At 39.8% G+C, this 249,199-nt stretch overlaps 3 protein-coding genes and 1 long non-coding RNA gene across 12 annotated transcripts; 2 read left to right on the top strand and 2 right to left on the bottom strand.

The window, feature by feature from the left end:
* Positions 1-24,288: 24,288 nt before the first annotated feature.
* On the bottom strand, positions 24,289-40,664 carry RNF4 (ring finger protein 4). Of its 3 annotated transcripts, none has more exons than XM_038136085.1 (8): positions 40,559-40,664; positions 33,999-34,162; positions 33,416-33,536; positions 32,558-32,637; positions 31,287-31,296; positions 30,007-30,172; positions 27,367-27,415; positions 24,289-27,038 (listed from the first exon to the last, which is right to left on the bottom strand). In XM_038136085.1, the coding sequence occupies exons 2-8, from the start codon at positions 34,005-34,007 to the stop codon at positions 26,889-26,891; spliced, it is 585 nt and encodes a 194-aa protein (XP_037992013.1). In that variant the 5' UTR covers positions 34,008-34,162; positions 40,559-40,664; the 3' UTR covers positions 24,289-26,888. The 3 variants fall into 3 exon arrangements, with proteins under 3 accessions (XP_037992013.1, XP_037992010.1, XP_037992012.1); XM_038136082.1 differs by having other exon boundaries at positions 40,471-40,564; XM_038136084.1 differs by lacking the exon at positions 40,559-40,664 and adding an exon at positions 39,869-40,006.
* Positions 40,665-44,986: 4,322 nt separating this feature from the next.
* Positions 44,987-98,239, bottom strand: CFAP99 (cilia and flagella associated protein 99). Of its 3 annotated transcripts, none has more exons than XM_038136572.1 (16): positions 98,066-98,239; positions 94,635-94,762; positions 83,523-83,667; positions 81,324-81,418; positions 75,316-75,428; positions 73,009-73,189; positions 68,716-68,796; positions 65,598-65,663; positions 64,599-64,658; positions 60,489-60,577; positions 57,993-58,197; positions 56,122-56,263; positions 55,191-55,342; positions 52,777-52,982; positions 46,083-46,242; positions 44,987-45,485 (listed from the first exon to the last, which is right to left on the bottom strand). In XM_038136572.1, the coding sequence occupies exons 1-16, from the start codon at positions 98,157-98,159 to the stop codon at positions 45,318-45,320; spliced, it is 2,085 nt and encodes a 694-aa protein (XP_037992500.1). In that variant the 5' UTR covers positions 98,160-98,239; the 3' UTR covers positions 44,987-45,317. The 3 variants fall into 3 exon arrangements, with proteins under 3 accessions (XP_037992500.1, XP_037992501.1, XP_037992502.1); XM_038136573.1 differs by lacking the exon at positions 98,066-98,239 and adding an exon at positions 95,081-95,110; XM_038136574.1 differs by lacking the exon at positions 98,066-98,239 and adding an exon at positions 95,014-95,045.
* LOC119700887 lies at positions 45,481-48,266 on the top strand. The gene is made up of 3 exons (XR_005256916.1): positions 45,481-45,519; positions 46,179-46,271; positions 46,478-48,266. It is a non-coding gene; the product is annotated as an uncharacterized LOC119700887 (long non-coding RNA).
* Positions 98,240-98,702: 463 nt separating the features above from the next.
* ZFYVE28 (zinc finger FYVE-type containing 28) lies at positions 98,703-244,743 on the top strand. Of its 5 annotated transcripts, none has more exons than XM_038134253.1 (14): positions 98,703-99,040; positions 164,484-164,624; positions 183,138-183,275; positions 185,766-185,968; positions 187,715-187,804; positions 190,159-190,248; positions 192,891-192,992; positions 201,051-202,415; positions 213,872-213,976; positions 228,101-228,255; positions 228,822-228,938; positions 230,505-230,609; positions 241,439-241,542; positions 242,457-244,743. In XM_038134253.1, exons 1-14 carry the CDS (start codon positions 99,002-99,004, stop codon positions 242,586-242,588), a joined length of 2,886 nt encoding a protein of 961 aa, XP_037990181.1. In that variant the 5' UTR covers positions 98,703-99,001; the 3' UTR covers positions 242,589-244,743. The 5 variants fall into 5 exon arrangements, with proteins under 5 accessions (XP_037990181.1, XP_037990177.1, XP_037990180.1 ...); XM_038134249.1 differs by having other exon boundaries at positions 98,970-99,040; positions 228,104-228,255; XM_038134252.1 differs by lacking the exon at positions 213,872-213,976 and having other exon boundaries at positions 98,970-99,040; positions 228,104-228,255.
* Positions 244,744-249,199: the final 4,456 nt, after the last annotated feature.

Here is a 249,199-nt window from a genome sequence, read left to right as displayed (position 1 = left end):
TGCAATGAAATGCTTTATCTTTGGGTGGTGGGATGCAAAAATCATAAGTATGAGCACACCTGGTGATTGCTCAGGGCAGTCTAAAATCTCTTTTGCAGCATTAAAATTGTGAAGGCGTTGAGTGGTTGTCATGGTGGGTCAGAGGATAGTTCAGGAGCACCAGAATATTTGCCTTTTATTCACCAATGACCATACACTTAAAAAATCATGGAAAAGACGGCCTCAGGAGTTTTGGGAGAGCAATGGAAGAAGGCCAGTAGAAGCTGCCATCCACACTGAAGCCGTTCCAGGCTTAGTTTGCCTCAGTACACATAGAAGAGCTTTGCTTTTATGCACAGACAGCTGTGAAACCAGGAGAACACGTTTGTTCATTCTAGTAGATGGAAAGGGTTTTTTGTGGCAGGGCCCTGGTCTTCATAAACACATTCAATGCTCAGCACACACAGCCCTGCATAAACAGCAAATAGCAGTGGCAAGAGTGGCTGTGTACACATAAGCATACACAGCCTTTTGCCACAAACAAATAAATTTCAGACCCTGAACTACAAATTTGAAGTTGACTTATCTTCGTAATGTATGGCATTATTTTCAGAGCTAACATCTTTCACTTGAAATGATGACACAGTCTTATATAGGGCTGTCTTTATCTTCCTTTCCAAATTATATTTTCACTTGAACCCTCTTCATTTAACACCGTGCTTCTGAAAGAAAGATTATAGCTCTGTCAGTCTCTCTATCCCCTATGTATTACAGATAAAAAGCATTATTATGAGAAACTATTACAGTAAAATCACTCAACCATACAGGAGCTAAAGTAATGCTACTTAGTCTGACATCACAGTATTTAATTCTGATAATCTTATTGCAGAAACAAATGTTTTCCTTTTACACTTCAGAAAATAAGGGACATCCTGATGATTTTTTTAATCCAGCTTTCAATATTAAAATTCACAGTGCAGGACAGTGAGTTTTTATAAACTTTGCAGGCCAGGGTCTTTTTTTAAACCTGCAGGTAAATACTCAGGGAAATGAAGTACTCTTACAGGTTTGGACTGAACTTAGCTACCACTTAAAATTAGCTGCTGAGCCAATAGGTTGTTTTAGAAATGAACTTGCTACTTTGATGGTGGATTTGAGTGTTCATAATAACTGGAACAAAAGGCAGAGGAAATTAGTTTGACTGCTGTGGAGACCTATGACTATGTTTCTTGTCCTTACTCAAATTAAATTACTTATAACATTCCATCTCATCCCTAAGAAAATAAACTCAGTCATTTGAACAAACTAATTTACCTCATTGCTAATCTAAAGCATGGCATGGCATTTCAAAACCCTATTGGGGGAAAAAATGATTTATACTCTGAAAATTTTTCGCACTTTCACATTTTCCAGGAATGCCATATATAAAAACTCACTGCATAAACAGTGCAGATCACTGCAGGGCTTTCCCATGCTCTTCCTTTGAACCAACCCAGTTTTAGCAGCATTGTAATTTTCCCTGTGAGCCATTAAGTCAATAAAAGGCTGAAGAGGGAGCTCAGGTCACAGTTACCTTTGAGTTCTGCCTTCAGGATGTCAGGGTGGCTGGAAAAACTCAATATGGTTTTACCACCTCACTGGACTATTTGTACTGGTCTCCTGTTGCACGCAGAATGATGTAAGGAGTCTATACACTGAACTACTGTTATAACCTCAAGTAAAAATTAAAAGACCTGTTAGTCATTACATTTTCTGAAATAATAGTCTCTGTGCCAGGGAGGTTAAAATTTATGGTTTCTTTCGTTTCAAGGGGTTCTTAATTATGCATTTAGTTCCCAATTTTTCAGGTGCTACTTGATGACATTGGTAATAGACTGAACTCAAAGGAGCAATTCCCACACATGGCAATGCCATAGGCAGTTTAAAGCACATCCAGGTGTTTTAGGAATCTTCTGGCCTCAGTTGTACCAGCTGTGATGCTTCCAGTTAATTTCTGGCAAGTTGAAGTCCCCAATAAGGACAGGGGCACTTGCCTTGGAGGTGTCCCTTAATTCCTCACAGAATTTTTTGTCGGCATCATCCTCCTGGCTGTAGGTCTGTAGCTGACTCCCATGATGACATCCGCAGTATTTGTTTGCCACTTGATTGTAATCCAGAGGCTCTCAACTGGGCCATCACCAGCTGTGAGCTCCATATATTCTAACCCTTCTGTTCCATAAAGTGCCATCCCTCTGCCTCTTCTGCCTTGCCTATCCCTCCTGAAGAGCCTAGAAGCATCCAAAATGGCACTCCAGTAACAGGACTCATCCCACCAGACTGGGCCAAAGCGTCAAGCTCCTTGAGTTTGTTCCTTATGCCTTGTGCATCAGTGTAGAAACATTTCAGGTGTGGTACATTGTAGCCAATACCTTGTAAAACAGATTAAGGGATCCCATTAGTGCTCATTTCCTCAAGTTTTTGGCACACAGTGCCCTCACTCCTCACAGGTGAGCCTGGTTTTATCCCTTTCCCCCTTCCAAGCTAGTTTGAAGCTCTATCAAGGAGCTCCACGAGCTCCTGTGCTACAACTCTTTTCTCCCTCTGAGACAGGTGCATCACACCATTGCACAGTAGACCAGGTGTTGAGTAGATCATCTCATGGTCAACAAACTCAAAATGTTTCCAATTACACCAGTCTTGGAGCCACATATATGACCTGATGGATGTGCCTAACAGATCCTTGTAGCTGGAAGGATCAAGGGAATCAGTACCTGTGCTCCCCACTCCTCTGCCAATCGTCCCAGGCCCTGAAGTCTCTTTTGATTGCCCTCAGACTTCTCTTTGTTATTTCATTGCTGCCAGCTTGAACAACCAATAGCAGATAGTAATCAGAGAGCCTTTCTGAGGCTGCAGAATTTTCCCGTAATGCCCCTTGCCCAAGCCCCTGGCAGACAGTAGAATTCAGTGTGAGTTGAGTCCAGTCTGGACAACTTCAGCAACTGGCACTAATTTGTCTTTGCTGTCCAAAAAGCTGCCATTTTAATAGAAGTTCATTTTCCTCTACAGGAGAGTGAACATAGAGGTGTGTAGGTATAGGGAAGGACGTGTTTACACATTAGTGTGCAGCATCACAGCATATATGTACACTGCCTTTTAATCACCTTACCTGCAGTTCTCACACCCAGTTCCAGAGTATCTGAGCTCCTTTCATGTATGATGGATATTGACAGCAAGCTCCTGGAAGACCATGGAGTCTAGGCACTCCCTCCTTTTCAAAAAAAGTAAATGTTCTCTGGGTGAAGTTGTTGATTTATTGGCTTTGTTGAGAGAGTTTCTGGTTGCTTGGTGGAACTAAACTGAAGAATAATGAAAGCAGCATCATTCTTCCAGCCAGGCTTTCTGTAAAGCAAGAGACTGCAGGTTTTCCTTTAGATGGCTAAAATCAGTTTCACCCAATCTCCTCTGGAATTTGTTTCACAGCCAGATGACTCAGCTGAGAAGACTTTATCTAATGCTGAAGAGGTTTAGAGCAAAATAAAAGGAATCTCACATGCTGGATAGTAAAACTTCATTTCAGGAGCCTTATGACCCCTTTGACTTTATGGTTCTTGGATTTTTTCCTAGACAGCCTTCTGGTCCTTGAACTATGTGTTTTTTAAAGTCATAAGCACAGAGGTCTTGCAGAAAGTCAGACTTATTCCAGGGCATCCACCATGAGAACAGTATCCCAGGGGAACCTCAACTTGGTGCCTGCTGTAGCTGGGAAGATGTGTGATTCCTGGCTTCTTGTTCTCAGTGCCTGTGCTGAAAGACTCCTGTGTTGTGCTGAACTTATAAACAACAAATGCAGAAGTAAAAAAGCAAAAGAATATTTTTTTTTCCTTCTAAATAACAATAAAGAACTGAGTGAGGGTCAGTTTCTTACAATGGGAATGCTAGAGCATACATCTCTACCAAACTGATCTTAATCCAGCAACTTTTTTCCAAACATTACTTTGATTCTCATTTTTCCCCATTTAGAGTAGACTCTTTCAGCCTAGTCTGAAGTATGCCTTTTGAAACATAACCTGTATTGTATTAAGAATTACCTAATTCTGGCCACTGAAATACGGGTTATGTAATGTAATGTAATGTTGCTTCTCTGCCAGCTGGCATTTTACATAGTGAAATTCGTTGCCTTTTCTGCATTAGAAAACAACATTGCTGTCCCCTTGTTGCCCCTGTGAAACAAAGAAATGTTTTGCACATCAGTACTAAGACAGCAGGTAAGACTGCACTGGTTCCAGTTTTGCCTAACTAGAGCATGAGGTTGCCCCTGTGTGAGGGAAAGGCTGTGTCTGCAGGTTACTGGCACACAGCTGGAGGATGTCCTCCTACCAGCAATTCCAGCAGCAGCTCGAAATGAAGCAGAGCAGCTTGGATAAGTCTGCCCTCAGATGCTTTCAAACCCTTGAAATAAAGTGTACGGGGAATGATGTTTAGTCTCTCAGCTAGCATTTGGGGGGAAAAAAAATCCAATTTTCACCTTTCAGAATAGGTGTTAACCTACACATTCAGAGCTTTGATTGTGTGCTGGGCGACTGAAGAGGATATTTTCATAGTGTGATCTTCTCTATTCACAGAGTCCCTGCGCAGGAAGAAAATACAGCAGCAGTTTCCTTGCTCACAGTTTCCAGTCCTGCCTGTCCAGCCAGCTCCCTGCCTTCAGGAGCCCAGGCTCTCTGCTCTCTCTGAAGGCCACAATCACCAGGGATGTTCCATTTCCCTGCCTTTTCCTCTCACTCACCCTTAAAATGAAGCATTGGCAGCCATTCACCGAGAGGTCTCCCAGCATTTTTAGTTGGTTCCGCGTGTCAGGTTCAAATTATTCTAGGAGTCTTCCTCCTGTTTCCAGCTACTGCTTTATAACAAGGTCCGGGGCTCTTGTGACCCTTTCATTTCACCTTTTCAAAGATGCCAAATCCATCCATCAGTTTTAATCCAGAGTATGATAGCTGAAAGATCAGAACCTGCCTCCTGGCAGCCATTAGCACCTGCAAGCACATGTCCAATTTCTCTGTGAGTTGTACCAAAGGAAGCATGTTCTGCTTTTGCACTCTTTCCATCTGGAGTTTTTTAACATTATTAAAATGAACAATGCAAGTTATGAATCTTTCTTACTGTTTATCTTTCTGCTTTGGCTTTTAAATTTATGATCATGGGGGAAAAAAAAGAGTATCCCGTTGCTCTTCTGTCAGCTGTTTCTTCAATAATTTATTTTTCTCTGTCACTGAATTATCATTTTATTAGCAGATCTCTTCATAACATGAAGAGACAGAGCTCATGGATTACCCAAGTTTCCACCCTATGTCTAAGAAACCCAACAGAGATAAAGGATAAAAATTTCCTGTTTGCCTCTGTTCATCTCTGAGCAATCAAGTTCATGAATTTTAACTGACATTTGTAAAGCAGTTGAGCCCAGAGTAACAGTGAAGGGGTTTATGGGTTCTCATCATCTTTCTTGGATGTCAGGAGAGAGAAGGTCCTGGACAGGAACACAGCAAGACCCTGGAGAATTAACAGCAGTCTCAGTCAGCATCTTTTGTCCATCCTAACACAACAAGGTGGAGAACTGGGCCTTAGGATGCTCTGGGTGTAGCTTTTAAGCCTGGACAAAGCAAGTTTACCAGCCCACCTTCAACATAATTCTTAAACTTTCACTTATTATTGGGATGCCCCCCAATCAGTTCCTGGATGACAAGGTTTTCCAGAAGATATCTGGCCCCAACCTTAAAAATACCAAGTAAGAGAGGACATGTGCTCACATGGCTCTGTTTGTTGTGGCACTGGTTTTTATGGTGCCCTGCTCAAACAGAGTAGCAGGAACTGAGGTGAAGCTGTTAATCCTGTGTTTCTTGTTCTTGACCTTTGCCTCTCTTCCCCAGATCTTCTGCAGAGTGGCAGTCCCCATTTCTGAGCAGAGTCTGAGACAGAACAGATCCATCTAAAGCCTCTATCTGCTTTACAGGAGTAGAGTCAAGCCCCCATGAGCCTGTCCTCTTTGCACCCTAAGCTGAGATGGAGACACTGACCCCAAACCATGATGCTTCAGCTGCATGAAGTGAAGGACACAGCACCAAAAATAAGCTTTGCTGCTTCTACACAGGGTTAACCTGGCTCACACAGTGCTACGCAGCAGACAGAGCCCAGGTTTGGAGTGTGGTTTTTGGCTGCAAAAGAACATACAAATTTAAGCATTAAAAAACAAAATAAACTAGTAAAGTAATTTCTACAAGCTGTTTACAGCTGTAGTGGGCAAAGGAAACCAAACCAATGCTACCACCTTGTCTCAGTGACCCAATTAAGAGTTTTCTAACCCACCAATCACTTTCAGTCCCATTTGGCAGAGGCAGTGATCCCACAGGTATGCCATTCTATGAGATTCAGGCAGATGTTGGCTTTCACCTCCCAGGGTAGTCCCACCAAGGGAAAAACACTTCCAGTCCCTTATGAGGGAGGCAAGAACTCACTGGCCAATCAGCCCATGTCAGCACAGCATGAAAGATGCTGCCTCTTGTCTGGCCAGGCAGAGAGGAAATCAGAGAGCTGGGAAGGACAGGGAAGGACTGTGAAAATGCAGAGTCCAACCCCATGGGAAACTTCATTTCCACCCTTCATAGAGCAGCCTATTTCCATGGAGACTGAGATTTACAGGTGGCCTTGCAGAGATGTCTCCAGACCTGGGGTGCTGGGGGCAAATTTTGGTTCAAATCAAAGATACCAAAACCAGCTGTGAAATTCCAGTCCAGACCAAATTTCTTACCACAATAAGCATCTGTATTTCAACTTAAATATTTGATGAGATTATTGCAACTGACTGGGTTTGCCCCTACATCATTGAATCATGTTCATCTTGTCTCCTAAAGCCCAAACCTGGTCTTTTAATCCTCAGAAAATGAACAATTAATATAATTTTGTGTTCCAAAGAGATGCCAAGCGCCAGAAATCTCATAGCAGCAAGTATAAATATGTCTGGATTTCAGCTGTAGGTCCTTTAAGAGTTACCTGTTATTCTAACTAATTCACATCATTTGCACAGTGGGGCTTTTTGCTGGATTGACAAGCAGTTCTCTGTAAACAACCATTTCATGGTATTTATATGAATACAGGGTGCCATAATTCTCAGCTCCTCTCATCCCTACAAGAGAAATTATTCAAGGAAATTCCCCAAAGGGCAAGTCACATTTGGATAAGGCTGGCACCACTCCAAGAGTGTGAGATTGCTAGAGAAAGGGAATTTACTCGAGGAAGAATGAGAATATAGCATTATTTACCAGCTAAGAGCTGTTCCTGCAGGGAGTGGAACATCGCCTGCCTTGCTATCAGAGGAAACTGAGGCCGTTCCACATCTCAGCCCCAGATTTAATAAACACTGACATGTTTGCACAGTATGTGCTTGCAGGAGGCATTTCTGTAAGTGCAAGGAAGCAGTTTGTGCATTAGCAAGGCTAGCAGAGGCATTTTCTGTGCCACTTCAGTATCAGAGTTGTCAAGTGCACTATCAAAAGCTTCAGCAGAAATGGGCTTTTTAATGTACACTGTTTCAGGGCACAAACCATTAGCAGAAGGCTACAGATGCTGGGTTTTGGGGCTTTTGCTAGATTATCTATTGATCTATTTATTTATTTATTTTGAAGTAGTAGAAGTTTCATGTGAACTGACTTGTACATGAAAGAAAAAGGAACATTTAGCACACATATTTGAGCATACCATTATTTTTAATCTCAGAGAGAAATCAGAACTTTGAAAGCATCCGCTTTTAGAGAGTGCCTTGTACCATCAACCATGTGCCATTTGTTTGTGAAGAAGCTGAAAAAAGGAAAGATTGGGCATTGCAAACACTGCACCTCACACTCCTTCCTTCCTTCCTTCCTTCCTTCCTTCCTTCCTTCCTTCCTTCCTTCCTTCCTTCCTTCCTTCCTTCCTTCCTTCCTTCCTTCCTTCCTCCCTCCCTCCCTCCCTCCCTCCCTCCCTCCCTCCCTCCCTCCCTCCCTCCCTCCCTTCCTTCCTTCCTTCCTTCCTTCCTTCCTTCCTTCCTTCCTTCCTTCCTTCCTTCCTTCCTTCCTTCCTTCCTTCCTTCCTTCCTTCCTTCCTTCCTTCCTTCCTTCCTTCCTTCCTTCCTTCCTTCCTTCCTTCCTTCCTTCCTTCCTTCCTTCCTTCCTTCCTTCCTTCCTTCCTTCCTTCCTTCCTTCCTTCCTTCCTCCCTCCCTCCCTCCCTCCCTCCCTTCCTTCCCTCTTCCTCACAAGTCCTTTTGCCAACTTGTTCCAAATCCCTCCAGGATGTTTCCCAAATTATTCAGAACAACAGTGAGAAGCCCTGTAATTTTAAATAATCAGAAATCATTTTTCAAGCATAAATTCTTCCCATCCTGGCTAACTGAGTCGAGGCTGAGTGAGGAATGATAAATTTTCTCTTCCCCCTTTTAAAATGTCTACATTATTGTCGATAATTCCTGCCAACTGAAGTCAAGGGATACAGGCTATAGTTGGGTTTGGTATGATAACTTTATTTACATTTATTTCTACCACATTTCAGCTTCCACAGGCCATATAACAGCTCCCTGTCTTCGCCTAATGAAGCACTTCCAGTCATCTCATTCCAAATTAAAAATATGGCACTGCTGTTGTGCCACATAAGACATGGGTGTGTTTTCCTAATTCTTTTATTTCTTGGTGACTACATTGGAAACAGACTGAACAAAGAAGAGATATTTCATTATATGTCTGCAAATAAATGATATATAAAACCACTACATCATATGCTTCAGTAAAATAACTTGCTGCTGTGAGAAATACTCTCTTCTAAAGATTTACTTGAATATCCTGCACTTTTCAAAGAAGGGTTACCTCTCTCCATTGCAAGCAATTTTATTTTCTTCAAAGTGCAAAAGAAAAAAAAAAAAGTGGAAAAATGTTTTAATTTAAGAGTGTGTGGTAGCCAAATGCATTGTAGATGAAAATAATGGATAATAACTCAAATCCAGAAGGGGCAGCAGATTCAGCCTGAATTAATTCTAAAGCTTTGTCAAAGAGAGCAATTCATTTTTGGCAGCTTGAAAGCTTAGAAAGCTGGTAGGGGAAGGGCTGCCAGAAATGTGTTTCTTGGAAGGAGACTTTCTCCTGAGGATACCCTTTAGAAATTGATCTAACCTGGGTCACCCACAGGTGCTGCTCGTGCTCTGGTTTAGGAAGTACAGGGATGGGTGAAGTTTCCTTTCTGCCCAGTGCCCTGCATGATTCCCACCCTCTATTTAACTTCCTTGGGGTCAGTTTCCCAAGAATTAAATGGAAATAAAACTCATGGTGCAAATCTTCTTTCTGAGCCTATCTGTCATGATGCCTTACTGCAAGGACCATATAAATCCCATCTATAAAGTAGATTGCTCTGTAAAAAATCTGCCATAGTTAGTGCCATTTTCTCTTAAAAAACACAACACTAGCATCATATAAAAAGCCAGTGGAATTTCAATAGCATAGAAAAAAAATCACTGACCATTTTTCAAGTTCTGCATAAAATTGGAAAATGCTTCCCCTGGTACTGTTAAACTGCAAGAAGAAGAAGTCTCATCTCCTTGGCCTAGTTAGCATGGGTGAGTTTTTACAATGTTTTCCTCCTGCTATCCTTGTAAATGAAGGAAACACAGCAGCTCTGGAAGATGTACCCCCAAAAAAGGCCAGGAAACTTGACCTCACAGAGCTGCAAGTCAAGAAGAGCTGGGACTTGGGCAGGGAGAGCTGGTGAGTGTCCCACGAGTGTCCCAGGAAGAGAGGTAGTGCCTGGAGGCAAGACAGGAAGACATGGATTTTTGGAGATGTTTCTGGGAATTCAGCTGTGGTCAGGGTCTCCTGAAAAGCCTCCAGCAAGTTTCTTTGGCAGCCAAGAGGGGAAGGGGTGAGGATGTGTTAGCAAAAGCAGGTACAGAAAATGCAGTTCAAACAGAAGAACAAAAGACAGAGGGGACCAGAAAAAATGTCGAGGTTTTGAGTCACCCTTTCTTTAACTGTATCCTGCCCATGTGCAAAACCAGCTCATGAGCAGAGCACCTTGGCAAGTCTGTGCACTACAGGTAAGTGTTGTGTCAAACTGAAAATGCCTCACTGCAAGACATGAGCTCATCCATGTTTCCTCAACACAAGGGATGAAACCTCTTTCTTAAAAAAAAAGTTTAAAAATTTCTTTAAAATTATTGCATAGGGTACATACAAATTACTGTAGCCTCCTGCTCTTTCTCAGCAAGTCCAGGCAACACTAAAAACTCATTTTCTCTTTCCCCCCATTTATGATCACTGTAAGGGAAGAAAGTCCTGGCTTTGTCAAAGCAGTGGGGAGGTTTTGCATGGCTGCACATCTTCAAGCTCAGGCCTTCAGCTCAAAAACCTAAACATTTGTAAATAAAAAGGCTGATTCCCCCTTGTTCATATAACAGAGTTCTATTTTCCCCAATTACAATGTGAATTAATGGCTTTCACTTCATTCCCACTGTGACAAGCAATCACTTCCCAAAGCCCAAAGCCCTGTTGGTGTCTCCATCATCTTGAGATGCAGGTGAGCTTCTTTTCCCAGACTCTCAGCAGCACCAAAGACAGATGTTCGTGGTTTTTTTGCTTGCTTCACTCTCTGTGAAGATTTGATTTTCTCAGCCTGAGGCAGCCTTCAAGAGTTAAGGTAGTAAATTAACCTGTCTGCTTTATGGTTTGTAGCCATCCTGCCTGGCTGCCAAATTGCTCAGCATGGCCACATCTTTCCTCTGAGCCTGATGGAGATCCAGAAGGACCACCCCCACACACACAGCCCTGGTACATCAGCTGGTGACAGATTCTCCTGGTTTTATCTTCATGAAATTGTGCCCAGAGTCCTGAGTCCTGTTTGCCTCCATCCATGGTGAAAATTGTTCATTGTGTTTTGTGTGGCCACTGGCACCAGGAGGCATTGCCTTCTCTCTTTGGGCAGCTGGCAGGGCTGAGTGTTGAAGGCTGCATGATGTGAGCTCCCAAGGTGGACAGTGGAAGCAGTGAGCAGGGAAAAGCTTGGTTTCCACTCCAGGTGCAGCCTCTCCACCTTTTACCCAGGTGACTTTTCTGTCTCATCAAGACCAAGCATGAAGGTAAATGTCTTTTCAGTGTCAGAAGCATTCTCAGTATGTCTCACCTTTAGTAAAAGCATCCTTCTGCCTGCAAGCTGAAGAGCTCATTATTCTCACAGCACCCCCATATCACCTTGAGAAATAAAGGTGTGTACAAACATCACAGCTAGCTGACAAGCTGGAGACAATTAGTGCTTGCTCCTTCTGACCCCTGGTCACACACTCTCTGCTGCCTTCTGCCTTTTTCACAGCTTCAGTCTCACCAGAATCCCCAATACTGTTTTGCAGTGTAAAAATGACAAAGAGCAGCTCAGTTCATGATAAACACAGAGCAGTCAGGAGCACATGCAGCTTTCATGTCACCGCAGGCTGCAACACTCCCTCAGCGCAGGGCATCTCCCCCAGCACTCCATGCTTTTGCACAGGATAGCTCTTGCCAAAGTCCCTAGTTTTGAGATAAAACAAGCAGGAACCCTTTTGTTTCTAGCAGGACAAATGCTGACCTATACTACAGGTGCCTTCCCAGGCCTTTACTTTGTTTAATTTATGGCAATGTGTTGGAAGGGATCTCTGGGAGGGCCAAAACGTCACAAGAGACTTTGCAGCTGACTCCAGCAGCCAGCAGAGCTATTCCATGTGCACAGGGTGAGGGTGTGTGACAATACTGGGCTGTTGGGATAAAATGTGATTAAAAGAAGATAGAAACAACAGCCTGACTTCATTCTACAGCTCTGTAAGTGTCTGTGTCACTCACCTATTTTTTTCTACAGGGAATGCTGCTGGTTTTCTGCTTTCTTTAATGAATACACCCTTTCCACATACGCATGCATTTTGTCTGTTAAGAGCCACAGATCTGCAGGCAGTGAGGCCATTCCTTTCCACAGTGACATCAGCCAGAGGAGGATGTGATTTATTTTAGCACGATGCAACTCCCTGTAATCAGAGTAATGTTGCTGCAGTGGCCAGAGGCTCCCTCCACAATGCAGAACATTTTGACGCAGTGCAAAGACTCCTCCTCGCGATAACAAAAGAGACACTGAGGGATGTGCTCGCCAGACCTGCACCACTGATACTCACACGGGTCCTGAAACAGCATCCCGGGCCTGGGTGCCACGAGCTGTGCACCAAACTGCTCTGACCCCGCTGCCCCACCGTGCCCAGGGCTCTGGAGTCAAGGCTGACAATGGCCAGCATCAGCCCACATCAATCTGCCTCCACCTGGGACTGTTGCTGCCACAAACAACAGATTGAGAGCTCTTTGGAGAAGGGCAATGCCTTTTTCATTCTCTGCAAAGCATCCCACTCTCCTCTGGACACTGCACAAAGCTGCTCTGCCGTTTCCAAGGTGATGCCTGGAGGTGAAGCCTGTTATGTATTCTCTTGCAGGTAACAGCAGCTGTAGCTGAGAGATGCCCTTGGATGGGCCATTGTTTGAAAGGAGGTAGGAAAAAGACAGAAAGATCTATTAGTAACCAAATTTTAAAGACTGGTAAGAAAAAAAAAAAAAAGAAAATAAGGACATTTATTTTATATTTTCTAATGCAGTTCAAGTTCTTGCACCTAGGAATGAGAATTGTATCTATGTTGTAAACAACAAAATCAATCATTTGATCCTGGTTTAGTTTTGTCCCGTAAGATCATGGTTACAAATGTTGTTTATGCCTAGTATTAAGTCTTGAGTTGCCTGAGGAGGACTGACTTTATAAATCAAAATGTAGATGTTCCTCCCTGAGGCCTGCTTAGAGGAAGGCTGTGGGTACAGCACTTCATCCCTCACTGTCCTTGGACCTCCTGAAATCTTGGGGAACAACTTTTTAAACTTTAAAATATCTTTCCAGAATTTCCTCTCAGGGTTTTGCCACAATCCAAAAATTGCATTATTTTAAGTCTGAGTCTTTCTACTGATCTCCTTCAGCTCAAAATTTCACAATACCCAGTGGTTTTGCAAGCAGTAGTTTAATAGGCACATTTCAGTCAGTGTGCTAAGAAAACAAAAAGCTGACTCCAGAAGGTGCTTGTTTCCTTTCTGGTTTTCCTTCTTGTATCTCCATGTGGGAACCATAAGTGTGTACCATACACCCTTGGGTAAAATGGGATTTCTTCAAAACATGAAAGTCTGTTCCTGCAGGACAGTGTTGGTGTCCAGCAAGGCCAACCAACATCTCATCCAGGCTGCTGTCTGCCTCTGAGAAATCAATGCCAGACATTTGAAAAGATAATTGATAAAGCCAATGCAACAGCTTGGGAAAAAACCAACAGAGACCGCCGCTTCTTCCAGCGGGATCCCTCTTTATTACACACAATTCAGTATTTATGTATCTACATGGGAAAGTGTGGGAACCCAGGACATCCCTCTGGGTGCCCTGGATGGCCAGAGCCGCTGGCAGGGGGCTCTGAGACCCTGGCATGCAGCCAAAGACACTCTTGGGGTTTTGATCTTAGCCCGTGGAGCAAATTACTAACTCTGTATGGAGAATTACAAGCCACACACACAAGTTTAGGTATTGTAGTAGAAGTAGTCACAAATTGAAAGGAAGGATTTTTGAGTGCTGTACAGGGGGGTTTTAAGCCTTGTACACAGGGGTCCAAGTTTTGTCCATGGGGGTCAGGGGGATCTAAGATGGAGGGATTTGGGTGTGCCCTGTCCTCTTTCTTTCTCCTTCCTAGCCTCCATGTCTTTGGTGATGTTGGCACTCACAGATTGGTTTAGAGTAGAAAGTCACCATTCAATATAGATAGTAGGCATTGGGGAAAAAGTATAAACATGTAACACGTAAAGTGTGATATAAAAGATAGCACCAGCCCCCTGGGAGGGCAGTGTGCCTTTGTCTGACCTGCTGAACAGGCCACAGCAGTTCAGGAGAAGAATCTTTTAGATAACCAACAATAAACTACCTTGAGAACAGACAACAGAAGACTACTGAGTCTTTCTTTGAAGGCACGGGTTGGAGCAGAGACTTTTCCATCTTTCGGGGTCACCCCAATCCGGGGCTGGAAACCCGACAGGAAAGTTTAAAACAAGTCTTGGAAACATACCGAAGGAAAGACAAAACAGCCACAGCTGCACCACCAAGCACTCCTTGGAGCAGATGTTTCTGCCCTCAGTGGCCATTCACTCAAACGTGCTGCCTCCCAGCGCTCTGGGAGGCAAAGGAAAAACATTCACACATGGTGTTCATGGCTGCAGTCACTTCTCTGGTATGCACCTTTCCCAAGAGAACACAGGGTCTTCATCAAAGTTAAGAGAAGTGTAACAAGTTGCTGCTCTACACAGGACTCTCATTAAGGCCAGGATGGCTGCCTCAGGTCGCTGCTTCTGCAGCCAGTGCCAGGCCTGGAACACAGGCAATGCTCTCAGGCCCACGGTGTGATTGCTGGGGCCGCCTTGTGCAGGGCCAGGAACTGGACTTGGTGATCCTTGTGAGTCCCTTCCAACTCAGGATATTCTGTGAAATGAAGGCAGGGAGCTGGTGAGCAGTAAATACATCACTTGAACCGCCGTTGTCAGCACATTGAAACACGCTGGTGGTGGGAACAGAGCGAGCTCTGCCCCAGCCTGACCAAGAAACTCCCCAAGTCCAGGAAACTGGGAAAGGGGAGGATGGATGGAGATGAAGAGAGCCAGATCATGTCCCCTCCTCCCTCCAGTCCTCACTAGGAGTGTGATACAATTGTGGTCATGCAAACAAGCTGCCACTGAGCTCAAAGTCTTTTCAACCATGGCCTCTGATGCAATGGAGACCTTGGAGGCTGGACTGCTGTCTGTGGTTGTTCAGGAAGTAAAAGAAATAAGTAATCATCCATCACAGAAGCACTTTTTTTGGCTGTTAAAATGTGATAGATTACAAATGTACTGCTGTCTGTGTGAGGTGGGTGGTTTATTCCTCTCCTCAGGCACAATCCCACAGGGGCACCACCATTCCCACAGCAGGATCTACTTTGCAGAGGGAAGACCAGGGGGACTCTCCCGCTTTGTGGGCAAGATGCAGGGCATGACCTCTATTGCAAGAGAGACACCCTGGGGCAGGTTTTGCAGTTCAGGATTAACTCTGTTAGCACTGCTTAGCCTGGCACAGACTGCCCCTCTTGAGCTCAGGGCTGTCCCCACCCTGGCTGTCCCAACAGCAGGATGGCAACCATGCAAGAGCTGCTGGCAACTGTGGAATGGTGCCTGAGCATCAGCATGGAATGCTGCAAATCCTCTGCCTCCACATCCAGCACTGCATGAGGTCATGTATTTGTTATTTTTACCCAGAGGAATTGGGCTAGGGTGTGGTAGGGAAATAGTGAAAGTTTATTTTCCATGGAAAACGATGAAACCCACATGGAAAATCAAAAGCACACTGACACCTATGCTGTGCAAATCCTTGGCACACCGCAGCTCTGCTTTCTATCTGTGTGAGAACATGCATATCTGTTTACTGTGCTGAGTTCAGGCAGCACTGATACATCCAGAGGGCACAGTGGGCATCTCAATTAGGCTACAAGCATCAGTTCAGTGCATTTTGTGTATCTAGTTACTGGCAGATTACAGACTTAATAGACATTTCTTCTAACTGGCACAGGGAGCACCAAAGAGCTCAAAAGCTGTTTTGAAATCATCTCAACACTTAGGTCTGCTCATGAAAGTTAGGGTCTTTTATTCTGTCTCTGACGTACTGAACTTCTGCAACATGCTTGTTGTTACTGATTTACAGTTCTTGCAGGTGCCTTCAGGGCTCACAGAAAGGTCCAACAAAGCAGACAAGGGCAAAGGGAAAGAGGCTGCTGCAAGCAAGAGCTGCAGTCCCCTGCCTGGAAGCAGTTACTGTCCTCAGCTTGGGGCACATCACAGAGTGTTGTGGGTGGTGCTCCTGCAGCAGCTCTGGGATGAGGAGATGCCCTGCCCTGTTCCTGGGGGGCTGTTGCCAGTCTCCCTTGGGCACCTGGCTGCCCACTCAGGAGGGGGGTGCACCTGTTTCACTGGGCAGCATGAGACCTCAAATCCTGTGCTCAGTTTTGGGCCCAATCACCACGAGAAAGCCACTGAGGTGTGGAAGTATGTCCAGAGGAGGGGAAGGAAGGTGGAGAAGGGTCTGGAGCACCAGTCCTGAGAGGAGCAGCTGTTGGCACTGGGGTTGTTCAGCCCATCACTGGACTGTCCACGTCAGGCCAGTGAAGGAACCTGACACCTCCTCTGTGGCCATCCCCAGGTTCCAGCTGTGCTCAGGCACAGACTGTCACTGCAGGCAGCAACACTGACATATTTCCTGTGAGAAAACAGACACTCTTCATCTTTAAGTGTCTTGAAACATCGGGATAACCTCAGAGGGGACTTGGGAACCCTGAGGAGGGCATGAGAGAGGTGGAAGTATTTCCCTGTGTTGTGGAGGGGCTTGGAGTAGGTGCAAGCCTGCAGCACTTTGCTGTGGACGTGACTTGGGCTGACAAAATGCAATTACTGGATCTGGCATTTCTCCAGGACCCCAGGATTAATGTTCTGATTCACATGAAACCTATTACCTCCCCATAAATACTCAACAACATTTTAAAGAGTTAATTTATTTTCCTCTCCTCTTCTCTTCTTCTGCAATTTGCATTATCTGTTGCTAAATATATTATGGCATGCTTTACCCCAATTCACCACTTCAAAGACCTCCCCGTAGCAATTTCATAAGTAAATCACTACTTGATCTTATAACTCAAGTACATAGTGTCAACCACAGGAATTTTATTTCAGTCCAAATCACCATGCTTTTGAAAGTTAATATCCATTATTTTCCTCTAGTAGTTTCATCTGCTCTACAGCAGTAGGAAAAAAAAATATTTCTGTCTAGCTGAAGCCATTAGGAGGAGATCTGTTTAATGGAGACATCCCAGTGCTGCCTGTTAATCTCTCCTCTGGAGCTGAGGTCATTTGAAAAATATGAGTGTTTACTTTGTTCACCTCCCTAATCTGAGCCATAATTTCTTTTTCCTCACAGACCCTAGAGCACACAGAGATGGTTGTTGTTTAAGCACATCGGGCACCTTTCTTCCAGGGCAAAATTATGATGTGAATTTATAACTCAGGGATCGTCAGCTCCTTGCTGGCCCACAGGTGACCGATGTGGTGGCAAGCAGCACAGCACCAGTGACTGACCACCTTCTGTGTCAGGCAAATCAATATTTTCCCACCTTTTGACCCTTTTACAATATCAGCTGGCCTCGTACCAACCAAATGTGCCAGCAGTTGTCAAGGTTCCTGGAAAAAGCAGCTTTGGAGGTGGGCCTCAGCTCTGAGCAGGGTCCGGTCTTTGCCTCTTCAGGTAGCAGTGCCAATATTTTATGCTGTTGGCAGACTCTTGTCCTTTCTCCAGCCAGAGAATGAGAAAAAAGGCTTTTCTGGCCTTTGCTCCTGGACTGGTCCACACTGAAGTGCACCTGGCAAGGTCACAATCATCTCACGAGTGGCCAAGCTGCCAGCAGACCACGGCCAAGGAGCAGCCCCAGAGGCAGAGGCTGCCCCACCAGTCACCACCTCGAAGGGTGCTCAGCTGCTTGGCAGAGAAATTACTATGACAACAAAATTATTATTAATTAAAATCAGCATGAATTGACACAAATTTGAGCTAGGAGGGGAGGGGTTCCCCTCTTGGCTCAGCACAGGAATTATAAAGGCCCATGTACTTTGGTGTGGGGCAGTCAGCAAGAGCTGCATGTTGTGTATCAGTGTCTTGCACTGATTTAAGACCACAATCATAAATAAAAGTGTTTGTCAAGAAAATACTTAACTCTTGAAAAAAAATAATTGCTGTTTTTTGATGAATCTGTGTAATTCTTAATTTCTATGCTGCCCAGAAAACCCTGAGAGGGGCCTTATTTACTTTCCATAGAAATATTTTCAAGATTTTTTTCTTCAGCAAGAGGCAGGAAGTTCTTTTCCTCATTTTTGAGCGGGGTGTCCAACCAGGAGGGGCAGCATTAAGAGCACAAGTGACCAACACTGTGCTACAAGGTTGCCTACACCAAACATCCCTTCAGGGCTTGCACAAGACTGCCTGTGTTCCAATCTGCTGAAGATGAGGAGAGGCAAGTTTTGCCTCAATCCACAGCTGCAGAAAGGAATCAGGTTCTAAACATACCCAAAAGTGAGGTTAAATGTTGGTACTCCAAGTCATAATTCAACTTTATTTTTTCATAGAAGAGGAAGGAAAGAGAGAAAATGATAAGGTGGGAAAATGCCACGAGAAGCAGAGGAAGGGTTACCAGCACCATGGGCCCAGCGCTGGCTCCCAGAGCGCAGGAGGGAGGATCTGTGCTGGGTGTGATCCCAGGCAGCCACACCAGCAGAGGGAGGCAGGGCAGCAGCAGCACACACAGCAAGGACTCCCACACTGTGTAGATTTTGCAGCAGCCTCTGTGGCAGCTTGGACACTTGCTGATGGAGGGTTTTGAGAAGGGCAGCCTCACATCCCCCTCACAGCAACAGCACATCAGGAGAGAAGTTCTTTGCTCCCTCAAAGGTCGTTGGCTGCTCGTTGGTGTCCAGGTGAAGTTCACCTGATGTATCCAAGTGCTCCTTGCTTGTTGGCCTGAAGTATCAACAGCAAGGCCTTTTAATGACCTCACACAGCCTGCCTCATTTCCTAAAAGGAAGCAGTACAAAGCTTTAACTTTCAAACCTCGGTCTTCAAAGAGGCAATGGAGAAACATTGCTCACTTTTTACTGGTTCACTATCGGACACTTCCAAGGGTTGGGAAGCTCCTGACAGGGTCCCAGCAGACTCCATTGCTAAATCCAAACTCGCCTTCTGTGAGCTATGTCTTTTTCTGTCCATCTGTCCACCCGTGTGTTGGTTAGAGGTTTCTCCTCTTGTTTCACGTGTAAAACCTAAGGGAAGGTATTGGTGAGATGCCTGGAGGGGAAAACCACAACTGCACATTTTGATGTTTGCCATTAACCTTTAATAATCACTTCTCTCTAACTGGGCCTGTCACTGCAATAAATTTCAATATACTAAACACTTGAGTTAAATCCTCTCAAACAGTTCCCTTGTTAGGCTGAATGAAAGTCAAATTTCTTCAGTATGTCCCACCAAGATCCCTAATCATCTCCATTGTTTTTCTCTTGGCTTCTTTAGTATTAACAGTGTGCAGTTTAAACAGGAACTGCCAGCTTCCTCATCAACTATAATAACAAGTGTTTAATAATTGCAGGTATAATTATTCACAGCACTGACAAAATTTGCTATTCACCACTAATTTCTTCAAATTACTGAATGCATAAAGCAAAAATAGACTAGTTAGAAAGACATTCATTTTTAATCATTTTCATTACTGTTGTTTAATGAAGAAAATCTGCAGCTCAGAGTTCCAGCAATATTTCAACACAATATAAAAAGAAAGCCAGCAGGATTCTGGGTTGCATCAACAAGGGCATCACCAACAAAGATAAATATGTCATTATCCCACTTGTCAAGCCACACCTGCAATACAATGTTCAGTTTTGGTCCCCACTATGCAAAAATGATATGGACAGGCTGGAAACGGTCCAGAGAAGGGTCAGAAAGGTGATCAGAGGATTGGCAAGCCAGCCATAACAAGAAAGGCTGGGAGAAGTGGGTTTGTGCAGCCTTGGGAAAAGAAGGCTTAGGGGAGACTATTGCCATGTCCCGGAATTCAAAGGATGGCTACAAAGAGGATGGAGACTCCCTTTTTACATAGAGCCGCGTGGAAAAGAGGGGAGATAACAGGTACAAGTTACTCCTGGTGAGATGGCACAAAAGAGGAAAATTTTTTCACAGAGAACAGTCAGTCATGGGGATAAACTCCCCAGAGATGTGGGGGACTCCCCAACACTTGACATTTTCAAGATTCATCTGGACAGGTGCTAGGCCATCTTGTCTAGACTATGCTTTTGCCAGGAAAGGTTGGATCAGGGTTCCTTCCAAGCTGGCACTATACCGTGAGAGGAATAAAGGTAATGGTGACTCACAGGCACATGTGCTTTGGACTTGGCTACAAACACTTATCCCAGACCTCCGTCAGGGTGTGTGCCCAGACCAAGATGGAGCAGTACCAGCCAACGTTGTTTTTCCTCACCTTGGTTTTAGCCCATTAGTAAGTTTTGATTAATCCCACAACCAGAAATCAAGAAGACATGGCACAAAAGCCCCCACAAAGGATTGGCATAAACCCAAGTCTCCCGTGCACTGTCACTTCCTCCTGTCTCTGAGGTCAGTGCATCCCAGAGGACGTTTCCTACATGTTCCCACCTGGCACAAAACCCTTTTCCAGAAGAAATCTGGCAGCAGGGGGCAGCTTCCCAAGTCACTCCAGGCCTGTCAGTGCTGGATGGTCTCTCCCTTGGAATCCTGGCTGCAGCACAAGGTAGGAGCAACATAACTCAGTTAGGGGATGTGAGCTCCTGCCTGCCAGGAACCAGCCAAAGCTGCACTGTCAAACACCAGGTGTGTCCCAGCAACAGCCTCAAACCCTTCCTAGGTGCGGGACCTAACCTAACCCAGACACAAAGTGTTTCTGTCCTAGTGAACTGCCTTGTGTCCTGGTCTGGCTTGCCATATTTCTGTCTGGGCATCACTATGGCAGGGAATGAGGGATGCAGGACACAAGCCCAGGACCACAAGGTATTTCCCAGCCTACAAACACAACACCTTATCCAAGGCATGTTTCAGATATTAAGGGTGCAGTTTTGTGGATATTTGCAATTTCAGATGAGGAAGCCCATGAGGAGGTTAGACTTGACAGTCTCACTCTTGTCCAGGATACCCAAGCATTGCAAGTCCAGCTGTAAAAATCAGTGTGTAGGACAGATAAATACATAATCATTTGTTTTCAAAATAATGTCCAAAAAGCTTTTTCCAGGCATCCTAACAGATACGAAACAACACTAAAACAAATAAAATCCTATAAAATATCTAGGTAGCAATGCTGAGGTGTAATAAGAGTACATACAGCTTTCCTGTCCATTTTTTAATAGTAAACCATTTCTACATCTCTTGCATTTCCAGGGAGCTGCTGTGCACACAACACAATTATTTCATTCATCTCTTCAGATGAACAGTACTGCCCTGCTGTGGCTCAGTGAAACCACATTGCTGCCAGAGGGAGTGGTGGGTTCACAGCAGACCCAGCAAACTGGGCATCAGCCTTTTCCCTGGGCATCCCTGAACTCATGGAAAACAACAGCCCTGATTTCTCAGGGAAGGAGGGTCCAAAATGGGGGCTCTGCCTGAGTTCATGCTTGGGACCCTGGTGGCATTTGTTAAATCCCCAGCCTCTAACACTGCTTGAATTGCTTGTCTCTGCTCCCCTCTGTAAACAGCTTTGGGGGACAATTTGCAGCTCCTGCAGATGGCTGTAGAAGTTTGTGGAACTGGCTGATTTTTGCTGATCAAATAAAATTAACAATAAAAAAATCAATTTTAGGGTCCAAGCACCTCCAGCTAGAAGTCCTCTTTCGTTCTGAATGATGGTGACAGGGGCTGAGCAGCACTTTGTTCCACACAATGCTCTCTGCCTTCAGATATGAGAGGTGGGAGAAGACAAAAAAAAAAGAAACACTCTACAGACAGAGAACCCTCAGAATGCCCAAAGCACTTCAAATATTTCTTAGGCAGAAGTGTCAGAAAATCAGTCTTTTGTGAGCATTTCTTCTAATTAGCTCTTTGCAATTCATGAGGCCTCATGTTGAGCAGACAGCTCCTTCCCAGCGGAGCCCTGGCTGCTCCTGCGGCCCCGTGCTCAATTTGCTCAGCTAAGGGGAGTTAATGCTTCAATATGCAGCAGGCATTTTCTTAAATGTTGAAAGACTTAAACAAATTATAGCCATCCTATAATTTGGCAGGTTAGGAAAGAAGCTTTTAAAGAGCCTTGTAAAACGAATTACTTAAACCTTCACCTCAGGCTATTTTAAAATTTCATTTGTCTGCACTCCAGCAAAAAGGAAGGCACGAATATATGCATGATCCATGTCTAAAATTTTGATTTCTGAATTAGTTGGGAATACGCTTCAATCTTTGTGGCAACTAATAAATGATTTGGGGAAATGGTGTTGTAATACTGGTCATGGAAATAGCCACAGTTTCATACCCTTCCTCTGCTGAGCAAGGCTTGAAATTAGATTTGTGGAGGAATTTTTGGCAAAGGAAAGAAGCCATAGCACACCACCTCCTTGCAGCAGAGTTTTAATGACTAACTTTTGTGTTCCTTTCCACTGCAATATTTGTGCTTTTAATCACACTAATTATGAATTGCCCACTTGTGATGCTGCCTCAAATCAAGACGTGCAAAAAGAGCTACACAGAAGTTTACCTTAAAAAAATAATGCTGCTCTATCTATCCCATGCATGAGGCACTAAGTGGGATAAATTACTGCTGGAGAAAGCAGAGGCCCTTCTCTTTCTCCAGGAAGCAAGAAGAACCCCTTACTATGCATGAATATGTTTGGTGTACTCCCTGTGAAAAAAGTTCCTGCATAAAGAATCAGAATGTGTTTAAAATTGACACCTGCAAATGCTCATATAGACACACCTCTGTGACCATTAATCCCTTGACCTCTGTAACCTCTGCATTAAATCAATATTTGTTGTTTTTCTGTGTAAGACTTTTAATGCTAATTTCTTCTTCATGAAATATGAGAGAGGAAACAGGATTAGAAATAAGCAGTTCTCCATTCCTAATGTATCTGCTTTTAACTGCTTACCTAAAACCTCAAGGTAACATCTACTATGGAAAACAAAAATATACAAAGTCTGAATCTACAATCTGTGGGCAGCAGTTACTAGGGAGAAAGGCCTTCAGGTTCACATTGCTGGTGTAATCAAGGGCTTTACTGAGTGAAAGATGTGGCAACCAATCAAAATATTTTTGAAATGGTCTTTGAGACCTCCATCTCCTTCCTAGCAAAACCAGTCCACACCACATCACCTCTGCATTCCTCCTGCACCACTGCTATGGGTGGGACCCTTCTCTGAAGGGACACATCAGACTCTTGGACTGCATTTGGACACAGCACCAACAACTCTCCTTGACAGAGATGGCAGTGCTCTCCTCAGGTGCTGGGGTTAAGTTTCTTTCCTTTTGTTCCTTTTTACTTAAAGAATTTTCTCCCATAACTTGTTAGGAAACACTAACAACTGGGTACTTAAGAAAAACACAAGAAGTGGCCAAGCTCAGGGGAGGAGGGCATCTGGCTGCACTTCTCTTACCTGGTGTGAAAAATGCATATTTTATGATTGGCTTCTCACAAATATTAAAATGAATATTATATGTGATATGTTAGAAAGTTATGCTGTATTAATTTTCTTAAGTAGCGCTGTATTAACATTTTAATAGTAAGGTAATTTTGTAACTAAATTAAATGTAACTACCTTTTATAAGGTAACTTTTGTAGCTAAAATAGAAACTATGTATGTGGGATTTTTTTTTTTTTCAAAAAAAGGCATCAGCCTTTCTTTAGCAGCACCAAATAGCAGCCACAGGAACCTAAATCTTTTAGAGAATTTATAGCTCCCTTACCAGAAGAAACTAACTTCTTCCTGCCTCGCTCAGCCCTGAAGACGCTGACCTGTAAAAGAAAATCCATCATTACAGAATGTGGTGTAATAAGGCAAAGATAGTACAGCAGAAAGAAAAAGAGTTATAAGCTTATTTTAGGATAAAAACAAAAGTGTAATGAAATAGCAAATTACTCATCAGCATTTGGAAAGACAGCTACTCCATATGTGTACACTATAAAAAATAAAAAAAAGAACAAAATACAATAAAAGCAACTAAGAGAGATAAGCCAAGACCTTCAGGAAACAGCATCTCTTTAGTTTCTTTGGAGAAAAAAAAAAAAAGATCAAGCGAGTTTTATTGTGACTTGGAAACTATCCTGTGTCCAGTTCTCTCCTCAGCATTGCTCCTCACCCTCTCTCCAGGGGCTGCTTCATCCAGCAGGCAGCGGGAGCCTCAGGGAGGTGCCCGAACACCCTCCCACCCTCTTCACTGCTCTGGCACTGGCTCCCAGGCCCCCCCAGCCACAAGCCCACCTCTGCATTGCCCCCTGGCCCCCATCCTGAGCACGACTTCACTCTCTTGTCCCCACATCCCCCCTGCCCCAGGTGGTGCCCTTCTCCTTCGCCCCACACAACCCACACTGGCCCAACATCTGAATAGCTTTGGCCTTCAGGATTATTTCCCCCCAAGTCAATGACTCCAGCACAATGAAAAGAAGCACTTGTGATTGATCAATCCAATCATTTTATTTTCACTTGTTAAGAGAACCCTCTGCCTACCAGCAGAGTTCAACATAGATGGGCAGACAGACTTGAATACAATTAAATACAGGAAAAATTGAACTATATACAACAAGACAGACATCTACTTAATATAAAGATTTTTTCGTTTTCTGTGAGTTCTTGCCAATGTGAAATATTGCTGGAACTGAAATATATCAGACTTATTTTTTCCCTTGAAGAAAAAAGCATGTAATGAATTTCCATTTTTTTCCCCATGTACTGAGACATAATATCCTTTTTGAGATGCACAAAATTTGTGGCACTTCACAGGGTACACAAAAGCTAAAACCTCTTTGTTATAGTTTATGATATCTAAATTTTGATTAGATCTATTTATTGAGACACTAACTCTAAAGTGGTATTTACATGGAGGAAGTTGTGCAAAATCATTTAGGCCATGGCTAGTAGACTGTGAAAGATGCATGGTTAAGTGACTTGACTCACCCTCGTCCTCAGTAGTAATCCCTTAAATCCTCTTCTGATCGTTCCTTTCACACAGCAGCCACCCCAGGAAAACCAGCCAGAATTTCTTCTTTGTTAAGCTACTGGGACAAAGTAGCTTCTGTGACCCTTTTGGGTCTCTACAGTTTTAATGTTGGGCTGCTTCTCCTCACACAATTAATACTTTAAGCATCAACTCGCTGCTTTTTGGGACACAACTGCAGCCATCACTGTCACTGCAGCATCCTGAGACAGCCATAGTCCTTGCTTGTAGTTTATCTTACCCACGGGAGCACACAGGAACCACCTGTGTGTAACTTTGCAGAAGTCACCCTATTGCCACAATACAGAAACTGCATATTCCTGCTGACAGCGCTGAACCAAACCCACTCCAAACCTGCGTGGGGAAGGTACTGCATTTCTTCAGGCAGCCTGTATGTAACAAAACTCTGTTACTATATCCAGAAACACCCTAATTTAAAAAAAAAAACAAAACCAAAGGTCAACTTTACTTTGGGTTGCAAGGCAGCCTGAGACAGCTAATTTAGAAGAGCTCCTTTAATTAAAGGTTTCCTACAGATAAGGACAGGTTAGCAAAGACACTTGTGATACCGACATGAACTAAACACACCCTTCAGTTGTGCTGCACCAGAGCACAGAACGGTTCTTATAATGGTTTTTATAAGCAACCAATTTCAGAGAAGTGGCCAGGTTTAACTCTGGAGGTTCTCATGGGTGCACCTACCGCAGCAGTGGATCATAAACCACTGATTTTAATCATCTTGTCCACATCAACCTGTTTGTATCAGCTCACCCTGGACTCCAGCTCGGACATTTTAGCTGTAAGTTTAAAGTAGACATTTAGAACTCAGTCCTGGGGGAAAAGTGACTGGATAAGAGTGCATAAACTGGTGTTTTCCTGCCTTCTCAACACGAGGAATTGTCTTTCCTAGGAGATATATCGGACTTCTTTTTTAAAACTGCATTTTAAAAAAAACTAGACAACCCTCAGGGCAAAGGGAGATTAAACTTTTCTCTAACTGGCTGTCAACATTGCTACCAAACACTTTTTAAAGCCTCCACTCAAAAATGGCAGTACAGTTATTTAATTTTCAATCCTATTCACCAGGCTACATCCAGTCAGGTGTCAGTGTAACAACCAGTGAGAACAGCAAAGAGAACACACTGAACTTAAAGCATTACACTGGGAACAGCTGATACAGTAAGAAGATCTGTAGATAGTTTGGTATTCAGCATACAGATGAATTCGCTTCTTTGCTTTCATCACTAGGAAGCCTAGAGAAGACTGTATTATTGATAGTTATCAGGAGAGTGTTACAGCACAAGTAAACCCAAGAGACCATCTCATCGTATGAGAAAATAAATTCAGTGTTGGGATTAAAATACAGGAATTCTTGGCAGCTGAAACAATCAAGGAATTATTTTCACATTGTACATGCTGCAATGTGTCTATGTACTTGGGATCTCACGGAGTTCATAAAAACATCTGCATGTTCAAATCTGCTGCTCAAAACACTTGACTGCTGGTTAACAGCAGGTCACTTTATTGCATAACCCTTGTTGTCAATTTAAGACTGATTTATGAAAAAACCACCCTTCAGTACAGTTCTCACTCTACTTGGGCAAAGATGATATGCAAGAAAGCAAGAGTCATGAGCTTCTTACGGGATGAAAAAAAGGCCTAATGAAATTGTGAGTTGCTAATCTGTCTTCTGAAAGGGAACCATTCCATACCTGTATGTGAAGGTAGGAATAATTAACAGAGTAAGAAAAACCAAAATATTCACACTCCCTCATTTATGCATTAAAAAAAGAAGGAAATGGATTAACTGCTTCCTTCCTGGTCTAGGTTGCTGATCTAGTCCAGACAGTCATTGATGTAGCATGATAACCAGGAACATAACAAGAAGCAACTTGGACCATAAAAAAGCTGTCTAGATACGTTCAAGTTGGTCTCCAAAAAAAAAACCGGTTTTATTTGGATTTGTGCACAACCTGCTGCTCTTTAAATCTTCAGAGCACTGAAAATATAACATTTCCCCCAAAATCCAGTTGAGTCTGTCCTGAGAAATAAAAGTACTCATATATAAATGGGATGATACTGTCTGTGAGTGAGTTTCTTCCTGCAAGTTGGGCAAGAGTTGGCATTCCTAAGGGAATCACGGAGGCACTGACTGCAGAAGACATGGCCACATTTTGTTGACACAATCAGTCGTCCACTTTGCACAATCTGGAAGAAACCACAACAGGCATTAGAAGTATAGAATTCAACTTTGCCAGTCTACTGCCATCACACAAACAGGACTTAGAATATCTGGAATTGTCCTTTACTCTTAGAATAGTAAGGACCTTGAAGATCTTTCAGTGCCATCCTGCCAAGGGTTCCTCCCTCTACCCCCACCACCAAGTGACTTAGACTGACAAGTTATTATGAGCTCCAAGGCAAGCTCTGTGCTTCCAGCCAGCTCTCTGTAACATCCCACACCAGCCAAATGAGCCCCCTCTGCCCCTTTCTCCCTTACACAGCATATAAAGGATGACAGCATGTGGGTCCTTACCTCTGAGTAGACATCCATGCAAATTGGACAGCTAACAGTACCAGACGGCCTTGTGGTACAGAGAACAGAACAAGAAAGAACATGCAGCCATTAATTTCACTGCACATCAAGGGTTACCCACATACAATATGTCACATCTGAGTGCACCATAATCCTTTTCTTTTCAAGATTCCTGTGTACCTTCAACTCCTCAGTTTGTGGGATGTAACAACAAGACTGGGTCTCTCTGTCCTAAAGGAAAGGTTTTCCCTAGGGGGAAGATGCACTCAGTCATCCTGGTCTAGCACAAGAACTCACAGCAGTCTCTTGCTCTGTTCAGCACTGATCTCCAACAGGCCATCAATGACAGCCCTGTAACAAAAGCACTGAGCTGTGCCTTGGAAACGAGTCATTCTAGAAAGGGAAGAAGCTGTCAGAAGTTCAAAAATCCCCTGCTTTAATTTAGCAACAGCCCAGTAACAGAGGCATTCCAAGAACTCCTCCTCATAAAATGTAGGTCAGGAACACACTGACACGAGGAAATACTCAACCCCAAATTTCCAGTTCCAAGGTGGAAAGACCGACTCAGTGTCTGTTACCAAGCTGTGGTTACAGATGAGCCTCTGCTGCCTTCAGCCTCCAGGACAGCAGTACTGCACACACACTTAGCAACAGACACAGCTCGGCTGCCTGGGGAGCATGGCCCAGCCCAAGGGCTGAATAATACCAGCTAGCAGAAACAAAAAGAGCTTCCTGACACTTTGCTTTACAAACTAATCTCTGGTTTAAACTTTCAGAACTCTTTACCTAAACATTTGGCTTTCTTATGTCACTGCCCATGCTGAACCACAGATCGTAATTTATGAATCACACAGGCATAGGAAGTATGAGATGGTCTTTATCCCGTTATCTTCAATTCAAGCAGGAAGCACTTCTAACATCTACCCCTAGTTTCACCTACAAAATTGAATTCCACTAATTCTCCCATTTTTACTCCTCAAATTCTTGAGGCACCAGCTATAACACTTCAGTAACAAATTCCAATTGATGATGATCTTAGAAGGATGAAGAGTCCAACACTACAGATGGCTCTGGCAATCCCCAGCACCAGGAAGTAGCATTTTGTCAATGTTAAATGCTGCAGCACTGAGTTCTTTCAGCCTTACCTACACAGACCAGGAAGGTGCAATCTTTATCAGAAGAGGCTGAAGGAATGAACTATTACTTTTTTATATTATCCAATTAGTGGTATTTGTTCCCTGAAGTACTTAACAACCAAAATTTAAACATTTACAACTCCATTGGCAAAGTACATTATGGATTAGAATAACATAGGACTTTTCGGTGGCATATTTATGACCTGGCAGCCAAAAGCTACATATTCAATTCTCTCCTACACTGCCTTTCAGTAATCCAAAAGGCTCAAGGCACATCAGCTTCATTTAACCCTGTATTTCCTCTGCTCCCCACAAAAAACCAAAAAAAACCAACACTTAAAAAGAAGTTTATGCCACAATTCTTATGTCCTTCTGGTACCTTGGAGAGGCTACCTAGAAGATAGGCTAGACAAAGGTGGAAGAATAAAGTGGGTATTTATTAAAAGGCCTTCAAAGGATACACCTTGAGCAGTACAAAGCCTTGCAGAGGCCACACCCAAGATGGACAACTGCCACGAATTTCTCAGCTGGATGTAAGTTTGGTCTATTTGCATATCAGAGGTTAATTGTCCAATTATAGTTTCAGGTAATGAAGTCACATTCCCCCGGTTTGCTTCCCCCTGATTCATTTTTGTTTACACTTTCCAGAGCATGAGGCAAATGATGTGACCCTGGTTCCCAGGCCCAGAAGGATTGTTTAGTCTGACCAAAATGGGAAGAAAGCTAACTAGCATTCTATATAGAGTTCAGAATTATACACTAATGCAGTACAGAATCTGAAAAATATAAAAGCTAAAAACTTAAGACATCACTTCAACCTGCCTAGTCACATAGACATTGGATTTCACTTCCTTAGCCCAACACACTGCAGCAGGATTTACTCTCTCTGCAGAATGGGGTCTTTACTGATTCAAACAGCAAGATTCCCATCCTACATACAAACGTATCAGGGCTCCATGACATCCATGGGACAGAACAATAACTGACCATAAGGGCGTGACCTCCAGGATCACCTTGCAAGTGTATCTTGGGAGGCACAGTGGCTGCTCTGAGAAAGGCAGCAACTGGCACAGTATGTAAAAAAGCAGGGAAAGCATAAGGGTTTTTACTGGAACTTGCCAGTCTGCTGCCTGCCAGTCTCGTCATACCAAACCTCACAGACACCAACAGAACTATTTTATATCTAACGTAGCTACTGGAACTTTGTAGGAAAACAAAATACAAGACATTATGAGCTCTGGCCTGTGATTAATTCCCACTCCCTTGCCATACCCCACATTCATCTTTAAGGCTGTATACAAAGCTGCAGATCTGTTTTGGGTTGGCTTTTCATCCTCAAGTGAAAACGGGATCATTTGACTATCCTGCAACATGGGATGTCACACTCATTAAAAGAGGGAAGTGAAGGCTTCAAAGGAAGTCAGGTGATGACAAATACAACTCAGTCCTGTCTGTCTCAAAAGAAGCACAACTCCCTGTTTGTTAGCTCATGAGGTATACGTACTTTGAACTTGCAGTTTCCTCTTCCAGCGGTGCCAGTTCTCGAGCTGCTTTATCAGCCACATACACATCGTTATCTCTTGTTTCATCTTCATCATCACTACTCAGTACGCAGCTGTCTGCCTGTCGCTGGCTTCTTAGTCTCAGGTTTCTCCTTTGTCGCTGGTTCTCTGTAATTTAATTTTGTTAAGTTAGCTATACTTTATCTCTCTCCCTGGAACTATCCTAGAAATGCAAGATTAGACCATATTCAACTGGGTTAAAAGCAATCTTAAACTAGCTTCCAAATATTAAGGCTGAACATGTCCAGACATTGTGAATATTCTGCTACATACTGACACAAATAAATTGATCTCTTCACCCTACAAACAGCAAAACCTTAATCTTGAAGACCCTCACTGTCACACATTCCATGTAATTACACTAGCTGTGAATTAATCTCCCCTATAAAGGAAAAACACTTCTCCCAATCCTTACTGACAGAAACTGCTACAACCCTATGTTGAGGAACTGCAATTGCTGTGATCTGGAAGAGAGAGGACTGAACACAAGTTTATCTCTGCAACTCCAGTATCCATGTAGAAATAAGCGAGCTACTAAACAATAAGACAACACAAAAAGTCACAAAATTAAAACCACTTCCTGCCTAAGCGTTCAGCTACAACTTTTATTGCAGACATTTTTCACTTACTGTTGCTTCATTCAGAGCACAGAACGGATTACATTCTAGATAAGCAGCTGACAACACACTAATACGTCTCCAATAATGTAATTAGAACTACATCTGAAAGACGTAAAAGATGAACTTCTTTAGAGCCATAACTATTTTAATATCTAAAGTAGAAAAAAAAAGTTAATATTTCTCACTGCAAAATTTGAGGCATGTTAAATTAGTGCATACTATGAGCATAAATCACTTTCTTTAGTTCCTTTACTGAAATACATGTTAAACAAAACTTCTGATTTTTTTTCATTCACAACCAATATTCTAGCGCTAATTAAAATTATTGTCAACTTGGGGCTTAAATTCTGTCTTTAGAAAATAAGAAAAAGTATTTAGAGCAGCTTTTGCTATATTTTATTTCAGGTACTTTCTACAAGCTGTGATACTGACTATCAGAGACTGGATTCATTCTCTAAGGCACTGGCCAGATGTTTTAGCAATGTCCTTGGCCTTTTGCATTTTCAATAAATGCTGCTCAAATTAATTGAAAAAGGCAAACAAAAAATAATAATTATTACATTTAGGAGAATTCCATTATCAATTTTAAAATGTCAACTCACCTTCAACAATCTTGCATCAATACACATGGGAAGGGAGAGAAAAGAAAATACAATTAGACTGTGTTGTGCACCCCTGGTCTTACATACAAAGACCAGCTAGGCACAGCAGTTCCAACAAAACAAGCTAAGAATGATAGGCTATTACTCTTATTTTGATTAGGATTATTAAAAGCAGTATATTAAATGCTTCACTGTAAACAACTATGTGGATGCTGATGGTTCTGCTCCCACTGCTCCAACGGGGTAGCAATAGAAGCAACTTAAGAACCAGCTGAACACACTCCTCCCTGCTCCTCCATTTCAGTTCCATGGTTTGGGGTTTCAGGTGATTCTTTCCCTCTTTCTCCTCAGAAAGGCCAGTTCAGCACTGATGTTCATAAACACTTCATATTATGGCAGCTGCTGAAGAAAAAAAAAACCCAACCTCCAATCTGCTCTTAGTGGAACTGGAGCAGGGTAAGTGCAAATTCTGTTGTCAAGTTTGAGGCCCTTCCTTTGCAAAGGGTCAGGAATAACCCCAGCAAGAAATACTCCCTATGCTATTCCTGTTGCTTGCTTCTGCTTGGCACAGCAGCAGTGGCATCCCAAAACCGAGGAGATAAACAGCACTGTCAGCTGGATCAAAGACTATTCCAGCTTTCAAAAGAGCAGGGAAAAAAAAGGCGTTTTAAAGACTTCTGGGAGTATTAACCTGAACTTGTTTTACTTACTCTTCTTTCCCTTGGCTTTTTCTTTAAATCATTGGCCTATAGGGGTATTAGAAAAAAAATTCTTCACCAAGAGCTGTCAAGCACTGCAAGGGCTGCCCAGGGCAGCCCAGTGGCATTGCTTGAAATCACCCCTGGAGATATTTCCAGGACATGCAGATGTGGTGCTTACGGACATGGCTTGGTTGTGGACCTGGCAGCGCTGGGTGAATGGTTGGATTTGATGATTCTTAGATGTCCTTTCCAAACCAACAATTCTATGATTCTATCTTGGATATATCTAGAAAAAATTCAACTATCAACTGCATCTCTATGTTACATTATTTATGACTGATTTATATCAACTCCAGGTTCTGGATCAAGAAGTTATTTTATACTACACTATCACTAACTGCAAGTACACCTCCAGAGCAGCTTCTTTGTTATCTGTAACACAGGACCTTCAGGCCCTGACAAGCCAAATCTGAACTTAGAATCTGACTTTAAGGGTAAGTTTTATCAGGCAACACATGAGAAAACTAATTTGACTACAATATTTAGGCAAGTGTGCTCTTCACTACTTACCACAATGGAATCATTGTGAGTTAGATCAACGACTACAGGATCAGAAGATTCACATGTGAGATCTACTACTTCTTCACCAGCTGAAAAACAAAGTTAAAATCAAGGTCAAAGATTGCATAGGAGGAAAATTGCCTGCCACTGTGTAACAGCCTAAGATTCAACCATCTCCTGTCCATCTTCTCTTCAGGAATGAGTCCAACATTTCACTCAAGCTTTGCCCTCAGCAATCCGCAGAGAGCTTTACCAGCTCTGTCTTCAGCAAGCTGAAATGCAAAAGAGCTAAGCTCCTCACACAGTTCTGTCAGATGACAACAGCAACAGACAATTCATCTGACCGGAGAATGTTTATCACACAGAAATATAACATGAATCATATAGGGTACAACAGTACTGTGCTGTGAACGTTCCCTTGAAGGGAACTTACTATGCTCATAGTGTTTCTTGATCTAAAAACCACTGAAAGAGGTACAAACACCAAAATTAATGATAAAAAGTTTTCCTTATCTTCTTCAAACTTGGGAGTTTCGAAATTTAGTTTGCCACTCTGTGCAGTGGCAGCTGCTGTAAATCCCATCTTATCTGAATAGACATGCAGATGTTTGAGCAGCTCTTGAGGACTTTTCCTGTGCAACTCATTTATCACTAGTGGCAAATGCATTGTAGCTCAGTAACAAACCAAACCAGTTTTCAGTACGCTTGTAATTTAGCCATGCCTAATGTGTGCCACTAGGCACTTCCTAAAATCTTATTTCCCTTCTTCTCCGGTAAACAGCCTAGAACCTGGCAAAAATACATGTTCAGCTGTACCCAAACCCTGCAGCAGCACTTTCTGTTCTTATCACTTAAAAGAAAGCTTACCACTTTCTTCAAGTTCTATTGGCTCTGCTTCTGAAGCCATTTCAGCAGTAGAAGCCACGAGCCTGCTTCTTTTTCGAGCTTGCCTAGAATTAACTGTTCCTCCACGGCGCTTCCGTTGAGTCTAAGAGAGAACCAAGATTAAGCATTTTCTGTGCAAGCAATATTAACATAGCCCTCAATTTTGCAACACCAATGAAAGCACACAAAGTTTCAGAAAACACTCCTGGAATGGCTGCAATAGTCATCAAAAGGTGGTATGGGTTATTCTTACCTGAATCAATTCCCGCAAGGAAAAAAACATCAGCCCAGATCCAGATCTCTTACCAGCTGCCTCACCAAGAAACAGCCTACATCATGGTGGTTTGCCAATGAGAAACTAGTTCACAGTTTATTGGGTTTTGCTGACATTGTGAACATTTCTGTACTACTGCTAGCACCTAGTGTGATTAAAAATCTGAACATACATGAAGATTCAATATACTTATGTTCCTGAGTATTAGCTACAGACTCTTAAAACAGTTCGCAGAAATACAATGGAAAACATTTCAAGAATGAGGTTTGCACTGAGTAGCAAAATACTTACTGTGCTCATAGTGTTTCTTGACCTAAAGCCACTGAAAAAGAGGTACAAACACCAAAAAAGTAATGGCAAGGAAGCTACAGCTATAATCTCCTTAGAATCCTTTACGTAGCTCACTGATAAAAACTCCAGGTTTCTGAAGATTAGAGGATGATGTTCTTCCAAACCTATCAAAGAGAAAAGAGAAGGTTACCTGTACAATGCTTGTACTCTCCAATCCTCCCTGCTCCCAGATTCCCATTGCTGAGCCACCAGTTTCTGCCCAAAGCCAGAGGGGAGCGAAGTTCCCAGGTTCAGTGTGTGAGCTTCAGACACCTGCAGCTGGGCCTGAAGCCTCAGTCATTCTCACCCGTGAACTAAACACCTGAAAAGTGAGTTTGGCAGCAAACTAGAAGAATATTAAGAAACCCCAATGACATTGAACTGAAAAGCAACTCGATACTCAAGGCAATGTCTGTGGGCAGGAATCAGTGGGAATTTTGTCATAAACAGCCATCTTCAGAGAATCTAAACTCCAGATGAACAGCTTTCTTCTGCAACCCATCTCCAGATTCCAACAGCTGGGAGCCAAACAACTTGAGAGTAATTTAAAGCAAGTGAAGCAGACAAATTCCAGTTTCAAAATACTTGCTGACGTGCAGGAGAATATGAGCTCCCTGTAGCTGCTCTGTTACCTGCACGTGTGCACGCCCAGCTACCTGCCAAGGGGGAGAGGTCAAAAGCATAAAGGCAGCTCTGAGTGACAGGGTACTGAAGGTCCCATCCTGGAGCCTGCCTGTGGTACAGTTACCACCTGTCCAACACACAGTGTTGCTGGGTGTGAGTGGACACAGTGAAGGGACCAGGAGAATAAGCAACGATGTGTCCTGAGGTGACTGTACACTCTGGAATCCCCTGCAGCCTACTCTGTGCTCAGATATAAAGCAGAGTCCTGTAGCTTGAAGTTAGAGCTGGGGCGGGGAGGGGGAAGCAGTGGAATTATTGTGGTGTCTGTGTTCAAAAACCTGGGACTGTGGCTTCTCCTTCTGGAACTGTTCAGCTTTTCTCCAGTCTGAAACACTAGAACATCACCCGGGGGCCCCCGCTGCCAAGCCACACCTACAGAAAGGACTCTGAATCTACCATCTCTTCAGAACAGTGAGAGGTTTTATTATTGAACATTATTCACTCCTTTTTTCATGCCTGTGAGCAAATCTGATTGTTAAATAAACAGTTTTTTTTTCACTTTCTGCAAGGTAATTCCTTTTGAACCTGTGGGGGAGGGGTTGCTAAAACCAGCCTTCTATTAGAGGAGACAGCCTTTCAGGACATTTCCTCCTAAATTTGTCCAAAACTGGGACACTATGTTAAACAAGAACTGCTGAACTGTCTCCAGAGCTGACTGATTTTTGCCACAAAGACCAGCACACACTCTGTAGTCTACTCCCAGATGGGGAAACGTGAACACACAGTGGGATGGAACAGCACTGGTAGTCAATCCTAGCCTTCAATTAAATGAAACCTGACTGATCTTTTTCTGCTTGAACTTACTCAGTTTCTTAAATCACTTTCTTAAGAGACCTGTAAACACTGAACTGTGACATTATTTAAAAAAACAGGCTTAAGAAAAATGCTTACACACAACTTGGTGCCTATTACAAAGCCCAAAGATGTATTTATGTATAGTTGTAAGCAACACAATACACCACTCATCAGTTTTCTCACATTTTTTCATTTTAAAACCAGCACAAAAGCCAAAATGAAAGTCAATATGCCTTTCTTCCCCCCAGTTGAACCACATGTGCCAGACTTCATGCTTAGTGACTCCACGGGCACAACAGATCTCATTTTCGGAACTGTCATGTGTAACACCCTCTCCCGATTTTTTTTTAGAAATCTGAACTGACATCTTCAGCTTTCCTCATAGATTAGAAATAGTCTTATGTTGTCACCTGGGATGTTGAAGACTCAGGCTACCAGAGAAGGCAGACTGAATTCAGTCTCTTGCTTCCTCAATGCAGCACTCACCCATGCAATCATTTCCATAACATTTTGTGTCCAGGTAATGAGAATTCTCTTTTAACACTTCATTCCACTGTTCTTAAGCTCTGGATTTCATTTCACTTGTTAAGAAAGAAAGCTTCTCTGTGAGCCTTATCAGCATTCTTGGGAAGATCCTATTTTACTCACTTTACTGAGTTTCTGGGATAGGAGACAAGAACTTTTAAAACCAGACCGTGACTAATGCTGCAATCATACAAAAACCCAACCAAAGAAAAACGAGAAAACAGCAAGACTGTTCTGTGAGCACATTTTCTAGGTGCTATACAAGCTCCTGGTTCAATATGACTATTATTCACAGATTTGGAGGTTTTAGGAGACCACAGGAAGACAGAGGGGAAGGAGGAGACACAGCACAAGGGATGAGGGATAGAGGCAAGGGAGAGAACCATCCCTAAACCTTTCAAATCTGCTCTTTCAAAATAATTGCTTCAAGGCAAGTTACCATATTCATTGACCAGCTACAAATGAAATGAAAAATTACTAAGATGAACCAGTTTTCTGCACACAGCAAGAGGATGAAGAAGAGTGAGCAACACATGAGGTATATAAAGAAGTTAAGCCATTAGACAATTTGTCCGTTTTATTTCATGAAGAAAGCCAAGACACGCTTTCCTTGATTCTCCTCAGACACTGCATTGGAAAAAATACCTGGACATCAAAAAGCTAGGAAATGTTAGTTGGTGCATACACCTAAGAAATACAAAGAAATGAACTGTATATAAGCTTATTTAAATTACAAGTTGTCAGAACTGTTTTTAAATAGACTCTTTCAGAACAACAACATTGACAATTCTGCACTGCTGAAAGACAGCAAAAACCAAGCCTATTGTATTCATCAGGCAGCACATTTTTGAATGTAAAATACCCAGAAGGTTGCACTAGACCTGGTGCTTTTCAGACTTAACACTAAATACAACCCAGTGCAATGGTTTGTTAACCAAGTGTATTTAGAAAGGGTTAAAAACCTTGCAGGGAACACTTGTGATGACTCCAAACAAGAGCTTGCACAGATTCTCTTTGGCTATGAGTGGCTTAAATGCCAAAGACGAGCTGTAACAGAAGGAAAAATGGAGCCAACCAACCAGCTTAAATTTTAAAGTTATGGTGAAAACTGAAGTAACACACAATAGAAGACATGTTAAGACCATCTTATCCACTTTAAATACTCACACGCTTCTTTATCCAGATACAAAAATTATTTACAGGATTACTGTAATGTTTGTGAACATAGGATTACTGTGAAACGCCTCAGAGGATCTTTCAGAGAGATCTGACAGAGGACAGAACCACCTTTTGACATAAGTGGCAGAGCACACTGTTGCTATTTAAATGGCTTAATTTTCAGAATCTTAGAACAAGGGTTTCAACTGGGTTTCTTGATAATTAATGCAAAGAGTAGATATAAGGCACAAATGTTCCAGCTGCCGATGGCTCAATACCTCTTCAGAAGCTGCTTCTGAAGAATTAAGTTGAGAATAGACAGCCACAGGGAAGCTCATTACTGTAAAACTACCTCAAACCATCACAGGTAGGTTCATCAATATGAACATGGCTCATCTCAGGAGAGTGCTGTTTACTAAGAAAATCAGACTGCTGGAATGAATTAAGACTACAGAACGAGTCTTACAATCCAGTAACATTTTTGTTTTTTAAGAACAAACCTTTTCTGGGGGCTATAGATTTCCACATGTTATTAGCTTACTTGGGAAACCTCAGAACATCAAGTGCCCAAACATTCTGAAAACAAAGCAGAGTTCACTTTCTTAAATACACCACAGATCAAGTTTAGTAACGTACAGGACCAGGGTATACACACTGCTCGTTACGAGATACACTCATCTGGAAGAACTCCTTAAAAACTTCAAAACTGCAGGACCACTTAATAACATAGTTTGTGACACAGGACTGGACAGCTCAAGTTATGATAAAGCCTATAACACTCTTCCTCCAGCAGTCACTATGAAACCACCCAGCACCAAGCATCCCAGGAGTTGTTAATACAAAGAATTACTGCAGCACCTCCCCCCCTCAAGCCACAGACATCCACTGACCTCACTCACAGCTTTAGCTGCAGTTATCCGTGAGATTTCTAGCAAGACGCATGCAGACATCAATTTGAAATTCTAAAATTTTACTTCTTAAAAAGTCATGAAGACTTTTCTTGGTGTAAAAACTTAGCAGATCAACTTAGCAAGCCAATAAATACTTTAAACTTTTACAGACTTTCTATTGCTTCAGTACCAGAAAAGGCCACTCCCCTTCCTGTTATATGCAGAGTTCTGCACATCCAGTTATTGTTCCTAAACAGTGCTGATCCCAGAACAAGTAACATTTCAAAGACTACAAGTACCAACTTTTCTCTGTACTTGAGAAAAAAGGTCAAGCTATATAAATTAAGAATGTTTACACTGGGAGTGGTAACTACTGCTATTCATCATTTAAGTATCTTGTTTTTTCCTCTACAAAAAAGTCAACATTTTCACCTCAAGCTGAGCTTATTAAGCATGTTTGAATTACCACTCAAAACCGGTTGATTCTCTAGAATACTGAAAACTTTCCTTGCACCACTCTCCAAACGAAGTCTTGGTCTCCCACATGAATAGAGGCGAATTGTCTGAAGCAGGAGATGGACATTTTCCCTGTCTCACTAACACAAACAAGACTTCAGCTCATATTTATCCTAAACACGACAAACACCCTGAAGTACCTACTAAAAGAAACCAAAAATGTCAATCCAAACACTGGGAACGTACAAGGCACAGCCGACAAACACCATTATGTGTTGAATTTGTCAAAATGGAATACCCAAATGATGCCTTACATTTTAGTTTTGTATTTTTTCAGATCCTGTACTGGATTAGTGTTTAACTCTGAACTTTCACATAGAGTGTTAGTAAGCTCTCATCAGTTTGGTCAGACAAGACAATCCTTCCAGGCCTGAAAACCAAGGTCATCATCACAGCCTCAGGCCCAAAAAGAATAAAGAAAAGTAAATTGGGGGGAAGTAAACTGGGGGAATGTCACTTCATTACCTGAAGCTGTAACTGGACAATTATCCCCTGATATGCAAACAGACCAAACATATATCTGCCCGAAAAACTCTGACTGTTGTCAATCTCGCATGCAGCCTCTGCAAGGCTCTTGCACTGCCCAAGGTGTATCTGTTAGAAGCCTTTAATAAATACCCACTCTATTCTCCAACTCTGTCTAACCTCTGCTCTAGGTAGCCAGTCCAAGGCATCACCATGCCTTTAATGAGTCTCATTTCCACTCCAGAGGTCTTTTTGTACTTCAACCAACAGGAAACACTGTATCAAAGATGCATCTGCATAATGACATTTTTGTCCTCAGAAAATACACATGCCAGGCACAAAGTGCTAGTCTCAATTTTTTTTTTACCATGGAGAACACTAATTATTCACTTTTAAACCTTCCTATCCCGTGCTTCCAGTACTTTTTAAGAGGCTTTCATTTTCTTAAACTCCAGTGAAAAAAGAAACTGAGTCTCTGTTACCCAAATTAGGTAAAACGTTCCCATACTGAGAGACTTTTGTGAGAGGCACCATAACGAGTAAAGATGAGAGATAACCAGCTTATAAACAGAAATACACGTCTGCCTGCTTTAAGAAGGCAGTTACACCTACAGACAAATATGACATGTTCATGAATAACCTAAAAAACCCAAAACAGTTCCAAAAACAACCAAGAAATCCCTCAAACCCACCCACAGAACAAAACAACACACTGAACCTTTTCATCGGCCGTATGTCCTATTCAGACACAGCAAAGAAAAATGGATACAGGCCAGAAGTAAAGCTCATTGCTCTTACTTGCACAAGTTTCTCCGAGAGAGGCCACAACTCACTTTCAATAATCCCCCAAACAGAATACAGCCAAAAAAAAAAAATAGTTGAGTCTTTCCACATCCTGTAATGAAGTGCAGGTGCGGGCTGAGGTAGGCGAGGAACATCCCCCCCCACTGCTGCTGTCACACAAAATGGGAGGGCAGAGCGACAACTTCATGCAGCTACAGCCACCGAGCCCCGGCCGTTCCTCCGGAGAAGAACAGACCCTTCCCGGGAAGACGGAGCAGGACCGGCGACAGCTCGGCCGTGCCCGCACCTCGGCGCCGCGGCCGCCCGCCGCTCAGGGCAGGGCAGGGCAGGGCAGAAGCGGCGGAGCCGGCCCCGGAGCTCCCGGCCGGGCCGGGGAGGGCGGACCCGCCACGCGGCTCTCGGCGGGGGCTGCGGGGGAGCCGCTCGGGCAGGGCCGCAGCCGGGGAAGGGGCTCGGGCACCGGCCTCAGGCCGGAGCGGGGGCGGCGCCGGCCCAGCCCCGCGCACCGACAGGAACGGCCGTTTCTCCTCCGCTCCCCCCCCCGTGACCGGCTGCTTCCGCTTCCCCTTCCCCTCCCATCCCCTCCCCTCCCTCACCTGCCGCCCCGGACCATCGGGCAAGCGGTAGGGACGGACCCAGTAACGCCGCTCCCCCCCGCCCGAGCCCCCGGCCCGCCGCGCTCACCTCAGAACCGGCCGGCAGCGGCCCACGGCAGCGCCCGCCCTCGCGCGCTTACCATTGGCTGAGCTGCGACCCTGCGCTCGCGGAGTGGTCGATGCGCACGTCAATCAGACAACGGTTAGACGGCCGGCCCCACCCCCTCTGCTGCCGCGGGGCGTGCTGGGAGCTGTAGTTCCGCGCAGGCGTGGGGCCTAAGCGGGGTTGTAGAGGCCCGCTGAGTTCTCTCGCCACCCGTCGGCAAATGTCTCCTGGTCCTCGGGTTAGTTGGGCCCTGACAGACCCTGAAAGGGCTGCCGATGCTAGACTGTGCTTTTGCTGTGTTTTTCGGAGTGGTTGTACCTGGAGGTGGAGTGTGTGTGAGCTTTGGGGTGGGGTTCCCTACCCCCCCCCCCCCCCCGCCCCACACACCAAAATCTCCCGTCCCCATACCCTTCTTCTGGAAACCTTCCACAGAATCTCAGAATCGTGGAATCAATTAGGTCGGGAAAGACCTTTGAGATCATCAAGTCCAACCGATGACTGAACACCACCGCATCAACCACAGTGTTACAAACTGCTCCTGCAGAAGGAGCACTAATGGAGCTGTGTGGTGGTTACTGCCCCTTGTAACAAGCCAAGTCAGCCCACTGCAGTTCCTTCAGAACTGCAGCTTGTTCTGAACGGAACAGTTCCTTCAGAACTGCAGCTTGTTCTGAACAGAACAGTTCCTTCAGAACTGCAGAACTGCTTCAGAATTGTGCAGCTTTTGTACCAAGGGTGAAAACCAACACCATACGGACCAACACCTGGCCGACCACCAGGGGTTCCTGAAGACCCTCGAGAGGCCCCTCTGAGGCTCACTGGGCAAACCCAGGCGACTTCATATCTAACACTTCTCTGATTAATATGTACACCACAACATAAGGAAGATATTAAACTAATAGAGGGCATCCGAAACAGTGTGACAAAGATGGTGAAGTGCCTTGAGGGGAAGCCCTGTGAGGAGCAGCTGAGGGCACTTGGTCTCTTCAGCCTGGAGAAGAGGAGCCTGAGAAGACAGAGACCTCCTTGCAGTTACAACTTCCTCATGAGGGGAGAAAGAGGGACGGGGACTGATCTCTGCTCTTTGGTGAGTGACAGGACCCAGGGGAATGGCCTGAAGCTGTGTCAACAGAGGTTTAGGTTGAATATTAGAAAAAGGTTCTTCACCCCGGGGATGGTTGGACAGCGGAACAGGCTTCCCAGGGAAGTAGTCACGGCACCAGCCTGACAGAGTTCAAGGAATGTTTGGACCATGCTCTCAGGTCAATCACATGACGGGATTCTTGGGGAAGGTGCTGTGCAGGGCCAGGAAGTGGGTTCAATGACCCTTGTGGGTCCCTTCCAACTCAGCAGATTCTGTGATTCTGTGATCTCTGGCTAATAAGATATATATATCATATATCTTCTTCATATATCATCTTCAGGCAGGAATTCACATTAGGCCAAGTTACCCCCTGTGCATCTGGCATCGTACTAAAGTAATGCATGCTTCTTAGCTCTGTATTGGTGTTAAGCAGGTTTATTCTCAATTTTCACTGAGAAGACCATGGCCATGTCCAGTCTTTCCTTAAACACCCCCAGGGATGGGGGGTCCACCTCCCTGGACAGTCCATTCCAATATCAAATCACCCTTTATGTGAAGAAATTATTTTTCTCACTGGGTTTCCAAAAGACTGAACAAAATTCATCAGAGCTGTCAGTGTGGGAGATAGTTACCTCTTTCCCATGGAATAATTACTCCAGATCCAATGTCTAACTCATAAACACTTGCAGAGGTGTTTCAAGGCCCTCACCTCACTATCAAAAAGGGTTTTCTCCAACAGTTTTACCTTAGCACAATAAGCAGCTGTCCTTCTCTGGATTTACTGCCCTGTGCCTGGCAATTTGGCTGTTTATAGCTTCTGGTAGCTTCCCCTAGTGACTTGTCTTCCTTCTTCTCCTCTGGGAGAGGAGTGCTGGAGATTTGTACTAAGTATTTTTTTCCCTGCCATCCCAATATAACCATCTCTGCGTCTTTAATTTCATTTAAATGATAAAACACCTATGTTCTCTAGGGCAGTTTGGATTACCTGGCATGGCAGTCACTGAGTGTGAGCTCTCCCTCGTTCCTGAGGCTGATGTGGAAGAGGGATCCGAATGCCACCAGCAGTGACCATGGTACCTGAGTGGGGAGCACCTGTGCCTGTCACATGGCAAAACCCCTTGGTCTTCCTCAGGTAATCTGGGCTTTGTGACACCTCCTTACACTCTAGTGGCATGTGAAGGCTTCTGTGGTCTGGCTGCTTGTGCTTGTGAAATGAGAGATCTCTGAATGTGCAGCTTCCAGCACTGTAAATGTTTCCTTATGAGTCTGTCACTACGATCAGACAGGTGCAACCTCTGATTTTGTTACTCTGTTTTGATGGATGATTTCAGAGTCAGCCTTGTTCACTCAGGCTCCTCTTCTTGGCTGCAAATGGTGTAACAAATGTGTAAATGAGTGAAGATGAATTATTCATCCACCTGTGTTTTGGTGAAGCAAATGTAGAGGCGTTGCTCCCCCAGTTATCCATGTGTGGATGCAGCAGGTGGTGGATGGTCCCTGCCACAGGCACCAGCTGAGGCAGCAAGTCTCAGTGAGCTGTGTGCCTTCACAGCTCACCTGGCTCCGGTGCCATTGCAGCTGCTTTTGTAACACAAGGCTAACAAGTCCCACCAGACCTTTGATTGCTCTGCATTGCTCGCCTTAGGTTTCCGTGTACCACACAGGAATACTAGGAATTGTGCTCTAGAAGCCAGGGCAGAGTGGTTCTGGATAGGATCTGCTGTGCTCAGCATCATGTTATACACATTTGTCAGGAGCAAGGTGGTATTTTTTATGTTATTCCGTGTATTCTGTTGCAAGGCCTGCCATCACTGAAAATCAATAGGCTATATTGATACAAAAATACCAATGTAGGAATATATTGGTATTATCTCCAAAACACATTCTTTTACATTCTTCAAAATGTTGATTCTGAAGATGACTTCATGCATCAGATCCCAAAGTAGTAATAGGGCTACTTGTGATCTCTGTAGGCAAAAATTCCACAGCTGGATTATTGAGATTCTTCTATTCCTCAGTCCTTTCATTTGAGAGCATAGAAAATATAGAAAAGGAAATAATTCTGAACCAGCTTGATTGCAATTCAGTAAGAATTTTGAAAACTTGGTCCAAAATCACAGGGGAAGAAGCCTGCAGTGTGATAGGGATTTGAAATTTCCACGATCTCAATATCTGCTTAATGATGCTTTTTTTTTTTTTTTCTTTTTTTCTTTTTAAAATTCTTATGGAAAGGTTTGAGAACTGTTCAGCCACGCAATATCCTGGAGCATGAGTGTCATCTGTTAATTGCTGGCTTCTGGAAAATCAAGGTGTTAAGAGTCACCAGTTAGCTTTGTTGCTCTGGAATGCAGTGCAAAAGAATGCTGAACAACCACAAAGGAAGACAAACTCCCTGCCACCAAGGGTATGTAATTTAAAGATATACAATACTGTACTAGACACAGTATTATAGTTCCCTTTTCTATGTAGTTCTACTTCTATGATTCCTTCTTTTCACTCTCCTGTATTCCTTAACTCTTGCCCTGGAGCATGAGCCCTACCTGCATTGCCTTTGTGGACTACTAGAGCATTTACTTGGAGTGAAAAATACAGCACGCTTTATCAGCTTGTGGGTTGTGGAAGTGATCTTCACAGCTAGATGGCAATAAAAGAATTCCATTCGACCTCCTTCAATAAAAAGTGAGAAATGCAATGTTGTGAGAGCCTTAGAAGCAGCTGCCTGACTCTAATGTCAGTGACAGTCTCCTTCAATTTAAATATTTGCAATAGCCATAATTAAACACTTAGTAACTGGCATTGAGTTAAAATAGAAATACATTACATAGTCTTACTGCTAGGCAGATTTTAATTTTGATTTATATCCTCCTTGGCTTTGTGCCTGGATAAGTTTTGTGATTTAAAAGCTGTTTTACGCAGTATAGAAATTGTCAGAGGGCAAATTATCTTCTAGGTGAGTAACAGAATTTTTACTTTTTCTGGAAGCAGCTCCCTAAAGAGATCAATGTTATGTTCTCCTTTTACTGTTTTAAGACTGAAGAAATTTATGTCTGCAAATAGAGGAATGGACTGCCTGGGTCACAGAATCCAGACTCTGACTTCTGGAGGCTTTCACATCATCTAAACCTTCTAAACAGTTTTTCCCTCATCCTCTAAAACAGTGTTGAAACTGGCAATCCTCTTACGTAGTTACTGTCATGTAAGAAGACATGTTAGGAACTTGGGCTGACCATGCCTTCTGAAAAGATGCATAACATAAAGAAATATTCCTTGGGGCTTGCTCTCATTTTTATTCTTTTGGAAAAAATGAGTGTAGCAAACCATGGCATAGTATACAAACCCAGAAATACAGGTCTTGACATTATTAAACAGATGTTTGCCATTATGCTGTAGGAGCTCTGATGATAAAGTGTCAGTTTCTTAAAGCTTTTGATTCTAGTAGAAAAAATGATTATATAATTAATCATTTTATCATTATGAAAGAACATAAAAAGTTAAATGATATTACAACTCCCATGCACATTTTTATTCTATTGTGCCTGTAAAACTCACATTTTTCTAATCACACTGTAAAGGTGAAATAAAGAATAAAACTCAACCTTGTAGTAAATAGGTACACTGGGATATTTCCAGCAGGCCTGAATTTGTTCCAAATGTATTTTATTTTAGATCAGAGCGCAGTATACAGGCTTTGGCTCCACTTCTTGCTGCTGCAATGAGCTCCCTTTTCTGAACTGCTTCTCTGTCCATGAGGCCATGCTGAAGGATTCTGAATTGTCGTTCCCGACTCTCCTCCAGTTCTTTCCAATGGTTCCATTGAAAAGAATCCTGCAGGAAAGGCAGAGAGATGATCAGACTGCAGGTGATACAGTGGTTCTCTTTAGTGAATACACTAACTTCTATTTGATAATCCTGCTGGCTGACTACACAGTTTGTTTGCTCGCATGATTGGGAAACTTGTTAGCATCAAACTTGGCATGATGAACAGAAAAGTAAGCAGAGTGGGTTGTGCAGTTTAAGATGACTTAAACACTGCTGCAACTGTCCACAAAACCATGGGAATGATAAAAGAGGGGGGAGCATCCCAGTGTGGTGTGATGGGATGTGTGTGATAGGAAGCTGGGAAAGACAAGAGGTGGAGATGGGGTAAGATGCTGTCTTGGTGGGATGAGTGTGTGGTGGTAAGAGTGAGAAGGCAAGTGTTGAATGGATGAGTCCTGCTCTGTGACAGCAGAACGTGTGAAAAGAAGGTGAGGTCAAGGCCACGGCTGGAGAAATGGTGCCTAGGCAGGAGGCAGGGTGTTGTTATTGCCAGCCATGTATGGCACCATCTGCCTCTGCCCCCTTGCCAGTGCTGGCAGTTGAGCAAAGGTCTGTGAACAGCAGGTCTACTGCAGATCTTTCCTCCTTATGTAATAACCAGACCTTGTTTGACACGATTCTGCTTTTTTGGGGGCTAATCTTCAAGAGTCCTGCTTGCTTTTTACGCTCCATTGTTTTTTCTGCAATCTTCTTCTGCAGGTTTAAAATGCGTTCATCTTTCATGGGCCTTTCACCAGACTGGGACTTTTTCTTTTCTTCTTGCCTGAAAAGTCAAAAAGAAACAATGAGAAGGTAAAATATTATAATCCCACAGAATAAGTCCATCTGAGCACATATTACCTTGGTAATAATGAATTTGCTCTTGCTTCTGAGAACCAGTTAGACTCAAAAGAGATTTAAATCATATAAATATAACTTGCATGTGGTGCTCACATTTTGCCTCTTGTTGTTTACAGAGCAGCATTACTAAACCACATCGAATAATTTTTTTTCCACAGGATGCCATGATGACAATGTCTGAAGTATTTGAAGCCTGACGTGAAATTCTTTAGAAAAAAAATGTGCAAAACCTGGGATAATACTGCAGCTCTTTGCTTGTGTGTACCATGGAGTTTGCCTTATATGATCATTAGTATTCATCTTGATTGCCGTGTTCCTTGGCAAATAAAAGATATTTTTTTTCTGTGTAATCCCAATGCCCAGATACAGAATCAGTGGGATGGTGATGTATTAATTAACATTAGTTGCTCTGTGTGAGCATAAATTGATAGCAGCATGTGCGGCCTAAAAGTAAGGCATTCCAGAGACATTATTGGATAGTCTTCCTTTCACCCCCTTCTATTGTAGCCAATTTTCTGTCCTCTGGAATTTACATTTTATCTGGTTTTACATACTTTCACCCAACTGGCCCAATTTACTCACACATTCTCCATGTAGGTTACACCATGTTACAGAGAGACTCATTTAATATCCAACTTTCTCTTTTATTCAACATTGCCCTTGAATTTAGCTTAGTAAGGTCAAATTGTAGAGTTGTTTTTCTGTCATGAGCAGCTGTGATTCTCTGGCTAAATTCAGAGCTAAAGGAAGTGTTGGATCTTCCAAGGAATGTACACAATTGTGTAGCCATGTTAGATCTGCTAGGAGCAGCTGGCAAAGGATAGTTTTATAAAATGTCTTTTTATGTTGCAGTGGTGCAACATGACAATTGCTTTTATTGGAAACCAAATAAAGACCCCAAATGACCCAGAGCAGAGTGCACTGGGGCACTGTCCACTGATTCTGCAGCTGTCATTCTGTCAGTGGCAGGACTAGTTTTACAGACAAGTTGCTTTTTGAAAAGGGATGTTTTACAACTGAACTCTTTCCTTGTATCTTGGGTGGTTTCAGTATAAGACACACTTCTCAAGAAGCTGGCAGATGGGGAAGAAGGAAGAAGTACCTTCTGATGCTAAACCCACCAATTTGCCTTTAAAAAGTGTCTGTATTAAGGATCCAAGGATCCAAACACTTCTTTCATCTTGGGAGAGATGGCTTTTGCCTGCCTTGTTAGCTTTATCTCTGCTTATAGGAAACTCTCTGTGATAATAAGTTTTCTTCAGTGCAGCCAGAATAGAGGTCCCCAAATCCTTAGGAACTGGATGAAGGAGAAATATGACCTGTGTCACATTCTGAAATGTGACTGTGAACTCAAGTAAGGGACACGGTTAAGCTTGGCTTCTCATTTCCAATTACTTTTCCTGACACTCCCTGAACCCCTCTGCTCCGTGTGTCATGCTATCTGGTTAGGATAATGCTTCCTTATCTTCTTTGAGACTGTGATTATACTGAGATTAATTTTTAACACTATATTGTAAATCTAAAAATTGTGTGCTGTCACTGAAGCTAATTGAGGACATGGTTTATTTCTATTTGCACTGTATGAGGGCATTGCATTCCAAAGGATATAGGAGAATATAACAGTACAGTTATAAGTAAATACTTGATGATTAAATCTTGTCCGTGAGAATAAACAACAAAATCTTTCCTTACATGCAAATCCAGATTCTTGTAAATACAATTAAAGGAAATATAGCAAGAGGTTTAACATCCGGAAGCAGCAGCAGCTGCTTCTATGTTAACATTGTAAATAGTTGCTTATTTCCAGAGTAATATTCATTCCTCTTCTAAATGTAGTCTTGTGCCAGTCATCTACATGATTCCAAAAAGCTGCCAATCCCATAGATTTTCAGATGCCACACCACATCATAACAGAAACTCCAAGAGAGAAAGGAATGAAAAAAGAAATTTTAAAATTCTGGTTTTCTGTCATCAGTTGAGATCTTTGAGGACTCGGGATAGAAAAACCTCTTATGATCTCTGTCACCTCATATCATGTATTTCCTAAGGAAGTAAGGTAACAACCAGTCAGAATGGGCTAGTACACAGAAAAATCCTCTCCAGATCAATAGAAAATTATGTGATAATTTATGAAAATTCTTCTCAGCTATATTTAAAAAATGGGGAATTTGAAGCTTTGCACAGAGGTTTCCTCCTATAATCTATATTTGGCTCTTCATTTACATTTTCAAACTCCAGCTTTGCATCAAAAGTGTAAAGAGATAGATGTATGTAAGAGATGTAGTCAGCTCTTAACTGACTCAATACTTGCAGGAGGTTGAGCAAAAATGACCACTTGACCATTCTAGGCACCAAAGTATCAAGCAGCTAGGACTGCATTTATAAGCTCACCTTACAAAATGGAGTCTTTTGCAAAAACACAAATATTTTTTTAAAGCAGAATTGCTTACAGTGCAAATAACAATACTAAAAAAAGTTTCTCGTAGCCTCAGTGCATAGGGCTGTCTAAACTTCACAGTACCTTGCCTTTTTCTGTTCTACACCATATAATTCTAAGTTACTGCAGTTAGCAAAGTGAATGTGTCTAACTGTTAACAGCTCACTATTAAGGCGGTCACTGTTTTGATGTTTAAGAACTCTACACTATTAAACTGATTATTGTTTTGTACTAATGTGAGTGATTTAAGCACTCAAAATCTGGCTCCCTTCCAAAAAATTAACTTATTAAGTACCTAATTTTAGGTGGAGAAATGATTGTTATTCATAACAGTGTTTTCCTCATGTGAAATAAAAATTATGAAGTTGCATAATCAAAGTTCAGTCACTGAATCACAGAATGGCTGAGTCTGGAAGGGACCTCTGGGGGTCATCTTGACCACCCCATCTGCTTGAGCAGAGCCACCTTGAGCTGCGTGCCCTGGTCTGTGTCCAGATGGCTTTTGAACACCTCCAAGGATGGAGACTCCACCACCTCTCTGGACAATCTGTGCCAATGCTTGGTCATCTGCACAGTAAAAAGTGTTTCCTGATACTCCTCTTGTCCCCTCAGTGGCCGCCATTGAGAAAAGCCTGGCTTTTTTTTTACAGCTTCTCTTCACATCTTCATATTTCTCGTCCATCATTACAGATAAATTTCCCCCTTTTGTTTCAATGATAGTGAAGAACTCACTACCTCCTCCTCCTTCTTCTCCTTCTCCTCCTTTTTCTGCTCTGGCTGGCTTCACACTATGCCCACCCTTCCCCAGCTCAGGCCAAGAGAGAGGGATTACCTTTCTCTCAATGTTGTGGTTGGTGCCCCTTGTCAGGGAGGCATTTGAGCCCTGGCAGTGGCAGGGAGAGGAAGGATTGCTCTGCCATCTTGGCAAACACACCATCATTTGTAATGCAGCGCTGGGAGCCCAACGTGCCACAGCATTACCACAGCGTGAGATGGGATCCAGGGAACTCTTGACTTGATGGGAGTCTGTACGTCTTCCTCACACACAAGGAAGTCAGGGAGGATCAGTGCTGTTCTCCTCTGATAGCTTTAAACCACGTGAAGGGTGAGAGCTCGCAGTCCCAGACTTTGAGTCCAGCACAAAGTAACTCTCCCCCCAAAGCACAGACAATGTGGATGGAGGGAGCCTCAGGCCAACTGGCTTGAACTATTGTGTGACCCTTAGGGCATTAGATTGATTGCAGTAATACATGTCCCTCACTAGAATGAAAGGGAGTTGTATCTCAAGTACACAGGCATGTAAAGTGAGCACATTAGCATGTATTCAAACACACACAAATCTGCTAGTGCTTGAGTTTGAAAGCTGAGAGCAGAATTGCTTGTCCACTTCAAATGACAGTGCTGATTTTCAAACTGTGTGAAATTCTAGCAATTAAAGGGAAGTCCAGCGTATGTATCATCCTGCAAGCACTCACAAAGCCACTGCTGTGATAGATGTCACGGCTTGCAGTCTATTACAGGCCAATGTCTCTGTAATTTCTCATGTTCCATTTCCTATTTTGTTTAATATAGCTCATTATATGCTTGCACAATGTGCTTCTTTTGTGTTGATGTATGACTGTGGATGTTATTGAAAGGAACCTGCTTGGTAGGGACCCGATTAAACTCCAGCTGTCACTAAAGCAGGTGTTTAGCATAGTTTAGCTGCCATACTTTAGCTGATTAGTAGTAGCCTTCAACATAATACAATTTAGGATGTAACACGTAATTTTATATTGATGCACAAGGCTGACTTGTGAGGATGATTGGTAAGATTTGCTATTCTGTCCCTACAATGATGAATCAATTCTGTAAACATAAAAATTAGCTTTTTACACCTCCTGTGCAGCATATCAAGAACCCAAACAATTAATCACTCACACTGGTTTGAGAGGTATTTCAGGATTCAAGATCTGCAAATAAGATTTAATACACAAAGCCCATAGTTTCTATAGAGAGAAAGAAAAACTGCATCCAAATGTCTAGCATTTGTAAATGCCATGGCCAGCATGCCATATTTCTGTATTAACAAAAATAACACCAGAGATTTGGATTCTGTATGAAAATGCATGAAATACACTCCCAAAGAACAACATTTTTGGTGTAAACATGATGGTGCCTTTTTATAGGAATTGCTTCCAACATATACAGAAATTGTGTACATATATAAATTGCCTAGGAACCATGAAGGGAAAATGTCTTCTAAAATCTGTAATGAAACATTATATTTCTTTATTTAGAAAGCAGACAGGGCTCCATTAAAATTACTGTATAACTTATCAAGAATCTGACCAGATTGACTGATTGAGTCAGAGGCCTGAAATTTAGTGTATAATTTAATTTGGATTCTACTATCTTTGGCATGTTGGTCTGTTCTAAAAAGCATTTCAAATGACACAACAAAAAGTGAATCAAAGTTTCTCATTCAAGCACAGCTTATTTCAGGATCAGAACAGTTTTAGTTCTGAATTAAGCCAAAGAGTCTAGTTTAAAGGAACCCAGCCCTACAGAAAATTCACAGACTGCACATTTAGAACAGATGATTCTTTAAGCAGGTACCAGTGAAACAGGTTTTATGTAGTACACAAGTTCTTAATGCTTAGTTTGCATCTCTAGTGGAAAGCAGTGGCTTGAGTTGTTCCCACAGGCTTTCACAATACTGAGTGTTTAGCAATGAGAATATATTTCAAGTTCCAACTCCATTCCAGGTTCTTAAGTCTTAAAATCTTTTCTTGATACATGCCATAGAAAAGAAGTCACTGCTCTGTGGAGTCAATCCACTGCAGTTGCAGTTATTGATTAATTAAATACATTAAACTATCTTCTCAAGTACTAACATAGTAAAACCCCAGTCTTTGGAGATTAGCTATCAGCAACAAACCAAATTACAGCTGAGAAGAGTGAAACTAAAGGAATACATCAATGCTGCCTTCTGTAGCTGAGATGTAGAATTGGATGATAAATGATTAACATGAATGGAACTCTGAGAAGCCACCTTTGGCAGTAAACATGAATCTAAGGCATGTCTAAAAACATGTGTTTGTAGCCTGATAGACTATGCCTTCTGAATGTCAGCCTGAACATCAGTTTGCAAAATAAATATGGCAAGACAAGGACTTACCTCTCAAAGCCACAAAAGGGAAAAGATGAAAGACAATTTGAAAGAAAAAAGTGGCAAATATTTAAGATGCAGTAAAAATGGTATAAGATCAAAAGGTGTGCCATGTTGTATACTTTTACAAAGGCTTTCTTCCTGCTCAGCTTTATTTGTAAATAGCTTTAACTTAGATTTTAAAACCCTTGTGGAAGGGACCTTTCTTCTGCATATGTGAAGCATCTATGATGGTTATGAATCCTTTATGACAACAATTAATAAATTTTATAATGAATAATAAATATTAGTAATGAATGCAGAATTTGCTCAGCCTGTAAGCAAAGAACTTCTTTTTGATCTAGTGCTATAATGTATTTAATTTATAGCTCATTATTGCTATCAAAAAATCTTCCTAAAATATTTTTAACTTCTAGAATAAGACCTTCCTTTTAACATTACGGACGAAATTCAAGGAAGAAAAATACAGCTTTAATATTGGTTTCGATGAGAATGAGAAACAACTTTAAGTGTCAAGCTAGAATGATTCTAATAACATCAAATTAGTTCTGATTAGTTAAAAAGGAACAGAAGAAAGGCAAAACTTCTTTCTAAATTTATATTATTGGCTCTGAATCCTGGGGCAATACTGTCAACACTAGCCTATGGAATGTCTTCAACCATAAATGATGAAAAAGATTTGTTAAATCTGATTAAAATTATTTTCAAGAATTAAAAGGAAATCCTGGGCCCAGTGTAATCCTTGACAAGAGTCATACTGATTTACAGAAGGGCTGCATTTTGCTCTCTACTTGTTCTTCTCCTCAAGGGCTGGCAAAATATTAACAAAGTTGCAATGTCTTAAATGTCACATGCTGTTTTATACTGACTTGAAAGCAGCTGCTCGTCCAAGTTCTGCTCTGAATTGGGAAATCTGGTCCAGTTTGTCTAGAATAAGTTGTTCCTTAGCTTGTTTTTCATGAATTATCTGATCTCTCTTCTCTTCCTCTGCTGCCTTCTGTGCTTCCTTGAGTAGGGCGAGGCGTTCACGTAGTTCCACTACTGACATTTCACCAAATAAACCATGGCCACCAGTCTAGAGAACACAAAATATAGGTTTAAATAACACTGTAAATACCAAGGGGAGAGTAAGTAAGTAAAACCAGAATATTTTGATTGTGTTCCAATTCACGCTGAATGTATTCTGATTTCTGAAATATAGGGATGGTCCTAAACTAACTGGTATTTAAAAACTAGTTTTAAAATCTAGAGCATATCTTTCATAAAAGATTTAAAGAAAAAGCATTGAAAAATATATAGAAGATTAATCATAAATACAATATATTTGCTCTCAAAAAGATTCTACTTGACTTTTAGTTTTAATTAAACTTCTGAATTTTTAAAATGTGTAAAACTAATTTTTTTAATGTGTGAAACCAGAACAGACTTTACACTAAAAATATGCATTTTTGTATTTATCTATTTCCAAAGTATGCATTTCATCTGTAATGGTATCTACTGTTTTTATCTGAAATTATTAGGACTAAACAATGCTTCATACCCAGAAAATTCAGATCCCAATGCCCAAATTTAAAATATTTGAAGCCAAATGTTTAATGAAGGCTTTTTTATAGCCACTTTGCAATGTGAATGATAATGAGATGCTGAGATCTAAAGAGAGACTTCTGCACCTTAGTTTGCAAACAAAGATGGATCATTTCCAAACAGCTTTGTGAAGGCTTTCAGTTGTAGACCCTTGCTCTTATATATAATTTTCCTTTCTTTCAAGTCCACCATTAAACTTGAAATGACCACAGAGTTGTATTCACAGGAAGTGAAAGGGAAATGTTTTGCAACAGGGTATAAATATCTATAGATCTCTATACCTATATCTCTCTATCTCTCAATCTATCTATCTATCTATCTATCTATCTATCTATCTATCTATCTGTCTATCTCAGCGGTAGTGTTTGAGCATGACAAGCAGGCATCAAACACGTCTAGGAAAGAGAACTTGCTCGAGGCATAGAGTGGTAGAAGCTGAATGTTTTTTGAGTGTCTGCATTTCAGAAATGCTCAGTGAAGCCAGTGAAGTAGTTCCTAAAATAAGAAAAGTTCTACGCTCATGCAGTAGATACTGCTGGTATTCAAGCAACTGAAGTACCATGAAGGGAAGAACTGGTACTTTAAAAATTAGGAGAATGAATGGGAATTTTATGGACAAATACATAATTGCACTAAGCCTGAAAAAGCCTTTTCTAGAAAGAAAACCAGGACAAGCTATCACCAAAAGTGTGCCAATTCACTAGAGTGCTACTGTAAGAGTCAGTATAATGGAACAGTGAAGTTGTGATGCAGAATCACAGAACAATTTGAGCTGGAAGGGACCTTAGAGACCAGCTAGTCCAAAAGCCCTGCCATGGCCAAGAACATTCTCCCAACCAGGTTGCTTCAAGTCCCATCCAGCCCAGCCTTGAATACTTCCAGGGATGGGGCATCCACAACTTCTCTGGGCAGCCTGTGCCAGTGGTTCATCACACTCATTGTACAAAATGTTTTCCTTATGTCAAATCTGCTAATCTGCTTCTGATTGAGTTAACAAATAAGAAAACAGATTCCTGGATGCTGCCTAAGTCTGGGCATTGCAGATCCCAATCCCAGGCATATGAGTTGCTGTGCATCAACAGCAAGTCCGAGAAGTTTGAGATACAGTTAATACAGTTACTATAAACTCTAGATTTACACACAAGTCATTTACACAGAATTGTAACAGCTCAGGAGGTTTTGGGCTCTTTTGACAATCTCTTTTATATACCTGAATGTTGATAGTTTTGAAAGCACAGGAAATTAATCTTGCTAATTACCATGGCCATCACCTCTGCCATATAACTAAGTATACATGAGTCCAAACTTTGTGTTGATTCAGTTCTTACCCAGACTGACAAATCTTTGAATTTGTGAAGATGCATAGAACATCTTGTAATCACTGTCCAGACTCTTTTTGTAAGATGCTGAGAAACCCAGATCCTATTGGCAAAATTCAAAGAAGGTTCAAGAGGACTAACATTTCACTTGCCATCAGAATAGTCGTCTTGATAAAATTTTCATTTTATAGACTTTTTCAATGTTCCATTTCATATGTAACTTTTGTCATGCAATATGACAAAAAATGACACTTATGGGGTCACTTTGTACTTCATCCATCCAGACCGTGATAGGTGTGCAGTACACAATCCCTCTGAATGTGTGAAACATATACAGTACACATTTATGTAAAAACAGTAGTTTTTTCTTTTGAGCTTACCTCTGTTAAATCAACAAACTTGTGTCTGATGCTAGGTGTAGACTCAATAGCTCGTATTTGTTGAATTAGTTCATATCTTTTCCTGTTCTCCTCCTCCTTTTCTTCTAAAGCTTGCCGGAGAAGTTCTCCACTTTCTTCACAAACCTGCTGAACTGAAGGATAAGAATTAATCTCAGTTAGCTGTTTGCCTATTTTAACAAGTAGTCCATCTGGAGGAAAATACATATGCATTCATGAATAATGATAAAAATACTGATCTAAAGGTACTTGAGGGAACAGTCTGGTATTGGTGGGAGGAATCATTAAAGAAACAAATGAGTACTTCCTACATCCTCCATCTATCCTTCTATTCAGCACATAAATGTACTATATACATACACAGACACTTTGAATTACTGCTTTGTAATTTCTGTTCTCATTTGTACATACTGTTTCATTACTTAATAAAAGGATATTATAAAATAGAAAATATTCACAGCCTCCCAAGCTATGTATATCCTAGAAATGACTGAATTGCAAAGGCTGGTAGGCTCTGCTATTCCATTTTGGAGTGACTAACGCTCTTTGCCTACCTCAATCCATATGAATACAAGTATGGAGATACACAAGCAGAGAAGTCTGCCTTTGACAAAGAAGTAGAGTCATTTACATGTGCTGCTTTTAGATGGAAGGGAAGCTGGTTGCAGAACATTAGTGATGTATATCCCCTGTTTAAACTAAGAGTAGTTCCCATGACCAGTAGCTTAGAATTTCTGATCTGCCCATTGCCAGCTGATTCTTGAATTCATTCATGGGAATGTATAGCCTGGATCTTTCCCTCAATTTCACTTTCCCTTCTGTAAAAATTGTAATTGGCCCACTAAAATAAATATGAAGTAATTTGAGGATATTAAGCATCACCTCTCATTTTTTTTTCTGGCAATATATATACCTATCTGTTGTTTGTATTCCTGGATCTTTGCTTTTACTTGCTTTACATTCTTGTGTCCTTCCATGACCTGTTCCACCAGCTCTTTCATTTCTTTCTGTTCCTGAAGACGTTTCTCTGCATACAGGTGCATCAGCTCTGCTTTCTAAATCACAAACAAACAGGTGAACACAACTCCCGAGAAGTGGTGATCTGAGTGCCTCAAATCATTGAAACAGGGTAAGGACAATTGGATTCAAACCATTACATCATCCACAAAAGTAGAAAAGGACAATGGCTGGGGACAAGAAAGAGCCCCACATTTAAGCTTCCTTCTGTGTGTTTTATTTACACACAACTGCCCTGCATGACATTTGTACTGCTGTTTTTCATAATTCCCTCCTACATGTTTCCAAGAGCAGACAGAAGGAGTCATTTCTGGATCTGGTTGTGAGATAGCAAGAACTGTGCTAATCTAACATACTGCTAGTTATGTGCCTGCAGGAGCATCTTGGGCCCAAGTCACAGCTCTGTAATATCAAGTCCACTTTTGGGTACCACATTCCTTTCTTTGTCAGAGGAAAGGAAGAAGCAGCAGGAAAATTGATTTTCTCAGACTAGATTCCTAGCTGCTCTTCCTGTTTTAGATGGAAGGCCAGAGTTTTAAAAGAAGGAAGCAGGTCAGCACGACAGCTAAACATTGGAGAATGTCTGGAGATCTGCACGGGGATGACATGCTCTGCTTGTTGGCAAGCAACGGGAGCTATGTGGAATTGGTTGGGTTAGAGCAAGTCTTATTTGCACATCCCCAAATCTATTCATTTTGAGACATTTCTGCTAACAAATAAAACACATATGCTCTGAAGTTGAAGTGAATATAACAATTACAATACTTTTGGAATGAGTATGAGCAATTATACTATGTTCAGTTGTGCACTAGGGTTCACTTTAAGTTCTTGCTATAGTCTTTCTAAACAAACATGAAGACTCAATGCCAAAAAAGATTGAAAGGTATTATAGGGCAGAAAAGAAACTCATTAAGCAAATTTTCCTTTTATAGCATGGTCTTTATGAAAATTTTCTACATTTGTGGTCTCATTTTGTGTTGCTGAGACACTGCACTGACATTTGTGAGATGGTCAAGAGACAGGTACTGGCCTACAGGGCATAGCAACAAACTGGAGAAATAGAAAAGAATGTGATGATGGATGGATGTGAAAAGTTTCAAATCTATAGTATTTGGTGATTCTTGATCACCTGTTTAGTTTATAAGAAAAACACTAGGAAAATGTAATATGAGTTGTGAAAATAACAAAAAGATCTAGCAATGATTTTGAGAAACTGTGATTTGCCAGATTGAAAACAGTGTGAAAATATTTCTTGGCATAAATATGCAGCTTTCCATATAGATGGATCCAAAGAGGGCTGTCTGTCTGAATTTTCACCTAAGAGAAATCTAGATGTGTCAGATAGCATGAAGTAAATTGAATTATATCAGTTTAAGAAAACAAATGCATTCATATTTGTGGCTCTCATTTTAACAAGATAAAGAAATTGGTTATATATTGTTGATTTCAATGCACATGGTGCATAGTATCTCAGTATCTGTTCAAAAAGGATTTGCATAATGACAGAATATAGGGGAACATTCTTTGACCTTCTGCTTTTATTCAATTTACTTCCTAAGTGTTAATCAAATAAAAAGAAACTGGTCAAAAGTACTTTCATGTATAAAGCATTGCTGTATCTGGAAGTTATAGCCCTCTTTTCCCTTTGTTTGCAGACTCCAGTGAGTAAAGACACTGCCTAGAATTTTACACCTCAAATAGCAGGTATCTGCTGTGATTTGCATAGATTAGAAATCAGCAAAATTTGAGCATCCCTGTATGTATTACCTCTTCTCTCAATAGACAAGCTTTCTTCTTATTTTCTTGGGTTACATTCTGATGGGCTAGAACTGCCTCTTCATAACTCAGTTTTCCTTGAAGCCTCCTACACTCAATTTCAGCCAGTTGTTCTTCCAAATCTTTTCCACGCATCTGTTTCTGCCATTCCAAGAATTCAGATGGGTCTCCAGCCCCTTGTTGCAAATTTTCAACTCTGCAAGAGAGAAAAAAGGAGTATACTATTTCAGGAATCTGGCTTTGTAGCCCTGCCTTGGTTTGTAAAGCATTTCCATAGCCTTTGATAGAAAGTGTTTGATCTCTGCCAAGAAAAAAGGCAGTAATCACAAAGTAATTTGACAGATATATTTTAATTCCAGTCTAAGAGGTGGAAGTCTAAGTCTATGTGTAAAGCCTGAGAAAGCCAGACTGGAAGAAAGTGCATGAGAGCATGGACCTGAAAGTTTTCAGTAAAACAAAGCCCCAAGAGAGGGCAAACTTTAGCTATGTATGGATTCTAATAAGGAGCAGAGAGAATCAGGTAAAAGGATGTACATTTTCTCAGAGGACTTCTTTGCTTAGAGGTTGAAAGAAAAAATAACTTTCCTCTTTGACAATCTTCTTGTCCACTTTAACACAGAGAACAAAAAACTTCTGCTTAACCCTATTTCTGTTTTGTTTTTGTTCAATTAAATAATATTGCTGTAATGAGGCAAAGAAGTATTCAGCTCTTAAACAAAGTCACATCCCTATTTTTGGTGCTCAGCTGAGAAAGAAAAACATAGCAAAGCCCTGGGGCAGGTCCATAAAAGCCCTGCAGGAGAGGAGGGAATGAGCCAATAACTAGGGCAGAGACACAAACATGGAGTGAATTGCCTCTTACTGCTGCTCCCCCATGCATATATATGTGATACATCTATCTCTCTATATATCTATATATATTTATATCTCTATATATATATATATAACTGTTTTGTCTTAAATACAGCTGAAGATTAAAACTCATTAAGATAAAATAATGTCAAGTTACAGGGAACTATTCCTTTGCTGAGTGGAACAGATTCTGCCAGCTAGAGTGAACAGTAGCATATGTAATATGGAAGAACCTCAATATATGTGAATAGCTGATAACAGAACCTGAGTGATATTTAATTTACCTGCTAAAATCCTGATGTATGTACCAATACTGTTAGGTCCAAAGATCAGATCCAAACTTACACAGTCTTTCCAGGACTTAAAGTGCTATCAATATTTAGTGCTTAGCCTGCTAAGCCAGGTGGATAAGAATACTAAAGCAGGATGACATGATAGAAGTTTTATCTTTATGAAATTTTTTAGTGAAAATGCAATGTGATTCTAGCTGTAGAACACAACCTTCAGTGGCCATCCAGGAGTCACCTTTTCCCTCGTAAACATCCTCTGAAAACCTGTGTTGCTGAATAAGGAGGAATTCTTTTGTCAGGATTTCTTAGAGTGCTAAATGCACAAAAGGACCTGCAACCTCTTATTACCCCCCTTCCCCACCACCCTGGATTCAGTGCTTGTGTTCAAAGACAGCTCTGCTGCAGTGTGACTGTCTAACACTGGATAGGACTGGAGTGAAAACAACTCTGTGAGGAAGAGCTATGAAAACTCCTGGTTGGTGTGTGTGTGTAGTTTCTTCCCAGGAGACACATTTAAGCCCGCGTTAACAGCCTTGGTCCTTGCCTAAGCTACTCCACAGATCAGCCTGCACCCAGCCCGGGGCCAGGTTGACCCTTCTTTCTTGACTTGGCTTCCTGGCTGGACCTCGGGCCAGACTTGTCCCTTTGGACTCTCATAGCACCCTTGGCTGACTCTGCTGCCTGTCCGTCCCTGAATCTGTCCTGCTGCCTGTCCCTGAATCTGTCCTGCTGCCTGCCAGGGGACCGTGGAGCTGCTGTCAGTGAGGACACTGTCCCTACATGTCCTGCTGTCACTCTCAGCTCTTCGCTTATCTTGCTTTAAGGAACAGCACATTCTTAGTGTGCTATATCTTATTGTGATAGAAATGGACAGGTATTTTTATGTACATATAAACAAGTACAAGTATTCAACTTGGCATGTAGTTGACCACAGCCATTGAAGAAAATTTAGATATATTAAGTTATTTGGCTTAATATAGATGCATCTTGTACAAAGGACACAGAAATAGATGTGTATTCAGGTCATTATTTAGTCTGGAGAATTGGAATAAATATAAAACTGATATCTGTTGGATTTGCAAGTGGACACTAGCCAGAGTGCTAGATCAGAACACAGTAACACTGTACAGCATCTACACAAAAATAATTACTTTACTGTAGACTTTTTCTTCAGTCCACTTCAATCCACTTCTCTCTTCCTTTGTCAACTGTTTTTATATAATAGAATGACCTACAACAGATCCATTCATTTAGTTTACCTGGAATTCACTTAATTATGTTTGATGTGGCTCATATCCTATATCCAGGGATGTGAAAAGCAATCTTAGGTGGAGCGTGCTCCTACCTTTTGAGCTCCTCTTCCAATTTCCGCTGGTAGAGGGCACCCTCCCTCAAAATAGCTGCTGTGTTTAATTTAATGGGTATATTGTCAATCTGTCAGGAAAGGGAATGTATATTCCATAGTTAGTAATGTAAGCCATGAAACAGAGTATAAAAACATCTCAGTGGGTCAAATAAATTGACCCAAGACAGCATAAATTTTGCTTAAAGCATTCATCTAGCATTAATCTGACATTCACAATGAAATTGCGTGCTGTTCATAAACCACTCAAGCTGCTTAAGAAATCAGCAAAGTCCCCCAAGTGGATTATAAATTTGTAATCAGTCTTGGACCATGTCAAATCCCATAGAATGTCTTCACTTCCTTTCATATTTTCCAGTGCTCATATATATGCTGTGCGAAACGATTTGATCTGTTTTGGACAAAGACAATGAACTGTCTCTCTGAAAGACCTTCAGTTAGCCAGAACAGTGAAGTAAAACAAAAGTGGCACCTTTCATGGGGAAATCTTTGAAGCATTTTATAAATAATCACTATTACAATGTAGAAGTATTTCCAAGACAACTGGAATCACCCATTGCCATATCCATTTTCTAGACAGAAGTGAAGAACAGTTCTCAGTGACTTTCAGGCTCAAGGTATAACTTGGACTAGATCCTGTGGCTGCTTGGTTAACTCTTCAAAGTATTGTTGAAGACTGACTCCCAGACAACTTCTAAATACCGAGGGAGGAAAGGATCAGTTTCTCTGCCAGTTAAAATTGTTCCTTGCACAGGTAGAGAAAATGGGTCACCTTTGCAGACACATATAAGAAACCTGATCTGAACCAAGGCAAAGCAGTGCTGCTGAAATAAGAACTGGGATCGTTCCTGCAGAAAACAAAGCTTAATCATAACACATTTGACTTCAATCCAGACAAGTTCTGTGTTCAGAATTCAAACACTTATTTAAATTCCAAATGAAGAACTTAATGAGTAGCTGAGAAACAGATGCACAGAATCACTCAAGCTACATACTGCAAATATTGTATGCAGAAATATGAACTGAAGTCTCCTAAAATACATAATTGGAAAAAGCATGTATTATAAATTATATTAATTAGGTAGACTGAGGATAGCAAACACATTCCATCACCTAGAATTCACTAAGTAAAATTACTGTTTTTACGCAGATAGCATATTTTAATGCAAAAAAATTAATTACCTGTCAGTTTTTGACAAGATGATGATAACTTGAAGAATTTTGGAAAAGAATCCAAACCAATGTATTTTATTCCTTTTGTTTGACTTACTATGACTTCTTAATGCCCCAGTGATGCTCTACCTTTTGATCTGCATCTCAACACATCTCAAAGCCTTCTGCATTGAAAGAACAGTTTGTCTCTCATGTCTGTACTGTGTATAAAATGTTACCTTAGACATTTTCTGACACATGTAGATGTTTCTATACTTTTGACAGTTTTCTGTGTATACAGATTTCATGTTCTGTATTTACCAACTATAATTTGGATAGAGAACTGAACTAAGAACGATTATGGAAATACCTTAAACTTCAGTTTCACAGTTTATTGACCAGAAATCTGACTGACTATGAGAAAGAAATATGGAAATGTAGTTTAAATAACTGTGACTTCCGAGACATGTGCAGGCAGGTATAAGTAAAATAACTGAATAGATTCTTCTATGTCATATAGTATCAAGGAAGTTCTGAATTTTACTCATTCTCTTCCTGTCGTGAGATATCTTCCTTTTTTTTTCAAGATGAGAAAATGGAAGTAAGTGGAAAATGACAGAGCACTAATTCTTGTGGGAAAAAATAATATTCACTATTGCCACCTAATGAACATGGAACAACTCCCCAAAACCAATAAATATGTAAAGAACAAATATGATATGAGCAAGAGGCAGACTGAGACAGAGTGATGATGCATTTGTACTGTCTTATTCTCCCAGTGAAAAGGATGAATAAATACTTTGGAACAGCAAGAGAAATAATTGCTGCTGCACATGATATATGTCTCTAAAATAAAAATTAAAAAAAAGATTCCATATACTGTGGGTGTTCTAAAAAGAGGAAAGACAAAATACTAGTTGGTTAAAACATTATATATTTTCATTAATTTGAAGATAGATTAAAATTTTATATATATATATATAATTTTATATATATATATATATATATATATATAATTATGTATATATTTTTAAAAATACATATACATATATATATCTTGGATAAGCCTTCCTCTTAGGATTTGTCTACCCAGAGAGTGGCACAGGCAGGAAGGCAACAGGAATAGAAAGTATTTTAAAAGTCAATAACAATATGCCTATCTCTGCTTGAAAGTTACAGCAGCATCTTGAATATCACTGAACCAACCTTAAGGCAAATGTGTTTAGACAAGATAAAACTGTTTATGCATCTAGAGGAGATACGAACAAGTTTTAGAAGTGGCCCTAATCAATGCCAGAGGATGCCAGATCCATATTTTTCTTAATGCAATTTAGGTAGATGGCTTGACTCTTGGTAGTCTGCACTAAAGTTTTGTTATTTTATATTATCAGAAAGGGCAATGGAACACACAGAGTTTTGAACTGAGCCCACGTAATTACAGGTCATGTATGTTTGTTTTAACTAGGTAAATGTTCCCTGGTTTGGGTTTTTTTTTTCTCTTTCTTTTTGTGCAAAATGAACTAGTATCTTATTACCTTACTGTAATTTAAATGCTGCTGGACTGTAAGCAAGCAGACTGAGTAGCTGATATTGTTACTAAAGATATCTTCAGTGTGTGATAAATGCCAGACAGGCTTTAGAAATACTTGCCAGATGCCCAGTCCTCCAAGCAGAGAATCAATCTTTTCAAAGTGTTTATAGTACCTAAATACACAGTTTTAAAGAGTAGGCAGACCTGCTCACAAGATATTTGAGAACATAATACAAGCACAGCTGAAATTATTCTGTATAAGAACTTGAAACAAATGAAAGGTGTCAGATTGAGCAATACAAAAATGAAGATAATCTGTAGTGCAGCTATTGCAGAAACAGCAATGTGAGTTTTCATGTGTTAAGGCTGAACAGCTCTTTTCTCGTGTTTACAATTCTCTGACCCTTGAAAATTCTACAAGAGAAGCAATCAGGATAGTGGATTTCATGACCTCAGTATGTGTCTGAAGGAAAAAAGGCAAACACCCAGCCTGATTGTATATTGTGTATAAGGCAGTCATTAGCTGGAATGATTGCTCAGCATTCTTTAGGATCTCATTTTGAAACAGTCATGTACTGATGCAAGATTCTTCTGTCCTTATACTGAGTTCTCAAACCAAGGTTTCACAATTCCTTTTGCTGAGGACAATTCCCATTTCATAATATTTTACATAAAATCTTCTCCCTTTGTAACTGAAAACACTGTTAAAACAATATGGTTACATTGTGCAACTACACACAATTTACCTCAGGGAACCAAAAGGTTTTGATCTCCCTGACCAGTCTCACCCAGGACCTCCACTCACATCATCTGCTCACTGGCCTGGGAGCCCCAGTCAGACTCAGAAATGGGTTTCAGTTTCCATTATGCTGGGAATTCTTCTACTCCTGGTTGTCTCTCCATTTCTGTCTCCTGCTATCAGGGACCTCATTTGCTGTTGTAGCTTTGTCTCCTGACTAGACTTCTGGGTGGACCCCAGATCTGACTTGTTACCTTGTTTTGTTCAAGGGTGACTTGCGATCAGCAGAACCCATCACTGCCACCAACCTCCTCACTTTGAGACAGCGTGTCCTGCATGGCGAGGGCACTGCCTGTGCTTTCATCACCTTTGGCTCCCTATTTCTCTTCCATCATGGAGTAGCCCTGCTCTTGTCACTCCCTGACCATGTCTTTTTGGATTATTAATGGTGCATAGGACAAAATCTATGAACCATAGACCCAATCCATCCCATGCTCCTGGCCAAAGACCTTAGTGTAAAAACACGGGTTCAAGTCGAGTTTCCATCATGACAAGATTTGTACTTGTGTCAAATTTTCAAGTACATTTGACAACAGTTCCTTAAAGGTTACTTACAGTAACCTTTGTTACAGTAAGTAACAGTTACTTACCTACAGTAACAGTTACTTACCTTGCTTTGGATCTTTTGAGCCTTGAACACTGATTTACTCTCCATACTGTCATGTATGTTCTGCAGTTCAAACCAAAAATACATTATTTCATTTTAGAAACAAATTTTCAATTACCCAGCAAAAGATATTAGGTATTTATCAAAACTAACATAGGAATATTCATCAAATATTCTTTGGAGAGTAAAAAATTCTACATATTTTGGAATTGTAATATACACAAAAAGTTGCTATGTACACCCAACGTAGTAGGAGTACAAGCATACAAAGGTACATCCAAATATTGATTAAAATAATGCTAAGAAGTAACAGTGATTCTTTCTTTGACTGTGAAATATTACTTACGTATATATATGAATATATTAATCTTTTAACTGAAATAGATACTGAGAGGACAAAATAGGATGCCAAACACACTTCATGGAATTATTAATTAGTGGTAGAATTCTACTGATGCTTATAAATTTAATGATGTTAGCTATAGATACTGATGTGAAACTGTCTGGTATCATGGGAATGAACACAGCGAATAGAATATGCAGCACTGATGCTGAAATGAATGTATTACATACATAGATTGGTGACTTAACTGTGAACTGGGAATCAACCAAAGCAAGGATTCTGTATGAACGGGACCATTATTCCCTCAGCTTGGCTGCTCTGTGGCATCAAAGTTAATGGAAAAATAATATGTGGATTTAGAGAAATATTGACAGTTTGGAGATTTGTTGGAGCAATTTCACAGAATGGTTGCTTGTCTCAAAATTAGGAAAATTATAAAGCAGCACCAGAAGTATAAGAAAAGGGGGTTGTGCATTATGCATAAAAATAGGTGAATGCTGGTATAGGGATGTGAAATGACATTATAGCTATAAATCATAGCACAAAATTCTTAAGCCAAAATAAACATATTTTTAAAATAGTCTAAGATATCTTTAAATACTGCAGTCATATTTCATCTCCCTACTGGGGAATTTTTCAGTATGTGTTTTGCACCATACCTCTCTCTTTTCAGGCTTGATGGTTGCACACCTGAACTGGTTAGTATTTGCTTCCAGGAGCAGATCCTAAAATTAAAACGATTATGTTAAAGAGTGTGGTACATTTGAATTCTCTAAGAATAATTTCATGTCTCAAAAAGTCTTGTAGCCCCAGCCACTATATTCACAGAATCATAGAATGGCTTGGGTTGGAAGATCATCTTGTTCCAAAGCCTCTGCCTCAGGCAGAAACACCTCCCACTAGACCAGGTTGCTCAGAGTTCCATCCCACCTGGCCTTAAACACTTTCAGGGATGGGGCATCCGCAACTTTTCTAAGCATCCTCACCGTCCTCACAGTTAAGAATTTCTTTCTAATATCTAACACAAACCTACCCTCCTGCAGTTTGAAGCCACCCCTCCTCATCCTGTCACTCCCTGCTCTAGTAAAAAGTCTCTCTCCATCCTTCCTGTGGGCTCTCTTCTGGTACTGGAAGACCACAGTTAGGTCACCCTGAAGCCTTCTCTTGTCCAGGCTGAGGAATCCCAATTCTCTCAGTCTTTCCTCATAGGAGAGGTGCTCCATCCCTCTTGGTGGCCTCCTCTGGACTTGCTCCAACAGGCCCATGTCCTTCCTGTGGTGGAGCCCAGAGCTGAATGCAGTGCTGCAGGTGGGGTCTCAGCTGAGTGGGGCAGAGGGGCAGAATCCCCTCCCTCACCTGCTGCCCCTGGTGCACTGGCTGACCCCAGGACAGGGAGGTTTCTGGGCTGTGAGTGCCCATGGCTGGGTCGTGTCCAGCCTCTCACCCACAGCACCCCCAAGTCCTTCTCAGGGTTGCTCTGGATCTGTTCATCCCCAGCCTGTGCTGCCACTGGGAGCTGCCCTGACGCAGGTGCAGCACCAGCACTTGGTCTTGTCACAGCCCATGAGATTCCCATGGGCCACTGCTCGAGCTTGTCCAGGTCCCTGTGGATGGAGTCCTGTCCCTCAGGTGTGTCAGCTGCACCACCCAGCTTGGCATCACCTGCAGGTGTGCTGAGGGTGCCCTCAATCCCTTCATCTGTGTCATTAATGGAGATGTGAAACAACACCGGTCCCAAGATGGATTCCAAAAGCTTGACTTAGTATTTACATACATTTTCACTCCTGATTAAAGACCTGAAGTAAGCAAGTATTGATTTTCTACACAGTTCTGCCTGGATGTATCCTTTGCACAGGACATCAGGCCTTTGATAGGCCTGCCCGTATGAAACATGCTGCTTGTCCTGATGCCAGCTTAAAAGTATGATAATTATCAATGGCACATCAGTACCATTGGCAGGAACTGTTTCCAGACTGCTGACAAACAACGGCTTTGGTTTTGAGATACATTAGAGAATTATGATCAGGGTATCACTGCACCAGGGGTTGATTCAATAGGCAAATCCTTGGCATTAATGGTCCTGTCATTATATAGGGAAGTACAGGCAAACACATTTCCAGTTTTTTATATTTATTTTGGTTGTAAACCAAATCTCTAATCAAAGCTGCAAAACACAGACTAGATTTTCTAATGGCTTTCTGGGCAGCAGCTGATAACATCAGTGTTTCTATAACTGTCTAGAGTGTGGCTTCCAGTGTTCTCATTCCTCACAGATGCTCAGATGTGGTTCTTACAGTTACAGCTACAGCTTCTGCAGAAATGCTATGAAATAAATTATATTTTTCATACATATTTCTGCTAGGACCCATCATTTCAGCTTGGTTAGCAAACAGTCTAGGGAATTGACCTTTGTGAATGCTTTGGATGCCTTTAATAGCATTCCAGAAGTGACAAAAACTGCTGTTATTGTAGCTATAATTTCTGTGATGGTTTATCTTTGTTTCTTGTATTAATGCATTTTCTTTATTGAAGAATGTGGTTGGTTGTTAAGTGATTTTACAGTTGTCATAGATTTTTGATGGTAGAGGCACTGTGATATTTGGCTTTTCTTTCCCAGTTTTTCTAGAAAGTTTTTAACATGCAAATAAGCACACAAACAAATAGATGTGCTTTCCCCACTATATGGAAACTATAAAAAGATAAAAAATAATGTTGTATTGTTTTATAATGAAATCTCAAGCATAGGTGATGGGCCAGCAAAAGGAATGCAAAGTTTATCCCCTTAGAATCTGTCACACATTAAAGCTTTGACCACAGTTTAGGAACAGAATCCAGTGTCCCTTTCACATGGCCATGAGGACAGCCAGTAATGAATAGACTCGTATTAGCTAGTAAAAACTAGTCAGGCATTTTCAGAATGGGGCTGGGAGACTCCTGATAAAAAGAAGCCACATGACATACCTTTTATCAAGTTTATATTGTTATTTGATTGCATATGGTGACAACAGTGTGGGAATGGAGAAAGAAAGTGGAAATGGACATTTAATTAATTCCTTTCCAAGGAGAAGACAACAACAATCTGCTTTAACTATGAGCTACCTCATTGAACAAGATTCATGTCAAAGTATGGATCAAATCTGTTGGTATTTTCCAGGCCCTCCCTTCTCCTGCTGTCTTAACACACAGACCATGCACTCTGTTTCTTTACAAACCAGAATGACTTCACACTCTCTCAGTCTGCGGAAGGGAATGCATGAAGAATATGTAAGAGTATGATGTCTGCACAAAAAAGTAGTCAGAATCTGTTGATATTTTAAAACAGTGAATAACGTGGTTATTTTTCAGTTATTACAGAAAAAAACCTCAAAAATACTGAACTTATTTTGAAATTTGAAGCCTTAATAAATAAGTGAATACCTTATATATCCACATACCCATGGGACTAGAAGAACCATTGTGAAGAAAAAGTAATCATGTTTATCATGTTTCTGCTACTTTACATGGCTGCTTGCAAAATTTCATATATAGTACTTATATAGTGAGTAAATGGTGGACCTTGTCCTGGACTATTAATAATAAAATAAAGAAAATGGGAAAAGGGTGCTAAAACAGAGTAGAGGATACAAACTTCATGACTCTGGAGAAAAAGCCATGAGCTATTTAGTGGCAAAAGCAGATATGTTTCAGATAAAGTTCTAAGATTTGTGAAGATAAAACAATAAAGAAGAACCAGTTTAGAAGAAAGGAAGGGATAGAAAAAGAACAAAATACACTTACTTTTGCTTTTTGGATATTTCTTGCTTTTATTTCCTCTAGTTGCTTTCTTTCCTTTGGAGGCTTATAGATGCTTGGAGGAACCTATATTAAAAGACAAAAATCTCCAGAATATGGGATATAAAACATTCCAAGTGACACATTCTTGCAGCCAAAAACAAGCTCATCCACTTTTACTGGAGAACAGCAGCAGTTAATTTTTTAAAATATTGATTCTTTTCTATTAGTGCCACTCTAGAAGACAGGGACAGATTCCAATTAGTTGGAACTGCCCAACTTTTCAGTTCTGTTCAATATAACATAACCCCTGCTCAAAAGACCGAAAGAAAGACAATATTGGAAGTAGTACAAGAAAGGCTAAAGCAATAATAAATCCTATAGGACCTATCAAAGGGAGAAAAATGTTTCCAGAATGGGAACAGTTCTGTTTGGCATTTCATAAACTTGACTTTCACAGCAACAACAGCCAGATAGGGCAGCTGAGTAAAGTTAAGCTGTGGCACTGTGTGTGGCAGTAGGAACGAGTTATAGACTCCAAAGAAGTTCAGGGAAGAGAAATCCTTTGTAGTTTAATAAATACCCAGGAACTTCATTGTAACTGAGGAGGTCTTTGAGCTGAAATGGTGGGACCCTGAGAAGGAAGCTGGAGAAAAGCGGCAGATGTCCCATCCCTCTGATCTTCCCAGACTTCAGTGTTTAAGCTGCTGGGAAAAATACACTGGGCAAAATGGGCTTTGGTTTACCATGGCTGTCCCCATGTCCTTGTAAGGGAAAACCATTGGAGGTGTGGATTAAATATTTGGCAGGTGAAGGACTCAGAGGGTCCTTCCAGCATCAGTCAAAGACCTGGGAAAGCAATCACATGTCAGCTAAAATGACCAGGACATGACTGGCTGTCAGTTGGATCAGCAGGACACGAGGGACTTCAGGTTGCTTTCTGTATTTGCTTGAACAATACATTTATCCCAGAGTAAGCTCTGAAAAAAGACTGGATGTCTCTTTGATAGGAGTGGGTGAGAGGGTCTGACAGTTTACAGGACATCTGCCTAAATATTTATCTTGCTAAAAATGTGCTAGATCAATTAGAAGTTACAGAATTAATGCAAGGATTAATGGGGAAAAGATATATTCTGTCTTGTACTAGAGGTCAGTTCAGGGAACATAGGAATCCCATCTAGCTTTGTTGGACTATATAATGAACTACACCTTCCAAAAATCATGAATCTGATGGACTTTACTCTGCCTTTGCTATGTGACATCTTTATCTACAGGTAGAACAAATGCACAAACAGAAGAAGCTAGGAATTAAATGCACTGGTGAGACTGCTCAAGTTTTTTTGTGAATTTTGAAGTGAATTAGCAGTGAAAGTATTTCCCAGAAGTATCTAAGAATTTTTATAATGCTTTTATGGATGGAGAAATGAAAGCCCAGATGATTTGCAAAGGGTTCCACAGGCAGTGAGTATCAGTTTATTTCACTCTTCTTCCTACTCATGTGCTTTACCTGCAAACTGCACTCATCTGCCAGAGTAAGCTGAAAATCTCTCCTCAGAAACTGCTATGCTTATTCCAAGTAATTGAAGGAGGAGCCTTTTCCAATAGCTGTTTCAAAAACATTCTTTGCCTTGTGATTTAGCCCATGGCAATGAGTACAAGCAGATAGACAGACAGACAGACAGTACAGTCCTCTTCCAATTGTTGGAAGAGGAAAAGTCACTATAAATAAATTTTAAATTAACAGCAACAGAGAGATCAAAAAAGGCCAAACTGTACCTAATTAATCCAAATGTGAAAAAGGGGATTGGGAATAAGAGGCACCAATTTTGCTTTCCTTCCCCAGGCACTGGTCAGCCTCACATAGCCTGTGGGACATCCCTTAACCAGAGGATTATTTAGGGAGCAGCTACCACAAGAAGTTTAAGGAAGAAAAGAATGAATAACCACTTTGAACTTTGGTGCTCATCACTCTTCCATTTTTCAAAGTTACTGTAATAAGATGGACAAGGGAAAGCTAATGCAATGTTATTGCATTATGTGTTTTTATTTTTATAGATAATATCACAAATATACTGGTGGGTCTATATATTTGCAAACAAAACCTTTCTACTAGCTAAATGGTTTCACTCATTTAATTATTTTAAACAATCAGTAGCTTCACTCATGAAGCACAGCTGAAATAATAAATATCTAAAAATACATTAAATTTGGCTGAATGGTGTTACAATAACATCCCAGTGCAGCCTTTTTTAATTTTAATATACGATTGGTTTACAGAAAATTTTAAAATAAAATAATTGCATAATCTTATCATTTTAGTATAGTGCTGATATTAAAAGAATGGATTTTGTTACTCTAGGCCAAGATATCCAAGAAAGTTGAATGTGTCTAAATAATTTTGCATGTTATCAGGTTTGTGCACCTGTCTCCATTTGTTTCCTTTGCACACCTTGAGGTAAAGCATTCATTTTCCTTGTAGAACTGCATTTATGAATGTGTGCATGCATATGGGCACTCTTGTGTCTGCATCCATGTGCATGTGTGCCAAGGCCAGTGGAGACAAGGATTTATAACCTTTAGACCAGATATTTGGAGTGAATTGTTTTATTATTAAATCTCAAAATTAAAAGGTTTTTCCTTTCTACTGAGTGACCCCCATTTTTGATGAACATTTATGATGATGAATGATTATCCTAAGCTTCTAGGGCCGTGTTACCCTAAGGCCAGTTTCTTTCCAAGGCCAGTGGGGAATCTCATCTCATTATAGGTCAGTAGGACAACTGCCCTGTCCTCTGCAATAACCCACAGCCCAGCCCTCCCCTGGGAAGGCAGAGTGTGCTCAGGGCACAGGATGGCAGTGCCAGCTCCTGACCCAATGTGTGTCACACATCTCATCTTAATTGGAAAAAATTGCCTGGAATAAAATAATGCTAGAAAGCAATACCTAAAATAATAATCCTGCTAATCAGAGTGTACTAATTGCAGCACAGGGATGCAATAACCTATTGCTCAAATTCCAGATGCCTCCATATAGTTCTGTACAGCTGTTCCAATGTGGAGCAGTAACTGTGGGTAATGGCTACAACAGTCCCTGCTGATAAACCATGTGACAAGTTCTTTGACAGGTGCATGAGAACCATGAGTAAAAAATTGGTATCTCTTTTGTGAGAAAATGGATGAGAACATTTCTGTAGCAGATTATAGGATATAATGTGGAAGAGCTTTATTTCTTTGTGTTCCTTTGAATTACAGAGAACCCTCCACCATGCAGGAGCCACACCATGGCTGGCTCTCACCCTACTGACCCTCCCCTGCCACGTGAGCTGTGCTTTCAGTCTCTGTTCATTTCAGGACATAAATTGGTGATACTGGAAACAATGTGGCAAAGTAAAGTGAATCTTAATTTGCTGAGAGAGGTACAGAAATGAAGAGGTGTCACTACTACACTAATGGCTTTAGATTCACACAAGCTTCAAATTTGCAAACCTGGCCAGAATGTAAACCAAATTTAGTGTAATCCAAAACACACAAATGAACTTCACTAAATGCATCTGCATTAAAGCAACTTTATTCTAAGAGGGGCTGCACAGCATAAAGTTCTAAAATGACAGCAACATGACTCATTCCTATACTGATTAAGTAGTTATTAAATGCAGTTTTTCAGAGCCTGGTATTAAGCTGTTTCAATGTAAAATCCCATTAACTGTATAACACACTACCATTAAATTGCTCTGCCATCCTAAGATGTAAATGGTTTCTAAGAGCATTCAACACATGTATTATTTAAAACCTGAAGTGCTAATACAAGGTGGCAGATAATGCCCAAATCTATGATTTCTAAGTTCACTTCCCACTGCATTTAAATACAGATGATTTTGCAGTGTTTATTAAGTTAGTCATAGTAGCTTAATCTCAGATCCTGTTTGCTTTACCCCAGTGAGATAACATCAGCTGTGGGTCTCTGATTTGTACCAGTGTAACTAAATCACAATCTGAGGCAATAAGTAAAATAACTTAGCATTTCAAAGACAAATCTAGTCTCATTTTTACATGAGCAATGAATTTAAACTGAAAGCTTTAATTTTAGAGATTCAGCATTAAGACAAATAAAAATAAAATTCCACCTTCAAGGAAGAGCTGCAAACCTAGAGTCCACCTCATTTCCAGTGAAACTGCTTCTCCATTTATTTTAATGAGAATTCATTTGCAAAAAAACCCTAAATTTAGATTAACTCCCCTACCATTTTGTGCAGAAGCATACATGAAATTTAGTGTCTTTCAAAAAATAAACCAACTTACAGGTTGTCTTTTTGGCAGTACTGGCAGAGGTGCTGGTGAAGGTGGAGGAATGGCACGTGGCTTGGGTACAGTCAAATTAAATTCCTTTGGCTGAGTGACTCTTGAAGTCTTGACAGTGGTGGAACGATTACTTAATTTATCTGTGAGCTTTTCAATCAGTTGCTGCACTTTTGGCTGCCACCTACAAATAAACCCAGATTTTTCAATTTTATTTTGTTTTCCTCCTTCATACAAACTTACAAGCACTAGATGAGGTTGGCATTGGTGCAAATTCTGTAATGCTTTCTGCCATTCAACTTTATTAAAACTAACCTATGAATCTGCACTCAGGATTTAGCTATACTGTGTTATTTCACCTCTTGATAGATGCTATCCACCCAGATTACTAGTAGTGAAATAGCCACAGTTTTTATGGAATAAACAACTATCTGGCCAGTTGGTTTTGTGACAGGACCAGATTAGGAGTCAGAAAAGCAGCTGTCACAGGCTAATTGCACACTTAACATACTTAGATGAAGAGCTATGAACAGTGGTCTGAGTGCTGCCACATGTACCAAAAGAGCACATGCAGATCAATCTTAGAGCACAGGCAGTTCTAATAGAAAAAAATAGAAAGATCTAAGGAGTTTGGTGAATTATCAAATAAACCCTCAATGAGCCCTGGGGGCAGCCAAGAAGATTTTGATTTCTGTAGCTTTGGGCTTGTATCAAGGTTCAGACCTCTTCTAAGGATTGACAGGAAGATGCAGATTAAAGGTAAAACACAAACAGGGTATCACAATCTAATTACAGTGACAGCTTCAAGCCAGTTATTCTTCCTCTATATATGGGTTATCCTTATATATTACACATGCAATGGAGCTTCCCCAGAACTTAAAAAGCAGATGACAATGAAAACTTACAGTAAGTTGTTTCTATGACTGTTACTCTGTTACGGTCATTACAGGGTGAGGCTTGCAAGTAACTTATGCAAGTAATGAAGCTCCACTAAAATAAATAAGACTCCTTTTATTAACCTCACTGATATTAGAAAGAGGAACACAAAGACACATTTAAAAGGATTTCAGCTACTGAAATGACTAAATTCATCACTACATCCTTAGACCCCTGAAGGATGTTTCAAACCCAGTAACCAAATCTAGTCTTGAACATTCTTGTTTAACTTACATTTGCCACTTCCAGGCAAAACATGGGTTCATTACTCTGAGTGTAACTGACTGTGAAGGACAGCTCCAATAAACTGGGTGCTAATGAAACAAGCAGGGGTCCAAGCCTCAGCCTGCATGAATGTGTATGTGCAAGAACTCTGTGGGTATGGATGTGTATCTCTGTACCTCCCTATCTGTATTTTTATACTATTCTAAGCATTTGTTATAACTAGAATCACTACAGTGCAATATTTTGAGTCAAATTCTGACTTCAGATATATCCCTGTCATCCCTGTAGAACTCAGTGGAATTCAGAATAGTACAAGCCAAATATATATTTGCTAAAGTGCTAATAAACTACACAAAGTGGAAGGATTATTCTAGGGACTTTGATATGACAGAACCAGATGCAAAACTCCTTTTCAGCTGATATTGTTCATAGCATGTTTTTGTCTACCATTTTTTGCCATCATCTGGGTTAATCCATACTGCATTGAGAAGGATGACTGAAGTCACATTGGTGTAATTTGTCCATTCTGGGTAAAAATGAGAGTAAAAAGTGACCCAGTAGGCTACAGAGCTACTATTTCTCCACATGAAAATGTTCCAGTTTGGCAAGGGTACAGTTGCTACTATATCACCACCTAACCAATGAGTTGATGCACCTCAGAGCATTTAAGCTGTCAAATGATGCTGCAACTATGTAAATAAATAATAACTTTAAAATACTTGCTTATATGCTTATCTGATTTGCTCAGAAAGGATTTTATGACCATCAGTATAAACAAGTCTCTGCATAAAGCCCAAATCAGGGAAGTCAAACATTTTTTCAAATAGTTAATGTCATACAGATGTTGAAGTGACTGATGAGGCACGGCTGTAAGATAATTTGAACCTTCTACTTTACTTTTTTTCAGAGTATGATGTTTTATCTATTCAGGGGCATCAGGAAGCAAATATTCAACAGATATGAAAGGACTTTTCTGAGAAAGAACCTTGCCTCTGGGTAAGAAAAAGGGATTGCTAAAGACTTGTATGGACAAGGAGGGTTCTGAGTGACTTCAATAGAAGCACTTTAACAGAAATGTGAACTTTCAGGGGAAGCTTTCCCCAGCTTTTAAACTTTGAGGTGGCCAGAGGCTACTTAAATACTACTTACCTTAGCAGTGGATCAATCAAGTTCTCTTTTACATACACTGAATCATAGAAGTGACTCCATTCATCTTTTATCCATGTGTTCAGGTGCAAGTCATTGAAGAAGAATCTAAGAAACTAATAAGTGGTTTCTTTAAATATGAATGTTGGAGACATAGGGTATATAAGACTACAAAAAGATAGTTGCTTTTACAAACACTGCTGAAGGACTTGCATGTATTTGACTTTGCAATTACAAACACAGATGCTTGATATTTTTAGGTTCTTATTAGCTGGTGGACAGTCCCATGTATTTTAGCTCTATTTTGTGAGACACTTATAGATACTAAAAATTTTTTTGTGGAAAAACAAAAAATAAACTACAGGCTACAACATAGAGATGTGTCTATTCATCTTTAATTTGCTTCAAACATTGTGAAACAAAGGTTTTATTCAAAACTAATTATTACTGGAATACATTGATTTTAGTATAATTTTACAGTAGAGTTTCAGAGTCTAATATACCCAAGACGGACTTCTGATTATCTAGAACTAGAAGACCCATGAAGCCCAGAAATATTTCAGGCCAGACACTGCAGCTGAATGATTGAAATTCTTTTCAGCTCTCTGGGAACTGGGCAGAGATAATTGGTGAAAACTATAGTAAATGCTGTACAATGTGGCTTTTTCTTTTATTGAAATATAATTAATTGGCATATTCCCATTAAAAGAAAAGACTGAAATTTGGCACACTTATACATTATAGGGGTCTACATGCTGGAGAAATAACAACTAACATTTGAACTTTTGTTTGCCACTCCAGTTCACCAGAAGGTCCAAAGCCTTTCTTTAAATCTTGAAGTATTTTAATGGCCTTTTGAAACAGCCTTGAAAAATGGCACTCAGATTCAGCCTGCATCATTTACAGCAATATAAATTCCAAACTTGAACCTTAGCTCTTCCATTAAAATTATTGGAAATGAAAGTACAAGTATGACACTGAAATAATCAAAGTAAAAGCAAAAAGGTCCACTAAATAATTTTGACATTATGAGACATACTGGGAAGCAGTGCACTGTCCCTTTGAGAAGCTTCAAATGGAGACTTGCAGAGCTTATTAGATTAGACTTGGCATTAGTCCCACCTTAAGTTGTTTTACACAGAGCCATAGAGTTCTTTGTATTGAGTGTTTAGTTCTGCAGAACTACCAGGAAGCTTCTTAATTCAATTTGGTGCCAGGCCCAAGGTGCCTCAGAACTTTGTGAATAATTCAGCTACAAACAACTCAGATTCAACTCAAGGTGTTGCTGCAGATGTTCAACAGATCTAGAAAACCTGCTACTTGAAATCCATAGTCTTGATGTGACCATTCCCAAGGAATTAACCTTTAAATTTAGCTGTATTTTAATCTCCTGTGCTTTTAGTAGTCAAAAGAATGATCAGCACTGCAGGACTAAATGAATATTACCCTCTTGGACTTCCATTCTTGTCTAGAAAATCCTGCTGCTGCCTAAATTTGCAGGTGTCAGCTTATCAACACACCATCCAAAAGAAGTTATTTCATCCCTAAAAGCTTGATTATAAACTAAATGTTGAAATGCGAAGAAGTTGGGGTTTTTGATGCTTCCAGATTCTGTGGTGTTTAATAAGCATATGGTGAGGGATGCATTTCATCCCATTGGTCTAGAAAGTCATTCAATGTCCTTACAGAGGATGTTCCACTGTAGCACATGCATATTGGATTAAATTTTTCACCTAACAGTAATTTGTACTTCTGCAATATGTAAATACAATATCAAAAGTCTAGACTGAATTCATACTTTCCACCAAAAAGGATGCACGGTGTAGACACTATTTCTACCAGTGATTGTAACAAAATTGGACATCCAGTTATCCCAGCAGTTGGTGTGATTACAGTGAACATATCCCCTACCACGGCACTGATCCTATGGGAAACCCTGACTATACATGAAGTTTATAAAAACCCATGTAGATAAGTGTGTGTACAGGGATTATAATACAGTATTGATCATGAGCTGATACACTTAAAATACAACAGACCCTGAGGTTTCAAATTTCTACGTATTCAGAGAGTTCACAGAAATAGAAATACTGCAGGTGGTGATGTGTAAATATTCCAGGTTTTTTTCACTAGGTTCCATTAAGCTGAACTCCTCCCTCTGTGTCCTCTTCTACAGCCTGATCCATCCTCAAAGGCTTCAGTCAGTTGTCCACTACAGTGCTGCTGGAAACTACACCTCTGAATTACTATTTCAGCTCTCACTGACTCTCTGTCATATTTGCTGTAACTATCTTTTACAAAGCAACTCAACTAATTCTTCAAGGCAGTTGAAACTACAACAAAGGCACCCAGTGATTTCTAGCTGCTGTATTTAACAGCTAGCTGCTACAGCTTGAGGCTTCCTACAGCAGCACCAGTCCTGCACTGGTTACTAACATGTCCCCCTATATTAAAACAAATAGGTAATTTTGTGATGGATAAATGCTATTATGTACTCCTGAGGTACAGAGAATGGTTAACTGTGTAATCAGATATCAACACTGTGATCTATATTTTTGTCCTGTTTTAGTCACAGTCCCCAGAGAAATGCTACAGTAAGGATGTGCCACAATGTGCATCATACTAGAGAATTCTTGGAACACAGCCCTGGAATGGTCATCCAGACACTGCAGGGATTGCAAATGGCAATGTAGGATGACTGGACATTATTTCTGACCAGAGTGTGCCTGAACCAAAGTCTACAATCTTAGTATGGATAATCCCTATCACAGATGGTGGTAAGACAAAAGAAACTTTTCTGTTTTGTGAACTGAATTGCTATGAAAAATCCCTAATATTTCTGTTTTGTCTTTAGCCACATGTGACAGGTGAAAAACCCAGTATCAGCAGTCACTGCTTTTGGGCAGCAGAATGGGGCTTCTCTCAGATTTCTGTTTGGATATTACCAGGCTCTGTCTCCTTAGCAAAGTCACTGGTAGTCATTTGGTAACAGCATTATTCTGCTTACTCCTCTGTCTTGAACATTCCAAAACTTTCACTACTCAGACAGCATGACAATGGAGAACCATTTCCCTTCTGGAAATGATGGAATTACACCAGCAATGAGTTGTACCCATGTTTATACTTCAATGTATACTCTGGCTGTAGTAACCCAAGTGAGTATAGTTAAAGACTGTTTTGTAATGCGTTTTACAGGTGGGCTGAATTAATACCTTACTTTTGAGAATTTGAACTTAATATTCTTAACACACTTTTACACAGTGAGATCATACAGATTTCTAAAAAACAAATAAAAAATAGGAAATTTCCTCATCTGGTATTACCTTTACATCCATGTGGGCATTTGCAAAGCTGAAATGCTTATACTCACAATATAAGATTTTGATTCTTGAGGTAAGGAACTAAGTGCAGGAAACAGCATGTTCTGTTTCTCCACATTATGGACCCAGCTTGGACTGGTTTTACCCACTATCCAACATGAGGCTGATCATATCCTGCTATTCCTACCTCATCTTAAATTCTACTACAATGCCCAGTTCTTCTGTAGTGATAATCCTTTGATTATCTCGGAAGTTCTGTAGAACTGCTTTTAGAAGCAATCAGAACATGAAGCAGAAAAAAACAGGTTCTTAACTGCTAGAAAGAAAACACTTTGTATTTTTTATTTTTACAAGACAATTCAGAAATTACAAAGCTGTTTACTTCAACTTTTTATTTCAATAGTGTATTTTCTCTAACACACAAACCCTTAAATTTTAAAATAAATGTAGAAGAATAGCATGTAGAATAATAGAATACAAAAATAGATTTGAGCTAGCAGCATGGCTAATTTCTTAAAATGATAATCACACTAAAGTTACAAGAATGGGTTTTATCACATGGTTCTGTAATTATATCACCATATTTTTTTTTTTTGCATGTATTCTTAATATTACAGATTGAGAGCCTGTGATTTGCTGTTCGAGCAGATGAGCATGTGTAAGTGAGGTAGCATTGTTATTCTGCCTAAATGAAAATATTTGAACATTGATCAAACACAGGGAAACACTGCGACTATGAGTTGAATGGATACAATGAGTACCATCATACAGGTGTTTAAGAGAAAGGTCTTTAGTCTCCCATAGGTTGACATCATTCACCTGGATACTAATCATTTGACTGAGGTTTATCTGCATGATGAAGAAAATTCTACTCATCCTGTGAAGTGCTAAATTTATTTTTTAATTGAAGCAAATCTGTCCTATGTAAATATATGTGAATATTTTTTCAGTATCTTAACTGAACTCAAACACAATAGTCATCAGGCAAAATCTAGAGGTCAGCATCCTGAAGGAGGTCCCAAATTTCTGATAACTTTTGTTGCTAAGGCTGCAGATCTGCCTTCTGCTCTTCTGTCTCTGTTGCTGGGGGGACAAAATGCTGCTTCTAAACCCTCTGCTGCAGGTGCATTAATTTAATCTAGCATCACTTTGGAGACAAAGAAACTGTTCTAATACAAGGAAGGGATATCTAGGTACCATGGTGATGAGGATCTGGTAAGATACTTAAGCAAACCAAGTCACACCTGCTACAATGATAGCAGGTGCACAACATTGGAATATGCAGCACTTCCCTAACAGAAAAGAGTTATTCCAGACAAGGAAAGAGGCATTATCTAAACCAGAGCATCAGGGCACTGATGCTTAAGCCACATAAAGCTAGATGAATGGAATCAACAAGAGGTAATTGGCATGATGTGGGAAAATTGTGTTGCTAGCTGAATGAGCTCAAGATGCATCCAATCCAGTAGCTTGTTTGTAAGATGTTTACCAAAGAATGGCCTGGGAGACCATTTTAGACAGAGTGATTTGTCTGTCTACCAGATTATGATAATTCTTTCAGCCACTCCTCTGTTCTTTTTAACTGTTAATGAAATATATAATTTTTGTCTCTGAATGGAATTAATAATAAGCATTCCATAGTAAGTCCATCTAAAACCAGACAACTTAACCTACTCTGTCCCTATTGCAAAGCAACTCTACTCATTAAAGAGACACTGGCATCCACATGAACATTCAAAGTAATCACCGTAAGGATCAACCTTAGCCTTTTGAGTATTAATTATTAAAATTTGCCTATCTCTTTAATTCCATTGTTGTTATTCAAACAGTGTTTTTGGACTGTGCTTTGAAACATCTGGATAATCAAAGATTACAGATGCTGTGTCACCAGTGATTTAATTTTTAGCCCATTTTCCTGAGAAAACAGGGCTTATGAGAAAGCATTGCTGCTCAGTTTATCCCTCTGCTCCTCTGTACAACATAGCTTTTAAGATAATTAGCACTTTGATTTTGAAAGAGAAGCAGAAGATTATTATATTTCTACAGTTACAATAAAAATAGCAAACAAATAGTGGAGGAAACCCCAAATTCATTACTTCAGAAAAGGTCAGGGAAGCAGAATTTTGTTGTCCCACTTTTTATTTGGCAGCAGTGGTTTGGTCAGTTGCATGTTGTACTGGGGCAATTGGTACATGCATAGCTCCAAGCCAGCCAGTGGTTTTTTTTGGGAAGGAAAAAAGTGATGGAAGCACAATAGGTTTGATAATGGAAGTGGCAGCAGATTGTTCAAGGGAAAGAAGAACACTAAACATCAGGAACTGCAAGTTTCAAAAGATTCATTGCATATGGAAAAAAACATTTCCTGTCTAAAGTCAAAGAAAGAATGTGAGCAGAGGCAAGAGTGAGTGTGCAACTTAAAGGGACAATTGTAAATGACATAAACTGTAAGTTATGTGATTATTCGACCTTCTCAGATTATATAAAATACATTAAAATTGATCTTTGACTGAATATAAGAATCACCCTGTATGCAAAGATATTGAAGGGTTTTTTGGTAAAAAATACTAATTTAATTACTGAATTTTAACAGAAAATAACAGTAATTCCTCTAATTTATTCTCAAAGTTGAGAAAAGTAATCTGATTAATCAAGCACAATGAAGAGATTATTATTTTTTAAAGTGTTCTGTACCTGTTGCATTTTTGCAGTGTCCAAGGATTTCACAATTCTGCTGAAGTGCTGAAGACCAATCTCTTCTAGTTGAAAAGTAGCTACATAACAGATAACTATCAAAAGATAGATAAATTTGAAATGCAGTAGGCAATTCTAATAAACCTATACTCAATATACTAAATAAACCTATACTCATTTCTAAAAAACCTATACTGTACTTAATTACCCTTTACTCAAAATACTCTGTGATTTAGACTGTTACCTTAATTTTAAATAGTGAATTTTTCAACATACTCTGGTTTTAATGTTTTCAGAGAGGATAGCTCTTACTCTTCTGTTACAAATTCAGTTTATCATACATAACAACATTATAGATAAAAAATTCAAACATAAAATGGAACAGTTTTAGTATTTACTTCGTTGGGGTTTTTTTCCAAATGATCGTATTTCCTAAAATGTTGTAACCTTTGTTTATATTCTGAATTGGAATAAAATCAAGTTTTTAAATTGTGAAATTTCAGACTTGAATTTTGCACCCTCTATGGCAAGTACACTGTTCAATGATCTTGGAGGTCTTTTCCAACCTAAATGATTTATGATTCTATTCTATGATACAGGAAGAGGCACAGTCAGTACTGTGACATTTTAGTAGACCTGTGAAGTTCATGGGCTCCTGAATAAGCTTTTATTTGTCCCCACTCACTGTGATCAATCAGGCTTCACTTACAGCGCAGTGTTTAGCTGCCACCAAACTGCAATGGTAAAATCAGGAAATTCTGGCCAATGTGCTGCAGCCAACTCAGTGTATCTTTAGGCTTCAATCTCATGTGCTTTAGTTCAGCAACGTATTTAATCAGTCTTAGCAGAATATACATTTATCTCCTACAAGCTTTATTAAATTCAAATCTGCTCACACATAGCAACAGCCTTTATAAGCAGCTTTGATCATTTAAGTGTCAATGCAGCTTGGCAAAGGGAATCACAAGCAGCTTAAAAAATGTAAGCCAATGACCTTAGACTCTCAACTTGTTGATAAAGGAAAATTTTCTGTTCCTACCCTCTGCCTATGATTAATGGAAGCTTTTGAGTGGACCAGTCCTGACAATCCAATTATAGCATCACTCAGCTTAAAGGTATAATTTATGTGCCCCAGACAATGAAAAACATGGCTCTGGAGAAACGGAGACAATGAAGCATTACCATTCAGAATAAACTCGATACACTAATAATTTCATCCTTGACAGTTTAGGCTCCCTATTGTTTGTTGTTTGGTTTAGATTTCTGTACTTTTCCAGACTGTGACAGAAGTGACCTGAATTGTAATAAAAATTTACTAGTTTTTAAAACATAAAATGTAGATATATTTATATTAGATAAGTTGTTTTTTTTTTAATTTTCCCACCACTTTGAATTAAATGGACTTTTAAATATACCCACAAAGATTCAGAACTTATCTGACTTAGAGAACCAGTGACAGAGGTATTTGGGATTCCAGCTTATTTGGGGACTTGATAGATCAACCTCAGCATGTGTGTATTAAATAAATAGCAGAAAATATTTTTAAAATTAAATTTTCATGTACTTCTCAATAACTGAAAAACTTTGGGAGTAGTAACTACCCTAATTAACTGGGTAGATACTATCAGATGTAGTTGTATCAGAACTGAATCTACCCAAGTAACTAATAAAATGAAAATAACTGACCTCACTCCTGGAGATACATGGTAGAATCTTAAGTTACTTATGTCATTGTGATGGTCAGTGAAGAAACACACATGGATAGAGACAATTGTGTCTGAAACTGTGAGACGTGCTGTGTTCCTCAGCACACAGAGCTTTGTTACACATCTCTGTATCTGAATGGCAGAGGTTCAGGGTTGCATAGAAGAGAATAAAGGGATATCACTGAAGAACATTTTTTAAAGGAATGGTTAAGCTTCTGAGATGCTTCTTCCAGCCACTGCTGCTACTTTCCAACTGCATCTTACCCTTCTTAGGTAAAATTCCAGTTAACACCTGAATGATTTCAGACTAAATAACAATTTCAGATTTTGGACTTCACATTCATTAGGACATTAGAAAAGGTCCTGTACTTCACACTGCACTAGACACAATGCCAGTGCTTCCAATGTAATATAATACCAAGACCTACACTAGTAAAATTATATTTTAAAAAATTTTTTGGTAAACACATTTGGTGTTGTAAAGACAGCTTACCTATATAGAGATTACGCTCAGAAATGGGGCAGTATCTCCCATCCTGAACATAAAAGGCATTGACCACCACATCCAATATGGATTTATATTCTGTGCATCCTGCTAGTGTATCCAATACAAATTTTTCTTCCGTCACATTGAGAGTCTATAAAGATAAAAATTTGATAATGATTAATGTATTCTGGAAAGAAAATACTTGTGTACAAAAAGTACAATTATTTTGAAGTAACTGGAAATCATGACCATTGAACAGCAGTGCCTTTGGTAGGGCAGCTGCCCTTCTAATGCTATCAAATAAGGGCAGTCCTAGCAAACTAATGGCCCTTGTTAAGTAAAATGTAACTTTCTCCAATGTTAAGTGTTCATTTTACCTGCTGACATAAGCATTGAGTTAAACGACCTTCATGTGTGAATGTCAGCGGTTGATGCAAAGAAAATCTGAAGTGTCTGAGCTATGAGCAATGATTAACTTAGTCAACAGTATGAGAAAGTTTCAGCAAGATTTTGTTTTCCCTCAGGACACCTCTTCTTTGTGGGGAAAATCTCTGCTACTTAGGGAGACTAAACTGAGGGGAGAAGCTGGACAGAGATTATGGAAAAGACTCTTAACTGCTACTGAAACCCAACTTTGGAGAACATGACTGATTTAAGCTAAAGCAGTGAGTGCCAGGATTCTTTTTAATGCAGACTGTTTCTTATCCAGCTAATGCTCCTGGTCACTTGTAATGTTCATGCAGTATCCCAAGAGAACAGGAGAGTGGGACGGTCCCTTCCTTCGGGATCCTAACCCATAAACACTTTAAAAAGTCTGAATGCTCCTCACCTTTACAGAGAGCTTCAATCACAGTAAATAGCTATGCAGTATCTGTTACTATATGAGATAAACTTGTAGGATGAACCACCTTTAAACACTGCAATAAAATCTGAGGCCCAGACCAGTTTGTTATTGCATGAATTGAAAATGGCCAGCTGAGCTATGACAAAATGACAAACAATAATGATCCTTTGATTTAAGGAGGCTAGATAAGAAGCCAAGAAAAAAGGCTAAGTGCATCTTCTGAAAACACGTAGTCCACATTTGATGTATGATCTCTCCCAGAGCTCAGAGGTGTGGGAACAATGGAACTGCAATAATGTATCAGATAAGACTTTCACCTTGCCTGGTAGGCTGTCTGCTACCCTTTGACTGCTTTATTTCCCTAATGTGATTAATTTCTAGTTTATGGGTGTTATTAGAGGCTGTTGGATGGAACTCTGTGAGTTTTCTGATGAGTGACACTATACAGGACTTTGAGATCAAGCAAATATAAGGCAAAACTTTAAAATGACCATTCTAGTATTTAAATGTAAAAAATTATGCAGAAGAATTCAAAGTGTATTTTCTCAGTTTGTAATTCAGAGCAAACATAAATTTTTTTCATTACTCCTGTTCAAAACCCAGATTTCATTCCTTTTAATTTGTGGATCGTCACCAGGAAAAATGAGAAAAGAGACTGAAAAAATCTTAAAAAATGAAAAAAAAAAAAAAGGAAAGTGTGTACTCCATCTTGCTAAGCACTGAGGATTCTTGTGAGGCACACAGTTCATTAAGTTCTTTCATGAAACTAACAAAGAAAACTGATAAATCTAAGCCCCCACTAAATGATGAAATACAGATATACATACATACATACATACATACATACATATATATCTATTAAGTATTTTACATGAGATCTCTAAGAATATTTGATATGAGGTCTCTTAAGAATTTACTAAAAAAGGCAAAAGCAAACCTAAATAACTGAATGGCAAAGTCAGATAGGATGTAGTTCCAGTGAAAGCAGGATTGTGACATATTGAATTTAAAACAATTGCTCCCTTGAGCAAATGGTGTTATTTATGAAGAAACTGCAGAAAATAGTAGCTCTGTTAATCAACAGAAAGTCCATCATAAAACTGGTCAAGCCTGTTGGAAACAAGCCCAACAGAAACTCTCTCAACTATCTCTGCTAGAAAGCTAAAATTTCAGTTGTTTTCAAGACCTTTATTAGATCAGAATCTCTGCATTCATGTTCTGTGTAATTTGATATGAAGTGCTATGGCAAACCTGTGCTTTTCAAATGTACTTTGCAGAGGTGGCCAAAAGTAGACAAACAGGTAACAAAAGGATACCACTTGTGCCCAAATCATCTCCTATACAGTGGAGACTACAGCATAAAAATGCAATTGCCTGTCTCCATTTAGTCTACTTTGCTGCTCTGAGTTAACAACTCAGTCAGAAGTGTTAGGATGAACACAGAAGTTCTTACTCTTGCTTACACCTTGAGCAAGAATGTACATAACCATGACATGGCCTTGAGACAAGCAAGAGGGTGACAGGAAGTGCAGCCTGGGGACTGCTGTGCCCCACAACACCAGCACTGACTGGCAATCCTGGGGACCACAGGATAAAACGTCTTGTCATGAAACAGAATCAGCTGAATCTGCTTTCAGCCCAGAAGGTACCAAATGTTCTGTTTCTACATGTAAAAATTGAGACTAGTTGAGCAGCCTGCAGCTGTGATCACTAAGGAAGTGATCTCATCACTACTCAACTAAACAAGACTGGGCAGGAGGACTACTTGGATAGGAAATCCCAAAGGTGAGCCAGTTGTTGGTTAAGCCCTGCAGATAATCTAGTGAATCAAAACCTGAGCCAGTGCTTTAAACCAGTGAGGATACTCTCTCAATAGAAAGTGCATTGTGTCCTCTACAAATTTCATCAAGGATATTTACAGTTTGTCTGTATATCTGAAATAATAATGGCTTTGGGAAAGTAATGTGCTGGGTAGGTGTAATTCCTAGCACTAATTCCTAAATGAATTCTTTCTGGGGCTTTGTGCTGTGGTTTATGTCAGTGGGATGCATTTCAGAGAGGGTCAAGTGATCCTGAAATGGTACAGTATGAGAGATTGTATGTTTATAGCACCTTTTGTATGAGGTTTTCAAAACACTTCACTAGCATTAATTGTATTTAATGAGATTGCTTTTGCCTAATATAATTTTGTACATGCAGGAACTATGACATGGAGGAGGTAAGAGATTTGCCCCAAGCAACACACTAAGACATTGGTGCCAACAAGAATTAATAAACACTAATTTGTGAGCATTTATTCTGTCCATCAGAACAACTTTTTACCCTTTTAAGTACACTATAATCACATATTGCTCTGAAACAACTAGCAGTTAGCTAAGTTTGCAAGTATGTCTGAGCCCTTCAGCATAAGGAAGGCCAGATAATTTACAGGTGAAAGTAGCACAGGAGCACAGGCAGTGATCTTCTTCTGTTCATTGAATATTAAAAATATCAGAAGACAAAACAGATTTTGAACAGATACAAATATCTGACAGTATTCTCTCTATGGCATTGAAATCCAGCTTTTTCTGATTACTAAGTGTTTAAGTTGTAAAAACAAAACAACAAACAAACCAATTCTGTCTGAATTTATCCTGAATGGTGCTGGGAAGAAAATGTGATTCGTGTTCAATTATGTGCTGATTGGTTTTACCCTCCCCCTTTTGGGAAAACCCTAATACCTGTGGCCTGCTTCCATGGATGTATTTTTCCTGCTCTCTGACACACAGCTGTAGCTGGGAATCAGTCAAGTTTCCTCAAGAAGAGAAGAGACTCAGTTAGAAGGGCTTTGAACACAAACAACTTCCAGCATAGGTTAATACAAGAAATAGCATGAATTAAATGGAGAAATATCTGCAAAAGGGAAGCTTTTCCACTGTGGGTGTATCATAATAAGGCTGGTTACAGTGGGACCTGTTTGAAGGGGTCAGAGAGATCAGAAAAGGAGAGAAAGAAAAGCTCTTCTCTCTGGAGTGAAAAAAGGAAAGAAATATAGCCATGCTGTGTTTGAGACTTCTCAGGCTAAGGACATAATTTAGGTGAAACAAACATTTTAGAAAGAAGATAATATTTGATGAAAAGATAAAATAGCTTTCACCTCCTGAGAGAACTGTGCAATAGTATGTAGTGAACTTGTTCTTCTAGGAAGAACGTGCACATTTTGCAGATACAGCCTGATTAGTTTAGAGTGCTTCAGTTATCAGTGCTACTCCTCTCCAAGGGTCTAATCAAAATGCTGTAAAAATGAAAGAAAATATTCCTACTGACTTCACCAGGGTTTGAATCAGTCACCGGAACCCAGTCTTCTTTCTCTCTGAACTCAGTGGGAAAAACCCCTGGGATCTTTGGATTTAAGTAGGAAAATATCCTTCTTCTACTATTCACCATCTATGTTGCAGTCACAAGCTAGTATTTTTCATCTAGAGCAGACAATGCTGACCAATACTGTATTAGGAGGTACAGGGAACATTATTTTCCCTTGTACTTAATATTAAATACCAGAACACTGCAGAAAACTCAAATTCCATCATTTCCTTAGAAAGATCCTAATCTGCATTTAAGTTAGTAACTAAAAATACAAATTAGACTTCTATAATTTAGTAGGATATTTTATTGTACCAAATCTATCATTCTTACATTACATTGTCTTCATATTTAGATCTATGACTTTTGACATTTAAGGATTTTACTCCAAATTGAATAAAATCAGTTGAGTGGGCATGTGTGAGACACAGCTGAACCAGCACAAACGAGAACTATGGAGAGTTGTGCCAAATCACACCATGTTCTTGTGAAATGGGAAGCTCATAAACACATCTTGCTATCAGCATGAGGGATAAAGGATCAGAACAGTGAATTTGGGGTGGCAGTTCTGGTTACACAGAAATAAGCTCTTGTGTAGCTGGGATGTATGTAGGAAGGTCAATGTGATGGGCCTGATCCTGCAGCTCTGATTGAAGCAGATAATTCCACTGAAAATAAAGTGATTTATTTGCATAGAGAAAGGCACAGACATTGCATGGTAACTCCTGTGTTAAAATCTGTCTCTTGTTATCATAGCCAGAGCTTGATTCTGACAGTCACAAGGAAGAACAATACCTGGGATGCTTCAGTTAGGTACAAAATTTAATCTTTTTTCAAAATGAACAGATGCAGTCCATTCCTATAAAAGGTCTGATGAAATGATATCCTTATGTGCAACATGCATAGAAAGAACACCTTTGGATATGGATCATTTTTGATAGATTTAAGAGAAGAATGCTTAATAAAAAGAAGGGGGTGTAGTACACAGGAATGAAAATATTATCTGGATGGCATCAGTCTGATAAAAGGAGCATTACAAAGCAGTTAGGAAGATAAACAAGGAGAAGTAATCTGGCCATTCAAATGAAGAACAGGAACACATGTAAATTTGAATGTGAATATATAATAATTTAAAGATCTGAGACAGACTTAGGAATTATTTTAAGTTAATGTGTTATTCAGGATAATTCGAATTGAATTATATTTTAATAGCAATAAGGTCACAATATTGAAGTAAAAGCATTTAACTGGACTTATTTGTTTTTAGGAAGTTTGAGAGAATGAATCTTTGTGATTGAAGGTGAGGGTTTCTTTGTTGCAATTAGGAATCATCCATCATATTGCTAATGAATGTGTGGTTTTATTGAAAATATTTGCAGTGAAAAACAAGTCCAATATTATGTAATAAACATTGTAAATTACAGTACAATAAACATGAAGACTGCAAATAACTAAATTACAAAGTTCCTGGAAGAATGTAAAGTCTGATCACTCACTGAGAACAATAAACGGAAATTCCTTTTATGATGTAAAGTTTACATGTAGCAGAAATAAAATACATGGAGTTTAACACCTCTAGACTGATTTTGGTCACAACATTCTAATTAGAGGAGACTGTGTTATTAATCTCCCACTATTCAATAATTAAAGATCCTTCCATATTTTATCTCTTTTTCTCTAAAACAAAAGGCTAATAATCAGTGAGTTTTCCTAACTCCACTTTTATACAGAAGCCTGAACTAGGAGTTGGAAGATAGGAACTGAGATTTGGATGTGTCTTTCTTGCTTCCTGAGTGGTCTTGTAGAGATCATGTTCTCTCTTGACACCTTGGTTTTAAACTGACAGCTCCCTGGCACTCAGCAATTTGTTCATGCCTTTCCATCACACCAAAAGAACATTCTATCTTTATACATGCAGTGGTTCAGACAGACCTGAACTATCGTCCCAGTAATAGTTTACCTTTCTTTAATCTCACTTTCTTATTTTTTGGCACTAATTTTCTGATTTCTGTTTGTATATTGAAACACTGAGTGGCTGCAAAGTGCAATGAGTGAAAGATGTATCCCAGTGGTTATTTGATGTGGTATCTTCTTGATCTACCTCAATTACAAAAGTGCAGGGCAAGATGGGTGCTTTTTTCAAGCAGCACACAGGGATTAGGTGTGCAGCCATGGCTGCTGTAAATGGGCTGTGTAAAGCTAAATCCCACACAGAGCTAGGAAAAACCTCTGGAGAGCAGAATCTAATGCCATCATTTCCTACAAATAAACTGCTTTTCTCATGTACACCAAGGTATGTACAGGGTAATGCTGCTAACTTTGGGCAGCCCCTCTGGAATATACTCAGAAATAGAGTGTACAGCCAAATGTTTTCCAAAGGGATTTCTGTCTCAAAGCTTGAAACAAGATTTCCTAGACTGAGAGAATATGCTCAGGTGGAACAGACATTTGAATAAAAGTATAAAGATGCATTAAAAAGTTAAAATAATAATAATAATAATCATCATCATCATCATCATCATCAAGAGATTGATTCTGCTTCTGCTGAAGTTAATGGATAACCTCCCATGTTATTTGAGAGGAACAAGTTGAGAGCAGCTCACATGGCCTCATACAAGTAACTGATTTTTGACAGGAAGTTGTAATTTTTTTTTCAAGTTTTTATCTAACTATTTGAAAATACTGAGTAGTTTTAAACCAAATGCAGGGAAACAGCTGGGGATGTATTTTCAAGGTGGCACACAGGGGACAACAGTGTCTTACAAACTTTGGCCTTTTGGTTTTCTTATGAAAATCCATGCACATTTTGCCAAGTGAAAAATAGCCATTTGCATGTGTTTTGTGTGAATTCAAACTGTAGCAGTGAACTCCCCTGAAGATTCTATGTGCCCTTAGCGTGGCCAGTCCAGGGCAAGCAGAGCTTTCACTACAATACAGGGGGAGCCTGGGACAAGCCTTGCTGGCTCAGCGTGGGAGCTCAAACTGAGAGAAGAGATCCTGTCTCACCTATCTTCTCTGTGGCATCTGCCTCTTGTGGGCTTCAGTTTGAAAAGAGAGAGAGATTTCTCATTTGATTGAGGTACACTAGAGATTGGAACTGAATGGGCAAGAACTTTGAGGTGAGCAGCACAATAGCAAAGAGGTGAGCAGGACTTGGTGCACAGGGACAATTGTACTGGAACCAACCACTTGAAGAGATGAACTCTTAAAATAAAGAGACCTGGGCAAGTAAACTTGAGGGCAAGAGAAAGGACAGGGATAGAAAAATGATGGAGCATAGAAAAGAACTCAGTTTTATCCTTGTCTGCCATCCACTCAATATTTGGCTAGCAAAGTATTCCAAACCTCTACAGTACAGCCATTGTGCCCTGTCAAAATATAAACATTTCTACACAGTTTTTATGAAAGACCAAAATATACTATTTCACATAATCATGTATTTTGACTTTTGTTTTAATTATTTACGTAACTTTATGTGCATCTAGAAATTAAAAATAAGATCATGCTGAAGATCGACTATGCTCTGAACTGTTGTCACCTTTGCAGCAGCAGAGAGAAACCAAAAGAAACCTGTTGGATCTTGATCAGAATATTCAACAATGACTAATTTATACTTAGTAAAAGATACAATATGGAAATCTATTAATTCCCTCTTACTATCATTTGCAAATCAAGTATATTTTCAACCTCATGGCTTCAACCCAATTTATTTCTTGCTTCTTTCTTTTTTTTTTTTTTTGTACATTCATATTGTAAAGTTCTTCATTTTAAAATATAATTGTTTGCCCACTTTCACTTCTTTTCCTGTGCCTCAGTTCACCAGCTATTTTTATTGCTTTAATTTGCAAGGATTCCCACAAGAATGGTCTCATGCTGTTGGTAAATGGTTGACAGGGATATTTGGATCAAGACAGATTGTGCCTTCCAGACTCCCTCCTGTAGCACTGCATGCAACTTCCTTTCATAACATATTCCCATTTATCATGTACACAAATAAGAGCCCTAAACTTCAGCCTAGGACGTTGACCTCTCTCTATGACATTTCCTTCTTGTTGTTGTCAGTTTAATTTCAACAGTACAAAGACAAAACTTCAGTGCCCTCATGCTACTTCTTTCCTCAGTTATTGGTTCTATTGCCACCCTGCCTGTCAGTTAAAGCCATAACTCCAGAGGTCATTTTTCATGCAGATTACTCCCCAGGATATCATCACCAGTTTTATGTGCACATCTTCTTCACTCTTTTTGAACAGTATATTTCAAATAGTATTTTCCTATCACTTCCTAGCTAAAAATCTAAAGTAGTGCCTCAGAATTTTCTATTTTATTGAAACAAGTGTCTCTGTTGTGGGTTTAACCAACCCCATCTTGGTAAACCAACCATCTGGAATGTTACTGTTAAGTTCATGCTGCTAGTCCATTGATTTGACCCACTTACTCCACCTACCATCTCACAGTTGATTCTAGCACATAAAACTAAAGCTGCCTGTCAAGATGCTTCACAACTCAGTTCCATTCTGCATTTCATTTCTTACTCTTTACTGATGTCTTCCCCATTTCTGATCAGCCAAGGATGCCCATCTCTTAATTTCCTTTCTTAGATTTCCAAAGAAGTAATTTTGTTTCATTTCAATCAGTTCCTACATATATTGCTCTTAAAATCTACTTTATTCTGACAGAGGTTTTGCTCTGCAAAATGTCCTTGGCTCCTAGCAGTTCAGGTGGCAATGTGGCTGTCAGAGGTTCTTATTTTGAGGATCTGGCACTTGACAAGACTGGCATCACAGTGGCTCCTGCAGCCCCTGCCAGTGGGGTGCTGAACTCCCTTGAACATGTTCTGGAATGACTTGTGTGTACTGTGTTTTTGGTTTGGAGAAATAATCAAGCCCAAAATTGTTGGTTTCACCAGGAACATCCCCAGACAGGTGAACAACAGGCTAAGGAGGATATTTTATGGAGGCCATCAACAAGTTATCAAAGAACTAAACAAGACACCTCAGATATCACATTAGAAGACATAAAGACTCTAAAGCATCCAAATACAATAAAGATATACACCATGAATGAAACCTACAGTGTTAACATCTGAATGCACTGTAAGGGGATGGAGAACTATCAAAAGAGTTTCAAAGAACAGAAGACTTGTAGAGAAGTCAACTATGATATACTGCACACCTAAGTCAGCAAATAAATAAATATGGAGCTGTGTCTTGTAATTACTTAGATCTGGTCTCTTGAAATCTCACTCTCCTGATTTTTTTCTGGTCAGCAGACAATATGAGCTTTGCTATTTGTTATGCTGCTGGCATGAACAGACATTCAGGTATGAATTGAGTCTGTGATTTAAAGCCAGGCTGTTAATCAGGATACAAACTGAAGGAAGTTTCTGCATGGGTTAGTTAATGTTGGCTAATTGGTAAGTTGCCAAGCCTGGAAATCATGTGTACAAAAATGCTACAATACTTTTAGGATCATATGCCTCTTATGAAGCAGAAATGAAAGAAGTAAGTGAGTTTTTCATGATTAATTTAAATCACCCATTTGGTACTGAAACAAAGCTGAATTTTATATAAATACAGATCTTACCTTTTACTTTCTTTGATAAATCTTGTGTAGTAAGTGACCAAAAACTAGCCCAGAGAAAGATTTTGGCCTTACCTTTGGCCTCAGCTATCCTCCTTGTCCTTCCCCTTCTGAAAGGGTTTATTATGAAACTTTAGATTCATATTTCTCTAATGGAGTTACTGGAGTTTTGTCTTTGTACCACTTTTCCTGGGCTGAGAAAAACAATGATCTGAAGACTCATTTTTATAAGCATTTATTTTGGCAGCAGTGGTAACTGAGTTTACCTGCTCTCTGCCCAGTGAAAAATGATTATTTTGAAACTGGATCAGTTCCCTGATGTAATTCAGGATATGAATCACAAAGAGCTATGCCAGTACTACAAGGCAGGAGGGCAGGAAAGAAGGGGCCTGAGTGGCAGCTGTTGGAGAAGGCAAACACCCAAGGAATGGGTGTGAAGCCACTGCTCAGCCCCGGCTTTCTTATCACACCTCCACGGTTTTATATTCTTTTAGTCATTTGTATTTATGCAAAATCAATGCAAAAGACTATCTGACTGGAATAGCAGAGGTTCCTACCTTATTGTCAGAAGGGGAAATGAGCACTGGAGCCACATGGCAGTGTGGAATCAGGGCTCCAACAATGCCATTTGGTAACAATGGCACACACAGACAATAGCAATCTAAACAACATTACTGGCTTCCCTTCGTGGTTTGCTAAAGCTGATTCACTCCACCAGCTGCCTCAGCAAAGTCAGGGTGACACTGAGGACAAAGAGATGGGAAGAGGTGACACACTATGGTCAGGAAGGGATGGGAACTGCTTCAGCCAGAACAGATACAAATGGGAAAATCATGGGCTGCTTACTGGCAATATTAAATTAGAATCTGCTGGCTGATTTATTGTCACTGTCCCTCTATCCCCCTGTTGTGGTGGTCACTTATGTCCTCAAAGCAAGAATACCTGATCCTGTGACTCAGCTTCTGAACTGCATTTGTACATACAAATGGGTGGTGCTGTCAGAAACTTCTACTTGGAAGGAAGAAAAGAACAAGAATCTTCAAAACAGCTTAGTCAGAAGTGGAGCAGAAGTTTTCCCTATGACTAGCTCATCAATTTTAGAAGATTGTTGCTTTTTTTTTTCTTTTTCTGTCTCTTGTTGCTATCCAAGCAGTTTTTCAACACCTCTGATCTTTACTGCCTTGTTTTCTGGTGATAACCATAAGAAATTTGGACTTTACTCATGAGCAAAAAATGTCACTGTAAGAGAAATCAATGAAAGTTACAACAACATGTTAGAAAACAGATCCCTTTGCATTTAAAATCACACAGTAACAAAGGAAACTCTGTAAGATCAACAAAACTTAATATACCTGCAACATCATAGCTGATTCCTTCAAGAAATCCTCCAAGCTCTGATTTTCAGGGTTAAACTTGTTAAGCTGTTGCACTATTAGTGCAATAAGTTCTCTATGGCTGACCATCTTCACCATGGAAAATCCTATAAATACAGAAAATCATTATTTTCTTGTGCCTCCTTCAGTTGTGTGCATAATGCATGGTGATAGGCTCATACAGAAGTCACACTGCAGCAATACAGAAGAGAACATTTAGGTCAAGCTTTCAAAATCACAGTTACTCAGAACAGCTGGCAGGAGAAATGAAAATACAGTACAAACATTGAGAAAATAGAAGGCAAAATTACATCTTGCAAAAATCTCAAAATATCTTAAGGATAAATGGTTACTCTACCAGGTTATTTGACAAAATATAATTAAAGATAATAAAAAAAAGCATGGATTTTTGCCTGTGTGCATACAGGTCCTACTTAACACACTGCTCTTCCCAGTGAAATGCATCAGAAAGCAAAATTTTAGCCTTAAAGTTCATCACATGTTGCTGTAAACTGTCTGTTTTTCAAAAGTTACAAAAGAACAGGAACAGAGAAGAATTATAAGGAAGCAATGACTGTTGGTCAGCAGGCTGGGCCATGATCACAGCATTTCAGTGGTCTGGGCCACTGCCAAGGCTTCTGAAGGCACAGCAGCTCAGTATTTATGTTTGATGCTTTGCTTGTGAAATGACTGGACTTTGTCTATCTCAAATGAAGCCTTACCCTTATGTCTGAGAATGTGTAGGACTTGTTACCTCGATTCTAATGTTCAGATGACAAGAACTATAATGCATTTGTTCCTACACACATGTTGTTGTGTATGAAAGACCAATGGCAGCAATTATCAGGCCAGAAAGTCATTAATCTGGTTTAGCAATGGGAAAAAAATGAGAACAAAAGTAACTTTCCATGGTGAAAATAAAAATGTAAATTTGAAAATAATTCTTGTATTTTATGTATCATCATATTTTGATGTCAGAAAAGAATGCCTGATCCACATGATTCATTCCCACTGTGGTAAACATAATTCATTTTTTGCTTTTAAATATTATGATAACATTTCCAGACACAGTGGTATTGTACTCTGCCTTTCAGCACCATCTTACTCAATAATAGCCTAAATGGCCCTTTTCATTACTAATCAAGAACTGAAAAAAAGAGTTTGTCTGTGATTATGTTCAATAAGGCCATTTAGGTACCTGTTTTGATCAAGACAAAATGTCCAAATAAAAAAATGTCCAGCAAAACAGGGTTGGATCATGACAAGGGATGGCAAATACAGAAAGAGGCCCCACTGTGCCAGGGAATCACTGTACTCCACTCCTCTGAGAATCATTTGTTTCTCAGGTAAGAACATGCCAAGGTTCTTATACTCACAAGGGATTTTGGATAAGCGGGGGAGAAATATCTCTGCACTTCAGACTGAATCATAATTCAGGCTCCAGCAGCTCTGCCAGTAACAAATGCTTTTTCTTCTGGCATACCAGTAAGAAATTTGAGCTCTCATGCTCTGATATCCACGCCTTTCCCCAAATAACAATCATTAAACCCCAAAACTGGAATGTGAACATTAAGATGTGTAGTAATGCCTTCAGATCTCTGAACCTACAGGGGCTCTTTATAGAAAGAACCCCACTTCTAATTAAAGAAGCTGCTATTATTATTATTGTCAATGTTTTAAAACATACACATCAGGAATAAAAAGCTTTTGGTATGATATGCACCCTTATTTTCACACAATCTATTAGAAAACTACTCCAATTCTTATGTGTAAAAATGATAGAAATTTATACTGTGTATAAAATGGCAGGAATTTTCTTCCATTATCAGCTGTAGCTTTCAGCTAAAGGAGGTGAGAACCTGTCTTAACCTTATTTTATGGTGGAGCTTGGAGATATTTTGGAAGCAGTTACATAGGATAAGAGTGGCCACAATTGTAGGAATTGGTTTCAATGACCTGAAAGGTTCTTTCAGGTTTTACATCTGCTCCCACATTCCTAGCCTAGAAAGACTGTGATTGCATTTCCTCTAATGAAAGCTGTCCTTCTTAAAAAGAGCTGAACTAAGCCTCCCTGCAAAATCCAGACAGATCAGATGGAAAATGTTCACTTTGAGGATCTCAATTTTAATTTTCATGTATTCCAATGTTTTGCATACCTACTGCAAGTGTTTTCCTTAACATGACATGGTATTTTTTATCTCTTATCTTGTGGAACTCTGCAATTAAATAGTTATTGTACAGAACCTTCTGCAAATAAGTTGTGTTATGTTTATGAGGTGGGTTAGCAAACGGACACCAAGGCTGGCTACTTGCCCAAAATTTCAGGGAGCAAAGCCCAGCAACCCTGTCCACAGCGTAACACAGGCCCCCTTGATGTTTTCTATTTTACTTATGAACACCTAATAAATATGAACGCTGAAGGAGAGCAGGTTTATATTAGATGTAAGGAGGAATTCTTCCCTGTGAGGGTGGTGGGGCACTGGCACTGTGAGGGCGGTGAGGCACTGGCACTGTGAGGGTGGTGAGGCACTGGCACTGTGAGGGCGGTGAGGCACTGGCACTGTGAGGGCGGTGAGGCACTGGCACTGTGAGGGTGGTGAGGCACTGGCACTGTGAGGGCGGTGAGGCACTGGCACTGTGAGGGTGGTGGGGCACTGGCACTGTGAGGGCGGTGAGGCACTGGCACTGTGAGGGTGGTGAGGCACTGGCACTGTGAGGGCGGTGAGGCACTGGCACTGTGAGGGTGGTGAGGCACTGGCACAGTGAGGGCGGTGAGGCACTGGCACTGTGAGGGCGGTGAGGCACTGGCACTGAGGGTGGTGAGGCACTGGCACTGTGAGGGTGGTAAGGCACTGGCATTGTGAGGGTGGTGAGGCACTGGCACGGTGAGGGCGGTGGGGCACTGGCACTGTGAGGGTGGTAAGGCACTGGCACTGTGAGGGTGGTGAGGCACTGGCACGGTGAGGGCGGTGGGGCACTGGCACTGTGAGGGTGGTGGGGCACTGGCACTGTGAGGGTGGTGGGGCACTGGCACTGTGAGGGTGGTGAGGCACTAGCACTGTGAGGGTGGTGGGGCACTGGCACTGTGAGGGTGGTGAGGCACTGGCACTGTGACGGTGGTGGGGCACTGGCACAGGCTGCTCAGACAATCTGTGGCTGCCCCATCCCTGGCCGCGTTTAAGGCCAGGCTGGATGGGGCTCTGAGCAATCTGGGACAGTGGAAGGTGTCCCTGCCCATGGCGGAGGCGCTGGGAACGGATGAACTTTAAGGTTCCTTCCTACCCAAACCATTCTGTGATTCTATGATTGGGTGAAAATAAAGGGACGAAGGAGCCACGAGCCCGCCCGGGGCACCCGCCACTCGCGCGCATCGGGAATTGCAGCCGGCTCTTCCCGGAGGTGTCACGTACGGCCACATCTGCCTTGCACCGCCGCTGCCGCTGCCGTCCCGGGCTGTCCCCGCCGCTGCCGCTGCCGTCCCTGGCAGTTCCCGGCGCTCCCCATCCCGTTCCCAGCGGTGCCGCCGGGCCCGTGCCGTCCGTGTCCCGCCGCAGTCTCTCCAGGCGCAGGGACCCCGCGCGCCGTTGCCAAGGAGCGCGAGGGCTGCTGGGAGCTGTAGTCCTGCTGCGAGCCCGCCTCAGTGTTGCGAAGCGGCGCGTCCGGGAACCCGGAACTACACGAGAGGGGAAACAAGATGGCGGCGGTTGTTTGCTGCCGTTGCCAAGGGGATAGTGCCTCGTCCCGCGGTGTTTCCGCTCACGGGCAGCCAGCGGTCGGTGACGCGCTGGTTTCCGGGGCACGGACAGCGCTGGCTGGCGCAGGTAGAGCCTGCAGTTCCCGAGCGGACGCGCGTAGCGGGGCCCGCGAAAAACTACAACTCCCGGCAGCCACTGCAACGAGGCGTTTGCCGGGGCGTGGCCTGCGCGGCACGCAGTCTCCCCGCCCCCTCCGCGTGTTACGCAAATGAGCAGCCGGGTGGGCGGGGCGACTGCTCTGGCCCTCCCCGGGCCACCGCCCGATTGGGTGGGGAGGGGAGGGCGCGGGGGCGGTGTCGCGCATGCGCGCTGGGGCGGCGCTGCCGCCGGCCGCGCAATGTTTTGGGGGCGGTCGGGGCGGCGCGGAGCGCGCGGTGCCGCCGGACGGTCCCTGCGCTGACGGGAGCGCCCGGCGGCCGCTCCGCGGGACGCGGCGGCGGAGCACGCAGAGAACGCGACCCGGCGGCGCCTCCCAGCGAGGGGCACGGCTCGGGCTCGCCTCGGTCCTGCGAGCGGCGCGGGTGGGGAGCCGGCAGCTCCCGCGGCGGCGGCGGCGGCAGCGGCGGCAGCGGGGTGTCAGCGGCCGCGGTGATGATGAACAGGTTCAGAAAGTGGCTGTACAAACCCAAGGCAAGTTGCGAGGAGCCGCCGCTACCCGGGAGCACCGTCACCCCGCGGGTGGGAGTCGGGACGCGGTTCCCGGCGGGTCCGGGCGCGCAGCCGCGGGTCGCTCCGCGGCCGGGAGGCGCCGTGTGGGGCGAGCGGAGCCCGCGGGCGCTCGCGCGGGTCCCGGCGGGAGCGGCTCCGGCGGCGCGGAGCGCGGCGCCCGCTGCGGCGGGCGATGACAAAGCAGAGCGGCGCCCGCGGGGCTGCTCCGACCCGGGGAGCGCGGCCCGGGGCCGGCTCGGGGCTCTGCCCGGCGCCGCGGAGGGGCTGCGGAGCTGCCGGCCGTGCCCGGGCAGCGCTCCCGGCTGCGCTGCGGGCTGCGCTGAGCCCGGAGCCGGGAGGTGTTCGGGCGCTCCTGATGTGCCATTAACGCTGCGTGTGTGCACCTGGAAACTTCCTAAGTTAGGAGATTTATTGGAAGGTGCTCTGTAGGTGAGTGTTTTGTGCCCTTCTCGCTTTGGAATTCTTGGAAGGAATCCAAGAATCGCAGTTTGCTTTGCAATGAAATTATCATCTTCTGGCTCGAGTTAAGTAACAACTGTCTGGAGGGTGATCTTGTCTGGCATGTGATGTTCGGCTCGTAAATCAAGGACGTTACTGGTTTTGAACGTCTACAGCATCTTTTTCTTGTCCAGGCATTACAGCAGTCGGTATAGTTGTTCACTTTCTGAAGTGTTTGACTTAATTTTGGCTCCTGTTGGTCACTAGCAGTCGTTTTTTTCCTGTGCTTTACTATCAGTGTTGGGTCACAGTTTGTAAACCTTCCATGTACTTAGTTCTTTTGGCTGAATTATGGTCAGCTTGTTTCTGTTAAAAAAAAAAAAAAAAAACCAAAAAAAAATAACCAAACAAAAACGCCGAGGTGATGCTGCTGCATAATGAAAGTTCATATTATGCTGGCTTTATGGATTTTACATGTAGTCCTAACTCTTGAGTATTACTGAAGAACACATGATTGTCAGTTGTTGCTGCTAATAACTGCAAGGGAAATAATATAGAGATTTAGTTACTAAAAATACAGTAACAAGTTATAGATAAATTTTATTGAAGGTTCTTATTTTTATATGTTTTATAAAAGGGAAAAACTTAAGGGAAGAATAATTAATGAACAAAAAGAAAGACTTGATCTTATGTGCAGAGGAAATCTATGTGAATACAGCTTTTGTCACTTTTTTTTTTTTGAACAAAACTTACTAGACGTCTCATTGTTTTTCTTTCTAATGGAGATTTTATATTTTTGTGATAAAACTTGTTTTTTAATATACTATCCCTTTGTTGTAAGGTGTGTGTTTGGCATTCAGGGTCTGTATCAAACAATGTGCATTTAAAGTTCTGTGGGACTTCTCTGGGATGAAGGAACTTTTCAAGCCTGTTGCATGACCCTGGGCCTCATAAATCAGGAACACCTCTTGCTGTTGGTTTAGATCCAGCACTGATTTTGTTGTGTATTTGTACCTTTTTTGCCAACGGTTTTTCTCCGTTTCAGTAGCTTACAACATCATTTTTGTTCTTGTATTCACAATGGATTGCTGGCGAATTGTAAGAGCTTCAGAAAAAGGCATTTTTCCTGGTGTGCTGTTGAGTGGGTGTGGATCGAGTCATTAAATACACAGAGGTTTGAACAGCACTTCTTTTATAGAGGGTGAGACACAGGATCTCACCTGTAGAGACTGTACCTTTCCTGGCTCTATGCTTGCTTTTCTATTTAAAGGAATTTGCGAGGATGCCTTCCCAAAAGACCAGTGGGTTCCAGGGTCTGTTTTGAATGTAATGCATTTTGAAGAGGACTTTGCTGAATACTTATTCTGGTGGGGGCTCTCAGGTCTCAGGACTTATGTTACTTGTAACCCTCTGTTAGGTACAGTGGGCTCCAGGTGCATTTTATCAGGCAGGTTTTGCTACTCCCAGTGATGGGGAATACATCTTCTGAAGTATTCCAGTTCCTACTGCCATATAATAGGACTTCTGCCAGGCAGCAGATTTTGATACCACTGGACAATTGACCCAGAGTTTTGATGGCCATTCAGAGGTGCTTTTGAAGGTGAGGGGTGGGATGATGTCAGAGTGCAGCAAATTCATAGTACAGCCTGCTCAGAAACCTGAATATATGGTTTAGCTTAATCCTTGGGGAACTATTTCATAATTCATCCCTGAAAAACACAGCCCCAAAAAATGTAAATTAATTCAGCTTAATCTTTTTAAATGGTGGAGACAAAGAAATGGAATAGAAGAGTGCCTAACAAGGTGGAATCACAAAGTCTTGGGGTAATCATCAGTTACTGCGAGATGCAGGATGTGCATCCAGGCAAGGATATTTACTTGGTAACTGCTGCCTCTGTTTGAACATACCAAGAATGGCAGAGAAAATGTGGGTGTAGGAAGTGGAAAGTCTTGACTAATGTTGCGAGCGTGTCACGAGAGCAGCACGACTTCCCGAGATCCTTGCTCAGTCAGTGCTCTTCCTGCCCAGCTCTGTTGCTCAGGTATGCTGATCTGCCAGATTCTAATAAACCAGATCGAATGCCAGTGGTGGAGGTAACCAGAGAATGAAATAAATAGCAGTGATGTGATCTGTAGAGCTGCTGGGAGGCAGACTTTTAACTGATGTATTGGAGACAGAGCAGAGACGAGATTTTGTTTCCAGCCTCCTGTGCCACATCGATTGTTGTTTAATTTTTAAAATGTTGTCTGTAATATGTGTTTTGCTTTTGGGGACTGGGGATTCGATGCGTTTTTAAGTGTTTGGAGGGAGGATGGTGTTTGCTTCTGAACACTTTAGCAGAGGAGTGATTTGAAGCAGTAGTGTTCTTGAGTTGCAGCGCATCGGTGGAACAGTAGTTACTCTGTTTGACCTCCTCAGGACACTGCAGGATTCCCAGACATCATCACCTTCCTGAGACAAAAGAATGATCCTGTCTAAATCAAGATATGTGTCTGTGTGCACAGATATAATAGAAATGTTCCCTGCCACTTCAGGGAGTTTATCTTGTACCTCCTGGAGCATTCCACAGGTGTCCGGTCAGAACCTGCTCCCGGGCAGATCTGAGCGTCCAGCAAAAATACAAAACTGGGCTGGTTTTGCAGGGATTTGAAATGCATTTGATGTCCAAAGAATTCAGAATAATTTCTGTGAATGCTGCTGCTTAAATCTGGAAACTAGCTTGAAAAATGCGTGGGTAACTAGCTCACAGGGGTACCTGTTTTGAATTGAGCTCATGTTTATTGATATTTTGAAAGAGCTGTTTTGTGTATGATGGGGGAAAATAAGTCTGTCTCTAACCACAACTTGAATATCTTTTTAAATCTGTTTAACATAACAGACTGAAACATCCTCAGTGTCTGTTTATTTTTCATATTTTTATTTTAAAAATATTGCTTATTTGGTGTATATACTCTGATTTTTTTTTTTTTTTGCTCCTAGTTTCTTTCACATAGTAAACGTGAATTTCTAGCAGTTAAGGTAAAAAAATTTTAGTTCCTGTAATTCAGTCCAAATTTGTAGTCGATGATAGTAAAGCTGCTGCTTTGTGAATGCCTGGCCCCAGTTAAAGGCTGCTCACGAAATATGCACCAAGTCTGGAGGTTTTGTAGGTGTGGTTTTTAACACCCCCTGCTCTAACACTGACCAAAGTGCGGCTGTGCCCCCAGTGTCTGGTTTAAATCAAAGGCTGTCTGACTCCCATGGGGATGTGAAGGTGGGTTCACGGAAATGGCCCCAACTTGTAGCTAGGAGTGAACACTTACTGACAAGTGGGTACTCAGCACAGCTCTTTCACACCTTTCAAAGGCTGAGCATCTTCTCCCCCTGGAGTGCTTGAGATGCTGAGAACTGTAGTTGCTTTCTTTCCATGTGTTTGTTCTGAAATACCGTTCATGGGTTTCTTAAATCTGCTAATTACTTTCTGCAGCTGGATTAGCAGATACCTCTTCAGGAGGTTCTTGCTGCCTGGTAATGTGTGTCTGCAGTGGCGCTCTGTGAGCAGAAATAGCATTTAGGGATAAGTGGAATGGCAGGTAGAAGGCTTGTTGCTAAGTCTGTGCCTCTTGCCTTTTTCTTACAGTTTCTAAGGTTCTTCTTAGCTATGTTTCTAGGAAAGTGAGCCGTAGCTAGTAATAATCGCTTCTACTAATAGTTGTTAAAGGACTTGGAACAGCGGATAGGTATGCTAATTAAAAAAAAAAAAAGCTTAGTAGATATTAAGGCTATCTTGGGGCAAGCAAGTAAGATAAAGAGAGAATGCCTAGCTAATCTAGAGCAATCACTTAAAGTAGAAAAGTGAGAGCCAGTGGCAAAACTCAAAAATAGCCGAATAACCTCTAGGAGGTTCTGTATTACTTTGCACAAGGAGAAGTGCTCAAAAAAAAAAAAAAAAAAGTCCTAGCTGAATGTTGAACATCAAAAACTTCACAAAGAGTAATCTTCCTCAGCAACCTTGTCAGGGATACTTAGTGGCAGACCTGACTCCAGAAAGTTAAAGATGGGAATTACAATAGGAAATAGCTGATTTGGGTTTTTTTTAATGGTATGAGAAGAAGCATGCTGGCAGGATTTTTTTTTGTAGGAGAAGATTGTAAGTAGAAAAAGGGATTTTAAATATGAATAGAAGTTCATTAGAAGAATGGAAGGTAATAAAGTACACAGTTAACTGTGCTTAACATAATGCAAAAAGCATTTTTAAAATTGGGTCAGTAGAATGAGATGCAGGAGGAGAGAGAATTATTTTGAGCAGCATTTAAATGGATGGAAATGGTCAGAAATGAAAAAGGACAAAGCTGCTGGAATTGCCAAACAACTATTGATACCAGTTTGGGGGAGTGAATAAAAAAGGAAGGATGATTTCCCAGTGATAGATGGAAAGCAGTTAGCATCTTATTTTAGCTGTGATTTCCATATCTTAAAAGTGAAAGGTTTGCTGTTCACAGAAGAGAATTAAAATGAGTTTATTCTTGGGAAAAATGTCTTACAATGAACAGTGAAAGAACAGGTAAAAGCTATTTATAACTTACTTTCGTTTGACTGGTGCCATACAGTATTCAAAATCTTTGGGCACAGCAGTTTGTGAACAAAATTTATTATTTAGTGTAATATTTGTATTAGCAGCTAATGACTTTCCAAGACAGAAGATTGAGGAGTTTTTCTTACTTGAGAAAACAGGTGCTACTGGGTTTTTGAAAAGTCACTGTTTTAATGATCAGCTGTTTGATCTCACTTATCTGTGTAATTATTCTTGTTGCCCCTCTCTGATCAGAGTCTGCAGCTATTTAACTACATTAATCAGTGTTATTGATAACAATCCTGAGGAAGGCAACTTATAAATCATCATGCATTATTCAGAGTTTTGCATATTGAATTGCTTCATTTTAGAAGCACCATCTAGTGGTTTGAACACAAGTGTGGGAGCTAATAATTCTTTGCTGATGTATTGTAGCACTGCAGCTAAATCAAGACAATTACCTGCAGTCATATTGTTTCTTAGCCTTGGTTTACCTGTAGCTGAAAAAGGGAAGGAGGCCACTGTTGCAATTGTCTAAGAGAATTGCTTGTTTGTTTTAAATTACTCTGCTGTGCGATGTATTTGTACCTTGTGAAGTTTTTTTTTTGATGTGGATTGCTCTGAGCAGAATCATAATGTGTCAGATCCAAGGTCCATCTAGCCTGGTGTGATGTCTGGTGGTTATCTCTCTCACTGTCCTGCAGCAGATGCCTAGGGACAAAGAAAAGACAAATGGAAACTGCTGTTTCCTCTGGGCTCTTCTAAAAAATTTGGTAGTCTGCAACAAACAGGAGTTTGTCGAGCTATAGATTCTGCTCTTATAATTCAACAGCTCATGAAGTTGTTTCTTTTAAATGACTAATGATTTTTCAATTCATTCATATTTCTGGTCTCCATGACTGCTGCCTTCTCAGTGCTTAAAGCTGAGTTTGATTCCAGGGGAGTAAACATTTTCTTTAGAACATCTTCAAACAGCCAGTGAGTGGTGTTACCTAATGTGTCCCTTGTCCTGCAGACTCATCTTCTGGTGTTTCTCCAGGAAACCTGATTTGGATGTTTAGATTCTGTTGTTCTCTTCCCACAGCATGATGGTACTTAACAGAATTTACAAAAAAATTACTTCTTAGAAATCACAATGCATTTGTCCTAGGTTATTTTAGAGAAATGACAAAAAAACTCCTACTAAGAATATCCTCAGCACTGGACCACAGTAGAACATTTTCTTACTGTTAGTTCAGTTAGAACTAACTGAAAAATAAACAGTGCAAATGCTATTGATGTGCTGCATTTAACTGCTTTAATAGTTATGATGATCTACTTTCCTGGCAGTTGTGCTGGCAACATTGACTCAAATTAATTCAGTAAAACTATTTTTAAATAATGGTGTTAAAAATAAATTAATTGAAGGCTGTGTATGTTTGTTTGGCTCACATTTGAAGGCTGACCCACCTTCACAGTGCATGTGAAAGAGCAAGTTTCTCCAGCTTGGTTGTTTTACTGGAGGATGATGCTAAATTTGAGTCTGTCTTACTTGTTCTCAGCTGAGTCTTTGTTTTCATCTTGAACATACTCAATAGTCCAACTATTCATTGCATCTCAAATGACAAGCTGGGATCACTGGTGTGATGGCCATGTGTCCCCTGCTTGCATTCAGGAAGTGAGCTGCTGCATTGCATGCTAGCTGAGGCTCTTGAATCCTATAAACTTGAGCTGCCCCTAAGTCAGCTGAAGCAAAGCACTTAGCCTGGCTCTGGTGGACAGCTCAGTGTAATAGGATATGGTTTTCCTTCGAGGCAGTGTCAGCTGCCTGCTTCTTGAAAACAGGTGAGTGAGAGAAGTTGTAATGCATTTTCTAGAAGTCTAGATTTAGGGTGGAGCAAAGAATGAGGTTTTTTTTTGGGAGCTAGAATGTTCGGACAACTTAAATATAAAGCATTCCTGGCTCAGTATGCCTTGCTGGAGTGACTGTAAGGTCTTGCTCTTATTTATTTATTTTGATGACGAGGGTCAGACTTACAACATCCTGTTTGTCTGTTCTACCCTGCAGCCTGTAGGGTTTTCCTGCTTGTCACTCCAGTAGTCAGTGGCTTTTTTGCGTTCCTGTTTAGGCCTCTAGCCTGACAATTCCTCTTGACCTTCCTGATCCCATAAAAAGTGGTTCTTCCTCTGGTCCCTCTATACATTCACCACCCTCTCCTCCATTGCTGTTACTGCTTTTGATACTGTTTAGGAGTTGTGCCTCCACTTTGCTTAGGCTTGGTAGGCCATAAGCTTGTTTTTCTTCTCTTGTCTTTATTCATACTTGATAGTCATTCAGAATGAATAATGTAAGAGTGGGCATCACATCAGTACTGGGTACACCGTTCTGGGTGAATGAATGAAAGGGAAGCAAATGGGGAGAAAAGAAACTGGAGGAGACAGGTGAAGAAGATGGGTTGAAGAAAAGACTTGGCATAGAAATGGAAGAAAAATAGTTTGAGAGAGGAAAAAGGGAAGGGTGACTCTCCCGCTCTTTCAAAATGCCTGCTCTTTATTTTGAAATGGAGCACAGGTTAATTTAAATCAGGGTGATGTTTATGCTGGAATGTGTTAATTCCTGTCATCAAGTGGCACTTTGATCTCTGAGAATCATAGGTGGCTGAGGCTAAACTAACCGGATGCTCAGGGTGTTCTGCATTTCTGCTTTGCATTCTTCTAATTCTCACCTTCCTTTGTAGCCTTTTAATGTAGGAAACATTTCCTGACATTCTGAAGTTCATCAGATGTTCAAAACCACAGTTTTTTTCAGGTTATTGTTTCCTGCCAAGAAGTGACCTGAGCTTGAAAGGGGTCTTGAGTGTTTGTCTAGAAAGGGCTTTTGAATGTTTGTCATCTAATGAACTTTTTTACAAATGGTGTGGGCTCTCATAGTAATGTCTCTTTGTCTAATTCTCCTTCTGTAAGCACCAATCTCCAGGCAGAAATTTTACCTTTCTGTGTTGGTCCTGTTGTTGAAGTCTGTGCATGCAAATGAGAACCAGCATTCTTCCTGTAAAAGCTTCCAAATCCTCTCAAAGCACTGCCTGCTTTTTACTTTATTTTCCAGATGCCTATATAGAGAGTGGATGTCTGCATTGCTAGATATTTAATGGTTTTTTCCTAACTACTTTTTGTAAAGCTGGACCAGGACATCTGGTCTAGTCAACAGTCTGACAAAAATGTCTTGATGGAATTGATATCATTTTATGGTCCAAGATGAGTGGAAGCTCTTACAAAATAAGGAAGAGTTAGTATGATGTAAGGAACAGGCAAAAATGCAAAGGGCCTTCAAATCTCATCTGGAGCCTATGATTTATTTTGCTATGTGTTTTAAGGAATCTTGCAGGTCCTCACTAAGGTGTAAGAGATGAAGTGGGAATGGCAGCTAGGTTTTTCTGTGTCCCTTGGTGATGAGTGGTGGTTACATGAGGTCCTGTAAGGACATGTGGTGCCATGGGTGTTTATTGCAAGTGCACACACAGGCCTTGTTTGTATGGCTGTAATTTTGATTGCAGTGATTTTTCATTGAGTCTGTTTCTCTTTGATAGGCATGTTCATGGTGGAGAGTGTGGCTGGATCTAAAGGTTTGTTCTCAACGCCATAGAGAGCAGTGTGCTCTTTTGAGGAATGATCTTCCTGTGAACTGCACAGCTATCTTACTTTTTTTGGTAAAAGTTGAGCATAAGGAAGTTATGTCATGATCAGCAGAAAATAATTGGAAGAGGCCTTATGTTAAAACCTGCTTATTGTGCACTGACAGGTGCTCACTGGTGTTAATTGTTAATTTGGCTAATATTTTCTTTATATTGAAGTGGTTGAGAAGTGATGTGTTTATGTTGGAGAGTCTGGTTTCTGCTACTGTGGTGGTGTTCTGGAGTTATTTTATGGAAGGGCATCTTTGGTAGTTTTATTGTATTTTGATAATTCCTTTGTTAATGATTTTGTTGAAGCAGCTAAGTATATTTGAAGAGAATATTATATCTGTAGCAAGTATTCTCATTTTCAGTAAGACTGGTTTTTGGGGCTGTTTTTTTGTTTGCTTTACTTTTTTTTTTTAATTTTGTTTGTTTCTTTTTAATTTTTCCCTAGGCTAAATCATACCCTTGTGTCCAAAAGTTTTGTTTACTGCTTGCAATGTCTTCTGTTTTCCTAACGTTACTTCCACCTAGATTTTTTGGTGGGGTTTTGTGCATAATTGCAAACCTGCTCTAAATTTCTTTCCTTCTTGATTTCAGTCAGGATACTTGACAAATACTAGACCTGATAGTAGTGATGACAGTAGGAGGACAGGGACTGAAGTAGAAAGGCAGTAGGCTTTTTTCTCTTCACTTCTCTCACTAGAAGAGACAAGGAAGCAAGGCTTCTTATTGGGCATTTAGGCATTTATCTTTAGTTTAGAGTCTGGATTCTGTTGATGATTTTTTTGTCCAGTGATTTTTAAAGTTATATTTTCTCAATTTATTTGTCACACTATTTCCTTTGACAATTAGTTTATTTCAGGAAGACTTAGTCTTAGGTTGTAACTGTTTTTCAGTTTATTTCTTTTTCTATTGAAATTTGAGAGTTACTATTTGGCAGTTTCATAGTAGACAGTCCTGTGTATAATTGATATGATAAACCAATAAGTTAATATTAAAATAAGTCCTACTTCTGAATTTTGAAGTATTTTTAGATATGGAACTGGGATGCATTTTTTTTTTTTGAAAAGAAATGAATCTTTAAAAAGATCACATGCTTTTCAGCATGAAAACATTAAAACCCTGTTTCTAATACAGATTAGAAATGTATTAGAAATATTCTGTTAATTTCTTGGTGTAATATATATACATCTGTCTTGATGGATATATAGTCTACTGTTCTGATGTTAGCAAAGTAGTGTTGGTGAATTGTAGGTGCCTCATTGTATTTATTTCTGTATGAAACAAAGAGGTTGTCTGTTGTATAATGTCATCTGACTTGTTCAGTGCATTTGATCAGCTTGATTAGCTTTTTGATTAATTTAGAAAAGAGATGTGTCTGGTAGAAATCTGTGCTTTGTGAGAATTGATAGGCTATGTAAGACAAATTCATGAGTAATCCTGGAGAGTTAAGAGGTGACAGCCTTTCTCCTGGAAACATTAGTTTTACTGTAGGAAAGATAAGCACACTTTTTGCTTAAGCCCAGAGTAATTTGTTATCAGTCAGGTCAAGCAGTGAAATGCTGTGAGGTTGGTTCCAGCTCTTTTTACAGTTATTGCTCAGTCTATATATATCCACATGTGCCTGCATGTTGTGCGTAATCCAGAACTTGTGTATCATCTGTGCATCTTTCAAATACCAGTAGTCATGCTTCCTGTCTCTGAAAGGGGGACTGAGGCATGAAGGTGAGAAGAGGTTATTGGTGCCCTAAATGTAGGTCAATAGCCCAACTAGCCAGAAAAGCTTAAATTGGGGGTTTCTCAACCATTTTATTCCTTATTTGCCACTTCTTTCTATCCAATGCTTTTTATGAGATGATTTTTCCTTTTAGGTTCCCCTGCAATATCATTTTACAGCTGAAGCAATAGACCAGATTGTATGTACTTTGCTATTCAAAGATTGGAGTGCAACTTACTGTTGCCATATGTTTAGATTTAGTGTCCAACTCCTCCTTACGAATGAGAGCATATGGGAGATAGGTAATGGTGATTTTCAGCTGTTAATTAGTCATGGTTAGAATGATGCCTCACTAGCCATCCCTCCAGTTAGTTCTGTCTTTCTCATCTCCCCCTCGTGGTAGCATCTCTGGTGTATATGGACTTGCAAAACTTCTGAGGGGGAAAAAAAAAAGTTTCCTTCCACTAAAATGCTTCTGTAATTTGGAGCGTGTAAGTCCTCAACTGAGGTGAGGCCTTTTACTTCCAGATTTTATGTTTGTGAAATCAAGTTGCTGATGTAATGCTGCATAGTAAAACAGGAATTAGATGCTAAGTGCTGGTACCTGTGATGTAAACAGGCGTCAGTGTTAGATAAAAGTTTTATAAGTAATGACTAATCTTAACCTTTGAACCTGTTCTTGCGAACTCATGATAGGATGTGGATTTTAGTTACTCGATCGCAGTCTGGTTACTTGAACCCTGTTACTACACACTGTTTATTGCTCCCTTCTTTTACTGCTTATTAGGCAACTTTTTTATTGCAATGACTCAAGTCTTCTGTAAAATAAGATATGGTCAAATGTATTATGCAATAGTGATCGCTTCAGAGCAAAGAGAGGCATATTTGCCTGTCTCCAGTGGCCAGGATACGTGACTCTGATCAAGAATTTTTGTGCTCTCCCCTTGTGAATTTTAAGTCAACCAGAACAGTAATGGAAATGCAGAAATGCTGCTGGTGCTCAGCTGGTTTTTCAGCTTGCAGCCATGTGCTCCTGTCTTAGCACCCTGATGTTGGTGTTGGAAATCGTGTAGCTGTGTCTTGGGTTGGATCATCCTTCTAGCACAGGTGGAAACTTGCTTGATTTGTTTATATAGTTTTACAGGCTCAGTTTCCAGCTTAACTGGGGAGAGGGGCAGCACAAACTCCTCCTTTGGTGGCAGGATGGTCTTTATATTACCTTGTTCCAGGTGTGGAGTTGCACCTTCAGTGTCTTTAGGGCTTCTGTTTTATGTTCTACTCATAATATAAATACTGGTAAAATGAAACCCCATCCCAAATTGCACCAATTCTGTTCTGTGTTTTGTATGGAAGGTGTTAATTTCTGTAACACAGAGGCCAGTCTGAAACCCAGATGAAGTCGTGTGGGGCTGAGAGTTGGGCTTTTGATTTGATTCTTTAGCATAAAATAGGCTCACCCAAAGTTATTTTTAGGTGACATTAAGGTGCAGACCTTGTGTAAAATATTAATGCAAGTGATATTGCAGTGTTAGAGGCACAGGTAGCACATGTTGGAAGCAAACCCCTGCAGGAGTAGCAAGGCAAGGCAGCGAGCTATGCAAAGGACAAGGTTTTCATTCTTGAACTGCATGATGCTCAGAGCTAGCTGTTCTTACCAAAAAGAGCTGTGAAGGTATGTGGTGAATGCTTTACTGTGAGTTTGGCATATCTGTTCTCTGTTTCAAGTTCCATATGTGAATTATCAAACCTAAAACTTGTTAATTTTGGGCTTGGAACCGGTAGAGTAAAAGATCAGTTAATTGCACTATTTAAACATTAAAAAAATGTTAAATACTTTAAAAGTGTTTCCTCTATTTAATTTTCATCAGCTGGCTCAGAATTAATATATTGAAATGACAGTATTGTCAGATACTGTAATATTTTTCACTGTGTGCTTACTGTAATGAGATTTAGAAAACTGTAAGGAAGAGGAGAATACAAATCCTCATTGATTTTAACCAAAAGCAGCTGTTTTTTTCCTTTTTTTCCCCTTGCACTTTGTTTTTTGAAAGCTAGCAAATAAAACTTCTGCACAGCTAAATAAAAAAGTAAGATCTGGGATACACAAGCAGAGAAGGTACTCTTACATAGTAGATTGCTGCCCCCACCTCTCCAATAAATCAAGCGGTACCTGCACAAGTCACTGCATTCTGCACTGAGTGGCACTGCACCACTTTATAGTGGCACTGAGTGGTCACAAAAAGAGCTGAAAGTTTTGTTCTTCTTGAGGAGCAACTCTTAAAGCAGCAGAAGCTGCTTCTAGGGAGATTTTTTGCTTAAGCAACTTAAAAGCAATATGGAGAGTGGTATTACATAATGTTTCCATATCTGTGTACCTGCTTTCCCTGGTCCCCAGTCCATGAGATCCATGTGGAGCAATTAGGTGCAGGAAAGAGGCAATGTGCTGGAGAAGGGCTGCATTCCTGATGCTATTTCCACTGGTAACACCTTATGTTGGTGTGGGGAGGAGGATGTCTTTTGTGATTCTTACCACTTTCTCTCTGGAAAAAACAAGGTGTTAAGGGAAGTCTATTTTTAACCAGCCTTCAGAATTATTTCCGAATCCTAATTGTTTCAGTGAGGTATTTGCTGAGGAATATGGGGATTGAATAGAAACTGTCTATTAAAGTGGTGTTGGAGCACCCTCTGCAGCCTCATAATAATATTTAAATGAGCTTTGTACATTTCTGGTGATAGATTAATGGAATGAACATTCAAAAAGAAAAATTAAGTATCTAGGTGCTTTATGCTGTTCTCTAGGCCCATCAAAGTATGATAGTAGATCTGTAGGGAAAAGAATTAATTAGCATGTTGCAGACCTTTGGCATCTGTTAGCCTACTGCACCTCTCCTGAAAGCAAAACTCTCAGCAGTTGCTGTAGGTTCACTGAAGTTCAGACTGAAAAGTAGAATGTCCAGTGGGAATGGTGTGAGAATTGGATCTGTGTGGCAGGCTAGTTATAATGCTATTTAACAAATTGAGGAGAAAAGCTTAAGAAGTATTGCCTTTTGAACTGCCAGTTGGCTGACCTGTGATCTCAAGTTTGCAGGATTTGGTAACCCATGAGTCATGTCACAGCTCCATGTTCAGCAGCAGGCTAATTGCTGGTGTCATGCTGGGGTATTGGTTCAGGTCAGGTTGGGAAAGCATGTGACTGAAGGTATTGCCAATGCTGTGGCCTTTTTGCAAATGTTTGGGTTTCTTCTAATTTGCTGTTGAACAGTCTGACCCTCCTTGGGGTGAGCTGCTGTAGTTTGCACAAGAGTGTAGTAAGGCATGAAACTACACAGCTGAACCATGAACATGTGAGTTGTTTTCATAGGTGAATGCTCTTCTTAATGTACAACAGTAATTTAATTCTTGTCATTTTTTACTAAATCAGTCATAGTATTCCTACCAGGATCATGTCGAGCCTTCTTTGTGTTCCTTCAATACGTTTCAAGGATTCATTCAGGATATTGCAATGATAACTAATGAAGCATGTAGGAATTCTTTGTCTGTGAGGAATTACCTGGCTTTGGGTGATACTATCATAGCTTTTTGTACATGATAGATGATTTGTAGCTATGATAGTCACGGAACTGGGCAGAGGGTGAGATTGGAATGGACCTATTAAAATTGTCTAGTCCATGCCCCTTGGCTTTTCAGGACCTGGTCTAGTCAGGTTTCAAATGCCTCTAAAGATGATGACTCCACAGCCTCTCTGAGCAGCCTGCAACAATGTTCAGTCACCTTTAGAGTAAATGCATTTCCTGATGTTTGGATGAAATTTCTCCTATTTCAGTTTGTATCTACTGCCTCTTTTGCTCTCACTAGGTATCACCACAAGTCTGTATGAGCATTCTTTCCATCTTCCCATCAGATATTTATATACATTGATAAGATCCACTCTGAGCTTCCTCCAGGCTGATCTGTTCTGCTTCTGTCCTAGCATGACGGATGTTTCTAGGCCAAAATCATCAGCTTTAGATAAACTACCTCCAGTATGTCCATGCTGTTCCTTTACTAGGAGTTCCAGAGCTGGACCCAGCACTCCACATGACTCCCTAGTCCTGACTGGAAGGGCAGGCTTACCTCCCTCTCCTTGCCAGCAGTGCTCAGGATGCACTGATGTCCCTGTGGTGCAAGGGCCTGTTTCTGACCTATTCTTCAAATTTGGCAAAAGTGGTTTTCACCATCTCTTTGGACAACCTATTGCTCTGCCTTTGTAACTAGTTCCCTTCCAGCTCCCAATGCCTATCCAAACAAGTCTGACAGCACTGAGACCATTTCTGGCCTCTTTCCCACTGCTCCTCCAGCTCTGGCATTTGTTGGAGTCCTTGTGAGCTGACTCAGCCTGGAAGAAAGCAGTTTGGACAAGTGTAAGGAGAACTGAACTCTGTCCCACTCCTCTTTTTGCCTCTTGGAAAGCTTCTCCCCCCACATTTGCAGAATAAATCAATTTGACTGTGAGGAGCCGGATGAGCTGTAGTCATCCAAGAACTGAGTGGTGGCCAGCCAGGTGTGCAGGAGTGGTGGGATTACTCTTGGCAACAGCAACTCCATAAAGTTCATCTGCGGAATTGAAACTTTTGTAATATTGGGGAAGTGAACATTTTCAAGCCTGTGGGTTCATGAACTTCTTACAAAGTGCAGTTAAAAACCTCACATTCTTCCATATTGCCTTAGGTCAAAAGCAGAACATGAGCAAAGATCTGAGAGAGAACCTAAATACACATGATGTGACTAAAGGTATTGAACAAGGCAGTGAGGTTAATATATTTTCTTTTTATTTTTTTTAAAGTTAGAAAATAAAAAGGCAGGTTTTTTTTTCCCAATCCTTTTTTGAGGAAGAACAGGTTTTGACAGTTAACTTTTCATGCTTAATGACCGATATTTATTTATTGGACCATACACCTTGAAAAAGTGTTTATTCTGTTTCATTCTAAGTCTTCTTGGCATGTTTATGTGTGGGTGCATGGTGTGGGTGGGTTTTTTATGATGAGCACAAGGAATCTTCAGTTTTGGTGGGGAAAATTTCATCTGGGAAAATAACTTTTTTACACAGAAGCTTTGACTCTGCATACTTGGAATACAGCTGCATTTGCTGATTTAGGTTTTGTTCTGCTTTGGCTTCTAAAATGCCATTTTGAGGCATCCTGAAAGGTTTTCTTTTCAGGAGAGGCTGGGTAGGCTTTAGGCTATTTTTAGAGAAGTCTCTAAAGAAGGTTTTCTCTGAAGAGACAGTTATGGCTTCTTTTCTATAATCAAAGTAACCAAAATCTAGAGTGGAGCTGTTTATTCTTATGTATTATTGTGGTAGAGGTTTCCAGAAGGTACCTGTGAATTGATGAACAAATGAAGAATTGAGTAATTTTGCCAGTGGTTCCATTGGAGGTGGTGGCACATGAGGAGAGCCTGGGCCAGGGCTGCTGCTGCCTCTGCCAGTCTCCTGTTCCGTGTCTGTGTGCTGCTGGCATTGAGCACACCTTGAACAGCCTCATTTTCCATAAAGCTTTAAAATAAAGCTGCCTTGACTTTTTCTGCCTTCTCCATTTGCAGATAGAGTACTTGCAGTTATGTAGGCTCACAAGAGTTGCAGAGAGGGAGGAGCACTCCCCTGTTTTCCAAGGGAAGAGGTACTGCCAAGCTATTCAAAGGCTAACTTTAGCCTGGTGAGGCTTGTCTGCTTCCCACATGGAGGAAGTGAAAGACGCTTCTGCAGGAGACAGTCTGGGGCATCTGTAGCTAGATTTTAGTGTGACTTTTCTCCTAGAAGAGCTTGCCTCTTACTCTTTCTGCTGACTGTTAAGCATGGCAAGTCACATTCCTGCAAGTCTTGCTTCTGTGGATGCTCCTCTTGGAATTCCTAAAGTGAGCTGGCAAATCTGCTTTCAGCAGTTGAAGTTGTAGTCTTTTCAATGGAAGAGGTAATCTTGTGTTTTGCACCAAAAAAAAAATAAAATTTAGAGATACCAGAGAATGGAATTGTCATAGCTATCAGCTAAGAGTGTGTATAGACTATGTAGGATTCCTCCAGTTTCTGACTTTTCCTGAAGTCCCATTCTTCTATAAGAAAAAATTTAATCCTGCAACTAGAGAATGTTCACCATAATGATCATGTAGTCTGTTTTTCTCTTCTGACTTTGTCCATTTATCTCATGAGAACAACACCAGATATCCTGAATTATTGTTTTAAAGGTATAATGGCTTCCAAGAATAAAAAAAAAGATTTGCTAGATTTGTTTTTAGTGAGATTCACAAAAACTTGGTTTGAGTGCTTTCATACAGTTTTTTAATAATAGTGTTCTTGTTGGTGCCAGAATGCTTTTAATGGCAGCAACTGCCTCAAGGTGAAATGCAGTTACCGTTTCAGAAAATTCACACACTGGCTGATTTTTTGTTTAGGGACTAGAAAATATTGCATCTATTTTAAGGTAACTTTTCAGTTTAGTTGGGATGGCTGAAAGAAAATAACTTTGTAGTATTGTATTTTAAAATATTGTATTTTATAATTTTAATAATACTTAACTGTAGAATTAAATGCCAAATTATTTTCTATTAGTAGGTATAATTTTCTTATTAATTTTGCCATGTCTGCAGAGAAAATTTGAGAAAGGGTCATTATTTTTTGTTTTCAGTCTTTAAGTATTTTTTTCCTCACCTGAACTGCAGAATCAACAAGATGGTTGAGGTTGAAAAGGATCTCTGGAGGTCAGCTGGTCCAACCCCACTGCTCAAACAGGCCCATCTAGAGCCAGCTGGCCAGGATCATCTCCAGATAGCTTTTGAGTATCTCCAAAGATGGAGATTTCATCATTTCTCTGGGCGAGCTGTGCCAGTGCTCAGTCACCCTCACAGTAAAAGTGTTTCCAGATGTTCAGAGGGAGCCTCCTGTGTTTCAGTTTGTGCCCATTGCCTCTGGTCGTGACACTGGGAGCCTCTGGAAAAGCCTGCCTCCATCCTTTGTGCCCCCTCTCTTTACATATTTACAGATGTTGATGAGCCCTTGTTCTCCTCTTCAGGATAAACAGTCCCAGCTCTCTCAGACTTTTCTCATGGAAGCAGTGCTCCAGTCCCCTCATCATCTTGAATTGAATTAAAAATGTTTGTGATAGATTTTTCTTAACACCAGAACTAGCCAAAATAGCTTTTTTGAGAAAGATAGTTAGGGTTGTCAGGCCACATTTATCATGCTCTTGTTTGTCATCCCGCAGTAGAGGCAGCAGAGGAAAGGGATTGCTCTAGTTGGGTTTATATTATAGCATGAATATTGAGTTGCTGAGGGTTAAAAGAGTTACCAGGATTTTGCTGGGCATCTCCTGGGGTTTCTTGTGCTCAATATCTTGATTTGCATTGCCTGTGGTGGTTTGACTAAAGGTAGCAAAGTTGTGTTGCACCAACCCTTTTGATTGTTGTCTGGGTAGATGAATGTCACATAAAAGGCACTTTTAGAAATACCCAGGTCAAGACTCCTGCACCATTTAGATATTTTCCTAAAAACAAAGTAACTTGAAATTGTATTGATTTCAATATTTTATGGTTCTTTGCATTCATGTATTTAATGTGTAAACCTTGAGGGTAAAATAAACCACCCTGGGGAATAATTCAGATTAGGCAAAAAGGCTGGATTAGCCCCTCTTGTATCCTGCTGTATCACTCTACTGGACATCACCAAAGTTTGAGTTTTAACTAATATTTCTAGCAGCTTTTTCTAAAGAATTGTTAAATTCAAGCAAAATATCTTGTGGGAATGGGACACTAAAATTGAGCTACAGCTTGAAGTAACCATATGGTAAAGCAGAGCCCTCAGTTTGTGATGTGAAAGATGCTGAAGTTTGCCTCATAGATAGGAATTAATCTGATTATAGAGTAGTCATCCTAAATTTGAATACCCGTGGGTGCTGCTTACTTCTGCTTTTCCCTTCAACAAATTTAGTAGAAGTGTAGTTCTGTTTATACTTTAGGAATGTCTTTTATCCACCTTGTTCATGAGTTTAATTTTCTACTGATCTGCTTTAAAGCGATCAGATCAGCCCTTCTTAACGAATTCAGTTTCTTGGGAGTCATGGCCTATTCTTTTCTTCCAGCCAGACTAGATTTGCTCTAATTTAGCACTAGATTAACGTTAAATTGTGCTAAACAATTGAAAAAATACATATTTATTTAGATTGATATCCCAGTCCTCTTCAAAGTCAAAGGGAGCTCTTGTCATTCTCTTCACTTGAAAGTAAAATTTCATACCCAGCCTTTGGAAGGTACTTGGGCTAAGGCTTTGAGGCTAGGCCTGCCTTGTTTTACTTATTAAAAAAATAAAATAAAAATTGTGTAATCTAGCTGCCCTTCAACTGAGCTTTTGGTAGCTTTTCTGTCCCTGTGGCATCCCTGATGCAGCTCACAGAAGATTTGGTGCAGCCAGTTGAAGTGTTTTGCAATTTATCAATTTCATAGCATCAGGTAGAGCTGCTGCAGTGTGCAGAACCTGATTCTTCAGACCATGGCAGTGAGATCGAACAGCTTCAGTTATTCTCAAAGGCGTTTTCTAATAATTGCACGTGTAAATCCCCACAGGTAATTAGTAATTATAAATTAGATTCAGTAATTAATTCATAAAATTACTCAGTAGAAAAACTGAATGCACATCTTGAGTAGAGGTGACTCTGTGTTGACAACTGAATGTGAAATATGTCTGAGCTAGTTCAGCAAGTAACAATACTTTTAATCCAGTACTCTTGTTTTCTTACTGTCTGTACTGTGCAGTTTGGGATGAAAAGCAGTGTTGCCCATCACCAATTGTCTGAATAAATTTCACTATTAAGAAACTCTCATTACTTGTAAAACTGAAACATTGGAATGTCTAACAACCATTTGCTTGCATAATTTGCATGTTCTCTTTGTTGACATATAAATTGCAAAAATGCTTTCTAGTTGCAACATGTCAGCTTTAACGTGGATTTTTACTTGTTAGTTTTATTGAAAGTAATTATACCTCTTCAGGCATGCACTCATGCAAGGGAACTAGGCAACTTTTAGAAACAGCTGAAAATGTAATCTTGAATCACTTTTTTTCAGTCTTACCATTTAGCATTTTAAGTGCAGATTTTAGTAGGCTTTAGGGATGTGTTTTAAAACAAGTATAATGCAGCAGGTAGAAAGAAACCTGAATGCCTCCTTTGTATTTTAATAGCACAAGTCTCTTAATCGGCATTGTAAATGAACACAGTGTTTTAAAACAATAACCTCACCAAAAATCAGTCAGATGTGTTGGGGGGCGGGGTTGTTTGGTTGGGCTTTTATTGATTTTGTTATATTTGAAGGGTTTCCAGCAACTTGATAAGTGCATCTTTGCTTGAAATTGTTTTTGCTTGTGGTTTGTACTTGTAGCAAAAATTGCAGGGAATTGGGTACAGGTTTCTTCTGTTTCCTTTGAAATTTTAACAGGTTTATTGTATTTCTTGGTATACATTTTAATACTATTCATTTCTAGGTAAACAGATTATTATGGGTAAGAACTGAATACGCAGCATAATCTAGCAAATTTTAATCTGTGTATTGCCTTGCTTAAACAGTGTACAATAGAATTGGGTAATTTAGGGTTTGTAGATGCATAAACTTGCCATGAAACTGATTTCTACTAGTTTCTCCTGGAATTCTTCATTCTTAGCTGAGCAGCAGATGGAGATAAAGAGTACTCATAAATTGTATCTTTTTTCCAGTTTCTTTTTCTGTCTGTTTCAATAAGCAGCACAAATTGTTATAGCTGGCTGGGATCATAGTCTTGATAGATGGGCAGTGTTAAAGGCCACTTGTTGATAAGGTCAGCCTATGGCAAAAGTATATCTGTGCTACTTTCTCATCTTGCCTGATGACTTTTGTAATTAAATTACAAAACCCAAAACATCAACACTCCACTGCCCTTAATCCTTTAGTTGCAATCCATTTTCTTTCTCACTGTTTTTCTTTCAAGAAATAAATTTGGAGTTTGTTAATACCTCCTGAGTCTTCAAACCAAGATCTTCAAAGCTTCATGATAGATCTGACTCGGCCTGCAAGTCCAAAAAATTTTGCCACTACAGGTAGATATGCAAGATGTCAAAGGACTGAAATGGCACCTTTTCTCATGTTTCAGTAACAGTATGCCCGGGAATTTTCAAGGACACAGACATTGTGGAACTTGGAGCAGTTGTGGTGATAGGTGATAATCTAGTGGAGGTGACTCAGTCACGGTGTGGTTCATCGTGTGAAGTACTTGGAATGTGCAAAACCTCCTAATACTTGATTCTGTCCACTGAATGACCATGCTTTTTGCTGGAAAAATCACTCTGTGTTGTTTGGACAGAACATCTACTGTTGAAACGTGCGCCGTTTTGTGCTATTTCCTGAACTTGCTGTTGGCACCTACATGTGGGCAATCCACCTGAAAACTGCCTGGGACAGCACAGCTTTTCTGCATAAAATGTGACTATTAGAGTCACCAGATAAGTTTACAACAGGTATATATGGATTGAAAGGATTTGTAGCTTCTTTTTAGAGGTAGAGTATGTTCTTCAACATCAAGTCTTTTGTGCTCTTTTGTTTTCTTTAACAAAGAAGTAAAGCTGGTGTTGTGGCAGGGTTTGAAACTGTGGGATTTTTACACAGGTCCAGAAGCCAGAAGTTATTGAACGCTCTTTGGTTTTTGGTTTCATAACGAATTTTGCATCTTGTAGGCAAGTGACATAAAATCACTAGCTAGTGTATGGGGGTGATGATCAGGCACTTTGGAAGGCAGGTTCCTAAAACCTCAATCAGGGTGAATTGTTTGGATTTATTTTCTAAAAAATCTCTGACCCTAACCCTAGAAGTTAGAATCTACCTTTCCAAAATAGGTACTAGTGAATAGAAGGAAATCCTACCTCTGAGTAAAACTGATAGCAGCATTTTTCATAGAATAGGTTTCAACCGAAAAAAGTAAGTATGAGCTTTGTTGTGATATGTGAGCACATTTTAATTTTTCTTTATGCTTTTTGACTTTGTTCTTTTTGGTATTCTTTGTCCTTTGTGGACAGCACTAGTGCTGACTTTCAGCTGTCATCAGTGACACACTGCAGTAATGTGACTGAATGATTAGACCCAAGCCTTGCAGGAAGACACAATCATTCATTTGCAATAACTATTACCTGCCATTTTCATGTTGTGAAGAGAATCTTTAGCTTTGTTCAGCAGTGGCTTTAGGGCTCGGTTTGGGTTTGTATGGCACAGTTTTTGTCACAGTGGGGCTACAGGGATGTTTTCTGTGAGAAGCTGCCCGAAGCTTCCTTCCTATCTGGCAGAACCAATGCCAGCCAGCATTCAGTGAGAATTCAAATTCTCACTGAATACCTACAAAATTATAAATTAAATTAATATACTGCTTAGTTCTGTAGAGGGTTTTCTGATATAGTGTAACTTTTGCAGAAGCGTGGTAGTGGCAGATTTTTTAATGTGGAATTTTGAATCCATAACATGCTGTCTTTGTGTAGTTTATTTAAATCAGAACTGAAAAAGCCATGTGTGGAACTACCAGGTTCTGATGGACTTCTGAGTGAGGTCTGCCTCTTGCAGAGCTTGTCCCTGGTTCTTTAGCAGATACTGTTACAGCTGTGTTAGTTAGCAACCTCTCAGATTTCTGCTTGGTGCACCAAGGCCCTTGAGTTCAGCGCTGTGCATGACAGGTCATTTTAGAGGAGCAGGGGTGCCATTACTGCGTCGCTGCGCTGCAGTGAGGAGTCACATCATCCCAGCCAGGTGCCCCTTGGTTTTCCCGTGTCCCAGTGGAAGGAAGCTGAGCTCTTGTGTCAGCAGGTTCCAGTTTAGCATGTTTCATTGGCTAATTGTTCCGGATAGTGCCGTGAGTTGGGCTTTGTGCTGTGTGGGAAAGTGTTGGAGGTTTTTTTTCAGACATATTAAGAATTTCTGCTCCTAAGGCAGTTTGGGGTCCTAAGTTATTCACATCTATTTAACCTGCTTATATTATTATTTTCCCTGCTCCTTGCATCTCTGTAGTCATGTTGCAATTGCACTCTGCTGGAACTGAAGTTGCAGAGCAAAAAGAGGAGCATGAGAGTTGAGGAAGAAACCAAGCAAGAAAAGAGTGAGCAGGAATGTTCCTTAACCTGTTACTGATTTAGAAATTATACATTTTCATTAGACAAGCATGTTAAGTATCTCAGCTAGATTTTACCTGTACTCTAGTTATAATAAGAGACTATGTGTGCTTAAGTCTTAGTTAAAACAAACAAAGAACCCAAGCAAAACCCCTATTTCATGGCTGGAAATGTGGGGATTTCCTTGTAAAATTTTGTGCAGTCAACAAGTTTTTGAATACCTACATTTGCTGCCATTCACAGCAAATTTTATATATATAGTCATAGCTTGTTATTTTTAAAGGAATTGCTTTTGCAGAACTGATGGTGTGCTTTATTCACAAGGTGCTAATACTGTCAGAGCTCAGCTCTGATCTGTGTTACTTCTTGCTGTTCTGGCTAAATTGAAATAGAAACTTGGATATGAAAAACTATTATTTGATCAAAAAGCCACATTTTCCCATTATACTTGTGAATTAAAAATATAATTATTTGTGGTAGTCTACAATGCTGTATTTCATCGCAAAACATTGCATTCTTGGAAAAGCAATATTTTTCATAGCCTAAAATTTCACATGGCATTCATGATGGCCCTACCAGAAATCATGTGCAAACAGCTGAGAAATGTAATTGCTTCCTTTTCAAGGTAGACTAAGTAGAAACAAGAATAAGGCTGCATTTACGGTGTAAAGCACCATCAGTATTTATCTGTGATGATCTAAGGTACATTGATAACATTTTTAGCTTTTTCAGTGATAAAAGGCAAGACCTTTCTAGATTGGGATCTTGGGAATCATGAGAGGAATAGTGACCTTCCACCAATTGGATATATTCCTCTTAAAGCAGGAAAAAGATGAAAATGTGGTAGAACATCTTTTTGATGGAGTGGTTGTACTGCTATGAATACTTCTGAAATGACTCCTGGTGAATAAATTCAGATTGTTGTAAGCACCTCACTAGTTCTGAGTCATTGCTTGTAGAGATGTTCTTTGTGGATGCTGTCCCCTCTCATGGCAGAAGGCAACAAAAACAGTTCCCTAGGAAATTCCTTTGTTTTTTGTTGAGATTTACTTCTTCCAGTGGAGCAGTGTCTCTCATGCTGCATCACCCAATTCTGAGGGTTTGGATTGATCCCTGGCATTGTGTGCTTCCCACTGGCAGGGCTGTTTCAGTTCATCTGGGCATCCTTTCACTTTGTTGTTTGGAAAGAACCCAAATTATTGCCTTTCTCTTGTGACTTCCTTGGGTGTATTTGCTTGTAGACTTCCATGTGCATCTATATAGGTGTGCACATTTATCCATACTCATATATTGACTCTATCATTTGAGTTTTGTAATAATAAAATGGTACTTGGGAGTTGCAGTGCATGCTTGAGGTGGACTATCTACTTGGGAGATTTTTCCACACCTAACTGGGCTATTGCAGCAGTGGCTTCTTAGTGCTGGGCTCTTTGTGGCCAACCCTGCAGCATTGCTTGCCTGGGCTGAAGGAGGTGTCTGCCTGGACACTCTCACTCATCACATGCAGGTGTGTGCAGCTCATGTGGGCTGGGTGTGCAAGTGCTTGAGTAAAAGCTTTTTGTGGATGAAGCTGTCACCAGCCAGGACAGAATGATCATTTCCTCAGCAAGGACAACTTTCAGATTTTTTCCTGTTCAAATAAAAGCATTTCCCATCTAATTTTTCAGGGCCAAGTCATATCAACAGGTTATTGCACATCAAAAAAAAAGTCTTGCAGTTCATATAACAGTGAAGTTATTTAGATTATCTGTCTTATTTTGAGTGACTCCTCACCTCTGATGCCCTGTCTCTTGCCACTGGCTAAGAGTGTACACTAAACTTTCAAACCCTCTCTTCCCCTCCAGCCCCTTCTGTTACAGATCATGGAACCACACTGCAAATCTCCTATAAAGAGCCTGGAAAAGAAATGAACCAAGATACAACATTAATGTTTCGCTGGTAATTGTGTTTTTCCAGCCTTTTTAGAAAAGCTTTATAAACAACAGGTCTGGCAAATAGTGAGTTAAGGGAGATGTATGTATTGTTAAGAAGTTTTAATTTCTGCTTGTGGAGCTCGTATTCTCTTGGCTGTCAGAGTTTCAATTTGCTGTTGGGAGCCAAGGATGGTTCATTAGAAGCAAGACAGAAGAAACCACTTTAGGGTTTATTCGTGACTTAAAAGAATGTGTCTTGTGGTGGTGTGTTGGAGGCTTTGAAGTGGTGACTCATATTGTGCATCATCAGTATCAGCAAAGAGTACTTTATATAACGTTGATTTTTTGTATCTTGGTGAAAAGTTTCAGACAAGTGGACTACATTTAGAAGCAGTGAATGTGATGCTTGAAGAAATACCAAGCTGGAAATTTGAATGATGCACGAGTAACTTGAATAAGCAGCTTTGCAGCAGGGCAACTGGGAATTTCATATATTTATTCCAGCTTTAGCTGTTATAAGCAATTTGTGCTTCTTGTGATTATTATAATTTGGGAATGGTTTAAGTACTAAATGATGTTCTGTGATATTATTTATGTCAGGTTCTGTGTTGGTTTTATCATGACTGATACAGTGATCACATTTTCCTTAGCTTTCTGTATAGCATGAATAGCATAAAACTTGATCAGCTGGAGCTGTTTTGGAAATAGTAACGTGATTTGTATATCATCAATACACTGCATCATCACAAGGGTTCTTTTTCATTCATTCTCCCTGAAGCTATTTGTGTACTTTTTTTTTTTATTATTAATAGACAATATAACTGTGACAAAATAAATCTGAAATACCCAGCCTGAAAAAAAACCAAAACCCAATCCCACCCCTGGAACATTTTGGTTTCATGCCATAAGAAAAGTACAACACAACAGAGTAACTAAAACCAACACTTCTTAGAGTTCTGAAGCTGTCTGTTGGACATGTTCAGGAAGTTCATCAAGAAACTTTTGTCTGGTTTTAAGGAGATGTAGGATGATAAGGCAGGAGTTTTATGGCCTGAATGCAATTTATGTCCTGTGGTATAAAGTTTATATCTGTACTTTTCCTAACTTGCACTCATCTACAGTTAACATGATTGTTAATAAGGACTCACAGGAGAAATTTCTAAAATAAATATTAATTTCATTATAGATGTAATATGATTCAGATACTTTATTTCATGTGGTTTGTTCAAATATTTTTCTGACTTTCCACCTTTCCTTTTTGGAGCATTTGAACTTTGGTGTTTGGGAGAAGCTCATGCAAGGTATTATCTCAAACTTTTCTTTACATTTTAGGTCTCAGGAAAGTGAGATGTGGTTCAGTGCCATTTATGCCCTTCTGTGTCTTGTTCTGGTTTTGGCTTCCATGTCTCCACTTGAAGCCTTGTGCTGCCTTAGGATTCAGAGGATTAATAACTTATTATTCATATAAACTTCTTATAAATGTAGTTTTTTTTTAAGGAAAATTTATTTTTTCCAGAGAAATGAATATATAAGCCCTCTCATTTTAAAAGATGAGTCTGCAACAGAAATAAGGAGGAATACAAAATACCTGAAGCTGAATGATCTTTTTCAGTACTGATGCTAGCCTGCTGTTTTTATTGTTTTCTGTGCAAGCTTCAAAAAGTAATTTAATAGTTTTTTATTCTTTACTTTCCTTAGGGTTCTGATTTAGTAGGCTCTGCTTGTTAGGTAAGAGAAGTCTGCAGTCTTTTTGGAAAATCCTATTTTGTGTATTGAGACTTGAGTTTGGAGTACAAATGTATGCAATTAGATTTGAAGAACTGAATCCCCTTTCTTATGCTTTCTTGATGTACTTCAGAGAAATCAAGTTTTAAATTGCATCTTATTGCTCAAAACTGATACAGTATCTCCTTTGAAAGGCTTTCATTTCTATAGGTGAAGATGAACCTAATCTCCAGTGGAAAATTGAAATGGAGGGTACAGGGCTTGCTGAGGCTGAGCTGAGATTGTAACCTGCAATCCCTTAACTCAGTCTGACACAGTGGTTACTCTTCTGCCTTGACTGCAGTCTCACCTCCTCTGTGGGTTGACTGATGAAAGAACTTTCTTCAGCTAAAATCTTGTGTGTTGCTTGATAAGAAAAAGCTCTTTGATAAGAAAAGCTGTTTTTCTTGGAATTTCATGTTCAAATCTCATGGTGAGTGCTGTGAAGAACATTAGGCTTTTTGTAGAACAGAGAGTTTGGAATTAGTTATAGAAATCTCTTTGCAATAATGTTATGATCATTTACAATATGTCTGAGCCCATTTTTATGGTTACCTTTTTAATGCAGCATTTTGAGTGTTGAGTAGGAGATGAATACCAAACATTGACCATTCTTTTAGGAAAAAGGTTGGTAAAAGTTGGCAGACTCAACATGTGTTTTTAAGGCTTTAACATGTCTATGACAATAGGAATGAAGACACAGAATTATGGTTCCATTGCAGTATTCAATAAAACAGCATTTTGAATGATTCTGAGACAATATACAGAATGGCTTGAAAGTACTTTTTTCCCCCTTGTTTTCTTGAAAACTGTAATGATCACTTTTATGAGGAAATGGAAGATTCCTAAATGCTTGGTTTTAACTTTGCTTTTGTTTATAAATAACTGTGAGAGGATCGGAAAAGAAAGCTTTTGGTCCAGTGAATAGGTGAGGAGATTAAAAAGGATTGTGAAAATCCAGGTATATTAATGTTGCATGTCTGACTTTCCCTTAAAGATCATCTTCTCCAATGTAAGTGCTAATCTTGATATGAAATAAAGCCTTTTTAAAGATGTCAGACATTAATTGTAGGTAGTAAAGGTTTCCCGAGTTATCTCTTTTGAGGACCTTTGCTTGATATGTTAAGGCTTGCACTTCTTTGATTTCTTTTATCAATCAGACATAGTTCGCTAAAGTATTGAGGAATTAGTTCTAATTCTGATATAGGTTGATTTTTTTTTTTAAATTTTGTGACAAAACCCTTCTGCTAGTTATTGTTTAAAGGGTTTAGATTACATAGAAACATCTGCAGGAAAACTGAGAAGCTTATCAGAAAAAATATCCTAAAAGTGACCCTTGAAATATGGTGGGTTTGGTCAAGTCCAGATGCCAGGCAGGCTTTTCCTTACAGGTGCAGTGTGACCATGAAAGTTCCAGAATATTGCAGATGTTACTGTGACTATTACAGCTTCAGAGTAGCTTCTGTGCTTTTTAAAAGTACACAGTTGCAGTAAGTTGTCATAAAATCATCATAGCCAGCAATAAGTTCGAGATGTTTATGGAGCAATTTGCTTGTCTCTTGGCTTTCCCAGAGGTAGATATTAACATGCCAAACTTGATCTTTCACAGTTCTGAATTATGACTGACTAGAACTGCTTGTAATTGTTTTACATTTCAAGATTTTCTTTGTGAGAAAAGTTTTTTTTTTTTTCCTTTCTCACTTGCTTTAACATAACTTTAGTTTAAACCTTTTATTTTGGAGGGGGAAGCAATTTTGTTTATGTAAGTGATACTCTTTGAAAAGTATTGATTTGTAAGCTTACTCTGCAGAGTTGTGATAAATAGAAAACATCAGTATTATAATAGAAATATTCCTGAAATTCCCTTAATGCTGGCAGATAGTGTGGTAGGTTCTCTGTAGTGTAAGGCAGTGTTAGTCTTTTTGAACAGTACCATTTTCTAATGATAAAATGATTTTGTGTCTTCTGTATTTTTCTGTATGGGGTTCCTGATAGTACACAGCTTCTTGTATTCACCTTTAAGAGAACTAGTGGTATTCTTATCTGCAACGCTCTATTTTCTGCAGTTTAGCCCTGAAGGCATTTTAAAAATAAACTTGGCACACTACACCCAGCTATAAAGAGGAAATTTCACTGTATTATAAAACTCTGCCTGTCTTACAGCTTTTTTTGTTTTACTCTTCTGTTTGTTTAACAGTTCAAGTCACTGAAACGATGCAGTTAGAAGTTGTTTGCTGTTTAAATGTAGGTGAAATGCTGGAGAGAGCCTGTGTTGCAGGGGAAGGTGGTGCTGACACACCTGCCCCGAGCCCTGCGCTGCTGGGAGAGGCAGCACAGGAGGCCCCTTCCCGTGCCAGAGTGTGGCTGGCTCAGGGAGGATGCAGGATTCGCTGGTAGCTTTTGCACGGGAGAGCCCCATTGACAGAGAGGTGACAGACTGCTGTGCCACCTTCAGAGAGATCCGGAGCTCCGATCTGGGAGATCTCCAAGTGTAGCTGCACACGATGACACCGTGGGATGGGAGTGCTGGGGTGACCTAGAAAGGAAGATCAAGTCCTTGCTTTTGTTTGTGCCCTGTAGCTTTCTCTGTCTTGGGTAGAGGAGGAGTATGTAAACTCGCTACTCTAAAAAACCTTCAGCATTTCAGTTCTGGTCCAACATATGTCCAGAACCTCCCAGTGGTTTTTCACCTTAGTAGGAAAGTTCTTGCCTGCCACGTTTCTTGGTCTCTCCTTGGATAGTCCCACCATCCATCCTGATTTTCCCCTCAGTTCTCTTAGCTGTGCCATTTCAGACCCTGCCTCTAATAGACTTTGCCTCTAATCTGTGTCCTTTTTTCCAAATGCTTTTGCCTTAGGATCAGTATGATACAGTGTTCCTGTACATGTTGAGCAGACTGCTGCTGTATTTCTCTCTTAATTCATTCACCATTAATTTCATTGACTTCAAATATTTTTTTTCCGTTTAGATTCATGTGGTCACTCTTCAGTACTGGGATTGGTTACTGTGACCATGTATATTAAATGCAGCTGCTTTTCACTGTCTCCCTCTTCCCAAATATAGCAGGTGCATAAGTTGTTTCCTTTGTTTCCTTTGTTTTCCTGCTTGAGCCACCTACCTCACCTAATTCCAGCATATGTAGGAGGTTTTGTTTAATATTAAAAGGTCAGCTCTGCAGCTGGACAGTAATACCCAGCTTGTATTCTTTGCTTTCCTCCCTGCTGCTCCCTGACAAGAACTCCTTGTAGGTTTTTTTTTCTCCTGCAGTGTAATCATAAAAACCTTGGCTGTAGCTAAACTGCTTCTGGGATTAATTAGTATGCTAGGCATATCTTGTTCCTCAGTTTATATGTGAAAATCCTAAAGCTCTTTCTCTCTCCAAATGTTCAGAAAGTTCAGATCAATGCACAGCAGTGTTGAGGTGTATGGTAAGGTGGGAGAGAAAAGGATATCCTGGAGAGGTGAGAGACGAGAACACGTACTGTTGGCTGGGAGAGGGAATTTATTCCATGTTTTCATAACCAGAGTTATGAAACATCACCTGGATGAAGCTCAGGGCAAAGGGAATGCTGCAGCTACTGGCAGATCTTTGGAGAAAGAGGAGCCTTGCTTATTTTGCTTATTTAATTTTCCTTAAACAAATAAACACAAAACACTTGTGGAGCCCAGGTGTCTGAGTAGAAACTTTATCTTAGCTCTTTTCATCTCCCCTAGTCTAGCTACAAATATTTATGAAGTTTTGTGTTTGTGGGTTTTTTCCCCTTTGGAGCAGTAAGGTTCTGCAGGATCTTGTATCATACTGGTAATACTGGTTTTCAGATACCACCAAATGGAGTTTGTAGAAGCCACACTCTTTTCCAAGTCCAAGTAATTTTGTTTAATGCTGTTTCAAAAGAACCAGACTGCCTGCTTTGCAGTTCTACCAATATGTGGATTTGTACCGAGTTTTGGAGACTCAAGATGATGATAGATGGTGTTAATTAATCATCATGTTTCATGCATGGACAAGAGTTTAGGTCTTCTGATGGATAAATGCACAAGTCATTAAGTTCCCATCAGCATTTTACTCATAAAGCCTAAACCTGAAGGCAGCAAAGCACAGCAGCTGAGCATGAGCTCTTTGTGTACATTGCAGACCATTGATCCCAAGTTTCCTTATCCCTGGTGCCACACCTGTGTTTTTACATGAGAAATAGCTTCCAAATATTTCTTTGTGGTTTTTGTTTACTCACTCAGTCCTTCCACCAGTCCCTGAAAATCTAATAGAGAATTTCTAAAACCAGCAGCATGATAGGCTGGAGAAAGAGTCCCCTTTTCTAATCTTGGATGAGTTATTGTTTGTGAAATTTACTAGTTTTGTGAAGTATATTGTTTCAGTTATGTTGCTTTAGTAAAGGTGGTTTGAATAGTCTAATTGTAACTTTCTAAAGCAATTTATAAAATCATGTTTATTGTAATTTTAATTAGAGGTAAATGAAAAAAAAATCGCAACTTGTACATTGTGTGTGCAGTTGGAGAATCACATTGTTTATAGCTGCTATTGGAGGAAAATGTGCCATTTAAATCTTACTTTACCAAAGAAGCTTCTGGTATTAATTCTGGGATTTTTTAAAGAGCATTTTAGCTTGTATTTCCTCTGAGCAAAATTGAAGGTTGCCTGTTGTGACTTCAGTTCTTTCTCAGCATTGGTATAGGTCTGGTTACTTGAGCAACTGAAGTTAAAAAATAGATTAAGTGCAAACCTGTGAAGAATAATGGAAAAAAATTAGTTTGTCAATATCTGCTATATTAGAGGGAAAGCTATGGATGCTATTTTTATTTTCACCGTGCTGCTTCAAGGCTGTGTTGTTTCCCATGGCACTCTAAGATAAATAATTTGACTTGAAGGTGAATGATGTTTAGAGAGCTATTCTCCAGGACATCATTGCATGGCAGCCACAAGTTAAATTAGATGATTCTTACATTTAATGTGAAATCACTCCTGTGTCCTTCTGATTATCCAGTAATTCTACTGTTCTTCAAGCTGTCAGTAAGTTTGGACAAATCTCTCCTTTTATATTTTAAATGGTATAAGTAAAATTTAGCTTGTTTTCCTTTACTCAAATACCCAGACAAGAGTGGGTATGAAATTTTCAATCACAAACTTTCATGGTAGTAAAACCAAGGAAGTATATTCAGAGCAACAATGGAGCAGCCTTTGAAGTATCACATAATCTTAAAAAAATAAAAGGTAACAAGAACAAAAAAGAGTAATGAAAGTTGGTGGGCTTGTATGGTTTTTGAAGGATGATGCTTGACTTGTTTTAGACTGATGGGGAAGGTAATTACTGCATACAGGTTCCTTCTGAGCATGCTGCCTGTCACTAGGCATTTGCATTTTGGAAGCACCAGTTTGAAAACCTTACTTCACCCTATTACTGCAGCATGGCCAGGTAACGGGACATGGCTCTGTCAGTGCTTGGAAAGCACCAGGAAGTGAATAGGAAGTCAGGATGTGTGTCTGAAAGGTGCTTTATTATATGGTTCTGGTAATTCAAGTTGTCAGACCTCTTCACTGCACTTGCCATCAGCCCAGCCTCGCAGGGGTCTCCTTCAGTTCCCCCCTCTGCTCTTCCCAGGGTGAGCCTCTTCCCCAGACCCAGGTTTGCAGACCTGCAGGCTCCCCGTGTCCTGCAGGTTCAACATCAGGGTCGCTCACATGGCTCCTGCTCTGCACTCCTGTTTGCCTGGGCTGTTTGTGGGAGCTGTTCTGGCTGAGCCCGTGTGCTGCCAGCCGTGCAGGACCTGCAGCATGGGGCAGGCTGGCCAGGAGCCCCGGTGGCCCTGAGCCTTTCCTCGTCACGGCGGGTGGAGGTGGCAGAGTGCTGTGACCTTCCCAGAGGAGGTCTTTAAAAGATGTTCTGGGTGCGCAGGCACGTCTCGCTCTCACCCAGGGATTTCAGCTCTTGGGTGACTTCAGCCACGAGCGATGCAGAAGGAAGGGACGGAGTCTTCTTATGGGGTTTCATGGAGGGTCTTTATTGAGCTCCTGCCCCAAGGCGTCCAGGGATGAAGAGCTCTCCCAGACAGAGCTGGGCTTTAAATAGGGCTGGAGAGGGGTGGGGCAGAGCATCAGAACAAACGAGATGAGGGCACAGGGGCAGAACAAAGGGAAAGGGCCAGTGGGATATGAAGAATCAACATATGGCAACAATGCATTGTGGGGGAAGCTTTTTTACCTCGCCATGACCACAGAGGTTGTTGCTTGAGGGTTGTCCCTCCCAGGGAGTGTGATAACCTTCTCCCCAGCTGGTTCACTGGCCTCCACATTTCATGTGCAGCATTCCTTGACTGTCCTGCAGCCCAATAAATCATACCATTCAGAAAACCAGAAGGCAGTTGAAGGCTGTGTGACTTAAAATTTTTTTTCTTTTATCTTCAGTCCTTCATGATTTGGTAGAAAAAGAAGAAAATGTAGGTAAATCTATTATGCAGAAGAAAAGATGCGGAGATGAATGCTTTTGAGTGACTGAAAACATGGGACTGCATGTATTTAGGTGAAATTTTGCTCAAGATTTATTTTGTAGCTCAAGAATCCATGCTTTAAATTTTTTTTAATGCACCATGTTCAAACCCATGTTACTTGTTGCTTATTGCTAGAAAAAGCCTTTTGAGTTTTCTTTATTGATCTTGAAAGACTTGATACTTTTATTCTCTTCTTGAAACATTCTGACATTCTTTTAAGTAATAAAACACTGGTTTTCTTGTTCATTTTTATCTTTCTGCATTCACCAGGAGTTAAGCATCTTTTAGAATTTCGTTTTAGAGTTCCACTTTCAGAATTACCAATTACCTTTCTTTCTTTCATCTCTTTGGACCTCTGCTTATCTCCATTTGACCTTATAAGCCTTTTTCACTCTATTTTGTAGTTTTCATTCTTACAGTTTTTATTTGCTTTTCCTTAAGAGCAGAACAAACCCCCAAAAGACGGTTGAAATCTGTGGGAAGGCTCTGGACATGAAGCTGATGAACAGAAGCATCCTAAGTCTAATTTGTGGTGTTCTTTCTTCTTCTGCTGTTCTGCTCCCTCTATTTTCTCCTGTGAATTTGCATAGTAAAGTCCTCAGAGGGGGATTTGTTTAGTTTTGCAAAGCAATGAAGCCTTCCCTGTACTTTAAATCTAATGTAATTTTAAAAGACACAAACAACTTCATCATTAAAATAATAATAAGCTGTAATATGTTGATATGGGCGAGTTAAGCTGCGCCTCTCTTTCTTTGGTTAACTTCAAGGAGCAACTGCTGCATGCTTATCACAAGCTTTGATTTCTTTGATTTAATGTTAAAAGCAGTTCTTGCTTTGCAGCTGTTCAAGACTGCCTGATTTTGCTGGGCTGGAACTTTGGGAGTGCTTGGCTTCCTGCCTGGTTTTCAGCAGCTTGTCAGGGACAGATGTTGTGCTGTCTCCTTCTGAGTATTTTAAAGCTGCTCAAGTGAATTCTTCAGACAGCACTTATAAATCCACATGGAGGCTTTTGCAGGCCAATAATTTAAACTGTAAGGCTAAAAATTTAAAAGCTCAAATGGCATATTTGACATGTGAGAATATGCACAGAAAAATCAGTGCCAGCATTTGCTAGTTTAAAAGAACATTTAGAAAAAAACCCCTGAAATTCTAATAAACTCTGGTAATTATTATCTGATAATTATGTAAGAATATGAGACAGGAGAGTATTTAACTCTTCAGTGAGGAACATGTGTCTTACAGACATCACAAAGTAGAGCAACAGCATTTGATATTCTTGTTTTGAACCTGCAAGTGATTGTCATAGAATTCTGTATGCCTAGTTCATGTAATTCCAGATTCAAGTACATACCTGAATAAGTCAAATCATTTGCATGTCCATAACTACTCGGAGATTTTTGGAATATAAATCAAGTCTTAACAGTGATGTCAGTCATAAAAATTGTCAGTGTTTAATGTAATTATAACTTTGGAAATACAAGTCTTGAGTATATTTGTTTTAAAATTGCTCAGATCTGCTGTTCTGTACCATACTGGCACAAGGATCATTTCAAATAGGTAGTAACAACTCTGGTTATTACTGGACTAAAGAAAATTCCAAGTAGGACAGCATGTTTTGCTTTTTGTTTTTTGGGGTTTTTTTTAATTTTGTATCAAATTTTCTTTTCAGGACACTAAGGATACTAAATTTCTTCTTAACCTTTTTGTATTTTACTCATCTAGAGAAACTGTTGTGTGAGAGGAGGTATAAGATGTGTAAGGATGAATTCAAAACAGTTGGTGACTTAAAGAATGAAAAATTTTGCTTAAATAATTTAGTACTAAAATTGACTAGAATTATCTTCCTGCTTTATCTCTCATCCTTCTATTTTACTTTAATGACCTTTACCATCCTGATACGTCTCCTTTATTCTGGGGTTGTTTTGTGGAGTGTCAGCCACTAAAGCAAGTCTCTTGTCAAGACTGAAAAAGGACCAGAGCATTTAAGTGAATGTAAGTTCAGAGATTTCAAGAGAACAGAAAATATTTTCATCAAAAGTTTGGGGTTTTTTTTCCTTCTGTATGCTTATTCAATACATCATATTTTCTTCAGTTATCCCTTTCTCTTACATTTTTTTTCTGTGAAAAGAGGTAAAAGGATTTTGTCTAAATGTGCTTTGTATTCTTTAGTGTCTACTGAGGCCATAAGAAAAGAAGATAGAAGAGATCTCAACCATTCTTTATTTAGGCTTTTTCTTGTGAATGGGCATGAAGGATGATCCTGAAGTTGAACTAAACTGAGTAATGTGAATTTGTGTTGTCTGTGGTCCCTTTAAAGGGGATTTAAAGGTGTTTGAGCTTTTTAAAATGCATTTATCCTCACATCAGTTTTCTTAGTGGTCTTTTATTGCCACTGTTGCCCAAGAAGAACTGATTTATAAAGCAGGCACAGTATTTTTACTTGCCTCATTGTGAGTTCTGGCACAGTGCATTGAAATGGAAGGTTAAACTTACTAGAGGGTGATCTGGAAGTTCAGCAACAACTTAATGCAGAGGCCACAGGATACAGCAGCCTGCAAACAAAATAAGCTGTTAATCACATACTTGCACTGATTCTGAATGACCATACTTTGTTATTTGTTCCTGTTTCAATAGAACCAATACTTAGGTCAGTATTCTCAAGTACTGAATACTTGATACCTTGAAAATGAACTGCAGAGAATTTTGTAGTTGAAGTACAGTAATAATGGTATTGATGCATGAGGGGAAAGAAAATCTTGCTTCCAAAATCATAACTATTCTAAAATCTATGGTAACATGAATAAATTTATTCAGTTAACATGTTCCCTGTAGATATGCTCAGGGATTTATGCATGGAGCTGAGGAAGGAGATGAGAAATCTTTCATCCTTTTGTGTTTCCTAGATTTGCTGGTATTTCATGAGGGTTGTTGTTTTGTTTTTTTGGTTTGGCTTTTTTGTTGTTGTTGTTGTTGGTTTTATTTTGTTGTTATTTTGGGTTTTTGTTTTGTTTTGTTCTTAATGCATGTGATGTTCTTGTGGGAGCCACAGGGATACTCAGTGGATGTGAAGGGGAGCTTGGCACTGCCCCTACCCCAGAGCTGGGTGAAGCAGGATGGGGATGCTTGGCCTCCTATGGTAGCAGTATGACAGAATGTGCAATAGATCTATTTTTTTTCACTTCTTAATATTTTTTTTTGTTTTCTCTACAGAACCATATGGAATTTACATAGCTCTTATCTTTGTTTATACAGACTCAGCTCTGGAGCTTTGCTATCACTTTGGTGAAGATTTTCTCTTCTTCTGTAACCTCTGTGTTTTGGAGTTTGTAAACACAGAGTGCTAGGATGATGACCAGTTGTTACAGACTACAATGTGTAGTCTTCATCTCTTCCAGATGTTTAAACATACAACTGAAATTTGAGTTGTCTATTCTAATTTATACATAAGAAAGTTACAAATCTGAGTTCATCAGTTTGAGTCATCCTTCAGTCATTTCCTGATTTCCCCAAAGAAATCCCTTTCCCTTATGTATTTCTCTCTGCCTTGAAACTTGTACAATTGGAAACGATGTTTTGCACAGTGAGATGTATTCATGCAGCAGTGCATTTTCCTTTCCAAATGTAATCCATGTTGAATAATGAAAAGCACAGGCTGATCTCATTTGTGATAGATGTAGTGTTAGCAAGAGATCATTTCTTCTCCTGTCCTTGATGAAAATTAGGTTGTCAAAGATACTAGCTGTCCATGTGTTAGCAGATGGGTTTCCTTGGTGCTAAATGTCACCAAGTTTTATTATGGTAATGGCTCAAGGAAGAAATGGTGGGGAATAGGTTGTCATTAGCTAAGCAGAATTTAACAAAGAAAAAGCATCCTGACAAAGTTGAATTAGAATGATGTCCTATCATTTTATAGTTTGTCTTCTTTGGGGTTTCACAGTTGTGTGGAAGAAAACATAAGATGCAAAGGTACACTATAAAAAAGCAGGAGCCTCTGCTTGTTCATCATCTTTAGTGTCCGTCATAAGGAAACCTGCCTAAAGTTGGTTCGTTTATGTAGCAGATAATTGTCAGTTTGGATTGAAGAATTCTCTTCCACTTTAATGAAAAATCCTGCGAATGAGCTATAGGGCAGCTGATTGCAAAATCTTGAATGTAAATGTCGTGGTTTAACTTGAATATTATTAATAGCCAGTGTGATTCATTTGAGATTTGAATCTCTCCCAGATTTGTAGTGAAGTGTTTATTAATACTGATTTTTTTAAGTCTTCCAAGTTTTGTTTTCAATTTTTTTCTGTTGACTTACGGAGACAGTCACAATAAGGTGACTCTTTAATATATATGTAAAACTGAATATTACGGATGGTTGATTCTCTGCATTCCTTCTCTCATGAAGGAAGCATTAACACATGGCTTCAGTACTGAACATAAGTCTGGAATACCTGCTATTCAGAAGGTCCTTAGGGACAGTAACTGCATTTGGGGTAATTGAATGTGAATAACAAAATGGTTTTGAGTAACCTGTGCTTAACCAAGTGAGACTGCCTGTACATCACACTGTCAAATATTTACCTCCTCCAGCCAAGAAATGCTTGTGCAAACTGTTGTCAACGTTTTGAGTGCAGCACTAATGAGCACCAGGGCAACCAGATTAATACACATTTGGGGTACCCTTGCTGCCCAAAGAAGAAGCATAAAGATTTAAAAAAAAAAAGAAAATAGGCATGTGTTCCTCTTCTACTTTCTGCCTAGTAATATCTGTGTACCTTCTGATGAGTTTGCTGTATGGTTTTGTGGGAGATTTTTTAAGCTGACCACGCAACAACTCCTCCAACAAAACAAGCCCTGCATGTTGCAAATCATAGCTCACTCCTGTGACCCTTTTTGTCTCATGCCTGCCTCTGCCATTCATGGTCCTCGGGTCTGTGGTGGGCAGGACATGAAGTGACTTCAAGAATCTGTCACTGACTTCTAGCTAAGAAAGTTATGCACAATGAACATTTAAAAAAGTGTCTGAAAATGCCTGTAAAAATTGGGAGACCCCTTTAAAGGTCCCCATCCTGTTCTTTTGGTTTTCGGGGTAGTAATGGGAAGTAATTTTGTAGTCAGGATCCTGGGACTGAAGAAAGAAGTCATACAGTTTGAATCTCAGAGAAATGTAGTAATAATGCTGTGCTGGGTCTGGCTGGGGTGGTATTATGAGTTTTCTGTCTGCATAGCAGTTGTAGGGCTGTGTCTCTCACTGGTGGCTAAAGCAGTGCTGGCCGCAAGGGTGTGAGGAGACAAATCCAGGACAGCTGACCTCAGCTGACCAAAGGCATGTGTTATATGTTATATACCATGCCATATGATGCTGTGCTCACCAGTGAAAACTCAGGGAAAAGAGGAGCAGGGGAGAGGGTGTTTCTGGCTATGATACTTGTCTTCACAGTCAGGTGTTAGCTGTGCTGACGCTCCTCTTCCCAGGAAGCTGCTGGACATCTCTTCAGAGTAGGGAATGAATTCCTTTGTGCTGGTAGTAAACTGTCATCATGTTGATCCATGGGTCTTTTCACCTTCCTTCTCTTTTTCACTTCATCCTACGGGAGAGGGTCGTGGGTTAGTGCCAGGTGGGTGTTCAGCAGCTGTCTGGAATCAGCTCACTTCAAACTCCCTCACTGGATGACTGGCACTGAACTGGCTCAAAAGTCAAATTGGGGGTGAATATGAGGCCAGACCTGTTCTGTGAAATAAGAGGATGTAGTCTGCTGCTCAGAGGCAGGCATTTACCAGCAGAGTTGCAAGATAAAGGATATTTAAGCATGCTTAAGGGGGTTGGTGTAGCTTGTTAGGATGCATGGGATAGAAACCAGTATGGGCTATCACTTGTTTTGTGCTCCCCAGCCCTGGCCCTGATCAGGTGATGGTGTTGAAGGTATAAGACAGGCTTTTAAACTAAGTTCTCTGGAAAGAAAACAACAAAGTGAGGCTTGTTCATTTGGTTTCAGTTTGTTTTGGTTTCTTCTGAGGAAGTTGATGCTAGTGGTATCTGCTGTTGCTTTTTGAAAGGGCTTATATAGTGAGCAGATGTCACTTGGTGACTGTCAGACTGTTTTGTATTCAGCTGAGTGAGTAAACAAACTATTGGAGAGACTGTGCTTGAGGATTTGGAGTTTGCTTCTTTAGAATGCTGTGTCTTTGTAACGTGTATTTACAGAGTGAGGGTTTCAGAATGGAAGATTGCTGTATTGACTTGTCAGAGTAGGGAATTATTAATTACAGACTATGTCTTGTGAGCAAATTGATATAATCTCACTGTAGAGCTCTTTTTCTGCATGGGTAAGCAAATGCATCAAGCTATAAACAGATATATCAGACCTTTTACTTCAATATGGGAAAAATGAAAAGTTAAAGTTGGGAAGCAGGTTCAATATTAAATAAAATTATTAGATCATCAAATAAATGTTTAATGCAGAATGCAGTTCATTCAGTATCTTAACACCTGAGATACACAGGGTACTTGATGCATTTCAGTGTTCTGTTCAAATTCCTTGTAAAATTAACCAGATGCAGCTTCATCAGTTTTTGCTTGTATCATATTGCTACATATCAGCATAATTGGAGATAGTCAGTGATGTTAAAATTGTATGCTTACAAGGTGTAAATGCAGTTCTGTAGCCATGAAGTCCGGGAATCAAATAGCTGAATTAATCTGGCAGAAGCAAAGTCAAGAGAAGTTACTGAAAGTGAGGCAAGGAAGCCTGAAATGAACTTGTTTGGTTTAATTTTATACTGTCTGGTACTGGTTGGCAAACGGGGCAGTTACAAGGCTCCAGTGAGCTGTGGGATGGGCTGAGAGTCACACAGGACTGATCTGCTCATCAAATGAGTCCGTAATAGCTAAACAACACCATAAACATTTGTCATCTGTTTCACCTGTTTACTACTGATACCTTTTACATATTGATGAAAAAAGTTCACTTCTCAATCACAGATTTATTAATGCTGTAATTATTTTTTTCAAGGTGTGTGTAATGAGAGCACCTTAGGATGCTGAGAAGAATATTAATAACCAGCCCTGAAAAATATCATAGATTGTCCAGTAGATTGTCCCACATGCTCTTTGTCTTTCTCTTTCAAAATGATATTTATGGCATCAGTCAGCATTAGTTCTCCCTCTCTCAAAGAGCTCTGCTTGAGACTCCTGCTTTGAGAGGCTGTATCTTCAGATTTGTATTTCAGTTCAGAAGGAGTTTTACAAAATGTCATGTCAGTGGCTTTGGATGTTGTACTCTAAGTTGAAAGCCTTTGAAATGCTCAGTAAATACCTAAACTCTATTTGACACCTTAGGAAGGTACTAGCAGCAAGTCAGGAAGTGATATAAAGAAGCTTTAGTTTGCTCATGTAATTACAGTGGGATAAAAATCTTAGAAGGTGTAAGAATTAAGATAATGTGAGAATCAGTTGCAAAGCATATGAAAATTTTAGATTTAAGAACACAGTTCATCCTAAAAATGTTAAGGGAACCTTTAAATTTAATGATGCATCAGTAAATGTGGACTCTTCTCTCAAAATGCAGCACTCTTGATTTTCATCCTACCTGTTTTTTTCTCTTCCTCTCTCAAGTATTATTTCAGCTTACTGGGGAAAAAAAAGTGCTTCTCCAAACTGCTTGAGTTGATTTTAAAAATATTTTTACTAGTTTGGGGTTTATTGTAGACAGTTCAAAATAATAAGATGCTTTTTCTTGCATATTTTTAACTAGAAATGTTTTAACTTCTGAAGTCATTAATGAGGTGCATGTTACAGCTTGGCTCATTTAGTGCGTTCCCAAGGAAAAAAATGGAATTGCTGCTGCTGTGTTCAGCTGTAGTGGAGTGTGCATTCAACTCTGCCTCACCCCCTGTGCTATTCTGAGCTGCTGCATGCAGACAGGCGCTGAGTTCAGCCAGGTACACCAGCAAAGCCTTGATGTCCTGGGGATGTTGTCTGCAATGGGATGAAATCTCACGCCTTGTGGTTTTAACAAATATCAGAAAAAAAACCCCACTTGTAAAAAGTTTGGGGAGGTTTTCAGAGAAAGAGTTGAGCTGGTGCAGTGTATGGCCTGCAATTTGGCTCACACAAACAGGGCAAAGAACATATCTTGCCAATATGACAAACCTTTATTGCAGGAATTGGCCAAGGCTGGAATATAAGTTTTGTGTTAGTATTCCAGTTTGTAAATCCCTCCTGACTCCACTTCCAGCCTGGAGCCCCACTGGTGGCTGTACAGCCAGAGCTGAGGAACTTTCTTGTAGCAGGGCTGTAGTGGCTGTGCCCTTGGATTGCCTTAGTTCCACAGCAAATGAGTAAGATGTGTTCATAGACACACGAAAGCTCACTCCTGGGGTGGCTAAATGAGTTGACTTGAATCTGGGAATAGGAGTTTCTTTCCCAGGTGGTCTGGAGTACTTCTGTGGTAGCTGTATGTTTGTGTTACTTTTCATATGAAGTTTTATGTTTAATAGCATTTTACTAATTTTAGTTAGACAGGAGTTGGTTTTGATTGCTGAGTGTTACTCGTATGAGCTTTTAGAAGGACAAGTTACCTGCTGCAAAAATACCCCATGCAAGTATTGAATTACAAGGTTTGATTTTTTTTTTTTAAGGTCAAATGCCTATTATCCTCAAGTCAGGTAATTACATTGTGTTTTCCAGTACTCCATGTGCCTGGCAGTGAGTGTGTCATATTTATAGGTAAAAGCAAACTAGTGATGAGTCATGTGATAGGAGGTAAATATGTCAATTTCCACAGTCTCCTCTATTATAAAAGTATTTTTTTATTTACATCTAACAGTTTTTATAGAGGTTGTCCTACCTGGAGGCTAGTATTTTGTATATGCTTTAACTGTTGCACTTGAATGTGGAAATATTCTGAGTTTAAGACAGCTTGAGAGGCAGAATTAGTTAAATAAAGTTAAACAGTGAGTTGGGCTTTGAGATGTAATCCAGTGAAATATTTTAGCAAGTCTGATGTTTTTCTGAAAAGTACAATGTGAGACTATATGACAGTGTTTGAAAAACATGCCTGTCTGGCAGAAAGGCTAACACTGAATAAATGCATTACCCAGGTAGATGCCTTTTGGGGTAGATAATCATAAAGTGATACCCAGTAAAAAATGAGAGAGGAGCCTCTAGATTTACTGCAACAGGGAATAAAAACTCCCTGATTAGTTGAGGCCATAGCCCTGAAATCTGTAATTCCTTTCCTGTGGCTGTGGGTGTGTTGGAGGGAAATGCACTCGGGCGAGCTGCTGGCAGCAGTTGGAGTGCACTGGGATTGTGTCATGTTTCCCACAAAAGCTTTGCTGTGCAGCCACATGACTGCGGCATCCCGAAATAATCACATAATCTCCCTGCTAGAGGGCCTGCCTCACACTCAGCAGAACTCTGCTTGGAGCCTGACTGATCTTTCTTTCTTTTTTTTTTTTTCTTTTTTTTTTTTTTTTTTAAAAGCAGAAGATGGAAGGAACTTTACAAATGCACCAGGCCCCCTTTATGACTTGTCTGGTTTTTATCTGCCATATGTTGTAGGAAGTGAGTTGTATATTTAAAAATACTTGAAGATGTACAAATATATAATACATTTTTTTAAATGGAGTTTTGCTTTAGAGGGTGGGTCTTAAAATTCAAGATATTCCCAGGTTATTGCTTGTGAAAAATAATGTATCTGGGAACAGTTGCAGATAATTAAATTTCTGTTTTGTTCCTAAGGTTGTGATTTTTACTTCTGCTAGCATTTCTGAAAATCTCAGTAATTCTCTTATGCAACCACTGGCAGCAATAATACTCTCTGAAAAAGCATGAGAGACCCAGTCAAGGCTAGGAGAGAATTTAATGCTTAAAATAGAGAAATCTATTGAGCAAGCAGATCCAGTGAAAGATGCCCCTGCCCACGGCAGGGGGGTTGGACCAGATGTCCTTTAAAGATCCCTTCCAACCCAGCTTGTTTTGAGATTCTGTCAAATGGTAATATGTTCAAAATTGTACATGTTTTGAAACAATTGCTGGTTTTTACTACTTGTCTTTCCTATTTAGATGGCAAAGGGAGGGAGATAATATTTGTAAAATCTGCCAGGTTTTTATGTGAAGGGTTTTTTTTTGTTTGTTTGTTTCTGTGGTTTGTTTTGTATTAGAGACAGAATGTAATGTTATGTAATTGTAAAAGACGTATATGGGTTTGGTTGGGGTTTTTTTAGGTCTGTATTCAGCACAGCAGCTTACTTTCCCTGTTGCATGCAACATTTAGAAGGCTGTTGGGAAGGGATGCTTTAGCTTTTTTTAAGGGTGGGTTTCTCTTGCCAATAGAGATTATAGAGACAGGCAGGCAGATCTCCTGTTTTGCTGAACCAGAAAAGAAAGGAGGGAGACTGTCTGCCCAAAACTTGGCTGTGTAAAAGCTGAAGGTTGTTCTGCAAATTTTGGATGTTAAATAGGATGGGGGAAAAAAGGCTGGTTAGAACTGCCAAGTTTACGTGGTGAAGTCTTACCAGCTGACTGATATAAATCATCTTCTGTTTCGGGTGGATTTTCTGATTTTTGGCATCTTGATTGCCCTTGTCAATCATGGATTTATGAACACTTGCCACTGTTGAAGGATGCTTCATAACCAGGTATCTGGTGGAGTTACCTAAATGTGTGGCATGCGTAGCCATTACTTCCCAGCTCTCCTGGTGCGTGCAGGTCATTGCTCTGGCTTTGAGCTTCTGCTCTCTCCTGTGAGAGGTGCCACCCTGCAGTGCTGTGGGCAGCTCTGGGGCCCCCACCAGGGAGGACAGGAACCTCTCGGAGTGAGTCCAGAGGAGGCCACTAAGATGCTCAGAGGGCTGGAGCATCCTTTGATGTGGGGACAGGCTGAGGGAACTGGGCTTGTTCAGCCTGGAGAAGAGAAGGCTCCAGGGACACCTCCTGGCAGCTTTTCAGTACGGAAGGGAGGCCTAAGGAACCATGGGGACAGACTTTTTAACAGGACGTGTTGTGACAGCTCAAGGGGTAGTGGCCCTAAGCTAAAAGAGCTTTGGTTTAGGTTGCATATAAGGAATAAATACTATGGGTGTGGTGAAACAGCAGAGCAGGTTATCCAGGGAAGCTGTTGATGCCCCCATCCCTGGAAATACTGTAGGCCAGGTTGGATGGGTCTGAGCAATCTGATCTAGTTCAAGATCCTCCCCCCTCATTGCAAAGAGACTGGGCTAGATCACCTTTCAAGGTCTCTTCCAACCCAAACCACTCTGTTGTTCTAGGTAAAGTGTGCAAGATCAACTTCCCCATTCACTTTCAGTTGCCTGTGAGGTCTTCAATGAACTGATTCTGAAGTTGCTTTTTTTCCCAGACATCTCTTTTGATGATAAAAGCAAATAAGGGATAACTTTTGATGCTTCCAAATTATGCAACAGCTGGTGTCTGTAACTTTTATTTTTATGGTTATTGCTGTCCTCCCCGTGTTCAGTAATGCCAAGAGTCTCATTTTAGAGTTGTGTCTTTTTAGGACAAAATATAATATACCTATTATGTATATTAGCTGTGTAATAAATTGTTGATGTCAGTGCCACCTTAAAACCTTTTTACTTTCAGTGTAGAGACCATTACAATGTGTGTGTAGATTTTCAGATGTAGTGGGCTTTAAAATGTGAAATATAGCTCTTCTGTTGAATGAAATGATTGCTATATACATGAAAAATATTTCAGCAAAGCTTTCTGGGCTTTTTAAACTTGACTCACAAGTAATAAAAGTGCCAGATGATAAGAAAAATCTTGTGAACAGGTGCTCACAATTTTTTTATTTGAATGTCTCAGTAACTTTTCTTACTGCTTATTCATGATATTTTTTCTCTAGGTATTTGTTTGGAATTATAAAAAAGTAATGGTGGAAATACATTTGAAGCTCACTGAAGGGTTACCACATTGATTCCTGATCTAACTGAGGCTGAAAGCTTCAGATGTAGTGTGTTTCAGTCTTAGTTACAGGAAAGAGCTGAATTTCCTTAGCTGCAAGAGTTTCAGATTTGTAACTTCAGGCAGGGTTGAACTTTGCAATCAGCTTAGGTTCTGTCTGTGCAGGAGCATTATAGTGGTGGTGCTGTGTGTGGGGGTGTGAGCTCTGTTAGGGAAAGGTGCAAAAAGCCTCCCACTAGTTTGGAGTAATTTAATTTTTAATTATAGTATCTTTTATCCAAGAATCTCCAAGTGCTTTACAAACACAGCTTTATTCTCAGAATGTTCTTCTGTATTGCAATGCTTTGCAATAAGGGAGTGCTGTGAAATGTTACCTTAATTTTCCACATACAAGATGGGCATGTTATGTGTCTAGTGCAACAAGTGTTCATTGGTGACACGAGAATGTGAGTCACAGCTTAGACCACAGTTTTATTAAACTTAATCATGCAGCTGCAGGTGAAAATTCAAGGCTGTAATCATATTGTTCAAGTCCTTGAACTGTTCCACAGTCACAGATGGATTCAGTGCTAATGCTGGTAGCAGATATTGATACAGCAGTTGCCAGGCCCAAAGCTGATAGTTTTCCCATTGTTCACCAGACATGAAAGTTAAAATAGGATTAAAATCGGAGATATCCTTTTCTTATTTAATCCATTTGTTGGCTCTTCTTGCTTTTTCGTCTTATTTTTAATACTATTTTGTACAGCCTCTGAGTAATGAAAAGGTTTGTGAAATGGCTTTTAAAGAACTGCAGTGTTTAATCACTTGAATAGAAGTTAGAAACCTAAAAGAAACAAACACAGTAAGAGAAAACAAAGTAATTGAATGATACTGCAAATCTCAGCTACAATAGTTAAGAGGATGCAAGTTCTGCTGTTTCCTTAGGAGCCTCCTCATTTTTGTTTCCTTTTTTCCCCTTGTCTTATTTAATCAATATAATAAACATATATAATCAATATAGTTTTCAGCTTACTGCTTCTTTATATCAGGCCTCCTTACCAAAATGTCACCAGCCTAGCAGTGCTTCAGGCTAAAATCCATATCACACCAGCTGCCTGAAGCTGTAGCTGGGGTTACTGGCTTTTGCTCCTTCCTGCCCACCATAGCCATTTAATAATGTGCTTGTAGAAAGCAGAGAACTTGACATTTGCAATGTTTCATTGATGCATTTTTTTGCCCCCAAACTGGGCAACCTTTGGTGGAATAACAATTTTATTTCAATGAGAAATCAGTAGAGTAAGTTTCTTGGAGGCGTGGTTGCAGCAAAGGGGAGGTCTTGTGTAATAAAGCTGAGAACTGTGAAACACAGCCATTTTTAACCAAGCTCTTATGAAAGGAGTAAAGACTAAGAAAGCTTCCCATGAAATATTCTTGATTAAAAGGATCTGCTTTTCCTTAGAGGCATGTGAACACCCCTGTATAAACAGGGAAAGCTAACACAGATATGAAGGCTTCTTGTTTGGATATCTTATTTGTTCTGTTGGTTGTGTTTTCTCTAATCCTCACGCTGCATCAATAGTTGTGTGTCTGTGAACAGCTGTAGAATTGACTCTGGTGAAAAAGTCAAGAAAAGAGAAAGACATGGCAATGCTGCAGAACATTAAAAAGACTTGAGGTTCCATGGTGTCTTAAGTAGTAGCCTGGATTATTTGTTTGGTTTTTTGGTGTTTTTTTTTTTTTTTAACAAAGAGTTACAAAGAGGAAAAAGTTACCTGTGAAGCTTGAATTAATTCAGTTACTTATATTGTTGGCACACCATTTTCTTCTTCTTTCCTTTTATGAGTGAATAATGAGGGAAGTTGTATGTAACATTGTAAAGATGAATTGTGAATTTGATTGGTTCCGTGCTTCCACTTTGGCTGGATAGTGACATCTATAGATGAAGCTGAAAATAAGTTTGACTTCCCATTTTAGGGTTTGGATTTTGGCTCCTTTTCTGTCCTGAAACAGGAGTTTCAGTTTGCAGTGTGTACGAAGACTTCTCTCACTGTTTTGCCCAAAATTTTCTCTTGTAATTGCTACTGTATAGTCACATTCCTCAGAATAAGTCCACATTTTCTCTGTTTTCACCTACAGTGAGGAAAACAGGATTTTCCAGTTCTGCAGTTTAGTGGCAATTCTGAGTTCCATTGGTTTCTGTGCTAAAAATGCAAATTTCTTAGAATATTTGTTGTCTTGAATGTTCATTTTGAATCAAATATGTGATCATGAACTGAGATTATTATGCATTAAATTACCACACATTAACTGTGAAAGCCTGTTTCTTACCTCATTTTCCTGAGTCATGGTTTTTCTTTTGTGTTTTCAAGCATGTAACAAATGCCACTGCAGAACACTTGGTATGATTGCTGCCAAATTGTCTAAGAGCTACTCAGCTCCAGGGGTGGAATAACCGAGGTGTCAGGCTTGCAGTGGCGCTTTCTGCTGGTTCATGCAGGCTTTGCCTGGGTCTTTCTGTGGGGTAACAATTCACCTCTGACCACCCTGAGGCCTCAGGGACGCTGGGCTGAAGGGGCAGCATTTCTCTGTGAAATCACGGGTTAGACTTCTCCCTGCTGGAACACAGTTTGTGCCTTTGGTTTATCTCAGAGTTGGTGTGTGATGGTCCTTTGGAAAAAAGACTTAATGGGTTCTTACTTTGTATACTACAGTCATTTGTCTTGATTTCTTGGGTTTTTTTATTAAATTTCTAGTCTGCAAATAAAAACCTGTCTTAAGTTTCAGTGTGTATTAAAAAAAGTTATTTACATTGCCTCTGATGTAAACAATACGCAGCAGCATCCTTTCAATATCTTTTAGCAGAGGATGCCAATATGGATTGGTTTACTAGAACAGACACTTAGTTTTGTCAATTTTCTTCATTATTTGCTGGAGGGAGCCAAGTATGAAACACACAGCACTCGAGGTGAGGCCGCCCCAGCCCCGAGCAGAGCGGGACAGTCCCTCCCTTGCCCGGCTGGCCGTGCTGGGCCTGATGTCCCCAGGACAGGGATGTTCCTCCTGGCTGCAGGGCACTGCTGGCTCACGTTCAACTTTCCACCACCCAGGAGCCCCAGGTCCCTTTCCCTGGCACTGCTCTCCAGCCCCTCATTCCCCAGGCTGCCCGTACACCCAGGGTTGCTCCATCCCAGGTGCAGAATCCAGCACTTTCTCTGGTTGAACCTCACATGGTTGGTGACTGCCCAGCTCTCACATTTGTGGAGGCCTCTCTGCCCTCAAGGGAGTCAGCAACTCCTCCTGCTGTTGTATCATCAGTGAACTTGCTCAGGAAGTGAACCCTTCCTGTCCTGCCTCCAGGTCATTAATGAAGATGTCCATCACATGATGTTTTTACCAGCTGTTTGTTGGACATTTTATCCAGAAGGATTCTGGGAGACAGCCCTGAAAGCTTTACTGAAATCCAAAATGGCTATGTCACCTCACTTCCCTGATCAGCTAGATGGGTTACCTTGTCAAAGGGTAGCACTGCTTTATAAATTGGAAAAATGCTGGTTGCTGTCTGATTAAAAAAAATGGGGAGTAGCTTGAGTTGTCTTCCTGTGTTCTGTAAGTTACTTATCATCATTGAACCTATGAATCTGATACCAAGCATGTGCTAAATGCTCTGGAATAAGATGTTGTATTTTTTTTGTATTTTTTTTTTTCTGGAAAAGTTTGGGTAAAACCAGAGGTGACAACTCTGTGTTGTGTTTTCTGCCTTATTCTTCTTCCATGTTGAATGTTCAAATAATGACGTCTGTAGTCACTTGACAGAGAAGTCAAATCTAAGTAATTATTGCTCTGCCACAAATTGTTGTGAAGACTGTGCCTATAAGCAGAAGGGAGCTTCTGAAAGCAAAATGTCTTACTAGGTCTGATACTGTGTTCTTAGACTTGACATTTACACGTCATACAGGAAAAAAGCACAACTGAACACCTGAACAAGTAGACAAGGAATTCACCCAGTGTTGCAGAAGGGCAAGGGAGGAAAGCTGGTGATCTGCCTGCTGAGCCAGTCTGATGCTTGCCTTCTCTTTGCTGGGGCTCTTTGTTCTGGCTTTTTCTTCTTTTTTCACTTGCTGTGAAGGTTAAGTCTTGAAGCTGGAGATGGTTTCTCAGAATGATTTGGGAGCACTGAAGCATAACCAGATCATGATGAAGCCCACAGTAATATAAATTTTACATTAAGGTTGGTTATTAAACTGTAGAAAAGGACACAGCAGTTTTTTGAAATGTCTAATTACTTAGGTTGTTGCTAAGCTGGGAAGAAATTAATTGTTTTGCCAATAGCCAAAAGATGGAAGATAAACAGTGGTATAAAACCTGTGAATGCCCACTTTTTTTTGGTGTTAAGGCTTTGTTGTCATGTTCACCTGAAATGTGTTCAGAATTGTTTTTATATCCACTCTTTCAAGGTGCCACTGAAAAGGTAGATGTTGCAAAAAACCTGTTCTGTGTATGTGAGATACATAGAATAAGCAAAGAGTTAAGAAGTTTTATTTCAGCTTTGTAACATGCATTGTGTTTTATTAGTTCATTATCAGAAATCAGTTCAATCTGTCAGTTTGGTGCTTTATGTGAACTTTTCCAATGGCAACCAGCAAAATTTTTTTCCCCTTGTATATAAATCAGTGAATCTGTCAAAGTCTGCCTTCAGCCTGGCTGTTCATCCATATGCTGCAGAATGCTGAAAGAACAGGAATGCAGCTATTTCTTAGACAGAACTATTTTACTGTGTTCTGCAATGCTGGATGTGGAAGCTAATTAGCATTTTTTTAAAATTTCTTTGTAGTTTGTTATTACTCTGTGCAAAATTTCACCTGGGTATATGCAAATGAGTTCATATTTATCTTGGTAGGGTGGTACGATGTCTGAATGGCAATGGCTTACAATAAGAAACAGGATTCATTTTCTAGCATCTTGCAAAACAGTTTCTCTAAGCAATTTAACCTTTTCTGTGTGAAGCAGTCACTGGGGAACCTTATGTATAATGCTACATTATAATAGGCTCTTGCACATAAACCAACTTTAAACATTTTTTCCCCCACTATGCTGCAGAGGTTCAGTAGTTTGTTTTTAAACTGAGCCAAAATAACCATAACAGCTTTTTGTGGGTTTAGAAACCAGATGTCAAGATTTTCAGAAATGTTGTGCTGCCCTAGTGCTTTATTTGAATTTCTACGGGTGCAGATGCGAACTGTGATGGGCTAGTGGGCCATCTGATTCTGTAAAATTATTTTGCAGCCATCATATGAGAAATTTATATAGTAAAATATACAGCTATATAGGAATTTATATAGTAAAATAATACAGCTTTTGTGGTGATGTACATCCTAATTAGAATCTACTAGATGCTGATTTTAAGGACAGAAATTTCAAACTACCAAGAGAATAAACCTGAATGTATGTAAAAGCTTTGTTTCCTCTTAGAGAGCTCACATTTTTCTTCTCAGTCCTCCTTTGCTGCACTGTAAGTTTTGCCATCAGTTCCAGTAGACTCAGTGATTTGAAGGCATTAGAAAAAATAAATCCACCAGTGTATACACTCAAATGAATGCATCCTGCAATATGTTACTGCTAAAACTACTTACACTTAGAGCAAGTAATTAAATTCCACTGATGAGATTATTTTTTCCCCTCAGAATGGGAAGTGTCCTTTTCACTCTTCTGCTTTTCTTATAATCAAAACAACATATGTTGTAATTGCTGGTTTCTTGATGAATTCACAGTAATAATCATGAACTGTTGGTTGTTGGTTTTGGCTTGGTGCAAGAACATTGGTGTTGTCTTGAATGAGGTATTGCCAATATACAAGTAAGGATTAGGGTTTTTTGGAATGTGTTTAGTATATTCAGTGAAGCTGTATTACAGGCAGAACATGGCTTTAATCCAAGGCTTTTCCATCAGTTATTGGGAAAAAAATTGACAGAAACTTTGCCCCAGTAGTAGATGTAGTTTTGAGGAGATTCTTCTCTCTGGCACGTCTCTCTGTAAACACCCCCCAGTGTTTTCATCTAGATTGGTTTGATCTCAGTTCATTGGCTTCTCTCTTGGTGCAAAGATTTTCTTAAAATTAGTTTTGGTTCTTTACATTTTACCTGTTTTTCTGGGTAAGTTTGTTTGTGTTTTTTGTTTGGTTGGTTTTTTTGGTTGTTGTTTGTTTCATTTTTTTTTTGTTGGTTGGTTTTGGTTTGGTTTGGTTGACTGTCTTCTTTGTTTGTTTGGGGTTGGGGTTTTTTTCTGGTGTTTTTTTTTTTTTTTTTGGTTAAGCCAAGGCTGCTAATCCATGTGTAATTTTGGAGCCATCAGGTATGATGTCAGCTTTTCCCCTTCAGTCTGTTAGTGTTTTTCTGAGGAGATATAACATGTTGGCAGAGGGCTGCCTCAGCAGCCTGATCCTAGAGGACAAATGGGAAAATCAAGTAACAGGAGCTTCCATGAATGAACACATCTTGTACTTCAGAAGTATTTTGGCATAGCTGAGCCATCTGCTGCCTAGAGCTGAAAAGTTCTGAAGGCAGTGTCTGCAGTGTGTTGGTTCCAGGCTGTGCTCTGTCTTTGCAAGATTTGGTCTTTTTACTTTGTCTTTATGGTCTCATGTGGGGCCTTTCTCCTGCACAGGGGTGGACTCATTTAAACTGGACCAGATTCTTAATGCCCAGTTCTCAGGGAATGGGCTGTGATTTGACTCTACCAAGCTCTGGTTTTCCTCTGCACTGTTTGGCATTATGCTTTTTTCCCCTCTCTCTTTCTGGGGTGCTGTGGCTGCTTATGCCTAAGTGAAATTTTTCTTGGCACAAGCTGACAGACAAACTTGAGAAATAGTCTGAAAAACTGCTACTTTTGACTCTTTTCCCAGCTAGGAACTGTGCTGATTTTATGAATGGGGAAAAAAATCCTCAGAGCATGTTATTCTAGTCTAGGTGGAGTTACTGCTTAGGCTGGGTAAGGGTTTAGATGCCTCTGAAAGGATTCAGTAAGTCATGTAGGAATGTGAGTCAATGAACTACCACCTTAAGAACCTCAGACATATTTAATTTCCCACTAAGAATGTTTCTTCATATGTCTTCAAAGTATATAAAAGAATATTAGTGACTGAGGTCCACCTGAAATGTGTTCAGGATTGTTTTTATTGCCACTCTTTCAAAGTGCTACTGAAAAAGTGGATGTTGCAAAAAACCTGTTCTGTGTAAGTGAGATACGTAGAATAAGCAAAGAGTTAAGAAGTTTTATTTCAGCTTTGTAACATGCATTCTGCTTTATCAGTTCATTATCAGAAATCAGTTCCATCTGTCAGTTTGGTGCTTTATATGAACTTTTCCAATGGCAACCATCAAATTTTTTTCCCCTTGTATATAAATCAGTGAATCTGTCCTGTGGCAGCATGAGAGAGACTTTGGGTATTGCAGAGAATGAGTGAACAGCTTACTTTAGTAATTTCAAGTGGTTTGCTGTAGTTGCTGTTAAAGAGTAAGTTTTTGTGATGATAATTTGTAACATTGGTGTTTTTTTGGAGGTTGACATGATCGAGTGGGTTAGTTATGAGGGCAGTGTCAGTTTTCAAACTGCAGTCTCCTGTGCTGAGCAATGCTTGTGGTGAGGTACTAAGGCAAGGCTTTATTGGACTCTCATCCATTGCAGGTCAGAATAAATTCCTCAGTGTGTAAAATGAAATGTATGAGAGTCATGTTGTCCTCTGCAATTAATTGATGAAGTGTATAACAGTGCTCTGCTGGGGAGTTTTCCCATCTGTTGCAGAGGACAATGTGTGCAAAGGAATCTGAATCAGTGCTGGCCTGAGCAGAATGAAGAGAAAAGGAACTTTTCTCTTTGAATTCTAATTTTTGGGGTTTTTAATTTTTTTTTTTTTCCTGCAGTATATCTTGCTCTACGTGCTGTACATCCTTATATGCAACTCTTTGTTCAGAGAGAAATTAAGTGTGTAAGAGAAATTTCTCCCTTTTGTTCTTTTTGAGAATCACAAGGCTCTGTTGGGCCACCTGGCATTCTGGGCTGAGTGCAGGTCCAGCTGGGCAGGAGCAGAGTCACTCGTGCTGCCACAGAGGGACAAATGGCACCCTGATGGTGGTGGGGTGTGGGGTGGCAGACCACAGCCTCACTAAGCTCCTTGGCAGAAATGTGGGGTGTTTGGGAGGTTCTCTATGTCTGTGCTTCACAAGTGCAAACAATCCCGTGGTAAGAAACATTCTATATAATCATTAGGAAGTCTCCTGCTTTTTCATATTTTGCATAATGAAATTATTTCATGGGAAATAAAGATGTTTGTAATAGCTCCTCTGGTAATTTAGCAAGTCTCACTTCAGAGGTAATTTAGTTTTTCCTTCATGGAATAAAATAGCTAGCGTAGCTTTCCTTTACTAATAAAGTTTTCCGAAGTTTTCCTTTACTAATACAATTTTATATATACACTGGCTATTAATGTAATTTTCATAATTCGAATTATTTCATTTATAGAATCACAGAATAGTTTAGAGTTGGAAGTGATCTCTGGAGATGATCCAGTCGAGGCAGGGGCACCTAGAGAATGTTACACAGGAATGTGTTCAGGTGGATTTTTCATATCTGGAGAGGGGGAGACTCCACGACCTCCCTGGGCAGCCTGTTGCAGTGCCCTGCCACCCTCAGTGTGAAGTTCTGACTCGTGTTGATTGAAACTTGCTGTGTTTTATTTTATGGCCATTACTCTTGTCCTGTCCCCGGGCACCACTGAAAAGATCTGGCACTCTAGGATTTGTCTTGCCAGGAGCTCTGCATTCATCTCGGCTTTACAATTTAGCTTTGGGTTTGATGCTCAGAAGTTACCAGTGAGAAGGGTTGGATTTGCTATGGAACTCCAAGATGCTTTTCAAAGAGGAAACTGTGCTGAGTTTCTAAATCCATCTTTTCAGTTTAAATCTTTGTTTCCTATGTTTGCTCTGTTCTCAGCACTAGCACTGAGTTTGGCTTTGTCTTAGTGCTTTTGGTTGTTCTTTTTTTGTGTCTTGTACCTCAGATTTTTATCGCCATCCTCATTGCAGCACTTCTAGCATTCAGTGACATGTTAAACAGTGACCACAATACTTCACATGTGGATTTTGTGTAATTTAAATATGGAGCTGCCTGTCTCAAACTGGTCTTTCTGAAACAATCTACGTTGATACACCTGGGAATTTTTGCCATAAATTTTTGCCAGATTATTTTTCTGAATGTGGAATTAGTATATAAATACACGGCCTCATAATGAGTCATTGTGTTTAATCAGTCAGTATTTTCACCATCTTACTGCAGTTAGACCCACCCACCCCCCTACAGGTTTTTGTCTCAGATTGTATTGGGTCCTGACTAGTCCTTAGGCTGGTGTAGGACACAAAACACAAACAACCGAACAGTAGCTGCTTGGTGAGTAGAAATATACTGCCAACTTGATTTACATTTCTATTTTCAGTCAATTTCCAAATCATAATTGTGTTTTGCTGAATATAAATAATCTTCGATGGCCCTTGAAAATACATGCATATCCCCAGACTTCATGAGTTCCAAGTTATATTCTTTTGCCTGTCATTTCCAGTTGATAAATTCTGGACTTCCTTTTTTCTTTCAAATAAATAAGCAAAAAAGTAAATAAATAAGATTTCTCTCAACACATACTTCAATTATGAATATTAGTCATGGTTTTGAATGGTGTTTGTGTTCACAGCACAATTTTGTGGTACGATAACATCATCTCTGAAGTTAATGTATCTCCCTGAACAGAACCTTTAATTGGATGTGCTCTCTTTTAGCCTGTCTTGTAATGATTTTCTATATTTATCATAAATAATTACAAATAATGTAAAAAAATATATCAGGAAAACAAATAGCAAAAAAAAAAATCTGAGTTATGGTGTATTGGTATGAGTAAATGCAGTTTAAAACAACTCCCTGACAGTCTTCACTCCATTTTCTTTGAAAAGAAATGCTGTGTTTCACCTCTGACTTGGTAAGGAAAAGCAATATAGCATTAGAAGTTGTAAAATATTCAGTACGTGAGGAAACTGTTGCCTGACTAGATGAAGTAACTGCTTGGAGGAATAACCAAAAACGTTTTACTGTAAGACTTTTCAATTAATTGCTTTGACTGTGTTTGCAGGATGCAACAAAAGTGTAAAATATGGGTCTCCTTTAGGTATTTTTTCACAGTTTCTTAGGTCATGTGTATTAAAAGCAGGAGGTTTGTGTTTAATAATGCATTGAGATTTTTTTAGATCATCATTGGTAGTCCCTGAAGCTCTGCAGGCATTTTCAATCTGCAGGCTTGCCTGTGTCATACACACTGGGTTTTGGAAATTAAAGCAGAGCTGTGGCTCAGGTGTGGTGTAGCCACTGCTGGAGGGAGAAAACCAGAAAAAGCTGGAGCTAGATTCAGATGCAAGGCAGTTTGTCTGTAACGTGGCAAAAAAGAGATTTTTATTTCAGTAAGCTTTAACTGGTGTGTCTTGCCTTCAAAAGGAAATTGTACCATTATGCTCCTGGCAGATCTAGAGGGATCTGGAGATCTCATCTTTGAACCTTGGAGTGGAATAACAAAATACTGTTTGGGCTGGAGAGATTCGTGCCTGGTTTAGGCAAGAGCACTGTGGGAAAGTACTTCCAGGTTGTGACCTTCACTTTGCATTTGTTACACAAAACAGAAAGGTTAGAGGTTTCATGGAAAAGGTTTCATGGAAAAATGAGGAATAGGAGAATGCCTGTGGTTGTTACTGCCTCTTCTAGAGCAAATTGACATGGTTCAAGTAAGGTAAGTAATGTGATTGTGTGACTGTGGGTTAGAAAACTGTGAAAGTCAGGCTGGATGCAACTGTTACTGACTGTTTTCAGAGCACTCTTGAAATTAATGGCAGTAATTAAGAACTTTCAGAATTAAGGATTTCAGAAATGTCAGGAAACCTTTGACACATGGATTTTATGTTGCTCAGGGAAAAATATTCACTGTTTTGCAGCTGAAAAGAAATTAATAGCTTTGATCCAAGACTGCATTTATGCTGAACCTTGTGTCAAATGCAGTATTCACAGTGAAACCAATGGAACAGTTTCACCTGTTACGTGATTGAAATGAAAGCTAAAGCTGCTCCAGCAGGTGTCCTTCCTTAAGGCTTTGGAAACACTGGAATTCTTTGTCCCATTACATGTGAGGTGTCTTGAGTCTTTCTGTGATTTTGGTATGGTCCCTAGTTAGTGTTCATTTCTGGAGCCTGCATAGTGCAGGGATGGTAGAGAAGATATTCAGCTGTGCTGGAAGATAAAGGTTTCTATTGCCTGCTGATCAAGGCCTGCAGCAGGTGTTTACATTGAAATGGAAGTGAATTCTTACTTATGAGCTAGTATTTTTCATTACTTAAGCTAGCTTTGTTTTTCGGACATCACATTTCTCCTTTTTGTGGTGTCTCCAGTGTAATGGTGTTTTCAATATTACTATCAAATATAGTAAAGGAAAACTAGTTTGAATCATATTCTTTCCAAGGCATTGTAAATATTACATTACTGGTAATGAATTTCCTTTTAACATTGGTTCTGCAGTTAATGCCTTTGTCTCTTTTGCCATTTAGCATTCTGTAGAAATACCTGGCAGCCAGAAGTTTGCAGAATGCATTTGGGGACAGCCAGCAGTTATGTGAAAGCAATATTGCTGGTCAATAAAGGATAATAGGCAATAGAGTGTATGTGTAATAGCATCTCTGAAAGCTGTTGTTGAAAATGTGGGAAAAGTGTCCATTCATTAAATAGGTGGTGCCATAATTATGTAGGTTTTTATAAGTACCTGAACAGGCAGCAGTCAGGTCAGAGGAGCTTGATCTTTCCAGAATAAACAATATGTGATTTTTAAATCCTTGTATAAATCACTCATATGTATTGACTAGAGGGTTTGGGGTATTTTGTGTTTTGTTTTGTTTGGATTTTTTGTTTTATTGTTCCTCTCAATAAATGGATACAGAACTGTTCATATTAAGAGAATATAATCCTGAAAAGCATTCATGGTTGCATTTTACTTCTGCTTAGTTTTTTTGCATTCTGTGTCTTGATTTAAAATGAGCAGTTTGGGGTGGAGAATAGTTGAAGACTGATAGAGCTTATCCAACGTGCATGCTGATGAGGAGAACTGGTCAAACTCAAACTGTATGCTGAGCTAGCACAGAAAACAGCAATAGCTGTACAAACCCATTTGTCTCCCAGGAGAGACTTTCTGCGTGACCAGGAGACCAAGGACAGACCTTGAGGATATTGTCTGAAAAGACCTGTGAATGCCTAATTGAGCAAAAAAAATATTCAGTTCAGCAGGGAGTGGGAGCAGGGATGCATGGGAGCCTTCTGCCATGCACTAGCATCCAGTCAGTTTCCTGTCTCTACCAAATACCTGCTTTTTGTGTACTTGAATATATTTTGTTGTTGTTGGACTGCTTCAAAAGATTTAAACGTGGTTTACAGTCCTGTGTAGTCCTGCTGTTGGTCTGTCTGTGGTGCCTTTCCTCTCCCTTTCTTTTTGCTCATGTTCTGGTAATTTTCAAAGGCACTGTACATGCTCAAGTGTGCTTGGAAAAAGGGTACTGATCACAGTATCAAGTCGTTAAAAGCAATGAAATTCCTAAAAGTTCCCTAAAACTTCAGGTGGGCTCTGCCTACAAGCGAGTGGGGACTTTGTGCAGAGAGAGGTGGTGTTAAATCCTTGAGATTGAGGAACTCTGTCTGGAGTGTTCTCCTGGTGAAGCTCCACAGATGGGTGCTGTGCTAAACATGGGACAAACAACCACTGAAGCTTGCTCTTACCTGGAAAACTGAGTAGGAAACAGTGTGACTGATGATGGCACTTGGAAAGCTACTTGCTATATGATTTAGCTGAAACAGTGGAAATAAGATCAAAAGATTTACTTATGCAAACATTCATTTGAAGTTATTGTCAGAAGGCAGAAGCTGGGAAAAGTTTCTGTGCTGAGGGCTGTACAAGCAGTTTCTTTCATCACCAGGTTTGAACAGATGCACTTGGAAACAAAGTTTTGATGAAATCTTTTTGTTGCAATGATTGATTGTGCTACTGATATGATGCCAAGATAGTTAAGTCCCAAACATCTGTCAAGGTGTTCAGTTTGAGTTTATTGAAAGTCTCCTACAAGGCAAATGAGATTATGTATGAGCAGCTTTACACAGATGATGATGCTTTTATTAAAATATGATATGGAACAACTCAGACTTACCCTGAGTTTGCTGAGCCAAAAAAAAAAAAAAAAAGATGTGCTTTGAACATAAAGAAACTGAGGAATGTGCTATGCCTGTTAATACCTGAGAAGGATTGTGGAGCAACTCTTTTACAGTCAGCAGGCTTCAACTCGCTGGGTCAGTTTTCCCTTTTGTTGGAGCTTTGTCTGTGTTCTGATTAAGATATTCTTGTTATGATCTAGGAGTAAAAAACTGTATATAGCATATTGTTCAAATTGAGTTAGTTCTGAACAGCAAAGCAAAATTCATATTTTATCAGATCTGCTAAGCATGACCAAAATATTGGAACTATAGACCTGGGAGGGAAAAAATAATGCAGGAATGTGTATGCTAAAAGGTGACAGCCAAAAAGAGTCTTCAAAACAGTTCTTTAACTGCATAAAGTGGTTGCTTGAGGTTGTTGGGTTTTTTCATTTATTGGGTTTAGTTGGGTTTTTTTAGAATGAAAGTCTGGTTCTGAAAGGAAGAAAGGTTATAGCAACATAATAACTTGGAAGAAATTAACATGTTAGACATGTCTAAGAAGAGGTCGTTGTTTGCCCAAATATTTAGAAGTTGTTACAAATATTTAGACACATCCATTAGACATGGTATAACTGGAGTGGGTTGAAAGTTCTCTAATGTGGTAAGTTGTGAAGAAGTAGTGCGGCAGGATGGTTTGCATTGCTGCAGGACAAATTGCTGGGTGCCACTTCCAAATGCCACACGATTCCTCTGTGCAGGGTGGGGCTGTACATCTGGAATTGAGCCTAATCAATCAACAAGCCCAGGGAGCTAAATTGGCTCTTTTCCTCTTGATAGGTAACAAATCACTAAAAGCACTGCAGGATCAATTTTGTTTGAAGAGATGCTTAGTGTAATGTTTAAATACAAAAATCTAGACAAATCTGAAGCAAACTGCATAAAAGCATTTAGGGGAAAAAAATTGAGGAGTGATTTGTATATTTCAATATGTATCTTGACAAGCTGAATTTGTTTCTAAGTAAATATTTGTTCTTTAAACTTGATTGTTCTTACAACAGCTGAGAATGAAATCTGATTTGCTTAAGGTCGGACTCTGAGACATGAGCTGCTGGGGGAGGCTTTAGCTAAGTGTTTTACAAATTCAGAGGTGTGGGTTGACCTTGTCTGGCTGCTGGGTGCCCACCCAGCCATTCTCTCACTTCTGTGCACAACAGGCTAGGGGAAGAAAACAGGATGAAAAAGCTCATGGGTTGGGATAAAGACAGGGAAATCATTCACCAGTTGAGTTGCCATTGTGAGCAGAACAGATGCAATATGGTAGTGTTAACTTCTTGCTAATGAAAACTAGCCTGCCATAGGCTGGATGAGTGGGCAGCCTTGAAGGTTCCCCACTCTTCACCTGGTAGATGTGGCTGCTCCATCACTCCCCTGCAGCAAAACCCCTTTCTCTCCTGGGGTCCATGTTCTTTCCTGGAAATCAAGGCTGGGGCTCAGCTGCAGAGCACTCCTGTTCTGCAGAATAGATATCCACAAGGTTCAGTAATTTGTATTCAGCATGTGCTGATGTGCTTCCCCCAGAAAATGAGGATTTGAGCACATGCTTTTCCAGATTAGTATGATGAACGCTCAAAAATAGAAACTATGTACAGTGACTTAATCTATCATGAGTGAGAGCCCACAGCATGGCAGTCTCAGGTGTTTGGTACTCTAGTTAAGCATAACCATTTTAAGATTTTCCTTTTTGAGGGGTTGGAATTACAACCAATGTAGAGAACACTGGAAAAATTTATCCACCTGATTTTTGTTGTCCTATGAATCATTATCTCACTGGGGTTGGTTGTTTGTTTTGTTTGTCTCTTTGCTTAAGGTGCTGCTAGCATTTTATTGTGTTAACAAGCTGTTCACCTGTCTTTCTTGCTTGTGTAATGATATTCTATAGATAAACACAGAGCAGCTGGCAAAGCTTTAACCAGGCTGTAGCTTTTTTCACGGTGCTTTTTTCTACATATCCTTGTGACTAATTACCAATTGTTGTCTTCATCTTGGAATCCTTTTTATTTTTGTGCATGTGCAACACTAGCCTAAGACTTCATGACATTGTACAAAATGTGACTGTTGAGGGAATTTTTTCCCTTTTTTTCTTTAACAGATAGCACTAGTTTAAAAGAAAAAGACCACAAACTAAGTAAAAACCCGAAACCAAATAACTCCCCTCCGCATACAACTATGTAATTGCAACAGCAGTTCCTTTTTCATTTAATATGAAGAAAAATTTTTGCTGCTAAACCTTCTGACAGTTAAATGCCAGAATTTTTGACTCACCTGCTTGTTAGAGAATCATTGTTTCTTCTTGTTATTTATCAGCATTTGGAAAATATTGACAAATTCAAAGTGCCTGTCCAAAGGAAGGATGTGAATACACTTGTTTACATGTGAGGTGAGATATAAGCAGATGTAACAACTTGCTGATATCTCTTTTTGAAGAAGTACTTTCAGTCTTTGGAATTTGTCATCAGCCAGTTAAACCTACACTGCACCTGTGACTGGTGTAAAAAGTTGCCAATTGACTAAGTTTCTGTTGCTGTAAGTACATTACATTTTCATAATGGGGATAAGTACACTTTGGACTTTGTGCCTAATTCTTGTCACTTTTGAACAAAATTTTTTTCCTTATAATGTTATGGAAGTCTTAGTTAAATTTAATTAACTTAAAACTAGTTATATGCAACATCATCTGTAAGTTTTGAAAATACTGAATTGGCTCATCAGTGCTTTTATTTTAATTTTTAGGGCCTAATTCTGCCTTTGCACAGACCATGTTGCCACCTGGTACAAGGAGCTGTTTTCCAATACAGAGGCATTATTTTCTCTACACTGCAGATAAAAGCAAGTTTCTAACCTGTGGTTTCATGAATTCTCATCCTAAAGGGAATGTCCTAAACTTGAGAAGTGCCTTTTTAAAAATTTCTATGCTGTGCAGTAATTGTTCATATTTGGGACTGTCTGATAATGGCAGGACTTATTTTGGGGTTTGGAAAGTTTGAGGTTGATCCTGTGCCTCTTTCTTTTCCCTGAAAATATAGTAGGCAACAGATTAAGACTGAGAACAACTGGACCATCCTTATTAGAGACGCATTACTATTATAACCTGCCTTTGAGGCAGGCTAACTGAGATTCCTGTTAATAGAATCCTTGGGCTGAATTACAGTGAAAAGACACTGAGTGACCAGTGTATTTATGAGGCAGATTTATTTTTCAACAATCCAGTTGCAGAGGAAAGTATGTGGGCATTTTGTTTCTCTTCTGTAAAAGTATAAAAAGATCACAAAATATGTAAGGAAAAGAAAGAGGAGGATAAGACTAGATAGTTGAGAGGAAAGATGACGCCACCTGTGGGTCCAGTGGTGAGGCTTGATTACTGTTTTGCTGTTCTAGTGTTCACAGATGTGATCCTTTGGGAGTGGGGGCCCCATGAAACAAAAAGTTTGTCAGGTTATGTACATTCAAGCTGGCGTGGAAATGCCTGGATCCCTTCCTGGGTGGGGATTCTCCAAGTCTCATGCCACACTGTGGGCTATGTACAGTGTTGGATGAAGAATTCCCAAAAGGAGGGAGGGAGTACTTTTAGGTCCTGGGTAGTCTAGAGCCCCCTCTCTTGGTCCTGTCCACTCCTTGACCCCACTTCCATGCTTCTCCACTTCATTTTGTGTGCCCACCATGGACCTGAACGGGAAAATTAGCTCCAGAATGGTGCTGCCCTATGTTTGCACAACCCCCATTTCCAGGCACATCCTGTTCTGACTTTCTCACTTGAGTAAGAAATTGGTGTTTGAGGCATAGCAATGCATTAACTCCTTACTGTCCAGGCTTCCAAAACAGCCTTTCCCTTACCACAGGGGGAATAAAGGAGGCTGCATAGATGCAGGGCAGTTCCTCTGATGTGAATGTGATAGCCTCTCTCTAAAACTTTTCACTTCATCTGTTAGAGCTGTAGCAGAATAGCAAGGGTTGAGCAGGCAGTTCATGTTTAACCTTCCTGGTTAAGGAAGGGTTGTGTCATTTGGACCCTGCAGCAGTTAAAAGTATTGCACATGTTCTGTCACCAAGTATTGTCCCGTGATTGTGAAGGCGTTTCATACAATGTGTAATAAAATACATGTATTTGTGTAAAATGCACCTTTTAGTAAGTGCTCTTTGAAAAGTTACCCCAGTGCATGTAGGTTGACTTTGTGCCCATGTCAAAAGGCAATCTGGATTTACCATCAGCAAAGGCATATAATTATTGCTTTTCTCTATAGTTTCGTTCCATAGGGATCAAGTCAGGGTTCCTGAGTGTGGCAGAAAAACAAATGTTTAGTGCTGGAAGAGTGCCAGTGAACAATGGGAGATCTGGAGCTTTTCAAGTCCATGGAATTTATTTTAAGCGGGGTTGGGTTTTAGCTGTTGTTCTGAAGACTTTAGATCAGCAGTTCAAAAATGATGGATTTTATTTTCCAGAGGACAGCTGGCAGGCTTCAGAAGATAGTGCTGTCACTAGCTGGGATCTTGCTCATTTGCATGGTTCCCTTGCTTCTGTCTGTTGTTTGGCTTATTTGGGATCATCATGTCATCTTTTTGTGGTGGTGGCTGCATTCCTGTTGCAATCTCAGTAGAGGAAAAAGCCTGAAGAAAATCTTTACTTTTCTACAAAGGATCACGGAAACCAGGGGGAAAACATTCCCTTCAGTGTTCAAATTATGGGCTGCTGTCAGGTCTAAGATGACACACGTTTTATATTACTCAAAAAGAGGTGGTATTGATACTTGAAAGCTGCTGTTAAAAGTCATGCAAAAAGTACTTGCAATTTTCTTTCAAAAAGGGGACGTGTCCCTAAGAATAACCCTTGTGTCTGTAAATGTGATTTTCAAAATGATTCTTAGATTACAGAATTATTGTGTGGTTTGAGATTGGTCTGTTGGCACCCTAGCTTCTTGTTGGTAGTTTATTTTTTGGTCTCTGTCCCATGCTGGGAGGTCTGTGCTAGAATTTTTGTTCTCCGCTAGTTGTCACTATTTTTTAGGGACAGTTTCTGGTTTTGGTCTACTAGCTTGTTTACAAGATGTGAGAAGAGCATCTTTTCCTTTGATAACATGCAATAAATCTACAGACCTGTTATTTATCTAATAACCTGTAGCTAGCTAACAGGTCTCTTAAATTAAGATGCTTTTAACATTCTCTTATAGTCCATTTAAATCCTGTTTGAAAAATCAGATCAGAATTTATTACGCAATAAACTGAACTAACCTAATCCTGGTCACTGTTCATTGGTTGGACTTGATGGGTAAAGCCAGAATGTAGCCAGTTCAATAGTTAATACAGCTTTTTCATAGGGACAGTTTTATACTGACTTTGTGGATGACAGGCAGGCATCTTCTGATTTTAGTATCTGACCTGTTGAGTGGAACTTACTAAAAAGTAAAAATCATTAAATATTGAGTGTTTTTTCATAAAATGAAAGAATGGTGTATTATTATATAGCATGGCTAAATGTGTGTTATTTTGTTTAGAGGGTTTTTTTGTTTAATTCGTGGTGTGCTGATTCCTGTTTTGGTACTGGCTGGAATGATAGCTTGTGTATAGCACATAAATGGGGAAAGCAAGTTTTGACTTGAAGTGATGATTTCAAAGTGATGGTTTCAAATCTGAGGAGAATGTTCTCCAGTGGTGTGGTACATTGTGCTATCAATAAAGATACGCCAGGTACCCTGGGCCATTTGTTGGGCTGAATATGTGGAATATAAAGAGGCATTAGGCAGAAGGAATGCAAGGTGTACTTGCAGAATGAGATTCCTGCCTGGAGAGCTCATACTAAAGAGGATGTTGGGATAACAGCAATATCACCACATCCAAAAAGCCTTCCTGTGCAATCAAACAAAATTTCTCCTCAGAAATCCCAAACCCATAAGTGCATCCCACAGTGGTGACATGGTTAAAGGGGTTACTGCAGTCAGTGAAAACAGAAATAAGCAAATAGAACTAGTGCTGAATAAGGCAAAATGAGCAGTGTTGGTGAAGTCCAGCAAATCAAAACAAGAGCTTGGATGCATTAATTTGTTGTTAAATGGGGTGATTTCCTGAAACAAACTACCAGGGCAAGTGGTAGGTTCTCCATGAGATGTTTTCAAAAAGTTGTTCTATTAATTTTAGTACGTAAGGATGGGAATTGCTAGTTCTTATTCTGCCAAAGAATAGTAAGGAATTTGGAATAAATTACTTGAACCATATATTACATAAACTGAAAGTAAAAATTTGCATTGGACATGGCACTATCCCTAATTTTCTGTTACCTAGTGGAGTAAATTGAATTAGTAAACTTTTGTTTTATTTGCTTTAAGTGGCCCCCTGTGAAGAGGTTTAGAGTTTCATGCAGTTTCATCCTGCCAGGGACCACATATGATTGACACAATTAATCAAAGATCACCCTACTAATCCACACCAAACATAACACAGTTGAGAGAACTCAATTAAAACTTCTGTTCCTCCAGTTGAAAAAAATCAGCCATGTGGGAGCTAAGTGTCTCAGACATGCTTGTTTTGCTTGAGACCAGTCTTAATAAATTGCCTTTTTTTGCTTCTACAATGCAATTTAGATGCTTAAAAATCAGCAGTCATGCTTTGTCACAGTTCCATACACAGACTCCTGCATCTTTATTAACTTTGTCTAGAGGGTTTTAATGGTTGTGGATAAATGCTGAAAGAAAACATAAAAATCAGAAATAATACAATCGTCGGGTAGAGAATGCTTAAAGAGATGCTTTACTAAGCTTGACTATAAATACAGAAATTTAGAACTAAACAACATAAATTTTAGTAGTAATTACATGCTCTCCCTCTTGTTATCATTTGTTTTGAGTTTTGTTTGTTTCCCTGACCATATATCACAAGCTTTATTCTTCTCCCTGGGCACCTTTATATCGGGGCTATAGTGAAGACATCATTCAAGAGTGTAGATTTTTGACAGCTTACAATTAAGATGTTGGAACCAGGACTCCTAGCTGTTAACGTTCAAAAAATCCTTTTGTGGTATAAACCTCTTCTTGTGATGCTCAAAGGAAGGATTCTGGCCAGACCATGCTGCAAAGTTTGCCATGGTGCTTGATAGATTATTCCATTGCTTGATGGGTTTGGGGGGTATAGTTTGTTTTAACTTGGAAAGCAACTTTGTCTTGTTCTGCCTAGAGCTGAAGTCTGCTTCTGCTTTCTGATTCAGTTGTTGGCTCCTCCAGATAATTATGCCACAAGAAGTGAGAATGCCAGGGTGGTTTTGGAGATAATGGTAGCTGAGTAATGTCTCAGATCTTTTTATGTGAGACATTTTTTGAGAGGTTTTTTTTTTTTCAAAGTAGGAAAAAATTTGGAGGGTATGTAAATAATCTCAATATTATTCTTTTCCATGCTGCTATACTGCTTATCTGAATTATATGTTAAAAAAAAAATCACAGTAAATACAACTAGCTGAAGTTTTAGGTTTTGGCATTGGTTTGGGTTTTTTGAAATATTAATGTCATTTTGTCCATGTCTCCAATGCAGAGAACAGACCCACAGCTCCTTGCTCAGTTCTACTATGCTGATGAGGAACTAAATCAAGTAGCAGCTGAACTGGACAGTTTGGATGGACGAAAAGACCCACAGAGATGTACCCTGCTGGTCAACCAGTTTCGCTCCTGTCAGGTAACTCAAGTGGCAACTTGCTGATTTCACTGAGATTCTTATGTACATTTAATGTATTCCATTAATTTTTTTGGATTAGTTAGTTTTTATTGTCAGAGCTTTTTAAAAGGGACCTTTGTTAGATACATGGCTTTCATTACTTTAAAGGGTATATTCTTGAAAATACTATCCATAAATTAAATTTCCTATGTCTCATTTAAAAGTGTTGAGGCTTTCCCTGAGTAAGAATACACATTATAAACTTTGTTTCCTTTATATAAAATAAGCATACAGAGCTTACAGGGCATGAGAAATATTTCAAAATTTCAAGCAGCAAAAAATAAGCATGTCATTTGTAGCTGCTCAGCTTTCATGCCTCATGGATCTCAGAGATTTTCATTAGTAAAGGAGTTACATTCAGAGGGTTATGTGGTGTTTAGGTAATTCAAATTTTTAGACATAGAAAGAATCTACATTTTTGTACCCTTCATATTTACATGAGTGCTTTGATATTTCCTCTCCCAGCCACACCCAAGAAATACAATTTAAACTGGAGTAGGTTCAAGTCTAAAATAGATGATTCTCAGGTGGTATGAGGATTTCTGTATGAAAAATAAATGTTTGCTGTCACCTTGGGACAATTTTAAGTGGAAGGACCATAGTAATAAATAAACATTTACATCTCCACCAAGTAAAATATGATGCAGTTAAGTGTAAAGAATGGATTTTGATTCAGCCTTGCTGAAATTTCTTCCTGTTGCTCCTAATAAAATGTACTAAACTTCATTGTGTGGAAAAATATCATCACTAATCATGTTACGATGAGTTTCAAGAAAAGTGCCCTGATCATTGTAGGAAGTGTTCACATTAGGTTAGCTGAGTCTGTTGAAAAGAAAAACACTCAACTGCTCTGTGTTTGCTTGCAAGAAAACTAAATTTTAGAAGTGCAGCTTTTTGAGGAGCGCTTACCGAGAAAGAGTAGACAGTGGATGTGTTGTTCTGTCAGAAACAATTTTAATACTTCTGTTGACTTTGAATATCTTGACAATTTCCTACTGTATTGTTCCTACAGAAAAATGTGAGTTTAAGGGATTACCAAATTGGAGGCTGTAAGTTTAATAACAATTAAAAATGCTGTGACTTGGAGTGAAAAAAAATAGATGTGAAAGTTGCCTTCAGAGGAAGGCTTCAGTCTTCTCTATGACAGATCAGCTGTACCCAAACCACACTTCACAAAAATTGATCTGACTTCTACAAACCTCCAGTAGTGGATGTTCCACAGATTTTCTAGTCAAATTCTTTCAAACTGGTAGGAAATGTTTTCTGATATTAAGAGTGGGTTAACACTATCATTGTGCAAGAAAAATCTCCTTGGTTGTCTTATCCTTGGCAATGACAATTTATTCCCTGTTTCCCTGCAGGCACACAGACTTTCTGATGTGTTTCCTGTAGTATAGGCAGACCTGAAGAGCTGTTGTATTCAAAAAAATAGCTTCTCTGAATGTTTCACCTGTAGGAGTGCAGGAAATGCAGACTCTGGCTGCTCCTTGGTCAGTTTACTCGGCTTGTTCTGTAGTGATTCACTGCCTTGTGATTCTTAATATCTTTTCATGTCTGGTAATTTCATTTGTCAAACAGATTGCTGTTACTGAAACAATCTGTTGCTAGAACTGAAAGAAAAAATTAAGGGCTTTTTTATGTAGCTGTTTTTGTAATTTGTAGTTTTGAAAGTTCTGTAGAATAGGTCAGATCCTTGTCAAATGTCATGTCAAAACCAGCTTTGCTTAATTAGGTCTTACGTTATTTTGTAGTACTTTGTGTAAAGGCAGTGTTTTTTGGTTTCTTCTAAGAATTTGTCCTGTAATTTCCAAACAAGAGAAGGAGCAGTGTTTTATTAAGGACTCAAAATGTAGATATTTGCTGACCAAGTATCACACAGTAGGAGGAAAAATTGGTTTTAGCCTAAGGTGTGGTGGGGTTTGAGAATGATGGAGAACCAACAGCCAGCCCTGGGTTCAGAATTGTGGTAGAAGGTTGTGCATGTAAAAGGAGGGTAACAGCTGCATTGTGCAATGCCTCTGGTGTCTGCAAAAACTGTCATGCAATTCTGAGACCTTTCCTTTAGAAATGTGCACTTTCTGACTCTTCAAGCAATGCTTTCGAGAAGTATCTTGTGACCACAGAATGTAGTTTTCCAGACTCCCAGTATTTGCATGAGGTTTTTTTTTCCTATTTTGTGCTAGTTTTTCCATGGAAACAGTAATTTTAAGATTTCCAGATGACTCCAAATTTTTATCTCCATGAAATTTAGAGGCATAGCATTTCTATCAGATCTTAATGTTTTTTTAGGGACAAAGATTTCTGGAATTCCATGTCCTTCTCTCTTGGCATCTCTTTTTAAAATTAATTCATTGTTTCTGGGTTGCTTGTTTTCATATAATTTACTGTTGGTGTCTGCCTGATTAACAAATGATGGTTTTGAATTTTATTTTTATCAGTTAGAGAGAGGAAATGCCTTTAAATTAGTGTAATTTTTTTTTAAAATGCTATCAAGTCTTACAAACTGATTCTTCTTGGAGAGAGGTTGGGTGTTATGTTGGCTCTCAACCATATCTGAAGAGCCAAGATTTAAATCTTTGTGTCTCTTTTGAACTTGTGATAGTTTTGTTAAAGATCTCCAGGTTTACTGTAGTGTGTGAACAGACTTAGACAAACCAGAAGGTCTCTGCCTGAAGGATGTAATGCTTCATAGTGTACATACTTCAGGTTTTCTATCTTAACAAAACAGGCAGAATCAGTCAAGGCAGGTTGAAGGTATGGTGCATTGTGAATGTGCTGAGAGCTGCAGTCTTCACAACTGTTGATGCTTCTTTACTAAAGAACTGCAACTCTGAATGTTGTCTTCTCTTTGTCATAGTACTGTCTGCTGATAAGAATCACACTTTTTACAGTAAATTAACTTTTCAAAATTTCTGAACATCTTGCAGCTTGGTTTTCAAATGCTGTGGGTTGATTGTACAGCAGGATGCTGAGTAGCATAATCCATGAGTAAGAGTGGTAAGATGAGTAAGAGAATGGTTTTCAAAGCTTTTCATTTTCACAATAACGTGATGTAACACTGTTTTTCAGTTACGGTAGCCTATTATAAAAATGCCATCCCTCATTTTGCTTTGCTGTTTGCATGTCAGTGTTAAAATATTGTGAAATCATAACATATCTATCAGTACAGTATCTTGCATTTATTGTGTGATTAATACTTATTCAACAGAATAAAACGCTTCTCTACTGGTTTCTGTTAAGATTAACAATACCTTAAGTGTGCTGAGATGCATGATAAAAAGCTGTGTAAGTTTTTCTTAAATGAACCAAAAGGTAGGTAGAATGTCAAACTTTGGTTTATTGAACTTGATTGATGGTTCTAGAAGGAAAGCTCTTTTTTCCTTAAGAAAAACATCTCTGCCTAAGTGAGTCTTCAGTGATGTGCAGCGCTTGTTCATCTGAGGTTTTTTCCCTGCAACACGAATCATTGCAGTATTTTTATATTAGTGGTATAACAAGGTGTCTTTTCCTATGCTTCTCACAACATCACACAGTATTGAATTTTACAAGAAGTGATGGTAACTCATGTACACTTTTGAATTATTCACTCATGCATTCACTATCGTTCTCTAAATTAATTTGCTTTGATCATTGCTGTTTTCACATTGATTAATATTTTGTTAGTTGACTTGGTAAACTGGTTTAAACCAATTGATTGGCTATTTAAATGGAGTTGGGTTTATTGTTAAATATTACAAAAGTTCATTTGTTTTGTTTTAGAGTAAAGAGTAAAAACCCCCTTGTTTCTGAAGCAGAGATTTGTTAGGACTTCACTGGTAACAAACTTGTGCATAACAGGTGAGAATGTTTTTAGGATCATAGTCCTTGCTTGCTGTTTCAGTACACTGAGAATTATTTCTCTGTGTACAGTAGTGAGATCTCAGAATAGCACATGAGTCAGCTCCAGCATGGTTTTATAGCATTATTCCTCCAGATTCTCTCAGCAGTGTGTTGCTTTATCTGCTGAAGTGCACAAGGAAGGGATTTGCCCCCCATCAGGGCACTGACCTGAAGCAAACCATGGACTCTCCTGGCTGTGCTGTCCTTTTGCACTGCTCCACAGCATAGTACAATGGGGAATTTATAATATTTGTGAGACATGACTGTTGGTGGCTCACTGGTTGTTGGCTGCAGGCTCACTGCATTGACTGGCAGTACATGACGCTCGTTCTTCACTCCTTTCCTGCTATTTGCCTTCTTGGGAAGCACCTCCTGAATTACTGCAATTGGCAGCCCAGTGTTTCCAATTCAGCTTTAGCAGTTCCAGTTGCTGTAACATGAGGCTTTAAAATGCAGTCTTTAGTGGACTGCCTCCTGTACAGGTCACTCCTTCATACAGTGCTGGGAAGAGGCCTCTGTGAACCTGAACTTCATTATCTTCTGTAGCCTAAGTAAATGTTGCTGAGAAGTTGAGACTCTTAGAGAAAGCTAATCATATTTCAGTGTTGTGTTTTACCACTTGTCTGTCTCAGTTTCTGTAGCAATACAAAATATGTGGTGAATTTTATCAAAAATGCTGTGTTTCAACCACACTTATCTCCATATTTCTTCAAGCTCAATTTAGCAGCTGAAAGCATCACTATGAAATAAGCTGACATACAAGTGTCACTGGAAACAAAGCTTTGCCCTCACCATAGAGGAATATGTTCCAGGCTGGAGGAGCTTTCTGTGAGGTGTGGAAAGATGATATAAATTGAATATGGCAAGCAAGGAGTAAGGGAACAGTGCTGCTGGGACCATACTTGGGGAATCTGCTTTGTCACATGCTAAAATCACACTCATAGGATAGTTTGGGTTGGAAAAAGCCTTAAATATCACCCAGCTCCAACCCCCTGCTGTGGGTGGGGACACCTCTCACTAGATTTCCCCAACATGGGGAGGGACCTTGCACTTGGCCTTGTTGAATCAAAACTTCAACACAAAAGGAAAATATATGCTCTTTATCTTTGAAATGTGGTTTTTTGTGTATCTTAAAAGCTTAGGAATATTATTTGCTTTCTGAAGAGGGAGATGGGTGGATAAAACAAGTCTAGAAGTGGGGAAGCTCTTTGTCTGATGCTGTGTTGCGTCTGACCAAAGCAGTGATCATGTTGATAATAGGTCACTGTAGGAGGTGGTTACCAATTTCAGCCTGAGAGGGGGAGGAGAGCAGTCCAGCTGTCTTTCACAGCAGCTTCCACCATGTATGTGGGCAGATTTCTGTATTGGTTTTTTATTTAATTAAGAAAACCCCTCAAGACCCCAACAACAGTAACACAAAAAACCCAAACAAAACAAAAAACCGCAAGCAACCAAAACAAAACCAAACAAATGAAAACAACAGACCAGCAAAAATCTAACTCCAAACAAACAAAACTTTCAACGCAACACCATCACACAGAAGTGTGAAGCTGTTGCAGGGTTTGCAAATTGCTTAGTAACATTTCCAGAGTGGAAGAGAAACATGACTGAGCTGAGTGAATTGTCATAGAGCATGCATTGATTTCTCTGTAGTGAAATATGGCAAGGTTCTCCAGTGTGTGACATTTGAGTTTTCTTATTATATATATTTAAAAATAAATAAAAGTTGATGTAGCATGAATTGACAACACAGGTGGTAATCAATAATGCACAAGGGTGAAACTCAATCTGGATTGACAAGTTGCTAAATAATGAAAAGAGAACTTATCTTTGTGTACAAAACACTATTAATTTTTTATCAGTGAAAAAGGGATGTGATTATATTATGTTAAATGGTGCATGCTGGGGTTGCCATAGGTTGTTGCTAAAGAGCTGTGATGCTCATGATGACCACAATCATTGCATGCCAACTCCTGTGGAAAACCACTGGCTTTGGTGGATGAGGTAGTCATCCATATAAAACATGAGGTGCTAACAGGAGAGCAAGATGAATATTTTATCTGTGCTTCAATTAGAGCAGTTTCTTCTTTTGGTCACAAGTTTTTTTTCAAATTTAAAAATATATTTTCTTCTTTGTGAAAGAGAGCCCAGCTATAGAAGGCTCTTAATTTCAGAGGTATTGGAGTCTTCCAACACTCAGCTTCAAAAGATAAAATGATTTTTCATTTCTTAAGGTATGATTATTTGCCCTTGATCATAGTTTTTATGTTGCTAACAATTGGCAAGTTGGTACCTTGAATGAGTGTTGGCAGGAGAGCTGAGACACAGGAGTGTCATTCCCAGAGCATTTGAAGGCTAAATGAGGACAATGGAGCCAGGTCATTTTAAGGCTGACTTTTCTCAGCATTTGTGAAGTAAGATACTATACCAGACCCAGTTATGTAGGAATTAATGTAATGTGACATGTCTGACTATCAGGAGCTTTATAGTTCTTCCACACTCTTCAGCAGTGCCATCAGAGCATTGCTGTCGGCTCTGCTGTAGTGTGATTGGCTAAATTTTAATTATTTTTTATTGTTGCAAAGAAGGATGGATTCTAGTATCAGCAACTGAATTTTTTATGTAGTCTGAATTGTTTATGTAGTCTCATGACTTAAATATGCTGCAGTTTTCTTTCTTTTCTCCATATGGACATGGTAGCCCCATGTTAGCAAGATGAACAATATGTGCAAACTATTTATTTTGTGATGTTTTTCTACTTGGGAATTAAGTCTGTTTTCTTGTGGTAGAAGCCTTTTCACTTAATCATATAGAAAAAACCCTTTCATTTATTTGTTTTTTCCTTTAATACTAGGGAAGTATGATAAGAAAGACAAGAAGGCAAGTTAGCAATGTTTTAAGTCAGTTCTTAGCAGTGGAATTTAATTTTCATTGTGACCTTAACATAATTGAAGATTAATACCTATTTTTAATAAGAAATAATTCATTTCATAATAATGGATTATTATGAAGAATATTTTGTGGAATATTGTGCAATCTGGTTTTCTCATGTGTCAGGTTTTTATAAGCTTTCATTTAACAAAATCCTTGAATGGAACATCCTGAGTTGGAGGGGACCCACAAGGATCATCAACTCCTGGCCCCACACAGCACCATCTACAAGTGTCACACCACATCCCTGAGAGCATTGTCCAAACACTCCTTCAGCTCTGTCAGGCTGGTGCTGGAGAGCCTGTTCAGTGCCCAGCCACCCTCTTGGGGAAGAACCTTTTCCTGATATCCAACCTGAAGCTCCCCTGACACATCTTCAGGGCATTCCTTGGCTCCTGTCACTGTCACCACAGAGCAGAGATCAGTGTCTGCCCCTCCCTTCCCCTCTGAGGAAGTTGTAACTGCACTGAGGTCTCCCCTCAATCTCCTCCTCCCAGGACATCCCCAGTTCATTTGTTTGTCCCTTGGTCCTTACCCAGATGTTCTCAGCTGTGCCATTCCAGCTGCAAGCTCTGTGCATTCCAGCCCCTGCATTACACACAGTGCCAGCCGTGCCCCACCTGCCCTGCCTGCTGCTCCTGGAGAGCCTGGCAGCCTCCTGGTGCCCTCCACTCACAGAACTCATCCCAGCAGGTTCTGCTCATGCCACTGATGCCAAATCACGGGACTGGGCCAAGGCTTTGAGCTCCTCCTGCTGGATCCTCATGCTGCTCCTTGAGATGAAAGCCTTTAGGTGTTTAATATGTTAAATATATATCTACGTGTGTTAAATATTGGACACAACAAGGACTTGTACATGTTGGAAGGAGAGATTGCAAAGTATTTTGGTGTTTGAGAGAATAGATTAATTTCAGACTGCCCTTTTGTTACTATTAGTGTACAATTTAGCAATAAGCTACTAATTGAATGGCTGGAATTTAAGGTGATGGGAAGAAAATAAATTGTTAGCCAATAGGCTGGCTTGTTGAATTCCTGTAACTTTATAATTAGCCAGAGAGAATGAGAAGCTTAAATAATTCACTCATAACTCCAAGTTCCTTTTGGAATAAAGATGCATTGGTTGTCTTCTGCCTCCAGCTTATGCTTTTGAAAGAATTTGTGTTAACTCATTGCTGCACAGTGTTCTTGGTGAAAAATAATCCAGACTTGAAGACAATAATGAAAAAAATGATTAATTTTTGGAAGTATTACATGTATTAGCAAGCTAGTGTTGCTTTGAAGAAGTTTGAAATGATTGATATGAAAACAGCTTGTGATGAGGATGGATTTGCTGTTGGAGAGCAGGCTTCAGATAGTAGGCTTTGTTCCTGCGTGCTTATGCTCTGCTTGCGCTCATGAAAACTTCCCGGTTTAAAGGCTTTGGGAAATCTATACTTGTGTAAAATTAATTGTGCAGAAAACGTGCTCTTGGTTAAGGAAGCTTACCTTTTTTGCGTATACCACCTAGTCTCTCCTGCTGGGTTTCCATTTTTTTAGGGTAGTGCTATTTTTTCAACGCTTGACAAAGTGGTGTTGAGGTGAACAGCAGCAGCATTACCCCAGGTACACGGTTCTTCACATGGTGAAGAGATAAAGCTAGATACTTCTTACATGTTTATACTGCTCCTTGTTCCATAGTTCTGAGAAAAGCCCAGAATTTAATTCAGAAAATGTAGTGCTCTTGATACTAACTTATGATGTACACAATATAAATTCTTAGGTTTGCCCTGAGAATACATTTTCAGTTCTCTAGAGGTCTCAAGGTTTCTGTGGCTGAAGATTACTTACACAAATACCAAGCAGCAGATATTTGTATTCTTTGGTTTCTCACTTGCCCTGCAGTGTCTGTAACTGCTGCTGAGGTTGTTGCTATTCCACATACACAGGGCTCATAATCAAACAGTGTAATAGTTGATGTAGAGGTGGTAAATGATGATCCTCTCGAGGCTGCAAAGCTTGTTGAATTGATTTGTGCAACTGAGGCTCTGAGCTAAACTGCCTTTGTGATGTAAACTCTGGTAATTTTTGCTTCGGAATTGTCCTGATACTGTGAAAAAGTCTTTTTTGGTGTATTTTTTGTTCGCTTTTTTCTGTTTGGGTCTGATGCAGACATAAATAATCAGAGACAAATTCTAGCAGGCTTTCAGAGTCATGTTTACTTTTGACTTACCTGATAGCTGGTATGAGAAATTATTTTTCATTTTCATGCATTTGTACAAACCTCTGGTCTCAGTGCCAGCCTTGTTTATTATTTGTACGATATTCCTCCATAGGGATTTTGCAAATTTGACTGTAAAGTATTTTAACCCTATAGCTGGAATGTGATGAGTTTTCTCAGTAGATCTAATTAAAACATTTGTGGTTGTCTGGCTTATTCTGAAATGCTGTCTGGCTTATTCTGAAATGCAAATATCATAATTTATAATTGAGAAAAGAAAATTATGAGGGGATTCCTCAACCAGGAAAGCAGCATTATCTTGATGCAAATTTTTAGGAGAACTTTAAATCATTCATTCAAAATACACAGACTGTAGAAATGATCTGAAGCTTGAACACTCTTAAAATGAAAGTCTCTAAAGGTTTGGGCTCCTTGGTTTTCAGTTGAAGTGTTGTTGGATGTAACTCTGTATTTGTGGTGTAATTTCACAATTGGCCTTTCTTTGTCTTTTGTCTGCAGCTGCACAACTTCAGCATAACTCAATTAATTCTGTACTCAGTGAAATCAGATTTTTCATTGATTTTTAATGCTAAATGTGTTCTTTCTTTCCTAGCAGGTAAAGGCTTTTAAATTTACCAGTGCTGTGGGTTACAAGTCAGCTTTATAACTGTATTGATAGAAAGGCATAGAGTGGTTTCAGAAGGAAATATTTCTGTAAATTTGAGTGGTTTTGGTCAGAGGTCTGTAATAGCTTTAGCACCTCTGCATATTGGCTGCCCAGTCTTTGATTCAAGCAAGCGCTTGGGCCCTTGGTAGCATTGTTATAAACATTTTAGTTTCAGTAAATATCTTAACTTTATTGCTTGCCTATGTAGTTGAGCATGGGCAAACAAGAGAAATTAACTTTGATTTCGTATAAAAATAACCCTGTTCCAGTGTGTATTTCTGTGTTGTCACACATAGTTCCTTAGCCATTATTGCTGTCCGTTGGCAGCATCAGTCTAAAAGTTTCCCATTCGAAATTACACTTGTTCCCATTCCCACACTTATGCATGGCACCCCTGAAAGCACAGCTTTGAGAGAGCTTTGAAGTTTTAGATCCTTATCCAAGGCTGGTTTAAATAAGCTGTGGTCAGCTTTACATTAGAAACACTGGTTCAGCTGTACTGATGCACGTATTTGTGGAGTCTGTCTGTGAACTTGAGCAGTGAAATGATGTGGGTAACTCTGGGTCTGTGCACTGAAACCCTTCCCAGGTGCCCCCAGCACAAGAGCACGGAGTGCTGGTGGGACATGGGGACAGGGACTGCAGAGTAGGTGAGATGGGGGAGATAAGGGGCTGAGTTCTCCAGCTGGCCTGGCTGCCAAAGGCTGACACTGCAAAATGGCCTGACGCCAGTCTGAAATGAAAAGTGGCTTTCTGTTTCAGGTGTAAAAAAACCTTATCTGAAGGTGTCTCCTACTATCTGATAAGTTTAAATGGTATGAGAATAAGGAATCTCTAGGGGGAGAAGTGTATGCCCTTTCATTCTGTGCTCTATCAGAATTGTATCCATGCTGAAGAGAAGCAGTTTTTATGGAGGAAGTCGGCATCAGTGAGCATCCCTTGATGGAGAGGGTACCTGTGAAGAGCTGCTGAAGAACTCAGAGGGCAGTGCTGTAGTGGATTGGCAGTGAGTTATCTATGAAATACTAATTGTATCATTTACATTCTTGACAGGAGCAAACCGGGAGTATGTACCATAATCACTGTGAACAGTGAGACAGTTCAGAGGGTGGGATGTTTTTGTGTTTGATTGCATCTGTCCATTGAAGAACATTTTCTTGTAGAATTAGGTAGAAATAGATCTCATTAAAGGAGACAAATTAGCCAAAAGTGAAAGGAACTCCCTGCTGGGTTCTGAAACCTAATGGTTGGTTAGAAGTTGGCAAAAGTCTATTTCTGATGTTATTTTGTTAATTGATACAGAGGTTAAGCAGTGTGGATAGAACTAGGAGTACTTTTAGCTGAGGTAATGGCCTGGTCTTTCTTGCCTGCCTAATTTGCAACCCTGGAGACATTATATTAGTTATGTTAGTAGAGGTCAGTGAAGGAGACAGCAGGGTAATTACTGAGATCAAGGGAGGAAGTTGACAGAAAGAAACATTCATGTTCACAAATTTAGAAACTGTAGCAGACAAAGATACTTTTTAAAAACAGAGGGAAGAAGTAAGAACCAGAAGCAGACTCTGTCCGACCCATTGGATGTTGGGTGTTCCTCATTGATCTGTGGTGAGGAGGGAATCATGGTTGTTTTCTCCATTGTGTCTGTTTGAGGCTTTTTTTTAAACTGGAACAGAGCTGGTGGACTCGAGAACAAAATTCTCGTAAGGTTTCTGTTTAAGAGACTTGATGCAGAGGTAGCAAAGTCAGAAATTTGTGCCAGGATTAGGCTCTTTGACATGAGAGTGAGCTAAGACTTATTTGGAGAAAATTTTCTTTTATTCAGTCTCTTGCAGTTTAATTTTGGTAGGGACAGTGCCAGTCTAGGAAAAAAAAAAAGAAAAACCGAGAACAGCCATTTTAAAGTGATGTCAAGGTTAAGTTTAAATCTGAGACAATGCACATATCTACTTTACTTTTTTCCTGTCATCATAGAGCTTGTAAATTTTGCTGCTTTTCCTTTAGAGTTTCATTTCCAGTTCAGTTGTTTTATAACTGATGGCAACATTTGTCATTTCTTTACTCCTAGTAGTGATGGCTTAGGTGAGTTGCATTGCTCTAACAGATGTCTTCTCTGTGCTGCCTGACATCTTCAAACAGTTGGTGTCAGGTACCTGCTTCCTATTTGGGTTTGCCATTGACTGAAAGCTCTCCACATTTATTTTGCAAGCAGGCAGACTTGTCAACCCTTTCGTATGTTTTCACCATACCTCACTGCAAATGAACTTGAGTATGGTTGTTCTAAATACCCGAAGTAACCTATAAGTATCAGAAGAGTTGGGTTTTTCTGTCTGTTGGGTTTGGTTCACAGATTTGAAATTTGCCTTTTTCCCCCCAGTAATGTCAGGTGATCAGCAGAATGTTGGGTGAAAAACAAATCTGCAGTTAAACATTCGTTATCAGTAAATAAAATAATTAAATGTGTCTTTTTAAATGTTGGTTTTTAACAGTTTTTCTTCATAACTTTTGGGAAACTTCTGGTCACTACAGAATAATTAGCAAATTGCTGTAAAATATAAAATGCTTGACTGTAAGTTGGGCCATCAGTACAACTCCATCAACTAACAGGAATTGTATTTTCTTTCTACATTTCATATTTGATCTTACATAGGGAGAGAGTGGTTAATATTTAAAAATATTTTTTCTTTGAAAAAAAGAGTCCTAATAATGTTTAGTACTGTAGGTTTAATTGTAGTTTTTCACGTTAACAAGTTTTTTTATGTGTTTCCACTTGCTCACATGAATCAAATAGGGCATTGTGAGAAACTCTGTTATCTAAGACTGTGGACAAAGGGGAATGAAAATGCTGTGCACTGCAGGTCAGGGAATTAATTTGCAGCAGAAAACCATAGGGAAGAAAGCTGGATTCATGCCAGCTCAGCAATGAATGTGTTGGGGATGCAGGATGCTTTCACTGCAGCAGGGGAAGGCAAAGTGAAGATGGCAGTAATTCATGATGACATCTCCTTCATTCTGCCCTCTGTGAGTGGGGATTCCTCTTCTATTTATTGAGAGTTGTTGTTGCTAGGCTGGGGCAGTACAGAATTTAAATTGCTGGATATCCAAGTTGCCTTTTCATGGTGAATTTTGGTATTACTCTCTTGTGGGATGGGTTAAACTAGGAGCTGCTCCCCAAAGTTTATACAAAGAAAAATTGTTACTTTTGCAAAGTGGAATCACATGAGTTGCACCCTCAGTTTGTGGATGACACCAATTTGGATGGAAGAGTTGATCTCTTCAACAGCAGGAAGGCTCAGCAGAGGGATCTGGACAGGCTGGATCAGTGGGTCCAAGGGTCTGAGGTTCAACAAGGCCAAGGGCTGGGTCCTGCCCCTGGGTCACAGCAACCCCTGCAGTGCCACAGGCTGGGGCAGAGTGGCTGGAAAGGGCCCCGTGGACCTGGGGGTGCTGGTTGAGAGTGGCTGAACATGAGCCAGGTGTGCCCAGGTGGCCAAGAAGGCCAATGGCACCTGGCCTGGATCAGCAGTGGTGTGGCCAAGCACAGGTTTTTTGAGTGGCTGAGGCAGCTGGAGATGTTTAGCCTGGAGAAAAGGAGGCTCAGGGAAGACCTAATTGTTCTCTACAACTACCTGAGGTTGTAGCCAGGTGGGGTTCAGGCTCCTCAGTAACAATAGAAAAGGCAAGAGGAAATGGCCCAAGTTGTGCCAGGGGAGGTGTAGATGGGATATTAAGAAAACTTCCTTCATGAAAAGGGTTGTCAAGCATTGGAACAGGCTGCCCAGGGCAGTGGCTGAGTCACCATCACTGGAGGTAATGGAAAGATTTGTGGATGTGGTTCTTGGGCACGTGGTTTAGCCATGGACTTGGCAGTGCTGGGTTAGTGGTTGGACTTGGCGATCTGAAAGGTCTTTTCCTATCCAAACAATTCTATGGTGCTACATTGCCAGTGGGAAATAATCAATTAGCTGATAAAGCAAAAAGGGTCTGAAAGAACAGCCTTTGGGATCTGTGCAAGATGCACGGGAGGGAAAATCATAGAGAGCCTTTGGATCTGTAATGTGAAATAGCTGGGTTCTAATGTGCAATGTCTGGGTTCTGAAGCCAGGACTGTTGTGTGTACATTGAAAACATGTTTGTTACATCAGAGAGGACACCACCTTGGTCCTGGATTCTTTTGTTAAAGTAGCCCATAAAACCCTAAATACTTGCTAATTGCTTTAATTACAATAAAATCTTCCTTTGTTTTTGGCATTAATTTATGTTCATCAGGGACTTCTGGGTGCCATAATGTGATGTTGAAGGAGTTTTGGAACTTAACATCAAGCTAGAAAAGGTAACAAAAAATGTCATGGACTTACTTAAATGAAGAGGCTAAAATACCATCTATTATGCTCATGGTGATGTCATCATAGACCATATTGCCTTAGCTAGATTTTACTGATAATTCAAAACATGGCTATTAAAGAGGTACTGAACAGCACAGGAAGTTACCTTCCTTTGAAGAAGTCTTGCAAAAGACCTCAGAAAGTTCATATTAAATTTGATGTTGTGGAAGAGCAGGGTAATTTTATCAATGACATGTACAAAAGGGTAGATGAGTTTGCCTTTTGTTGCTCTAAACATGTCTCATAGTATAAGGAAGATTGATTTCTTGGCTTTTTTGGTACCTATTCTGGAAGCTAATGCAGCAGTTGATGTTAGCTTTATCCTCTAACTGTTTAATATATTGCTAATTATTGAGGGCAATAAATAAACCAACTTTTTTGTCCTCTACTGTGGCTACATACATACACTGTCTCACTACCACTCATTATCTTCCCTGTCAAAATGAAATATAAGTGCTGTCTGTTATGTGAAACTCTGAGCTGTGTTTTGCAGGAAATGAGGAGTTTGGAGTAAATCCCAAAGCAGAATCTCTGCAGTGGCTGCCTGTGCTGCTGTAAAGCCTCAGCAGAGCACCTGAAACAAAACTGTGCACATCCCAGTGTACAGATAAACCAAAAGCTAACAGATAAGGCCACCAAAAGAGGCATTAAAATCTGGAGGCTTTTATGTAGAAAGATGGATCAAGTGAAAGATTTACTACTTCAATTCCAACTAATTGATTTCTCTTGCTTAAATTAGAGCAAAATTTCAGTGCTACCATGTAGCCAAACCCAGTCGTTATTAGCTTACAAAGCAGAATACTGTAATTAAATAAATTGAATGTTTCTTGAAGCTCTTCTAAAGAAAAGACTAATTTGCTTACAATGCATTGGATAGTCTGTCGAAATTGGCTGGCATCCTTCCAGTTTTAAAGCATGTGAGATCTGAAATTATTATGGGAGCAAATATTCCAGATTTTTTATGTAAGTTATTCTGCTCTGGGTGTCATAAGAAAAATGGAAGAGGGAAGCGAAGTGATGGAGAATTGTTGGTTTGTTTTGTTTTGATTTTTTTCTTCAGTAGGATGATAAAATAAACCCTGTAGAACAACAGAGAATTTGGGAAATTGCACATCTTGAAACAGCAAAAGCAATTTACCTTGTAGAAATCTTTCAGTATTTGTACATTATATATCAAAGTTCCATCAACTGTACTTTCCTAATCTTCCTGTATCCCTGCTAGACTAGGCAGGAAAAGATGGCCATCTTTTTAATTGGCTTTTTCACTCAGCTCTCTGACAGAATAACCAGCTGCCTGTGTGAAGCATACAGACAACTGCTACTGGAGATGGAGCTATTGTGATTTGTCTCCATTGGGAAGTGTATATTAAATTTCTAATTACCTGTAGTTTAACTTAGTAGTACTGCACATATTAAAAAAAATACCTGACTCAAAGCTTGGTATACATGGAGATGTGTTGGTAGATCTTGGGTGCTCTGGAGAAGCATCTAGAGATTATAACAATGTTGAAGAAATGAGGAAGAATATTAAGTGTCTTTTAAGTGGGAAACAAGTTATATACTTAAACATTAGTGTATTGTCAAAAGTTGGATTCTTCATTACATCATCTTGCCTGTAGTTGAAATATTTAAGTGCATTAAGATATAAAATTTCATTATGGTTGTAATAATTATCTCCTGAGATGATTTAGACAGAATCTTAGAGCTTTGTAACAGGTATAATGATTAGAAAAACAGAGCAAAACCATGGAACAGTTGCTTACCAGCGGTGAATCCTCTTTCTTTATTCTATTGTGTAAAATATTCTTTGATACATCAGGAATTTTGAATATGTATATAGGTAGTTATGTAAGGGAAATTCAATCTGTCTTGTAGCTGCTGTCAAATAAGATTGCATTTAAAAATAATCCACTGAAGTAAAATAAAATTTAGGGAGGAAAGTTTTTTTTAATATGGCTTTTCCTCTTATTCTATGTAGCATTTTAGGGGGAAAAAAAGTAAGAGAAAAATTGCATTTCCTCATATTAAAGTTGGGTGACAAGTAAAATAAATTGGAATATCATGTCCTAAAAGAAAATGTAATTGGATTACTTATAGTCTGATATAACCAGATGTGAATAGTGTTCTTCTCAGACTTTCCTGCCTTAATATTTCTCTGCATTTCATGAAACTTTTGTCAAATTTTAACTGGTAAGATTGCTTTTTACCACTCTCCAATGCAAAAAGACCTTTGCAAACTTTGATTAATTCTCTGAAAACAGGAATCTGGCTTTTCCATCCTGATTATAAAGACCAACTTTTATTGCTCTAGTGATAAAGTCAGAGCTACAGGCAAAGCACCTGGTCTCAAAATAGATCAGTAATAACAGATTTGAAGCACTTCATGAGTGACTCACACCTTTCTACAATGTAAATGTTGTTATCCTCAGTTTCAGTCTTTGCTCTGTTACTTTGGGTAGGACCTAGGTAGTTTAGGAGTTGTTTTTCTTAGGAGACCTACTTTCAAAATACTTTGGTTCCCAGGTAGATTTAGCTAAACATCGGTGAGAGAACTATACTCAATACTATGAATTAAGAAATGGAAGGAGAATAGGAAACTTGCTATTATTCTGTTTTTTCTGACCCTGAAGTGTCGTGCCAATTTGGATGTGATTGCTTGTCTAACTCCCCGTTTTCCTGGAGGGAGAGGTGGTGAGTGTTCTGCAGCCAGTGCTTCAGGATGCTGCTGCTGCAGCAGGGTCTGGGCATCTTTGCTCTGTTCTCTTCCAGCATTTGAACTTCAGTTCTTCTTGCGGGTGACCCTAGGGAGTAGTTGAGGTTGGTTTTTCCCTCAGTTCCTGCAAGGGGCATCTCTTTGGGTTCTCAGGGATCCTAGTGCCCCACTGATCCTGGCAGTACAATAGGCCCAGCAGAGTGAGGGGGAGGTTTCATCTCTAAAATCAGGTATTTTGTGTCAGTGATTCAAGTTTTCTTTTCTTGTCTCTTCTCATACCTGCTGGCCATGGTCTGTGTTGTGATGCCCTGGAGGGGCTACGGGGCATTTCATTTTCAGTCTTTACATGTAGAGAACATTGTTGATTCTTACACTTCTTGTATATTTTAACTGTATGGAATGGGGCTTTCTGTTTGTTTTTTACAACTTCATTGAAATGAAACTTATTATCTTATGACAGCTTTGCAAAAAATACTTTATTGTGAAAGTGTTTTAATTGTTAACACATCAAGTTCCTTATACCAGTGTGTAATAAATATTGCTGATTGGTAATTTTTTCCCTTATTTTGGATGAAGATAACTGTAATTACAGCCTTAATGTTAAGATTATTTTGTGGCAACAGCAGGTGCAGCAGTCTGTGGAGAAATTGCAGAAAATGTGGATCATTCTTTGTAGCTAAAGTGGGTTTTCTCTTTTTAGATGGAGAACATATTAAAGGGGCAGGTTTCTTCAAAATTCCTGTCTTCAATTGTTTTTTTAAATGCAGGTGAAAATAAACCAGTAAAGTGTAGATTTAAAGCAATTCTGTCTGTTAAACAATTTTGTACAGACAGATGTGGTGGTATTTGTTTGAGAAATACTCTAAATAGAATGTGAATGGGAATTCTGTAAATAGCGGAAGAAGCATAAGACAAAACATCTTTATGAAAGCACTCAGCCTTTTTCATGCTCTCAGTCTACCTTTATTATGTTAATTAAATTCCGTACAGTTCCCAGCAGGGGAATGTGAAAATTATCTTTTCAAATAAATGAATACAGATTATTTACTGCATATCAAGAAACTGCTTGTAGGTCTTTGATCATTGTCCTGGTGCAGAGGTAGATCAGAGCAGTTATTAAAGCTCTAATTCATGTGGTGGCCCCTCATCCTCCTGGTGTCTGGGGGATGAGGTGCTTGGTGAGTGTGCCAGCCCTTGCCCACTTGGGATTCGGGTGTGTAAGTTGCTTTAGATTACCAGGATGAGCTTAAATGGTTGCAATATAACTCAGTTTCTAACAGCTGCAAGGTACCCTGTCAGGTGCTCTGTGGGAATAAAGGGAGTGTGTAGTGTTGGGGCTGGTGAGAGGAAATGGAAGAAGTATAATTCACTTGTACTTCTAGTTTATTTACTGAGAGGTACATATAGCTGGAAGTAATGAGCTCTTTATGTCATACCTCCTCATCAGAAGTGCCATTAAAATAGTCAAAGTTAAGTGCAACTAATCTGAGAAACAGTTTCTAAGAAAACTACCAAGAGTGACATTTGCTCCTCTTGTTTCTGTGCAGTATTCTCCTTTTGTTTTCACTGTGTGTATCAAGACCATGAGAGTTAAATACTGCATTTTCTATCTTAATTGGTTGGTACCTCACTAATAAAGTCTATTTTAGAAGAAAAAATGTTTTCTGTGCAAACAGTATATATGGTATCCTGTGTTTTGCTGCAGGATAATGTTTTGAACATCATAAACCAAATCATGGATGAATGCATTCCACATGAACGGGCCAACAGAGACTTTTGTGTTAAGTTTCCAGAGGAAATACGCCATGACAACCTTGCAGGACAGCTTTGGTTTGGAGCAGAGGTAGGTCTGTCATACTTCTGTTGTTTGGGATTAATAGACACTGTTTTGGTTGTATAAAGCCACAAGAACCTTTTGAGACTTTTCTGAAAGAGGTACAAAAAAGAATTATGGAGCAAAATAAACAAGAGAACTTTCTCTGGGGGTGCTCAGAGAAATGGGGTTCTTTAACTGTGGTTTTGGTTGGGCTAACAGCATACCACGTTATTTTCATAATTGTGTGTTGTCAGTATTCTGTAGTGAAAAACTATTCTTTTGTGGGTTGGCATCAGAGTGATGTTTTGGATTTTTTTTTTGATCAGTCATCTTGTGTTTTGAACATCTTGGAAACAAATATAAGTGTATTAGAGAGTTTCATCAGGACAAAAGTTCATCTCTAACAAATAGCAGTACATGCTGTCCCTTTATTTTAATGGCTATGTTATGCTGTAATTCATCCTAAACGTGCAACCTCAGGCTGTCATTTGTTGCACATAACTTTCTTGTTTCATGTGCATGCCAAAAATACAATAGTTCCTCTGCAGAATACTGAAGTCCACTTTTCTTCTCTTAACCTGATTTCTCACAAGGCTTGCTCCTAGAGCAACCTGTAGGAACGAGGAATTTTTGTAGTGAATAAGCTTCTGTTATTTAAACCAAAGGAAGCCTTAAGTGTCAGAACAAAAGGCTATGATATGCAAGATATTTATTTATTAGTACTGATGTCTTTGGCTGAAAAAAATATATCATGGTGGCATCTTTAGTGATAAGCTCTTCACTTTCACTGGCTTGAAGGTGACTTAAGGTGACACCATGAATTTGTGGAGACTGAGGTTAGTCTAGGCATCCCACCACACAACAGCATGTTGTGATCTTGTTATCAGTGATGCCTCTCTTGTATTTGAAGTAATCCTCGGCCTCCTGTTAATACCCCTTTTTTTTTCTCTCTACCAGTTTCTCTTTCTTTTGCAAGTGCATGTTCTCCATGAAGATTTCCTGTCTTGTTCAGTCCAGTATGCCTCCATATGTTCTGTTTCTTGCTCTGACAGTTGTTAATTGTAGGCTTCTCTGAGTCAGAGAAGTCTCAGAATTTACCAAATTAATTTGGCATGTCAGTGCTTTGTAATCCTGTCCTAAGTCTTGTTTTATTCTCTGCTGTGATATATAAGTTAAACCTGTTTCCAAATCAAACTTTCACTTTGTAACCCTCAGGCTGGAGAGACCTGTTGGTTTCAGGGAAGGTAACATATGCAGTGATGATGTAATGCCAACTCCTACTGCTGTAGGCACTGTTCTCCTGTAAATTCATGTAGCAAGAAGGTTGTGTGAGCTTTATGAGTACACACTTCTGTCCCTGTCAGTACAATCACTGAGTTATCAGACTGAGAACACCTATCAGCAGGTAACACTCTATCCATACTTCCCACAAATACTGCTTTGGCTGATAAGAAGAACATGATCTTCTCTGAATGCCCTCAAATCAATGCCTCAGATTGCTGAGAAAGGATCCCTTCTGGGATTGCAGGTCCCTCATACTGTGGCTCCCACCCACAGGATGCCTGGGAGAGAGGGGTGACACAGCTGCAATTGGAGATTTAAAAAAGGGAAAAAAACTCCTGATCTTTGAGAATAACCTTTTCTTGTGTATTTTCTCAGTTAACAGAAGTGTTTCTATTAATGAAGCAGGTGTGATTTATATTGGTGCTCATTGTCTTCCAAATGTAACCATCAAAGAATAAAGCCAGCAGTTGTGTTTAGTGGCAAGATTTAAAAAAAAAAAAGTTTTATTAATGCATTACAGTAAAAATCTACTGTTGATGTCTTTGTCAGCTGGATAGAGAGAGTCCATGTATAGTGCCTGGGGCAAGGAGTCTTAAATAGTTGCTTTCTAGACCCTGGAAGGGAAGAATCACTCAGTGACCTGATTTTTGTATATTATCATGATATCTGTGGGAAGCAGGATACTGACCTAACTGGATCCCTGTGTGATAGCCAGTGTGAGCAGTTTCGCTGTAAAACACATCACAGTTGCAGAATTTGTTCTTTTTATAAGGGAACAGATTTATTTTAGAATAAAAAAAATGCAAATCAAAGCCCAAATCGAAACAGTCCATGGACTGTAGTTCTGCTGGATTCCCACCTCTTTTATGCAGGGAATCTGTGTGTGCATAGAGCATCTATCCCACTAATGCTTATTGCCTAACTGGTGGGAGAATAACTTTAGTTCTGTCAGCACTGTGGTCACCCTAAGACATTCTTGTACTTCAGCCTTTTCCTCTTCTCATCTCTCCCTGGCTGAGCTGCTCCCTAACCTTTTCTGTGAAAGCTTTTGACTCTTGACAGACCAGCCTTAAATCATTCACTTGTTTAATAATGTGCAGCCAACTGGGGCTAAGTACTGCCCTTGTTCAAAAGCACATCTTATTAAATAGCACATCTTGTGCTTTGTTTTTGAGTATAGAAGTATTTTTACTTTGTGAAAACTAATATTTTATCTCTTCATATCTTTCATAGTGTTTGGCTGCTGGTTCAATTATCATGAATCGTGAAATTGAGAGTATGGCTATGAGGCCCTTGGCCAAGGATCTGACCCGAAGCCTAGAGGAAGTCAGAAATATCATTCGTGACCAGGCCTTAAGGGATTTGAACCTCTACACAGAAAAAATGAAAGATTCCCTCAAGCATTTTGATGTCCTTTTTGCTGAGTTTGAATTAAGGTAAAAGAGATGAAGTAAATGTGTTGTGAGCCGTGTCTTAGCCACTGCAACTGGTCTTTGGCTTGTTGGATTTTGGAAATTGACTGTTTCACTCTATATTCTTTGAGTGGAAAAAGGATGTAAATTTTTTATCATTGTGTTTGAATTCTTTAGTAATTTGTGTATTGTTAGATTTTTCCTTCCAGTGTAACAATAATGAAAACTAAATAGCTTTTTAGTAATCAACATTTGCTCTCTACAACTAAACTATAATCCTCCATTTGCATACTGGCATATGGCATTTGAGGGAGAATTTCCAAGACACAAAAGGAAACCATAAATCTCTTAATGTTTTCTTTGTCAGAGAAAAGGCAACAAAGAGATGTTTAAAAAGAAAAGAATGATAACGAATATTCTAGAGACTGAGATTTGTTCTCTTGTGCTTAGTGGTACAAGCAAGATGTACCCAGTGAATTTAAGAAGGCAAATTGAATTCTGATGGAGGAAGTGCTTTTACATGAACCATAATTAACCACAGGAAATCACTGATTTGAAAACTTGTGATTGAAAAATGACTTTGAGGTTTATAGCTTAAGGAAAAAAAAATATTTTTGGGATGATGCTTTTTTGCATCAAGGGTCACATTGACCAGTCTTGCATTGTGCTTCAGAGTGTAACCAGCTACCTGCCTGTGTGTAAGATGTTTGTGGTGCTGGCCACAGACAAGATAATGGGCAGGATTATCTATGGATCTAATATGACACAGTCACTGCTGCCCTTAGCAGAACATGTTTCTTAGAACTGGGTAGTCTTTTAATATTTCTTGGGAATAACCTATAGACTGTCATGTCCCACATTACTACTTGTCCTTGCTCAATGTTGTTATTCTCTTGGGTTCTTTTACTCAGGTAAACAGGTTTTTTTCTGATTAACAAAGGCATCATTATTCTGTTACACTGAAAACACTTTATTGAAACTGGTGTCTAAAAACATGTTTTTAAGTGTGAGTTTGAGTGCAAACACCAATGACAATCAGCAACTGGTTCTTGGCAGTGTCTGTGCAGGTCTTGGCCTGTCAATACCAACTCTATGTACAGCATTTTTCTTCACCATTGTTTTGCAGACAACTTCTTCCCTTTCTGTGTTACTTGAATTCTACAAATGACCAATTAAGTAACACAGTGACAGAAAATCACTGAACTCCTACCAGTGTTTCTTACCTTGTTGAATTAGTGCTTTTGCTAGTAATTCCCCTAGAAATGAGGCCAGATTTTAAGTGTCATAAACTGTCTCATCTGGGTAACTGAATTTCTCTATTCTAATTTCAGGTAAAATCATTATAGATAAAATGTTTGGTTTAAGTCAGATTTTTTTTAATTGAGGAAATGCAGAGTAAACTATTCTGTCTGTAAGATGGGGCAGTAAAGATCCCTCCAAGGCACTGTGCCATACGGTAAAGGGTTCTGATAGCTAAATGTGCTATCATAATTACAACATTGTATCATAAATGTGCTATATAATTATAATATTTCTAAATTACTACTGACTTCTGCTGCCTCAATTCCACTACAATAAGTAATTTGGCTGTGTTTCTCACAGATTGTTACACAGTACAGATTTTTTAGTGAGTGCTGTTGAAATAAATACAAATTGGTACAGGAAATCATCTTAGATTTCTAAGATTATTTGTCCTAGGTTTGGTTTTATTTATAATCTTGTTTGTTAAAGCATGTGAAACAGCGGTACATTATTTTATAACTTTTGTAGTTATGTGTCAGCCATGGTACCTGTGAAGTCTCCAAAAGAATACTATGTACAGCAAGAGGTTATTGTACTGTTCTGTGAAACTGTGGAGAGGTAAGTTAAGGACTAGATCTTAATTTTTGTGTTTGCTTTGTCTGAGTTTTTATTGAAGTACATTAACTATTAATATTGAAGAATTATCATAAAACACCAGGTATTTTGCTTTTCTAGTAAGTATCCAAGTTCAAAGGTATTAAGCATGCTTGGCAGGCACAAGTGTATGTTTTTTTTTGTTTTCTCTATTAAAAAAAAAACAAAACAAAACACCAAAACACAAGAGTTAATAATCCAACAATAACTGTATTGTTGGTATGCCTAGTTACAAATGTGCACATGAAGACTCAGCATTTAAATAAGCTAAATCTGTTCAAGGCATCAAGACTTAATGATATTTCATGCAAGAATGCATGGGGAGATGATTCAAATAATCTGTGAACCTCCAGTGATTTTCATAAAGAACTCATAAAAGCTCTTTCAAATCTCAAAGGATTTGTCTTGGGCTCCGTATGTGTGAAGGGACAATGATGAAAGAAATCAATTCAGGAATCCATAAGTTCTAGAAGTAAAAGGTGCAAAGAAAAGTATGAATTTGTAATCTACTGTGTTTAACAACTTTTTTTCCCTTCCCCCTTGTGACAGATTAACTAGCCTGCAGATGGGCAGTAGAGGGGAGCAGCATGTGAAATAGTCAGCCTAAGTGAGGTTTTGAGCAGTGCAGCACAGTTCTTAAAAGAAAATTAGTGAATCATGTTCTGTGTAAATTATTAGATACCAGCTGACTGTAAGAGGCCCTTAGGATAAGTGTTGGCTTCACTGTCATGTGAGGAGAACTTGGAAGCAGGACCCTGGGTCTGCTGTGGTCCATCCTTTCATCAAGGGATGGAGGAGTACAGAGCACGCTGCCACAGTTTGTACATGGCACCAAGATCAGAGGTGTTTCAGGCATTTTGGGAGGCTGGATTACACCTGAGAAAAGGTCACAAGTAGGAAGAATTACCCTCCATCAGTCAAGGGGCTGCTACACAGACACACACTCACCTATGGCATGTACGTGTCCAGCAGAGGCCACAAAGATGATGAGGGGTCTGGAGCATCTCTCTTAGGAGGAGAGGCTGGGGGAGCTGGACCTGTTTAGAGGAGATGAGACTGAGAGGATCTGATCAATGCACACAAATATCTCAAAGGTGTTGTCAAGAGGATGGTGCCAGACTCTCTGCCGTAGTGCCTGGGGACAGGACAAGGAGTAACAGCCATAAATTACAACAAGAGAACTTCACACCAGCATGGGGAAGAATTTCTCTACTTTGAGGTGGCAGAAGAGTTGCCCATGGAGGTTGTGGAGTCTCCCTCTCTGGGGACATTCCAAACCCACCTGGATATGTTCCTGTGTCACCTGCTCTAGATGACCCTGCCTGGCAGGGGGGTTGGACTGGCTGATCTCCAGAGGTCCACTCCAACCCTGACAATTCTGGGATTCTTTATTTGTCCAGTAAGAGGAAGAAGATGGTTTCTTAGTTTTAGCTTTGGGAAATGTGTCTGAGCTGTAGGAAGAACAGGTACTGAGGATGGGCCACACACCAGTGTGTCCATCCACTCTGGACACCAACCAGGGTTTGCTTTGTGCTCGTGTCCCATCCACCCCCAGCAGTACTGGCGGGCAATGCTGACAAGGAATAAGGAAAAGTTATTTCCATTCTTTTGGGGACCAAAAGCAGGACTCGTGTGCAGTTTTCATTCCCATCTTAAACACTGATACGAACAAGTCAGAAGAAATTTAAGGATGTTGTGAGACATATGGAGAAATCTGGAAATTGTGAAGCAACCTGGAAAATACAGCAAAGTAAAAAATCCAAGCAAAATGGGGTTTAGTTTAAAAGGGGCTTAAGACATTTGAGAAGTTACTTGAAGACAATGAAGTCTCCCCCAAATATTAAATATTAGACTTCAGTAAGAGTTATTGTGTACAACTGGGATGTTCTTGGGTGGTTTCTTTAGGTTTTTTGTTAGTGAAGGGGGAGATTGACCTTGATAATTAAAGCAGTTTGTATTTGAAAATGAAACCAAGTACTTTCCCCATTACTTTAAAAATGTTTATTTTATTTGAAAAATTGTCAGCTGAAGCTTGACATGAAATAGTAAATAGAGAAAATTTCATAAAAGTGAATTGTGTTTTGAATGACTGTAAAAGCTTTAAATGCTTAAAGGGATTTTTTTTTTCTTGCATTTATGTTATTATACTATTTTTATCTTTAAAGCAGAGACTTAAGCAATCAGTTATATATATAGTGGTTTAGATTGTACAACACCAGTTTGGTTTGGCTTATAACAATTTTTTCAAATTTTTCCTTAGTGAAATGTGTCCTTCAAGACTTTGATGTCTTACTAAGTAATTTCTTTCTTCTGCTTAGAGCCTTAAGGCTTGGATACCTCACTCAAGATATGATAGATGACTATGAACCAGCTTTAATGTTTACAATTCCAAGATTAGCCATTGTATGGTAAGTAATTTTTAACTACTTTCTGCTCTGCCTCATTTAAAGGTTTATTGGAGATTGGAAAAGCTGTGTTTAGAATTTTGATGGTCTGTTTTTCACCTGAGTTTGCTCTAACAGTCTTTAAAAAAATTAAAGAGGAGGATTGTTTTGTTCTAAATCATTACCAGTTTAATGTAGAATAGCAAGGCAAAAAAAGAAAGATGGTAGATCTCTAAATAGAGCAGGCAGGAACAATTGATCAGGCATACTCCAGCAAAATTTAAAAATTAGGAACATCATTCTTTGTAATGTCATGTTGTCAGAAATATTTTTTGAAAGCACATATTTCGTGACACTCAAAATTACGATGACCTAAGGATACAAGTCTTGAAAACTACAAATTTTCAATTAAATTTGTGTGTTTTTTCTCAGTGACTCTAGGTTCGGATGGAATTATCATGGCAAACTGCATTGTAACTGTTGAATTAGGCTTAATTCTCTTGAAGGAAAGTGTTAAAATGTGTAACTTTTGTGTAGATTTTTGCCCCGTATTGGCCACTCATTGACAGTGTCTTTGCTCCATGTAGTTTTTGTAATATTGAACAAATCTGATGCATTTTTCCTAATGAGTCTTCATGGTTTACTAAAGCAGCAGTTTCTCTGGAGTAAAGCCAGCATATTTTTAATATTTTACCATTGTGAATGTTTTACAGTTAGCTAATATAAGTAGGATAATTGAGGGAAATAAAAACCCTCAAATCCTAAGTGTAATAGACTTCTCCTCAGGAAATCCCTGTGGCCTGTTGTTCCTGTTAAATAGTATATTGTCTCTAACTGTCATTCTAAAAATAATAACAGTAATAATCTGATTATTGGAAGACAACAGGAATGTGAGAACTCAGTTTGAAGCTGCTGGAAGACACGGTGGAGGAGAACACATCATGACTGGAAAACCAGGGCTCTCTGGCAAATAGATCATGTCTATCCCAAATTACAAAGAGGGACAGAGAAGAAAAGAAGTTTAAGTGCTCCTAATTATCCACTGATAAGAAACTAAATGACTATCATGAAGTATCACAGAGCTCTTTCAAATGTTACACGTGTACAGAAGCCATTTCATAATATATTTTTTTTCTGTAATGCTGTAGCTCACTTTTTTTCCCCTTATTTCTTGCAAGAGTTAAATTCTGTGGCATGCAAAGTGCCTGAAAGCCAAAGGAACAGTGACTTGCATCAGGTAGAAGTTTGAGGACAGTAGCCTTGAGCTTTCACTGAGCAAAGCAGTAACATTTGCTTATGCAGAACATAAGACATGAGTCAGCAATAGCTGCTTCACTTTGTGGCAGCATGCTTGTTGAAGCTTGGCAAGCACAGAGAAAAAGATAAAATTATGTATCCCTGGCAACAAGATAATTTGTCTTAAGCCACAAAAAAAAAGTGGCTTGCAAAGGAAGCAACTTTTTCTGACTCTCCTCTCTTCTTCCCTGCTCGTGCCCTCAAAACCCTAATCCCCTGGTCTTTTTTTTTTTTTTTTAATACTTCAGAGAAATTCCTATAGCTTGTGACATCAGCTTTGCTGCTGTGTCTCAGAGTGCCTTTGGTGGTCACACAAGTGCTTGCTAGGGAGGAGGACTTTGACTTGTGTTAGGCAAGGGTTGCTGTTACTCTGGGTGATTTGGATGCTGGATGGCTGTCTGGAGCAATGTGGAATTTGAGTTTAAGAAAAGGAACATGCCTTTGAAATATCTTGAGTAACAGAGCACTGCCACTATGGACAGGAAGGGGAAAATGGCCTTTGAAAAAGAAAACTGATGTAATCTCAGCTGTGAGAGCAGGTTGCCTTTGGGAAACATACATTGGTTTTGCAGTGGGCAGAGGATTAAATAGTTGAAAGCAGAGTGGTGCTTTTGGGAATCCACTCTCGGACCCAGTGTGGTGTGGCACAGCAGATCTGAAGGTGAATTTTATTTAATCCATGGCACACAAACAGGTTTGGGCAGTGGTGATTTGGTCAGGAGCTATTGAGATGCCTACAGTGAAGTACCTGGAAGCTCTCAGGATTGTGGATTTACCTCTTTCCAGGGAAATCTGAAGAAGTGCTGAGTTGATTTAAAAGCATGGTTTCTTCAAAATATGTTCTATGTGATTAAGAAAATCTGTTTCCTTTTTTTACCATATTGTCAATACCACATTATATATATATATCTTAGAGGTAGGAAACTAGGAGCTAGGAGTCAGCTACCTTACCTGGAAATTATTTAGACTGGAAAGGAAAAGCCATCTGCAGTATCTCAAATCAGTGGACCTCCCCCAGTGTACTTGATAATAGGTTTCCTTTGAGGGGTTATCTTTGTGTTTTCTTTTTTTTTTTTTTTTTTTTTTTATTCAGCTGCAGCAATGAAATAAATGTGCGTTCTTTCCTTTATGCTTCTGTTGCTTTTTCTGCCATGTTTAAGAAAGGGGAACAGAGTGGAAGGGATCTTTTTCCTGTTACTTTAAATAGCATCTACTTCTAGCTGTGGGTGAATAAGACAAAAATAAGATAACGAGATGTAGTTAAATGTTGTTGCAATGTTTATAGACAGTTGCTTTTCTGACTGTTCAGTGGTTGCTTTGTGTAATAAAGTTTTCATTTGTGTGTGTTGATGCATGTGTTTGCATTACAGTGGCCTTGTTGTCTACTCCGAGGGACCATTAAACTTGGACCATAAACCAGAAGATATGTCTGAACTCTTCAGACCTTTTCACACTTTGCTAAGAAAAATAAGGCAAGTAATAAATGATAGTTGTAATTGCTTCTCTTCTCAAGTGAAAATCAGAGTCCTGAAAACTCATAATGCTTTAAAAAGTGTTTCTGTTTGCTATGTTAACCATAAACTGCATTTTCCTCTCAGCCTGATATACCCATGAAATAACTAAATGTAGCTTTTCATTTCATGGTAGGTTTCTGAACTTTTAATCTCTATGCATAAAGTTTTGGGTTGTTTTTTTTTTTTTTTTTAGTATCATTTTATAGCATTTCACATTTTCCTTCTGTGGTTAGATGCTGCCTGAAGTACTAAAGTTAGAGTTTATTTTTGGGAGATTCTGTTTCTAATTAGCATCAATGTTTCTGCTTAACTAGGCTTATTACATTTTCTTGTTGTGCTATGATGCAATACTCAGATAATTCTTAACCTAATAGAAATGACTATCAGTATTTCATATTGTAGATTTGTTTTTTACAGGGTGAATCACTTTATACTTTCCATAATGCTTCAGTGAGGGTTGCCATTGGAGATGTAGGCTTTGGCTCAAGCAAAAAGAACATTAAAATATTTTTTTCTTAGCTGAGGTTTTTAGAAGACTGATCTGTTACTTTGGAGAAATTGAGCTGTATCTTTAAAGGATATTTATGTTCACTCTTCAGTATTTTATCTGGGTGTTAAAAAATTTTCTAATCCATAAGCCCTGTGATTTTCTTAGAATTATATACTAAGTGCAACTTTTGTTCCTAGAAATCTCTTAGAGATAATGTGAAAGGTTTGGGTTTTTTCCCTGTGTCCAATTTTCAGCAGTTTATTGCCTTGCCTGGATGTCATGGTGACAGTCTGATACAAGAATAGTTTCACATAGTTTATCCAGATTGATCTCCTCTCATCCCTTAGAGGTGAGGCATCTCCTGAGGAAGAATGTGAGCTCTGTCAGGGGTGGTTCAGAGGGGAGCTATTTCTGAAGTTAGCCTTTATAAATATCTAGACCACATCCTTGTGTGTCCCTTGAAAGCCTCCTAGTATTTTTGTCCAGAAGTCTTATTTTTAGGTACATTAGTGATATTCACATTGAAATCTGAGAATTAAAATTGACAAATCAACATGTTTGGTTTGTTGGATTTTTTTGGAGTAATTATGGTGTTATAAACCACTGGGTTAAGAATAACAACGTGAACTGAGGGGCAAAACTGAAATTAGGAAGAAAAAGCTTTATTGGTACTAAAGCTTGAAAAGTCCATGAAGTTTGCATTAGATACCTTATTCTCAATATGTGGCAATTGCAGATATTTTCCCCAGCATTCTACTTGCTGTCTAAAGCCAAAAAGATATTTAAAGGCTAATATTCTTCTCATAATCTGTGTTTTCTACTTTATTATTCTCATATTTCACAACGTGGAAAATGGAAGTCAGTTAAGTCAGTGTATTGCTCAACCCATTTGATTTTCACTTAATTTTAATTTTTTACTGTGAATGTAGCTCTGGGGTTGAAAACAAATTTGTAAAATGCTTGTTTGTTCAATAACTACAGTTTTCAATGCAAACTTGAAGAAATAGAAATCTTTCATATTCAATTTTGGAAAGTTCTGATATACTTTAAGACCTCTATTTATTCTGTAAAGGAAAGGGAACATTAAAAAAATGTGACTTCAGTTGTCTGGGAGACAAAGTTGGCAAAGTGTTCTTACTGAGATAACATCTATCAGAGCAAAAATTCAAGCAAGAAGTAATATGAAATTCCATGTCTGGCAGTCTCTGAATAGAAGGAACTCAAATACTGGCAAGAACTGAGCTCAGAAAAATCCTTCAGTAATATTCTTGAATGGAAAATACATTGAATGAAAATAACAGTGAGATGCAAATAAGTGTGCTGTTCATACAGAGTAATTGAATTAATTTTCAAAGTCCCTAAGCTGTGTAGGGCTTTTTTCCTTATCAGATTTTTTTAACTCATCAGGCTGCAATCCATACTCTGTGAGAAGGTTTATAGAAACCTGTGAAGAAGATGGAATGATATTTGATACCAATACTTTTGCTCCCCAACAAAGGAAAAGTGTTTTTCCCTGGAGTCTTTCTCCAGTCTCCAGCACCGATAGTTAAGGCATGAAAATAGATTCAGAAGTCTTCTGTTAAAAACAGCTGCATTTTGTATTCCAGTTGTGTGCCTGTTGTAAGAATATCGAACATGTTACTGCAGAATGTGATCACATCCCAGTGAATTTCTCTGTAAATTTCTATAACTTTATAGCCAACTAGGTATTCTAGCTCATGGAGTAACATCATATACAGAGCTGATTATTTTGTGGGATTACAGGTAATTAATTTTTAAACTGTATTATCCTAAAATATCCATAAGGCAAAGATAAGTACTGTATTTAATTATGTTTATCCATATAATTAAATCAGAACTGGCAGAGAAGATAAATATCTATTAGGTATGAAAATTTTTGGTGTCCTGCTGGTGGCTGACAACTTTGAAAACAATACAGATTGTTGAGACTCTGAGAAAAAGCAGTAAGGGCTCTTGCTGAATTTTTGGAAAGGCTGAGCAGCAAATTATGGCTTTGAATGTTTTAATTAATATCTAAGCCAGGTGCTTGTGTTGACTTTTATTTTGTGTGTAAAATATTAGTATTACATCTACCAAAGCATAATTACATGGTAGTGCTATCTCTGTGCCTTTGCAATGAAGGTGTTTGAACCATTTCTGCCAAACTGCTGCAATCTGCTTAAGAAACACACAGATCACATCATCTGCTTGATGCACAGGTATGTCACTTAGGGGCCTGTGACACTGAACATCCTTGTGATAAAACATTACCTATACTCTATATGCATGTGAGGCTGCTGTACAGGGATGTTCAAAAGTCAGCAAACTTGGGATTTTGCAGTACTCCTTAATCCTGCCCTGTTTCAGAGCTCTTTGCTTTCCTGGTGCTTGTTTCTAGACCATTCCAAGTGATGGCAGGGTCCCCATGGATTTTGGTGGTGCAGAATCAAGGAGGTTTACATCAAGTGGTGCAGGATCAGAGGATCATACCATTTTAAAAACACCGAAACCTTTCTGTATCACTGACTAGAAATTAAATGTAGTATATGTACTCTCTGTGTGTTAAAGAATTGGGTGGGGGAGTGTGAAATTTGGTTTCTTTTAAATTAAGTGTGCACAGTTGTTGAGGGAAAACTGGATTAGTTTTTCTGAGGTGGCTGTGGCCAAAACTTAGAGTTGATTCAAAACTATGGCAGTAAAGGAGTGTCAGTGCAGTTTGTCACATATCTCAGTGTTGGTTTCTCAGTGTGGGTGTGTCAGACAGATCTGTGGACTTTGGTGAGCAGAGCAGGGCACAGCAGGAGTGGGGGGAAGCACGTGGCATCCCTGTGCCTGCACCAGGCTCCTGCAGTGGCAGCTCCATTGAGGCAGCTGGTTGTGCTCCCTTTGGAGCATGAACTGAAGCACAGGCTGGCAGTAGCAATGAAGCTATTCTCTGACAACAAGGCAGTTTAAAATTCTAATCAGAATAGGAGCAAAGTTAATGGAGGAGGCTTGAGGAATGTGCAGGATTAGAGGGTTTGTGGCCTTGCCCTCTGTTAAGCCAAACTTGCCTTTAAAGACATCTGACCTCATGTCTTTGAAGTTTTTTTGTCATTTCTGTACTCTGGATATTGACAGTAGAATAAAATATGTTCATTGGTTTTGCAGTAGGCAGAGCAAATCTCTACTGCTGCTTGTAACAGGCAGAGCACATCTGAAGAACTTGCTTTGTTTTTCTGAGAGTAGCTGTAACCACTGAAAGAAGAATGTTCCTTGTATTTTGAAAGCTAGATTGCCTTTCTGCGATATGATGCCAAAAAGAGTAAAAAAGCAGGTGAAACCTCAACGTGCACTTTTTAAAATTCAGTATTTTCTGAAGCCCCTCTTAGAAGAAAGCACACTGCTGCTCTTCAGGGTGGATTGCAGAAGCTGACTTTACCTGTGGCTTCTGAATAATGTGAGCAGAGGGAGAAATCCTTTTTGTCCCTGTGAGCACAATGAGTTAAACGTTCTGCAGCAGAAAGGAAATGAACCATTGAAGTAGCTACAGTTTAATTAAAGCTTAAAGTTTACTGATGACGCCTGATGCTTAGTTTTTTAGTAGTGAAATGTCAGATTTCTTTCCATATATTGGTTTACATTCATTTTTGCTATCTTCATAGTCAAAATTTACAACATGGCAGATTGGCAGTGAATCCTGTATAATCTAATGTACAGAGTGTCTAAAAGGTAACTGTTGTTCAAACATTTGTCATCCTTAAAAATGACTGGTGAATCTAGGGAATTTTTAACCAGAGAAGTGAGGATAATTACTTGAACCTCTTTTAGAATAAGCTGGTTTTGTTAATAGCAAAATTTCCAGTGTTTGGATTTAGAAAATGAGCATATTCCCTTTGAATTTAAAGCAGGATTATTTCTCTACTGAAATTACAGGGCTGGTAGACTACCATGTGTAATTCAGCTGGTTATGTTGTTCTTCCAAGGCTGCATGGATCTTACACACTTAAAAATACATGAGGATCGTCAGCTGATTTTGCTGGTGGTTGTTGTTATTATTATTGTTATTTTTTTAAATCAGGCTTTATTTACTATCCTCAAAACTGCATACAATTGCCCTTAAGTTTTGGGATGTTGTTATTGGCAGAAATAGAGTTTATTACTCAAGTCCATGGAGCAAGCCATTGTAAAGTAAAAATGTGTTTCTGAATTTACAGTGAATGTGTGAAACCTGCATTGGGTAGGTCTGAGCAGCCAGGCTCTCTGAGCCTTTGGAAAGGAAGCAGAGTAGCTCTGAACACCCAGACATTCAATAATCCTGGGTACTGCCATGTGGTGTTCTGTACTGAATAAAACCCTAGAATAGATGCTGGAAGTCTGAAGATTCAGTCTTTGATTTTCCCTGGGCCCAGTGGATCATTCTCAATTATTCTGACAGGCTTGGATGGAAAGCAAATTCCTCTGTATGTTGCTGGTGTAGTCTCTGTAGAAATTGCTCATTCTTTTCTTGTTTTGAGAAGTGTGTGTGACTGTGGTGTATGGAGAAGCGTAGCTGATGTTTGAGCAGTTTTCTGTTGGTCAGTTGCTGACACTCGGTTTTAATCCATGCAAGAAAAGCTCACTGTGGATTGTGGAACACAGGGATGCTGCCGTGGTTGAGAGATTCCTGGCTATGGGCAGCCACTAGGATGCACTCACAGGGATCCCTGTGGGTCTGTCCTGTGCTTTTGCTCTTCCTTAGGACCCGTGAGGAGCCAGGATTGTCTGCTTGATGGAGCGTAGCCCAACCCAGAAGTTTCCTGTGTCTTTATATCTTTGAATATGTGAGGGACAAGCTTAAACCCTTCACTGTTACATTTCTGTGCTTAGTGTTGTTTGTTGTGTTTTTTTAAATGAAAACCCAAAATGTTTTTAAGATCTCACATTACTTTTGTTTATGCTTATAAAATTCTACTTCAGTGTTTCTGTAAACACTAGCAAAATGGAAGGTCATAATGCAAAGTCTCATGGCAGCAATCATGTTATTCTGTTTTTTCATCCTATTGGTATGGTTATTTCAAAAATAAGCTATGATAATACTACTGTTTTTATGTTGACCTTAAAACTTAAGCCACTCTCAGTTTGTTTTTAAGGTGATGTTCAAGTGCCTAATCTCTTATGGACACTGGTTAAACACAAGATCTGAGTAATAATAAGGTAGTATTATTACATATGTATCTATACATACATATCATGTTACATACATATCATCTACATATCATGTGTAGACAAAAGAAAGGAATGTATAGGTATTTAAAATGTTCTAGAGTGTCAAATAGCAATACTGGTTTATAGCTTATTGGGCAGGTGGGTCTAACAAAGATTGCCCATTTTCCTTTCTTTACTTATTTATGACTGAAAAAAATGGTCAAACTTTAGATTTGAAGATGCAGATCGAATGATTCTAGGAAATTCTGACTTCTCTGTTACAGAGTGTGAAAAGGGAGGATACAATAGTGCAATTGTTCTTAAAAGTGGTACTTCTGGAGGCATAGAACTTTTTTCAGGGTCATATTACTCATATAAAGCAAGATTTTTTTTTTAAGAAATAAAATGTTAATTGTGTGGAATGTACATAGCCATAACTTTTTTCTGACTTAAGAATGTTTATCTAAACTGTTAGCTTTTTCAAACTGTAGGTAGCTGATATACAGGTCAGATACTAGTGATGTATATTTTGAGCTATTTGAAAAATTGGTAGTACTTACAAAAATATTTGATCTTTGAGTTAGAAAGTTAAGAATGTAAACCATTTACTGGGAATCAAGGTGTGAGATGTATTGCATGTTTCTTTAGTGGTTTTTAGCCTCTTTTTTATACCAAAGTTACTCCTTTAAGGTAATTCTTTTAATATGTGCATATTATTATTATTATTATTATTATTATTATTATTATTATTATTATTCCAGCTGTATGTCACCTGCTTACAAATTATTCCTAAACACATGAGGAATAATGGACTCCTAACCTCTGTTGAACAGGTCTTGCTTTTCCTATCCATTCTTTTATGCTAAAATACACTTACTGATCTTTGGAAATGGTGGTAGCAGTTCTTGACAGAGGATATTTGTATATGTGGCTTCTAATTGAGAAGGATCATGTAAATCAAATTCAGGCCTGAAATTGCTGCTGTGTCAGCAGATTTGTTTTTGAGTTATCAAGCACTTAATAACACTTTGTTTTCAGGTGCCTGTAGTCCTAAACTGCAGTACTGAGGACACTTGGTAACACTGGAGATGCTGCATGTCTATAGAAAACACAGTTTGCTGAATTGCTCAGTGTTTGCTTCTAGACCTGCCTTGTCCTTAACATCACGCAGGAGCTTTAGTCCTTAATGACCCCATGTTGTGGCTTCACCCCAGCTGACAGCTCAGCCCCACGCAGCCAACTTGCTGACCCCTTCAGTGGGTCTGGGGAGAGAAGCAGAAGAGTAGAAGGGAGAAAATTCATGGGTTGAGATAAAGACAGTTCAATGGATAAAGCAAAAGCCCCAAACAAGGAAAGCAGAGCAAAGAATAAATTCACCCCTTCCCCAGGCAGGTGTTCAGCCATGCCCAGGACAACTGGGCTCCATCACACGTAGCAGTGACTGGGGAAGACAAATGCCACCACTCTGAACAGCCCCTCTTCCTCCTCCCTCCCTCAGCTTTACATACTGAGCCTGATGCCCTCCATGTGGTATGGAACATCCTTGGGTCATTTGGGGTCAGCTGCCCCAGCTGTGTCCCCTCCCAGCTCCCTGTGCCCCCCCAGCCTCCTCACTGCTGGGGTGGGGTGAGGAGCAGGAAAGGCCTTGGCTGTGTGTGAGTCCTGGGCAGCAATAACACCAACACCCCTGGGTTATCAACACTGCTTCCAGCACAAATCCAAAACACAGCCCCATAGTAACCACTGTGAAGAAAATTAAGTTTATGCCAGACAAAGCCAGAAGATTGAGTTCAGTGTTTGAGGCAGGAGAGAGCCAACATCCAGTCCCAGTTTCAGTGATCTGGCTTCCAGGTGCCAGTGTTGCATAAGCAATATTACTATTTTATTGAGTTCTTTTATCTGACAGTGTAATGCTGTGAAACTTCTGCAGTACTCTTTTGCAGAATAATTTCCTGAATCAACTTGAAGGATGGAAAATTGGTTTGCTAATCAAAAGTCAAATTTGTGAATTAAAAAAGTAAAATGATGAAATAAATCTAATTGTGGGTGACATTTTCTTTATAAATGATGGGGAGGGGAAAATCTCTATTTTCGTGTGTGTTTTGGTTTATTTTGAGGCTTCACTGCAAGCATGTATATAATTTTGTGCCCTCTATTTGCATGAGTAATTTCAAATTCAGGCATCAGTAGTCACGTGCTCTGGATATGAATGCCAAATGCACTGAATTACACAGTCGAAAGTATTCGGTGCCCTCGAGTTCTGGATTTCTGCACTAACAGTAAAAGCTTTTTTAAAATCTGTAACATCAATGCCTCATGATTATAAATTACAAGTGATGGGTGTATTTCTTCATTTTCAGGGATCTCCTTCAGACACTGACCGAGGATGAACTGCACACACTGGAACGTAACCTGTGCATCTCTCAAGATGTGGATTTTCCTGTCAGAACAGATCCTGAAGTACCCTCTGTCATTGCACCAGGCATAACTGCAACTTTGCCTCCTAAGGAACTTTCAGCAAAAGCTGAGAACACAGAGGCTGAGCTGGCTTGCTCCATGCAGTATGACGAGCAGGAGCTGGAGCAGCTGAACAGGATGGTACACAGAGTCGGCGATGAAATGTCTTCTCTGCTTTCCCCTCCGAGCATCTGTCAGTCTCCAGCTCACAGACCTAGCCTAAGAAATAGTTCTAGCACAGAAGCTTCACCAACAAGACACCATCTTGACAACTTAACTGATGAGGAGGACAGAGTGTTTTTTATGGATGATTTAGATGGAGCAGGAGAAGCTCTGGCTGGGTTGGATTCAGTAAGTGATACTTTTGCTTGGGTGAATAACCCTTGCCACAATTCAGGACAGAACCTGCAATATAGAGATGCTTTGCTTTATGAGAATGGCCATCAGACGGAGGAAACTTTGCTTTTAAAAGATGCTGAAAGTGACTTAAGCAATAATAACAACGTTGAAGATGGAAAACAGATGTCTGGCATTTCAGTTCCCAATTCATGCAGCTGTCTAGAAGGTGCAGACTCACAGTTATACCTCAATGGCTGGGATGCGTATGCCGATGACGCGGAAACGGCGGAAGTGATAGCACACAGGACAGGGGGAATGAAAATATCTGCTACTGTAATATTCAATCCTAAATCTCCTTCTAGCTCAGAATCCCCAGTAACAACCCCAGAAGCAGCTATTAGTTGTATTCCTGGATCTGCTAATCCATTAGCAAATGAGGAGGAGGATGAATCCCATAAACTCAGTATAGCTGCCACAAACTGTCTGATTAATTCCTGTGTGTGTTGTGGCAGCTGTGAAGACAGCAGGGAGGACGGTGTTGAAGGTTTAAAGACTAAACATTCTGCAGGAGGTGTTGTAAATGCTTCATACACATTAGTAAAGTCTAAGGAAATGGACCATGTAGATAACTTGGACAATTCAGTCCCTGAGCAGGAAACATTAAAACCTGAAACTTCTGCTTTGTTAGCAGAAAGAGACTTTGGCAGTGAAGAGCAAAAACTGCCAGTCTCCTCTAAGTGCCTGGCACATTCCTCAGGTTCACAGGTAGGAGTAGAAAGTGACTCCCAAGGAGAAGCAGAAAGCATCTCAAATCAGCAGAAGAAGTGGGAGAAGAGGAAACAACTGTGTGATAAAAAAATGGACTACAATGAAGATGCTAGTAGTGAAAGGACATCAAAGGAAGATGTAAAGTCAAGATCTAGTTCAAGGTAAGAGCAACTTGATGTCCTGGTAGTAATTTGCATGTACATGAATTCCTGTATCCTTGTACTGCAGTGGTTGGTGTATACTTCCTGTTGATTTTAAGAACAATAGAGTGTTGCAGGATTAAGGAATTTATCCATCTATGTTTTTTAATGCAGATAGCTTTTTATTGGACATCAGCTTTTCTGCAAAAGATTTGGAGATCTGAATTTTAATCATCCAATGTCTCTGTATCATTGAAATCAATGTTACATTACCTGCTTAATGTATCCGAGAGGGCATTGCTGCTAAACAATACCTGGGTCATTACTTCCCTTGTCCTCTGCTGTTTTATAAGAGAGTGTGTCTGGCAAATACTAAAAAGTTAACTTTTGCATCAGTGCATAGGATTGAATTGTTATCTAAACACATTTTCCCTTAGCCTTATTTGAGAGAAAGGGGTTGATGTGACCATGTTGCCTGTGGGCACAAGTGTATCTGTGAATGTGGGTGTGCTGAAGGAGCCTAACAAAGTGCAGAAGTGGCTCTTAAGCCTGCTGGACCATTTCAGCCAAGCTGATAGAAGAGTGGAGATCATGGATTAAGGTTCTGCATATTTAAAGGCAACTTGATAACAGGGAGATATCATAATACTTGTGTTAAAGAAAATGCTACACTTCAGCTCAACTTTGATTAGACACAAGGGATCTTACACAGATCAGTAAAAAACCTGACTTTGTTTTGGTTTACTGCTTAGAGGATAACCTGTTGTGTAGTGAGTCCTCAGTTTCCCTGAGTATTAATATCATGAAGCAGAGGCAAGACATTAGAGCTAAGTTATCTTTGTTTTCTGTCTTTCTGTGACAGCTGGCTTTCTATGTGGGTGTGATGCAGGCTCTCTCATTTCATTATGTTCACAGAGTTCAGGATAACACAGTGGAGGTAGCTTGAACCACAAAGCATAACCACAACGTAAAAGCTACAGAAATAAGTGTACCAATTGAATTATGAAATATCAAATATTACTGGTAGTGGAAATAGAATCGTGAGTTCTTTGGCCTGGACCTAATTGCTTTTACAGGTTAAATACAACTTAGCATGCCCAAAGCTCAACTTATCTTTCTCAATATTCTGTTTGCTATTTTAGGCTTGCAAGTATCATCATATTCAAGGCCTTACAACAGTATTTTTAAGTGGACTTAATTTTAAGATGTAATTCACAAATCCCTTTGACATTCCATGATTTTGCAATGTTTCAAATGGAATACTACGTAAAAGTAATCACTATGTTTAATCAGTTAACTCATAAATTATACAAAATTCAGACTCTTTGTCTACCAGTTTTTGCCTTGGGTAGGATATTAAATGAATTTTTGAGAACAGGTCTGAAAAATATAATAAAATTACATGTATCTGTAAGCTGCTATTTCAGCTTCCCATGTTTTGTGAATGTAGTAACTTCTCCACTGTCTTGTCCAGTCTCTGCTAATATTGCTTAAAAACTTTATCTGAGAATTGTCCTTTTACAGAGAGTTCTATAAGTCTGTCTTCCTGTTTGCTTTTGTTTGCTCCTGGTTCCTGTTTGGCCTCTCCTGCCTGTTGTGATTTTGTAGACCTAAGTCACGTTTTGTCAATGTGGGTACTTTTTCAGATTGGAAAAGTCAGAGCCTTCTTGATCAGAAGTTGTCCACACCCTTGATCATGCCTTATCTCTTGCTCTAAACAATTTCCAATGATACAATTTCCTCTTAGCAATAAGTGAATCAGAACTGCACTTACTCAAGATATGAGCAAACTGGATGTGCACAGTGGCATAATTGGTTTCAGTTGTTTTTCAGTGGTTTTCAGTATTTGACTTGGAATTCTTACTAGGTGGTGTGCTGATGTTCTTTTTGAAGCTGTCTGCTAAAGCCCCAAGATGTTGCTTGTGGTCTCAGGCTGTCATTCTGTGTGTGATGCTAAAATTCTTCTCCATGTGTTTACCTGTTAAGTCTTGCCATTTTATTACCTGTTACTCAGACTTTAGGATCCTGGGCAGTTGTGCAGTCTGTTCTGGTTGTTACCCTGAATAATGTTGCATTGGTAGTAACCTGTCAGAGTGCATTGCTCTCCGGGTTTTGAAGATCATAGACAAAAACAAAGCTGCCAGGGTGCTGAAGAACCTCAGCCATGAAATCCCACCTTTCTGAGAAGTGATTGTTTAACAGCTTCTCCCAATTTGTGATTAAGAATTATCTGTCCTTTTTGGGCCCCTCCCTCTTGTGCTGTAGCTCCTCAGTTATCTTCAAAGCCTTTAGTGAGGTATTTTGACAGAACCTGTTTAGAAATCCAGAGAGTGAATCACCATTGACAAGATGAATCACCATTCTTCACAAGCTTCTTGACCCCTTCACAGAGCTCCCAAGAGGTTCCCTCTGCTGAAGTCACCTTACTTGTTCCCAGACAGACCTTCATATTGTTGTCTACTTATTTTAGCTTTGGATACATTTTAAGTTGCTTGATAGGATCACCAGGCTCACAGAGCTGTTTGAATCTGTTTGAATTCCTGTGGAGTCCTTATTTTTGTTTTTTTTTAGGGATGGCCAGCTTTAGACTCCAGGCATCAAGGAAGTTTTAAAAGAGAGCTTAATAATTCATCTTATTCATTCTTGAGTTCTAAAACTCTTGGGTGAATGCTTTTGAATATTTTGTTAACGAGTTAGTTGAATTTGTCTGTTTTCACCATAGTCTTTTACATAGATACTTTGTTGATTACTTCTAATTAGCTGCATTCACTTTTGAGACTACAGTACATCTGTTATTAGTTGTCAAGTATTCCACCTTTGCAGCAGTAGGAATGGAGATTTGTTACCAGATTGTTGCTACTTTATTTGAAAGCATTGTAATACCAACTCCTTAGGTATGTTCTGTGAAAGATGGAGATGCTGGGGTTCTACTGAAAACTAGATGAAAAAGTTATATATGGGTAGATCCTATTTTTTCTTTAAATGTATATATAAGATTTGGGTTTTGCCTCTGAATCACTTGTCATGTTATCAGGAAAAGAGATAATTCAGTTACAAAACTTGTGGACCTTTCCTTACTCATGCTGCCTGGGCAATGACTAATCACTGCTTTTTGATGGTATTTTGAAATGGGCAGATCACATTAGGCTTCTGTGACTGCTCCCTGTTACATGCTTGTGAATGCCAGCTTAACCATAGGGGAAATGTTGGAGACAGTAGATTATTTTCAGAATGATGGACCCATTAGCTAGAACAATAAGCAATCTCATACACATGGAATAGCTGCAGGATAGGCTCATTTGTCAACTTGATAAATGTATTTACTTTCTAGTTACTGTAAGTCACCAAGTAAAAGAAAATTTTCTTTCCCTTTTCTGAATAAAGCAGCTCTCAAATGTGAAAGCTGTGATACAAACCATTTGTTTTAGTAAGTGTAAACTATTTTACCACACAGTATGACATTATAGGTATAATCTCTGTGATCCAGATGGGTTTACCTTAATAATCTCTGTACCTGAAATAGCTGGTTATTTCAGGCTTCTCTGTCTAGCCTCAAAATTCAATGGATTTTAAAATAAAGATTAAACACTCTTCTAATAAAGATTTCGTAGAATCATAGAATAGTTTGGGTTGGAAGGAACCTTAAAGATCTTGTTCCAAACCACTACCATGGGCAGGGACACCGCCCACTGGACCAGATTGTTCAAAGCCATGCCCAAACTGTCCTTGAACACTTCCAGGAATGGGATCTTTGCAGATCCTCTGGGCAGCCTGTGCCAGGGCCTCACCACCCTCTCAGTTAAGAATTTTTTTCTATCTAATCTCCTGCAGTTTGAAGCCACCCCTCCTCATCCTGTCACTCCCTGCTCTTGTAAAAAGTCTCTCTCCATCCTTCCTGTGGGCCCTCTTCTGGTACTGGAAGACCACAGTTAGGTCACCCTGAAGCCTTCTCTTGTCCAGGCTGAGGAATCCCAATTCTCTCAGCCTTTCCTCATAGGAGAGGTGCTCCATCCCTCTTGGTGGCCTCCTCTGGACTTGCTCCAACAGGCCCATGTCCTTCCTGTGGTGGAGCCCAGAGCTGAATGCAGTGCTGCAGGTGGGGTCTCAGCTGAGTGGGGCAGAGGGGCAGAATCCCCTCCCTCACCTGCTGCCCCTGGTGCACTGGCTGACCCCAGGACAGGGAGGTTTCTGGGCTGTGAGTGCCCATGGCTGGGTCGTGTCCAGCCTCTCACCCACAGCACCCCCAAGTCCTTCTCAGGGTTGCTCTGGATCTGTTCATCCCCAGCCTGTGCTGCCACTGGGAGCTGCCCTGACGCAGGTGCAGCACCAGCACTTGGTCTTGCCACAGCCCATGAGATTCCCATGGGCCACTGCTCGAGCTTGTCCAGGTCCCTGTGGATGGAGTCCTGTCCCTCAGGTGTGTCAGCTGCACCACCCAGCTTGGCATCACCTGCAGATGTGCTGAGGGTGCCCTCAATCCCTTCATCTGTGTCATTAATGGAGATACTAAATTATTCTGGTCCCAGTAAGCACCCTGGAGGGACACCACTTGTCACTGATGTCCAGAGGCATTGCCCACTTCCCTCTGGATCTGACCATCCAGCAAATTTCTTTTCCATGTAACAGTTCATGCACTGAGTCCATCTCTGTCCCATTGACGTGCAAGGATGTTCTGTGGGACTGTGAGAGAGGCTTTAGAGAAGTGCAGCTCAGTGACATCCCACAGCTCTTCCCTTGGCTGCTGGTGGTGTGTGCACCATCACAGATGACCATACTGGCTATTGACAGGTCTCTACTGCTTGGCTTTTTAAGTGTTAGCTGATTTTATGTCTTTCTTTGTTATTTGCTTGTATCTCAAAGATATAAAACACCAACAGCACACAAGTCTTGGGCAGCAGTGCTAATGAGATGCAAATATGAGAGAAGCACTAGCAAAGATGCAGTGTCTGACTTGCTGAAGGGACAAGGTGATAAATAAAGGCTGTCATGTAACAAAACAGACAGTTGAAGGGGGAAAGCCATGTAAGAATAGAACATAAGATGATAAAACTACAAAAAAAAAACACCGCCGTTTGGTGTTTTGGGGTAAAAAAGGACATAAGTTAACCCCAAAATCAAGCTTTAAATCTCTAGCTAGTGTTTCTTGTTTATCCGCTAGAAGGAAACTATACAGATTTTTTTTAATGTTCACTTAAACATAAAATTCTACCTGCTCTTCCACAGAAGAAAGAAAACTACAAAGAGGGAAGATATTTTTTTGTGTGTGCTTTATAAATATTTGTCTTTCTGTTCTTTCTGGAGCTGAGGAGTCCATGTAAACCTGCTAATGTTTTATGATTTTTGGCAACTTGTTTGCTATTGTCCTACAATGCTGCTGTTCTCATGTTTTAGTCTTAAATACCTGGTTCTGTTGCATGTTTTTCTATCTACATACTGACCTCAAAACAGTTCTGATACTAAAAAAAGGGATTCTTAAGTGTAATTTCTTGCTTTTCCACTGCAGGTCTATTTAAAATGTCTACCTTAAGTTTTACAGGTTTTTTTTGCATTTCCTTGATCTGTTTGAATGTGTTCTTGATGAAGCCTTTTGCAGTGCACCTGGCAGTTGGCAAAAGGAGCTGCACTTGGTAGTGAGGATGATTTCTTACCTTCACCCTTCCTGCAAGCTCCAGCTGTGTCCATCAGCTGTTGGATGCTGGCAATGTTTGCATTTACTTGGGGGGGCTAAAAATTAGAATATTTTGCCTTATGTTTTTGCAGTGTAAGGAGGAAGAATGAGGTGTCCTTGGAAAAGCATGTTTTGGTATTATTTGTTGATCTACATTGCAACTCTAGAATAAGAGGAATAATTTATTATTGAGCTTGGTATTCAAATTGTCTCTTTTCTTAGTCTTTCAATTCTTTAATCCTAAATTGTACATATGGTACAGTATTTATATATTAAAATAGTCTGTATTGTAATGTAATAAAAATCTTATTTCCTCAGCAAATTAGAATAACTTCATTAAAAAATGAACACCTGTTTCAGACAGTTGGTTTCTAATTTTGATTTTTTTGTCCTGTACTTTAATTTCTTCACTCCTTAGCAGCATGTGATGTGTGCACAATTTCAGTACAGCAACTTTAAGATAAGTCATTCCACCTTTATAAATGCAAGGAAAACAACCATTCAGCCATTTGTATTTGGAGGATGGCTAACATTTGCTAAGAAAACCAAAACCAAATTCACACAAAGTACCTTTCTAGCTTGTCTGAGTTTCTAGCTTTTCTACAAGTATTCCTTTACCAAAACTAAATTAATTGATATTGTAATTCAAAATAACTTGATTAAATGACCTAAATTCCTGCTTTTCTATAATATTTTCTTCACAGTAAGATATAAGAAAACTGTGTATATTTGTACATGAAAATGTTGCCTTTTCCAAGAAAAATTAATGGACAGCTGTGCAAGTTCATGTAAACAAAAATATGTCTTTTACTGATTAGTCTTTTAACTGGCTCTTCAGGACAAAGAAAAATTCTCCTTAGCAAAAAGCAAATAGTACTTGATTAGGAATCAAAAATCAGCCTTTTAACAGCAAAACATCCTTTAAGCAATCCTTTATCTGGCTGCTGATTGAAGTTTTCTTCCCCTTCTAGTATTCTGTTTATTGCCTTTGTGCAACTAGCCAAATTCAGATTCAGTATAAATTAATTTTTTCAGTCCCTCCTCCCCTTCTTTTTAACAATGCAGGTCTCAAATTTGAAATGGCAGTGTTTTACCTTGCCTGTTGAACACTGATTTTGTGCAGTATCCTGTAACACAACTGCTGTTACAAAGCTTTGGGGTCACTGTTTTATACCAGCTTCCCTTTTACTAGGTCCCAATATCAATTGAAGCAGGGAACCATATTAGCTTTCAATGTAGGGATTCCTGAAATAGCAGGTTAAAAAGTTTTGAAAGCTAATTTTTGAGTGGATTTGGTGTGACACATGAGGCTTTAGTCAGCCCTCATGTAGTGTGCCAGGGAAACAATACTTGTGCCAATTAACTATTGTAACATGAAATGTAATTGTATTCAATTAGTAGCATTCATGAAGAAACTGTCCCCTGAAGCAGAGGTTTAATTAAATGTAAAGAGGCTAGAAACACATTCCAGTAGAAGAAAGCATGGATAAAATAAAGGTGGCTTTCAGTTTGTTTTTTCTTTTTAGAATGGTTACTAAAAGTGGCCAACAGCTTTCAGTGAAGGGTTCATTGGTTCAGTCTGCCAGTATTCCATGAACAGAGGCAGCATATCACCCCATGTCACTTTGCTCTGTGTCCTCAAATCTTTATTCTGTAATTGTATCAGAAGTGCTGAAGAATTATGTTTTGATGAGCATGGATAGTGGTTTTATCCAGTGCTAGAATGCAATTTTTAAAACAGCACTGTAGGCGTTTAAGACCTACAAATGAAAGAAATTGTTGCCACATTCCCCAGTTTAAGCAGTCCTATGAATCTCAATCCAAAACAACATTATTGCAAATGAGCATGACATGGTGAAGCTCAGGTCACCTGTGGGCTGATGTGGGAAGGAAGGGTTAGCAGCTCCCAGCTGCAGAATGTGGCTTTATGCATGGATTTTCTCTTATAATTGTGCTAGTGAGTATGTGTGCTGAGCCATCATCAGCTGATGATGGGAATCTTGAGATGAGAAAAACAGCTCAATTCACCTCAGGATCTACCAACAGCTTAGAAAAGCAGAGAGGATCTTCAGGCAGACATTAATAAGAGCAAAACTCTACAGTTACCCTAAGACTTTTTACTGAGAGGGAAAGCAGTGATTATTAAGGGTTTTTTTTTAAAGCTAGTTAGTATAACATTTAGAACGTATAAAACAGAGTTACCAGTATTGGATTCCCATTTCTTGGTACTAAATAAACACAGAACTTCTTACATGAAGAGTTACAGCCTGAATATGAAGCAGTAATAAACACTGTTAATCATAAATACTGCTTCCAGTACAATGATTCAGTCTATATGGACACACAGGAATGAGAAAAGTGTTTCCATGTTGTAATTGCCTGAACTGCACATAGTTTATTACAACAAACAAATGCCTGTGAGTGTGGTTTGTGTCAAGTGTGTTCAAGCAGTTTGCATTGCCAAATGCCAACTAACTGCATGGATAGCTAATTCTGAAGTCAGCAGATTGTTCAGCATGGTCACGCTTGAGCCCCAAGAGAAAAATGGAGAAGTGGAAAATGAAGGCATTTGTAAAGCAGTTTAGAATGGCAAACTGGGTTAAGACAAGGCTTTAAAACTGGTGAGATGGTGGAACTGGTGAGAAGGAGCTGTGCTGATAGGAACTGGTGTGGAGTGAGAGAAGATTGAAATAAGAGGCAAAGAAGTGTGGAGAAGAGATGAGGTGAGGCTTATTGCCTGTCAGAAGACATCTGTGAAGATGAAGGTAAAGACAGCATTGAGATAGTAGAGAATGCCAGCTGGCTGTGGGCCATTATGTTCCTCATGCTCACACGGTTTATTTGCCATGAAGGTGCTTTATTGCTTTGCCTTCTTTCTCAGAATGTCCATTCCACAAAGGTAGCTGATGATAGAGAGTGATTTCATGTCTTGGGACAATGTTGGTAATAAATAATTATTTATTAGCAGAGAGGTGATACTTTAGCGTGGTGATTGGTTTGGTTTATGTTTTAGCCCAGAGCATTTAACTCTCCAAAAACATGTGTGAACTTTTGAGTTCTTGGGGAAAATGTAAGCCCTTTGGGCTCTGTGGAAGAATTGAAAAATCTTAAGTTCTTTAAAACAAAACAAAAAAGTAGAAAGCTAGAACCTAAGAAAATTGAATTTAAGTGCTTAAATACTGCTAACTGAAATATTTTGATTGGACTGCAAATATAGCAGGCAGAGCATCAAAGAAAGCACTGAAGGACAGCAAAGCTGACATCTTTCAGAAAAATTATTACTACTCAAATCAGCTGGCAGGATTTTTACACTGGAAAAATCTGGAAATGGTGAGGAGGTGGGAGAGCTTACAAGAAGATGCTGAGTTTGCTACTTGTTCTTGTTTCTTGGGTCTGCTATTCAAAGATTAGTTTATTCTGAGCAAAAGAGTGATGTGCTTCACTTGCAAGAGAAAAGCACTGATGTATTTGCTGTAAGAATGAGTTAACAAAATTCCTTGGTAAATGTAAGAGCAGTTTAACAAGGTTCAATGACAAGGTACACTTCAGTATTTAGTGCTTAGAGGACAGGGTCAAACAAAGCTGCCAGGGAGATCCTTTCACTGAGTCTTGAGGTTCAGAGAGGAGCTGGATCCAGAGTCAGTCCCAGACCTCATCAATGGTTTATGTCTAAAGGATTATTTATGTATGTGCAGTCAATCTTTTTGTCACTTAGCTAATATTTCCACATCTCACCATGTTTATTCCCAGTTGCACTTACTCAGTATCTGGTGTGATAAGGATTCACTCAGCCTTGAGGAATAATTATGAGAGGCATCCCTACAGGGGAGATCCTGGCATGCAGGCTGCTGCCACCCAGGAGAGCTCAACAAGCCCTGGACTGTCCACTATTTTTGGGCTAAGATGAGTGACTTACAGTCATATTTGCATACCCATTGTACTTTGGCTGGTGTGTGCTCAAGTAGCCCTCAGCTGCTGTGCAAGATTCATGGCCCGTGGCTCCTGTGGTGTTACCTGTCTCCCCAGAGCCCAATTTGGGTGCAGACATTCAGACTGCCATTTTTTGCTTTTGTTTAAAAAGAAAAGGGGGGGCGAGCACACCACCACACCTGCCTAATCATGGTGTAAAATTGTGTGCTAATGGTTTTTTTAATATCATTCAGCTGCTGTAAAACAGACAGTAAAATTACATTTTAGTAGCATGACCATATTGTAAGATTGGATGGGTAAAGGTGATGAGCTCTAAAAGAGTAAGCCTTTGTTTAAATGCATATATCTCTTCATAATGAGCAGAATTAGCAAGGGAAATTACATAAAATGAATGAAAGTTAAATAGATTTTTGTTCAAGTCTGATAAAATTATTTTCCGGTTGTGAAGTCTCTCCTTTCAACTAAAGTATGGTACACTTGGGATTTATTTTCAGATTGGCAGTCAGAAATGAGAAACATGAAGGGGTACATTTTCCAAGTGATTAGTGGGAGGTATGCAAACAAATCCTATTATTTCTTAGTGGGATTAGAGCACATACCTTCCCTACACTGCTTTGAAGAATTCCCCTTAAGCGTTCTTCCAGACTTCTAGCTGAAAAAATAGCTGTAATAGTAAATTTGGTTGAAAAAAACAGTTTGAAACATAACTGGTTTGCATATATCTAAAAAGCAAAAGAACATTAAAAAATGTGCTCATAATTGTGGAGAAGTAAGGTGAAATAACCCTGACCTATATAAATACCTCTCTTTTAGCTGGAGATGTTTCTTAGGTTTCTCTTTGTATTGTCCAGAGATTTGTTGACTGAACATTTGAGTTCAGCTGGCTTGAGTGAATCTTCTGCACCGCCTAGAGCCAATACAACTTTGATATCTTTGCTCATGATTACATATTTTCTTATCTCTTATAATTTAATTTTTTTCTCAGCTTGTAGAATTTCCAGTAGCTGAGCAGTAAATTGTTACTCAAACAAGAAATTGGTCTTTACAAAATAGTTTTATAAGTGCTTATGAAACTGTTTTTACTCCTCTAATCCCAGTTTATGTTGATAATATGCTGTAAGATCTGAAATGATGTGTTATTTAGAGGCTTTTCATTGGTCCAGGGATGCCAGAGACAAGTCGTCTACCATTCATTTCAATTAGTCATATCCTTTTCGTTAGTAGCTAGTGGATTTCTGCTAACAAAGTCTCAGAGGTTTGCCATGGAGCTGCTCCTTCCTGGATATCTGTTGGCTCAAAGCACAAAATTTGAGCTAGCTATATGGCACTAGAGGGACTGAGCAAACTTAGGGGTGGGTTTATTCAGCTCCATCACTCAAGTGTCAGCATTCTGGTTTCTGGCAGACCTTTTCCTTCCAATGGGGAGCAAACGTAGGTCAGACTTCTCACAATACTCAGAATTTTTTGAAGTCTATGGATTCCTGTGCCTTGGCCTGAAACCCAAGATGACTTTATGCACTTCCAGCTTTGTTATGTCTGCGGTTTGAGGTTATGCCCCACTTAGCAGCATGGGCAAGCTGCTCCCTCTATCTCCAATGAAAATGTAAGGCTCACAGTTATTTCCTGAATATTTTAACTGTATGGCATGAATTAAATTGAAGATTGTTGTGAGATGTGTGCCCACTGACTTTGCTAAATTGCCTGTCCTTTTGGGAAGAAAACAGAATAGGTTTGTATCATCTTCTGAAGAGGAAAAAAATGCAACTGCCAGTTTATTTTTATTTCTGAATAACCCATGACAAGCCATGACTTTTCTCAATGCTTTGTTTTTGCCTTTGCTCGCTTCAGCAGTTCATTTTGTCTCCGTATGTTTTTCCAGTTCTCAGGATGGCTTACGTGATTCCCCCCTCAGCTCCATCTCCAGCAGTGACTATGAGAGTGTTTCTGTCACTACATGTAGTCTCTCCAGCATATACGCTCTGAGGTAATAACATCACTTTGCAGTCAGATTGGACGAATGGTATTGAGTTATGCTTGGTTAAAAATTTTCATTGAATTAATCAAGTGACAGCAACACTTCTGGGTATTCTTCCTTTTGAACAACAGGTGCTTTTTGGTTTTTTTTGGTGTTTTTTTTTTTTTTTTTAACCTGCCAGCTTTCTTCAGTGCTGTGACAAATGAGGCAACTGTTATGGAAGAGTTTTTAATGCATGCAGGAACCACTTACACATGTCCATGTTCTCGCTTTTATTTATCCATATAGCGGTTCTCAGAAGACACTTCAGGTTGTAGCTTGACAAGTTACAAATGTTTTTCTTAGCCAGCCCTCAGCTTTCTAAAAAACATGTCTTTTCCATTGTGTTTTGCCTTGTAAAATAAAAGCTGTTCCAGTTAACAGTTTAACTTACACCCTGTTGCTGGCCAACACTGGTAAGAATGCAGTGAAGAGCTGCTTCTGACTTCACAGAATATTCTGGGTTGGAAGGGCCCCAGAGACGTCGTGGAGCTCAGTTTGTAAGTGAATGGCCCATACAGGGATTGAAACTGTGACCTTGGTGGTTTTAGCAATACTGTTTTATATTCTCGTCTTCTGAAACTGCATGGGAGTTTTAACTTTAGTTTTACTCAAAGCACTTATTGAGAGTGATAGTGGAATTATGGTTAGGACACAAAAACGTAACTAAAACATAAAGATGAGATCTTTGCATTTTTCACTGTTTGCAGAACATACATGTATGAGATGTATTGCATGCACTGTGTGCAATAACATTTTTGCTCTGGTACAGACAGATTGAAATACTGTTACTTCAGCTGATGGAGATCATCCTCCACTGCTTCTTGTCCTCTTTTTCATCTGTTTTTCTTTCCCCAGCACTTCATCTGAACTTCAGGATTTTGAAATTTCCTAGGTTTGGGGATAAAAAGAGGAGATAAGATGGCTTTTCTAATAGTGATAGATGCAATACTACAAATAACAATTGGAGTTTTTTTAGGATGTACCTGTCTTCAAGTTCAGTTTTTTAGAGTTTTGTATCTTTAAAATAAGAGCAGAAAGATGCAGCAAAAACTGTTCTTCATTGTTTTAATTTTGAAATAAATTTCCTTTTGACTGTTCTTCAAACAAAACCCAATTTACCTGCATGCAGCAGTTGCCCTGTTCCAAGTACTGTACAGATTGAAGACTGTTTCACACAGAGCTGTCTGAATGGATGGTAGGTGTAGCCTCAGTGACTCTTCAGAAATAACTAAAGCAGTGAGAATAAGTCTTGATTAGATGCACCACCTCTTTGGAAGGCCTTACTGGACTGCCTTTGTACATTAGTGTTGCAGTTGCCACTGTATTGGTAGTTAGGTAGAAGAAAGTTTGATTTTTAAGGCAGTATTTGCACATGTGCCTTTGTGCTCTTCCCCACTGAAAAACAGCATTGCATCATCTCTGGGTGGCTTGATGAAATCCAAGTTGTCTATTTTTCTGCAATCTAATGGATTACCAGAGGTGTAGTTTGTGGTCCAGTAAAACAAACCAGCAAAGTGCCTGCTTGACTGTAATGACAGGAGTTTCCCCTTTTGAAACACGTAGTTTAAAAACAGCTAAAACTTCTTTTAATGACTCATTGTAATGTAATAAAAAAAATAACTCTTAGACCTAACTGCTTCACAGTAGAATGTTCCTAGATCTTTGTGCATAGAAATGTAATACTCAGTGCATCTATTTGTATAACTTTCTGGAATGTTATTTTTAGGTGCTCCTCATGTTCTCTCTTTAGAGAGTTTTGTTTGGCCATTAAATCGCTTCTCTAGAGTTGCATTATTTGTTTACTGCAACATATTCCTTGCAAAGATAATCTCTAAAATGTTCTTTTCTGAAATAACTAGGTTTTCCATGATGCCATATGCTTATCCAAAATAATACCTAATTTGGGAGCTTGTTTCTTTTTCATCTGAAATATGCAATTTTAATGTATCTAATTTCTTGATGTTTACACTTAACAACAATTAGACATTAAATGTAACATTTCCAATTTTGTCTGAAAAATAATTGGTTAAAGATGGAATTCTTGAAATACATTTATGTGGTCTTTCATCCTCCTGTGAAACATCAACAACTCCTTTGTGCTGTTAAATAATCAGTACTGAGACTGACAGTCATGTTGTCAGATTGCAGCATGTTTTGGGAATATCTTCAGGAAATTCAGCTGTCATAGAAAAACCAGTTTAACTGCAGTAGTAATGTTGAACTAATAGTATATTATGGAATTGATTTGAAACAAGGAAGGATTGAATGTATGGAATTCTGTAGAAATGTACATTTATTGTTTTCCAAATGGAGAACCAGGGAGAAAATTCCAACTCTTTGGGTCCCAAAGCAGTGTTCAAACCAGTGGTTTGGGTTCTCAAATGATTTTGCTAAGGAAAGTTTGATTTCGTTGGTACCTGATCTATATAAAATGTTCCTCTTTCTAGTCTCAGAGGTCTGGTGGTCAAGAATTTCAATGTTCAGCCCAGTTCAGAAGATAATTTTTTTCAAAATGTTCATTAGGCAGCATCCAGACCTGAGATGCCTCTACCAGTAGTCAGCTTTCTCAGCAAAGAATAATATGATATGCTCAAAGTTTGGACCTAAGTTCTCTGCAAGACCACAGCTAGAAAATGCAAGAAAAATGTTGATTTGGGAATGATAAGGAAAAATAAGTGAGACAACAGAAGAACAGGTAGTTACAATTAGTTGATTTCAAGTCTCATTGGAGTTCTTGTTGTAAGAGTGCCAGGGAGAAAGAAATACTGATGAATCTGTATTCCAGTGTTTGCCTAGAGTACACTGTACATGGTAAACTTTACTACTTTATTTTAAGGTTATAAGGAACCAATAAATAAGAACTTGAAATATAAGTATTAACTCTTAAAACTAACCTTAGTGTTACACTAGATACTTTACCTGGTCAACAGGTTGGGGTTTTTATAGATATGTCATTACAGCTTAACTACTGGTGGTTTTTAGTATATTTTTCTACTATTTTAGGCATTTACAAAAATCGGTGGTGAAGTTTTAGCACATTGTTTACAGTCTGTAAAAGGCAGTATCTGCAATGAATTGTGACTCAAGTTTATGCCAAAACAGCAAGACTCTGCCAGCAATTAGAGTGGGATATTTATCTAGATATTTCAGTTAGAATATCTGTATTTCTGTGTATGTGGGAGACATTTACTGTTCTTAGTATAAAATATTTGTTATATCAAGATGAAACCTCCCCTGGTACAACTTCTCCTCTCCATGTGGCTCCTTGTGGAGAGTCAGCCTCCATCCTCTTTAGAGCCACTCTTTATGTACAGTGATGAGGTCCCCCTGGAGCCTTCTTCAGGGAATAAAATACTGAGTTCCTTCAGTCTCTCCTTGTAGGGCTGGTTCTCCATCATCTTCATGGCTTTCATTTTGACCCTCTCCAGTCCATCTGTTCCTTTTCCCGAACTGTGTCCACAGCTGGACACAGGAGTACTCCAGGAGGGGCCTGACAGGCTCTTGGTAGTTTGGGATGGTCACATCTCTCATCTCTGCTAGTGGTGCCCTGTGGGTGCGTGCCAGCATCTGCTTTGCTGTCATTGCTGCAGCAGCTTCACTGCTGAGCCCCGTTCAGCTCTTGTGCACCAGGACCCCCAGGTGCCCCTCAGCAAAGGATCCCAGCCTGTGCCGGGCTCTTCGGTGTCATCACTGCTGCAGGACCTTGCGCTTGTCTCTGTTAAACTCCACATTCCTCTTGCCAGCTCCCTGTTCCAGCCTGTCCTGGTCTGTGAGATGGCTTTCCCTGCTGGCAGGTCCACCTCACCGCCCAGTGCGGTGTCACCAGCAAACCTGGCAGTGGTGCTCACAATCTTGTCATGCAGATTGTTTTGGTGATGCTGAACAAGTGAGGCCCAGTGTCCATCCCTGGGGACTCCCACTCGTGGCAGGCTGCCAGCTCAAGTGCAGACCATTGTACCCCTCTGAGTGGGAGCTCTGAGCCACTTTCTTGCCCATCTCTCAGACCAAACAAAGTTCACGTGGGTGGACGGTTTCTTACAGAAACAGTTTTTATACAGTGCTTTCGCATCAGTAGAACTCAGTGCCTTGAAAAGGATTCAAGAAGGAAAAAGAACTTGGTTATTCTCCAGGACTGTGAATTATAGTAGGAGAATTAAGTTCTTTCATCTCATGGTCCAGAGCTTAAGCTATCAAAGCTACAGCACAAATTACATGCCTGCAGGTTTTAACAGAGACCACAGCTACTCTGGGCACCTTCTAGATGATAACATAGAGTACAACAAATACATTAACAATGTATTTTAACTGACTGATCAGTCTACCTGATCAACTCTGTCTCCAGTTCTTCTGTCTTGCACTTTTGCCTTTGTTAACATGGTCAGCTCACATTGAAGCTATGCAAAATGACAGATTTGTTCTGCATTTATGTTTGGTACTGTTTTTTTGGTCTGATCAGTAGACTTTCTGTCTCCTTTTTTTTCTGTAGAGCTGCTCTATATGGAGAGATTGCTCACAACCAGAAAAAGGCTGTTAGTAATGGCTTTACATGTACTGTACTGGAGTCCTGGAAATAAAGAGCTTGGTGAGCAGGGTTGTGTGAAGAGAAAGGGATTTTATACCTTGAGCAAATCTGAATCACTTCCACTATAGATGCTATTCCTGCCTAATGATTCTGAACCGCAAACTCTTTGTGTGTCTCTTAGGCAGAGAGTCTGTGCTGTTTTGCACAGCTCTGTCACTCAAGCAGTGTGAGGGCAGTATTAATGCAGTCATAAATAGGTTGCTGTATACAGTCTTTTTGTTTAGCTGCTAAATCCCTTGCCCCAACAACCAGCTGAGCAGTACCAGCAAAACAAAAAGTCAGCCTTGATGAGGTCTGTCAGCTTTTGCTTCTGATTTTAGTCAGTGAGACGTACGTGACTGGAGCAGATGTCTCTGGGTTTTCACCGCCAGGATTCTTCTTGATGTGTTTCATGCCTATCTTGTTCTTCACCCTGCAAGACAAAAAATCTCAAAATGGTAGAGCATTTTCTAAGTTACAATGTTCCTTTCTAGGATATTCTACAGGGTATTTTATGTTTTATGCATATCTTTGTCTTTAGTAACAAGTAACTGGATGCAGATTTTATTTTTTCCAAGGAATAAGCCAGGCAGCTGATGTTAACAAGTGCTTGTTACAGTGGGAAGGTGAGAATTCAGTTGTTGGAAGTTCTTTGGTCTTTCCCTATTAAAATTATAAACTTCATATTATAGAGGTGTTAAAATGTTCAATGTAGTTGAAGTAAATATAGAATATATAGCTCTCTGTGTAAATCAAGTAAAATAGGGCAGTATTTTAGGCTGACTAGCATCAGTGGCAGAGGCAATAAGACTGTTCTGGCAGAATTGGTAGACACTCCAAATTTCCCATTTGGGGGCTGTATTCCAAGTGGCATATCAAACACACCATATGGCTGGAGACTGACACAAAGTGATCATAATGGGCTTGTGTTCTTGTTTCTACACAGCTCAGTTGCAATTTTCATTTTTAGTAATTTGGCCACAATTATAATCATTTTCATTTTAGTGATGTGTAAAAATCTGCTGTTGAATGTCACTTGGTGTTCCCTGTGATAGTAATAGAACAAAATTACTAGCTTTCAGAAATTAGGTTTTATTTTACAGATTAGGGTTTTTTCCCTCAGTAAAACCCTTAGAATAGCATGTTTGGGAGTTTTCAGATTATGTGTAATTAAAATCACTATAGTAACTGCAGTTTTGCAGAGTTTTTGTCCATGTCTAAAGATACATTGTAAAATTACAATTAGATTGGAGGAAAACGGAGAGGATTTTCTCATATTTACAGCTGTATTAAAGGTGCAAAATAAAGAGATAGCTATGTTTTTTAATTAAAATTTTAAGGTTCCACCTAATACTTTCATTAGCTTTTCTCATCTTTGACTACCACGTCTGGATACAGAATTTCTGTGGGATTCTCCTAGACCCTAGGATGCACTCATGTTTCTGCTGCTCATTTTTGTATTATTTTTGAGGGAACTGATGGAAGCAATATGAAAATGTTGTGCTACCTAGTTTCCATATCCCTCAGAGTTCCTTGTGCAGGGAAGTGTTTCTGAAGCTGCGTCTCCATCTCCATTTCTGCCACACACAGGAGCTGCAAGTCAAGAGTGGATCTGCGGGAGCTGGATGCTAAATGAATTAATTCACTTGTTGTGGTGCCATGCAGAACTGTGGCACAGGACATTGCTAACAAGTTGTATAAAATTACTCTTTGCCCTGAAATATTTATGTCAGGTATCCAAGTTCTGCCTGTCCTTTGTCAAGTTCTGCATAAAGTGTAAAAGCTGGGACTGATGTATTTCTGTCCCTAGGTTGGATACCAGAGCTGGTTTTACAAGCCATGTCATCATAAGTTCTATACTATTTGTGATTTTCACTTTCAGTTTTTCCAGTTCAATATATATTTTCAAAGTTTAAATATTTCTGTCCTCTAATCTCATTTTATTTATCATTTTGCAGTGTGAATGAATGATTGAGAGCTTTCAATGCAAGTTTGATTACAAGAAAGTGGTGGAAAAAAATGTCCTGGTGGAATTGGAAAAAGTCATAGTAGAACCCAAATAATATTCTAACTTCTTGGTTTTTCCATTCTGTTTTTTCTTGAATTTTACAATAACTTTATTTTGCAGATTTTATCCCTTTTTGGTTTAATTTAGGAAAAGCAGTAAGTGTGATACCTTGCAAGTATCTAACATTAAATTTGATGGTTAGAAAGCACCACTGTTGATTACTAATGCTCTTTAGTTATTTTTTCATATGCACACTTACAGAAGTTTTATCTATAAGAATCAAAAAAGCTCTTTGGGAGAGGGCACTGTTACAGTTGATAAATTCTGCACTGGCAGTGTTGTTTATTTTAATTTCCATTTGAAATACTGTATCTTTGCATTTATCTGAAAACCCAGGCCAGAGTGTTAATGAGTTTGAGTAAGCCATAACTTCTCCTAGGCTGAGTTTCTTAGAGTGAATCTGTTTAGCAAGATACTGCTTTACCAGCTGTGGATTTTGCCAAGTCCAAGTGAGAATGCTCTGCAGTTTGAGGTCTGAACAGCTGAGAAAAGATTCAAGATGTTCTTCCAGCAGAGTGGGGAGCTACAGAAGCTGCCAGGGTCTGGAGCAGAAGTTCTTGCTGTTGATTTCAAATTCAAGAGAGTTCAATGCTCAGGACTTTTTCCTGACTGGAGATACCACCTAGGCCATATGGATAATCCTGTTAGCCAAATTCCTTATTTTACAGAGCCAGCCTCAGATTGCCTACCTCTACAGGGGCAAGAGAAGCTAAGGACAAGCTTCTGCAGATCTTGCAGTGTAGGAAAAGTAATTCCCCCCACTGAGGGATTCAGAAGGTTGACAGCAGATGGGGCTTCTAGCACATGTGCTGTGAATGGAGCTGGGCACTGCTCACACATGTGGGAATACTGTTGTCTAGTCAGGTCCAGTTCTTTTGGTGATTTCTAGCTAGAGGGATTTGCATGCATTATTTGTTTCTAAAGACAAAGTTCTGAAGCCTTGGTGTGCTTTATGGGAGGTTGGGTTGATTGGTGGGTTTTTTACCCTCTTGACCTGTTTCTCTTAAAAGATAGAGGAAATAACTAAGGGGTTGTATTCGGTTATATTTAAAAAACTCTCTTGACTTAAAAATATTAGGGTTTGAAAGACAAGAAATCAAGTTCTGCATTAAAGCTTTTTTTATTCTCCTTTAAATGCAGCTTCTGGGGTCATTCCTTAGAGCATATCCTTAGCTAAAAAACTACATGCTGTTACCTAAATAATAGCATATAATGTTCTGGCTTGGGTTTAAGTGACTCTAAAATTGGGTGTGTAGCCATCCAGTTCACTTAAAACAATTGTAAGAAGCCATGATTCTCACAGTTTCTCTTCCAACCATATCAAAACTAGCACAACCAACAGGTTTTAGCCTACTGTTTATTGTGTTTATTGTGTTGGTGAGAGTATCCAAAAAGAAACACTAGAGGTACTGCAAAAAGCAGGATGGGAAGTAGGTTGGGGTTTTTTTTCTTACTGATATGGGAATTACGTATCTCCTACCTAAACCCCTGTAATTTTCCTCTTGTCATTTCTCACGGATGCAACCTTTGTCTTCCCTGAACTATTCTGTTTGAACCTTTCATGGCCTTTGGAGTTGCTGGTTGTTCTTTTTAGCAAACTGGAACCCAGAGTTGACTACCGCCTTCTGGAGTAGAGTAAGAGTAATAGCTTGGCTGGCAGGTTAGTGGTGAGATTTCCAGTTACAGCCTACACAAAATGGCAGTGGGAGCAATGTGCCAACGTGCTGAAGTTGTTTTAGAAATTGTATGCAATCAGTAGCATAGATTTGCCCGCAATCATTTTGGTTTGGGTTTTTTTCATTTGCCATAAGGATGAAAATATTCAAATGGGAGAGAATCTTAAATGTTGTGGAGTGGATAGAAGGTGTATGTTATTGGTGTTGTACACAGAGCATAAGGTGCTAAACTCTGTAATGAGCAAAAAATGAAAGTTGGGGAGCTCATGATAATGTGTTTTGAGAAATTGTAAGAACTAGAATATTCTAAATGTACCTCTGTATACAAGGAAATTCACATACATGAGACACTTACACATGTACATATCTTTAGTTATTCACTACCTGTGGTGTTAAATAATGGACATGAGAGATTTGTTAAGGCAAATTAGTGCAAATGAGTTGATATCATTTAAGTCCAAAGAATTGCACTGCTTTATAATTTATAGACAGTCTCTCATCAATTTTTAAATGAACACTAATTTATATTTAAGACTTGGGCTACTGACCCTTTGTCAAACTTCAACAAGGTTTATGTAATGTCCTTCTGTGTAGGACATTAGGAATGTGTGAAATCACAGAAAACTTCTTGGGAAGTTTTCACATTTCTCTGCTGTCAAGGGTCTCACCTGCTACTGTACATCACTTACCAAACTTTCCTAAAGAGGACCTTGGTCTTAAAATGTGATGAAACAGAATGGTGCCATTTAATACATGGATTTTGAATTCATTGTCAAGTGGAATCACCAGCTATAAATTCCCACTACAGCAGGAAGGTGTTACCTGTTTTGTTGCAGAGAGTTACATTCTACTTCTGCCCCTGCTTGTGTAGATTGCTGGAGATTCCCAGAGAAAGTGAGAGGGGAATCCCTGATGTCACAGGTATTTGGGTAACATAAATGGTGAAGTTAGTCACTGAATTATATATTAATACTTTTCTAGTAAACATTTGTAGTATTGTTATAGAGTTTTCTTCTTAGGCTTAGTTGGGATGAGTTCGTGTGGCTGAAACTTGAGCCCTGTCTGTTTACAGGCACTACTGGCAATCTTCTGAGATCTTTTCCTGAAAATCAGTTGTCATTCAAGACCTTCCCTGAAATCAGAGACTTATAGGGTGGTCTTAATTGCCTTTTAAATTTGGTGACATAATTGCATCACATATTTGTGTTGGAGCTGGATAATTTTCAAGCTCTCTTCCAATCCTAACCATTCTCTGATTCTGTGATAAAGAGTACAATGGGTCTGCTGGGCTTTCTCCTTTGCAAGAAGTGACCCACTATTGCCTTTGATTTAAGATTTCAAAAGACAAAGAAACATAACCAAGCCATGTATTTTTAAAAGTTTTTTGTGATTAATTTGAAAACATGAAAATTCAGTTGATTTTTTGTATTCATTGTAATTGAACCATAGAGCTTTTAAATTCTTTTTGTCTGTCACTGCTGTATATTTAATGCATTTTTAAGATACTCTGAGGGTTGGTATGTGAATAATAAGAAATTTTTTCAGAGAATCTCATACATTCTGCATTCGTGCGGAGCAGGTTTCAGGTTTAAAGAACCAAACATTTTCAGACAAATTTGAAAGGAGACTTCTGTGAGTGGACACTGATTTCTACAGCTGTTGCTATGTTTTGAGCACAAATGTAAAATATTTAAATTTGGACCTTCATTGAATTGGTTGACTTTAGTTGTTTGGGTTTAGACTTTGCTGCTTTCACTGGTTTTGGATGAATGTCAGTGACCAACAAGCACAGCCCAAAGCCTGCAGTATCACAGATGGTTACCTAAAATGTCTGTCCACTTCTGAAAATGTCTGTCTGTCATAACCTCCTTGTTCCACAGTCCTGTTTTCTGTTATGTAGGAGTACTGCTACTTAAACAGGCTCAGAAGTGTCCTTTGAAACACAAAAGCTATCAAGCAGATTGCATCTTGGTGAAAGATTTTATTGTGTACAGTTACATTATTGGCTTTTGTTTGCTTGTGCATATTTGGCTAAATTTCACAGTAGAGCCTTGAGACCAGGCAAGGTGTAGAGATACACCTTGAAAGTGTTGAAAGAGTCGTACGACTCTTCTCATGTAATAAATGAAGTGTAATTTTGAAAGGGATGGCTGCAGCCAAGTTAAACAAAAAGCTAATTCATTTTACTGCCACAGGGTATCTGTTCCTCTATAAGGTAAAAGCAGATTTATTGTTTGGAATCAACCTTTGACCTAACATCTTATTTCTTAATATTCACCTTCAGATGTGTCAGCTTCGCAATGTTTTTACAGTCTGAAAAATTAATGCATGATAAGCTTTGTGTATATGATAAATGTTTCACAAGGGGAGTTCCATGTGTATTTTGATGTTACCCCTTTGTAACTTAATTCATTGGGTTATTCAGGTTCCTTTCAACCAAACAGTTGAGAGAGTGAGGACTTGTCTCTAGCAGTAGTATGGCTGTTTGTATCGTGCAATGAGACATGATTCTGTAGATGCTGGCTGTGAAACATTCTAGATCCAAGTGTAGTCTGACATTGATGAAATGCTTCCTAAACATCTGGTATTGGCTGAAAATGCTTATCCAAATTATCCATGTTAGATAAGCCAAGTAGGAAAGATGTTCTTCATAGGGAAAAAAAAAAAAGGTAAGCTGCATCCTGTAGATCACATTTCAGGTTTGTTTTCTGTATTATCAGTTTATAAAATCGTGAGAATCTATTTGCATGGATGCAGTCATTGCTGTTTGGCGTACTCTAATAAAAAAAAAAGCTGGCTCTTTTGCTGTTTATCTGAAACAATTGCAGTGTTTCTGTTCTTACAGTATTTCTTACTGTCTCTACAATATTGTATTTTGGCTACATTCTTTAACAGTTAGATATACCTTAAAGTAAAGAACTGATGGTTGTTGGATGTTCTTTGAGAGTAATTTTTGTCTTACTTGGACTTGGTTGTGTTGGTAAAGGCAGAGTAATTGTTTCTGACTCTGTAGCAATTCTTAGGTTCAGTTTTAAATTTTTCTGGAGTATTCATTTTTTTGCTTTGTAGTAGCACAAGCAATCCCAAGAACAAAATGTCCTCTTTTCTGAACCTCCTGTATGTGGATACTGCAGTTTACATGGGAGTGGGCATATCAAAGTATGTCATAAATGTGAGTGTGCAGACATGCTGACCTTCCATCCCACAGTGCTGGAGCAATTCACATGAGCTCTCTGCTGGGGATTTTGGGGAAAAAAGAGTCCCAGCCAGTCTTGTGGTGACATGGCCAGTCTTAGTGACACACCACAAAAACTAACAGAATAGTCGCAATGGAAGTAGGTCAAATCACATTCCTGAATGAAGTAGGTAAAACTGCATTCCTCCCAGCTGGAGGAGGCTCGGAAAGGCAAACATTAGTATTAAAATTGGTCAGAACTGTGGAATGAGCCTTTCTTCCTTTCTGCAAAACAGCAAAGGACCAAGTAGCTTATATTCTTGAAAAGCACTTTTCACAGCTCTCTGCCCACTCAACACCTCCATTTGAAATATTTCTTCAGCTGTGATTTGGAGGGAAAAGTCATCCTTGATTCAGTAGCCCTGTTTCTCTCCTGCACTAAAGTTTCTGTGTATTGGGAGTTTTGAAGAGACCTCTGTATTAGGGTTATTCACATTAACTTCTTCTAAAATAATAATTACACAGACTGGCTTTGCAGTCTGCAAAATAATTACTGCATCTGGCTTTGTCAGGAGGTCCATGCTTGCCTTGGAGAGCAATTCATGGTGCATATGTGTGTATCCCTAAGAAAGTTCTTATGTAAAATAGAGTAGAGCCTGTTTGCCCGTGTTGCAAGGCAGAGTCCTTTATCTTTGTGTGAGAGGGTTTGTGTGAGCAGGCATCCTCTGACTGCACACCCTTGTGACTCAGGAATCCCTTCCTGGCTCTTGCTGCCTTTCAGTTTATTCTTTTGTAAGCTGCATTTGTACATGACCTTTTCATTGTCCTGAACACAGGCCTTTCCATGCTGACAGACTTGCTGTTCTAATATCTACTCTATCCCCTATGGAAAGGCAAAGGAAAATGAAAAAGAATTCTCACTTCATTCTCAGTGTCTTTGATAAGCCCAGTCAGTCATGGTGCTGCTGGAACTGTAAACACAGAAATAACACCTCCTTACAAGAACTTTCCTTTGTTAATAGCAACAGACAACATGAATAAAATGAGTCTCCTGCAAGCCTAGTCATTACTCTGTGTTTGAAAGAATGGGGGGCCAGTTAAGGTACTGATGCTACACATGTTCCATTGGTATTTCCATCAGTAACTCATCTCCAGTACTTCTTTATTTTCAGTCTGTTTTTCCTAGGGCTTTTAAGATTGGGTGGCATAATTATTTCTCTTTTATATTTCAAAGGATTACCTGTGGAGCCTACAGGTAGAATTGGAAAACTGTATCTTATAAAATCTTGTTATAAATAAAAATGCTACCTATGTGTCTTCTCCCAAAATAACAATTCATGCATTCCGCCAGAAGGTATGCCAGAAGGACAGGATCTGCAAGATGGTGAATGTTTCTGCACCTGATTAAAGCAGATTGAACTCAAAATGTGTTAGAAATCACTTTTTTTGTTATACATGCTACTTATACATGCAGTTAGTGACTCTTAACACAGTAGTTGTCAGTAAAGAGTGTTGGAGTTTTGGACAGCAAAAGTATGATTTTAAGTAAAGTAGTCTAGTTTTTTGGTAATAATTGGCAATATTAATTTCTTTCCAGTATGTGGAGAAAAATGGTTTTGTGTTCCCTCTGAGTTGAATGGAGTGGAGTGCAGTAAGAAGGCTTCTGTCTCCTTTGGTCAGCACAGTGAATCCTTAGGACTTCAATGTAGTTACATCCTGTGCTCTAGTCCCATTTAAGAGTTTTTAGGGGCAAAGTGCTGCTTTTCCCCGAAGTACTTCCTGTTTTTAACATCTTGATTTACAAATATTTAAGGTAATTCCTGATATTCCTGAAGATTCTCTCCAAGGCTTCCCTGCTGTCTCAGGTTGTTTCAAGCTTCTTTGTAAGAGAAAAGTGGTGGGGGGTGGTGGTAAAAGTGTGGGGATGTCTGGCATCTGGTTTTTAACAAAAAATTAAAAGTTTGAGTAGACATTTGGTGGCACATTTAAATCTCTTTAGAGTCGATGAACCATTCTTCACAGTAGTTTGACATTTCAGCTATTTCTAATGTTACATTTATAAGGGAATTAACCTACCTCTACTGTGTAAATCATATTTTATTGCTGCTCTTTCCTTTTTTTTTTTTTGTTAAGTTATATTTAGATTCTGTTCTTGCTATATTAAGGTAACATAATTCAGAATTTCTTTCTTTTTTTCAGATAATTTCCATGTTCGTAAATTTCTAAGTTGACTTCAGAACTGACCTTCACATTTTTAGGCTGATATTCCCCTTCAGGATTTTTGGAGGAGTTATGGTCTCAGGACTGAGCTTTTAGAAGAAGTTAATGTGAAAAATGGCACAGCACTTTGTAACAGCTAAGGAAAAATGCAGTAAAATACAGACAAGTGATTTTCTGCTTCAGGTTTTTTTGCAGCTGTCACAGAGTGAAACTCAAACATGATGGTGATTGGTTGCGTGCTGATTAACTTCAACAAGAATTTACAGCAATTAGTTCTGGTACTATAGAGTCTTGCCTGAGTCATAAATCCTTTAGGATTTGCTGAACATCCTGAACAACTGACTGAAGATTTACTTTACTTTCCTTTACATTATTTTTTTTTCTCTGACAGCAGTTTAATGACGAGTTCTTGTTCATCTGATGACATTGATCAGGAAGAAATCCAGCTGGCTTTGCAGGCTGCCAAAATTGCCACACGAGAGAAGATCAGATCTAGATTTCATGGCAGTAACGATCTCATTCACCGCCTTTTTGTCTGTATCTCAGGTATGAGAATCACTGAATTATTAAACTGTTTTTCATGGGATTTTTGGAAATTTTTTGGGGGTTTTACTCATCAAGTTGTGATAGAAAGGACTAGAGATGAAGTTTCGGGAAAACTCTGGTTTTGGGGCCTAAGTTGCAGTCTGGTTTAGAAGGACCTGTTACCTGTTTGGAACGTACAGAATCAGAGATGCTGACATCTTAGACCTGTAGTGTTGAAGAATTTGGACTTGTATCAGGTTTGTTTTTTCCCTGGTGATACCCTGTTGTGTTCAAGGAATGAAATTTGACTTACCAGTTCTGTTTTCATGCAAAATTAATCTCTGTCTTTCCTGCCAAAGGATACAGAATGTATGTATTGGCTTGCAGGTAGCATAAAAACCAGAATGTAACTTGGCCATTAAGGAGAATTAGTTTAATCAGATGTTCAATTTTTATTCCTAACATGAGCAAGTGATCCCCTAAAAATAAGTGAGGCCATAACTGGTACTAACAGGCAGATTTAAATACTTTTTTAAAGGATGGTGTAACAGTCTAGAATTGATTTACCCGTTTTCTCAAACACTTAGGTGTTGCTGACCAGCTGCAGACAAACTATGCTAGTGATCTGAGAAGTATCTTAAAGACCTTGTTTGAAGTTATGGCAACCAAACCTGAAACAGAAGACAAGGAAAAGCAGAAGAAAGGTAAAAGATCTGAACATTTGTTTTCTCTAATGAATTTCTGCTGGTAGCCCAGTGAGAATCCATAAACTATTTGACACAAATTCCCCTAATATATTGCTGTCTCTTTGAGATGATTCACTGTACAGTGATTTCACCTAAGTGTAAAGGAGTCACAGAAACAGACTGTAAACAGGATGGAGTCCTGTTTAGGAACACAGGAATTTCTCTTAAGGCAAATACTAAAGAGTTCAAGTCTTCAGAGTTTTTCTGCTGTTTCCATATTCCTTTGTTTAACAGCAGCACAGTATTTGTAGCCCATATAGTTAATAGCCCATGATTTATGCAGGGTTTGGACTTGGTAGATTCTTTTTTTTTCCCCCAGATTTGTTTCACACTGGGTATGTTTTAAATTACCAAAGAACAGACTCTAAGATGGGAATGCTCAGTAAGATGCTGAAATCTGTCCTCTCCTGAACAAATTGAAGAATTTGGCTTCAAGACAGAAGAATACCACATTTCACTTCTACATAATTAAAGTAATGGAACCAGAACTAGATCATGAACCAACAAAAGATTTTTTTTTCCTCTGTGACCATTTTTATTATTTCTTTTCTAAGTGGCAAGTCTGCTAACTTATCTAAGAATAACAGTGTCATCCCAGCGAGGCTGCAATTACCTTTGTCCTTTATTATCATTAAAACAACCAGCCTCTGAAAGTTACCAGAGCTCTTTTTATTTTCCTACTTCCTTTCCTCCAGATTGAAAACTTTTTCTTTCTCCCAGTTTCATTTAAAAGCATTGAGCTTTTCATGTGAAACACTTGGTTAAAAAGTTGGATCAAGTCAGCAGAAAAAACCTACACTCCAGTCCCAATTCTGCAGTGGGGTAATGCTCAACATGCATTACAGTCATCTTTTACTTTTGGTTGAAACTTCCACAACAGTTTTATGGTGGCAGCCTGTCAAGATGTGAAAATAGACTGGGTTTTTTATTGTTAAAAAATAAATAAATGGGGTTAGACAGAATTGCTAGAAAGAGAACACAAGAGCTCCTGAACCTTCAAATAGAGTAATAAAGAAACTGGAGCTGTAAAGAACTATCACTGAGAAATATATATTAATCAATAGTACTTGGATGGATGTAATTTCTCATGGATGAACTCTTGCATTAAAAAAGATGGTATTGACAAGAGTAAGCATAAACAAAATGAGAAACAAAATGGGAGTTTTGGGGTGAAGTTTTTCTTTGATATGTGTGATTTGATGTGTGTGATTCACCTTGGCAATCTCTCATTGTTCTCAAAATCTACTTGTGTTAAAGGATCCAAGTTAAGAATTGGGAAATAAAATGTAAGTGCAGCTAAACTAGCAGAAGGAAGAAGACTGCATGTCCTGTAGTAACAGCCTTTTTCGTTTCTGTTGTCATCCCAAAGTAGAATAGGAGACTTGTAAATCACTGTTTGGGCCAGGGTAGAGAAAAAGCAAGAAGTCCAAGAAGGTGGTACTGTGGTCTAATCCCAAAAGTTCTAATGTGAATCTTTTAAGTGAAAATTGGAGAAATAAGAGTGTTTTTTAAATTGTTTTACAGTTAATCATGGTTTAAGGAATGCAGCATTGGAAGACTGTGCTTTATGTCAAGAAAGTATATCATCCTCAGAACTTGCAGCAAAAGCCAGAGATGGGGACTTTGAAGGTATTTTCTTTTTTCTAAGAATTAAAATGAGACAACACTGGTGTATTAAAGAAGTGATCATTAAAATGAAAAGTCTTTTAATGTTTGGCTCTGGAAAGTGAGTATAACACGTTGTCATGCTGGTTTAGAGACAAAGGCAGAAAGTAAACCAACCATATTTCTTTCAGGTTTTTTCTAACAGCCTTGTGAAACTCTTATCCACAAATGGTCATATTCAGTATGAAATCCTCTGTATCAGTGCAGAAAGGGTCTGTATAGTAAAGGCTTTAATACAGTGTGGGATGTTACATCTGATGAGTTGCTGAGGGCTGTGTGAGATGCAAAGTCCTAAGTAAGGTCTTCTCAGCCAAATCTTGAGAGGGTTTTTATATCATTTGCTGCATGTGGATATGCTGCTTTATCCTAAGGTAGAAGTACCTTTCATATTTTCTTTTGTCTTTGATCAAGGTATTTTGGCTAATATTTCCACATTCTTTACCATATTATTTCAAAGAAAGTGATAGCTTTATATAAGTCTGCTGAGGTTGCTCAAATCTCACTGAGTACATGGTAAGAATGAAAAATGCATGTAAGTCTCTAGAGTTTTGGTTGAGGTTCAAGTACTCTGAAAGCTCACGAGTTGTTTCTCTTTTATTAATCTGAGCTTCTTCAGAGTTAGTTATGGGCTGAAGTCCTATTCTGGCAAACTCAGTATAAAAAATGGATTAAAAGATATCAGAGCACTTGCAGTCAAAGAATAAGAGATACATGAGATGGAGCAAACAAGAAAGCAATCAGCTTTGATCTTCAAGGCTAAGTGGTGGTTTCAGCACACCAGGAGCCCAATTACCAGAGCCATAATATGTCTGTGGTCAAGTGAGAAGTACAAGACAACCATCAGCTATGAAACTATCTCTGAGCTTCCCAGAAACTCAAGTGTGAAGTAATTTCCTTGTGCTTTAAAACTTTGATGTATTGTTATATATTTGTCCACATACACTACTGTCCTTCCAGGGAGAGGTTTGGCATGCTGGGTGATAAAGCAGTGTGTGCCTCTGCTCGTATGTGGAGGGTGGTGACCAACAGAAAAGAACTAGTGGTTCATGTCATTTGTAATATAGATCAAAAATCACAGAGGGGGAAAAAAAACCTCTTAAAGACTGGATTTTAGAGTAATACTACATATTTATAACTTATTTTGTGCTTATATAAAACCCATGGTTTGCTTGCTTACCCTTCTTCTGAAGCTGCAGGCTAAAGGATCTAATCTATTTAGAACAGCAGGGCTAATTCATGTATAATGCATTGTAGAAATATTATCTCTTCTGGAGAAAGATGATTTGGAAGCAGATAAAGAACTGTTCAGTAGTAATTTTAATTGATTTTTCTATTGTGCTGTAATTCAGAATGTCACAGAAGGTGCAGGAAGAAACAAATCTTTAAGCAAAATCCTTGCCATGTATAGGCTGTATTGCAAAAGAGTGCAAGATTATTCCTTCTGTACCACTTCAGTTCATTGTCTTTTGTTTTGGATCGATGCTGATGCTGTTGGTGAATTTGACTTACAGAACTTGAAAGCCAGTTATTTGAACTGCAGGATGCTACATAGCCCTCTCACAGTGGATGTACATTTTGTCACAGCAAAGTCATTTTTTTTTCCCTGGCACGTTGCTCATCTTTTAAGGTTCTTCAGCCTTTCATGGCAGCTGCTATTGGCATGGGGAGTGTTTCATGTTTGGAGAAGTGAGTTGGGATGTTATTTACTGAAATAAGAGGACAATGATCTGGGTACTTAGGTGATGTTCTGGCCAACACAGTAAAGGGGAATCTTCGGAGGCACAAAAGGCCCTGCAGCACCCAGGCAGTGTGAATCAGTTGTGTCCCTGCCCTAAGTGAATGGTACAACCAGGTATGTCGTGTTTATAGCATATGCTGTAAATAAAGATAACTTCAACAAAAGCAACGCCCTGCCTGCACCTTTATTCCAGAGCAGCAGGTGTTTTATGTGTGCCTGCATGGTAGAAAGCAGATCTTTGTGGGATAAGCAAGTCCCTTTTGAACAAGTAGCTAGTGATGCCAGGATGAGCTTGGCTGCCTTGCCCAGTGGTGTCCCATGCTAACATATCCTCTAAACCAAGCCAACTAGCAGGTGCTCCTGCAGGTGCTCTGCTTTTGGTGCTCACACAGGCTCACTGGGGGGGCTTGGCCATGTCTGCACCAGTCTCCTTGCAGGCTTTCTCTGGGAGCCTCCCTTGGCTTACGTGTAAGTGGTTATGCTGTAAATAGCTACTCATGGTTATGCTGTAAATATCTGCTCATACAAACCAGTGCAGCTCTTCTGACTGCAGACTGAAGAGTGTAGTCTGCTGTAACTTTGCTCCATTCCTGATGGGCAGGAGTTTTATGTATCCCAAAGAGACGTAGGATGCTGAGGAGAATGAAGACGAGCTCCACCTTCCAAACACAAGAAGTCACAGGAAGTCTACTAAAAGGGCATCTGAAGTGGGTCAATTTGCTGAATTTATGGGAACTTTAGAAACACCCCTCACCTCCAATATGCCAAATCCCTGTCCCTTCAGGTCACAAGTTGTCATTGCTGGCAACACTGTACAGACTTTTTCTGCTGAGGTGTGCAGGGACAGCTAATGGGATACATGGTTTTGCTCTCCCTAAGGCATCCAGCATGGGACATGAACTTCCACCAATATTTTAACCTCAGCAGCCATGTGCCTTTCCCCCTTGCAACACCTCCCCATGTATCTTGTTTTTGCTGGCCACTGTGGAAGGAACAGCTCCTGACTTTGGGTGATGTTTGGGTGCAGGTGGAAGATGTCTGGTGGATAAGGCAGCTTTTGCAGCTTGAGCATTGTTCCCTATTTCTTGCAGTGAGTTTGGTGACAACAGAAATGCACACACACAGAGTTTGCCCTTCAGGCCAAATTGGGCCACGGGCCATCAACAGGAGTACAGGAATACACCGCAGTTATCACTGTAAAGGGATTCAAGCAAAGACTGAGGGCATTGCATCAAAGTTAATTAATTCCTTTTTTTGTACATCAATTCTATACCTCAGGTCACTCAATTATTTCAACTGAAAGTGAAAACAATTGAAAGCAAAGGAGCACATCATAGCTCTTCCCTTCTGCCTTTGTGGCAGGGTATGTATCAAATTGAGAAGGTCCAGCCAGCTACCTGCCAGGAAAGCTCTTCCCTATTATCAAATAAATCCCTCTAACTGAATGTAGCAAATGTTTTAGATTGTATTCAATCAATGGTATTAAAAAAAAAAAAAAAAAACAAACCAAAAATGGAAGGCAAGACCAGCAACCTGAACACATAAATGGCCTTAAGATTGTACTGAAGGTTTTAGCCTCTACTCACGTTATGAAGATGAATCACTTGTTTTTGTCAGATTTCTCATTCTTATTGTATATAAAACCCACCAGCTGGTCTGGGTCATAAAACAAATATGAATGTTTGTTATGAGCCAACTGACATTGGCAAGGGTTTAAGAGTTAAATCCTGTGACCTTCTGAAGGTTGAAATACAATAAACTACAGATTAATTGGCATTCCAAAACAAAAGCATGAGCCTGTGGTCTGTATGTTAATTTTTATTGTCCTAATGCTCTAAGATTTTTGTCAAGGAAGTATATACATTTATACTTCATGGAGTATTAAAAAAATATTTTATTTATATATATATAATATATATTTATATATAGATTTATAGGGAAAGAGTGTAAAACAATTTTATTTTCCTGTGGTAGAAAATTAATTTATGCAATATTCAATAAGTAGTTTTTAAATATAGAAAAATTTCTTGTCCTGGTTGTATGATGGAAGTGATGGTCAGTGGAGTACAAAGTTCTGTGTATAAACTCATATTTCTAGCCCTAACAGAACTTGGTTTTTATTTGCTAGCAGATGTGTGTACATAGGTATGCACACACACAGAGTAACTTTTTACTTGAAAATTATTGCCTTTTTATGTTTTCATTTATCAGTTTGTTAATGGAATAAAGCATAAGTGTAACCCTGCTCACCATATTTTGGAGCATTATATAGGATAACCTTGTGAGTTTGATGATTTTAATACTAAAGTTGGGCAAATCTGAGTTTTACTGTACATGTATTTTGGGATAATTTATTACTAGGGTTGATCTGTTACAACTGAGGGAAATGTGAATATTTTAAATTATTATTATTAAATGTGAATATTTTAAATTATTATTATTAAATTAATGAAGTTAAAGGCAGGCTAAGAAAGTGAGTTATACTTCTTGTCCTAGAATAAGCACGAGATATCTCGAAATCTGAAGATTTTCTCAAGGAAACCAGCAAGCATTATGAAGCTGTTGATGCTCCATGAAAATATTTGCTGTAGCATCTCAGCTGGCATCTCAGCTGTCTCTCAGCCATCCATGCATCTTCACTCCTTATCCCTCTAGCATCTGTACAGAGCTGCCTTGCTTGCTACCACCTACTAAAAACTGCAGACATAATGGATTTGCTGTGGCTGCCAGTACAAATACCTGTTTGTGCCAAGTAGTGTTAGCATCTGTTTGCTTCACAGCACACACACTTTCTCCCTGATCCCTTGCCATCCCACCCCTCCTGTTTGGTCACAGGCCCTGACTGCTCTCTATCCAGCAGCACAAGCACAGCTCAGAAGTTCACAGTGCCAGGCTCTTGTTCTTGTTGCATTAAGAAGTCCCTGGGTCAGAAAAACCTACCCATGCTCCTGTTTGTGCAGAATCTGATCACCATGGCTCCAGAAATAGCTGTCAGCCCCAGCTGAATGCTTCAGTTTTTTGTTTGTCCTCTTTGTGCCTGTGGTTACTCTGTTATTTATGTTGACCAGCAACACCTTGTAGATGAAAGAAGTTAAACTGTTGCACACCTCAGTGGCCAAATGTAACTTTTCACTTTTTCCTTTTTCAGCAGCTCTGCTTACACTGTGTGAGAGAGGAGCCTAGCATCGAATTTCCATATGGAGGCAATGTTTTATAATCAACTGAGCATATTTAATCATGCATGTAGAATTACAGGATTCTTACAGGTTTTAGGTTGTAGTGCCATAATTTGATCTGACTTAGGCTTTAAGAACTTGCTCAGAGCCTTTTCCCTTCTCAAAGACTCTTTGTTGGCTCTGTGTGGAACTTGTTGAGACTTCCATGCAGTACTTATGGGAAAACATCTCCTAAATACTGTAAAGAACAGGCTTATTCAACTCTGTAACATCACAACTGGGTTTTTGATTAGGTTTTAAACTTTTTGTCTAATAAATACATGTTTTGAATGTTCTGGTATGTTTTATGTAGATCTACATTATCAACTTTTTTATATTATAAAGATTGGTAAGAGAATATTCCTACTAATGGTTAGATGGAAGATCCAAGTCTCTGCTCCATCTGATTTAAAGTAAAGATTTGACCCATATCTCAATGGAAACCAGTGTTTTCTATGAGAGTTGCTCCATTTTATATAAATAATTAATTGACCCAAAGAACTAGTTGCTGATCATGTACCTGGACAGAATGGACACAGCATGACATCATTCAAGGTGATGTTGAATCAGGCAGAGCAGAGGCTGAGCCCAAGTTTGCAAAGCTCTGTGTCCTGGTGAAAGTTTTCTAGATTTGCACAGAAATTCCATCCTAAGGAAGCTGTTTGACCAGAGCTGAAGCTAAGAAGTCTGTACCTCTTTTCTCCCTTAGCCCCAAAATTTTCATCAAATTATATTAAGCATAAAAATTTATTTTTTGAAAAATGTCAAGCTGGTTGTAATCAGCACTGAATCTTCTGAGCAAGGACTAAAATTACTTTGGTACAATTGCCTGTTAGAAATATTACATGGAAGTCAGAGATTGCCCAGAATGACACGTGGAAAATCAGGTGTGATGAGGGACAAAAAAGGTTCATTTTACTGTGGCAGCTGAAATGAGGGGTAAAGTCAAAAAACCTTAGTTTTCAACTTTCTGTGCTTAAAACTGAGAATTTACAATCCTGTTTTGATCAGAAGAGCTCCAGCAAGCCCATCTGAGCTTTTTTCAGCGGTGAGGGTAACGCGCTGCGACGGCTGCAGCGGTGGCAGCTCCACAGGCTGCTGTGGGAACAGCCCTCTGTGGCCTCTGCAGGTCACTTTGGTGGAGGTGTAATCAGGGTTATTTTGCATGATGTGCTCAGAAATCTAATGCAGGAGGAACTTTCAGTTGGAGTTCTGCATTAGGAATAATCGACAAAAACAAAAGGTGTGGAAAGGGGTCTTTTCTCTGAGTTGTCTGGCTGTAACATCACCACCACCACAAGTTTAGGATTTAGCAGCTGCTCTTCAACAGGGAGTTGTGGTATGCTTGCTTCTGATTTGTTTCCTACTAGAGTATAGATTTGCTGGCCTGGGCCTTCTGCAAACTCCAACAGCTTTTGAGGTTGTTTCTCTCTCCGCATCGGTCTCTTGTGTCTCAGCACCACAGAAAAAACTTCAGCTTGTGGGTCTAATGTTTCAGTCATCACAGTTGATGGACCTGGGTCCATGTTCTCTTCCTCTTGTGTTCTGAGACAGAGAAATGATCTTTTTGGTTTTCTAAGATTAGTTGGGACTGTATTAGGTCTAATGCACATATTTAATGCCAAATTAATTAACGTGTTCTTTTTGACAGTTTACAGTGTCTGTGATTTTTTTCGTCCATGATTATGGTTTTCTTAAAGCTCCGGCATCCTGGATTTTTCTGACTTTTATCTTTAGGAGCAGAAAATGTTTTTAGCTAATGAGGTAGCATAGACATGTTAAGGTGAATGCTAAAAGCTACAGAATAAATAAAAGACTGTAAAATTTCATGATTTATGAGAAATTGTCATGCAAGATGTTTGAATAGTTAAGAGTCTTTTTCAGTCTTAACACTATTTAATTTTATCTTGTGCTTTTTCCTTTCTCTAAGCTTGTTTCTTATTCATTTAAATACTTGTTTCTCTTCATTTCTCTGCCTTTTTTTCTGTGCTGCATGCTTTTAATGTTTTCTTCTAAAGTTTATATCTGTAGTCTGTCTCATTAATCCCTTCCTTCCCTTCCTCCTCCTCTTTGATGTTTGTGCTGTGGACTTCATCCATTTCCCAGCAGACTTCTCCAAACTCTCATTGCATGATAAAGCACTGGGCCAATTAGCCCAGGAACAAGGTTTTCCCTCCCTTCCTTGTCCAAATCCCCGAAGCACAGGCAGATAATGCTTTAGAGACTGGATGTTGCTATTTGCTGCAGCATGCAGAGCTAATGGAGCAGCATAGCCTGGAGAAGGAGTGTAACATAAAAAGCCTGTGGGTGTGGTGCTGCTGCCCTGCTTCCAGCGCAGCTTCAGGCTCGTGCTCGGGGTTTAATTCCTCTAACACACTCCCTGCTCCTCACATGGAAGCTTTATCCCCTCAGCAGAGGGCTCTTCAGAGAGTATTTCAATAGCCTGTTCTATAAAAAGCCCCGTGACTCAATCACTGATGTGTGTAAGTCAGGGGCTGCTCCCAAGGTTGAGTGAGATGAGGCAGGGGAAGGGAACCAAGGGGTGGCATCCACCGGGGCTTCTGTGGGCTCGGAGAGACCCAGTCAGGACTTCATCCTTCCTGCCAGGGTGAGCCCTTCGGCTCCACTCCAGCACTGCATTTGATTCTAAGTGCATAGTCTCACAGCTCTGTGTTTGTAGTCAGTGTAAAGCCATTTTCAGTCAGCTGGAAGGAAGGGCATTGGGGTAGTGGCCCCAAGTTCCCTCTTTCAAATGTCACTTCAGTGCTGCTCCGCTTTGATTTTGTGCAAGACATCCCTCTCCTGATTTCTCCCCACACACTGACTGTAGCCGGGTGATGAGGATTAAAGCAATTACATTTGTACAGCATTTGGAATGTTAAAAGCTGTTACGTAACCAAGTGTTACTATTTGGGGGTGTGCTGCAGTGCAGATCTTGGTGCGAGCAGTCGGGAGGGCACGAACCCCTGAGGCAGCGGGGCACGGGACCTGCTGGGCACCCCTGCTGAGGGGTCACTGGCCGGGGAAATGTGCCCTTCAGCCACCCTAGGGACACTTACATGCAGTGAATCAGCTGAGGTGACACTGGTGTGGAGGCAGAGAGTGTTCTGTGGAGAGGGTTGAGCTGTTTCTGTACATTGCCAATAAGTTGTGAATTATTTCTTATGAAAACCAAGTTCCAAAAACAAAGTTTTCAGATTAATTGATCTGTCAGTCAAGTGATTCTGTAACTGTGAATTACAGATTATATGCTTATTGTTAGTTTAAGGTCATTATTTATCAGAATTTGCTGGGTGGTTTTTTGTTTGTTTATTTGCTTGGTTTTGGATTTTTTTTTTGAGGGGCTGGGGTTTTTTTGTTTGTTTGGTTTTTTGGTTTTTTTTCAGTTATTCTTTCTATTTAGCATGGACGCAAATCTATGCAAGATCAATTAAAAAATAACTTTTTCAGCATTGCACTTCAAGGGCAACAACAGAAAAATATAGGGCAGGGGGAAGAAAAAATCACTCTGTCTTTCCCCCACAAAAGACAAAGCAAACAAAAAAAGCCCCTCCAAGACACCCAAACCAAAAATTAAACAGCTGGTAAGAAAGCTGCTTTCTGCTGATGAGGTCCAGAGTCTTTGGGGTGGGTTTGTGTTGGCTTATAATGTGTGTGACCTACCTGTGATCTGGAGGAAGGAGTGATGATGGCTCCAGCTGCTGCAGAAGTGGCACATCACATTGGGATGCTGCAGGGGGTACTGAAAGGGCATGTGCTTTGTGGCTTTTCTGTGAATATTAAAATCAGTAACTGTCTGAACCTGGTAGCCCACCCTGCAATGCAGTTTATAAAGCATCAGGTTCAAATTGAGCATCTTACCAAGCCTGCTTCCACCAGACTGCAGAGGGAGAACTGGTGGCACTGAGCTTGAATAATTTCCCAAATTTTGCTGTGCTCAAAATGCATGAGAATCAATGGATAGTTAAATGCCTGGAAACATAATCTATGTAGAGAAAATTATAAACAGGAACATTGTTATTGGTTCATATTTTTGCTTTTTGTTGTGCATAAATGTCATAACCCAAGGGGCCTTCTGGATGGAGAACATGGGGATTCTCCATCAGGCTTGCCATGGTTTCAGATCAGAGAAAGTGAATAAGTTTCCAAAATCTACATCATAAACTGATACTAGGAGTAAATTTCACTGGGCAAGATACATGCAGTGCCCAGGGAGATTGCAGAAAAGGAAAAAAAGTGGAAAGAAAAATGTCTTGGCTCCACTGTTATTAATGCTTGACTTAAGCTGGCAGTCCTGTATCTCCCTGCTGCTGAAGGAAACCCTGCCTTTGAACCAGGAATTTGTAGCCTTGTGTCCCGCACAGAACATTTTCTGGTGAACTGTTCTCAGGGATGAGGTGAAGGCTTCTGTGTGCAATCTCCTTTTTTTTCTACCACATCAGTAAATTCTCTGCACATCAACTTGTGGGTTTGGTTACTGGCCCTGTAGGTGTAACCTTTGTCAGACTGGTGTGCTCATTAAGTGAAGGATAGCTTCCTTAAGCTAGTTCAACCTCTGAAGTAGTTTAGAGAAGCCTATAAAAGCTGAGTCAAATTCTTAAGTTCTCTTTGTTTTTACTAATCTGCTTTTTGAACAGTTACTTACATTGAATGCTATATCCTTTGTTCTTTTAATTTGACAAGTGTTGCAATGTGACAAACACATGAAAACTGGTCATAGTTATGTTGGAACAAAACAGTGGATTTTTCATTTAATTGTCTTTCTGCCTGTAGCTATAGTCCTCTTTAACTCTGCATCAACTGCACCATGTATTTTGTTGTTTGATAGTATGCTCCTTGAGGCAGGGATCCTGCTTGTCAGGTTTATAAATCAGCAATTGCATGGCTTGCAAATTGTAAGTAATACTCAGAAAGGAGCTGCATTCAGAGAACTTGGATAAATACACCCAGCAGTTCATGTTCACCCTGTCCATGGATTCCTTCTGGACAGACCTTGCTTTGCACTCATTAGATTTTTACCAACTTCATTAAGCAGTCAGCTTCATCATTTCTACACTTCTAACTCCAGACTCTTTGAGGTCATGTCAGCCTGTCGTGAGCAGAAGCAGCTCAGCAGAAGGGAGCCCCATATTTTCTTCCTCGCCAAAACCAAATCATTTCCCTGCTTGTCTTTTATGGGAGGTTGGAGAGCTCGCAGGAGACATAAACAACTGAAACATGCTGTCTGTGATAATGGGCAAGTTCTTTCTCTGCTAAGCTGTGTACACTTGATTTTGTGGTTTTGCTGTAGTAACTGGTGACTTCCAGTAAGAGTCCTAATAATTGAACAGATGGTAATCAGGCTTTGGGTTTATTACCTGTACAGTTGATTGCCTAATTGCAGAAAAGCAGTTGGCCTTTCTGGAGGGAAGGCAGAAGAGGCTGGGAATGATCTCAGCTCTAAGCTTGTTTTGATGGTGGATGGCATTGACAAAAACACTTGTGATTCAGTTCTGCTTTAATAATCTCTTGTCTTCTTGCTTTATTTTGCTCATCTCCTTTTTCCTGGACTTGCATTTGACTAAGATAAATTTTATTTTGAGTCCAAAGCTGTCATGGGCCATTTTAATGCCTGATCTGCTCTGCCCAAAGGTGGGTGCCTGGCAGAGAAGAGGGGAGTTGAGCCCTCCTGGGCATCCTGAACTCACTCAGCCACTGTTTGCAAAGCACCTGGAGAAATGCAGATGAAAGCAGCTGCTGCTATATTTTACTCTCCCTACTTCCTTGTGGATCTGATAATCACATGTTTGGTTTTATTCCCTTTTGGTTTATGTTCCCTTTCGTTGCTGTGTTTCTGACAGATCCTCCTGACTGGGTTCCAGATGAAGTCTGCAGCTACTGCACTGCCTGCAAGGCTCCTTTCACAGTCATCCGCAGGAAGCACCACTGTCGGAGCTGTGGCAAGGTAATGACTCAGTCAGGGCTGTGAGGAACTCCCACCAAAGACAGCAGCAAATTCATGTGCACCACAGAACCTGGCTGCACAGCAAAATGTGCACTCTCAGCCAGGGTTCTCAATTCACACTTGCTGCTGTGTGCCTGGGCCGCCAACTCTCAGCTTATGTTTACAAAGGGTTGGGGAGCGGTTTGGCTTTTATACAGCAATAAGCTGGGTAAAGCTAAAGGCAGAATTCCCTGTTGAGATCCTAGAACACTCCCCACTCCAACAGAGTCACTCTGCACTATTGCTGTAAGCTCTAATGAGCCAGGGCAGCCTGCACTGCCAGGGGTGATGCACACACAGCTCAGCTGCAGGGACAGGGTGTCCCTTTGCTTTCTTTCCAAACCTTGGGAGGATCACTCTGGTGTGTAGGGCTGCTGCTTTGCAAGTTTGTGGGGGTGGAAGAGGGAGCGAGGGAGAAAAAAGCAGTCATGTACCACAGGAAGCCAGAAATCTGCAATCCCATTTCTCTTGCTGGCTGGGGTACAAGTTGGAAAGGAAGAAGCTGCTTTCTTTAACCATGTAGTGGACTTGCAGGAGTATGAAATTCAGAGATACTCACAAACATTCCCCTAGTCTTTCTTTAAAACGAAGGGAGAGATGCTTCTTTGCACCTCTGATGTAGCTGCCTTTTCCTGTGAGCTGCAGAGGAGGACAGGCCAGCCTTGGCTACTGTCAGTGCTGGGCACCCTCACTAGAGGGACTGAGCCTGGCCAGATAAACTGGGTAAGGATTGCCTGCTGGGGCCCTTCACTTGCTGTGCTGAGGACAGTGCTGGTGCCAGCTCATTCAATCTTCTCTCCCCTCCCTTGAAATCAATTTTGTCCCATCCTGTTCTTCAGAGGAACTGAAGAGAAATTTCCCCTCTTGTTTTTCAGATCTTCTGTTCCCGCTGTTCCTCCCACTCTGCTCCATTACCTCGTTATGGCCAGATGAAGCCTGTCCGTGTTTGCACTCACTGTTACATGTTCCATGTCACTCCTTTCTATAGTGACAGAGCTGGTATCTGACATATTAAACTACTGTGTGTCTTCTGGAGTCTTACATGGACTGATATATTTGACCTAAGCCAAGAATTAACTTGAAAGAGGAGCCCAGTGAGGGCACATAGGCTTTGACATCCATTATTATAGATTTTGTACAGACAGTTTTTATTGCATTTTACTAAGCTGCTAAAGGGAACTACGAAGCGTCTGTAGCTCTAAGGCTACAGTACAGTCTTCCATAAATTTATAACATTAATGTTACGATGCCATATGCAGAACAAATGCACTGTGTGGAAGGAAATAGGGCTCAGAGAATTGAACAGGCATTGCTGCTTATCTTACATGCTAGGAACAGAGTAGCCAGTTAATTAGTCCATTCCCAGTGGATCAGTCCCAAAGCTCAGACACTCCTGTGCCCACTGGAATCCCAGCATGGCTGTGGGCATCAGCACTCTCCCACCTGCTGCCATTTAACTTCCCTGTGTCTAGATTTTTGCTACCTATGCTAGGACTAATAAAAGCAAATCTATTTCAGATCTGTATTCAATATTTACAAAGGCAAAATTTTCAGTGAATCCCATAGGAAGCCCTGAAGGCCCTAAAACAGTATATTTCTGTTGCCTTTTATTTACCGAGCAGAGCAATAAGTCCAAGTTGTCATCTAAAAATTTTTCAAACTTCCGCAGTTTGGAGTTTTGGAAGTGTTTATAATCTGAATAATTTATGCGAAATTTTGTTAATAACAGTCTGACACAGAAGTTTGGTTTCTATATCAGCATTTAAAACTTCCGAGGAAGTGGTTACCAAATAAATGAATTCACATTAGAATAGATATTTTTGAGAGTTTGGCAGCAAAATTTAGTAGACAAGACAAATTATTTCTCCCATATTGAGGTTTTCTAAAAGGCAAATATGTAATGAGATATCCAAAAGGTCTTACAAAGTGGTCAGCCAGAGAGGGGTACTTGTTGTCCATATTTGGCAGAGTAACCATGTAAAATAGTGCATACTGGTACTTCACTCATGCTAACAACTCAGAAGACATTTGTATTTATTTGAAACACCAGGGAATAATGATCTCCACTCAGAGAGGAAAGAAATGAAACTCACATGGATCATGCTATGATCTTGCATGAACTATTTGCAGTAAGAGCTCCCTGAGCACTGAGGTTTCAAAGGCATTTGGACCTGCTTTGAGTTGGCCACATGAAAAGCAAGGCGGTGTGTGCTGTGGTTACAGAGGAAACGAGATCAAGAGCTCGTTGCTGTGCCCCCTTTCCTGACTCGTGGCGTTGCACACTGTGTTTCAAAGTAAGAAATACAAAAATGGCTGAGGAAGCTGTTTGCGGTATCACGCCTGAGAAAGGTCGTCACTCAAAATGATAAGGCAAAACTGGCCAGTGTTAATTTTTTTTATATTTTATTTATTTTTTTGGGAGACATTCCCTTTGCTCCGTGGTTTACTGTTCAGTGTTAATGAGCCATATAAGGGTGCTGCAGTTTGGCACTACTGGCATTTTGATTCAGATGAAACAGCTTCACTTAGTTGATGTGTAATGCACAAGCCTTATGATGCTGTTTGTAGACAATGTCAGCTCTGATGTGTTATCCTCACTTATTTATATTTTTATTATTACTACATCCCTGAAATCCTTCTCAAGAAATGCTTGGGTTGGAGTGTCTGCATTCACCAGAGTTTGGAAAGGCATGGGGTTGGGTGATGGGTGAGAGATGGGTAATGTGGTGCAAGCAATGATACTTATTCAGGCTTAAATCTCAGGCTTCACATTGCAATGATTATTGCAGTTTTATTTTTAGGAAAAAAAACAGAAAAACACACAAGAAATTTAATGCTTCTTTTATAGGATAAAAAAAATTGCAACAAACTTCAATTGTGAAATAAATATGCACAAAAAGTTGCTTCTGTGGAAAAAAATCTTATTTAATGCACTGAATATTTATTTAAGCTTGTTTTTATTTTGTAAATGCTGTAATTCAGAATCATTTCCATAAATATGATATTTAAAGATCTCAGACACTATAGTTTCTTATGTAAATACAGACTCCTATTTCTCTTACTGAAAAGCACAATGACTATATCAATACTAATATACATTTGCCTCGAGAAAGACTTTCATCTTGTAATCTCTTCAGATAATTAAAGTGTCAGGACTTTCTACTTCCATGTGCTGGATTGCTCTTTCATTCTGGGGTCTGTTTACATGGAGTGACAGCTGCCATCCTGTCAAACAAACTGGCCTTAACTCTTTCTCACTTTGCAAATAACATGAAAGAAATTAGTTTAAATTTGAAGGTGGAAGTCACCCATACAGCGAAGGGGTGGTAATTTAAAGCTGGAATACCAGCCTGTCACTTAGCATTGCCTCATGCTATCTCTTGCCACCAGCTGAAAATCCCCCTTCCCAAAATATCTTGTGTCAATGGCCACTTCAGTCATCAGGCATGTTTGATCTGCCTGTGTCACATCTGAATAATCTTTCCTGTGGGGGATACAAATCTGCCATGAAAACAGCGCTCCTTGGATCTCTGTGCACAGTTATCCTTGGGAAGCATAAATGCCCAGTGCTGCTTTGTTCTGCCCCCTGTAAGAGATACAGCTGTTCAAGGTTTTATGGGAATTAATTTTCTTTTCCAGAGGACCTAATGCTGCGTGGCTCTGGGATGCCATTTCACTGAGCAGAAAACATGTTACAGCTCCATTACATTGGGGTCTCGGCTTCAGTGGTGCAACAATGGGGAAACTTGATGGGAAACCTGCACACAAATGTAAGATTGTATTTGAATTAACATGCATAATGTTTATGGGCAAATAATGCTGCCTTCAGGTGTGTATGAATAAGTGAACAGTAGAAATTTATCCTAAAGGGACTTCTTGATTAAAATGGGGATTTCTCCAGAATACAACATGTTTCACAGCAGTTTTCCTGTTGGGGATATCACAATGGGAGTGAAGAGGATAATAAGGTAAGAGCAGCATTGCCAAAGGCAGCAATAATTCACCTGGTGCTGGACTCTCCTGTATGGCTGTTCCCTTCTGAATCACCCCTGTTTCCAGGGGGAAAAAAGTAATTACTGTAAACTCTGGAGTGATCCTTTCAAGGTCTGTACAAATCGTACAGCGTTTCCAGCACTCTCTGGGTTTGTAAAAGCAGGTGGATATCAAGGCTTGCTCTGCAGCAAAAGGAACTTCTGTAAAATACCTCTGCTTCCAGGGAATACCCCTGTCCAGAGCTTTCAAACAGACTGAAAAGCTGTCACACAGCATCTCGGTGAGAGGCAGCCTGGATGATGGAAGTGATGGGTGAGGAGTGACTTTTGTGTGCATTGTCTGAGCTGAAAGGAGGGAGGAGGGAAACAGGCTGTGTGTGCTTGTGCCTCTACTCAGGTGGAGAGATGGGAAAGGTGGGCTGTGGGAAAGCCTCAAACACAGCCCCATCGCAGTCCTGCCTGGAGCTGGAGGAGCCAGCTCTCCGAGCCTCTGAACTCTCAGCTCCTGCAAAGTCAAAGCTGCTGGGGCTGCACCGCCGGTTTCCGTGGCAACCCCCGATAGCATCTCTGTGCCAGTGCCAGGACTGCAGCACTCTGTTCTGCACATGCAGGCATGGAGACTCCTGCTTTCTGCTCTGTCAAAGGGATTGTGATGGCTCAAATGTCTTCATTTGTAACCAAGGTTTGTACTGCAGTCAAGAGCTTACCGTGAACTCTATTTTCTAATGACAGCATTTCACTGAATTATGCTTTATGTTGCTTCTCTGGAAGAAATCATCTCTGTAGGCATCCTTCTTTGACTTCTTTTGGGAGGATTTAGCTCTTTTTCCTTCTCCTCTTTCACCCTTTACCCAACCCCATCACTCAGTCTAGTTTATACACAGCAGAAACTGAAAGCTTACTCTGTGGCCTCTGTGAATATCTTACACATAGTGAAATATTAAGTCAACTCAAAGAGCTTTCATCTTTATTGTTTCTTGATCTTACCCTTCAAGTTCCCAGGCACAGGCTTGTTTCAAACCACTCGGTATCCTTGTACCTGCAGTAGCATCCTGCCACACAGGTCCTTCCCGATTGCCTGAGATGCCATGGGTCTTGCACCAAGGTGTTTAAAGTTCTGCAGTATTCCTTGACTTTGTGGTGGAGAAAGGAAAGATCCTAATTCTCAGGTTTTAATAGCTGTTAGTAAATTATAGATATTGCCATTTGCCTCTTTTTTCCTTTGCTCTTAAACCAAAACATGGTAAAATAATAGACAGAAGGATGAAGAGAGGAGGACTTGTTAAAGCAGCTCTGGAAGTGTGAAGATGATGTTTTAATGAAGTAATTGGTCTCTTTGAAAACAAGCTGTAACTGCATGTGCTAGGAATGCTGGGGCTCATGCATAAAACAAACTGGGCAATTAGTCTTTCATGAACTCATTTCATTTCTTCTTTTCACTAAACATGAAGGTTCTGAAGTGTAAAGAATGATTTTCCCTCACGTTTCATTCTAAGGTATGAAGTTGATTTTTCTTACCAGTTTTTCTCTGCAAACAACCAGCAGCCTCTTAGGGCTCTGACTGAACTTGTCTGCAAAGGGAAAATCCCGTGTCCAAAGCATCCAACAGTGGGGCCCTCTCAGCCTCCCACCCCTGGGGAGCAGTGAGAGGTGCCTGTTGCTCATGTCCAGCTGCTGAGGGATGCTCCCGTCTGCTCTTTCTCAGGAGCGTGAGGTGTCTGACACAGCCCAGGGTGGGAGGGACCACTGTGCCTGGGAATGGCAGAGCCAGCAAGCACCGAGCTGTAACTACCTCACATTATAGAGAGATTTTATTTTCTGAAAATAACCCCAGGCCAGGCACTCACACTACTTAAGCAAGCACTTAAACTCATGTCTTACTCTAGAAAGTCTTATGTATGTATTTCTGCACTTTTACATAGTTCTTCACAGGGCAATAAAATGTTGGTGTTACTGCCATGACTTTTTTATTCACTGAGTTAATAAAATTGATATAAAACAGCAGCAGGGAGGGTGTTTGAGGTCACTGCTTTCCACATAATATTTCAGCAATGGCCAGCCTTCAGGTTTTTAGCTGGAATTAGGTTGTGGTTACAATGGGCCTGTCAGTACAGTTGAGGATCATGGTAAGAGCTAGTCCTAAATAGCATTTCTGCTGGTAACCTTTCTGCTGATGTTCTGTAAAACATGTTAAAAATATCTGTCTTTCATAAGAGGTGTGTCTGAAAATGATGTGCAGGTGCCTCAGCTTTGGACAATTTGAAGAAAGCTGTCCCTAAGCATTCCAGGGCTGGGCCAATGGCTCTGCATGGATTGTCCCAGTCAGATCCTTGGTCATGAGAAGGCACCTGTCAGGTATGTAAAGAGCAGTGAGATTATCCTGGCTTTTTCACCAAAGGACCTGTACCATGCGATCTTTCTCTGTGTTTGTGGAGCCTCTGAGATCAAATTTTGAGGCACTTGATAATTATTTTTTCTGGTCAAGATAATTTGTGATTGCTGTTTCAGTAGCAGCTTTTCTGTTTATTATGCAGCAATAAAGCCTGCTGGTTTTGAGTTGTTTTGGTTTTTTAAATTGATTTCACTTTCTTTGGCTTATCTGCAGAAAGCTGGAGATTAATAATTGAAGATAAAAACAGAAAAATAATCACTTCAAGTTCATAAATATATTTAAAAGAAACAACTCCATGATGCTCTCAAATACTGGGAAATTATACAGTAAAAACTGAACCCCAAGTAGTCCAAAAGTCCTGGGTGTCCATCTCTGAACCATCTGCTTTTGTCTAGGAGGACTTGTAGCTGCTGGAAAGCTACAAGTTTTAGGGACCAAAACTTACAGGTTTGAGCCCGTGATTGTAACTTCTTTGTCCAGAAATAACTCTTCCTTAATTAAAAAAAAATAATGAAGGAATTTGCTATACTTCCCATATAAAGAAGTTCAAAGAAGAAAATTCAACTTGATCCAAGTGTCTTGGAACAAAATAGAAAGCTACCACTAATGAATTCAGTGACCTCTTTTATACCCTCTCATTGCCATGTCTTTTAGAGTTTCTTTCAGGACAGAACATCAGCCTTGCTTGGAGAACAAAGCAGGAAAACCTTGCCCGCCTGTACACCTGACAGGTGTTCTTCTCTGTCATGTCTGTTCCTCACATTCTGCTATCTGCCCTTTCTCTTGCTTTTTTCTCTTTAAAGGAATGATGTTGGAGTCAAATCTAAACTGAGGCTCAGGGAAAATGTTTCCAAATTTCTTTCCTGTAGGGACCGTTTGAAATATGGCTGTGTCTAGTGTGTGTCTCAAAAGGTGCTTTGTGAAAACCTGAGGATGCAGACTTGCACCCAGATGCTGCCTCCACGCAACTTTTGACTTACACCGGAGCAAGAACAAAGTAAAGACTCCAAAGTAAAGCAGCAGTAAAGAATCCAAAATTCAGGCTGGTGTAAAGTGCGAAAGCTTAAGGGTATCTTGAGTTCTTACTGAAAATACCCAACACAAGTGCCAGCCTCTGCCACCACCAGGCGTGAGGCCACAGGTGCTGCAGCCCTGAGCTGGGGACCTGGGACCTGTCCCGGCTGGAGGGAGAAAGAAGCCAAGGAGCTGACAGCCCAAGGGATGCTGCCCAAAG

The sequence above is a fragment of the Motacilla alba genome, chromosome 4 (assembly GCF_015832195.1).
Source record: "Motacilla alba alba isolate MOTALB_02 chromosome 4, Motacilla_alba_V1.0_pri, whole genome shotgun sequence".
NCBI lineage: Eukaryota > Metazoa > Chordata > Aves > Passeriformes > Motacillidae > Motacilla > Motacilla alba.
The sequence above is the reverse complement of the archived record's forward strand: the minus strand, read 5'-3'. Positions and strand labels throughout refer to the sequence as shown.

What these genes read in the sequence shown, in the direction of transcription:
- RNF4 (XM_038136085.1), bottom strand. An exon ending in GAGGAAACTGCAAGTTCAAA is followed by an intron (nt 27,416 to 30,006) that starts GTACGTATACCT and finishes CTGTACCACAAG; the next exon opens with GCCGTCTGGTACTGTTAGCT. An exon ending in GCATGGATGTCTACTCAGAG is followed by an intron (nt 27,039 to 27,366) that starts GTAAGGACCCAC and finishes GGTTTCTTCCAG; the next exon opens with ATTGTGCAAAGTGGACGACT.
- CFAP99 (XM_038136572.1), bottom strand. Translation starts at nt 98,159, where the DNA reads ATGGGGAGCGCCGGGAACTGCCAGGGACGGCAGCGGCAGCGGCGGGGA. An exon ending in GGTGCAAGGCAGATGTGGCC is followed by an intron (nt 94,763 to 98,065) that starts GTACGTGACACC and finishes CTGTATTTATAG; the next exon opens with GATTTTCCATGGTGAAGATG. An exon ending in TCAAGCCTGAAAAGAGAGAG is followed by an intron (nt 64,659 to 65,597) that starts GTATGGTGCAAA and finishes TTTGAACTGCAG; the next exon opens with AACATACATGACAGTATGGA.
- ZFYVE28 (XM_038134253.1), top strand. Translation starts at nt 99,002, where the DNA reads ATGATGAACAGGTTCAGAAAGTGGCTGTACAAACCCAAG. An exon ending in AGCTTTGGTTTGGAGCAGAG is followed by an intron (nt 183,276 to 185,765) that starts GTAGGTCTGTCA and finishes TATCTTTCATAG; the next exon opens with TGTTTGGCTGCTGGTTCAAT. An exon ending in TTTGCTGAGTTTGAATTAAG is followed by an intron (nt 185,969 to 187,714) that starts GTAAAAGAGATG and finishes TAACTTTTGTAG; the next exon opens with TTATGTGTCAGCCATGGTAC.